This window comes from Arvicola amphibius, chromosome 2 (genome assembly GCF_903992535.2).
Source record: "Arvicola amphibius chromosome 2, mArvAmp1.2, whole genome shotgun sequence".
Lineage (NCBI taxonomy): Eukaryota > Metazoa > Chordata > Mammalia > Rodentia > Cricetidae > Arvicola > Arvicola amphibius.
In genome coordinates this window covers 127944251-128232608 of record NC_052048.2, presented here as the reverse complement: position 1 = coordinate 128232608, position 288358 = coordinate 127944251, and the positions used below count along the sequence as shown (strand labels likewise).

The window sequence follows — 288358 nt, the reverse complement described above, 5'->3', positions numbered from 1 at the left end:
GAAATAATCCTTAAACAAAAAACAAATTCATTATTGAACGTGAGTCTAGAGTAGTGGTTCCCAACCTTCTTAGCGCTGCGACCCTTTAACACAATTCCTAAGGTTGTGCTGACCCCAACCATAAAATTATTTTTGTTGCAACTTCATGACTGCAATTTTGCTACTGTTATGAATCAGAATTTAAACATCTATTTTCCAATGGTCTTAGGCTGTTGAAGGAGCGGCGGGCTGTGTCCTGCCACCCGGCTAGCTTTACCCAAAATAATTACACGGAAACTGTATTCATTTAAAATACTGCCTGGCCCGTTATCTGTAGCTTCTTATTGGTTGATTCTCATATCTTGCTTTAACCCATATTTAGTAATTTATATAGCACCACGAGGTGTGGCTTACCAGGAGAGATCTTAACCTGCATCCATCTTGGAGAGGAGAAGCATGGCGACTCACTATGGTGACTGCCTGCTACCCAGCATTCTGTTCTGTCTACTCCGCCTACCTAATTTTCTATCCTATTAAAGGGCCAAGGCAGTATCTTTATTAATAATGAAAGTAACACATAGGCATTCATCCATCATTAGGCAACCTTGGTGAAAGGGCCGTTGGACCCCGCAAAGGGGTCGAGACCCACAGGTTGAGGACCAATTCTCTAAAGTGTATCAGAAGACTCACCTTCCAATTGAAATAACCAAATCTCAAATACAAGTGCATCATCCTACTGAAAAGCACTCACAGCTTCGGTAGAGACAGTTTCTTCTTGAGTCTCTCAGCATTGAGGCAGATGTGCCCAGCTTAGAACACCAGGTCGATTGCCGCAGGGCCTACAAACAGATTGATCCTTCTCCCTCGGGACTGGCAGTGCTCAAAAGTTCCTTTCCCTGATGATTCTTGAAATAAAATTGGCTCTGGACTATTAAACGGAGGACATTATCAATTAGTGTCCAAACTTTGAGAAAATGAGAATTCTAGGAAGTTTCATATCACAAAAGTGTTTTGAAGGAATTAGTCTAAATAGATGACCCAAAGTTACCTGTGATATATTTTAAAGAGACAATTTAATTTTATTTACAAAGATTCAGTAGGATTTTGGCTGACTGAATTTGGATGCTGTTTGCAAACGGGTCCATTATGGAACAATGGGGACATAATGTTCTGATTTCCCAGTGGATCGTGTTCCATTTCTGAAACTTCTTGTAAAAATGTGTTTTTAAAAATCTAGTTGGGGGGGTCTAAGGAGAATAATATGCAGATAATAAGATCTAGCCTTAGCATGCAGGGATATTCTTTTTGAAATGGTCTATTAACTTCTTTTGTGAGGATGCTGGGCACTCGGGTAGGGGCATCCACGGGTAAGGTCCATTAGGTGTCATGAATGACCCATGAGGACTTGGTTTGGAGGGAATTGATTTAAAGAGGCACATTTTGGGAATGGGTCCTAGTCTATTTGTGGGATTTACCTGAAATTTGTTCCTGTTTCTTACCCATCCTTTCTCCTCTGGCGTGTGTATTTACACACTAACAGGATTAAAGAGTGTGCAAACAAGTCACATCAGATGTGTGAGCTTTCAGGAGCAGGGAAGCAATGGTGCCAGGAAAAAAAGCCATGGTCGCCCATGGAGGGGAGGACTTTGAGAAAATGGGGCAGTCCATGGATAATGGGTAGGAAATTAGTTCTCCTAAACTAGTTCTCAGGGCAAGGAGGTACGTAAATTATGATATGTGCCCTCAGGGGGATAGTATTAAAACCATTACATTTAATTTTATTAGGAGTCAATTATGGTGAGGGCATGTAAATCTTCATCGCCATCAGACAATGCATGTGTGTATTTAGACAATCATGTGACATCGGACAATGCATGTGTGTATTTAGACAATCATGTGACATCGGACAATGCATGTGTGTATTTAGACAATCATGTGACATCGGACAATGCATGTGTGTATTTAGATAATCAAGTGAAAAGAGAAAAAGAAAGGCCACTGCCACCCAGGGCTCCCAAAACAAAATCCGCAGCTTCTGCTAGCGCCAGGATGGTAGGTCATTTTCTCTTTGTAAGTTCTCGTGGTATACTGCTTCAAGACACTGTCACTATTTTATTTTTCAACCACTGGGACCGAAGATGTAGGCGCTGAACAGTTAAGTTATTTTGAGTTTCAGAATACTTGAAAACATTCAAAGAGAGAGCTGATGACTTTTATAATTTTGCCACTGTAGCCCAACTATTCTATACATGAAAGATAATTTTGTATGAGAATAGTTTTTTTAAAGGTTGTTTTTATTATTTTATTTCTATGTTTGTGAGTCTGCCACAAGTGTGCATGCAGGGAGGCCAGAAGAGGGAATTAGAGGCTCAGAAGGCAAAGTTACAAGCACCTAAGGTGGGTGCTGGGAACCAAACCCGAGTCTTCCAGAAGAGCAGCAAGTGGTCTTCAGCACCAGGAATGAATTTCAATGGGCATTTTTATTAACCTACTTTAGTTGTACCTTATTAATAATTGTATATTTAAATATGGAAATGCATTGGCATTTCATTTGTATTTTAATAAACAAAGCTTGTCTGAGATCAGAAAAGTAAAACAGCTACACTGGCCAGCCTTACAGACCAGGCAGCCATGACACACACCTTTAATCCCAGGAGCCATATAGCTTGCCATAGAAACCAGGTGGCAGTGATGCACGCCCTTGGTTCCAGAACTAGAGAAGACATGAGGAGACAGCTCCTAGTCTCAATCTCATTCTGAGATTCCTGGAGGCAGGATCACCATTTTTGGACTGAGGCTGAGGTAAGAGCCAGTGACTGGCTGCTTTGCTTTTCTGGTCTTCAGCTTGAACCCTAATATCTGTCTCTGAGTTTTTATTAATTGTGCTTCATTGAAACATTGTACAGCTATTCATGCACACATGCACACACACACACACACACACACACACACACACATCCCCCTACATACCTATCCAGCAGATAACAATGGGAAATGTTTATAGTGTATGTGGGAAGAAGAAAAAGTTTGTACAGATAGTGCAAGCAAAATAATTCTGTTTGAAAAATAAAAATAAATCAAGGGAAATCCATGAATGCAGTTTTATATAGGGAAGAAAGTTGAGCTGAGAATCTTGCAGAAAGTAAAATCTACACTCCGCATGGTGTTGTTAAGAGAACTTTATTTATTCTGCAGATTTCTCTGTTTTTCAAATTATCCGTAAAATTGAAAATTCAAAATATCCTTAAGTTTTTAAATGAAACAAATTTACTCTAAGCTTAACCCAACTGAGGGTTTTAAATTTTTCAATAGAAAATAGAAGGTGATTTCACAAAATTAAGTACTGAATTATCAGATAATGTGATTTCCCTTCTGAGTGTTTACCCAGGAATGCCGGAAGCAGAGACTCAAACAGATGTCCTCCCACGTGTTTGTAGAAGCGTCACTCACAACAGCCACTGAAACACGTGACACAAATGTCTGCCTGTGGGCACATGGTAAACACACTGTGTGCAGTCTTGTTCAGCCTCAAGAAGGAATAAGGTTCTGACACCTGACACCTGGAGGAACCCTGAAGACATTCTATTAACTGAACTAAGCAAGCAATTCAAAGGAAAATCCTGGATAATTTCATTTACTGCAGTTGAAGTCAAAGACAGAAAATGGAATGGAGGTCGTCAAGAGTAGGGAGGAAGGAAGGAAGAGTTGACGCTTCCTGGACAGTTTTGCTAAAGGAAATGGATTCTGGAGCTGAGTGATGGTGATGTGCACACAGCGAGAGTGTCCTCAAAATGCCACTGAACTGCGCACTTGATCGTGGTTAACACGGCAAGTTTAAGGTTCTGAATATTTTATCACAATGAACAAAATACTTTCACTTAATAGGAGTTGAAGTCCAGATAACACTGGGGGTACAGATGAGTCGCTAGTGATAGTGTGCCAGCAAGTGAGAGGCTTGACAGTTGGATGGCATGTTGAGGAGGAGCCCTGGGGACAGCAGAGCTGCAGGGCCAATGGGGCAGTGAAGCTGGGGATGCAGGAGCCACCGAGGGGAAGTCAAAGCTGCTGACACTGTCCTAGGCTTCCACTTGGGTGACCGTGATGGTCAGGGTAGGCAGCTCGGCAGCCCCTGGACTCACATGGAGAATGCACTTCTACACCTGCCAGATAGCCCCCTAACCTCAATCCTGAGTTGGAACGATCCACCCACTGTGGGTAGCACCATCCCAAACTATTTGGGATCACAGACTGCACAGGGAAGAGGAACTGAGATAGAGCATGCATTGGCCACTCTCTGCTTCCTGATTGGTGTGAGGAAATGCAACAGTAGCTTAAGCTCTTGTCTACTTGACTTTACCATCATGATGGACTGAACCTGTGAACCGTGAGCCAAAATGAGCTCCTCCTCCACTGAGTCGATCTTGTTAGAGTATCTTATCTACCCCAGGAAAGGGGATGAGACGATGGCTAGGGAGATGGTACCTAAGAGAAGTGACTTGCCCAGTGTCCCAGGGATGACTTAGATGACCCAGATCCCCAGATAACTGCGCTTTCTTTCACAAGATGTCAACCTTATATATCACAAATGACAAGACAAGAGAGGACAAGACATCACAGGGACTGAGGACAAAGTAGAGAGAAGTGGAAGGCAGGCAGAGGCTGCAGCCAGCCCGACAAGAATCAAAGCTGCAGACAAGAACAGACATTTAAACAAGGCCCGGAGTCGGCATTGAACTTTGACAATTATGGTTTGTCAGCACGGTTACGGATTCATAGCTATTTTATGGGAGTTTAGCAAATGTCTGTGAAAGTGGTTGCAGAGCCGTTGCAGAGCTGTTAATCCTGCGTGTTTATTATTCGCCATTCAGTAAATAGCTTAATAAATCTAAAGAAGTCCAATCTAGGGGGATGGCTATGGCATGCTATTCAAATTTTAAGCAATTATAATAAAATCGTGTCTATCGAGGGTAAAGTGACCCCCCCCCACCTGATATAAGATTGTTTCTTGTCTAGGCCCCCGGAGCCAGAGGCTGTCCTTTGGTTGCTGTCTGTCCAGAAGATGAAGGGAACTCAGCTTATGATTTCCATTCTGTCTAGGGATTGAGGAGTCTGGAGACAGTGGTATCTCAAAGAGTGGACACAATGAGGTTGACACCATGGCTCGGCTTGCACTGGGCTTGTTCTAAACAGTAAATTGAATGAGTTGGGAAGAACCAAGAAACAGTTCAGCTCCTTTCAGAGTCATAAATTTCCTTGCTCGATGTCAGGAGTCCAATGCCACTGCAGACAGTAGTGGAAGAGGAAGTAGAAAATCATGTGTGTACCCCTTTCTCTCCTCCCTTTTTTATTTTAAATATTTTTATTTATTTTACATACCAACTACAGGTTCACCTCCCTCCCCTCATCCCATTCTCTTGTCCCCATCCACTCCCCAGAGAGGGTAAGGCCTCCCATAGGGAGCCGACAAAGCTTGACACATCAAGTTGAGGCAGGACCAACCGCCTCCCACCCCACCGGCATCAAGGCTGACCAAGGCATCCCACCATAGGGAATGGGCTCCAAAAAGCCAGTTCATACACCAGGGATAAATCCTTGTCCCATTGCCAGGTGCTCCCACAAACAGACCAAGCCACACAACTGTCACCCACATTTCAGAAGCCCTAGTTCGCTCCCATGTAGGCTCCCCAGCTGTCAGTCCAGAGCCCATGAGCTCCCACTAGTCTGGGTCAGCTCTGTCTGTGGGTTTCCCCATTATGGTCTTAACCTCCTACCCTTGCTCATAGAATTCCTCCTCCTTCTCTTGACTGGACTCCAGGAACTCAGCCCAGGGTTTGCCTGTGGATCTCTACATCTGCTTCCATCAGTTACTGGATAAAGGTTCTATGATGACAATTAAGGTAGTCACTAATCTGATGATTGCAGGGGAAGGCCGGTTCAGGCACCTTCTCCACTAATGCTATCTCCTCCCTTTCTCCATTTCTCTCTTTCTTCACATTTCATCTCTCCCGCTCCCCCGTTCTCCCTCTCTCAACGGCATCGCTCCTTAGAACATCACTCCTTCCACTCCCTGACACTTTGCTTTCCTGAGAGACAATTGGTTGAAAATGATACCAAAGTGAATAGCTTCGGAGAAGAGAGTGAAGTAGAAAGGCTCTGGGCTGAACAGGACAGTGGCTCTACTCCCAGCCTTGCCTCATCCTTAATATGTGACCTCTGATAAGTCATTTCAACTGTTGTGCCTCAGTTTCCCCTTTGCACCATTCTAAAACTCAACAAAGAGGAACAGAATATAGATGAAGGGAGGGGAAAGCAGATTAGTAGAAGAGGGCCCTTGTCTGAAAGGGAAGACCATCCCCACATCACCAGTCCCTTGTTTGCACTGGAGGACCCACCCTCTCTGCATCACCAGACCATGGGAGGAATGTCTCCGCATCACCAAAAGGGAGAAAGCAAGCTCCACCTTCTTCCAGCTCAAATATTTATTGAGAATTTACTCTCTATGAAGTTCAGTGTTCAAAACTTGACATAAGCAAGTCACAGGGAACCCCTTAAAGAGTTCAAATCTATCACAAAGGTACGTATTCAAATAACCAAAAGGAAAATGCTAAATTGACATTTTGAAGAAAGTCACCCATTTTTGGAGTTGGTTAGGATGTATTTATATCCTCCTTCATGGAGAATTCCTACGTGAGCTTGACTTTAAAGGATGTGATTTGACATTCACACCTGAGAGACTGGGGTTAGGGCATCCCAGAGCAGTGTCCACCTTAGAAAAAAGGACACAGGTGCTATCACCCACTACGTGCTAGAGGCACAGGAACATTAGGGCTATAGCAGACCAAGCCTCTGATCCTACTGACCTGGGATTAGGAAATGACAGCCTGAAGCACAAGGTACAGTCTGGGGAGAAATTGGAAATGAACTTGAAAAGATACAAGCCCTAAAGGAAGCTTCCTGGATGAAGGCTGAGAGCCACACTTACCTGTGAGTAAAAGGACATACATTCAGAAAACGGTCAAAATTACATCAGTTTAGGAAAGGGGCAGGAAGTAGCAGGGTCTCTTCTAGGGTCCGTGACTTCACATGCTGTGAGTAGTTGGTTAGGTTTATAGCAAGAGGCCGGAATTCCCTCCTATTGAGTGGGGTGTAAGTCTAACTAGATGGTCCCTAAGATTTAAATTCTACGGTTACACTCCTCGGGCTATCTTGCTGTGACTGGCCGTCATTGTGGCTCGCAGGCTTTTCAGCTGGGCAGGGCTACTGATTGTGTTTCTCCATGGGAGCGAGGGCAAGGAGAGAAACAGGAGAGGTAATTCAGAGACACAAGCAAGACTCCGTGAGGTAAGCATTGAGCAACACAGAGGCACAGATAATTCTGACTGGTGACTTGGCGAATATCTATACCACTCTCAAAGAAGGAGAAGCCAGGGCTCAGGCTTGAAAGAAAAGGCAATAATCTGAGCCAGCTGTGACTGGCAGTTAAGCTAATCGTTACAACTCCTGTAATCAGATTGATGACCACCTTAGTTGCGAGCATAGAACCCCATCCAGTCATTGATGGAAGCAGATGCAGAGATCCACGGCTAAACACTGGGCCGAGCTCCTGCAGTCCAGTCAAAGACAGGGAGGAGCGATAATATAAGAAAAGGGGTCAAGACCATGATGGGGATACTCACAGAAACAGCTGACCTGAGCTAATGGAACCTTGGGGGAGGGTTGAAGGGGAGAGGAAGGGAGGAGAGCAGAGAAAAATGTAGAGCTCAACAAAAATCAATAAAAACAAACGTTAAAAAGAGAAAGGCTAAAGATCACCCAATCTTATGGTCATTATACCCATTTATTATTTACTAATGTAATAATTTTTTTTTCTAATTTTCTTGTATATTCTAGGCACCTAGCTAGAGTGTCGTTGTAGAGACTGGTAATAGAGATGCCTTGTTTTTGAGGTAGTCATCACAGAGATGCAGGCAATAGGGGGTATATATGGTTCATGTTTAGCACAAGGGAAGAAAATTTTGTTCTCCTTGGTAGGGGGTGGCAGCAACTTCTGACAAATCGCCATTCAGTCTTGGATTTAAAAGATTAGAAGATGCTTGCTGGGAGGAAGTGGGTGAGAATCATTTCGCACAGAATAAAGTGGGATGTGATAAAATGAAGGCGTCAGAAAGGATGTCTTAGGGAATGACGAACAGATTGGCATCTATGTGTCATGAAGCAGGTAGGGAGTGTCTACCGGCAGGGCAGAAAGACAGGAAGGAGAGCACAAATGGCTTCAGATATCATGCTTAGGCTGAGAACTTGGCCTAGGTCTCATAGGAGAGAGAAGGGGCACTTTAAGGAAAACATGGGGTTTTAAATAAATCTTGGGTTTCAAACTCCTATTTACTAATTCCTTCACACAATTGTTTTATGTCACTGTTATCTTTCCAGCTTAAGATGAACACTGAGTTCTTTTACTTTTCATTATCTTTCATTAATAATTAAGCATGGCCTTTCTAGTGCTCTTGTATTTGTATGAGTGGTTATTTTTTTTCCATTGGCATCTAGCTGACAAATTATGTTTTTAATTTCCTCTGAAATCAGTGAAATGGAAATTGTAAAAAAATAGCATAAAGAAATCCAAAATTTTATTCTTTGAGAAAGAATAATGAAATATACACACCCCCTTGCAAGACTAATAAATATCAAAGAAAGAGAGTATAACGTGCACAATATTAAAAATGGAAAAGGGGTCATATCATATTTACATGCTTGAGTCAATAATAGCCGAATCTGAAACCAGAGAGGAAATGAATGAATTCCACTTAAGGAAATAGCCACTAAAATCTGCTTATGAAGGAATGAAGAAACGGATACCCCCAACTCCATCAATTATTAGAGAAGCTGATACTCATTTAGTGGGCTACTATTGGGAAATCACCAGTCTTCCAAGCTGAGTTTTAGATAACTCAACAGCGGCAATTCCAATGCAATCTAATCATCCTAGACAACAAGAGGAACTAGAAACCTCCTGAGTAATATTAATAACAAAGTTCAACAAGAACTACAAAGGAGAATTATATATGCCAACATTATTCATGAATGTGACCACTCCCGTCGTTTCAATGGAAACAGCCTCCGTAGACTTGGGGCTTTGAACACTGGGTCTCTCGCTGATGTCACTGCTTGGGAGGTTTGTAGGGCTTTTAGTAGCCTCCCTAGAGGAAGTGGGTCACTAGGTGTGGGCTTTGGGGCTCTGTAGTCAGGCCTCACCTTCTTGTCACCCTCTGCTTCCTGGGTGTGGGTGCAAGGTGACCAAGCCTGCCTCCTGGTCCTGTTATCATGTTTTCCCTGCTGCATGACCGTCTTACAGTGGAACCACAGGCTAAAATAAACACTTTCTCTTTTACACTGATTTTACTATGGTGTTTTATCAAAACAATGAGAAAGCAACTAGGGTTGGTACAAAATGAAATATTGGCAAAGAAAACGTGACAATGATCTGAAGAACACTTTATTATATATAAGTAACCAGTTTTAAACTCAATTATATGTATTATTGCACCTGTGAATGCAAATATGTATGCACATGGAGGCTATAGGACAACTCAGTGGAGTGGGTTCTCTCCTTCTACCTGTATGTGGGCTCCAGGGTTTGAACTCAAGTCCCCAGGCTTGTTCAGCAAGTGCCTTCACGCACTGAGCCATCTCACCAGCCTGCTCAAGCAAATTTTATGCTAGATGCTGCTGAATACAAGAAAATCTATCCAAATTGTCACTATACCATAAAAAAAACATTATATCAATACGCACCAATTAGGTCAATAAATGTAACATAAATATACATATGTGTATACCCATATTTTAAGTATATTATAATACAGGTTGAATATTGATATATGATTGTCTAAAATGTGATATTAATGTGAATAATATATCTACATAAATCAAGGGGACTATGGTCTGAAATTGGAAAGGATTTACTAATAAAAAATATCTAGAATGGAAACAAAATACATGTATATTTGACTATGCATATATAAATCAAAAATATATTACAAAGTGAAAATACAAATTAAATATTTTCCATAAAGGATACAAGGAAAATGTCAGAGAAAATGTCACACTAAAAGTCTCCCAAAATTTCCTTCTCCATAAACACGATGGTAACACTAATAAAAATGGTCAGAATAAACTTTTTAATGACTTATCTACTTTTGTTTTCTGTGAATTGGTGTTTTGCATGCATGATTGTCTGTGCGATGGTGTCAGGTCCACTGGAACTGGAGTCACAGATGGTTGTAGCTGCCATGTGGGTGCTGGGAATTGAACCTGGATCCTCTGGGAGATCAACAGTCAGTGCTTTTAGCCGCTGAGCCATCTCTCTCCAGCCGTCCCATCTCTCCAGCCCCAGAATAAACTTTTATAGAACTCTCAAACTTAACCAAATCTTTATAAAAACCCAGAGTGCACTTAGCCAAAAGAGTGGGTGAAGTTATATGAGAACAATGACGTTACAGGCTGTTTACTCTCTCAGCCCTGCGGTAGACACAGACATAAAGATTCTGCATTCACTGTGAAAGCCAGCAGTCTAGCAGCCAGCAGGGCAACTGTTTTGAAATCACTGAAAATAGAAATAAGGACACACCGAGGAAATTAAGATAGTATCCTAGAAAATAGCCACTAGAAAACAGCCATTTAGCACAAAATAGGACAGTGACAGAGGAGAAGAGTAACAGAGAAGACACACGATATAAACAGAGCAGAGAGCATAATGGTGGCTATAAATCACACCTCATTAGCTATATTAAATGCAAACACATTAAACATTAAAAGTAAATTATTATACTCTGAACAAAAGGAGGAGATTGACAGAGTAGATTTTTTAAAATAGTCTTCTCATATGCTGCCTACAAGACACATATTTTAAATTCAGAAGACAAGTAAGCTTAAATTCATGTATAGAGAAGCTGCATTAGGCAAACAGATTTTGAGTGGATTACAAGAATCAGAAAAAAAAACGGACTTTAAGACAAAAATTATTACTGGAACTTAGAAGGAAATAAAAATAAATACACTTGTTCTTTACAACCGAATCCCCAAGTATATGAAGCAAAATACAAAATGAATTAAAGGAGAAACTGACCACTGATAATAGAACTTGGAGTCTTTTATGCCCTGCTTTCAGCCATGGATAGCCAAACAAGCAAATAAAATCATCTAGACATCCCTAATAGATACCCATAGAACATCTTGCCCAATAAGCCTAAAATATACTTTGTTCTCAAATATATATGGAACATTCCTCAGGGTTGATGATAGGTAAGAACCTCAATTGACAAGCCTCAATTAACCTTCACTTAAAAGGCTGACACCATGGAAATTATGTGCTTTATCTACAACTGAAGGAATTTAAAAATAATCAGAAAAATAATCAGAATTTTTAAAAAAATCAGAATTTGTGGGAAATTAATAAATTGTAGATATTTAAAAAGCATTCATAATTTTTAAGTCATTTAGATCAAAGAATAAGTCACAAAAGAAAAAAGAAAATGTACAATTATTTATTACATTATTGTTATTATTGTTATTATTATTATTATTAGGTTTTCAAGACAGGGTTTTTCTGTGTTACCGTCTTAGCTCTCCTGGAACTAGCTCTTGTAGACCAGACTGGCCTCAAACTCAGAGATCCATGTGCCTCTGCCTCCCAAGTGCTGGGATTAAAGACATGTACCACCACCACCCAGCCAGAAAATGAACATCTGTTCTTTTCTTTTTCTTTTCTTTCAAGATAGGGTTTCTCTGTGGCTTTGGAGCCTGTCCTGGAACTAGTTCTTGTAGACCAGGCTGGACTCGAACTCACAGAGATCCACCTGCCTCTGTCTCCCGAGTGCAGGGTGAAAAGGTAGGAAGGAGACGGGCAGCAGACCAGAGCCCTAACAGAGACCAGACCTTAGTTTCACTAGAATGGGACAGAGCCGAGCAGGTCTCATGAAAACCACAATTTATGGGTGACCATCATCAAGCACCCCCACAAATCCTTCTGCTCTATCAGCAGGCCCCCAAAGCCCTTCTTGCTTAGCTCAGCAGATGCCCCCAGACTTCTGCAGGCTAAAGATAGCTTTCCCTACCCTGCTGCTGGAGGGTCCCTAACCACTAGGACTTCCCACCAATCAGTCCCCATACTAATCTTTCCTCCACCAATCAACCCCAGATTAACCTTCCTCTCTGGAATTCCTTTAACTTTGCTTAAAAGGAGTTTGTGACCTTCTTTAGGGGTGGCTCTTTAGCTACCCCAACGTTGTAATCAATAAAAACACTCTTGTTATTGCATATGTGGTTGTTGGTCTTCTCTGGGGGCTTTTTTTCCCAGACCCTAACACTGAACCCTAACACTGCCACCACAGCCCATCACTAAGCAGTGTTGTTGTTGCTGTTGTTGTTTGGTTTTTCGAGACAGGGTTTCCCTGTAGCTTTGGAGCCCGTCCTGGAACTAGGTCTTATAGACCAGGCTGGACTCGAACTCACAGAGATACACCTGCCTCTGCCTCCTAAGTGCTGGGATTAAAGGCATGCACCACTACCACCCAGCCAGAAAAATGTACATTTTAAAAACTTACAGAAGCCGGGCGGTGGTGGCGCACGCCTTTAATCCCAGCACTCGGGAGGCAGAGGCAGGTGGATCTCTGTGAGTTCGAGACCAGCCTGGTCTACAAGAGCTAGTTCCAGGACAGGCTCCAAAGCCACAGAGAAACCCTGTCTCGAAAAACCAAAAAAAAAAAAAAAAAAAAAAAAAAAAAAAAAAAAAAAAACTTACAGAATATAACAAAAATAATAGAGAAAATGTATATGTACTATAAGAAGATGTTAAAATAATAACCTAAATCCTTATTTAAGAAATGAGAAAACAAAATATAAACAAAACAAAAAAAACAGACAAAAGAAGGTAAATAAAAATGGAGTAGACATATTGGATACAGACATTAGGAAAACAATGGAAACAATAGGATTAAAAGTTATGTTTTTAAAAGGGACTCAAAATCTGTTAACCTTTAGTTAGGTTGATCAATGGGGAAAAATCCCTTTAAGTCAAAATGACAAGTTCAAAACGGACATTGGGACTGGTGATATCACTTATTGGGAAAAGGCAGTTGCTGCCAAGCTTAGTGACCTGAGTTTGATCCCTGGAACCCACATTCTGGAAGGAGAGAACCCCCCAAAAACTGTCCTCTGATCTCTATAGGTAAGCTGTGGTATGGCATGTGGTATGGTCACAAACACACACACATATGCATGCACACACACACAGTGCCCATAGACAGACATACCCATGCAAACACACACACATGAACATACACACAATAAAATGTAATTGAAAAAATATGGGGCATTACTATTGACCTTTGATAATAAAGAGGGTTATAATATCAATATATACAAGAAAATTGTAGATCAAGAGATAAGATAACTAAATGAAAAGATATATTTCTAAAATGACACGGTGAATGAACTGATTCAGGAGGTGCAAGAGTTAATTTTGCCTACCAACTTGACTGGATAAAGAAACACCTAGAACACACTCTTGAGGGTGTCTGTGAGAGAACTTCAGAGAGGTTTAATTGCAGAGAAGAGACCCTTTTTGGATGTGGGATGTATCAACTCATGATCAGGAATCTCAGACTGAGCAGAAAGTGTAAACAGTAGAATATCCACACCCCCTTTCTCTGCTCCATGATGCACTGAGACAGGAGCAGGGCACCTCCTCCTGCCACATCTCTGCCAGGATGGAGTTTATCTCTTGAGCTATGAGCCAGAATCCAACCTTCACTTAACTGTTTTGTTTTTTATAAGGTGTTTGGTCACAGAAATGAGAAAATCGATATGGGAAAAAATTAAATCTGATTAAAAAGCTAAAAGAGTAAATTAATAATCAAAAGTCTCACACACAGAAAAACCCAAGCTTAATTGACTTTGCTAATGAATTCTATCTATCATCCTTTGTAGCGTCTTCCCCACAATAGAAGACAGAAGGCTTACCGAAATCGTTCTGGAGCCTGTGTGACCTGGTGTAGCATGTTAACAGAGATATACCATTGTTTTATGTTGTTGGTTTCTTTTTTTCCTCTTAGGGGGCCTACCTCAAGCTCCAAAATAATTACATGGAGACTTACTTTTACTCATGAATGCCAAGCCTTAGCTTGCTTTGTTTCTAGTCAGTTTTTCTAACTTAAATTATCATATCCCTCTTTTCGTTTTGCCTGTGGGCATTTTAGCTTTCTTTACTCTTTATTTCCTTCCTTCTTACTCCATGGCTAGCTGTGTCGCTGGGTGACTGACCCCCCACCCATGTCCTCCTCTCCGCCTTTTCTCGCTTTTTGCTCCTCACTCCTCCCTTTTCTTCTTAGATTTCTCCCCCTATTTATTCTCTCTGCCTGCCTGTCCCACCTATTTCTTTCTCCTGCTTAGCTATTGGCCGTTCAGCTCTTTAACAGACCAATCAGGTGTTTCAGGCAGGCCAAGAGCCACCGTTTTACAGAGTTAAACAAAAGCAACAGAAAAGAATTCAACACATCTTTGCATCATTAAACAAATATTTCACGCCGTAAGCAAATGTAACGATCTTAAACTAATATTCCACAACCACTTTATATGAACTATAGTCATGTGGTCCCCTCAAGGTCTCGCGGAACCAACATCACATATCGTTCACGACTCCAGTATACCCTTTTAGGGATTTCCAACTCAGAGTTCAGGGGACAAGAGTTTTCAGCATAAACACAGCTCTCAGGAACCTGGAAACCAAGCTTTTTTTTCTTAAGAATAGCTTAAATACTTGTCATGAGAGAAATAATTGGTAACTGGTACAAACTGCACACTGTATAAGAAAGGGAATACATTTCCCAAACAGTGAGAGTGATCTCTGTATGGAGATCTTCCCAGTCAGTTCGTCTGAGCTCTACCTATATGTGGTTGGTGCTACCAGCCAGCTGCCAACCTTTTTCTTGTTAGAGCACTCCTGGGATAAACTGAAACTCATCCTTGATTCTAGTTAGGTCATAGTGGAGAAACCGACTAACAAGAGCCACCAGATTGCCTCAAACTTGACCTTTAGTGGTAAGGAAGGAATTTGAACCTGCAAGTGCCAAGTTGAAATGAGAAAGTATCACAAGAAAACTGCAGCCCAATATACCAGAGCACTATGAAAATTCCAAGCAAAATAGTAGCAAACTGGGTCAGGCATCTCAGAAAAAGGATGATATGGCCTGACTAAGCTGTATTTGTCCCAGGAATACAAGGTTACATATACAAATCAGCATGGTAATATTTCATATTAATAGAATAGGCCCTTCTCTGGAGATGCAGAAAAAAATACTCGAAAAAAATCCAACGCTCTCTTGTGATTAAAAACGAAGAGCAAGTTGAACATGGAAGAAGACTTTCTGAGGAACAGCATCTACCAGTCTTCCTGTGGGATCAGCAACAAGATGAAGATGCTGTCCCAACACAGAACGGAGAGTCCAGAAACAAACCTTTGGTCATCTGCTTCCCTCAAGGGCACCAAGATGATAAGGTATTGAAAGTATTATCTTTTTAACACATGATACTGGGACATCTGGATATCCACGTGCAGATAAAGTGACAGCCCATTTCACTCCATAAACATGAGAATTAAATCACAAAGGCCTGTATTCAAAAGCTAAAATCACAAACGACATAAAAGAAAATACAGGTATTTGGGCACCGGATTAAAAATAGCTTTTTAAAAATATCTATGATATCAGAAGTACAATCAACCAAAGAAAGATAGATGTATTAGACTTTACCAAAATTCTAAACCTTGGTTCCTTAAAGGGCATTATGAAGCCATTATAGTCAACATAAGGAATGAGAAAAAATATTTGCAGTAGTATATAGTATCTAGTCATATCTATAATATATAAAGAACTATTTTACAGTCCACTAATAAAGGCAATCCAATTTTATTTTATTTTATTTTTTCATTTTTATTTTTTTTTTTGAGACAGGGTTTCTCTGTAGCTTTGAAGCCTGTCCTGGAACTAGCTTTTGTAGACCAGGCTGACCTCAAACTCACAGAGATTGGCCTGCCTCTGCCTCCCAAGTGCTGGGATTAAAGGCGTGTGCTGTAACTCAGTGGTAGAGCGTGTGCTTACTTCAATCCAATCACTAAAATAAAATGTCAAAATGAGAAAAGACTTGAGCAACTATTTCTCTATTGAAGATACATAAATTGCCAATAATTATACTTAGTATCATTAGGCAAGTAAATAAAATACAAACCATGCCGCAATAAGATACAATTTCACATCCAATAAGGAAGGCAGTTCTCATGGGGAAGCTATAATAACAAAGACAATCAAATGGAAACCGGAATAGCCTTCCTACCCTGTTGAAGGAATGTGAAACCGAATGACTGCCCTGATAAAACAGTTCTAGAGAAGCCAAGCATGGAGCCATTACGCAATCTCTTGTGGTATGACCAAGGGAATTAAGAGCCTATTTGCAAGAAGACTTATTCAAATGCTCATAGCCCTATTCCATCCAGGCCAAAGGTGGAAATAGTCAAATAGCCATTGAGGAAGATGAAAAGACGCAAAATCAATGGGATATCATTAGTCCAGAAAAAAGAACAGAGTTTCAGTCCATGTTCCAACATGATGGTGACCTCTAAAAACATGCTAAATGAGCAGAGCAGAAGAGGCTGTACATTACAGGATTTGTTTCTGTGAGATAGGAAGACTAGGTAAATCCACAGAGACAGACACAGAGACAGACAGCATCTTTATGGTTTCCAGGGAAGATAGATGTTTGTGCAGGCGTTTAATGCATTCCAGAATTAGACAGTGGTGAAGGCTGCAGAGCCTTGTGACTACGAAAATCAATGAGTGACGTGTGCATGGTGTGTAATATGGAAACTTCATTTCTAAAATAAAGAACTTCAGGTTATGCATCTTGGAAAAGATATAACAGAGATAACAATATACTTATAAAAATGTGATTCAAACAGTATTTAAATTGTTAATTTCTCTACTGCGCAGAGAAATTAGAAATTGACAAATAGACCAAATCACAATCAATAGAGCAAATTACACCAGAATATGATTCATAGAAGGGCATATGCAAATGGCTCAAAATATGTTCACTTCACTGAAAGCCTTAGAAATCCAAATTAAAATAACAATGAGGGATCTTTTTTGCACTCACCAGACTGGCAAACATCAAAAAGAACTATCATATCTGCTGTGAACAGAGACTGTGAAGAAGTGGGGCCTCACACATTGCTGCCTGGGATAGGGATGGAACAGAATTCTGCTAGTAAACATGCAATGCCTATTAATATCCAAAGTACATAGGAACTGTAATCTAGCCATCCTCCTTCTGTGACTCCATCCCAGGGAAGTTAGATAGCAGCTTCTAAAGATAGAGCAGGAAGCATAATATTCATATTGTTGCTGAATTTGTTATTGGTGTTTATAGTGCCACCAATCTGAATACACTGTTGTATATTTACATACATTACGTGTGTGTGCATCAAAACAAGGATGCACTAGGAAACTACCAGAAAATTTGAAGAGAATCCCATGGCTTTTATTGGGCCAGAAAAGGAATGCAGAGAAAGAGATACATGTACACACACACACACACACACACACACACACACACACACATGCGTACACACAAAGTATTCTTTTAATAACATAAAAGCAGTGTATGTGTTTGCTTATATATTAACATACTACTTAGCTACATGAAAGTATGTCTGTGATTATACTTTTGATATACCCATAAGAACAGAAAGGGAATGGTTTTGCTATTTTAGCATTAGACACTGTTGGGAGCTATACAAGTAACAAGGAAAATGTGTAACAAGTTTCTCTGTTTTGAAACATTCCCTTCGGGAAAGGTGCAGAAGGCTCACGAGACCCAAGAAGTAAACAAACAGCCCATGTCTGACAAAGCTAAAAACTTCGAGACTTTACACCCCCAAGGTTATAGAAGCAATAACCAAGTGTGGAGCAATCTGTAGGGCACGGGAGGGGGGATGACGACACACTTCTAATCAGCCAGGTTGCCCAGAAGAGACTCTTCTGCAGCCAGTAAGTCACGCAAACACTCCAAAGGGTGCAGCTCTCCTGAGCTGTCACCTATACCGAGGTGAGCTTTTAAGCAATGTAGATGCTTTTGAGTCATCTCTGCTCACGTGGGTAACTCCTCATCCACACTCTGTAAGTGACCCCAGTAAAAACACCTTGGGTCACCAAGTTAGACTCTAGTGTAATCATTATTTTAATCTGTCCTAGGTTCCCTATCTGGGCTGAGTAGATACGTGTGTGTGTGTGTGTGTGTGTGTGTGTGTGTGTGTGTCCTGTTCCTCTACGAAAATCTCACACCAGAGAAAGACATGCTAAAGAATTGGCTAAATCTATGCTGAAGTTGAAGTCGTTTCCATGAAGATCTACTAGAATATCTTTTACAGGGCTTTCTCCCCTGTCTGAGAGCTAAGCTGATTATTTTGCCACAAGAATGGGTGACAGGTCCATCAGTGTCCTGTTCTGTTGCCACATGCATTGCTACATCTTGGACGCTCTCCTCCTACAAGGTTGTGAGAACAAAGGCACCTACGTATTTTCTTACCTGTTCCCTGTCATCGTGTTGCATGCTTTTGCATCTAGCCGATGTATCTCCCAAATTGGAGCAGGGAACCCAACAGAAATAGACAAGGCCATTAAGTTACTCGTCATATCTTTTCTTAGAGTTTATTCTTGGTCTTTATGGACAGTAAAGCGATCCAACCTATGATCTTTTTTACTTCTGCCTAGCCGTTGCAGGCCTGGATTACCTGCAAACACCAAGCTCCTGATACACGCAACGCTCTCTTCTAAGCACCTGGAGCTGGGGGCGAGGAGGTTGGTGGAGAAATGTGAGAAAAATAGAGCCAAACAGGGCGTGTGCTCCAGATGAGCTCATAGCAAGAGGGGTTAGGAGATCAGTTAGAGAGGCCATTGCAATCAACGTGATGGCGCCTTTCCAGGCTGGGGGAACAGGTGTTTAAGACCTACTTATAGTAAGTGCATCTACTCTGCTCAACTCCACCGTCCCAACTGTCTTTGTCAGAATATCTTACAGAAAAGTAAAAAAGGGCTCCTGGCTGAGCAAAGAGAAAATTCCAAAGAGACAGAGGAGTGTAGGACTAGAATGTTCCAGGTGGGGCCCAGGGGAAATCTCTTCTGCTTGTGAAGCCGTGAGCAACTGGGCACTAAATTGCTCCAGATGGCCATCGGGCCACGAGAGTGGATACCATTGAAGGAAACTGGGTGGAAGGCTATGGCGTTAAAAACCTGATTTCTGATCATTGCTGTCAGAGCTTCCTCAGGTTTTCTCACCTGGCTGGATTTCTCGAAGCATTTGGAGAATGTTGGAGCAATAAACCACAGAGAGATGGTGAGAGACGCTCACGCCTGACACAGCCTGGATCTCCAGTCTCTTCAAAGCAGAACAGAACCCAGAACGGGAGGAGGGCTCCCAGGGTGGGAGACGGGGGGGGTGGGGGGGGGGGGGGGAGGTAGGCTGCAGAGGCAAGCGCTGTGAAGCTCCTGCCTTTAGGCCCTTGGGACTTCAGAGACTTCCCTCCCTCTGTGCTTTCAACCTATAAAAGCTGCCTCTTTGATCTAAAAGAGAAAAATGGATTCAGCCTCCAGGTTAATGCTGTTTGCTGAGTGTTTCCGAGAGTCTGCACGATGCAAGGACGACCATCACAGGCACACAGATGCAGCGGTGGGGATAAAGCCCCCCTTTAACCTGTGTGGAACACTGTGAGCTTCTCTATGAAGCCAGGGAACTGGCCCCCGGCACCACATTCTGAAGGGGCACAGCTCATCAGACAGCTGTTGTCACATTGTGCTCCATAGAAGCACAGTGGCCTGTGGGAGCCTGTATTGAATGGGTCCAGCTTCTAGGTGACGTGATGCTGACGTGATGCGATGCAGGTGCTCGTAATGAACTCTTGCTTGTCCATGTCACGGCTCAGCTACAGGTCACCTGAAGAGTTCTGCTGACGTGCCCAAAGGTGAGCTCTCTATTGCTGATATAGGATGACCTATGCTGCAACGACAGATGGCTTTGGCTCACTTCCATGGGCACATTCTTGGGATTCCATGAACCCTGTTCTCTGAGCATCGATGGATGGCACAGGACAAGGATGAAAATAGATATCCTAAACCCTTTGCTAGCCTCTGCATATATTATGTCTCTTAACAACCCAGTGGCCGAAACGAATCACATGGTCACATTGACTCTCGTCAAAGAGCAATGGCCTGGCTAAGTTGCAATGACGTAAGGCAGGGACATGGGAAATGACAAAAGAATCAGGCCATTTTTGCAGTCCACTACAGCCTCTATAAACTATAAGATATGCAAATAAATGTAAGTTAACATTACTATCCAAAGGCAATTTAATCAATGCATACTTGTTGAATTGATTTACACGGGCATTGGCCTGTCTCAGACCTGATTGCTTTCACAAGCGGTTTTCCAATCAGCCCATAGTTTTTCCACAGCAAAAATAAAAGTCCATTTCAAAACTATCCATAAATTTTTCCTGGACAGCTGAATCTGTCTGCCTTCCCTCCGTCTGAGATTCTAATGTGTGTGTGTGTGTGTGTGTGTGTGTGTGTGTGTGTTGCGTGCATGCGTACATGTGCGCGAGCGTGTGTGTATGTGGGGGTGTTTGTGGTGATTTTCTGTTTCCATTTAGCTCAAGTCATCAGCGATAACTTTCACTTGGCAATTCCATCAGGGCTCTTTCTAAATGTGCTGACATTTCAATTAAATGTCAGTGGCATCATTCTGTTTACCAGCTGGAAGATTTGTAATGGGGAATATTGGTAGTGCCAGAGACTAGAGATTTCCATTTGGTAAAATGCCAGCCAGTGTCTTTTGTCTCCTGCACTCCCATGGGTTGCCTACACGTGGGTTTTGACAGTCTGACTGGCTCTTCGAGATGTCACTGGTACTCTAGGTTAGCATGTTCAAACTGCCCCCTGAATCCTAGCACGACGCTTCTAGAGTCACGGTATTTTTAATAATTTTTTTAAAAATGTAGAACTTGAAATACATTTTTCCACTTTCCTAACTTAATTAAATAGCTCTAGCTTGTCAAGCAAGCAATTCCAAAGTTGCCATTTGCAACTATATAGATGCATGTGTGTGCTTGCATGTATTTATGTCTATATATAATACATAAATGTATACATGCATACATATATACATACATACATACATACATAGGCTTTAAGCAGGAACAGCAAAAGAAAGAAACTTCTCCAGTCACAGACAACTGTCTCTGCCACTTGATAGCTTGCTGTGTGACTTTGAACCACTTATTTGGGCCTCTGGGCTTCTAGTTCCTTACCTGGGAATAGAGAATCAGAGTTCTGAGGCTAAGATAAATTCTCATGTTCTAAGCACGCCAAGTAGTGATGAAATATCACTGTCAATATTAATACAGTGCAGCAAGATAAAGTGCAAATATATCAGATACTGATATATATATAGAGAGATACAAGAAAATAACTGCCATCCATGACTCCTGATCGCCATTTTATCAACATTTTAGGGTTGTATAGGGTGATCACGATATTTCAAAACATGTGAAGAATATGGATCACATCATGCAATTAGTATGTCCACCTCCTCTGCATTTCTTTATTTTGGACCCTTTGGGCTCCTCTCCTCTAGTTCATCATCAAATATGAACGAAGTTGCTGTGAGCTGCAGTCACCTGCTGCACTGAGGGACGCTTGAGTTGGTCTTATCTAACTGGGTCTTGGTGACGATTATCCAGCCTTCCACCATTTCCTCCCACACACCCTTCTCAATGTAATCTCACTTATTAAAATTTAATTATTTTCACTGATTGAATTTTTCTATTCATTAAAATTGATTTTTAAAGTTACACAAGAGGCAACTACCATCAAGATTTTTTAAATATGTACTGGTTTCCAGGTAAGGTTTTGCCTGAGAAAATATGTTCTGTTGTTATCACCTATGTTGTTAGCTTTAATTCATGTGATTGTGAATTAAGGGCTTACAGAGGCAATGCCAATATATAGATTCTGGTCCAACTCATATGGTCCTGGCGGACAAATGCAGAGGAGAAGCTATTCCTCATTCCTCAGTGGTCTGCAGTAGTTCATTTGGTGACAACCATCTACTTTGTAATTAGTAACTGCCTTGTCCATTACTCAGGTCTTGAAATGGCCCCTGAATGGTTGGTAACAGTCAGAAGTCCCTGACCCTCACCACAGGCTTCTGTGGCTGAGAGTAACATTGATATTGTCTAGTATTTCTGATTTAACAGAAGCCACGCATTTAGGACGGTTCTAGAGAAAGCCCACAGCAGCCCTCCCCTTCACCCCTGCCTCTGTGTGGATAGATTGCTGCAAACTGAGCTGATGCAAGTTCAGGACTGGTCTAATAGAAAAGCAACCCTAAAGAGAGCATCACTCCATCTCCCCTTCAGCTAGGATGCCCCAGCATCCTAGCTGCCCTTACTCTCTGTGCTTGTGAGAGAACCTCATATCTGTTGCTTCTATATCCGTGGAGTATCAGGGAGGCAAAACAGAGGATGGCAGCCAGCAGTTTAACATGGTATTCCTGGTACTCCATGATAGGCAGAATCATTTAACATGGTATTCCATGACAGGCAGAATCAGCTTAACATAGTACCCCATGACAGGCAGAATCATTTTAACATGGTACCCCACAACAGGCAGAAACTTCCCACTTTATCGATAGGAATACTGAAGTCCTAGGGACCCAGCCAGACTTTTATCAAATATCCGCTGACCTCAAATTTATGGTGAATTTTTTCTACTATCGTTTATTGGGAATGCTTTAAAGGGGGAGCAGGCAAGTGATACATACTTTATTTTATAAATTAGTGCAAAACTTACTTTTGCTTAAGAGCTCTAGGGGAGACAGGTTCTCTTACCCCTTCATCTAGTCCCACCACGGGGCACCTGTGATCCTACAACAGGGCCCCTACTCTGTTTTATTGACTTTATATTAATTTGTAGGATGAAAGTGCTTTATTCTCAACGTTTTTGTTTGGGTGATTATGTAAGTTGTTTGCCCAGTTCACTGTAAAGTATATTGCTGTAATAAACATCTCTGTGTTTAATGCCAAGGTATCTTTGTTGGTATACATGAATATAATTTACATTATATATTATATTACTATATTACATTATATATATTTATATAATTGTTATATAAATTGCTGAGACAAGGGGCATATTCTATATTCAAAATGTAGGAAGAATGTAAACACTGGACTTATATGGATTTAGGAGTTCTCTTGGAGTTGAGAAGTTCAGGGAAGGTCAGAACTAAATTAAGGAAGAATGACTATCGAAAGATAAATTAAGATGTTTTAATTTTTCTTGAGAAATGGGGCGTTGCTCTTTTCTTAAGAAGTGGGGTAATATTGATAAGGAGGTGATATCTGCAAGCTGGGTATTGGGGCTATAAATCTGAGGTCAAAGAGCAGCCTTGAGTGGACCAGAGACAAGAGGCACAGAGTGGTCAGGATCTAGTTCTCTGGTTAATTGCTCTCTCTGGGTCTCTGTTCTTGTCTATGAAATGCCTAGACAAAGAGAAAAAGTCCCAGCAGCAGACCTGGAGAGACATGTGTGCAAATTCCAGTTCAGCCACTTATCTATCTGTTGTAGTATAGTTTCACCCTCTGGATATAGTACTGCTTAATATGTTACCATAACTGTGGCCATTAAGCAACAAAATAGTGCAGATGTAGCTGAGTCTATGGCAATGGTCCGGTCTTCCTTCCCACCCTCCGCCAAACCACAAGTGATTTGGGGAAATGCTAGAAGATACAAGGTGTTAACTGAAAGGGAGACTCCATGATGTGCCCTTGATGAGGGCATCACCCATGATGGTGGGGAACTTTGTGGTGATACAGCCATTCAGGGGTCACCCGCATCCTATAAGTAACCGTCACACATGGTTCTGTAAACATTCCCAGATGCTCAAGAAGTTCATTGGCTCACCAAGTGGGATTTTTATGGAACTGTATTTGGCCTGTCTTTGGTACCCTATCTGCAGATGTTATTGCCATCTGTAAAATGGGGGAGAATCCGAATGATAGGATAATGGTGATGGCTGCACTTATTGATCCAAGGGAGACACACAAGTGCACAGCTTGAATAAATGGTAGCTATTTCATCTTCATCAGTTTTGCCTAGCAATAGTGGAAACTTTCTTCCAGCCCTTCTGTGCCCTGCTTTTGAGGAGGAAAGTTTGAAAGAATGAAGGCCTAGAAATTAAATCACTGTTTAATGGATTAATGGTTTAATCTACCTTCAAAAATCTTCTCTTGGCAAGAACTCAGAGGGAAATAATGGTTATTAAAGATCCAAACATTTCACTGGGGAGGGGAAATGATGTTGTCTAGAAAGGTTTTCTTTAAAGTGCATTTTGTTCCCTTCGCTCTGTGCTATCCAGGCCTCCCGGGTCAGTTTCTCCCAGTTCCCAGGGGAAGAACGAAATGACATGAAGAATACACCTTGAAATTCTTAGATGATAAAAAAAGGATTAAAAATCAATAGTCTTTCTGCTTCAACTCTTCCCATTTTCCTTTCATCCCCAGAAAGTGCGGGTACTCAGGAGTGAGTGGCACATTTGGCAATCCCTTGTGTTTTGCCAAGGGTTAGAGGAAAGAGTCTCCAGGTATCATTGCCGACTGAAAACTGGCACTCCATTGATGCTGGGCAGAGCTTGTGGTGCTGTGTCCCAGGGAGAAATATATTACACTTGTCCTGCGTAATATGGCAGAAAATTCAGCTCATTGGTTGCAGTGGTCTCACCCCAAGATTCCAGCTGCCCATTCCACCAATGGCTGCCAGAACAGACAGTGCAGAATTAAAGGTTCCATCGCCGTAGAGAGTTCTACTGAGTACCTTCGCATAGCATCTCATTTGCTGAGTTAGAATTAGAATCTGAGCCCAGCGTTAGAAGAGGTTGCCCCATGTTGCCTCCTAGGATATAGAAGATCTGTGTGAGGGGTCATCTTCACGGCCAGCTTCCCTGGGTTGAGAGATGAGTGATGCTCAGATGTGTGTATCTGTGAGGACATCTCTTGAAACAACCAGAGCACAAGGCTCCACTCTCCCAGCCTTTAAATCTGGTAGATTCTAATGCATGTAGGGTTGTAGTTAACCTTCACTGTCAACATGACTTGCTTTAGAATCATGTAGGCGATATACCTCTAGATGGCTATGAGGTATATCTCGCAGAGGGGTTCATCTGGGAGAAATCACCCTGAGCTGGATAGTACTGCCCCGTGGATTGGGCTTTCAAACTGAATGAAAGAGAAAGAGGAAGCTGGATGCCAGCTCAATACTAAACCTCCTTCTCTATGTGTCTCTCTGTTTCTCCATCTCTCTGTGTTTCTCTGACTCTGTCTTCTCTCTCTTTGTCTCTCTGCCTGTCTATCTCTCTCTGCTCTCTCTGTATCTCTCTGTCTTTATGTTTCTCCATCTCTGTATTTCTCTGCCTGTCTCTGTCTCTCTATCTGTCTCTGTCTCTCTCCCTTCCTCCCTCTTCCTCCACCCCACCCTAAATATGGAAGCAGGGAGACAAGTTGCCTCTTCTTGCTGCTACCTCCCCTCACACTGTGAACCAAGTAAACCCTTTTTTTAAAAAAATTGCTTTGGTCAGGTGACTTGTCACGGGCACAAGACAATGACAACTGTGGATAGATTATTGTGAGTGGTAAGAATGTGGAAAGTGAGGTGTGGACGGAGGAAATAGGTGCCCAGGGTCTTGTCCTTGCATCTGTAACTTGTCCTGGTTTCTCCATTATATTTTGTTTTGCTTCCTAGTTGCCGTGAATCGAATGGCTCTGTTCCAGATGCTTCTATCATGTGATGTTCTGCCTCATCCTGGGTCCAGAAATAACTGAGGCAATGTATGTATGAAGCCAACTTCTGAAGCCACGAGCCCAAATAAGCGAATCCTTACTACAAGCAGTCCTTTGGGTATTTTAGTCACAGCAGCAAATATATGACTAAGACAAACTACATTCCAATCCCAGCTGTGCCGCGTGCACTTTGATCTTTCAAGTCCTTGACTGTTGATTTCCTCATCGACAGAAATAGGCAGAACCATACACTAAGTCTGCCTGCTGTGTTTACTACGCACCAATTTGAGGCTGAAGTATGCATTGTAAACAGCAGTCAGGCTTTGACAAATTTGCTGCAGCACCTCTCAGCACTGATGGAACACTCTGGCATATCACGATGCTTCCAGCGAGAAGCACCCAGATAACATGCGCAAAGCGCCTTCCATTGGGCCTGGCATGAAGTACACACTTCATGTGTTAACTGTTGTCAGAAGCCAGCGGGGATAACAGACTCCATCCTTAACACTGCTTTCCAGTTTTTCTTTTTCCATCTCACAAGTCTTTTCTATATCTTTGCAAGCTAGAGATGGCTTAGAGAGCAGCACTGGACAGAAAAGGGAGCTGTGCATCTAGACAAGGATCTGAAAGCACACCGGTAGATGTGGTCCTAATTCCAGGCTAACTCCTGCCTTCCCACCCATTCTAAGGAACACATGGAGCACAGTGTCCTTAGGGCTTCCCACCAGGCTCACAAGAATCTTGAGTGTCTGTTGTGGAGGAAGATACTTGAGTGAAAATTCCACCCTTTGTCATTGCCCTCTAGTATCTTAGCCATCTGAGCATCTTTACTTGGAGGATGCTGGCAAGGAAATGGATAGAGGTCACAATACCCAGGACAGATAGGAGAGCCACTGGAGCCTGAGTTCCCAGCATCCAAGCCTCCTGCTGGAGTCAAGTCATCCCAGACGACCTTCCTTCTGATTCTCTGGCATGAATGACTCAGCTCTTCCCAGATGTGGATATGCCCAGACGAGGACACCTCAGCCTCTCAGCCCTCTGATTTCAGATAAGGATTCCAGAATGTTTCAGCTTGATCAGAAGTTTTGATATCACGTCAGATACGATGTCAAGTTCTGAGTTCTCACGTCTACCTAGCCATCCTTAGCTGTGAGCTCTTGATTGATACAACCGGCCTGTCAGGTTCACATAGCAGTAAAAATGACCGAGGAGCCTCTCTTTTGTGTAGACTGTTTCATGAGAATGAAAAAGCATATGCAAGCCAGATGTAGTAACACAGCACTTTAGTCCCGGCACAGAGAAGGCAGAGGCAGGTGGCTCTCAATGAGTTCAAGGGCAGCCTGGTGGACATAGCAAGCTCTGGGCCAGTGCGGGCTTTGTTGAAACCCTTGCGGTTGTTTTCATTTGTTTGTTTGTTTGTTTTAAAGTGAAGGCCAGGAGAGTGTGTTTGTACACATTAAAGTGAACGTGAAGGTACGGACAGTATTCTGAAGAACAGCAGATGTCTGGGATGAGACCCCATGTCAGGAATCTGTGGTTTCAGGACCATGGAGAAAAATCAAGGTGCTTTGGCACTTCCTCCATTGCTAATATCCCTCCTCCCGCTACTAAGAGTTACTGGAAGCCAGTCCTTGTTCTTAATGCCGCGTGAGGGGCTGCATAATCACGCGAGAGATACCAGCACTTCAGGATAAAGCCAACAGTGTCACTAACACTGCGGCTAGAATGGAAGAACCCGAGCTGTAGAACACAAGTGGCCTAGGCAAGAACTCTACCACTGAGCCACCACTGTTTGCCCTTTTACCTCAGCTCCTCCAGCCTCACAAACCAGTTCCTGCCCTTGCTATTTAAACTGACATTAACAGGTTTCCTGTTGTCTGCACTAATGAGCTCAAGCCCCTGAGGTAGCATGGATGCACCGCACCTAATTCATCTTGGGAAGTCCAGAGATGGCCATGTCTCTTCACCCCAGAGTCAGATTCTTTGTTTCTGTCAACTATTCCTCATAGGAAATGGTGGGAGTATTTGGACATTAGAAGTCTCTTCTGCAGTGCGTTCACATTTGTTTTAAGTCACTTTGTATCAACAAACCATCCCAGGTTCTAATTTCCCCACTTGGGTGTTTAGGGAGGCCAGTTGAACACTAAGAAGCCCACACTGGAGTCCTCTGCCCTCTGCTCCCTGCCTTCTGCCTCTGTTTCAGGGATCACAAGACAGAGGGCAGTCACGTAGGCTCTCTTCCATAAGAAGCAGCCTGGCTGCCTCTCTTCCCAGCTTCTGGATAAATAACTCATGTTCTCGTCACTGCGCGTCACAGATACAGGGTTTTCAGTGGGGTTCAATGTAATTGCTACCATCTATCACTTTAATAGCTGAATGAAGGTGAGATGTAATTAGAAAGGGTGTCAGAGGAATATGGAGTTTGTTTTACAATTATCTATACAGCCTGGGGGACCATCAGCACAGAACATTGCCTTTTAAAAGCCCAAGAAACATGTGGCACAAATTACATCAGTGAATGACTTAAAGGGCCCTGATCAGATTCCAGCACATTTTCTTCCGGCTCCTTTGACTATGGGTGCAGGCTTTTGTGCCTTGGGCAATCACTGGGCTCTGGATAAAGTTTTATAAAACTTAGTTTCTTTAGAAATCAAATCCTAAACTTGACCTGCTGGGCTTCTTGGGAGGCGGAATCAGGAAGATCACAAGTTCAAGACTAGTCTAAACTGCAAAGTGAGTTCAAGGCTAGCCTGAGCACTTAATAAGACCTGGTCTCAACATAAAAAGTAAAAAGGGAATTGCGGATAAGTTCAGTGATAGAGTCTCGCTTAGCTTGTGTGAAAAGCTTGCTTTAGTCCCCAGCACTGGAAGATGAAATGGAATCCATTTCTTGTTGGTTTTCTTTAGCGCCAGAGACTGTTTCTTATGTGACCACTCTTGAGTCAGCTGTGGCTGCCTTGACAAGCTGTTATTGACTTTTAGTGAGTCTCTCTCTCAGTGTGTGTGTGTGTGTGTGTGTGTGTGTGTGTGTGTGTGTGTGTGTGTGTGTGTGTGTGTGTGTGAGTGCATGTGTGTGATATTGGGGATCGCAGTGAGGATACCCCGGGTATGGTGTCCCCATCTTCTCCCAAACATTTACTCAACACTGTGGACCACTGCCCTCCCCTAATGGCTCCATCCTGGTCACCCCGCCTACCACCATCTTGGCTTGAAGGCGGTTCATCATGCCACAGGAAGAAATCAGCAGCTGACAGAGTGCTGATGGCTGACCCTTATTTGGAAGATACTGTCAGTGGGAAGAACATTGCTACCAGATAACGATCGCTTGCTGCTAGATAAATGCCAGGGCCTGTCTCCTGACGGATGCTGTGCAAAAAAGATACCAATAGCTCACCATGGTCTTGCTGGTCTTGCTGTGGTGTTCACCCCATCAAGGGGCAAGAACCCTTTTGAGAACAGAGAGCCCTGGGAGCCCGAGAGCACCCTCACCCTCGTGCCCAATGCCTGGACTAGAAACAGGGTGGGGCAAAGGCGAGAGAAACAGGAGGCTCTACATCCAACTTGCTGTGTGACTTGGGTAGGTGGAGATTTCCTGGTTTCACACTGACTTAGTTTCTCTGGCCAGTACTACAATGGCTGTTAGTTGCAATCCAGGCTGTTTTTGAAAAGTGAAAATACTCTAGACCAGTGGTCCTCAACATTCCTAATTCTGCAACCCTTTAATACAGTTCCTCATATTGTAGTGAGCACAACCTTAAAATGATTTTAGTTGCTTCTGTTCTGAATCATAAGGTAACTATCTGATATGCAGGATAACTGACATGGGAGCCCTGTCAGATCTCTAAGGGGGTTGAGAGATCCACAGGTTGAGAACTACTGTCCTCTTCCCTTCTATTCTCCCCTTAGCATACACCTCCCTCCATACATATTCATTGTTCACAACTCAGGGTGCTGGGCTTCATTGCGTTTGCTGCTTATTTCTCTTGAGAAGAGTGTCAGAGCCCAGAAAACTGGGGAATGGTGTCAGTCTTATTAAACTATATACCTAGAAGGTAGGATGTCATTTGGTATATAATTTGTGCACAAATTGGGGAACCTGCCTTCAAAATATGATAATGTTTCTTACAGAAAAGTTAGAATTAGTAAGAGAGCAAAGAAAACCAAAGTTACCTGTAACATTCTTATGTAAAGTTTGGCAAGGTCAGAATTTTGATAGGTATTTTTGGACTATACATGTAATATTATGTATAGGTACATTTGCATACATATACAGTTACGTAATATTGACCAATTTACCAGTTTTGGTGCTGTTTATCCACTGCTGCAAAGTCAAGTTTCCATTTGTAGGTATTGTTTTATAAAGGTTCCATCAGATAGCTTTGTGTCAGGTTTATAATGGCCTCAAAAGCTAACGTAGGACATACATCCGATTTGAAATTTTACATTTCAGGAATTGCTTTATGATAAGAATAGGTGCATTTTTTTCTTCCTAGTCTGCTTGAGGTCCAGACTTTTTGGGCCTATAAACTTCTGTTATTAAATCTGGAAACTTTGTAAGCATTGCTTTTTCTGAAACTTTGTATTCTGCTTTGTTCTTTGTTGGTTACACTGACACATTTCATTCTGTGTGTACTTTGTCCTGTTACTCTCCAGACTTCTAGATTCTATTGAGAGCTTTAACATTTTCCTCCCCTTTTCTTTACCATGAACAAATTCTCCTATTCTGATCTCAAGTTTACTAGCACATTTTATATAATCTCCAATTTCTATTGATCCCAATCAATAGTTTTTAAAATATCAATTGCTATATTTTTTAATTCTGTATATTACGCTCAGTTCTTTCAAACTGGTAATCTATTCTCTGAAAGCCCATATTTTTTTTTCATTCATTGTCTGTGTGTTTTTCTTCCACCATTCTCATAGTTTCTAATAGCTATCTTAAGCGCTTCCTTTTTAAAACTATTCCAGCATCTGGGTGTGTTTGTATTGCTTGTGCTTTCTTTTGAGTGTATATGGCAACTCCTCTTTTTTGGTGTCCTATACCTTTCAATTATATAACAGATAAATGACATGTAGTAAAATTTTTCATTTTTTTTGCTTTCTATCACATTGGATTAATATAGCATCAGGTAATTAACTTGACAAAATTAAAATTTTAAGGTATATTTTTTCAAATGAATATTAGCTCCATTCTTTTACATGTCCAGTTAGAATACTTGGAGTCTTCTCAAACCTGAAGCAAACGTGTGTGTGTGTGTGTGTGTGTGTGTGTGTGTAAACATAATTAAACTATATCATGTGAATATAAGAACATGCCATACCAAATCCCATTCCCTTGTGAAATAACAGTATTTTGAGTGTTTGTATTTTGCTATAGTATCTCGCTTCTCAATTTCCATGGGTTTTTAAAGTTTTGAAATACATTCCTGACTCTGAAGACTTATGAGACTCTGGATTTCTGGCTGTGCTGTGGTCTCTCTCGTAGTGTACCCTAGAGAGGGGCAAGCGGGTGGCTATCTGTGAATGGGAACCTTATCAGCACAGTTTACTTGTTTCTTCTTGCTTTTAATCTTTTTGAATCCTTTGAATAGTGTGTGTGTGTGCACGCGCATGCGCACACATACATACATGTGCACATGCGTGCCCATGTGTTTTCCACGATTATAATTCTATATACAAAAGTTAGTTTAAAGCAAGCTACCCTGCCATTATTAAAGGCAAACATCACTGATAGAATTTTATTCGTTTGTCCATTTAATGCCGTCTGTCCCTTCGCTACTTATCTCTATCATCCATGTTTCCCCGACAATTTGTACTCTGGACTCACTGAGTTCATTTCTACATCTGTTCTGACCATGACACAGTTGAACTGGGCTCTAAAATAACTTGTACTTCCTACCTGAAACACAGCACAGACCATAGTCTACGAGAATATCTGTAAAAGTAGCATGTAAATATAGAAATAAAGGTCACTGCAAGATTTATCTACCCATACACTGCAGTGTTAGCCTCTGCATTTGGAACATCTAGTGCCCACACTGCTGGGTACATATCCTATAACCAACTTTGCCCTGGACCAATTTTGCTAAGGGTTTTTTCCAATGCAGAATTCTAACTACTGCTTTAGTTCAAACAAAGTTTGTTCATCATAGAACATAGGGAATCGAGACCTTTGAAGATCACTGACTAGGAAGTCAGGCAGTCTGGGGCTCTAAGCTGGTTTCTTCTACCTCATAACCTACAGTAGGAACCAGTTTCTCCTTTCTACCCCCTCCTCTGGGGCTAAGGATAATGCCAAGGTTGCCTCACACACTCGGCAACTGCAATATCGCTGAGATACATCACCAGTCCTTGCTCCAACCTTAAAACAGCCTCAGTAATGGAGTATTAAGCTGTAGCTAGGATGAAAACATGCCAAACACATTGAGTGCCACACAAGAAAACCTCAACAAAAGTTGAAGGAGAACAGAAGTAATGAGGGCATACAGGGGCGAGGGGGACTTAAATATGGGTGGAGCTCAAAGCCTTGCACAGATGTTAAATAAGATGAGCGGGAGGGCGTGGGGGACTGGACTCCTCAAGGCACTAGAGTGTAGTTTCCCTCTGGAGCAGTAATATCCAGCTTCTTAATCAAAATCTACTGCTAAATTTCTAATGGTATATCACACAGAAATACTGTAGAAATTGGAAACAACTGAAGGTGATTTTCTTAATAAAATATCGCTAGTAAGATGCATAGTAAGATGCATAGTAAGATGCATAGTAAGATGCATAGTAAGATGCATAGTAAGATGTGCCTTGGATTCTGTACCTGAGTCACCTCGGTCATCTCACCCACAGTACCAAAGCTTCTCACACAGACAACTATACCCAACAAAGACTGGAGCTCGCAAGAGGATCTCAGCAAATGTTTGGATCTGTATTTTTCTTTGCTAATATCTTCCTATGAGTTACACCCACAAGGCTGCCAGGCTTCTCAGAACCTAGACTGAGCTGCCCCTAGGGGGAGCTGGTCCTATGGCTTGCTGGCTAGACAACCTAGCCAAATGGGCAGGCTGTAGGTCAAGAGAAAAACCATCTCAAAATCAAGGTGGACAGGCATCTGAGAAACAATGTAAGAGGTTGACTTCTTGCCTCCACATGCTCATGAATACATGTGTACCTACATACATGAACACACATGTACACGCACACAAATAGCAATAATGAAATAAAGTCCTACATAAAGGACAGAAGGTCTGGGATTACCTTTGTGGTCCCTCTGAATTGTCTTCAGCTAATCAATCTTTGCCTTCTACTTTATATCTTTACAAATAGATTTTTTTGTCTGAATACCTTAAAAAATTAGGAAATAGATTCTTTTCTCATATAATATGTCCTGATTACAGTTTCCCTCCACCCTGCTCTTCCAAGGTCTTTCCCACCTCTTCTCCTATACAGATCCACTCCCTTTCTGTCTCTCATTAGAAAAGACCAGGCTTCTAAAAGATAACAATCAAACATGACAAAAAAATGTAATAAGATAAAATAAAAACCATCATATTGAAGTCGGACAAACAACCAGAAAGAAAAGAGTCCCAAGAGAATACACAAGAATCCGAAACCTACTCATTGTGTGAACTCAGGAGTTCCATAATAATGCTAAACTGAAATCTATGATATATGTGAAGGGGACCTGTGCAGACCTGCATAGATCCTGGGCTCACGGCTTCAGTCTCTGTGAGCTCATATGAACTTGTTCTATTGCTGTCCTCCATCCCCTCTGACTCCCACACTCAATCCCCCTCCTCTTCTCCTGCGTTTCCTGACCTCTGAGGGAAGGGATCCCATGGAGACATCCAGTTTACAGCTGTGTGTTGCGAGATGTTTCTCTCTGTATAACATTTGGCTGTGGGAGGAAGCTTCTCTGATGATGGCTGAGCAAGGCACTGATCAATGAGTACAGCAGAATGTCATTAGGCAGCATTTGATCACTACTTTTCTTTAAGATCAGTAGTATTTGATCTTACGCTAGGTCTCTGTGCTACCTAATCTCTGGCTCTTTGTCACCCAAGCAGTGTCAGGTATAATTTCCATCTCATGGAATGGGCCGTAAGTCAAATTAGACATTGGTTGGTTACTTCTACAAGCTTTGTAAAACCGTCATCCTGGCATAATTTTCAGGCAGGACGGCACTGTAGATCAGAGGGTTGGTTTGTGGCTGGATTGTTATTATGCTTCTTTTTTGGCAGCCTGCAGAGTACCTTCCCATGCCAAAGACACCAGAACATGGGGGTGAAGGCACTACCTTGACCTCTCCCTGTTCCATGAGTGACGTGGGGGCTGTCTTCAGCAATGGGGTCTTGTTGTCAGTTTATGGAGAGCACCCTATTGTCGTGGCAACAGCCTGTGTTGTTTAGGGATTTTCGTGGGACCACTTTGGCCAATACCCAACTGGATGAACCTAGTCCAGTACTGGAAGCTTCATTTGGTGACAAGAGACGGCTGGTTGGGACTCTCGCATTATTTGGAAACTGCATTAGTATTGCCTTCATATATTTTAGGAAGTTTTCATCATACTTGGAGGATGTGGGGCAGGAGAAATAGGGTTGAGGGAGGGAATGCAGGGTGAGACCACAAGAACTGGGGAGCATTTGAGAGGTGATGTGGATTCATTCTTATTAATAAACTCCTCTGCTACCTAAGGCTGAGTTGGAAAGTGTCTCATTGTTCTTGAACACCCTTGAGAAATGCTTCAAGTACACTTAACACACTAGAGGGGAAGTCATATTTCCAGAAGAAAATGGATTTCATGCATAACAGATCTAGGCTAGGAAACGGCTTTTATTTTATAACAAAATGATTTCTTTGGTATTTTCTAATTCTGAGGGCCAAAGGAGATGCACTTACATGGTCTTCAAACTCTTGCTACATCATTGGTAAATACATTTCTCAGAGTTCTTCACAGTAACCATGGCTATTTTTCTGGTTCCCCTTTTCTCACATGCATTGTCTCTTTGACTTTCTGCCTCCATCTTCATGCTGAGTCCATTTTCTCCTCATGTCCAGCTAATTCTGGGTGCTCTTGCTTGCTCACTTCCTCATCTCCAGTCTTCCAGGATAACCTTACTCTCCTTACGTCTTGCTCAGACATTCTACACCCGTGACTTCTGCCTCTTTCTCTCTTGTTTTTATCCCTCTCTGGAGCACCTGGACAGTCCCATTTGGTTGTGTGTTGTTTCCTTGAAATGGTTTTTGTCTCAGACCCATTCATCTTTCCTCTTTGCTACCCTTGAGTCTTCAATTCTAGGACCTGCTCCTGCTGACCCAGGCATATCTCTCTCTCTCTCTCTCTCTCTCTCTCTCTCTCTCGTTCTCTCTCTCCCTCTCCCTCTCTCTCTCTCTCTTTCTCTCCCTCCCTCTCTAACTCTATCCTCTTCTCTCTCTCTCCCTCCCTCTCTCTCTCTCCTCTCTCTCTCTCTCTCTCTCTCTCTCTCTCTCTCTCACACACACACACACACACACACCCAGTAAGAAGAAAACTGTTTGTTATATCTTCAGAAACATTCCAGACATAAACTCGTTTCCCGTGCCCATTGGCCCTGCACTAATTAAAAGTCTTACTGTTTTCTATTTGGAAAAAAAAATCACTGAGATCTCTATTTGCAAGTCCTCCTCTTCACAACACCACTCAACTCCAATATGCCCTAGCCCCAAGTCTACATTTGTTGATATTTTACTGTCAAGAGCCTGCTGTTAGCATTGCTGCCCTCTCTCTGGCCGAACAAACAGCTTCAGGGAGTCAGCAAGCTCTCAACTCATTATGTGGCTAGAACAACATGCTCGCACCTCTCTTCACCTCGGACTGCACCCCTCTGGCCATGCCTGGACAGATGGGGTAAGATTATAGCCTTCAACCACACTGGCCCAGGTATGACAAGAGGTGACAAGAAAGCTTTCTTATTCCCTTTGTGACGTTCCACTCAGTTGGAATCAAAAACCTAATTTTTAGATCCAGATTTATTACTAGAATGGTTTTGTAAGTGAGGAAAGTTTCAAACATAAATGGGGGGGGGGAAATTAAGTAGATTAAACCTCAATAAACCCATGACACAGCTTCAGCATCTATTTGATTCATGGCCAATATTGTTTTCTCAATACCCCGTGCAATTCCATTTCCTACCACGGGATAGTTTGAAGATTTAGAATGAAGACATTGGGGTTTAGTTGAGCTAAACCACCATGGCCGCAGCCTGTCTGGAGTCACAACTTTGGTGTTCACGTGTACCTTCTCAGCACATCCCACCTGGTGACTCTTGGATAAGAGACCCTGGGACTCAGCCTCTGCCTGCTCAAGGTCATGACCCCCCCTTCTCCATTGCCATCTCATCACTAGTGACATCAACTGGTTCTCCCTGTCCACCTTTCTCGCCCAGAGCTAAGCGCCCCTGCCCCTGCCATTCTAGTTGGAAGCCGCCCTCTGCTGGAGGCAGACAAGTTAGTTGGCAAACTACTGCCTACTCTGTCCCCAAGGGCAGTCTCACTGTCAAACATCTCTGTATACCTACAGTCATCCTTGAGCTTCTGAGAGACCTTGAGAGGGGAGAGCAAAGCCCAGCTCCTTAAGACAAAGTAGGCTACTATCCAGATAGCCAGGAACCTATTAGAGGGGCTTAGCAGCTTTAGAAAAAAAGAGTGACAGTCACAAGTGTCATAGCAAGGAGATACGAATGTGCCTGGACTGTTGGGAGAGTGTAGTGTAGGGCCAGAAACCGAAGGGAGTGGTTCACTTAGATAGGGCCTCAGTGTAGCCTTTATTGTCATCAAAAACATTTTCAGGGCTCTGGGCTCAAGCTACAGATTTGCATATTACTTTACATAAGTCAGCATATGGAGTTCATTCACCCTTCACACCAAGAAAGGGAAATTAAATTCAATTAGATTAATTAGTGCAACTGATTGCAAATTGTTTTCAGACCTAATATTAAGGATGCTGTATGCAGGAAATACTGAGGAGATGTTTTAATTGGGAGAAGAGGGGGAACAAGAGGGAGGCAGCTTGAGCAGCTATACCTACTTTGCTATAGAAGAGTGTGGGGAGATAGGAAGGACAGGAGGAGCTTGCGTACATCCATGGAATGTTTTTATTATTGTCCAGATGCCTTTAGCCACCCCTTCCCCCCAAAGCTGACTTACCTGGAATATAACAAAGCCCAATTTGGTGCTATTCATCTCTTCTAATGTTCAATATCCAGTTCAATTTTCTTGTTGTTTTTAAGTGAGCTGGGGTTTTTAGTGCTAAGAGCCTCCCTCAGCGCGCTGCTCTCTTATCTTGCTTTCTCTTCTTCCCTTCACCCTCCTCTTTCCTGTTTTCATTTTAGCCTTTGCCTTATTTCTTGGAGCACATGTCTGGATGGGGAGGGGAGCGCTCAAGGAAAGAGGGTCTTCTGGGTAGAGGCCAGGACACTCTCCTTACCCAGCCCTGCAGAGCTGTAGTTCAGTCCCTGAGCACAGACCTGGCTCTATCTGGGCAGATCCAGCCTCAACAGTAGCTGGGCTAACACTGCAGCCTGTAGCTTATAGCCAGGGCCAGCAGCCTCCTTTACTGGGTATCTGTCTTGGTATAGAGCAGGCCTTGTGCTGGGGACTCATTATGGAACCTCCTCTCCCTCATACAAAAGGCCCGGCTCACAAGGTCAGGTCCTGAACATTCTGCATTGTCTCCTGCCCCCACTCCCTGGTCCTGAAATCTTGCTTGGTGCCCTACTGACAATGGGTGAAGAGCCAGAACTGTGAGGTTGGCAGGCTCTAAACATGCCTGCTGCCTGCTCTCCAACCTCCACCCCTCACCCCTCGATCCCAGCCTTCTTTCTTTCTTCAGCAACATTCCAGAGAAAGGTCCATCCACTACCTCTGTCTTGCTTTCCAGGCCTGTCCTCTGTGATGCTCCAGCTGAGGGCTAGGGTGCTTGTCAGGAAGGCAAACCCTAACCAGCCTTTTGCCTTTCTTGCTTCTCATACACCCTCTGGCCAAGATTCTATGAACAGTTTCTTTAGGAGGACATACAATGGATGACATAGGAATCTCTGAGGTCTAGCAGGGGTTTGGAGATGTTAACCTTTCTCAGATTAGTAGCATCCACCCATTACACACACACACACACACACACACACACACACACACGCACACACACATGCACGCTCACTCACATGCACGCTCACTCACATGCACGCACACATGAATGCACACACGCATCTTACATGTGCCAGGCCCTGTATGGTGTGAAACAATACAAACGTGAACTCAGAGCCTAGCAAGGGCAGGTAAGAGCAGAAAACAAACCAAACCAAAACAACCAAAAAACCAACTAGAAGGAAGTATTCAGAAGGAAGGGAACAGGAAAATCTCCCCAAGAGAAGCACTGTTGGGCTGATGTTGTCTGAAGGAAGGGGGGCTGAGTGTCTGTCTGGATGGGTAATCAAGGAAGCCATTGAGAAACCCACCCAAGCTTACCATGCCAGAGTAAGACAAACATAGGTATATGTGTGAAGGGGGAGGGGGCATGGATGTCACAGGAAGTGGTGGCAGGTCCACACGGAAATGACCAAGGTTGTAGATTACCTCCACTTAGGCAGATGTGTGAGCAAAAGGCAGAATAAAGGAAACAGGAAGAAACAGTGGCCCGGGGTGGGGCGAGAGTAGCAGAGGAGCAGAGATATAAGTGGTTACATCCAGGGCTCCTTGTTCCAGTTTACAAAATTCCTCTCCTTTTCTGCTTCTTCCAACTGATGTGAAGATAAAGGTTGGAAGATTCTGCCTCCTCATCCACAGAGTTCAGCTCATTCTGGGGTCTCTATATCTGTTTCCCTGTAGACTTCCAACCCCCTAGTTGTCAGGGGTTTCTGCAGGGCCCCTTACACTCTCAGCTGGACCCTGGAGCTCCTGAACACACCTTCCCAGCCAATCCGGGCAGAGGAGATGACTCTCCCTGGACCACGGCCTGTTTTGCATGATGATAAGCAAGCTCCTGACAGTGCTAAATGGGCGTCGACTTCCAATAAGCCCCATGCTGGTGGGTGCAGCCTGAAAGGTAATAATCGTTCTCCCTGGCTTGCTCAAGCCGCAGTCAGGATTATAGAGACGCATGAATCAGAGATGGCAGGCTGTAACAAAAGCTTTACCTCCAGCTGTTTTGTTCATTTTCTAAACAACAACAGAACATCCTCCCCCCCCCACTATCACTCCCTCTCATTTTTTTGTCTCCTTTGTGTTTGAGATTCATTATCAGCCAAATGCATTGGTCTGAGCCTCTAGGCTTACACAACAAGCAAACGGAGGGAGGGAGACCTGAAGTGCCAGGAAATCTGAGTCCGTGTCCCCTCGCCACTTGCATTTGCCAACCTTGAAGGACCACATGGAATAGCTAGCTATTGGTAACTCCCCACCTGTGAAGGGGACCCCAGGTTCCTGTTTGCTTAGCTAGACACCAGACACTATCTGCCTTCCAGGCTGGCTGGGATCTTGCTCCTCTTTTGGGCTGAACTTGCTTCAGGAACCCTGGCTCTGTGGGCTAGGTAACCCTTTCACCAGGTAACAGGGCTACCGCCAGGCTTCAGATACTTGATCTCCGTGTCATTTCTCCTAACCGTTGAAAGCAAGCAGTTCAGTGGCCTTTCGTATACTCAGGTTACACAACTATCCCTCCTTGCTTGTGGTAGTTATCTTTCTGTTACTATAGCAATTACCTGAGATAAGTAAACTTAGAAAGAATAAAAGGATATTTTGGATGATAAATTTTGATGTTTCGAGACCATGAGTGATTGGCCTCACGGTTTTGGGTGAGTGGAGACACATTACATCATGATGGGAGTTGGTGCTGGGATGTGGGGGATTCTGTGCACTTTACTTTCACTAGATAAATAAGCAAAGGAAGAGGGAAGACATAGGCACCAATACCACCTTCCAGGGCATAGGACCAATGACCTAACTTCCTCTCATTAAGCCTCACTTCTTAAAGGTTCTACTGCCTTCCAGGTTGGCAACAAGATGTTTAGCACGTGGGCCTTTGAAAGATATTTACAATGTAACAGTAACAGGCTTGCTCTGTAACATTTTCATTTCCCAAAATGGAAATTTTTAAGCTATTTATTAAGCAGTTCATTTTCATTTCCCCCTCTCCCAGGCCTTGGCAACCAATAATCGTGTTTCCAGTTCTATAGATTTACCAATTCTAAACATTTCATATAAATAGAATTGCATAAAAGGAGACTCATGGGACTAGCCTCTTTCACTTAGCGTATTTTCAAGGTTAATCCACATTACAGTCTGTATTGACTCTTCATTCCTTTTTATATATAGCTAATATTTCACTGTCTATAAAACCACATTTTTAAATCCATCCATTTGTTAATAACTGTTTGGAGTATTCCTACTTAAGGTTGTGAATCATGATGTGTGTGTGTGTGTGTGTGTGTGTGTGTGTGCGCGTGTGTGTGTGTGTGTGTATGCTGCTCTTATCAATTCTTTTGGCTTTATACACAGAAGTCGGAACTGGTGGGTCAAATGATAACTGTTTCACTTTTGAGAACCACCCCTCTGAACTGTGTAGTCAAGAATGACCTTGAACTTCTGATTCTTCTGTCTCTACCTTTTGAAAACTAGGATTATAGACACTCACTCCCACACCTAGTTTATACAGTGCTGGGGACTGTACCCATTAATGTGTGCATGTAGGCAAGCCACCTGTCAACTAAGTTACATCCCAAGTTCTCATGTTCCTTTTGATTGACAGTCCTCTGAAGAGACGTGATCATCAAAGTATTCAGTGTATTTGTAAATACTCTCTGGAAAGTGTTGACTCATTTTCAATTTTGCTTAATTCATTCTATTTTTTATGTGTGCGGATGTTTTGCAGGCATGTGTGTCTGTGCACTTTGTGTATACCTGGTGCCTACGGGTATCAGACCCTCTGGGACTGGAGTTTTGGTTGGGTTTGAACTGTGGTGCTGGGTACCAAACCCGGATCCCATGGAAGAGCAGCCAGAGCTCTTAACCACTGAGCCATTTCTATAGCCTCTAACTTATTTTTAAATTGGAGTGTTTGTCATTTTTGCTGTTGACTCTTACAAACTCTAGATATCCTGGATATCAAATCATTACTGGATACATGATTTACAAATACTTTTCATCTTTGTACATTTAATTTTTCTTCTTCATATAATTTTATGTATGAAATCTTTAATTTTACGAAAATCCAATTTGTCTAGCATTTTCTTTAGCCATTCAGGCATTTAGTGTTATATTTTTTAAAAAAATCACTGTCAAAGCTGAGGCCCTGGAAGTTTATTCCTGCTGTCTTCTAAGAGCTGTCGGCCCCGGCTTTTATGTCTACCCCAACCAACTGTCGGAAGCTTATGTTTTGTGTCTGGTATGAGACAGAGAGAATGCAGCTCCTGCCACAACGCCTGCCTTGTCGGGGACCGAGCCCTGGATGGACTGCCTGCTGGTAGCTGTTCCCTGTGTCTGGTGTGAGACAGAGAGAACGTGGCTCCTGCCACATGCCTGCCTTGTGGGGGCTGAGCCCTGGATGGACTGCCTGCTGGTAGCTGTCCCCAAGGCTGACTCTTCCTAGTATTTCTTGACCTGCAGATGTATTGGTCTGTGACCTTGGCACGAACTCTTATTAGCCTCCAGGTTTCCGGTCTGAATGACTACTTCTTCTGTTAGCATGAAATTTACTTGACAGGATTTCTTTCCTTTTTCTTCCTCCCTTCCTTCCTCCCTCTCTCCCTCCCTCCCTCCCTCCCTCCCTCCCTCCTTCCTTCCTTCCTTCCTATTTTCTTTTGTTTTTTTTTTTTGTTTTTTTTTTTTTTTTTGTTTTGTTTTTTTTTCCAGACAGAGTTTCTCTCTGTAACAGTCCTGGTTGTCCCAGAATTTGCATTGTAGACCAGGCTGGCCTCGAACTCACTGAGATCTGCTTGCCTTTGCCTTCCGAGTGCTGGGATTAAAGGTGTGCGCCACCACTGCCCGGCGGGAGGATTTCTTTAAGCCAACCTGCTACATTTGTTCCTGCAGCTCTCCCCTTATTCCCATCACAGGTCTAAGCCAGGCCCTTTCTCTCCCATGACTGAGCTTCACGGCCACTGTCTCAGGCCACTCTAGTCATACCTTGTGATGAAATCAGGTTTCAATGAAGTATGATTGCTGAGAGTATGGACTCGAAAACTGGGAGGCAAATCCCAGTCCTGCCACTTACTACATAGGTGACTGCAGAGGATTCTTTATCCTTTGTGTGCCTCAGTTTCCCTCATACGTAAAATGGAAGTCATTATTTATATTCTTGTGGGGTTCCTGTGGCAATAAAGTGAGGTAATATACAAAGAGTGTCTGGCACGTGGCGATATTCTGTTAAGTATTAGCTTGTAGTAATCCTGCGTAAGAATACCAGCAGTCTTTGGAAAGATTATAGCCAGGAAGACAAATTAGCATAGCTTGTTATTCTACATCAAGAACTGGGAGGGAGGCTTCCTCCCTGACCAATGAGAGCAATAAACTTGTTCTTGCCAATGGCCATGTGGAAGCAACTTGGCTCAAGGAAGGCGGGGAGGAAGGTGCCCAGGCCTGAGCCAGTCTCTCTGATTGCAAGATTCTGTTGGTGCCTCCCAGGTTACATAAATCTACAGCAAATTCAGTGGCATGAAATCTGTGATCTAATAAAAGATGCAGGCAGCGGGAGCCCTGCTTTGCTGAATTGTCCTGAGCTCACCCCGCCCGGTACCACCGCACACTTAATTTACCTGATGTTGCAGTTCGGAGGGAATCTTGTTATCTCTTGATGTAATTACCTGCACTGTTGTATCCTGGGTCTAGAGTCACCTGTAAAGAAACCCAGGAGGAAACCCCCCACCCCTGTTCCCTGGCACTGCTGCCACCCCTGTGGCTGTGTCCTTTCCTGAGTTGCAGTTGATTCATTCCCAGGAGGGAGGTTAGCCACCCGGATTTATTGTCTGTCTGAATAGGCTCTGTGCAGCGCAACCAAAATAAAGGGGAAAAAAATAGAGCTGTCTCAGCAAAATCTGCTGAATCAGAATTAACAAGAAAATCGTGTAACTAATGATTAGAAATTAAAATGTACTCAGGAGGTTCAGTGTTTAACTGAATCTCAGGGCTGCAGGGCGACACCGTGCAGAATAATGGGACTTGGAACGGCTCATATTCCAGTTGCTGGGGGATGGAGCCTAGACTCCTTACCTTACAACTTGACAAGGAGGGAGGCTGGTCCCCCCAACAACCTGGGGGTGCACGCCAGGGAGGGCCTGCTGCTGTCACCCCCACTCACCATTCCCTTTGGAAGGTGTATTGCCTGCCTGTGGACCTCCACAGCCTGCGTCCCACCCCTCATTCTCAAGACAGCCCATAGGGGGCAGGTTCCATAGCTGAGTCCATTTCCCAGAGGTGGACAGAGAGGCAGAGAGGCTACATTAACACAAGACTGGGCTTGCCTGAAATTTGGGTTACTAGAGTCTAGGAATTTTCCTACAGAGGACATCTTTATCAAGGAATAAGTAATCTCCTGCTCTTTAACTTTTCTATAAACCTGCATTTTCATGAATGGCATGCTTAAGGAGCTGCGTGCCGCAGTGTGCTGGCAAATACCGAAGCTGCAGATGTAGAAGGATCGTTGTTTTATGTATTTTAAGTGTTAAAAATAGTTTTCATTAGAATGAAAGTCAAGCATTTTCTTGCTTGCCTAACTCTAAAAGCACTTAACAAGTTTTACAAAATAATTCGGATCCGGAGCTGCACGGAGCTCTGGGTATTTTTAGTCTCTGAGCAAATGTATCAGAAAGCCATGGGGAATGACAAAGAGGGACATGGAAGGAAATGCGTTTGCAGCCTAGGAACGGCCATTGTGCCTCCCGGTTACCTATGCTGGACAGGAGTACTGAGTGTCAGGGTTTACCCTGCTTCACCTGCCAGCCTAGCTGTCTCTGGGAGGGAGGAGTCTGAACGTCTCTGAATTCCCTTTGGAGGTGGGAGACACAGTGTGATCTGGTTTGAATTTCATTTGCAGAGACGTTTCTGCAAGGACACTGCTCCTCCCAAAGGGAGGAGTCACATTTTTTTCCCTTTCAGGATAGCTGCTGGAGCAAAATGACAGAAGACCCTGAGATTGTAAGAAATTCTCCTATACACAGATTTCCACATCTCTACAACAGGCACAACTGTAGGCTCACATAAATGAGAATGCTTGTCCTGTAGTAGAGATATCCGTGGAAAGAATGGTGGTAGGCCTGCATCTCAATAGCAGGCAGCATTCTTGGTCTGGATTTCCTTTACTCTGGGTCTATGCAAAATTGTTCTGCTACTAAAAGGTCTGTTGAGACCCCGCTTCAGAAGACTGCTTGAGACAGCAACCAAAAGTCAGCCCTTCTTCCTTGGTGCTCGCTACCTGCATCTCCTGTGAGACCAAATCCTGTACCACAAATAGCATCCTTCCCATTTCCTGGTCCTGAGGCACAGGCAGCATGACGATGGTCCAGATGGAGCACCCACATCAGAATTCAAGTGGGTTGTAGATGAGGGATCAGGGCATGAGCCTTGGCAAGGGCAAGGAGAAGTCCATAAAACGTTCTACGACTGAGATGTCAGAGTGAAGACAGAAGTCAGGGTAAAAAAAAAAAACAAAGCTTAGGGATGATGGGGAATAAGGGCTGGGGCTTCGGCTCTGTCTAACCAGGGCAGTGAGTGGTAGAAGTTCCAACAGGCAGGCAGATAATGCCATGGACATGTAGCCTCAGTATCTCAGAGCCTCAGGGGCAGACACAAGGCATGAGGGGACTCACAGGTCATCAGAACCACTTAAAGAATTTTCTCAAAATCTTCTAGGTGCCCAGCCAAGAGTTTCTAATAGTGGACAGTCTGAAGAGATTCTCAGCTTTCCTGCACCTCACTAACTAAACAAGGCCTGATAAATGGAGTGGTCTTGAAACATAGACACACAACAAAGGCTTACCACACATGAGCACCATTAAGACATGTGTGTCTGAAAAAAAAAGAACACTGTGGGAAGGAAAACTGGAATGATGGACGCTCCTCACTTGGGGGCCCAAAGAACCGAGGTGAGTTCTTTAAAGCCCCTTATGAAGAGTGTCACATGCAGATGGAACTCAAAGGTCCCAGGTGCCCTGCAAGCCTTCAAGCAGACCCCCCAGGGAATGGCAATGCTTGAGTAGATCAATGGGGATCAGAATTGCAGGTCTTGGTGACTTCGCTGCTTACTGTGATCCAGCAGGAGTCTGGGGCTCTAAGCTAAGCTGAGAGACTGCAGACAAGGGAGAGTCACTGTGAGGGCACCAAGGTCAAGAGCAGGGGTTTATCAAGTGCGTTTGTTTCTTCTCTTTCAGAAGAGACCTGCTTGCTGCAACATAGTAGCCTGGGCTGTCTTCTCTAGCCTCGTGCCAAGAAAGACAGGCCCAGCATAGGTAAATCTCCAGGATGAAGTGATTGACTGTTTTCTACAGAAACTAAAGCAGCGGTTCTCAACCTTCTTAATGATGCAACACTTTAATGCAATTAATAAAATTATTAAAATTAATAAAATTATTTTTGTCGCCACTTCACAACTGTAGTTCTGTTACTGCTGTGAATCGTAATGTAAATATCTGATGTTCAAGGTATCTGATATGTGACCCCCGTGAAAGGGTCATTCAGCTTCCTAGGGGTTGTGACCCACAGGTTGAGGGCCACTGAACTAAAGAGCTCACGAGCAAGTGCCCACCCGCAGGAGGATTGTCCCCAAGAGAAGGCTGGCTCACCAGAAAGTATCCTCACTCAAGCACACCAAACTTCTGTTATTTTTGTGTCTTATTCTGAAATACATACAGATGGTCAGAGGCAACTAGAAATTTGAGGATGTCTTCCAACTACAAAGTCAGGGAAGAAAGCAAACATATTCAAAGATAACTCTATAGGGGCTCAAGAGAAAAAAAAAACTAATAATTAACAAACTAGTTTAGAAAACTCACTGTGATGTAGATGGAGGCCATGAGGATTTTCAAACCGACATTTAGCAGCAGGAGAAGAGAAGGTAAAGCCACAGAAGCATCCTATAGAAAGCCCCTGCTGGGGCTCTTACAGGAAGCAAGGAAGGGAATGTGGGTTATCTCAGATTATGGAGAATATTATGACATTTTGGAGAATTTGGAGAAAAAAAAGTCTCAGGTACTAGAAAAAAGAAAAAAAAAACCCCGAGGCAATTATTAAGTTCAGGAAAAACAAAAGATTGTACAGAAAGAGAGGTTTGATCATAACTTGCTGTTTGGCTCAGCATACAAAAGCTGATTATTGATTTTTGCTAAAAATTATTTTATAAACATGTCACAAGAATAAAAGGAGTAAAATGTGGGCAATGGTGTGAAAAGAACTAAGTCCGTGTTTACCATGGCAGGAAGCCAGTAGAAAATGTCTAAAACTGGTATTTTAAAAAATAGCAGCATAATTTATAAATTATAGATGTAATGCTGGAGGAGAGACCTAGTAGAAGTTTGAGAGATGCTTGTCTCTGAAAAGAGAGAATGTGGGTGGAATAAAAGATTTCTATATGTATTACTTCAACAAGGATTGTCTACATAGAATTAAAAATGCGAACTTCCCAAAGAGACAAAAATAACTGATACAGCTTCTTACTGGGCTAAATATGCTTTTTTTTTTCAATCAAACTGGCTAAATCATTATTGTCTCAGAACTTCGACTTCCCCTCTTATGAACAAAAAAGACTTTAAAAAGTGTGTACAAGTTAAGTTTCTTATTTATACTATATAGCATACTGTTTTCATGTTTATCTATTTATTACATGTATGTTATATGTGCACATGTGTGAGTATGTGTGTATGTGGAGGCTGGGGTCAACGTTAGGTATATTCCTCTACCACTGTCCATTATATGGTTTTGGGAAAGGGTCTTTCTTTGACCTTGAGCTCATCAGTTGTCTAGAGTGGTTGGCCAATGAACTCCAAGGATCTGCTTGTCTCTACCCATCCTCCACTCCTAGGCCCAACCAGAACTGTGGGGTAACAGATGTACACCATTGTACTCACCCTTTGCCTGGGTGCTGGGGATCTGAGCATAGGTCCTTATACCAACCCAGCAAACACTTTACTGTGAGCCTACTTGTCTTCCTTGATTAATTTTCTAAGTGAAACTTTGTTGAAGAAAAGCAGTGAGCCAGAGCCTGGAGTGTAGAGCTGAGCCGATCCCAGCCCTGTCTGCCACCCCCTCACTGTGTCCTCTGTACTGTTCTGAGCACCGTTTCCTGCCCCTGTCAATCACAGTAAGTCTTCTGTCCTCCTAGGACAGAAACAGGCTAAGCCCCGGGGATTTTATCCCACTGCAGCCTCAATGTACCTGGCTTCTTGCATGTGGGGTTGACATCCACTAAGTACTGATTTCATCTTAGCAAGCAAAGAATGACTTCTATAAGTGTTCTAAAATGGGATCAAGTAGCAGCTATAATTTGGACACAGGCCTTCTATGAAGCTGGGGTGGACTTCATAGAACTCTGAGGACTCCTTTCCATACTCACCACCTTAGACTTTCATCATTAATAGATAAACAGAAGCTTAAGGCGATACATGAAGATGGGTTGTTGAAAATAGATGGAATCCCTAAGTGTGAGGGCAGGGAGAGCCAAGCCTGCTTTCACAGGGATGGCTAACTTCATGCTGGAAACATCCCAGCAGCTGTAGGGACTTCTTCAACTCATGCCCCTACATTGCAGCTTCTTGTCCTGGAATCGAAGTGCTCCTGTGGCCGTGATTAGAACAGGCATTTTTCCTCTGAGCTAACCTTGCCCAGTTTTTACTGTGGAGTAGAGTTGGTCCGGATGTCCCAAAGCCAGCTGTGGGAAGGGTGGTCAGTGATCATCTTTCTGGACTCCTGGCCTGCTATCCATCACTCTGATGTGGTCAGCTCTGCTCAGAGAGGATGGTAGCCCACATACAGCAGGAGTCCCCTTCTGACTCTGCTCCATCTGGACAGTTTCCTGATGTTCACCAGTCTTGTTGGGTTTACATTGTCAGTTTCAGGAGGAGGGGGCAGTAAAGAATCACGGGTGTCCATTTACAGAGGCTGAGGTATTTTGGCAGCCTCTGGATCAACATAATAACTACGAACTCTCTGTCTTATGCTCAGGGGTTGTTTGGAGACAGAGAAGTGATCCTGCCCTGCCTTATTTGATGTGGGAGCAGATTGAAGAGCAGTTTAGTCTGGACAAGCTGGCTCAGTTCACTTAGGGTGTTGCAAGCACTCCATGTAACATCCTATGAGAGCCAATACCTGCAAGGTACAGTGTGAACCCCAACTTCTAGGGGGAGACAGACACACAGGTAGGTAATAAAGGGTTAAGACAGGCCATGTGTAGGATGCCCGAGTGTTGCTTCATGAAGTCACAGCAGAGGCCCCCAGCTTCCTGCCCCTCTCCTGCTGGGAGCCATAAAGTAGGTCCTAGAGCAGAGACAGTCTGCTTGCTACCATGTTCTTCCATGACCTCAAAAGTCATCATCTTCTAATGAGGGTATCTCAAGGGTTTTATTCAGGACTAACGCAGAGGCCCAGAATAGCCTGGATAAGCATACATGGGCTCCTCCATGTAGAGTGTGCTCTTTCTTCTTGTTATTCCATCAACCTCATGGTACAGCTAGTCCATTATCCCAAGCTCCCCTCTTCCCTTCTCTGTATTCCCTGCTCCCAAGAAATCTCTGTTGTAGCTGTGGTTCTACCAAGTGTCCACCACCCCCACCCCTACTTTAAAATGAAACTTGTTTCTCTCTTGTGCTTGCTGACCTTGAAGGCAAGGACTGGTGGCCAAGTCCTGGCATAATGCTGTCAGATAACGGGTACCTAGTAAATATTTATTGCTGACTGATCTGCATATATATTTGTGGGCGGGGGTGTGTGTGTGCTAAGCTGCCATGCTTAGGAGGCCTGGTCACTGAGACGAAGTACCTGTTGTGCTATTTATCACTTGGGCAACCCCATCAGTTATTTCACTTCTCTGAGACTCAAGTTCCTCGTCTGTAAAATTGTGATGCTAATGTTTATCCCCTAAGGATGCTGTTTGCATGAAATGAAATGGTGAGCACGGAGCACACAAGCCTAGTTTGGGCACATCTTAACAACTCTGACTTCTGCATCCTCCCCTACCTCACAAGTGGACAACTAGGAAATAAATCTGAGGGTCAGTGGGGCCAATTAGGGGTCAAAGACACTGAACGATCCAATTTGAAAAATCAGCCTGCTAGGAACCTCGGCTGTATTTGTAGAATATTCCGGTGAGAATACAGATATTCATAATTTTAGTCCTCATGCAAGCAGCAGAGATTTATGGCTGTGAATCTAAAACTGGGTAGAAGGCTTCTTGGGTTTGGATCCCATTTCTGCTTCACGTTTGTTGGACTTTGGGTCACTTGCCTGGCCTCCCTGGCTCTCTGGTATCTCCAGGATGGAACTAAGAGGAAGAGCTGTTGCCACATGACCACCGATTCCTCCTTGTCCTTCAGACAACACCGGACATAGAGGCGCTGCATCTGTGGCTACTCTGCTCTATTTTCCATATCTTAGTTTGTATAGTTAAGAAATTCAGCCTGACTTCACATCAGGACAGATCAATGTGCACACGATGAAGGCAAGAACCCATTCTGTTCTGCCAGAGCTTTGTGATGTGAAAGCCACTCTCCCACCTCACCCTGTCTTCCCTCCTCTGCCTCTCTCCAACCAAGTCCACTGGTTCTCATAACCATTGCCTCTTTCCTACTCTTAACAGTGACACAGTTCTGGCCCCATGAAGTTTCTGAAACTTTGATCAGATCCTGGTTTCACAGACTCTTACTTTAAACCATGCTACTTCTGTCAAGTCAATCTTATGCCCTAGTCAATAACATTCCCTTGTTGGGAAACTTCAGTAGCTCATAGCTACTTACCAGGCCAAGTTCTGGTATTGAAAGCTGCCTTTCTGGCCATACCCACATCTTGCCTTTCCCACATCTTGCCTTTCCCACATCTTGCTCCACTTTCCCCAAGCCTGTACCCACATTGCTCCTTCCACATGGATCAAGACCCACGATCTTCATGACATCACAGATCTGCTTTGAGGTTCTCTCATGCCTTCTTTTCTTGCTGTGTGCCTTAGAGTTTCTTTATCTCTTCTGTGAGCAGCATTCTGCATGAGCTGCTCTCTAGTTCCTCCCTGGCTCAGGACTGGACATTTGGTAGAGCACCCGTACATCCAGGGTTTCTGCTCTGTCTGACAAGACCTACTCTCCTGCAGGCGACCCTTTCCGGAAGCTGGTGGAAACTTAGGACACTGAGAGCTGCTCTTCAAACTAGACACTATATTATGGCAACTTTTAGCCTGTTGAATGTCGAATTTTGATACTGTGATACAATGTCATTACAAAGTTCACTCCGGTGTGAACTGCATGGTGGCCATTGCTGCTTGACAAAGTACTGGCATTTCAACATTGCAGACCACACTTCTCCAGCACCTTTTTGCTTTCATTTTTAATGAGTCTCCATATTAATGCCTTTCCCTTTGGGAAACTTTGTGTGGGCTTCGGTAAAGATAAAAATGTGTGCAATGCCGGGCGGTGGTGGCGCACGCCTTTAATCCCAGCACTCGGGAGGCAGAGGCAGGCGGATCTCTGTGAGTTCGAGACCAGCCTGGTCTACAAGAGCTAGTTCCAGGATAGGCTTCAAAGCTACAGAGAAACCCTGTCTCGAAAAACCAAAAAAAAAAAAAAAATGTGTGCAATGGTAGTCTCTCTAAATAAAATAATTCCTTGGGAAACAATCCCGCCACCGAGGAACCAGGAATTCCACTGTGCCCTCCTAATTACACCAAGAACAAGAAAGTTTGAGATTTATTAGTCACACCTGATCCCAAGGATGAAATGCCTACAATTCAGATCCAGAGCCTGAGGCCGTTAAGGCAAGAGTTCAGTTGATAAATACAGAGAAATCAGAATAGTATAGTACAATGGAAAAAGAGAATAAGAATAATAAGAATAAGAATAAGAATAATTCCCTTTTGGGGGAATTGTGAGAACAGACTCATATACGAAGAGTAAGAACTTATAGTATAGTGTTTTCTCCCCAGAAGAAGTCCTTTTCCAAGGTCAGGCATTTGTATAAGGGTCTCCATTCTCTGGGGCCTTGAGAAAAGTTCCTGCTTGATAAAGTAGTCATTCTTCTTATCTCTAGGGAGAGAACTTTCCATTAACACAAGACCAGTGCCTATTGTCAAGGTCAGTGCTAGATTCCCCGACCCCTGGTCTCAAGCCACATCCTAGCTCACATGCACCGTGTCTCCTATTTAATCTTATGTGTGACTCTAGAGTATAAAAGGTATAGTCGTTTTTCAATTAAACCCTTCTGGCAGCCACCCTGATTTACCTTCAGAGCGTGTCCACCTCCCTGTACCCCCACCGACTCCACGCATTCTCTTTGGGACCTGGACTCCCCCTTGAAAGCGGGTCTCCAGTGTCACTTAACTTTGAGATCCACATGACCAGGTAATTAGCACTCCCCACCCCCAATCTTATAACATTTTAAGTAAGTTTGCAGTTTTATCTTGGGCTACATTGACCAGTATCCTAGGCCTCATGCAGCCTTTGGGCTGTGGTTTGAACATACCTGGTGGGGGCCACTCCAAGATAACAATTGTGCAGATACCAGGCAGGAGAGGAGCAGAGAGAGGCAGAATTAAGGCATGGGGGTTGTATTGACAAGGTAGACCAGATATTTCTTTAGGATGGCAGATAACACAGGGTCTCAGTGTGCAGTGCAGGCTGGCCTTGAACTCATGGCATGGGTTCTATGCCCATTTTCAGCCTCCTTTCCAGTAACATCCATTGATATCCCCCGTACCACCTCATATCACCTCCTCCCAGGGCTCAGCATAGACAAAAGAGAGTCCTGATTCATATGTATAGTCAGGAAAGGAACTAGACGGATAAAGACATACCAGACAGAGAAATGGCAGAGACCTCTGTGCAACAGAAACTGAGCAGGGCTATGCTTTCCTCACAGAACCTCATGGCTCTTTTCTGCTTTCTGCCCTCCTGGGTTAAAACCTTCTTCTTGACTCTATGCCTTGAGAAATCCTACAGGGGATTCTCTGGCCATAGCCTGACATTTAAGAGGCCTCTGAATGCCTATGGATGCTCCAAATTCAGGTGATGAAATTCCAACTCCGAGTATGAGGATATTGGGATGGGGCCTTTGGGATGTAACTGGGTCGTGAGCCCAGAGCCTTCATGAGTGGAATTAGTACCCATATAATTATTATACATACACATAGATATATCCCATATATATATACACATGTATATATATGTGTGTGTATATATACATACACACACACACATACACACACACACACACACACACACACACACACACACACACACACACACACATATATATATATATATATATATATATATATATATATATATATATATGGGGCTCTTTGCCAAGTAAGGCTACAGGTGACTGTTGTCTGTAAACCAGAGAATGTACCTCACCTGACACCATATTTGCTGGTACCTTGACTGTGAACTCCTTAGCTTCCAGTACGATGGGAAATGTTTGTGGTTGTAACCACTCACTTTTTTTTTTTTTTGATACAGCCTTCCAAGAAGACTAATGAGATCAGCCCTCCAAACATACAGACCCTGCCCTCTGCTGAGAGCTTTCTAGGAATCACTGCATCTAATCTCACAGTGAAGTTAGGAGGCAGCTGTGGCATTGGTCCCTGTACAGAAGAGATAGTTGAGACCAGAGACATTTAAGTCATGTGTTCTTAGACCACAAAGGAGACCCCGGGGTGCTGGCCCTTTACTTGAGTGCTTTAGAGATGCACCTTGACCATTGTGAACATGGACATAGTAGTGTGAGTCAAGGTGGGAGACATTTGCGTGCCACTCAGATGGGAGGAGCTGGCAACCAGAGAGACTTCCTGCAAGATGAGGAGGGAGAAGGGACTCAGTGGCAGCCTTGAAGGAGACTCCTGGGTAAAAGAAAGTTATTCTAGATGGTTCCTCCTTCCCTCCCCCCTCTCTCTCGAATTTATTTTCAGTAAGAGGCAGGGGAGGAATCTGGGGTCTGTCTGCAAAGGAGAAGTCTGATCTCCAAGCTCAGGGACAGCCCAGGAGCATCTCCTTGGCTCAAGGGCAGGCTCACAGAGGAGAATAAAAGGCCTGGCAGAGCTCAGTGGCCTCCCTGCATCTGTACACCTCACTGCAATTAATGAGAACAGCTTTTGGAAAGAGCTTTGTCCCTCTGTTGACTGCTATTTAGCCTCTGGCTGTCAGATCACCTACGGTCACAATGAAAGCATCCTGCAGGATGAATGAGAGCAGGACCTACTTTTCTTCCATCTAGAACAGACAAAGTGCCACTGGTAAAAGAGCTTTGTCTTGGGGGGAGGGAAGGCGTGCTGTGCGTACCCCCACCCCATGAGTTCACCCTGGCCTGCCAGTGGCAACCCTTCCCCTGAGTGTCCCAACCAGCCTGGGGTGAGCTTTGCTCTTGGAAACTGGAATTTCTTGGAAGGGGTATCTGTAGGAGTGCTTATGGCTCCTCGGTGTTCCTGGACAGTGAGTTATGATTGCCGCTTATCTCCAGCAGCAGGTGCAGGGATCCCGGGATGTTCTTCCCTGCAGAGTGAAACCAGGTGATATTTACTTGCCCAGGTGAATGAGTGAAGCAGCCCTGTGGCGGAATGGAGGGCACTCCTCTCACCCACGGATTTTTCTTCCCGTCTTTCTTTCTTCATTATGTTTGTAATTTTGTTTTATTATTTCCCATTGGGAAGCTGTGGAATGAAAATGATGCAATCTACTGCTGTGAAATAGTGTCGTGCTCGAGTCCTTTTCCAATAAGCCCCGAGGTTTGCACTGTGACGGCTTCATTAAATTAGTCGGCTTCACAGCAAATGGAAAAGCGCTCAGAGCTTCAGAGTTGGCTAATCCGTGTTGGGCTGCCAGAGACTGTAGCCCATGAGGGAGCTCAGACGATTGGCTCTGCGTGGCAGGGGCCAGCGGGCTTCCACCTGCCACGTGGGACATCTGCACAGCTGCCTGGAACTCCCTTAGCCCTCCCGCCCCTAAAGCCTGCATGCCAGACGCTGTCCCAGGTGCTGAAAAGATGAAGTGGTTGGGGCAGGAATGCTCAGTGGGTGGCCTGGGAGAAGCAAGGCATTCCTCTGTAGGTCATCTAAAAGATCACAGGTACAGGGGTAACTTCTCTCTGGAGGCCAGGACTCATCTTGGCAGATGCCAGTAGACACGCCTGAGATGCTCACGGATGAAATACAAGGGATCTTGCCCAGGCTTCCATCCCCATCTCCCTGAGTTTCTGAGAGCAAATTCTCTCTGGCCAGGCTCCACTGCAGTATTAAAGATTTTCATTACTGATAGCTCTTCCCAGTTAGCACGCTCAGTATTAAATTCTGTCATTATGAAGTTAAATATGCATGATTCCCAAATCTATGTGTATTATAACAAGATTTTATTGTTATAAATTTGTCTTCTCTGTCTTCAATTTCTGCCTTGGCTGTCTTTTAAAAACTCAAACGTCTGATAACTAGCCAGGAGGTAATTAGGAAGTGGTGCTAAAGAATCACAGGCACATTCTCTCACTCATTCATAGAAATTTATTGAGTATCTACAATAAGATAAAGTTCCCCCAGCCAGTGGGGAAGACAGCGGTGACAGCTAATTACAGCACTAAGGAATTCTGGTCTGAGCCAACACAGGAAGCCCCCTACCACAACACACACACATAAATATTGGATAAGACAATTTGAAACCACAGCTGTGCATCCAAATTCCAAAATGCACGGGGATTTAGAGAGAGTGAGTGTGTGTGGCGAATGAGGGGTAGAAAGGAATCCAAGCAGAAATGTGTTATTAAGGAGTGGGCTTTATGTGCAGGCAGAGACAGATAGGAGACCTACAACCTCATGGGTGGCAGGGGCTAAAGGGGGCTGTCCATATGACTGGGTGAATGGCAAACACCAGGGAAATACGACCAAAGCAACCTCTAAAAATGCAATCTATAAAAAAATCAAAATCTAAGATTGTGCCAAGCAAGAAAGCTGGGCTCCATATTCTCTTTTCATGGTGTGAAAACCATTAACAGAAGAAAATCAATTCATAAATTGGTTTGAAATCCAAGCAACCCAATGGGATCCTAGCAGAGGCAAGCTTCTACCTCCCCTGAGGCAGGCCTCTACTACCAGAGTATCTAGGATGCCCAGAGGAAAAACTCTCACCGATGATGAGCTCACAGGGAGAAGTTATAAAGCACAAAGGGAAACAAACTGCCAGGAGAGGAAGTCTCCGATTCAATGCAGCACCAGACTCCTCCATCCATGCAGAGCCCAGAATTAGCCAAAACCTCCTATTTTCCCAGTCATTCAGTACTATTCTGCCCCAACTCTAAATGAGACACTAGAGTGTCTGAAGCCCCTGCTTCTCCTTTTTTCCAATTTCGTGAGAATACATAGCTGTCCCTTAATACAAGGTGGGTTCTAGTAACACCTCTTCCCTGTAGATAGCTATTCTGTGGATGCTAAAATTAACCATATAAAATGGTGCCACATTTATGTATACTTTGTGTGTGTGTGTGTGTATGTGCACATGTGTGCGAAGGTTTTTACGCCCATCCATGAGCAGTGGCCAGAGGAGGGCACAGGTGTACATCTCTATCCCATTGTTTATTCCATTGAAAAAGGCTCTCACAATGAATCTGAACTATGCTGGTTGCCAGAAATCTCCAGAAAGGCTCCTGTCTCTACCAAGGACCACAGTGCTAGGATTATGGTATCACATGACCGCTTGCTTTTTTCATGTGGTTCTGGGGATTTGAACTCAGGTCCTCATGCTTGCACAGGAACCTTGCTTACCTGCTGCGCTGTTTCTCTGCTCTGCGTTTGCATCTAACTTATTTATGTACGTTCTCTTGCACACTTTAAACCAGCTTTCTGGTAGTTAAAAGATCTAGTGTAATGTAAAGGGTATGAAAGTGGTTTTTATACTTTACAGTTTAGGGAATAGTGAAAAAAACATGCCACTCATTGAAGATGCATTTTCCCCTTATGTGGCTTTAGGCTGTGGTTGTTTAGATTCGCAGATACAGAGCTTGTAGCTCTGGAAGGCCAGTGGTTTACATCCCCAGTCACATATAACATATGTCTATGTATTTCTGTTTAAAATGCACAGTCTGCTAATAAATTCTGAAGGAAGCCCGTATTCTTCCATTGACCAGATGTGACTGTGAGGGATGGGGCTCCTGCTGCCTCCTCACCTGACAGTGTAGTCAGGTTGCTCCGGGGAGGGGATTTTCCAAGCATTGTTTGGAGTCTGAATCATGTGAGACCTGAAGATCCTCAAGAGCTCCTCCCTGTTCTCACAGGATGACATCATTTGACAAATTTTCAGTCATAGCTCCAGATTGCCTACTCAGTGAGCTACTTCAGGCCACTGGAGTTTTCTATTTAAACCCAGTGATAAACATCCACCCACGTGCCTGCCTATACTCACTCTGCTGGGTCTGTGCAGGCCATGGCCATCTCTGAGAGTCAGCCTTGTTTTGAATTCATGGACACTCACCACAGCTGCCCTGCTTATTTTAAAATCCCAGCTTTCTCTTGGTCCGAGAAAAGTGGAGAGCACTTCGGCTACTCCACACAGGTGAAAGGATTCCTATCTGCATCATCAATGGCTAGCCTCCATCTCCCACTAACGGGGCCTTAAGGAACATAACCCACACACAACTCACACCAGGGCTGCCTGTATTCCATTAGCAGTTACTTTCCATACCCTTCCAACCTCACTCTTGATTGCCACCTCCAGGCTGTCTCGCTGGTAAGAGGGATGTTGGTAGAAAGCTAAGTGCTAGTTTTTCTGCCATGGAGAAAAGAAGGTAACTAAGTGGCACTGGGGGCATAACTCTGTAGTTGCCAGCAGGGCTCCTCTCCCCAAGTCCTCTGGCTATCAGAGAGATGCAAGCCCGGCTCTATGGCAGTCGTCATATATACTTAAACTCATTTTTATCAGGAACAAGGAATGGCTTGTCAACCATCCTCTTGTAAAAATGTCTACTGAGTACTGGGTGTGTCTGTCCCGGTGATGTGGTTAAAGAAGGGCAAGGGATACTTTTGTTGCCACAAGAGAACTCAATAGAGAGGTGACAAGTAGGCAAAGGACCACCTAAGTCTCTCCTTCAGTTATTCTATTACAGTGACAGATTCACCTCCTTAGGGGTCTGGTCTGGTCACTGGTCACCATTCCTTCTGTCTTTCCTCCCTGCGAAGCTGCTTTAAGCCCTGTGGCCACATAGCTTAAGGAGCCCGGGCATGCCTTCTATAACTGGCATTTCTCTACCTGCTCCTCTTCTGCCCAGAGTAGAGCCTAGTCTTAAGTAGAGCAGGTGATGCAATTGCATACACAAATATAGCCCCCAGAGAGATGCCAACTTTCAAGTTTCCAAGGATACGGCAGTCTGCCATAGCAGACTGCATAGGAGCTTGATAGCGTCCCATCACCAAAGGCCTTCCTTGGGTGAAAGAGAATGGATACCTGCTTAGGATCCAACAATCACCGGGGTAGGTGCATTTGAATGGATCTGATCACCTCTTGTCCTTCACTCTCCAGACTGGCCTCCCCCTTGGGAAGGGGCTGTACCTGGTGACTGTTTCTGTGGAGTACAAGCGGAACAGATGATGGGAGGAGGCTTGGGTGATTTGGTTGCAAAGGGACAGGATTCCCATCTTGCTGGTATCCCACCTCCCCATCCCACTCCTGGTTTGCTGCAAAGTGATCTTTGTGATCTGCTCTATTGGAGAGAGAGGCTCTTCACCTAGAAAGAACTGAAAGAATCCACCACCAAGTGCCATGTGAGCCTGTGGAACTGACTCCAGCTCCAGCTAGCATCTCCACCATAGTCTAATAAGACTCCAGAAGGAGAGGGCTGGGCCTGGGTTCCTGGCCGGCAACAACTCTGAGGCAGCAAATGCGTGCTGCCTTAAGCTGTCGAGTTTGGGTCATTTTTATGCAGCAACAGCTAACAGTTAGTTACTAAGAGCATGTAGGGGTGTCTCTTAGAAACTTTTACATAATATTGCTTGTTTCTTCTCTTAAGACCTTGTTAACAAGAATATAGAGTGTAGTAGTTTGCATGTAATTGGCCCCATAAGCTCACAGGGAGCAGCATTATTAGGAGATATGGTTTTGTTGGAGTAGATGTGATAGAGGAAGTGTGTTACTGTGGAGGCGGGCTTTGAGGTTTCAGATAAGCTTAAGCCCTGCCCAGTGTCTCAGACCGCTTCCTGTTGCCTGTGAGATTAAGATGTAGCTCCTTCTCCACTCTCAGCTCCTCCTCCAGCACCATGTCTGCCTGTGTGTTGCCATGTCCCGCCATGATGACAATGGACTAAACCTCTTAAACTGTAAGCCAGCCCAATTACATGTTTTCCTTTTAGAGTTGCTGTGGTCGTGTTGTCTCTTCTCAGCAATAGAAACCCTAAGACAGCGACTCTAACCAATCCCAGAAGACACCAGAAAATGGTTTTATTACAGCAGAAAATTCCTATAGCTAAGGGCTACTGGCTACAAGGCTCTTTATGGACAGACACTCTATGACAGTGCTTTAAACAAGCAGAGACGTCAGACTTAGCCAAAAAGATTGAACTCCGTGAAAGATCTACCAAATCAGGGTCTCCATAGTAACCTAGAAGCTTCTAGAGGCACAACCTCTCATCTGGTCCCATCATGGTAACATAAATAGGAAGCAGTGGACCAAAAGAGCAGAGTGCCTTGTGTATGTATGTATGTGTATTACATGTCTGTGTGCACAGGTTGGCATGTGTATGTGTGTGTGTCTACATATGTAAATGGAGATTAAAAGTCAGTCTTGGATGTTTTTCCTCAAGTACTGTCTGTCATGTTTTGTTTTGTTTTATTTCATTGGTGGTGTTATTGTTTTGAGACAGGGCTTTTCACTGCCTGGAACTGGCCCAGTAGACTAGACTGGCTGGCTGGCTACCAAGTCCCATAAATTCACTTGATACTGCCTTTCTAGTTTTGGGATTATAAGAGTGTACTACATCTTTTTTTTTTTCTACATTGTAAGAGTGTACTCATCTTTTTTTTACATAGGTTTTAAGGTTGAAACTCATGGATTCAAGTTAAACACTTTACAAAATAGGCCCATCTTCCAGCTCTGAAGTGTCTTAAAAATGATAACATTCATTTATTTGTATGTGGTACTAGGAGTGTGGGCCTACATTTTGATGACTGTGTGTGTGTGTGTGTGTGTGTGTGTGTGTGTGTGTGTGTGTGTGTGCGCGCGTGTACAGGTCAGAAGGCAATTCGTAAGAATCAGTTCTCTCCTTCTACCACATGGGCCTGAGAGATCATAGGTAAGTCATCAGGCTTGATGGCAAGTCCCTTTACCCACTGAGCCATCTTGCCAGTCCCCTAAAGGTTAAAGGTTAAAGGTTAAAGGTTAAAGGTTGGTGGTAACCTAGAATAAGGGCCCAAGGTTCCCATCTTCCTGGCTTCTTGATCCATTCTGCCACAAAGATGCCCCACCCTAATTCAACGGGGAGCTCAGCTCAGGTCCTGAGTTAGCTGAAAAAGCAGCATGAGTTATTGAAGGACAACTTCAAATATTAACTTTATTTGTTCTGAAAGCCATCGCCATTCCTCATCCCTCCATGTGGTTCTGGTACAGCAACAAGGAGTTCTTCTTTCTGGCCCCCATAAGGTGCCTTGTTTTGTAAGAAAGGGTACAGCAAACACTTCCCATCAGATCTCCATCTCCAGGTTCCATTCAGAAAACCTAGCCAGGATGGACTGTCACAATATTGCACACATGAGGGTGTTGCTGAGCCCTGCTGGTTTGTCACCTTCCCCTCCATCTTCCCTGAGTCAGTTGCTCCTGTCCTGGGGGACTTTGCTCTACCTCCAGTCAAGGGCACCTGGTGCAGACATGGGCTGTTCACAGTCTGGGTTCCAGTTTATTTTGGTCCAGGGAAGCACCATCCCTGATCCGCAGCTGGATCCGCCTAGGGTCCTCATGAGCTCACAATGTCCCAGTGCTGGCTCATGAGTGATGACTCACAAGGATTAACGACGACCTCTTTGCCATCCTCGCTGCTGTCTCCGAACATGTCTGTGTCCAGGCAGAGGTGGGATGCCATATGCTCAATGCGAGCACCTGTCTTCATCCATTGCTGAGGAGACAGAGGGGAGAAAAGAATAAGCTCATTTTCCCCAGCTAAAGCCATGGGTTCCATGGATAATATAAATCACTCAGGAGTTATCAGAAGGGGTGACGCCACATGTGGTCAGCCAGAGATGTGACTTCACGGTCTCACGAAGGAAGAAAAGTGCCATTAATTATTCTGCTATGCAGCAGGGTTTTTATTTTTTATTACATTTAAAATTTGTATGTATTTACTTATTTGTGTGTGTGTGTGTATGTGTGTGTGTGTGTGTGTGTGTGTGTAGGCCAGAATACAACTTGTCAGAGTTGCCTTTCTCTTTCCATTGCATGTATCTCCAGAAATTAAACTCAGATGGACAGGCCTGGTTGCAAGTACCTTTAACCCACTGAGCCAGGGCTCCAGTTCTAGTCTTTGGAAAATGGGATTTAAAATGTCAAAAGATATATCAGTGTTTGCTAGGAAAACTCATCAGAAGGCAATACTTTTCCAAGGAGCAGAATAGAAAATGTGAACTGAGTTAGATACAGGAGCAGAAAAAAAAGTTCATGTTCCATGTCTTTCTTTAGGAAAAAGTTAGAGGAGAAAGAACAGATGGGGCAGATGGGGCAGCAGGGGACTTCTTCAAAGTCTGTGCCAAGAGCCCACAAGAAGTGATTCTCAGGCAGTGTCCCTTGACTCTGTCATATGTGATAAGGACAGAGGGATGGACTCATACCCAAGCAGACACTGAGTTCTGGACTCCATAGAGAACATTGCAATGCTTGCTCCCCACAGTTCCTTTGGGTTACATCAGCCCCCTTTTGGAGAAGAGAAGGGGAAATCTCAGATACAGTGACCCACCATGTGCCACACTCAGCTGCAGAATGAGCTCTTGAATCTCAGGATCCATATCTGGGCAGGACACTGAGCACATTCCAAGCACATGCTGCTAAAGGGGCGGCATGCATCTCGGACACAACTGAAAAAGCCCAAAGTGCAGATTCACCAGTTTACACCTATGGCCCTGGCTCTTGGCTAAGAGTCCAGGTAGGAGACACAGCAGCAACAGGAACATACAAAGTGAGCAGGCCTGGTAAGATTAGCTAAAGTCTGCAGACTTGCAGGTATTCACTGAGCAGTGGGACCAGCATAGCCTCTACTACTGACACCCTTGAAGGAGTCCTACCCATGAATCTGACTGGAAGGCTTCTTACTTATTAACCCTTCCTTTTTCAATATGTCCTCTCTTCTTCCTACTAGAAAAGACTTAAATCCACCCCAGTCACTTTATGGAGGCTGGACTACTCTCAGTCCCACCCTAGCCCAGTCACATTACAGAGGCCGGACCACTCCCAACCCTGCCCTACCCCAGTTACATTATGGAGGCTGGACCACTCCCAATCCCACCCACACCAGTCACTTTACAGAGCATGGACCACCCCCAACTCCACCCTACTCCAGTCACTTTACAGAGGCTGGACCACCTCCAATTCCACCCACCCCAGTCACTTTACAGAGGCTAGACCACTTCCAATCTCACCCTACCCCAGTCACTTTACAGAGGCTGGACCACCCCCAATCCCACCCACCCCAGTCACATTAAGGAGGCTGGACCACCCCCAATCCCACCCACCCCAGTCACATTAAGGAGGCTGGACCACCTCCAATCCCACCCACCCCAGTCACATTAAGGAGGCTGGACCACCCCCAATCCCACCCACTCCAGTCACATTAAGGAGGCTGGACCACCCCCAATCCCACCCACCCCAGTCACATTAAGGAGGCTGGACCACCCCCAATCCCACCCACCCCAGTCACATTAAGGAGGCTGGACCACCCCCAATCCCACCCACCCCAGTCACATTAAGGAGGCTGGACCACCCCCAATCCCACCCACCCCAGTCACATTAAGGAGGCTAGACCACCCCCCAATCCCACCCACCCCAGTCACATTAAGGAGGCTGGACCACCCCCAATCCCACCCACCCCAGTCACATTAAGGAGGCTGGACCACCCCCAATCCCACCCACCCCAGGGCCGGCTGAGCACTTACCTGCCTTTCATCCCCATTCTTGCACATGACAAGAACCACCGGGGCGCCGGGGAACAGGGTGACAACAGAGAGGCACAGCTCTTCCTGGATGATCTGCTGAGTGTACGTGAAAGCCCACACCTGAGGAGACCAGGGAGACTTACTCAGGCGTGGGACAGCCACCAGCTATGGCGTACCACCATGCCTATGGGTGATGGCCCATACAGATGGATAACAAGTTCCATGGATCCCAGGAAGTAATGATCATGGACAAGGTCACCTAGTAGGATGCTACTCAAAGGATGAAGACTGCCATGAAGTCCCTGTCCCCACATCCCATGTTGGGTCCTGAGCCAGGGACATGCAGGTGAATGCCGGAAGCTGCAGAACAATTCTGACTTTGGGCAGCAGCCTGAACAACACCTTAGCAGAGCCATATGCTCTCCAGAGTCTGCTTGGAGACAATGTCTCCAGGGGAGCCTGTTGCTGACATTTAACACTTCAGACAGATGCCTGACAGGCCCAGATGTCTTTAGCGTGTCCCCTCTTCTTTGAAAGGGATTCCAAGTCAGTGCCCTGAGGACATGAAAGCTATGACGAGGGGCAGATGGAAGGGTAAAGGGAAAGGAAACACTCAGGGGAGGCAATGGAGACAAGGAAAAGAAACGAGTTATGAAAGATGATGCTATTTGAGAGAGTGCTCACAGTCTGACAAGTCAAAGGATTCTGCCCTTCAACCCCTGTAGGGGGAGAAGGTAGAGAAACCAGATCAGCAAGCTAGAGTTCTGACGGACTAGGGAAAGGGGTGGGGGAGGGTGCATTCTGTGAGGTCACTGCAAGACACCAATGTGGCAGATTGTTTCACAAGCCCAAGTACTCTATAGTTGCCATGTTGGGAGACAGTAAGCCCTAGTGTAACTGCTGCCAGGGCCTGCATCATTTCTCCATTACATCCCCATGCATAAAGTGGCCTTCTGTCTTTGGACCAGGCCACTCATGAGCTCTTTTTTGGCCAATGCCAATGAAGAGCAGACACCTTGTAGAAATAGGGCCAACTGTTCCTGAAGAGTGTCACCTGTATTCATACTCATTTCAACTCCCATACCGTATTAGGGGTGACACTACTTTCTGGTCTGTCTTCTTCAGACCCTGACATACTCATGTGGCGTTATCCGTAACATTTTATGGGAGTTGAGACAAGACTATGAATACAGGACCGTGCTTTATGAATGCCGTACCAAGCTCCAGGACATGCATAGCATTAGCTTCTCGGCTGTCTACTACCTTCTCTTCCCTCCTCTAGTGTGTATATTTGAGCACAGACATTCCCTAAATGTCCTTCTTTGGGTCTAGATATGTGTATTAGTGACTTTATCCACTTGAGAGGCCAAAGCCAGGCATGACATCCACATGGGTCTTGAGACTGGGCTGGGACACTGGGCAAATGACTCTGGTGCCCTAGGTATCGGGAGTGTAATCTAGAATGGTAACCTACATTTGGGGCTGAGACTCTTTCTCCTTGAGGGAAGGATAAAGGCCCACGGGCTGTGTCCAAGGGCAGAGCTGCAGGGAGCCATTCGTGGGCCTACAGGACAATTGGCCAGAAGTTTGTCAGATTTTACCCTCCCCTGAAAATAAGGCTTAAGTCAGTGATGGAAAAAAATGAGTTAGTCTCTTCTGTTATTGCTCTGTAGCCCACTGGGAAGCACAAATTAACATTTCAAAAATAAATCCTGTCATTATCATACGCTCACCACAATGCATGGCATTATATTGTTTGTGTTAAAAGCATTAAGGGATTAAACATAGAAACTTAAAACGCACCCTAGTTTCTAAAAGCATACCTTGTCAGTCTTCTTTTTAACACCCCAAGGGCCTAAAAGTAGCAGGGATGGGTTCTTTTGACATCTGAGACTCTATATTCAGAAATGCCTCTTGAGAAGGGACACACCAGAGCATACTTGGGCCCGAGTCTAAGAAAGGCTACTCTAAGGGTCTGCAAAACGGAACTGTGAGCAGGAAATTATCACAAAGTCCTTATACAAGGAGGCTAGAGAAATGGCTGTGGTTAAAAGTAGTGCTTGTTGCTCTTACACACACGCACACACACACACACACACATTCCTTACACTACATACACACATGCAAGCACACACATAGATACACACACATGTGCTTGCACACACGCAGGCACACACACATCCAGGCACATGCACAGACACATACACAGCACAGGTGTACACACACACACACACAACACAGGTGCACACACACACGTACACACACTCCCTACACAAGTGTACTTTCTGGGGTTTTCCTAATATTTAATCTCCCAGAGGTGGGCTGATTTCTGACCCCATCTTTAAGCAGAAGGAAGAGGAGTGGGAAGCAGTGGTCAGGAGCAGGTGGATAGGAAGAACTAAAGCAAAGAGTCCATGTCCCATTCTGTTTCCCCACACTTCCCAGAGGAACTCATGATGAACAGGTTTATTCAATAAACCCCGAGTCCGTGTACCCTAAGAAGGTAGTCACTGAGGGCAGGGCTGGAGTTTCAGCTAAGTGATAGCATGTATACCTAGCAAGCAAGGCCAAGTTCAGTGCTCAGCTCCAGAAAACAGACCAACAAACGGAAAGGATGCAGCAGGAGTACTCAGCCAGATCTGTCCTCCATTAAGGATTGTAGGACCCTCTATTGATGGCTCCTGCAGAGCCTGGCAGAAGAGCTGTTCATGATGGATGGATGTCCCTCTCCACCCCCAGGGAAGGTAACCCAAGGACCCATCTAAGGGCTGGTGTGAATGGCTTTGGCTCTCTATGGGGATGGGCTGAGGAGAGAGGTTTGCCCCTGGTCCTTGGGACACTACTCAGAGGACACGCTCCCCCCACGGCTGGAACAGAGCGCCTGATGGCCCAGAGAGACGTCTTCTCTCCCAGGCAAAGTCCCGCGGCTGCAGCTGGGAAAGCTGGGAAGCAAAGGGACCACTGTGGTCCCTGTCTGGCCTGGGACTTACTGTTTTGAGCTGGATAGAAAACTAGGGAGGAAAGATTTTCCTAAGATGTACCAAGAACTAAGAGAGGGGGGTGCCAGGCAGAGGTGCTGACCTTGGAAAGGCCCAGGGCCCCATTCCCGGACAGACAGGAAAACATCAACCTAGAGCCAGGAGACTTTACTCTCCACCCCACTGAACAAATGTCTGGCAGTGTCTGGAGACATTTCTGGATTATTGAGACTGAGTTCTATAGGCATTTAGTGAGGGGGCAGGGACACTGGTAAATATCCTGAAGGCACAGAACAGTCCCACAACAAGGAATGATCCACCCCTAAGGACAACCATGCCAAAGCTACCTGGAGATAGTCTCTGCAAACCTACACCTAAACTCTTAGATATCGTTCAGTACGTCCTGGTTAGTATACTTGTGCCTAGCTCACCCAATCTGTCATGTGGGGGGTGATAACAGGCATGGCCCATCTGAGAGGCTATTGTAAGGAGCAAACAAGATCATGCCTGCTGAGCACTTAGCCGAGATCCTGGTCCTGGCTGTGTGTACTAGCACCAAGAGTGGTGTGTTCTTGCATGAAGGAATGTTGGGTGAGGCGCAACCAGGAAAGGTGACCAGGTTGTTAGCAAGCAGGAGCTGATGCCCTTTACTGGTGATGGTGGGTTCCGTGTTTCTAAGTGTCTTCTGTGAAGTGACTGTTACACAACAGAGAAGACACAGGGGGCACAGGACAGCGTTGCTGGTCTTGTTGAGGTTAGAGCTTTTCAAGGGCACAGGTGGGTCGAGCCCCCTCATGCTCATGCTCTATTTACTTAGGTACAGTTTCATAGAAGTGAGGATCAAAGTGGTCGATGGTTACTCTGAGCAACACTGGGAGCAGCTGCTGGGCTCACTCTGTGTGTGAGCTCTCCTTAGATGAGAAGGACCCAAGTAGAGGACTCAGGGCCACCGGATGTCCTCTGCAGATCACACAGGAAAATCTATCAGGCCACAGACACACCTCTGAAGGGCTCCTTTCAGACACATGCCTGGAGTAAATGAGCCAGGTCCAATGAAACCTTGAATTCAGTACAAGACCTCTAAGGGATGAGTCACGGTGTTTACAACAGCAAAAATGACTGACAGGCCACGTTGGGTCACTCTCTTCCTTGGCTGCACAGGCACAGACCTCACCTTAGAGATGACTCCCAGCCTAGAGGCATCAGGGTGACCCAGCAGATCCCTAGATGTATATTTTTCTTGATTAGAATCGTCACTGGCCTCATGCTTGAGGTCGTCCCTTTGTTTCCATCCTGTCTTCTCCTACATGGCTGGAATAGCTTATATGCGGGATTAAAGCCCCATACCCACTTTGCTTTGTTGTACCAAAGGGTTGATCTCTGGGCAATTACCATCACTGGGATCCCTGCTCACTGGCTTAATAACTTTGTAAACTCTTGGTTGCTTCTGTAACCTCAGGTACCATATGCAGAGACTACAAGTCCCTCTAGTAAGAGGGCCACTATATAGAATACATGGTTAATATGTGTATATTCAGAGTAGTGATTTCCATTTAGCAAAGGCTTGGTTACTGTTTGTGATGGTGATACCAATGACTGAGAGCAAGGCAAGAAAGGTATGTCCCTTTAGACTCTCCTTCAGGAACTCTCCCAGAGAGAGGCTGCCATGCCTCTTTTGAGGGGCTATTCCCAGGCTGTGATGAGGAAGTCTGGGGAAGAAGGGGCAGGAGACAATGGGCTGGCAGCGTGCTCAGAGGTAGACTTGAGTTCTCTACCCTGGAGGTGTTCGTGTCCCCGCTGATCTGCGGAGCCCTTTCAATCATATCTGCCCTTGGGGTTCCAAGATGCTGCCTTCTGATCCACAAACCAGGAGCCTAAGCCACTCCTGGCTGGGCGGGGGAAGAATATATCACAAGTTGTCTTATGTTACCCCTACTTTAATTTGGAATAAAAACCAGAGTAGAGCATGTCTTCTTTCTACCTTTCATGGATATTTTTTTCCAGAGAATTCAGTGAAGTTAAGAGGAAAAGTATTAGCCTAGAGACTTCTGGGGCTTCACAGGCTTTTGGATGCATGATGTATGCCTCTCGGATTACCCCAGGGCATCAGTTTGCCAGCACCTTTGAAACATTTGAATTCAGCATTTTGCTGCCAAGGATGACAAGCCAGCAAGTAGAAAGGTGAGACGGGGTATGGAATGGACGGGTTTGTGTGGAGGACGAACAATTATTAGAACTACTGGATTAAATAGCCTTCATGCTGGGCATGTAGCATGGTTGGAGAGCCATAAGGCTCTGGGGTTTGAGTGCCAGCCCTGTCAACAAAAACCAAACTAAATCAAAGGACTATCTTTCAGGCACAAGTACAGTTCAGTCCCTGGGTGTCATCTACTTGGTGAGTGAATGTTATCTAGAGACAGAATTTTGACTTCCTTATCCCTCTCTTCATAATGCAGGGCTCTAGAACATCCACCCAATGGCTCCAACCTGATCAGGATCTGTGTTGAGCCAATGACTGGGTTTGTCCTCTTAGGGTAGGCTGTGTCTCTAGTATGTAAACCTAGGCTTTCAGAGGAACATGATTATACTTGAATATGAAAGCTTAGACTTCATCATGTAGGATGGAGCCATAAATGGGAAGAAACTGGAGCCAGGCAAACGCAGTAAACCAGGATAGCATATGTCTCTAGAGTATGGTGTGACATTTGTGGGACATAGGCCTCTAGTCACACTCTTGCCCCAGACTCTCATAAATGTTAGGGAGGACATTGTTGTCTATTGACTCTGGACCTTCTTACAAAGGCATGGCCTTTGCTTTTGGATTTGTCACTGGGAATTGGCTATAACGAAGACCCTCTTGCCAGCTTCTCGTGTCAAGATGAAACTGGTTAACTGTTTTGATATTTATAACCTTGAAGAGGAATGTCATAGGTAGGTGTCTTCTCCCATGACTAAACAACCACTAAAGCTCTGGAATTATGACTTGGCTGTAACAAGTACCAGAGTTGGTGTGGGGGGAGGTCATCACTAGTATGTGACAATAGTCAATCTTTGGGACCCTTGGTGGCATCAGTTGTGAAGCAGGGGTAGGAGAAATATCTACTTCATCTGGCTCTTGGATCACTCCCTTGCTATGGATGCTCAGTGACTGAAGAGGTGGATGCAGGAAGAGATGCTGAAAGAATCCAAGGGTAGGTATACACCCTCTGGACAGGCTGAGTCAAGAATGGTAGTAAAGATGAAGATAGGAGGGGACAGAGCTGTGTTAAGAGGAAAGGACCACCCCAAGTGCCTGATGTTTGTAGACAGGGTTGAGATAAAGGATGACAATAATGGAGATTTATGGGGAATGAGGAAGAGGAGCCTAAGAAGAGGAAAGATCTCAAGTCACTCCTACAAAAACACACAACAGCTGTGCACTGTGTTCATCTCACGGAGATGATGTTGGCTGAAAAGCTCATGTGGATTTCCTTCTGAGTACTTGAAAGTGAAGCTCAGTCCTGCAGCTGGGCTGTGTACCCTTGGAGAATGGGCTGTGTCTAATTCTGAATGAGCCCACCTTGTCTCCCCAGCAGGTAATGGGGTACCCAAGAAGCTACAAGTCTAGTCTGCTGAGGTTAACCGAACTATTTTCTATCTCCCGATAATCTAGTACCTGAAAGTCACAGAAATCAGCCATTATCTCAAAGTAAAGCAGAGCGGCAGCCTACACTGCCTCAAGGAGAGAGCACTGTATACCTACAGGCCTTTCCTCCATGGCCCCAAGTGCCTGCCACTGCCTGCCTTCCTCCTACCTCAGGAAGGGCAGCTGGGATGGGCCATTCTCCTCCAGATAAACATGACCTTGCTACCTCTCCTGAGACTGGGTATTAAAGAACCCTCTCTGAAGCCCAGAGAGTTGGTGGCCTTCTCTCCTACCTCCTTATATAACCAAAGTTGGCAAGTTCCAGAAAGGCTCCGCTCAGCTGGGGATAGACCAAGTAAGTGAATCCTGTCCAGGGGAAGGGGTCAGACAACATTCTGACTGATGGAATTCCCGTGAGCCACACCCGCACTCAGAATCACAGAGATGTGTCACCTACTCACAATGCTTTACAAAGTGTCACTAGAGCAAAGTGTGTTGCTGTCATCCAGGCAGCCACACCTAAAGTAAAATTGACACCCCCATTTGGTGTCCATTTCCTTTCCTTTCTAGTCTAATCTAACTCCCACACCACTTCCACTGCCCCATTTGGAGCAGAGGCTGCTTCTGGCAAAGTCATTTTAAGCCACAGCCAGGTCTGAGAGTGTAGATTCTTGTGAACAACAGAGAGCCACTGAAGGCTGTGCTGGAGTTTGGGACGACGGTTTAGAGACCACATACTAAGCAGGGATGAGGGACAGAGCAGGAGGAACACCTAGGCTGTGGCCATAATCTAACTTAAAGGTTTTCAACAGGAACTTTAAAAAAGAATTACCTTGCTCCCAAAGTCAGCAGAGCTGGTCTTGGGGAAATGGAGCTATCAGGAATAAATGAGGGTGGGCATGAGAACATGGTGGGCTGCAGACACGGGGTTCTATAGGAGGAAGAGGGACCAAGGCACTTGTAAGATTTGGAAGCATGGCACAAGGGCAAAGGGTGCCAAGGGCAGAGACTTGTGCATTGCAGGTATCCTGGGTGCTCATGGCCAGCTGTAGAGTTAAATCACAGAGGAGTCTGACTCAACCACCCTGCGTTTGAGCCACAGTCCCGGGAGAAGATCTTTAACTGTGAACCGTCTGTTTCCGGAGCCCTCTACTGGGACCTGACAGCGCTCTCACTAATGAGGACAAAACTCAACTTCCTCAGGAAGACAGACAGTAATCCAGCTCTTGCTTCTCTCCAGTCTCAGAATCCACTCGCCCTCACTCTATCCTCCGGCCTCAGTTTCCCTAACGCCTATCCTTGTACTTCCCACCAGGTTGTAGTATGTGCTGTCTCTCCTGGGTCACCCTCTCTTCCCTTCCTGGCCTTGTCTGTTTCTTCTTCTGTCTCAAACACAGACCATTTTCGAGTCCTCAGGGACAACTTTGCAATGCTCCTCCAGAACTTGGAAGCCACATCTCTGTCTCTATAGCATCAGTGACAAACGCTCAGGGCACAGATTAGATCACAGTGGCTGCTTCCACGTTTCCTCCCGCAGCCTAGCCTTGCCCTTCTGCATCTTCAGAGTTAACAACGTCTGTTGAGTGAATAAATGATGCATGAAGGCACAGAATTTGTGAATCAATAAACAGGAGCCGCTCAAAGCTGAAAATATGGGTAATAACTCCAAGAGTTTATAGAGCAAAAAAAAAAGAGTGGACTGAGAACTTCAGCAAACACACAAAGCTGGGGAGAAGACCTAGGCACGAACCCTGACAGGAGGAGAAGAAGGCAGAGATCCTGTGGAATCACAAGACAGAGAGGGGAGTTAGGTGATGGCCGTGCTTGGCCAAGTGCTACCGTGGCTGAGATAGGCCGTGAATTTGTCAGTGACCTTGAAAAGAGCAGGCCTCGCTTCAGAAGGGGGATACCACATGGATTGGACAGGGTGTGCTCTGTTGACAAACAAGCAAGCAACAAGGAGAGCTTCCTGGGAAAGGGCCCCAAGCAATCTACAGACATAGGGGAAACAGGTGCTCGGGGAGAAAGCAGTGGATGGCTGTCGTGTAGCCAAATCTAATACGATGGCCTGGAAGACACTTGTGGGACTCACCGTGTGGGCCTCTTGTCTCAACGTCTAGCAGCAGGCTTCTTTTCCTCTTTGCAGAGTTAGCTGGTGTGACTTTCCCTGTCTGACCCAACCCCATGTCTACTGCCTGTAGGTAGGAGATAGATGCCAGTCTCTTTGAGTTCCTGTTAAATGACTGGACCATTTCCTAAGGGCAGATGTCACTTGGAAGCCATCTTTCAAAGGCATTCCATGTATTTGGTCATCAAGTAGAGAAAAGCCAGTGGTCAAGTAAGAAGTGTCCTCTGCTCCATTCTGGACCCCTGGCGTCAGGCCAAAGCAGGAACCGAAGCTAATCTGGATATTTCTACCCCAGTGGCATGTAGATCTATGACCCCAACCAGTCGCTCTACCTGAGACTTTGCTTCTTCTCCTTTGACCTTGGTGCAGGGGCTTAGCCTGAGGTGTGGAGTCTCTTGGTTTTTCTGCTTTTGAGACTCCAGGCACTTCTGCCTCTGCCGGATATTGCCCCTCTGGATGGAGGAGTCTGAGGGCACCCTGTAGGGAAGCCACAGGGACAGATGAGAATACACTGCTTTTGACATTAATGCTGCTAACTGCTAGAGATATTAGGGGTGTGTTTTGAGAGGGCAGAGCCATCGTCCCTGGAGCTGCCACAAAGGTCGGCAGCACCGCTCAGAGGAAGGATGCTGTGGGCGTGATGCAGCAAGGGACCCTCAGCAGCCACACAGCAGATAGATGTCTAGGATGGAGTCTATGTCACCAATCCTATGCTCTTAGCACAGCCCAGGGCACCACCCCCAGTGACAGAGAAATTCTGCTATCACCTAAGTCCAGTCTCTCACACTACTAAGTTCAACACACTTCTCTGGTTCAGGACAAGCGGGACTGATTGGTCTGCTCAGTCCTTCATAGACTTAAAAACTCCCCTCCAATCAGCCATGGGTCATGTCTCTCCCAGGCCAGGTCAGACAAGGGCCTCTTCTTGTAGCTAGCTCTGGTTCCAGCAGATAGGTATACCTGAGTTCTGGGTAGACATTCTCCAGGTACCACTTGAAGGTCTGGCAGTGTAGATTCTTCCTTAGGTTCAGCCTGTTCTCAATGCTGGAATGATGAGGTCGGAGGGTGGGACACAGAGACAAAACACAGCCATCAGAGGCAATAATCACAGCAGTGTCCCCCCCCCACCACTACCACCAGTGGCACGCTCTACAGCCACACATCTCTAGAGGGTGCTGTGTCAATGAACCAAGCAGAGATTTCTCCAGCTCCAGACAGGCCTATGAAAGTAAGTCGCTTTGTCTCTTGATGATGTAGTAATGACAGCAAGGACTTGTGCTTTTCTTTGAAAATGGAATTGAGGGTCTTTGGCATCTTCATTAAAGGCTAAACTGCAAGAACACTGAATATGTCATTAATAATTCACTGCTGGGACTCTGGATCTACCCTCACTTCCGGTCCTTCTGTGGTTGGAATACCCTTCCTGACTGCCCCATTCCCAGAGCACCCCCTTCTCTGGATGGTCTTGGGGTCTCATCACACATTTGTTCATCCAATAGTTGCTGAACATCCCACGTGACAGGCACTGCATTGAGTGTTAGATATAAACGCTTCGGAAGAGTAGTACAAGATAGTGATTCAAGTATCATAGGCCATGTGACCCCGAAGACAGGGCACAAAGACACCTTGGAGGTGTGTTCTTGTTTGATGGGTACCATGGTCCTCAAGTGCCTATTGATGCTGGAATGTGGAAGGAAGTGGAGCCATCTAGAGAAGTCAAAGGGTGGGTGAGGCAGGGGTCCTGCTGTAGATGGGGTGGATAAGAAAGCAGAGATCAGTGCTGTGAACAAGTCAGAAAGTTCTGCCACAGGAGCAACACTGGCCATGTGACCTTAAAACAGAAGTCCCTGTGAATGGGGGAAGTGAGTCCATGGAGATCCACAGGAGGCACTGCTGAAGGGTGTCAGCTCTATCTCAAGGGCACTGGGATGGACTAATGGGCCCTGTGCAGAGCATGACTTAGGGATGCTTTAAGGAAATCTTACCACTGCTTCTGGAGTAGGCCAGTTGGAGCAGAAGTGGGGACAGAGGTCAGGTAGAAGGTGACTGTACAATCCTGGGGATCATTATACCCTTTTTAGTGAATTGGGTGGGAATGGAGATGGTCAATCCTCTCTACTCTTTTGACCTAAGTACCTAGTCAAACCTTGTCCTCAATGGGAAGCTAATGGCAGTAGCCTTGCCTTCTGCCCAACCCCCTTCCTCCCATCCCTTTCTCTCTTCAAGACTTCATTCAAACTACTTTTCCTCCTCTTCCTCCCAGTTTCCCTCCTTCTTGTGCTGGGACTTAAACCCACAGCCTCCTGCAGATCTAGACAACTGCTCTACCACTGAACTTCAGCCCCAGCCTCGAGACTTCTTAAAGCATATAGCACACCCCCTCACCAGACCTCTCAGCTTCTCAGGGAAAGGATAGCATGCTTTTAGTATGCTTGATGCACTGTGTTCAGAAAGAGCCTGGGTTCTTGGGCTTTGAATGAAGCAGCAGCATCAGGACATGGTGATCACTCAGACAAGTCAAGGATGGGGAACTACGGTGATATCCAGAATTGCGACTTGACACACATGGTGTAAGAAAGACTGTGGAGTTGGATGGGAAATACAGGGTGAGGGACAGATTCAGGAACAAACTTAATGAGGTTAGCTTAGGACTTGTTCCACTAGAGATGTCTGGGAGACACCAAGGCAGAAGTGGCCATTTGATACTTGGGCAGAAGAAACTGCAGCCCAGAGGAAAGGTTGTGGTTAGAAACACGGTGGTGAATAAATGTGGCAATGTCACTGGAAGGATGTATAGTTAATAAGAAGATGATTTAGGACAGAGCCTCAGAGGAAGACCAGGGGCGGGAAGAAGAAACTAAGCGTGGAGTTGGGATGGAGGACATAGGATTCAGGAACAGCAGAAAGAAGCCCAGGATCCAGGGGTACTCCAGAAGGGAGGGTGTTGGGTTAAGCCTGGTGTAAATAGCCACAGGGTTCAGAGGAGGCAGCACAGATGGACACTACACCATGATGCTTGGTCCTGGGCAGGCAGAAGACAGGCAGAGAGGAGGTGAGCAATGCTGTCATACAGGTAGCTATTATTGTGTATTTTCTTTCAAGTCAAGGAGTAGATGCAAACATGGAAGGGAAGGGTACAGGAGAAGTAAACCTAGGTTGTAGAGAGGAGGTGCCTGGACACAGGCATGCGCCCCCGGCTGCAGGGCTGGACACTCTACTAATTTGAAAGCCATGCAAATGAGTCCTCTGGAGAATGAGATCAGGCAGCAGAGATTTTGGAGATCTGCAGGCAATTCCATTGTCAGGTTAGTTTAGGAACTGCTCCGTGGAAACTTGTTCCTCCAAAAAGGACCCTCTGCCAACAGTGCAGTATCATGTGGGAACTTATTAGAAACATGGACCACAGGAATCAGATTCCATGTTCTAACACACTCCCTGGGAGTTCTGTGGGCTCATTAAAATTTGAGGGGCTCTGCACAGCAAGCTGGAGGAGATGAATGCAGACTGCGGGAATGTGATAAGTGTTGATTTATGAATAAATGCATTCACTCATAAACCCTGTATCAGTAAGTCAGACTTCCTCTGGAAGCACACCTGTCCACAGAGACAAAGGAGAGAGAGAAGGATGGTACAGTTGTGGCCAGGCTAATGGGCCGATTTGTCTTGGGAAATCAATATTGTCTATTTCATCCATAAACTAGATGTCATCTGTGCAAGAGGAAGAAAGGAGCTGGTGGGTTCAGGGGTGGGAAGAGAGTGAAGAAGGTTTAATAACAGCAGTGGGTTTGAGCTGGTTAGGAAAGAGCAGGGCCAGGAGGGATCATGTGACTTTGCTGACAACACGGCCATGAAGTACCATCAAGTCAGAGATTCTGAAAATTCCACAAGACTGTCCAGCAGCCTTGCACAGGGGGAGGAAGAGGTACAAAAGCATTGTGTGCGTGCATGTGTGTAGGGGAAGGTGTTACAAGATGAACAAAGGAGCAAAAGATTGGAAGACCAAGTTGGGCAGTGGTGGTGGCACACGCCTTTAATTCCAACACTTGGGAGGCAGAGGCAGTCGGATCTTGGTGAGTTTGAGGCCAGCCTGGTCTACAGAGCGAGTTCCAGGACAGCCAGGCTTGCTACACAGAGAAACCCCGACTTGGAAAAAAACCAAACCAAACAAACAAAAGATTGGGGGACCAAACTCCCCGAGGTCCTGTCTTGAAGTAAGAGTAGAAGGAATCCCACATGGGAAGGGGGGGAGGATGAAGGAGTGAGGCTGATGGGACCCAGAGTTGTGACGTGCTTCAGGATGCAATGCCTCAGGAGAGGTGGAGCAAGCAAACTGGAGAGTGGATCTGGACTGTGATGGCGGAGGTACAAATCACTTTGGCTGGCTCCGATCTCGTCCTCTGATGCAGGGATGAACCCAACCCTAGAGGTTTAGGCTTCAAAAGCCCACCTGCTCAACGGCCTTCTATGATGAGTGAGAGAGAGGAGTAGGAGAAAATGCCATGGTGGCCCCGCCTCCTCCCCAAGGAACACAAAAAACTGAGGGAAGTTGCGATTTTTTTCTTCCTTCAGCCAGCTTGGGGCTGAGAAGTGCAAAATCATATGGTTTGGGAATCAGTGTGTTGTGAACCTTCGGGGGTGATCCGTACTCACTACAGAAACCTCAGTCTCCTTACCTGTCAATCAGGGCTAGGCAAGTGCATCTCTCAGAGCTTAGGGAAGAGTAAAGAGATTCTGTATGGAGCAGTGTACCTAGCATTTAATAAACATTTCTTCTTCCCCTCTTGTCTTCGCCTATGAAGCTTGACTATTGCTGAAGAAGATATGTGTGCATGTAGTAAGGAGGGCTGGAGCTTAAGCTTGGAGGGGCAAAGAAGTCGAGGAAGGATTTGGAGGGACCAGTAACCCACATTACCTTCCTGCAAACAGCTATCCATCTACCATGCAAGGCTATGCTCAACTCCCTCTACTGGAGTGGTCATGGAGGAGTGGAATCACGGGATAGCTGGCAAACACCCTGCATACCCAGAACAGAGCAGAGCATAAAGGGACCTGAAATCAGCCTGGAGGAGACTCCGGAGTCAGCTAAGGCGATGAGCCCCTGAGGTGAAGTCCCTCTCACTTCTCTGCCTTCCTCAGTCAGTGCACACTTACTTCCCGAAGGGTCTCTCCAGGGCGAAAGGTCGGGCTGCGTAGTAGTACTGTTTGTATTCATCCATCCACACTTCAGCTGTCCTCTTGGTGTTCCTAGGGCGATAAGGAGTCTCAAGAGGGAGCTCATCTGGGAATCACCTGTGGACATTCCCAGGTGAAGTAAACACATGGGGCAAAGTTGACAGCAGCCACCAAAACAGAGGTGTTCACATCGTTGTTTTTAGAATACAGAGCACAAGCAAGTGTCCCTATCTCTGAAGGTATTCCAAGATGTAGGACTTCAGTAGTACCAACAGCCTTTTCCCAAAAGATACAGATCAGGAAAAAAAAAATCACACCAGAAACTGAACTTCGGTGACTCTCAAGAAAGCAGAAAAGAGCCAGGAAAGGTAGGTTTATCATTTGCTGCCTGTCAATCTGAGTAAAAGGTGGGGCTTGTGAGGACCAGCTAACCTCTGGGTCTGCTTGGTTAGTGAGCTCTTGCTCCAAGGTCTTCCACTTTCCCACAGGGGACATGTTGAGGTCCCAGCTCCCCAAAAGTAAGGTCGGTGCACACACGGGCCAAGCAGTGGTCACACGTAAGGGATTAGTAATCAAGCTATCTCTTTCAGCATTTTGCCTGTATGTTTGAGTCTGACCATAGAAGAAGAAGAGGCAGAAGAGGGAATGGTTGTCATCATTGAGCAGTCAGAGGTCCCAGGAAGATCCCTGAAGTCAAGAGAAGAGAGATCAAAAAATAACGAGGGCTGGTGGGTCTGGGAAGCTGACGCGCACAGGAGAAAGGGAACATGGGTCTAATAATACCGACTTGCTCCTCCAGGTTCTTAGGTCTACTTTAGAGCACAGACATTTGATAGAGGAGTATGGCAAACCCTTCTGAGCTGGATTCTGAAAGGAGAGTTAAACACAGACAACTATGAGTTAAAATCACCTGGCTAGCCCCTATGAGTGGTTTCACTATCTGAAAACTGGAAACTGCTTTACAAACACCTTGCCTCTTTTCTCTGACCAGAATGGCCCACCCACCACTGCCCTGCAAGGATGCTTCCTGGCCAAAGCCCAATCTCAAATAGGCCTCCTGAGCTAGCTGTGTCGGGATACAATACACACCCATTCACATGGGTGATAAATCATGAAAGAATACCATAAATAAGTAAGTCAAAAAAAATCAAAGGATGGGAAGCTTCCTCCCCAAGGCAAATGGACCAAAGAGCAGGAAAGGAAAGAGGACCTGATTAGGGAGGTGAGTGAAGCACCGGGATGTCAAGAGACAAGAAGATCAAAGAAACATATTTTTAAGAGAGTCAGGGGCTAGAAAGATGACTCAGCAGTTAAGTGGGCACTGTTCTTGTGAAGGACTCAAATTTGATTGGTTCTCAGCAACCACATTAGGCGGTGAACTAACTGCCTGGGACTTCAGCTCTTCTCTGGCCACAAAAAGCAGCTCCATCCACACGTATGTCTCCCTTCTCTGTGCATATACATATAATTGCTTTTAAATCCTAAGAAAAATAGACATACGGGAATGTTTGAACAAGAGAAAGCTAAAGAGAAATATTGAGGAGATGTAGGAGGGAAAAGGAGAAAGGAGGAGGGACAGGCAAGAGTCATGGACTTCTGCATCTGTGGAATAGGGATGTTGCTTGAGAGGAGAAGCCCTGGAGCTGGATTATCAGGAATGCCCCCTCTGGATTCTTCTAGTCTAGCAGAAGGTCCTGGAGCAGGCACAATGCTGCTCTCTCCAGTGTTTCCCATCTCTTCTCTCTTCCCAGGGATGGCTCCCCGAGCTACCCAGCTGTTTCCGCTCCCCTTGCCAAGCGCCTAGAGGCAAATCCCTGCAGGATGGACCTAACCAGGGACTTCAATTACTGAAGTTCTAGGGAATGAGGTAGGTGTGGGTGGGCTTGGTGGGACTTCTCAAGTCTTAGAGATACCCTACGGAAGCCTTGACACTAATGCCAATTGCTCAGGCAGTCGGAGTTGTAGGCATACAACTGCATCATCCAGGGCGCTCAGACTGCCTGGCAGAGCTCAGACTCCGTTGCAAATCCTTGGCCTCTCTCACCTTGCTACCGTCCATACACATTAGGCCAGGGCCCGCACTTACTTTATGTATGTGTTGGCGTTTCCATCAGGGAAATTATATGGATGCTTTTTCCTGAAGACGTGCCCCACCCGGCTGCAGGGGATGATCTCTAGGCTGCCTCCACACATCCACACTCGGAAGGAGATTTCTGCAAGACATCCGTATTTCTCCCATTACTTGCCAGTCTTTCTATACTGAGCCTGGGGCTTCACGGGCATCTAAAATCAAATCCTACAGTTATTTGGGAGCACATCTAAATTCCAGTACAATACCATGAAGACTGGACCTGGAATTGCCCAATAGACAGCATGGAGATGTGGGGTACCCTAGTGGGATGTTTGGGAGATAATGAAAGGCTTGCTTTGGGATATGACACAGGACAACGGCTTCGGTGTGGAAAATCAGTCACAGTCACCCTCTATGATCACACGTAGTTAGGACAAAGACGGAGGATGAGACTGGCGAGGTGGTTTAGCCTGAAGACCTGAGTTGAGTCTACAGAACCAAGGTGATACATCTACCTCTTCCTGTTTGCTGCTGAGCGGCGGAAGATGGGATGCAGTCAGAAAAGGCTGCGGTTAGTGAGGTTTTCTGTTGGAGCTACTCAGAGCAGGTCGGCTCCAGGCCAGATTTTTGTTTCAACGTTAGCCCCAGGGAACCAGGCAGGTGGTAGCAGCAGGGAGAAAGGGACTGAGGATTATTTCTTCACTGTCATTGTTTGAAACTGCCTGTGTGAGGTGACACTGAAAAGCATCTCTTTTTATTGCTTTTATTGAGCTCTACATTTTTCTCTGCTCCTCTCCCTGCCTCTCTCCTCCCCTCCAACCCTCTCCCATGATCCCCATGCTCCCAATTTACTCAGGAGATCTTGTCTTTTTCTACTTTCCATGTAGATTAGATCCACGTATGTCTCTCTTAGGTCCTCATTGTTGTCTAGGTTCTCTGGGATTGTGGTTTGTAGACTGGTTTTTCTTGCTTTATGTTTAAAAACCACTTATGAGTGAGTACATGTGATAACTGTCTTTCTGGGTCTGGGTTACCTTACTCAATATGATGTTTTCTAGCTCCAACCATTTGCCTGCAAATTTCAAGATGTCATTATTTTTTTCTGCTGTGTAGTACTCCATTGTGTAAATGTACCACATTTTCCTTGTTCATTCTTCAGTCAAGAGGCATTTAGGTTGTTTTCAGGTTCTGTCTATGACAAACAATGCTGCTATGAACATAGTTGAGCACACGTCCTTGTGGTGCGATTGAGCATACTATGGATATATACACAAGAGTGGTATTGCTGAGCCTTGAGGAAGGTTGTTTCCTAGTCTTCTGAAAAATCACCATACTGATATCCAAAAGGGCTGTATCAGCTTGCACTCCCACCAGCAATGTAGGAGTGTTCCCTTTACCCCACAACCTCTCTAGCATAAGTTGTCATCAGTGTTTTTGGTCATCTTGGCCATTCTTACAGGCGTAAGATAGAATCTCAGAGTTGAAATCAGAGAAAGAAATCAGAGAAACACCACCCTTCACAATAGCCACAAATAACATAAAATATCTCGGAGTAACTCTAACCAAACAAGTGGAAGACTTGTATGACAAGGACTTTAAATCTTTGAAGAAAGAAATTGAAGAAAACACCAGAAAGTAGAAAGATCTCCCATGCTCTTGAATAGGTAGAATTAATATAGTAAAAATGGCAATCTTATCAAAAGCAATCTACAGATTCAATGCAATTGTCCAGCAAAATCCCAGCAAAATTCTTCACAGACCTCGAAAGAACAGTACTCAACTTCATATGGAAAAGCAAAAAAAAAAAAAAAAACCCAGAATAGCCAAAACAATCCTGTGCAATAGAAGAACTTCTGGAGGCAACACAATCCCTGACTTCAAACTCTACTACAGAGCTACCATACTGAAAACAGCCTGATATTGGCATAAAAACAGATAGGTGGACCAATGCAATCAAATTGAAGACCCAGATATTAATCCACACACCTTCAAACACCTGACTTTTGACAAAGAGGCAAAAAAATTAAATGAAAAGCATCTTAAGACAGCTGTATGGCTACTTTAAAATTCTCTATACACAATGCTCCCCTTACTGAGTCTGTTCAGATTCCTGTTCCCATCCCCCACCCTAATGGGCACATCAGTGGTAGAAAGGGGAGAAAAAGCAATATCTAATTTGTGGGACTCCCTGCCTGGCCCATGCTTCTGTACTGAAGCTCATGTATGGGGACAGGCTCCTTAAGGGGGGGGGGGAAATACCCGAGTGGCTGCCCCTGTGACACAGTCCTAGTCCAGGGACAGAGAATGGTTATGTAGGTATTTCAGGGCCTCTCTGTCACATGCCAGCATACCTCCAGCAGCCTGGGTCCCACCTTTCAGTCTCCCTAGGTTACCTCACATGGCCTTTCTCTTCTGCTTTCCTCCCATGTCCTGCCATATCTCCATCGCCCCAGCGCTCAGAGCAGGCACCAAGGCCAGGATTCCCCCTCCCCTTTCCTGCTCTCACATGGTCTCTGCAACCTTTTTTGTCCCCCTCTGCCCCTCTCTTGCAGGCAGGACTTCCTTTAGACCAAGCCTACTCCACCCTTTCAATACCTGCAGCTCTGCCTGCCTCTCCCAGACAGGCTGCACCCAGAAAAACAGAGAGAAGACACAGGAAGAACTTGGCTTTGTCTACCACATCTGTAGTGGCCTGTTAGATACATCCTTGGGAAAGCAGGCTTCCACTTGCTGAGGCTTGATCTTGATCTTGTGAGTTAAACCAAGACTGTCAAACTGCCCCACAGAACTGCTGTCTGCATCAAATGGAAGAGACTTATGAGAATGTCTGTGAATGGAGCACCATTCACTTTGGGGAAGGCAATCTCTTGAAAACTCAGCCACTGACATCACCCACCTGGGTGTGCTTCTTCCCAGGCTACTTCCTGCTTCCCCCTCACTCTGTCAACACGACAGGAGACCCTGGAGCCTATTAACTTAATACTGGAGATTTTGCGTCTCCTCAAAGGTCCCAGATATAGAGAATTGGCATTCGGCTACATCACTGTCTGAGACTAGTGTTTGAGAGTCACCTAAGCAAGGTGTGGTTCAGCTGCTGCAACCCACATCTTGTCCAGACACTACAACAAGGTATCTCAGAGGTCAGATGTGGAATCCTGTCCATCCGTGTGGGACTGAGTCTTCTTTTTGGTGTGTTCTCCAATCCACTCTTCTCCAGGAACCCCAAGAAGGGTCTGCTCTAGTTTCTAAAAAGGAAACCTCTATAAAGCCCAACAAATGAGATGATGGGCTGGATTATGGGATATAAGCTACACACTTTGTGCCAGCCTTTCTCTAAACAGATGCATGTGTTTCAGCTAGCGTCTTCTTTTCCATGTATTCAAATGAGACATATGTCCCCACATTTGAAAAGCAAATTCCTACAATCACAATCCCATCCTCCCCACCCTATAAACTACCTCTTTCCCTGCAGTTTCTCTGCTCAGTTTTTTTTCAGAGTCCATTAACCCCTGCTATGGTAGTTTGAATGTAATTGGTACCCCAATTTCATAGGAGTGGCACTATTAAAAGGTACGGCTTTGTTGGAGTAGGTGTGGCCTCGTTGGAGGAAGTGTGTCCCTGTGGGAGCAGGCTTTGAAGTTTCCTATGCTCAGGATACTGCCCAGTGTGACAGTCAACTTCCTGTTGCCTACAAGATGTAGGACTCTCAGCTACTTCTCCAGCACCACATCTGCCTGCATGCCACCATGCTCCCCACCATGATGATAACGGACTAAACCTCAATTAAAAGTTTTTCATTTATGAGTTGCCGTGGTCATGGTGTCTCTTCACAGCAATAGAAATCCTAACTAAGATACCTGCCCACCACTGGTGATGTAGTCTCCAGTCTTAAACAGTTCCATCACCTGGCCCTTTGTCCCTCTCTTCTCCTTTCCTCTGGGACATGGTCACAGAATGTTTTTCCATCACTGAATGCTTCATTGTCTGATTCCAGGGCCCACTCAAGGACACCGCAGACTCACATGTCAGCAGCCCCAGCTTTCCTTCAGGATGCAGTGATTGACAGCAGGGACAGCTGACACTTCAGAGAGACACACAAGCCACCATGCCACCTCGTCTACATCTCTCAGCATCACCCCACAGTCCCTGCCATCTTTCCTCCCCTAAGCCCATCGTCCCCCAATTCACTTTCTTGTGTGCTGTGTTAGAGCTCAAACTCAAGCTAGTCCAATTCTTCAGACCTTAGCCAAGGGAGGCAATAGCACCTTCCTGTGCTTCTAAGGCCAGGTAGTGTCTTATCCATCTTCATAATGATCCCACTCCGTGCTCATTGGTGTGCTTGTTCTCTAAGGCAGCTCTGGTAGGGTGACTGACAGCAGGGCACTGGGAACAGATACTTTCCCCAGCTCCATTTTCTAGACAGCCCTCTTCCTCAGAGCTGAGCACCTGCTACTGGCCAGATACAGATACAGATTCTGACCTCAAGACACCCACAAAGTAGGACAAGCAGAAAACACACAATCAGCTAATCCACTCCTGCCTCATCGAGTCACACATCCAGCCCTACCGAACGCAGATCTCCTTCAGGCCAGCTGCTCTATTTGAAGGAATCTTGGCCTGGGATAAGTTTGGTTTCTCGGATCTCAAGCCTAGACTGTTGTAACTGGAGTTTTGGGAGGCATGTGACCTGTCATGGGTTCCGGTATTGTTGCTTGAGTCAAGAGGCTGTCTGAGGGGCACAGTGTGGCGTTTTCAGGCTGGTGTAATGACTTATAAGCACCACTCTGTGGAATTCTTAAATTCCAGGATGTCCAAAGAGCCTGCCTTTATCAGTACCGTGACTTCAGAAGGATGAGCAACTGCTCTTGCGCATACGCCTGACCTGCTTGGTTGGCAGTTTCATGAAAGCCTTTGGGAAGGTTGGCCGATCCTGAGGGCTTGGACAAATGCCAGGTTCACAGAGGCTGAGGTGTGAAGCCACACATCCTCAGAGCCTTGCTCTCCAGGCTTGCACTCATACAGGGCTATCATCTCTTCGGTGAGGCTGGAAGGAGCCAGAGATTTGTACGGAGAGCCTGCAGGAGTTCTCGCCGGCCCTGCATCATCTCCCTGGTGATGAATGTCACACAGACCCAGATCTACCCTGCGCTCCAGGCAGGGAGGTGTGCAATTACTCCATCCTCACCGGGGGCACTGTGATGGGATCTTATTCTTTGAACTTCAGATGAATATTTGAGAGCAAATTGCCCTCATGCCCCGCATTCCCTTCTCTTGTCTTCTATCTCCTCATCAACCCATCAGCTGGTTTTACCACCTCCTAGAGCCTCACCTTTCATTAGACTCAACTCCCATCTGATGAGCCTGTGAGTGGTGGGCAGGAATTCAGGGGACAGCGAGAGGCTCTTTCCCCAGGAAGTACACTTCATTTTGTAGCCTGCTTTCTTTTTTATTTCTTTTTTTAAAGACTTATTATGTATACAGTATTCTGCCTGCACACCAGAAGAGGGCACCTGATCTCATTACAGGTGGTTGTGAGCCACCATGTGGTTGCTAGGAACTGAACTCAGGACCCCTGGAAGAGCAGTCTGTGCTCTTAACCTCTGAGCCATCTCTCCAGCCCTGGAGCCTGCTTTCTAACAAAGGCAAAGGGCACCAATTTGCACAAGAACAGCTATTTGTACTGGTTCTGTTTATTCTTCATTTATTTATTCAGTGTGTGATGGAGTGTGGGGTGTGTGTGTGGGGGGGTCTACACATGTGCACCAATGCCACAAAATGTGTATGGCCATCAGAAAACAACCTTTGGGTGTTGCTTCTCTTCTTCCATATGTAGTTTCTGGGGTTTGAACTCAGGTCCTCGGGCTCTGGGACAAGGGCTTTACCCACTGAGCCATCTTGTTGGCTCCAAGGTCCTTGCTTTAAATGGATCATCAAAATCTTATGTAGGCAATCACTTTAGCTATTCTACTCTTTTTCCAGCTTAAACTTGTTGATAGTTTAAAGGGAGACAGCGGTGGGCAGAAGAGACATTCACTTGGCTATTGTCATTCATAGATCTGCCCTTACTTATGCGGCAGGTAATTCAGCAATTTTCCATTTCCCAGCTTTTACCAAACCAAGAAACGAGCTCTGTGCTAAGGTCTGTATGTATTCCTCCTCATGTTCCTGGGTTGCAGATTTAATCTCCAAAGCAAAACAGTTGAAAACACAAGACTTCTGAGGGGTCATGAGGGACCGGCTCTGGTGAATGGATTAATACTGTTATCTAGGGAATGAGCTTGCTATCACAGGAATCTATTTCTATAAAAGGGTGAATGCGCCCTCTATACTCCTCCTGCCCATAGTGTGTTCTCCTGCTTCTTCATTTTGCCATGGGATGATAAAGCAAGCAAACCTTCTCCAGATGCAGGCGCCTCAATCTTGGACTTCCCACTTTCAGAGATAGTAAGAGATAAATCTGTTTCTTATAAGCCACCCAGCATAGTATTAATAGTCCTATAGCATCACAGAGTAAAGTAAGCCATTGTTGTCCTTCAGTGAATGCTCTGGTTTGACAGAGTTCATCTTATTGGCCGACAAAAGACAGTTTTGGATATGTGAGCCAAACTGCATTCCATCTCACATCCAGGACACACAACGGAGGCTCTACCCAGGTCCCTGCTTCTGGACAAGTATTGACTACGTGTCCACAATGGTCACTCATGGCCATGTGACTACAAAAACCCTTTAACTTTCCAATCTCTGCTGGCAAATAAGCAACTGGTGTCCCTATTTGAAATCATTTGGGACATTGAGGAGGAGCAGCAATGGGTGGCTTGTGGTGTCACCGCCAGACCTGGAGAATCAGAGGTGGCACCGAGCTCTAGCAGAACAGCCCAAAGAGCATTACGAATCAAGATGCTTTAGCTGGCATTCTGTCTGGAGAAAGGTGGTATCTCCTCAATTGGGAGTGTTCTTCCTCACTGAGGCCATTTCCCTAATCAAGCAAAAGCGTGGGTACTGCTGCATCTCGGTAGGGGCGCAGAGCCCTCCTTTATTGGACATTGCTCATGTCATCCTGAAGGGAAGGCAGCCAACACTGCTGGAGCAGAGACTCGGCTGTCTTCACGCAGCCCCACGAGAGACACGTGATGAGTTTTTTACGCTCTTTTTAATGATTCACTCCAGACTTAGAGGGCTTGGGAGGGGCCTCTCCTCTGTCTTACATGGCTGCAGGTGTCAGCAGGACTGTGTTCCTTCATGGATGCCCTGAAGGAGAATTTGCTATGAAGCTCATTCAGTGTTTTCAGAAGTTCCTTAGGGCTATGGGACTTAGGCTCGCTTTTCCTTGCCGGTCAATGGCCCAGAACTCCTTCCAGTTACTTCCGGTTGTCTCTTCTATCTTCTAACTAACAGCTGCTGATGTTCCTTGGGAGCATGGCACCTGACTTCTGTCCCCCCCCCCCCGCTGCCTAAGGAAGCACTGTGATTTTAGAGATCCTGTGATAAAAGACTGGATGTGTTTGCAAAGCCCCCTAACTTCAGATCATCGATTAGTGAGCTCATCTCATTACCTAAAAGCTTTGTGTCACACTGGGCCACATCCTAACAGGATCCAGGTATGTGGAGTGTGGGTATCCTTTTGGGGAGCAGATCACTGCTTCCACGTTCAAGCCCCAGAAACAGGCTCTGTGAGGTGAGGTAACTTTCCCAAGGGTACTTACTGATAACTCTGGTCTTTAGACTTAACTCCTGGCTGATCTCACAGTGTGAGTTCTTCCTGTACCACACACATCCCCTGAGGCTGGCATAGCCTAGCATCCCAGACTCCATTCTGAGGATGGTGGGTGGTAGCAAGTCTCTTTTGGGCTCTACCTCATCTCTCTGTTCGGCACTGTCCTTCATGCCCGCTGTGCTATGGAAATCCCCCGTTCTAAATTCAGGAATCCCATATTCTCCTGAAATGTGTGCCAGAGTTTTCTGTTTCGGGAAATATGAGCCCCTGCTCCCCCAATCCCCACCCTGCTGCCTACACTTTGTGACTGGGAACAGATTACTTTTTTTTTCTCTAGAGACCAAAAGCTAAAAGTGAGATGTGGCTCGCCTCAGAGTAAGTAGATATATTGCATGTATCCTGTGTTATGTAAATTGGAGTTTAAGTATCCAATTTTAATGCAAATCAACCTCTGAAAAAAAAATCTAAAAGCCACATTTCCTAAAGCGTGCTCATACTCTAAACTGTGGATATAATTATCAAAAGTGCTCTCAGCTCATTTTAGAAACACTTGGTGGGAATGAAGTACCAGGGTCAGCAGGTGGGGAGGTTAACCAAGACACAGTATGGCTTTTACAAGGCCCTGCAGCCAATCCGTCTGCAGTCACTTCTTAAGTGGAGATGGGGCTGGGTAAGGATAGGGTTGGGTTCACCCTGGCCAAAGAGCACATGTAATTTTGGAGCTGTGAACCCAAATCAGCACTACATAGGTAAACATATCTAGGGCACACAGAAATTCTATTTTCTGGAAAGGACGGACATTCCAGCCTGCTGCTGCCATGGCATAATCAGAGACCCCTCAAACATGGCTCCACTGTGTTCAAGAGAAAGTATTTCAAGCAGCACCTCGTGTATTGTATCTGTCCTACATCCTCCTCAACCCAGGTCCAACCAACCGTGGATTAGAATTTTATTGAAATCAGAAAACAACTGTGTTTGTCTTAAGCATACATGTAAAGCCATTTTCCCCTCTATCTTCCCCTAAATCATGCAGTTTACTGTTTATATAGTATTTACGTTCTATTATGAATTACAGTTCATGGAGAAATGATTTAAGAAATATAAGAGCTTGCACATAGGGTCTATGAAAATTTTACACCATTCTATATAAGGGACTTGAGCATCCATAGGTTGGAGAGTGGGGGAGACATCTGTGTCTGAGTTGCCTTCCTACTCAGAGATCCCTTCCCATTCAGTCTCTCGCTTTTCACACATGCATTTTGTGAGCAGTATCAACTATTCTGGGCCTTGAGAACCAGAAATGAGATGAACTTTATGTTCTTCTCTTAAGGGAGCCAAAATCATGGCAGGGACAGCAATGAGACAGACACATACTTAGAGGGTAGGCCCGAGGGAGACAGGTGGATTGATCATTAGGGCTTGGTAACTTGGTGGTATGTGTATGGGGGCTGGGACTCCAGATTGGCCCTACAGGTGGGATCCCTTCACTCTGACAGGCAGCTTCTTTCACCTTCTTTTGTAGCCAAAGCACTGCTCACACCCTCCAACCACAGAGCTAATCAGCAATCATGTGGCCCCACTTTGGAATTCTCACCTTCTTATACTTTGGGGCCTGGTTACCAGCCCCTTGTAAATGGGTAACCCCCCCCCCCCCCGGGCACACAATCATGTGTTGTATCCACTCTTGGAAAAGGACTTTATTTTCTGGTATACAAAAAGAAAAAAAGAAAAAAAAATAGAAAAGAAAAGGAAGGGAAGGGAAAAATTCCAGAAAAGGCTTTCAAAGTGCCTTTAGCCAGCTACAACATAATAGAATGTTGGGGTGCAGGAGGGAAACAAAGTGGATGCTGCGGTAGCTGTCTCCAGTGCTTCTCTGTGGTCGCTCACAAAAATCTTGTGATGGATTATAAAACGTCTCTCCCACACCTCCCAGGGACCGGTTCCCAACTTCTCTATTCAAATCAGCCCTTGGTGATGCCAAACGACTCAGAAGCCAGCTTGAAGAGATTGCATCTTGATTTGCGCAGCTGTGCGCTAGCATCATTCTAAAGGAAGGGTGCCGCGTACGTGGGACCAGAATGTGCCATCCTGCGAATGACAACGCTGCCTGCATCCCAATGTCACTGCTATTGCCAAGAGGGATCATCCTCACCTTGTGCAGTTCACGAGGACAGGAAGAACCCCAGCAGACAAGCTGGGTGGAGCTCAGAAAACTGAAGGGTTTTCTAATGATTCCACAAAGAAAAAAAAAATCTCAACCCAGAATATGCCAAATAGCAAAGAGGTTTCTGAATCTTTACGAGCAGCTTTGGGGCAGAGACAGAACCACTGCCGTCAGATGGGCTGTAGAGAGCACTTATTTGTTGGTGGGAAGAAGGGCTGGAACTTCTCGTTAAGTAAGGAATGCTATGAGCCTGGGGACGTGCAAATGAATGGTTTTGTGTAGTAAGATACCCAGCTTCACCAAGGCCTGCAAAGTCAGACTTAGCCTTGAAGCCCAGCACATTCGCAGTCTCTGTTACATTGTACAGGACCAGCAATGACCGATTACCCCAGAAGGGGAGTTGCTCTTGACTTGTGTGCTGGCGACTGGAGATTACAGTTTTGTTTACTGTGCTTCCAGCGTGACCCCCGCCTGGCAAGAGACCAATTTCCTGATAGATTTCTTCTCTTTCCTGCCCAGCTTGGGAGAACAGATGCTGTGGATTAGGTCAAAGCCATAAATTTCTGGGAAATAATTCTTAGTGCCTGAGAAAGAGAGCCATAAAACACCCTGAAGGCAGGGATAGGGGACAGCAATGGCAGACTGAGCCAATGGATCACTTTTCTGGCCTGTGTACTGCTCCCCACATCCAAGCCAGCACGCTCCCCCTCCCAGCACCCACAGAGGAGAAGCACTCCTCACATAAGGACTTCTCCTCTTACACTTCTGTGACTGGTTTGCTCAAGCAACAGCCACTGTGGGTCTCCTGCACACCAGGCTCTAGGCACACGGAAGGACGGAGATCTTCAGGGACAAAGAAGACTACATGGCAGCCCGATGCAGTCTCACTGCTTGGGTAGACACTCCCACATCCATGGGATTCTATTACTGTAGCTCACCTCAAGACTTTCATAGCACCCCCCAAGAAGGAAGGCTGTTAAAATAAAGCTATACTTTCCTATGGAGGGAAAAGGGACAACTTAGATGGGTGAAATGGGACTTCTTACCTGAGCTGTTGTCCCTGAGGCTGCAAACGTCAGCCTCTACTATGTCCAGGTCTGGGCAGGGCACCAATGTGTAGTAGCCAGCCACTCCCCACCCGCTTCTTTTCCCACTGGAAGGTGAGGGTAAATTACTTCATGATTTCTGTGGTGATGACCCCAGAACTACAATGAGACGGGATCGCTCTCTCACTCCTGTGCCACATTCTTTTCCTCCTCGGTCTTCTTCACCTCCAGACTCCCAAGGTCAGAGACTTCTAGCTCAAGCCCATATCTGGGCCCAGGGACTTGGGATTCATTCTTAGTTCTCTAGGATTTCACATCTTTCTTTCCCCCTTGAGAACCTGCTTGGGCATGCATCCCTGGTTCTTGGTATCTCCAGTTCTCGTGGAGAAATTCTCTTGCTATGACCATCTTCTCCCAAAAGGAGTGACTGGTATTTCCAGACTCACCCTACTCCCCCTCCAGATCCTGGTAGCTGATCGGTTGATGTGGTGGCTAAGGACACAGAGTTCTCAGTAGAACACAATTCTACTGCCTACCCCGAACCATATGATCATGACGCACAGCACAGAGACTTACCAAAGTTCTCCCCACCCCAGATGTCCATGTCGACGTCATATTTACCCAGGTAATCAAACCAGGCTTTGTCAATCACGAAGAGCCCTCCAGCTATGATTGGAGTCCTGTGATTTGGAAAGAAGGTAAGGTGGGGGATCATTTAGTGAGAAGGCACCCTCCAACTCTTTGCTCGTGAGAGCCCAGAACTCAAGACAATTTCCTCCCCTTCTTCACACGAATCAGTCCATTCTTAGACTCTCTAAACAGGGATCTGCTGCACCATTTTGCCTTCTGCTTGGAAATTCTCTCACCTTGAAGACAGGAAACTTCGCTTATCAACACACCTCCAAGGAGCTGCCCCTTGTTTCCCCCCCTCCCAGTTCTGCTCAGTGAGGCTCTTGAAACAAAATTGGCAGCCGCTGAACAGGCAGATAAGGGCTGTGAGCAGTGTGGCCTTGCCCTGACCTCTGCCCCACTTCCTTAATTTGAGCCTTTACTTATGTTGTATTTTGGATTCCTGACTACCCCATGATCCGCCCCCCCCCCCCGCCAAACTAAAAGATGCTACTGAAATCCTAATTCCCAGTATCTGAGAATGTGACCTTATCTGGAGACAGAGTTTATAGCGAGGTAATCAAGTTAAAACAAGGTAATGAGGGTGGGCCCAGATCCAACACGATTAAGGTTCTTATTAAAAGGGAAACCGGCAGGCAAATGTGAATACACCAAGAAGAGAGGATGCGGAGACTAGAAAGAAGTTGGCCATCGGCAAGTTGTGGCAAGAGAGCCGGACAGCCATCAGAGGAAAGCAACTCTGCCACCATCTCGCCTGTATCTAAACTGTGGTGCATGTTTCTCCCGTTTAAACAACTCAGGTACTTGCTGCTGCAGCCATAGCAAACTAATAAACCCTCTTCTTTCTTTGGGGGGAGATCTCCTTTGACCTACTGTGGCTCTCAATTGCTTAGAGAGAAGCTAGAGAAGCTGTTCAGGAAGAGAAGGCATTTGAGAGGCAGGAAGACAGGAGCAGCGGGAGCCAAGCAAGTAGTTCTGTAAGGCTTAGACACGCATCAGCAAAGTCATTGGCTAGAGCTGGGAACACTCAGGGTCTTGCTTCCCACTTTAGTGTACCCAGAGAGCAAAGGAAGCTTTGCCTCCATAGCAAACCTGGCGAGCAGGTCAGAAGCCCTGAGTTTGCCTTTGCTGTAACAATTTGCTGCTCCTGGAACGCTGGTCTAATTAAGGAAACACTTCCTCCCTGATAAGCAATTACCTAAGAAGGCCTGTCCCAAGACTTCCTCTTGGGACAAACTGGAGAACCCAGGTAGCTTCAGTGCCGTCTTTTCCATGCCTTGCTCCACTGCTCTGAAGTTCTTGCACAGGCTACACTCTCTCCACGTCAAAAACCTGTTCCATGCACTGACACAGAAGAGCACAGTGCTTAACCTGGTGGGAGGCAGCTCCTTTCTCTTTTGGGATAAAGGACATTGCTGTGAGTGTCATCGGGGTCTATCTACTCTTTCTCTTGGATTCAGTCCAGATTATGAAGGATGAAGAAGGGAAGATGAGCTAGGAGATGCATGAGAGTCAATGATCTCTGAGTCTCTATGCACCTTCTAGACCATAACCATTCAGCTCTTTGGTACCCCTCTGGTCTTTATTTCAACTTGAGTCAATTCAATGAAATGATTGAACATCTCTAATGATGGAAGTACCAGAGATAACAGGCACTCTTGAATGATCTTGGACATTTTTAAGTGACTGGATGGAGAAATTCCAGGCTATTGGCCTTCTCTGTAGTTCTTCAAGCCCTAGCTGCCCCCTGAGGCAGAAATGTTTGAGTTTGGAGGTTCCCAAAAGACCTTGGACGAACTTGCTAACCAGGCTCAAGTATAGCATCGAGGCCAAATCTCAACGCTGAGACCACAGTCTCTTCTGCAGGGTAGAAACTATGCTCTGCTCTATGCTAGGACCTCTCCAATAGCCATGAACTGAGAAGACACATTGCTAGCATAGGTGACAATGGAACCAAAAGAGAATGCATGGCATGCCAGAGCCATCTACAGAACGACAAGTTAGCTTAGTTCAAGCCACCAAGTCACACAGAACAAACACAGAAGTGTCACCACAGAGCAGTGGTCATACCATTGTACTGCTTTCTGGTTACAGGGCTTACAGCCTCCACATACCTACCCTGAGCTGAATCCTAACACCTGTGGGAGTCCCCTCTGTATGCTGTGAATATGGTTTGTTATGACTGGTTAATAAAGAAGTTTATTTGGCCAATAGTCAGGCAGAATAGAGGTAGGCAAGAAATTTAAACAGAGATAGAGGGAGACAGGAGGAGGAGTTAGACACCAGCAGCTGCTGGAGAAGCAAGGTGTGAGGTAACAAGCCACAAGCCTCATGGTAAATATAGAATAATAGAAATAGGTTAATTTAAGTTGTAAGACTAGTTAATAAGAAGCTTGAGCTAACAGGCCAAACAGTTTGTAATTAATAGTAAGCCTCTGAGTAGTCATTTGGAAACTGGTGGGGCAGAAAGAAACCTGTTACGCCTGACAACCAAAATTGGACCCATGGGCCCTAGGAAGCATTTCTTCCCTCACCAGAGGCCCAAATGTGCTGATCTTGGAACCTTACATGTTAGCCATCAGGAGGTGTAAAAGCCGTCATGGCTTGTGAAGGTATAGAGTACTGGTTACCACTCCTCAGCACAGATCACAAAAGGTCCTGTTCCCCTACCCAGAAGTCTCCATGAAGAAAGAAACCTTCTAGAACAAGGGAAAATGTAGAGATTCACTGGCCCAGGGCCTTGGTTCCCACTTTTCCACTCTTTTGAAGACTCAGTATTGACCTCTCTGAACCATAGGGCAGCAGGAAGGGTCAAGTGGAACTGAATCTGCCTACCCCCTGCGTCAGCAGCCCTTTATACTCACCGGATGGGCTCGGTGGGGTCCAGGCGCAAAGCCTTCTGCTCCGGGGAGAGCTGCTCCCACTGGAAGTGCAGGCTCCAGTCAAACCCTGAAACACAGCATTGGCCTAGCTGACTCGGTGTCTCAAAGCATGCCCAGAGCTTCCTTATCCCACTCTTCTTCCAGCTCCTGGGAGAACCGGCCCTTGGGAAGACAAGTCTCCCCTGGTCTGCTCAATAGCAGGGCTACCAAAGCTCCCTCTACATTCCCTTCTCCAGTGTAGCTCAGGGAGCCTGTCTGAAGCTCCATGCTAGGTAAAGAAATAAAGAGTAAAGGGTAGAAGTCAGGCCTATGGTGCAAAGGTAACAGATGGGACAAAAATCATAGGTCTGAGTCTTAGGAAGGAGTAAACAGGGAATTTTGATGTAAATCACCAGAATCACCTAGAAATCATTATTGGGTAGAAGTGAACTAGGCCCTAGGCTGAGAACACGGGAGGGAGGGGCTCTGGGAGAGGGTGATGCCAATATCAAAATGGCAGACCAAGTCAGGTCCCACATAACCTGGGACTTCCAGCTTCCCCTATATCCTCAGGTCTAGGGGTGAGCTCCAGATTAAAGCTAGAGCACCAGAGGGCTGGGGTATCTCTGTCCCAGGAGAGAAGGACAAGCTGAAGTGGATTTTATTGCAAGATTCAGACTTAGGCGTTTCAGACAACTCACCAGGAGGTCTTCTTTTTCCCCACTTTGAGATGGGGTGGAGGAGGAAGAGGAGGAAAAGGAAGAGGGAGGGGAAGGACAGGAGGAAAAAGAAAGAAAGAAAGAAAGAAAGAGAGGAGAGACAGGAAGAGGAAGAGGGAAGGAGTATTAGCTCACTCACCCCCTCTGAGCTCTGAGGCAGACTCAATGTAATTGAAGGTGTCCAGGTTAATGATGTCAATAACAGGGCAGACTACCCTTGTGTAATCCTGCAAAAAACAAAACAAAAAGACCTGTGTTCAGCTTTCAGAGAACACCTGCTGCCTGGAAGTCAGCGAACTTAGAGACACCAATCAGCCAATGACTCTTGTCTACAGCCATCAGAAGCAAAGCTGTGTGTGTCCAAAGGGAACCTGGGCTCTGAAGTCCTTTGTCTGAGGGTTAAGGTTCTTAGACAGATTGGTGAATAGCTGTTCCCTTCTGGCAGACATGAACCTATATGTCCAGTCCCGAATTCCCACCGACTTATCAGCCCAATGTGCCGCTGGCTATTTCCCTGCACACATTCACTCAGCTCTTCAAGAGCAGCTTCACCATCTTCTGCTGACATACCCCTTCCTTCAAGTTCCAACTTCTATTAACAGAGCATCCCACATCCTCTTCCCTAGCACTAAATTAAGACTTACCCTGTCCATCAACCAGATCGGGTTCTGGTTCTGACTCTGACTCTTCTAAACCCACACTGACTCTTGTCTAGAGAACCACAATGAACTTCTAAGCTGTTCCACATCGCATCCACACGGTTTCCTTCCCTTCTGTGTACAGTTGCCCATCTTCTTTCTGCTATGAAACTCCAGCAATGCTACCCAATTGTCCAATACTTTAACCACCTTCAACGTAAGGTGTACTTCTTAACACAGAACCCAAGGCCATTCAAACTGGCTTCCATGTATGATTGAGAACATGAGGTATTGGTATGGGCAAAACAGACATAACCAGGGGGCTCGGGGGTGGGATAGGGGAGGGAGGACATAGAAAGCAGACTGATAACAGGCACCAAAATTCAGTTAGAGGAGACATAAGTCCTACAGTTCTACAGCACGGTAGCAGGAATACAGCTTTTAATAATTTTTTCTATATTTCAAAATGTTAGAAGATTTTGAATGTTCTAAACACAAAGAAATGATCAGTGTTTGAGGTGACAAAAATGCTAATTTCTTTGACTTGATCATTACTTGTTTATACATATATGAGAATGCTGCCCAGGACCACATGACTAGGCAGAATTATTGTGTGAATTAACAATAAACACATCTTGCTTTCCAATTTCATCACTTTCTTCTTCCTCAGGACATCCTGTATATTGCCATCATAGTCATCTGGACTAGAGAGGAGGCTCAGTGGTTCAGAGTGCTTCCTGCACTTCCAAGGGGACTTGGGTTCAATTCACAGTATCCACATCAGGAGACTCACAACTACCTGCGACTCCAGCTCCAAAGGATCTGATGCCTCTGGCCTCTGTAGGCACCTGAACCCATGTGCACATACCCATACATAGATGCACACATACACATAATTAAAAGAAAAATAATTCCTAAAGAGTCATCTAAGGGTTATTTTCAAAACAACCAAGCCCAGCTCCTCAGTTCCTAGCAGATAGGGCTACCAAACCTATCAAGTTTGTTCGTTGTCAGCCAGTATACCGCAGGGATACAGCCCCAACAATGGTATAAACAAGCTGGGAACACAAAGACTCTTGGATCTCACACTGAAAGATGGCCTAAAGAGGCCATCCCATCTCAAGGAAGCTCTCCTTTTCACCCACCCCCCTTGGGCCAGCTCAGACAGGAATTTGGGCTTCTCCTTGAAGTGATTTAATTCTCACATTCAATCTTTTCCCCAATTTAGGCTGTCTTATTTTTAAGCTCCAGAATGACTGAGCACTCGATTATAAGTTCACAGACTTAATTTGACCCCGAGCCTCCCACATTCCACTCACTCTGACAGAAGCAAGGTACCTCTGAAAACCAGCCAGCCCAGGTGAAGAGGAACACTCATTGCCAAGGCATCACTTCCACTGCAGGGATGTTTCAGATGCCACAGCTGTCATCACTGCACCTGCCTGGGTACCACATACCATGGTGTCTTTGAAGCTACTCTCCAGCCATTGACACACACACACACACACACACACACACACACACACACACACACACACACAAGGATGCTCAGATTACTTTAACTTTAAAAACAAAAGTTCAGGAGTATATTTTGTAAGTTCAACAAAGTCTTCAACCTGTCTTCTTTTGCTGTGTTCAGGGACCTCTGCAGCTGCATTGATTCCTTCTGTGACCTTTGTACACACCCAAAGGCATGTCTAGTCTGTACCCAGCTGCTAGAGATAATCTCTAAGCTCTTGGTCAGTTGTGCTTAGAAGATAATCGTTTTCCTTGGAGTCTTGGGCCACACTAGATAGTCTGTGCTAACACTGTGATTTATGCTGAGGGATTTGACCCATGAAGAACCAACTTGACCTCGACAGCCACATGGTGACTATAAAATTCAGGCTCATCCCTGCTCTACCACATGAATTTTTGCTACTCAAAGCTCAAGAGACTGGTGCCCAGCATCCCATAGAATAAGGTTACCAAGGTGGAAATCCTACAGCATATCATTGTTTACATCTTGGACCTGCAAATTGCCCTGGACCCTTCCATCAGCCTGGAACACAGGAGACCTGGGCAGAACCAGGCGTCCAGGATGCTACTGATCACCCTGAACAGGGACGTCAGCATCCTGTCCTTGCAGACATCTGCTCCCTTTTGAGCTGATGTCGAATGACAGCAAAATGTTCTGTGGCTGGATAAATGGAGAACAGGTTGAAGGGACCTTTTTTTAAAAGAAAAACTAAGAACAATCATCTTCCCCAGGAGTCTCCTGCCTGGACCATTATTTATGAAAGACTTCCATCACCCTTTCTACAGTTGGAAGGTTTTCTCTATATACTATTCCTACCATGGCACGAAAAACATCAAAAATCACAAGGATTGCCCAACCTAAGCCAACTCTGCCTTTTTTCAAAGGTGAGGTATGAACGCCAGAAGCCAGTATTCAGTTATTTAAATAAATTGATGTGAGTCTACTGAAGGAGAGAGAGGGGGGGATACTGTGTGGATTCTACTTATATTTTCTGGTATAGTGGTATACCTATTTGTGCATAAAAATGTAATCACATACTTATGCTAAGCTTTTTATAAAAGTTTAGTTGTAAACTTATCCTTGATATAAAATAAAAGAAGAATATTCAGGTTTATGTATATTATTGATGCCTAGTTAAAGCTCTGGATGCCAAGGCATAGGTGAGCTTCTCTGGTTGGCAACACCGGCCTCCCCTCCCAGGGCTGCCATACATTTCTTCTGGGAGAGGTAAAAACTCTATAGAACCCTTCTGGGAGAGGATAGCTAAATGCTCAGGATGGAACTTTGCACAGGGCCTTGCTTCTGCTGCTGTTAGCCTTTCTGCTACTGATTCCTTTCACAGCAATCAGTGATAAATAAGTACAAGTGGGCCTGCTTCGGTGACTTGTGGATCCTTGCACTGAGTCCAGGAAGGGTCTTGTGGACTCTTAGATGATAACCTCATTTTGTTTTGCTTTAGTGGAAACAAACTCCCCTTCACTTTCAAAAATGAAAGTGAAAAACCAAGTGTAGAGCGTGTGTCCCAGTCACGGCCTCCACGTGGGCACTGTGTCATGGCTGTGCCAGGCTCCCCAAGCACTCTCCTACCCTCTGAGACCGTATCTTAGGACTTCTGTTGCAACTCACCTGTGGTATCTGGTCTATGGAGAACGGACAGGCAGCGAGGGCTGTTTGGGAGCCAAGTGCTATGTGTGGTTATTACCTTGAAAGGGGCCACAGAAGACTTTAGTGAGTCACCCAAACCAGAACACAAGCTCTCAACACAAGATTGGTATCTACTCTCTGGCCTAGCCTAGAGCCTGGAAGGCAGAGAGTATTTGATGGCACTGGATAAGAGAGAGAGAGAGAGTATCATTCCCTACATCCTTGTGTAGGTGATGATAGGGATTAGGTGGGTCACTTATGCCTTAACAGGGTAGCTTTTCAAGCTGGAGCCTCAGGGATGAAGAGAGTCTGAATAATTGTGTTGTTGGCCCAGAGTTAACAGAGGCTCCTATTGTGTGCCCATAATTGGTATATCCTAAAAGTTAGGCCCAAGCTTGAGCATAAGCAAACAGCCTGTAAAATCCTGGGCGGATCCTGGACCATTCCCTATTCCCCATTTCCTTTCCCTACCATGGAAATTCAAGTCTGTTTTCTCTGCCCCATCCTTATCTCCCCTCCCCATCTGCTCTTAGCAGGAGGAGAGAGGCTGAAAGCACTGGGCAGTAGCCATCAATCCCTGGTGCTCTCATACCTCTCCTTTCCCACTGATTCATATAATTAAAGCACATTGTGAATGGGTAATCAGAAACTTCTGGAAGCACTGTCTCAGTGGTCACCAGCATTCCTGAGTCTTCTTGTTGTGTAGGACTTGTAGGGAGTCAAAGATACATAAGGAAACTTTACAGTTTAGGGAAGACGAATCCGATTCAGGGTCTAGAGACAGCCTAGGTGGCCTAGGGGCAGGCGTGATATATTATATCTTCCTCCTTATAACTGAATAATTGACAAGAGGCAACTGAAGGAAAGAAGGGTCTGTTTGGGCTCTATGTGGCAGAGAAGGCCGGGCCTGAAAACAGGGGGTGCTGTGGAAGCCGGAGTGTGAGGCTGCTTGCTAATATCTCTGAAGATCAGGAAGCAAAGAGAGGTTAATAGCAAGATGGATAGATTACAGCACCTAAGACTCATCCTCTGTAACCTACTCCCTCTGGCTAGACCCCCCTCCCCCACTGGTTCCATAAACTCCCCAAATAGCGCCACCAGCTGGGGACTAAATGTCCAAATGCTAAGCTGGCAGAGGGTGGAGGATCAGTTTACATCTGAACCATTCATATGAGAGGAGCTGGAGAAGTGTCCTTAAAGAGGGGCTACTGTGGGGTAGGGGCACGTTTGTTGACAGAATAGTTAGGTTTCCATTCAGGCTCTGTCATATAGACATGTGTAAGACCTTAGTAATTTGGCATGCTCCGAGGGATCCTGTTTGCAAACCTGTGACGTGAAGGCAAGTTGCTACTATTGCAAGATGATCCCGCCTTTTGACTAGAGCTCATGTAAGGAAGATAGCGAGGAAAGCACACGCGAAGGCGCTGAAGGATAAACCAGCTATCATTTATATAAATTTGCTGGATGTTGAAAAGATTGAGATTTCTTGAAATCTCTTTCCCATCAAAAATATATGGAAGGAGGTAAAGAAAAGAAACTTATGTTAAAAAACAAAAAAACAACAACACAACAGAAACCAACTTGGTGTTTCCAGTGTCAAATAATTAGAGGGAAGGGAAGGGAAATTAGGGAGGTGTTGCATGGAAAACTTCAGCTGAAGATAGCCTAGGACAGTTTCTTTCTTATTTTGTTCTATTTTTGAAAACCGCGATCTCCAATTATAGCTTAAAATGTCCATTTCTACTCTCAAGATCAGATCATGCTCTATGTGGCGACAAGGCACACAGGGAGAAATCCAGAAACACAGCTGGAAGGCATACACATTCCCGCTCCTTGAGAGGCTGTCCCAGAGTCCCCGCCCTGCATTAAGAGGCAGGGCTTTCAGGGTGAACCCAACAGCCCACAGAGAACTCTCTGGGCGAATCCTGGGGCTCCTCTCACTAATCTCTTCACAGTGAAAGGTTGAGCTCAGAAGGTGATGGGGACCAAGAAGCTAAGCTCCATCATGGGGCCAAATGACTCCCAGAAGAGTATCTGGCTGCAAGCAGCCAAACTCTCATTTGAAAAAGCAAGGAAGACTATGGCAGTCTGTAGGTAAGGCTGGCTGCAGAGAGAGAAATGAGACCATCTCCTGGGAAGTTTTCTGAATGGACTCAGAGTCATTGGGATAGAAAGGGATTCAGATTCATTACCACTGGGCTTCTTTAAAACACCCTCTGAGACTGTGGCTTTCTACTAAAGACTCGCTTAAGATTGGGCACATTATATTTTCATGCATGGAGGAAGAGCTTAGGAGGTCCCACCTCCAACTGTTAGTCTATGGGCAGCTAAGGAGTACTAGGGGCGGGGCTGAAATTCATCCTCCCCAGTGGTGTAGCCACTGACAGTTTGCCTATATTCCAGTAAATAATCCCTCACGAATGCTCATGCAAGTAACCTTAAATAAATACAGCGAGCAGAAAAGACAGAGAAAAGCAAAAAAGAAAGTGGTGGTGCAAGTCTTTAGTCCCAGCACTCAGGGGGCAAATATTAGACCTGCCAGGTATACATGGGGAGATCCATAGTAGCCAGGACTACATGTATGATGAGACAAGATGAGAGAGGAGAGAGAGAGAGAGAGAGAGAGAGAGAGAGAGAGAGAGAGAGAGAGAGAGAGAGAGAGAGAGAGAGAGAGAGGACAAAGTAGGAGGAGAATTATTAATGAAGAGAAGAAAATTTTTAGTGGGAGAGAGGCAGAGATGAAAGACAGAAATGGCAGAATGCACCAACCTCGGGGAATAAATGTATGAAACTGTCAAAAAGTAACAACAGCAACTAAAAAATAATTCTTCAAGGTTAATCATTTTGGGGGGTCCCTACGCAAGAAATATCTAATTCTTGCAATCCTAGTCCTTAATATACATCCATAAGAACTGAGAAGAGATACATGAATAAAAACCTGTACAGGAATAGTTATAGCAGCATTATCATTGGTCCCACATGTGGATGAACACATAGAAGCAAAACATGGCCCAGACTTACCACGGGGTTATTATTTCACCACAAACGGCCATCTCACATGATTCTATTTTTATGAGTGTATAGAATAGGCAAGTCCCTGGGGACAAAGCAAATTAGTGGCTGCAGAGGCAGCGAGGGGACGGAAGTGAGGAGTGGTGGCTAATCAGTGGGAAGTTTGCCTCTGAGGTGGCAGGAATGCTTTATAATTACATTGTAGTGAACGTCGCATAGTCTGTAACTGCAGTTTGAAATGGTTAAAATGGTCAGTTTTGTTGGCTGCCATTTACATGTATGTGCATGCACACACGCAATACGTGTGTGATTCTGGCTCGGGTTAAATTACCTTAGAGACCACATGAATACAGAATACAAAGTTGGGTAAATTCAGGGTGATTACAACCATACTAAAAGATGCTTCTTTGAGTAGAAAATGATCCTAAGTGGGAAGAAACAAGGCTGCGGATGTCTTCGCACGAGAGAATTTTGGTTGATTAGTTTCCATTCTCATGTTCGATATTTTCCAAAATGTCTGCAGTAACTGTGGGACACATTTGTGATGGAAAACAAGGGGTACAGGCCTCTTCTTTCCCATCTTCTGTTCCCGGGCCACAGGGTTTCCATAACACCACACTCCTGGCTCTAAGTCTATTTCTGTTCGTATGACCTTGACTGAAGCGTGGACCATTGCCTCCAACCTCAACGCCTCTCCCTGGCTAGTTTCCTAGTGTCTGTGTCCCTACCCTCTTTTACGTTCCTGTGGTTCTGCAGCCTTGGCCTTTAAGCCCTGCTTACACACTCTAGTTTCTTCTTGGCTCCAGACATAGACCAGCAAGAGGGTGACTTTATTAGCCCTTGGTTTCTGAGAGCAGCTCAGGCACAAAGACCTTTCTGGGATTGAACAGTTCCCACTGAAGTGGTCTGCTCAGCACCTGACAGGTACACTAAGCTTTCCTATGCTTCTTTCTCATGAACAACTTTCTTACAACACAGCGGTTCTCAACCTTCCTAGTGCTGCAACCCTTTAAAACGGTTCCTCATGTTGTGGCAACCTCCCCAATGATAAAATTACTTTTGTTGCTACCTCATAACTGTAATATCACTGCTGTTATTAATTATAACATAAATATCTGTGTTTGCTGATGGTCTTACAAGGCCCCTGGGAAAGGGCTGTTTGACCCTGAAAAGGGTTGTGGTGCACAGGTTGAGAACCACTGTCATAGCAATTTTGCCCATGGTTACCTATTCTGTGTTGGTTCTTTCCAAACCAGTGCAGCATGAGTATATAGGAACCATGTGAAATGTGCTAAGTACCAACTGATTCCTTCCACATAGCCTGTTAGAGACTGTTCCCCAAATAGGTGCCAATCTAATTAGCATAAGGGTAGGCAGTGAGTCTACTCTTCTACTAATTCCAACCACGACACCACCCTGATGTAGGTGGGTCTTCTAGCTATCTGTTGCTTTCATTGGTTAAATAATAAAGAAAACTGCTTGGCCTGATAGGTCAGAACATAGGTAGGCAGGTAAGACAGAACAGAATGCTGGGAGGAAGAAGGCAGTGAGGCAGACACCATGGAGCCAGCCGCCAGGTCAGACATGCTGAATCTTCCCGGTAAGCCTCCACCTCATGGTGCTACACACATTAATAGAAATGGGTTAATCAAGATGTGAGAGTTAGCCAGTAAGAGGCTAGAGCTAATGGGCCAAGCAGTGTTTAAATGAATACAATTTGTGTGTTGTTATTTCGAGTGTAAAGCTAGCCGTGCGGAATCCAGGCTGGACAAAAAGCAGGCCTGCTCGTCTCATCACTACACCACCCCAATATTCCAGGACTTCTAAGGATGGTTTTCAAGCCCTGAGAGCCAGTCTACAGCAGTGAAGTGGTGATGGGGAGGGGACTAGCTCCCAGCTGCACTTGTCATCTGTTAAGGAAGACTAAGAACTCAGAAGAGGAAAACAGAGGACAAAGTAGGAAGCAGCTGTCTGGAGAGATTCTGGCTGAGCAGGCAGTTGGGCAGACCAGGGCAAAGTCTCAAGAACAGGAAAGTTTGTGGAAAGGACAATAAGGTGGCCAGAGACAGGAAGGACCTGGTCAGAGGTGAGGCACTGGCTGACACTGGGGAGATGGGTCAGTTAGCAAAGTAGCTTCTGTGTGAGCCGTGAGGACTTGAGTTCGGATCCCCAGAATCCATGTAAAAAGCCGGACCTGGCAGCCCTTGCCTGATATCCAGTGTCGGTGGCTGTGATGTGGGTATGAGGTGGGAGAAATGGAGACAGGAAGATTCCTGGAAGCTTACCACGTTACAAGTCAGCCTAGACCACGTGATGAGCTTTAGGTTCAGTGAGATTGTTGCGGAATATTATTTTAACTATCTAAAGACACGCTACATTTGTTTATGCCATAGAATATTACTTTAACTGTATGAAGGTGTGTTACTTTTGTTTCTGCTGCATTTGTTCAATTATGTAAAGGTGTGTTACATCGGTTTCACCTTGCCTGTCTAAGGCACCTGATTGGTGCAATAAAGAGATGAATGGCCAATAGCTGGGCAGAGAAAGGATAGGTGGTGCTGGCAGGCGGAGAGAATCAATCAGGTAAGGAATCTAGGTTGGGAAGATGAGGAAGAATGAGAGGAGGAGGAGGAGAGAACAAGGGAGACACAGAGGGCCAGAAGTCAGGCAGCTGCCAGTCAACTAGACACAAGAGACAGTGAAAGTAAGATATACAGAAGGAAAGAAAGTAAAGAAGCCCTGAGGCAAAGGGTAGATAAAGGGAAACAGGTTAATCTAAAAGAGCTAGCCAGGAGCGAACCTAAATTAGGTTGAGCGTTCAAAACTAATAATCTCCATGTCATGATTTGGGAGCTGGTTGGTGGCCTAAAAGTAAAAGCCTAGTACAAGAGATCTTGTTCCAAAAAATAGAGGTAGAAAGCAAGAGAGGGAAGACATGAGATGACTCTACCCTGGGCCTCCCTGGGACCCTGAACATGTACTCATCGTCTACATATACAATACCCACCACACATACACAGAGACAGGACACTGGCAATGGCAATGGCAATGGCAGACTCAGAACCAGCCCATCTGTGTGGGCACAGAATCCTAGGAGCCCTAGCAATGCCAGGATGAGAATACAGAGGGGAGAAAGGTTTCTGGAAGGGCCTTCAGTGCCGAGGGAAACCCTCAATTGAATGGCCAGCTCACAAAACTATTTCCCCTTTCAGACCCTTCTGAACAATGCTAAGGGTACAAACTCAGAGGAAACTCCCAAACTCAGAGAAAGTCGTCCTTAATGGTTGTTGACTACTAGCCCCATGCGTGAAAGTTCAGTCAACCCTGTAAGAGCACCTCTTGCAGTGGACAAGTGGCAAGGACTTGGTTCCCCGCTGAGCAGTTTGCCCACTGGGTTCTCCTCTCCTTTCAACACTGTTATACAGGCGGGAGTTGAGGGGTTACCAGCCAGGGCAGGAGGAAACCATCCCAGCCCAGACCACAGGCTGTTCTGCTGATTCTGGACAAACCATCCCTAAAGAATATTAACCCATGTCACATAACAGTCCGGACATGATTTTCTCATCTGTGTGATGAAACAAACAGCCCAAGCCTTGCTCCACTACACTGTGATCTTGTTCTGGACACTAACCTTTGGTTCCCCTTCTATAAAGTGGGGACAACAATCTGTCCCACCTGGATCCCTAAGTGAAGTCACCAGCGTGGAGGCCCTGGAAGAAGGGGGAGGTAGGAACTTCAGCTGTGAGTTCAGTCTGACTCACCTCTTTGACCCTATGTAACAGGGGCTGCAGCCAATCCCTGTTCACCTCACAGTGGCTGTCCAGGAATGTCAGAGTGGTGCCCTGGGCAATGTCCGCACCCCGCATCCGGGACCGGACCAGACCTGGATCAGGGACAAAAGGCCAGGTGGGTACCACTGTTGCTCCAGTGACCAGCCAGACTACAGCAGAGTCATTCAGTACTCCCTCAAACACCCGAATGCATACACCTGCCCCACCCGACTCTCCATTCACACGCCTGCACCGCCCTTCGGTGCAGCCTACCTTGCCGCTCGCTGTTGCGCAAGCACTTCACCTTGGGCAGCTTGGCGAGCTGCTTGCAGTCCTCAGCTGCAAAGACAAAGGTCGTGGTGAGCACCTGGGGCTCGGCTGCGTGTGAGCAAATTAGAAGGATCAGGAAGGTAGACCTACTTGCTATCACCGCCCTGACTGCAGAGCCTGGTTTTCAGTCCAGGCTGTTCCTAGGTCAATGGAAGGGGCCAAGGGTCACTGAGTGACAGCTGGGCCCATTTGGAACAGGTCAGCGCACAGTGGTACCTGCAAGCTTTCATGGAAACGTTCCAAGTGTGAAACCTTGTTCCGGTCACCTCAGGGTCATCTCCATTGCTATACACCATTGGATGAATTAATTAATTAGTTCAGAGTCTCTTCATTGCAGTAAGTGGGTCTAGTTAAAAATGCCAGGAAGAAAACAGCGTTGGACTTTGCTTTCAGAGCATGGAGGCCCTCTTTATGAAGAGTTCTGCCAACACATGTCTTTTTCCATCACAACAGAGCTTATAATGGGAGGGTGGTCTTCAGCCTGATGAACAATGGGACAGGGTGGGTAAGAGACCCACTGCCGCTTGGTCACTTACTCCAATCATACTGGAACTATTCTGTGACCTTACCACTGCCCTAACCTGACTGGTAGCCCCACCCTTTGGTTCTGTTTATAGACGTTGGCCTTTCTGTTTAGCTCTGGACTCTAACAAGCAACAGAAGAGACTTTTACAGGCTTCCCCAGGCATGGTCTTATTCTAAGGGCTCTGAATGTGTCAATACATTTGACCTCTATATAAACCCTATATATGACCGTAGTCATCTCTGTTATAGAGGTGAGGGAGCTGACTGGAAGCTAATGCTTTTCTGGAGGCACGTGGCTAAGGAGTGAGGAAGTCCCAGATCTAGGGTTTGAACACAAGCTGTTGTGGCTCCTTTAAAACCCTAGGCTATCCTGTTCCTCGGGGACCTCACAGCACTTCCTTCTGCTTTTGAGCACCAGGTGACCCCCAGAAGGAGTGACACTCCACTCCAAACTCTTCCTCACTAGGCAAGGAGAGCAGACCACTGAGTCCCAGAACTAGTACAGGTCTTCGTACCCAAGACCTCACTCCGAACCCACTTTTCCATGAAGAATCCAGAGCCGCTGTCCTTGCGTGTGCGTTTCCAGTGCTTATGCAGCTGGTGTCAATGTGCGAGCTGCACCTGTGTCCAGTTCCCAGCACCTACACTGGATGGGGTGGAGGCTGCTTTCCTGACACTTGTGGTTGGTTGTCTGTCCCCTGGTGTCACCCACCTGGCTCACCACCAGGAAAAGACTGCCCCACCTGAATACAGTTGACTGAGTAGAACTGTATCCAGGACAGTGGCTGTTAGAAGAGGGGGTTGGCACTGCTCATGCATATAGAATTATGGGATTCTGCCCATGAATCTATAATTAGTGTGGCTTTCAGACATAAACAGATGTCTTGAGACCCCAGCATGTTTTCCTTGGGAAAGTGGACCAGGGGAGTAAATCTGGATGGTAGCTGGGTTCTTTTATGGAATAACTACGGAAATACGAGGCAGGAAATGGTGAGAACCAGTGTGTGGAAAGGCTCTATGGCTCACACTGCCCTGATTGTTTTTTGGGACGTTCCGTGGGGATCGCAATGTCAAGGCCAGCCAGATCCCAGGGAACGAGAGGGAGAAAACGTGGCAGCCTCAGTTCGAATGGACACGTGAATGTAGCATCAAAACTAGGAGTCTCTGACGAAGCCTTAGGTTCTAGTGATGATTCTCTGAATGTGTGATGTCTCTTCTCAGGTCCAGGGATGTAGGTTAGAAACTAATGGCACTGATGCCACATGCGTTCATCCACACATGTACACCCATTCACCAACCACCCCAGACAGGAATCTAATAAATTTAGCTAATTCGGTCCTCAAACACTTACAGCAGAGAACCCCAACATTTCAACTTTTTCCCCTCAAATGTAAGGTTTGTCACCTCTTTAAGCTCAGGCATAGACGGACACTCAACCTTCCATGTCTTTCACCTCTAGGGTATCAGTGGGCTCCCCTCTACTGTACACAGGGGCTGGGACCAGACATTTGTGCCTCAGTTGCCAATAACCAATGTTACTTACGGTCATTGCTGAAGTCATCCACTAATATGATTTCCTGGATCAGATGCATAGGGGTGCGGTTTAACACACTGTGGGAAAAAGAGAAATTAGCATGTCTTCTAGCAGCCAAAATATACATATCAACTCCAGTTTTAAATATCATCGCCTAGGAGGAAAGAAGACCCGGGGACATCAAAAGAGTTTTCCAGTCGTCAGGGGCCAGCGAAGATATAACTCTGCCTTCTCCATCACAGTAAATAGCATGCTGCCCAGTGACACACCCAGCAGAAGCCCAACAACAACCCTTCCTCTCCCGAAGACCCAATATAATAGTTCTATGTGGACGTTTACCTTAAACCACTCTCGCCTTGTCTATCTCTGTCCTGTTTCACCCCTCCCACCCCTTTTTAATAGGGGAGTAGACAAGGTCTTCTGTGTAGCCCAGAAGGACCTTGAACAGCTGATGTTCCTGCCTTCTCCTCTCAAGTACGTGATTACAGGCATGCCCTACCAACCCTCACTTTGTCCACTTTTATTTGGTTTACCACAGCAGCCCCCACCCCGCCGCCCCAGTTCTTCTCAGTCCCAGACTGTTTTCCTTGTGGCTTTCAGGTGACCTTTCCGACACATACCTCCAACAGTGTGGACTTCCATGTGGCCACAAACAAGCTGATAAAATCCAATTGTGCCTGCCCATGACCCACACCCTCCCATCACTGAGCTGGCCCGTGCTGCCCACAGCGATTCATGCCCAGTGCTGCCATCTGACTGTCTTGTGCTTACTCATCATTGAGAGTCTCTTCTAGGACTTGAAATGGCCCTAAGCTGCCCACAAAGCCCAGTTCAAATGTCACTTCCTCTCTAACAGCTTTCCAATCTACTTAGGGAGAATGAATTGCTTCCTCCCCTGGGATTCTTGAGCAGGTTTTAGCTGAAGCTTCTTACTGCATTTATCAACTTCCTGACACTGGCAGCTGGTTTTACACTTCACCAGGCAAGCCCCTGCCCCTGTAACCCTGATGCCACGCAGAGGCCTCGATGAGAGAGTAAACACTCTAAAGAGAGACCGTGACTCTCCCTCCAGCTATCAGAGTCACTGAATCAGTGTGTTTAACAGACATGGGGAATCCCAGCTTCAAGCTGACCTCCAAATTAAGACTATAAATGGCTTCTTCCCTACGCCTATTCAATGAATCAAGCTAGGGACAAATGAATCTGTCAGGCCAGAATAAGCTTGCGGCTTCACATGCACCAGGTCATAAAATCCCCGAGAGTCTTTTCTCTTTCGGGTATAGGAGATCATTGTGTATGTGTTTGTGTGTGTGCATATTTGTGTGCATGTGTGTGCATGCGCGTGCATGTCTGTATGTATATGAAAGTGGAGGGCAGAGTTTGGTGTTGGGCCTTGTTGTGGTTTGAATGAAAATGGTCCCATAGGCTCACAGAGAGTGGCACTATTAGGAGGTGTGGTTTTGTTGGTGGAAAGGGTGTCACTGGGGGTTGGCTTTGAGGTTTCAATGCTCAAGTGAAGCCCAGTGTCGCACTTTCTTTCTGCTGCCTGAGGATCTGGGTGTAGAACTGTCAGGTACTTCTCTAGCACCTGAATGTCTGCCTGCACTCCATCGCGCTTCCTGCCGTGATGAGAATGGACTAAGCCTGTGAACTGTATGTAAGTAACCCCAATTAAATGTTTCCCTTTATAAGCATTGCCACAGTCATGGTGTCTCAACACTACCAAAGGTGTCGCCTTTAACTATTCTCACTTGACTTTTGAAGACAAGGTCTCTCACTGGACATGGTGCCCACCAATTTGCCTAGACTACTGGCCAGCAGTCCCCAAGGGTTCTCTTGCCGCCACCTCCCAACTCTGGAATTATAGGAGTATATACGACCATACTTGCTTTTCTTTATGTGTGCTGGGGATCCAAACTTGGGTCTTTATGCTGCAGCAAGTGCTTTCCCAACTGAGGCATCTACCCAGCCCCCCAGGGGATAATAAATATGTGTGCATGTGTATGTATGCATGCATGTATGTATGTATGTATGTATGTATGTATTGATGTGGGAGTCCCTCTGTGTGTGGTGATTTCCATTAATGAATAAAGAAACTGCCTTGGCCTATTGATAGGGCAGAACTTAGGTAGGCAGGGAAGATGAAACTGAATTCTGGGAGGAAGAAGGCAGAGTCAGGGGGTCACCATGGATCCCCTGCTGGAGATAGAAGTGCTGAATCTTTGCTGGTAAACAATGACCTCGTGGTGATATACAGATTAATAGAAATGGGTTAAATTAAGATGTAAGAGTTAGCCAATAGGAAGCTAGAGCTAATGGGGTCAAGCAGTGATTTAATTAATTTACAGTTTCTATGTGATTATTTTGGGGCTAAGCTAGCTTGGCAGCCAGGACAAACAAGCAGGCCCTCCTCCTACAATATATGGCATTTTCACATATACATCAATAACAAAAATATCATTATTTAATATTCTCCCCCAAAATGTTGACACAGATGCCAAGTTGGGGATGTTTTGTTCATTCTAAATCTGTATTTTCTTATAAGAAATGATAAAATGATTTCTCATAGAGAAATTGCTTTTCATCTTTACTAGTCATTGCATTAAAAACAAAGTTCCAACAGTTGCTAGCCATTTAGCAGTTTCTTTAAATGATACTTTTTATTTATTTATTTTTGAGAGTAAACAAAACACACATATACCTCTCTTCTCCCCTTCTAACTCTTCCTACCTCCTCCCAACTTCACGTCCTCTCCTATTTCTTCTTTATATTTAATTACCCACTGAGCCCAATTAGTGCTGCCCATAGTTACACAGATGTAAGGCCATCCACCACCAAGACGGACACCGTACTCGTGGCCACAACCCCAAAGGAAAATGCCTCTCCCCCTCCCAGTGGCTATCAACTTGTCAGTAGCTCTTCAGTTAGGGGTCTTGTAAGCATCTCACCAGATCATACTTGGATTTTAACTGGATTAAAATCTTGTGCTGGTGACCAGAGCCTTTAGGAGCTCATGAACGCAACGCCCATGTCATGCCTAACGTTCCGCAGTCTCTTCATCTCTGACTCTCACGCTCTCTCTCTCTCTCTTCTTCTGTGATGTGCTTCTCCCTGAGCCTTGGGACAGGGCCTTGATGTTGATGCTTCATTTAGTGCTGAGCACTCACGGTCACACAGTCTCATCATTTTGACTCATTATGTATCTCTGTATTAATGACTGCCCAAGCTTTATTGACCAAGGCTGAGAGTAACATAGAGCCCGTGTCAGTTCTAGGCCCTGCCCTGGGCCCACTGCTGTGGGACTCTTCCCGCTAGTGGATCTTTAAGACAAAATACCTACCCCATTTTCCTTGGATCTGACTTAAAAACTGTCTCTGTGATATAGAACCTGAGATAATGAAGGTAACTTAGAACCCAAGTCCCCTTGCGCCAGAACAGGACTGGTCAAGCCATCTCAGTGTTAACTGACAATATATTATTATATAGCCTTTGTTTCATGGATTCCCTGTAAATTAAAAATGACCACAGGCATGGTAAAGAGGGAATTACACTTATTCTTTCCACTTTGGTTTGGCTACACTTTTTCTAAAAATCCAATTTCCTTCACTAATTTCTGTTCCTTAATTTCTTTGGAGATACAGGGAAACTACAAGGGTGAATTTATGAACCCAATAGCCCAGTGATATCTCTGTAGATGGTAACATGCCAGGCCTGGAGCTTGGCTCACATCTCTATATATTGGAAGGATGTTAGCTAATCTGTAGAATGGGAGCCATTTACAGTAGGGGGGTTCTTCAAAGGACTATGAAGACAATTAAAGGAGAAAACCTACATTTGGCACTAAGTGATGATAGATAGTAGCATTCTCACCATGCCACATGTCATTTGAGATTTGATAATTGAACTGACCTCCCGTGCTAGAGATGTCTTATTCAAGGGGCACAGGCTTGGTTTTAGTCTTAAATGGGTCTCAGAATTCTTTGAGCATCTCCAGACGCCATGGTTTCCCCAAAGCATTTTGCCTTCAGCATACCCACCAGAATACACCCAGAGTCCTGTGTATATGGGGGAAGGGGTACAGAGTGGGTGCTGGTGGGGTTTTATGAGCATCCCTCTTCTCAGATCTGCCTGAGCCCTTTTTCCAGCGCAGCCTCCTTTCTATGCAGGATGCAGACTCTACGAGAAAGGAACTTTGCCCGAAGCTACCTTTATTTATGAAGCCTTAATTCTCACCATGGCAACTAGTGTAAGGTGGAGAAAGGAAACCCCAACACAAAGCCTGGACAGTTGTCCCAGTCTGGGGGGAAGCAGGAGACAGGAAGGAGGCTACAGCCTATACCATAGGGCGGTGGCTAGAGATTGCTCGCTGTGATTGTCCCAGAGAAAACACAGCAAACCCAGCCACCAGCCGGCTAATCAGGGCAGGAGGGGAGAGGGAGGCAGACAGAGGGAAAAAACCTGCTTGAAGAATAACCTCTAATGAGGTTTGATTACGCTGGAGCTTCTGCATTAGATTCCCCCCAAATCCCCGCCGGCTCTTTGAAATTCAAGAGTTCTCTTCTGTGAACATCAAAAGGTAAATCGCGTGGAGCTCTGAGCTGGTTGAACTGAGAGATGATTAGCGAATAAAAAATGTCCAGGATTTAAAACAGAAGCGTGGGGGTGGGGGGGCGGAGAAAGGAATCGTCAGCAGTGCTAATTAGACCATTTCCTGCTAACACCTGGCTTGCTTGCGCTCCTGTCGTCAGAGCAATTGAAGTGATGGTGGGGTCTCCATCATGGGTGCCTCTAGGCTGGGAGCACCTGGGATGGGTGGGCGCTCAATGGGCAGGCACTTTGGGCACCCGAAGTGGCTGGAAAAGGAAAAAGTGATGTCTGGTCCAGGCTCCTTGGCCTGGTGGTCCTCCACCATCCTCCTTCCAGCTCCCCCTCCCCTCTGCAATTCCTGCCATCTTTATAAACCTTGGCTGCTGTGATCTCCTGCCCTCCGTCCACCTCACAGGTTCTACAGTCCAGGCTTCTCACCAGCTCTCCATCAGCAGAGTAATCCCTTCTGTTTCCCCAGGGCTCAGTTTACCTTACTCCATCCTAGCTGCCCCTGCTTCAATTGCCACATGTCTTTCTACATGTGACCACAGGATGGGTCAATATGTTCATCTCATTGGCATGTATGGGCCACACTGTCAGAGGAATCATTTTGGATCAGTGTCCTATGTGCAATTACACAAGCAGAATCTATGACTTCTCCCACTCCCTTGCTTTCTGTGATCTGATTATGGGGTCCATGGGGGACCCCAAGACACGTCAGGATAGTTTGGGGAAGCAATCCCTACAATGTGCTTGCTGTGTGGTCCTGAGCTGGTCAGCTCCCAGCCTCCGTTCCTTCTGTAATTACCTTTCCCTGTAAAAGCAGGTGATATTAATACTTGACCTACTTCACAGGCTTTTGTGCGCGTGAAATGGAACGTATTTGAAATTGCTTCGTGAACTCCACAGTGCTGTACGCAGACAGGTCTTATCAAACGCTCCATAAATACCAGTTGAATGAAGACCTGGGGCCAGCTGAAAGTTGAGTGTACTCATTCTGGAGTGAGACAGGTTTGCATTCAAGCACACATCTGTGCAGCCTCCACTTGTCAGCAGGAAGGCTCCAGTCAGTACCAAGTCTCCAAGTACCATGGTTTCCCCGGCTTCGTGAGCATCGCTTAGCACCATGCCTGGCACATGACAGTTGCTCTTGGAATGTGGGCACCGGCGATAAGACTATTGGAGCTACTAACAGCAACAGATACGATTCTCAAAGTCTGAGCCCAGAGCCAGCAATATTGTCACAGCCTGGGGACTTGTCAGAAATGCAAATTCTCAGGCCACGTTCCAGACTCACTGACTCAGAGTCTCTGAGGCTGGAGCCCAAGAAGGCATGTTCTAGCAAGCCCTCCAAGAGAATCTGGCATCTTCTCACACTGGAGAGCTACCATGTGAGAACATGGTTATCTATCAGGATTATCTATCAGGACGGGAGACTCTGTCACATCGCCGCCGCTTTTCCTCTGTGCCAGCAGGAGATCCTCGTCTTTTGCTTACGGTGATTAATCTTGATGGGCACATTGGAGGGTTCAGGAAACACCCCCCAAATTAGTAAAGCATATTCTGAGTGTGTCCATGCAGACCTTTCCAGAAAGACTGACACGAGGGTCACCCAGAGGAAGAGGGAAGACTCAACCACATGTGTGTAGTACCATACATTGGGCTGGGGTTCCGACCACACAAAAACTGGGAGGAAGAAACCGCCAGTGTAGAGCTTGACTCTCCTTGAGTGGGTGCCCATTCTGTGGACATCAACTGCTAGTATCTTCAGTCTTTAAATGTGTTTGTCTCCAGGGAGCTTCAGGGACTTCAGTCTTAGACGGGGGCTGTGCCATTGGCCTCCTCTCCATTCTAGTATATTTGTTCATCCATTTGTTCATTTATGTGTATGTGTGCACGCATGCACATACCATGACCCTTATTATGGAGGTCAGAGGACAATTTTCAGGAGTTAGTTCTGTCCTTCCACCATGTGAGCCCCGGGAGTTGAACTCCAATTCCAGACTTAGTGGCAAATGCCATCTTCCATTCTGAGGCTTCCATTTTTTGGACTGGTTTTTTTTTTTGTTGTTTGGTTTTCCAGCTGGCAGACAACTATGGTTAGACTATCGGGCCCTGATCTTGTAAATTAATCTAACGAATGCCCTTTTATAACCATAGGTGCCATTGTTTCCGTGCTGTAGAGGACCCTGACTGTTAAGTCTAGCTGTACTTCTTGGTCTTCACTGAAATCATGCCAGGGCATTAGTAGTAATTATAGTTTCTGGTTGGCAGAATGGAAAACTGGAGCAGAGAGGTTCAGCACTTTGCCTAAGATCACACAGCTATTACAGGCAGAGCTAGGCAAATGTGGTTTCAGAGTCCAAATTCTTAACTTTCGTCATCTGGAAAGTGCCAGCCTAGGTCTAGGAAACTACCAAGGAGGGAAAAGGGTTGGGATGTAAAGTCATGGACCACTGCATTTCCTGTACCCCATGGAAAATAAAGACTTGACAGTTGCTCCAAGAACAGGACGGACAACCTGAGTCTCACACCCTGTAAGGATTTGCCCTGGCACTGGCCGTGTGAACTTTTTAGGGTTAGCTTTCTCTCCCTTTAAGAAAGTCCCCGAACGTCAAGGCTGCGATGCTCTTGTCTCTTATCGTCTGGCCACGTCGTCCTTAATGTCTGACCTTACTAGGACAGGGGAGATACTGTTGGGGATCAGAGGAAGGGAGAATGAGGCAGCTGACCTGGATAGGACAGGTGGAGTCAGGGAATGGTGGCTCAAACCTGCCGGAGTCTCCTAAGAACCCAGAGGTACAATTTCCAGTCTATGTTCTAGGGCCAGTTTGCTTGTGGTTGCCACTGAGATTTGAGCATATGGAAAAGCTAGGCAGGCTACTGGTCATCTCTGTCACAACAAGCTTCTCATTGCAGGAGCATGACTGAGACAAAGTGTCCAGGTGTCAGGAAGGCCCAGGGGAAGCAGGACCTGAGCTGAATGCAGACACCCAGAGAGCAAACATTAAGGATTGCCCACAGCTCTTCCCACACCTTGTCTCGACTTTGGAAAAGTGCAGCACACAATGAGCAGCCCAGGGCACATCCAGGTCCTGATCCTAGCTGAGGCTGGGGATGAAATGAGCAACCTGACTATCTGAGCATCCTTCATCAGTTGTGACCACGCCAGTCCACATTCTTCAGATAGCCTCACAGATGGGCAAGGGGTCTGTTATCCATTCCTTCGATTTACATCTGAATGCCTGCAAGTTACCAGGCACTATTGGCATCTGTCTTTCTCTTTACAAATGGGACGATGGCCTCTCTCATCAGCACGTGAGGAGAGGCTGAGTGGAAGCACATGATGCATAGGCCAGTGCCTGGTACATGCCTGCAGGATGCCCAGGGAGCAGACACGAGCCTGACCAAGGGTCAGGCTGAGTGACAGCCCCCAGGCAGGAAGACGTCTTACCTGCAGATGGTTCTGAGCAGAGTGGAGCGTGCCTCGTTGTGGAAGGTGATGATGATGCTGGTGGGAGGAAGGTCCGTGCAGTACACCAGCAGTGAACATCTGGCAAACAAAAGTGGGATGATAACTCAGATCTTCGAGAGCAAAGCTGAAGAGCCTGGGACCATGAACATCATTTAAGAATGACCAAAACTAAATGTCCACCGCCTGCTGGGGAACCTGGGCTTGGAGCCTAAACAGAAGCAAGTATTGTCATTTACCCATTCCTCAGTTCAAGTACAGTGTTTCCTAACAGATTCAGGACAAAACTCCAAGTCTTGGGCTCTGCCCCAAATCTGGGGCCTTCTAGCCTTCCTACCCAAGCCTCTGGCCACAGAGCAGATCAAGCCAACAGAAGCCTTATCATATTCACTTCTGAACTGGCAGCTTCAGAGGTGGGTTCTATCTAACTGTTGGCTCCCTGTCCCTTTCCCCTGCCCTTCCCAATATGACATCTTTAAAGAGACAGAGCCCCAAAGTGTCAGAATAAGCAACAAAGTCTGATCCTGAGAAGGCATTTCCTTCCATGTGTCCAGGATTATTTTGTGTGACCATTACATCTGGGGTAATTTCAATTTAATACCTTGCCTCAAGAGAAAATTGCAGCCTGCAGCCTGAGAATTGCTTTAATAATGGAAATAGACCCTCCAAAGTGCGGCCAGTTCCAGTGGGGGCTGTCATCTGGGTGTATCCTCCTGTTTCTCTTGATTAGAGGGATGGCTCAATTATGGGTGGGGTTATAGGGCATTGAAAAAAGAAGAACATAACGTGGGCGAGGGTCAGATACCTGTTCTGATTTTTTCGTTCCTTCCTGAGCTTTCATTTGGAAACCCAGAAACCCACAGAGAGGCTTGGAGGGGACTGGGTCGGCTGGAGTTGTTCACAAATAATTTGTACAAATATGCATTTTCAATTTTTTCTAGAAATATGGTTCACATTTTAAACCAAATTTCCACACAAGTCTGGACCTGAAACACTCAGGATCTCCAGTCTTGGGATGAAAGACCTGATGTCCCCGCTGTGGTCACTGTTCCGTGGGACCAAACTCTTAAACACCGTATGCTCACGCACAGCCACAAGAGAAGTCAGTATCAGAACCAAGAGTTAGGGAAGAAAGTAGGGTGGGGAAACGACGGGGAAGGTAAGCCATGGCCTGCAGGCCTTCCTGTCGTCTGTCAGAGACTCCAGTCAGTTCCACCTCAGAGTTGGTTCTCCTCTTCCACACCTCTCCTTCTCCGTAGACTGCAACTCAGTGGGGGAGCAAATGAATCCTGAGTGAATGTGTATTGTTGACACACACACAGACGTGGCAAGGACCCCACTGCCTCAGACCTGTGGCAAACGGCAAAGCCTTCCTCGGGTGAGGCTCAGGGAAATGGTGGAGCCTTTGCCTGGTCCAAGGACAGCTATTATGAATGACTGTTCCTTAGCTAAAACCAGTGTGTGCAGAAGTGATCAACAATAGTTTCCTCTTCCCGGCAGACTACATCCTGAAACTGTTCCTCTACAGAGACTCCTCCCTTAGTTGAAGTTGCCTCCTTGTTCAGCGATAGACAATAAACTTGCCTCTTCAGTTGAGATGAATGACACAGATGTGTGGGCTGTCCTGGATGCTGCTGGTGGTGCATCTCCATCAGAGCCTGGCCCACCTGGTCTCAGCTTTTCTATATGCAGTCTTCCATTTCTTGATATCCTCTGGGATTCCAGGTGGGTCAATTCCCAAGCCATGCGGTTGCAATACAGCTCCTTCGTTTGTAGTCTTCCTTCATCTCGCAGGGCTCTGCCAGACCCTTCTCTGGCTTAGAACCCTCAAGTGGCCCCTGCTGTACAAAGCCCAGCTTCATAATCACAGTCTCACAAGCTCTTGAACTCTCTGCTGTTGCTCATGTCACATGGAGCACTGGCCTCCCTTTCGCTATCACGTGAGGAGTTCCTAGTCATCCCTCCAGACTCAGCATAAATGTCCCCTTTGCTGGGAAACTATTCCATAGCCTCCGATAGGCAAATACCCTGTTGTTTCTACTCTAAGAGTTTGGACATCTAGAAGATGCCTCCTCTAGCACTTCTCATGATGAGACTGTATCCCCAACTTCATCAAACTCGCCCAGGGAAGAACCACAGCTCCTTCCATGTTGGCATCCCCACAAGGGAACGTATGTACACTAGATTCCCTTTCATAGAGAAGGAAGAAAGTCAGGACGTGCATGCCCAAGTCAGCTCTCATGCTATGAAGACACTTCAGATATCCCTGTAGAGAGACATCCTCATAGTGGCTGAGGCCCTCTGCCCTCTCCACTACAAGCTAGCCAGCCATAGGGATAGACTACATCAGAAGCGGGTCCACTCACTCCAGCCAGGATTTCTATGACAACAGCTACAACAGACTGCTGACTGAAGCCTAATGAGGGATGCTAAGCCAGCACCGCCCAGCCAAGATGCTCCCAATTCCTGATCCATAGATACAGTGAAGACAGCCTTTTGATGTTTTAAGCCACTCAGTTTAGTCAGGGATGATCTGCTGGGCATTAGGAACTACTATAATAGGGGAAGGGAGATACTAGGAAACAGCCTCTACTGAGAAGCTGGACTGTCTTTGGAGAGAGCCACAACTCTCATTAGAAGCAATGGTAAAGGGGTGGGGAATGGTGGTATTGGGGTCTTGCTTGGTAGATTATAGGATCCATGAGGACATGGAGGATCTTGGAGAGAAACCCAGGCAGTAGAATGCGCAACAATAAATACTCCAGGAAGAATAAGCCTGAGACTAGGGAGAAGGCTGGACAAATTATCTATGGAAAGGGAAGTAAGGTGAGAGATCTTTTTTTTTATTTTTTATTTTTTATTTTTTTTTGGTTATTCGAGACAGGGTTTCCCTGTAGTTTCTAGAGCCTGTCCTGGAACTAGCTCTTGTAGACCAGGCTGGCCTCGAACTCAGAGATCCGCCTGCCTCTGCCTCCCGAGTGCTGGGATTAAAGGCGTGCGCCACCACCGCCCGGCTAAGGTGAGAGATCTTAGTGTAGCCTCCTGCTCTTCCTCAGAAACAGGGAGAGAAAGGCAGCCCTGGATGCCACCATTGCCAGGACATCTAGCTGTTGTGGCTCTGCCATGGGGGAAGGTGCTTGGCGACCTTCTGCAGTCAGGACTCAGCTTTCATAGGAGAAGCTGAGGGAGAATGGTGGTCTTTGGAGTTGCCACTTGATTAGAGACCTTGTAGGCACAGGCACTACTTTGCTTGCCTCAAAGATGCCATCTGGGGAGAGAGGCATACCAATGCACAGGGATCAGAAGCCAGTGCACACAAACAGAAGCCTGAAGTGTCAAGGAGGCTCCATTGAAAATGTTGGATCCCATAGGGTAAGGTGAGGATGGATAGAAAATGGGGTAGAGCCACCCATAGACTCGTGGTCTGGGACTCTGGACACCACCTGCCAGCATGAGACCTTGAGCAAATGGGCCACCTTTACAGGCTGCTACCTGCTCCTCTGTGGAGCAGGGTTAGTCCAAATTCTCCCCAAAGATCTGGGCACAGACACAGAGGCTGGGGCTGTAGCCTGTTTTCAGTACGTACAAGCCATTTGAACCAAATGCCGTAAGCACTCTTTGCCCCTGAGCCCAGTTATGCCGCAGGGTTACTTATTTCTGAGTGTGAGGCTCCGTGTTTTTCACCCACACATTTGGAGATGGCAACCCTTAACTTGAAAATTTCCTCCTTGATCATTATGACAGGTCGCAAAAGGTGCTAGACAAATAGTCACATGGTTACTATATTTTATTTTTCTTTATTTAAAATTGTTTTTATTGAGATATATATTTTTCTCTGCTCCCCTCCCTTTCTCTCCCCTCCCCTTCCACCCTCTCCCATGGTCCCCATGCTCCAAATTTACTCAGGAGATCTTGTCTTTTTCTACGTCCCATGTAGATTAAATCCATGTATGTCTCTCTTAGGGTCCTCTTTGTTGTCTAGGTTCTCTGGGATTGTGATTTGTAGGCTAGTTTCTTTGTTTTATGCCTAAAAGTCATTTATGAGTGAGTGCATATGATATTTGTCTTTCTGGGTGTCGGTTACCTCACTCAATATGTTTTCTAGATCCATTCATTTGCCTGCAAATTTCAAGATGCCATTATTTTGTTGTTGTTGTTGTTGTTGTTGTTGTGTAGTGCTCCATTTTCCTTACCCATTCTTCAGTCGAGGGGCATTTAGGCTGTTTCCAGGTTCTGCCTATGACCATCAATGCTGTTCTAAACATAGTTGAGCACATGTCCTTGTGGTATGATTAAGCATCCTTTTGGGTATATACACAAAGTGGTATTGTGGGATCTTGAGGTAAGTTTTTTTTCCCCAATTTTCTGAGAAATCATTATACTGATGTCCAAAGAAGTTGTACCAGTTTGCACTCCCACCAGCAATGCAGAAGTGTTCCCTTTATGCCACATCCTCTCCAGCATAAGTTGTAATCAGTGTTTTGGATCTTGGCCATTCTTACAGGTGTAAGATGGAATCTCAGAGTTGTTTTAATTTGTATTTCTCTGATGGTTAAGGATGTTGAGCATTTCCTTAAGTGTCTTTCAGTCATTTTAGACATCTCTGTTGAAAGTTCTCTGTTTAGGTCTGTACCCCATTTTTTTTTTTTACTGGATTATTTGAACTTTTGATGACCAATTTCTTGAGTTCTTTGTATATTTTGGAAATCAGTGCTCTGTCTGATGTGGGGTTGGTGAAGCTCTTTTTCCATTCTGTAGACGGCTGTTTTGTCTTGTTGACCATGTCCTTTGCTTTACAGAAGCTTCTCAGTTTCAGGAGGTCCCATTTATTAATTGTTCCAGTGTCTGTGCTACTGGAGTTATATTTAGGAAGTGGTCCCCTGTGCCAATGCATTCAAGTGTACTTCCCACTTTCTCTTCTATGAGGTTCAGTGTGGCTGGCTTTATGCAGAGATCTTTGGGCACCACAATGATTACTATTTCTAACATCAGGTGACTCTTGCTATGCCCAAATGGATCTTTCTTTTGTTGGAAAGGTGTCTTTGGTGAGTGTCTCCATCAGTACTGACAGTGACTGAGGGGCAACAAGAGAGGCTAGAGATAGGGCAGAGCTCAAGGACTGTGGCATTAACGCTGGTGAGAACCTGAGTGTGAGGCCTAGATTTGAATCTGGCTTTGCCAAATGCTGGTTGTGAGCCCTAGACTGTGCCATGTACCTCCCTCAATAGTGTCACCTGTAAAAGGCAGACAAGGCTCTCCTCACAGATGGACAAGCCTCCTTCACAGGCTTGCAGGGAAGACTGTGGCTGATGCACACAAAGCATTTGGCAAGTGCCAAGGAAATGGGGGCCGAAAATAGCTGAAGCAGCCTCGAAGGGAAGCCTAGTGTGTATTGGCTAGAGGTGCGAGTTCACAGGGTAAAAAAGGAAGGGAGGTTGGAGAGGGCAAACAGAACCAACAAAGCAACAAGCAGTGGCTGGAACCTAGGTGGTATTCTCCTGGGCCTGGAAGCTCCTGTGTCCAAAGGGGTAGGACACAGGCCTGGCCTGGGTCACACCAGAAAGCCAAAACACTCTCCTGTCATGCAGACTGCCACAGAGGAGTGAGGGTAAGATGGTGTTTCACACCCTTGGGCTCATATCCCTCCCCAAGCTTTCCTGCCTCTGCTATAGCCCAAAGGTTCACCCTTCACCTGTTTGATATTCATAGCAGCCTCTGCAGAAAGGTAAACTGAGGCTCAGAACTCCCTCCTGAAAGGACATGACTCCTTAGCTGGCACTGGTCCCTAGTGTCCCACGCACTCCCTAGCATAGGGCAAGCACCATAGGGCATACAGTCCAAGGCCTGGTCCACAGCCTGCTTGGTGACAGGCAGTAGGAACTTATAATATGAACTTAAGGGGGACAAAAATCCTTAAAGTTGCATTCCTAGAGGAGAGTCAGCCCAGACAGTAAGTGGGCTCTCTGTGGGAAGGACCTAAAAGATGAATCAAACACTCAGGTTGCTGGGGCCATGAGGAAAATGAAGAAGGCAGCCGATGCTGACGTCTGGCGCCAGCAGATGGACGAGAAAGCATGTTGATAATTTATTAAAGATTCCGGGGGGTTATTGGAGAGAGGAGCCGGCAAGTAGGAAAGATGGGGTAGGGGTGGGAGCGCTTAGCTCATCCTCTGTATTAGGAGGATAAGGCATTAGCTGTACGGAGGAAATGTGTGTGTGTGTGTGTGTGTGTGTGTGTGTGTGTGTGTGTGTGTGCAAGAGAAAGAGAGAAAGAGAGAGGAGACAAAGGAGAGAATGTGTGTGCTGTGTGTGTGTGTGCTGTGTGTGTGTGTTTGTGTGCACACACATGTGCATTCTGTTTGAGGCGGGAGAATCCCACCACAGCTACACCTGAATTACACATTCCTCCAGGATGATTTTAAACAGCTTATACCCTCTTCTTTTTTTGAAAGACTCATTGGAGACCCATGATTTTTGGTAAGGCTTATGTGCCTCCTGGATTGCCAACCTTGGGAAGGGCCAGTGTCACTGGCTGAAGGTGCTTCCAGGGAGCAATTCTGCAGCCAACCCAGGGCATAGGTGGAGCCTTATCCTACTCTCCCCCGACCCAGCTGTGAATTGCTATGTCCTTGCCCCTTCCCCACACCCAGATGAACATGACAACCTCAGTGCATTAGAAACGCGCCTGTCAGTTACCACGGCGATGATGCACACAGATGCACACAGCACCCTCCTTTTTTATCCCACATGTTCATAAAATACTGCAGCTGCCAGCGAGGGAGAACACAATGACGGTCATGGTCACCCCCGTTTTGTTAATGAGTTAGGACCCTTTGTGGTTGGTCCCTGCGGCCCTGGAGCACATGGTCTTCCTCTCACTACATGCTGGGGGAAAATACTTGATCGTAAATTAGAAACCATTTGGGATTTTATGCTGGAGGATAAAAACCGGAGGGGGTGACAGAGAGGCAGGCCAGCTAACTTTAAAGCTGAGTGAGAACATAATTATTATTACTATGAGGTTGGCATAGAGGAGGTTGGCATAGAGGAGAGCCGCTCAATGGCTGTGAGCTGAGCCTGGCAGAGGGCTCTGGCACCCTGGAAGGGAGAGATGGAGGGCAGTTACTGAGTGGGCAGCACAGCCAGAGCTGGGTGAAGGGTGCCATACAAATGTGCAACATGACACAGTAAGAATCAGACAACCTGGCATGGGAGACTCTCAGGATAAGCAGTTGATTGGGGTTCAGGAGCGATCTCCCTTCTCTGACCCTTAGTCTTCTGGTTAATGGTGATAACAATACCCACCACATAGTGTATTTAAATGACGGCTGGCGGAACCCTTACCACTGTATGGAGCGCCTCAGGGGTGTAATGTTTATAGTAGCTTAGAAAGTGGCTATTGTTTTCCAGATTTACTAATCTTCTGGTTTGAACATGGAATACCCTTACTCTGGTTTCTGTTTTAAATGCTGGGTTGACCCAGTGTGGAATGATGCTATGTTGGGAGGTAGGGGACCTAGTCAGTGCAAGTAGGTCACTAGGTGTGGGGGGAATAAGTCTTTAAAGGTTGGAACAGGGCTCCAATCTGTTCTTCCATTTCGTCTTCCTGTCTACCTTGATAAATATGCTCCACTGGGTTCCCCCCACCAAGATGGACTCAGGAGTAATAAGGAGGCAGGCAGAGAGAGGCTGCGTCAGTGAAGCTCATGAAGGGGGCTACAGCCAGATGTGTAGGGCTTATCTCATGCTGTAATACTCTCATGCCAGACCGGCTGAGTTGTTACTCATGAATGCTCTGCGCCTCTTCACACTGTGGGCACATATGTGCCCCACACTCAACTATACTCAGAAAAAGGAGTATCTATGGGTGTTAGAAACCAGAGATCTGCCTAGGAGATTGGGCTGCAGGGCAGGCACAGGGAGATGCTTTCTGGGGGCACCCCAAGGGAGATGCTGCCCACTAGGAGTCTCACAGGGTGGGAATGATGTGTCCCTTGCCAGGCTATGTCAAATGCTTCCCAGGCATCTGATCCTAAGCAGATGCCACACTCCCAGCTGCTCTGTAGAAGGTCAGTCCCCGTGTGAGAAAACTGTTTCTCTCCATAGGTTCTGTTTCCCTAACTTCACAGCCAGGGAGATAAAGGACACACAGGCCTATGACTCGCAATAGGGGTGGGACTGTGTGTGCCCAGGGGTGGGATAGGGAACACCCTTCCTGCTCCTCCTCCAGCTGCCATTCTTGTTGCCATCTACTCCAACCCAGGAGAAGCCTCAGAGCCACTGTCACTTCCTCATCACCTGCACATAACTATGGGCATGAGGAAGACGGGGGAAGGGAGCCAGCCAGCCCTGGGGCCTGAGACCTTTCCGGGTGCTCTCAGGCAGGGTGCAGCGAGTTTGCTACTGGCTTTTGGAATCAGATCTTGTTTTTCAAGCAGAAAACATCTAATCCACTCTGAGCTCTGTTCCGTGGAAGGACACCTGATCTCAGGGGGAAAAAAAAGGAGATGAACATAAAATACGAAATGCCAATTCTGGCTGACCCCCAAGTTTGCACCTGACTCTTTAGAAGCACAAGACACAGATGGCATAGGAAAGTCTGACGTGTGTAAAATCAGCAATTCCTTTTAATCTCATTTCATGGGTGACACGGATACACTGTAAGGCATGAAATTTTTATTTCATGTCAATTTCACTGGGATTTCACATGCAGATTAATTTGTTCATCCACGTAAACATGTGCCGCTCCAACTTCTCGCCTCAACAGCTACCCTCTCGTAGTTTAGAGAGATCGCTTCTCTCATAAAGACACTTCCAGTGACGTGAAGAGCTATTTTACTCTCATGAAGCTATATTTTAATTGCTTAATATGTTATTGAATCTTGGGATAGACAGAAGGGGGAAAGTAGGCCAAAGCAGGCAGGTAACCTGCTGAGGACTTGGCTGATCACATGATTCACATCTTTAAAGATGGCCCCCAATCCACACCTCTTTGCATAACCCTTTCCTTTGTATAACTTAGGGACTCCCTGCTGAGGGGCAGAGTATATCTAAGGAAAAGGTCTCTGGTCCCTAATTTGGCTGTCTCCTTTCATCCATCTTCCTCAAGCATGGAGCATTGTAAGTTGCTTAGTGGTGATGAGAAAGGAGAAGAGGAGTCAGTGCGTCTCTGAGGTGCCTCCTGGATTGGAACAGACAACAAAGTGAATGGCAGGTGGAACGGCAGGTGGAGTGGCAGTTGAAGTGGCAGGTGGAGTGGCAGGTGGAGTGGCAGGTGAAGTGGCAGGTGGAGTGGCAGGTGGAGTGGCAGGTGGAATGGCAAGTGGAGTGACAAGTGGAGTGGCAGGTGGAGTGGCAGGTGGAGTGGCAGGTGGAGTCGCAGGTGGAGTGACAGGTGGAATGGCAGGTGGAGGTGGAGCACAAGTGTGTTCCCCACCACTGTCCCTCATCTGCTTGCACACTCGGGCACACACAACTCTCTCCCAAGAAGTTAGTCCTACCCTCATTGGGAGCCATATGGTTGTGTTTGCCTTTACCTCTCTGGCTGTGGTGTTAGGGAGAAGGAGAAACTGGAGATAAATTATTTCTCACCATTTTGTGACTAAGGCACAAGAGCCTGGCTTACACACTTGGGGAAAAATACCCTGCCATGTTGGAGAGCTCCACACAAAACTGTCATTCACCAAATCTCACTAAAAGCCATGTGAGAGAAACTGGATGATGATTCTCCTCCGGTCAACCTCTGGGATGACTACCATGCTAGGTGACTGACTCCTTGGTGGCTGCATGGGAGACTCCCTGAAGTAGGGGGCTTACTTATGCCATGCCAGGATTTCTGACCCATAGAAACTATGAGAAGGCAAAAGGTATTTTAAGCTATAGCCCATTGGTTCTCAACCTTCCTACTGCTTTCACCCTTAAATAAAGTTCCTCAATGTTGTGATGATCTCCAAACATAAAATTATTATTTTTGCTACTTCCTAAGTGTAATTTTGCTACTGTTATGAATTGTAATGTAAATATCTGATACACAAAACCCTGCGGGGGATGCAACCCACAGGCGGAGAAACACTGTCATCACCTTTTGGTGAGACTGTTATACAAAAACAGATTAATACAGGCACCCTTGGCTACATTAGGAGGAGAAGAAGGAAGAGGAGGAGTGGAAGAAGCAAGGAGAGGGGGAAGTGGGGGAGAAAAATCATCATCATCATCATCATCATCATCACCATCACCATCATCCTTAAACTCCCCTAGGTAAAACACAAATTTCCTTGGGTACTTGGAGGGAGAGCCATGGAATCGCAACCTGTTCGGTCTCTCTTCAACACACTGTGGCCTGAGAGTCTCCCTGGAACCCTTTGTCCATGCTCTGCCGGGCTCCATTCACAAGATAACACTAAGTAAGTAATACCTTGAGGATTCTACATGAAGAGAAAAACTAGTATTTGGATGACCTTTTTTCTTTTTTTTCCCCTCTCTCCTTCCCTTTTTCTCTCCCCCCACTTCTTTCCTTCTTTGGGCATCATTTCAGTAAATGTCCGAGGACAGCCCCAATTCAAGATGTTCCTTCCATAGTCTGCATAGTTTTGAAATCTGATATTGGGGGCCACCTGGAATGAATATCTTCTCATTTCTTCCCAAGACCACCTACAATGATGGAAGTGAATTTGTTTCATACAGTGGATGCCCCAGGGCATTGAGGCTAAATTCTCTTGCAGAATTTTAAGTTTGTTTTTTTGTTGTTTTTTTTTTAAATGCTGTCCTCAATGTTACCACAAACATTCCTCCTTTTGAGTCCACAAGGCCATGCTGCCGAGTACCTGGTCTCAGGGCAGTTCTAATTAGGTCAACATGCGTTCCTTTGCCTATAACTACTACACTCTTGGAAAAGTCTCTGCCAGTCCAGTTATGGGTCTGCACTTCTTGTTTTTTGGAGAACATCAGCACCTCCTGAACATATTAGCTCTTTACTTCCTGCAGCATGAGATCTCTCAGAAAATCTATGCCTTGACACTTCTAGGCCGCTTCCACCGTCTGATTAATTTCAGGCTGGAGATCAGAACGATGATCCCAGAAATCAGTTCTAAACACCCTGTCTCCTGGCAAGGTAAGAGAGTCCCATGGGGTCTGTCATGACAAACTAGGAAGATAAGTAGGCAGTGGGCAGGAGGGTATGAGACCATAGTGCACTGACTTGCTTAAATGCTCTGTATCTGTTTCTGGCCTAGAGTCACCAGCAACAGCTGGGAGACTTTTCTTTGACTCATTCCCCTGCCAAAAAATCTGATGGTTTTTTTTGTAACATCCAGCCAGAAGGGACCAGGAAGATCATCTGTTTAACTGGCCCCATCACTGTGAGCTGATGGACGGTATTTCTGGGAGACATCTGCATGATTGGTGAGTAAAATCGTCAAGGGCCAAAAGAATTTTGCAGATGATATTAGATGAGGATTAGATTAGCTTTATAAAATATTACATTTGGTGTCTCATGAGTGAATATTGACCTTTTAGAGGTTCTGAGACTTTCGAGGTTCTCCATTACCTAAACTTCCCCCTCAAAACCTAGCACATCTGCTCCCTTGCCCTGCCCCCCTTCCACAGTACGTATAAGTTCCTATATACTGGAAACTCAAACACAGCTATTGATTTCCTACAGCATATCACATTTTATACCAAACAGCATTGTATGTGGAGCTTAGAAATCATTGCCTCCAGCTTTTCCTTGGTTTTTTTTTTTCAAATGAAGAAACTGAGGACCAGAACAGCGGACTGCCCTACTCAAGGTGGCTGCAGTGCAGCAGAGATGAGCCTTTTGGTTTTTAGTGACTGAACTTCCTCGACTTTCTTAAAGCACTCAGGCTGAGGAACCTATCAGACACTACAGACAGTCCCCATCTGCACAGCGTCACCCCATCCACACAATGTCATCAGTTACCACAGCCTTCAAGGGCCCTTTAAGCACCCTCTCTTCTGAGATACCTCTGGCAAGGTTACCATTAGATCTTTATATGGCTGACTCAATGACAGCTTCACAACCGCCATTTTATTTGTCATGCTATGAAGTATGTTTATTCTTGGCCTTTGGCCTTGGCGAGATGGCCCTAGCATGCCTGACTCCCTCATGGCCATATCCTCTTGACTTTCCTCCTTTTTCCCTCATTGGAAGTCCTGATGTTCCACAAACATACTTTTTCCTAGGCCACGCTTTTCCGAATCTCCCTTCTCTCTGGGCATCCGTTGCCTGCTTGCTCACTAGCACCCCAGCTTTAACTCACCAGTGAGCATCATCTCCTGGGTACCCCCTCCCCATGAATAAGTTCACTCACTCTCAGCCTCTCACGTGTGACCATTCCCCCCAGCTCGTTATCAACCATGTGCCCCAGCCCAGGAAATGGCTTCTAACTCAAATTCCATCTCCCTCATACCCACCCCTAATTAAGCCTAACTTGGCAATTTGTCTTCCTTATCTTTCCATCTGCTGTTTCTCTATGTTCCCATCCAGGCTTTTCCAGCTCTTCTCTCAACCCCCCCGCCCCAGAGCTGCAGCCACTGGAGTGACCTGCCTGAAGTCACACCTTTGCTCCTCTCTGTGCTATCTAACTGTTCACAAAATACAGCTGAGACACCTAACCATGGCTTACCATCCACCCCGGGATCTTCTGACTGCAGCTAGCTACGCCCTCAGTAATCCACCTGCTCTTTGTCCATTTCTGGGTGGATAGGCACCATCCTTCTGTATATGGGAAATGGTGTTTTCTTCTACGGCAGTGCTTCTCAACCTTCCTAATGTTGCAACCCTTTAATAGTGACTCCCAATCATAAACTTATTTTATTGCCACTTGATAACTATAATTTTGCTAGTTATGAGTCATAATGTAAATATCTGTTAGGCAAGATATCAGACATACAAGCCCTGTGAGGGTGGAGACCCACAGGTTGAAAACCACTGTCCTATGGGTGTTCTCCCCCCTTCCTCTCCTTATCTTGCCTTTCTGGGACTCTACATCCGCCCCACTGTCGTAATTTACTACCCTGCCTTGTGAAGTTACTTTTCTGTCTCTTCTACTGACTATGGTGGAAGAGTAGGCAAAGATGGCAGTTCTCGCTCTGCACCTAGCATGGCAAGAAAACACAGTAGACAATGCATGCCTAAAGAATAAGTGTGTGGACAAGTGAAGTGGCAGCAGGAGAGGTGCCCAGGGGCCCAGAGGGGGAAGCGTTCTTTACCAAGCTACGGGTGATGTCAACACAAGGGAGGGAGTGCCCAAGTCAGGAGTACAGGGACCAAGCAAGCCAGAGAAACTGAGGAAGAGTTGGAGGCTAGAGCACAGGCCACAGGGAAGTGAGCAGGAGGTTCAGCTATCCCAGCAAGAACACCCGGGATCTTGCCTAGTGTGCCCTTAGCTCTCTCTGTGGCTCAGGCTATACCAGCCTGGTTTAATAGGTAGGATGTCCATGTTTGCCAAAGTCTCTAGGAAGATAAACAATTCTTCCTCAGGGGAGAGACTGAGTCCCACTGGACAATGGCTCACATATTCTACCTACCACCTACCATCATCATTTTATAAAAGAAATGGTGTCTAAACTCCAGAAAGGGCCACAATCTCAGAAAAATTAATAGACTGCTCGATGTAGAAGTCAGCGTCAGTGAAATCTCCCTCGCTCTATCCCTTCTCTCTCTCAGCTCCACAAGGCAGACGTGGACTAATTTACCAACTGGCATCTGAAAGCACAGTTTAATGATCCGTCACATTAAATCATGATTTGCCTTTGTCTGCCCACCCTCTGCCAAAACTGTGAACACTAACACAGAAGACAGGATGGCTCCCCCTCTTGGTCTGGGACCAGCCCTAGAGAAAACAGATTCTTCTCTTTGAGTTAGACCTCAATAAATGACCATTGCTCCCCTGTGCACCACACTAACTTTGTGAGCCAATTTAGATCCTTTATGTTGACCAAAAAGTTAACATTGAACAGGAGGCCGTGGCTGGCTGGAAGCTATACAGAGGGGACAGCTTCTTCTCCTTGCCTTTGTGTACACTACAAAGAGTTGTCCTTTGGTACCAGAACCTAGGTCAATCAGTACCAATACTACCAAGATTGCAGCTGTGTGTGTGTGTGTGTGTGTGTGTGTGTGTGCGCGCGCGCGCGCGCGCGCGCATGTGCGTGCATATGAAAGTGAAGGTCAGAGTTCAAAGGAAAGTATGCAGAAGGGAGAGCTCTCCAGAGATTCTGAAAATTCAGAATCTCCTTCCTGGGACTAGCAAGTGCTGGGAAGAGGCCAAGACTTATTTTTGAATGTTTCCTGAAAAAGATCTTTGATGTCTGGGAGCAGGGCGCCTTCGTGTCTTATTTTAGCCCTGCTGGAATCACGTGACACAATAGTAATAATAGATATGCTTACTGAAAGCTTGCTCTGTCTCAGGTATTCTTCCCAGAGCTCTAAGGGTGCACAGTGATTCTCAGGGTGGATGCTGCATCAATCTTCCCTCTCCACAGAGAGGACAGAGGAGCAGAGTGGAGCAGAAACTCTTCTAAACCCAGACACTCTGGCTTCCCGCTCAGAGCTCACCCGCCTTGTTAGCATACCCTTGAGGGATATCAGGCTCATCGATACCAGTCTCATTTAATATGGGCCTTACTCTCCATTTTGTGTCATGAAGACCCCAAATGCTAGGATGTTCTAGAAAGTCAGAAAATCCATGGGCTAAAGAATGATGTGTCCTCTTCTGCTTCTTGATGCTCTCTCACATTTCGCAGACTTCCCAGCTACAGGCTCAGTGAACTTTGCCCTTGTTTTGCTCAGGAGGAGAAACTTCCTTACAAAAGAACTGCTAAGGTCAGAACTAAGCCTATGGCTCGAGGGAAAGGTCAGACTCAGGGTCTTGAGCTCAGGCGCGGTCCTCCTGAGAGCCAAATGTCCCGTGTCCTCATAGTGTATCCCTTGGGATGGGTGGTGGTCAGGTAATAAAAGGCAAAGGCTTCTACAGCCTCTGCAGCCCTGTCTCCACATCGTCTCCGTCCCCCTCTTTTTGTCCTCCCAACTGTGACCTACGTCCCAGTTCTGCCACGCATCATTCCCAGTGATTCTCTCTGCTTGCAGTCACCCGCCCTCCAAACCGCCTCTTCTTTTCACAGTCCCCTAATAGGGGCCTTCTGTCCCCACTAAACCAGCTCGCCGCCTACCTCTCTCGGTTAAGCCTGTTAACAGCACACTTCTTCTGTACTGTCTCCTGTCACCTCCCCTCTCCAGTCACCTCCCCTCTCCTGTCACCTCCGCTTCCTCAGGGACTTAATTGTGGGTATTGTGCATGCCTCAGCTCAAACCTCTTCCTCCACCACAGATCCTATGAACTGCCACTCTCCAGCCCATCTTTGCGGGAAGACTCCGCCCTTCCTTCCTGCGGGCAGGGCCACCTTTCCCCATTTTTATGTTCCTCACAGGCAAGTTACTCTGCCTGCCAGAGTCAATTTCCTCATCTCTAAAACCAGGATCATAGCAAAGTTGTGAGGCTTAACTGAGCGCACATATATAAGGTGCCTACCGCACGTCAGGGGAGCAGCATGATCAATAAGTGCTTGCCGATTACGGGCTTGGATTTATGAGCGAACACGAGAATCCTTTGTGGAGTGAAGGTGGCTTTAAATTTCCTGTGATTTGATTTTCTCACTCTCGTCTCAGGATTCATTCCTGCTCCTGTACTCCTAGACATTGTTTTCAGTGGAGAGTTTGAGAACGGATTTAAAGTACCCTTTGGGTCCCTCTGCATGGGGCTGATTCTGATGGGCAAAGCTTGAGGACCAAGGACTGCCCTGGACTCTGGATACGTAAAAAGAGTCAGCACCTCTGGCCCATGTCCCTCAGGGCTTTGAAAGGAGACAGAGAGGGAAGAGATGCTTGCAATTTAGGGTGATGATTGCTCTTCCGAGAGGGACGTGAGAGTAGGGGAGATGCTGGACATTGGCTAACATCACTCCAGAGAAGAAACACACTGTCTGGATTTCTGAAAGATGGAGAGGTGCCCTTCACAGAGAGCAGCAGAGAACAAGGTCCCTCCTTATGTTGCAACCAGGGAGCAAGTCCTGGCCCGCCTTCTGCAAGGCTTCGAGGATGGACAGACAGACATACAGACATACATACATACAGACAGACAGACAGACAGACAGACACACACACACACACACACACACACACACACACACTGTATCAGAAGAGAACATCAGATGAGCCCAAATTTGGAAAGGTCTCGATTAAGGGGTGTCATCTTGGACATGTATGTGCCACTCAGCTCTAAGCCAGAAGGGCAGCTGGGGTTGTCGCCATCATCAAGGTGAGAGGGACCGGCCACAGAGCTGGGCAGGGAGCCCTGAGACTCGGGGAGCACTAGACAGTGAACTGAACAAAAACTAGGACAAGAGAACACGCCTCCAGAGTGTGTGGCGTGAGTCAAGCGGTAAACAGAGGGACCTGGTCTAGGAGGAAGCAGATCTCAGAGCAAACAGGGGTCGGGGTCTCTTCTGTCTGGAGAAGTGACCTGGGCAGCCTCAGGGAAGTCTGTGAGTGAGCAACGAAGGAGACTCAGGCAGAAGGCAGGAGGAGGGGGCCCAAGAGGAAGCAACAGTAGGGTTACTCTGGCCTTCTGCAGGTTTATTTCTGGGTCGGGTCAGGTGAGAAGGCAAGAACAGCTTGTTTGTGATAGAGGAGCCTCCATCAATACAAAGGGTTCCTCTTGTGGCCTCAGAAATACCCAAGATAACCACCACCGGTGTGTATCAACCTTAGTCCGTGATAGCCTAGAGGGACCGGACTGGCCTGGTGCTAAAGGTTCTGCCTTCGCATCTGGCTTTCTCGCCACCTCAGGCCACACACGTGGCTCCGCACGTGCCATCCCACCGTCTGTCACCACGCTGGGCTTGGGCCTCCTTTCACGCTTTCCCCGCCCACAGCTGTCATCTCCTCTCCTGCTCTTTTCATCTCTTGTCAAACACATTCTGTACTTGCTGGCCCCAGGCCCTGCATCACTTCTTCTTCGAGCCCTGGCGTCCCTGCTTGGCATCTTCAGGTACCAGCTCCGCCAGATGTACTGTTGCAAAAGCCTTGTCGCGTCTTTGCTGCTTTCCAGTCTTAAAGGAAGTTTGACATTCAGACAAGTGAGATAGCTACTCAGTGCCGGGAGCCAGGGGCCGAGCCAGGAGCTCTCCAAGGACTTCCTGCCGGCGTGCCCCGCATCAACCTCACCTTAGCTCTGTTCAGCACAACGCACAAAGAGCCACAGCATCCCAACTAAAGAGGCTGAGAGAAAGCTCTGAGCTAGTACCTCTCCACACTTACCTGCATCCACCATTACCCCTCCACCTCTGAGTCTGCCTTGCATTCTTCTGGCACGACAGAAGAGGGAGAAGAGCATTGTTATTCCCCACTCCATGTGTGAAGAAATGGAGTCCTGAGAAGTTTCCATAGCACAACTTAAGGACCAGCAACGTTGTAGTCGAGATACTTTTTCCCAACTCTCAGAGAATCTCTAGTGCACCAGGTCCCTTGCCTGGGCCTCAGCTTCCTCCTCTGAAACGGTCACCATCTCTTCACCCAAGACCAAAAAGGACATTACAAAAGAAGTAAAATGTTACACAAATACAAGACACAAGTCATCTTACTTGGAGAACGCACCATATCATCCATCCTTTCGTTTAGGAACAGGCCCAGTATCCTGGCCCGAGTCCTCGTACTGTTTCTTCCCACCGTGAGACACATGCCTCATATGACACAAACCAGTGGTTGCAGGAGGAGGGACTGTCATGTGGCAGGCTTTGAGTGTGAAAGATGAGAAGTGTGATGCTTCTGGCTCTCTATTCCAGATGACACATTCAGGCAAGTGACCACAATGTGCCAAGCTGCCACCAGCAATCCATGCTCTTCCCAGCAGCAAATGGTCCTGATGTTGTGCTAATAGAGCCTATACTTCCAGTGGGAAAAAAATGGATGGGTCTGACCACTGGGGGCGGGAACAGGTGTGATTACCAGATGCCTGTGCCTCAGGCCAGAGGGGCCTGGTGACCTCCACACTGACAAATCTGTAATGACTGGTGAAGGCTGGCTGGGGGAAACAGACACGGTGACACTATGAAAGGACAGTGCTAATGGTTCTGGAGGGTCCTTGAGTCTGGCTAGGAAGGGGAGTTTGCGGCGGGAACGATTAATTCAGGGTGATGCCGGGAGGAAGGTACTGAAAGCAGGAAGGTGTCATGTTTCTGGAAATAGCTTCCAGCATGTTTCCGCTCCTAAGTCAGTTCCTGCATGCAGTCTTACTGGAAGAAGCGTGTATAATGCAGCAGATGGAACTGGAAGTGACCTTAATAACCACCTCCAGTTACTTAGCTGATGGCTCATATGCAGAAATGGATGCTGTATCAGTCAGGGTTCTCTAGAGAAACAGAACGGATAGAATAAATCTCTCTCTCTCCCTTTCTGTGTGTGGGTGTCTATCTGTCTGTCTCTCTCTCCCTCCCCCCTCTATCTATCTGTCTGTCTATCTATCTGTCTGTCTGTCTGTCTGTCTGTCTGTCTGTCTATCTATCTATCATCTATCCACACACATATATATGTATATATATAACACATATGCATACATACTAAGATTACAGCTAGTCCAACAGGGGCTGTCTACCAATGGAAGGTCTAAGACTCCAGTAGTTGTTCAGTTCACGAAGTTACCTGTCTCAGAAGGCCTTCAGTAGATCCCAGAATCCCTTAATGCCGGTGAAGGAATGGACTTGCCAAGAAGAGTGAGAGAAAGCAGATAAAGAGAGAGAGTTATGTCTCTTATATAGGCTACTGGTACAAGGTGCTGCCCAGATAAAAGGTGAATTTCATCACATGAAAAGATCTGAATTAAAGTGTATCTTCCCACCTCAAAAGATCCAGGTAAGAAGTGAGTCTCCCCACTTCAAATAACTTAATTTAAAAAAAATCCTTCACAGATGTACCCAGCTACCTAGGTTTTGGTCAATTCCAGATACAGTCAAATTGACAGCCAAGACCAGTCATCACAGATGCCAAAGGGCCTCATCTAAGGGAGAACCCAGGTGTTCTTGTGCTAACCCCTAAAATTTCTCTCCTTATTCTAAGATACTACCTCAAGATGTTTGGCAAATTGCCAAAAGATAACCCAAAGAGAAGCAGATCTCTCAAGGGGAATGGAGATCCAGATCTATTACTTGATATTTTGACAAATAGCATAGGAAGATGGAATAAGGTAGAAACACTTGATTTAGGCATTCAGCTAACCAAAGTACTTATGAAAACCTGCGGTGCTGGTTAGTTTTATGCAAATTGTCACAAGCGAGAGTCATCTGAAAAGAGGGTACCTTAATTAAGAAAATGCCTTGAGAAGATCTGGCTGTAGGGCTTTTTTTAAAAAAAAAAAAAAAATAGTGATCGACAGGGAGGATCCTGCCCATGGTGGGTGGTACCATCCCTGGACTTGTGGCACCAGGTTCTATAAGAAAGCACGCTGAGAGAGCCATGGGGAACAATCCACTAAGACACACCCCTTGATGGTCTCTGCATTAGTCACACTGCCTCCAGGTTCCTGTCCTGTTTGAGTTCCTGTCCTGACTTCCTTCCAGGATGGATGGTGATATGGAAGAGGAAGTCAAATAAACCCTTTTCTCCCCTACTTGTGCCAGGCACAGTGTTCTATCACAGCAATAGTGGCCCTAACTAAGACAGGAATAGCCCATAAGGTGGACATGTACCAGTGGCGGCAGGAGGGCAGTGAGGGAGTTCCCAGTTACCGGGTGGAGGAGCCGCTATTGACATCCCAGAAGGCAAACATCAGTTTTTCCACAGATACCTCCCCCATGGCCTTATATGCAGTAATCTGTAGTCTAAATTCCTCATGGCAAATGCTTCATCCAAATCACTTCCCCATTTTGGCACTAAACATATGCTTGAATTTCCTTCTGGAATTCTTTCCTTTGCCCAATTCTCAGACTATATGAACTAAGGGAAACAGACTCGGGGGCAGGCGGGGAAATCTGCCCCAGAACCAAGACCACCACTCACCAGTAACTTCAAAGCCACAAAGGATGCTTTGCCAGTCACCTGCCCGCGACAGTTTGGCCTAGGTGACAGAACAGCAGATGGCACTCTTTATCTCATTAGATGATTGAGATGTTACTTTTTGTGCCTCCAGGCAAAGCTAAAATATAATTATCCAACGATCTTAACTGCGAAACCCAGAATCCTTATGTATCACCTCTTCTCCTTGTTCCGAAGCCCAAGGTCATGTCATTTAGTCTGTCTCTCTCTCTCTTACACACACACACACACACACACACACACACACACACACACACACACACACACGAGTACACTTGGCCTAACGGGCTTATGTTAGTTATAGAATGAGAACTATATATGGGCTTAGAATTTGAAAATCTGAGTTTGAGTTCCAGCTAAGCACTGATGAACAGCGTAACCTTAGATAGGCTCCTGAACCTCTCTCTGAGCGTGGATCTTCTCATTCAAGTGTGAGGTTCATTTCTACTTTTGGGGATATGCTCAGGTCTTAATAACCTACACTGGTGTTCATTCTGAAGCACGGAAGTTGCTCTGGGCATGAATAACATGTCATACTCCCCCATCCACTCCAGTGCCTTTACCCCAAGACCAGTGTTTATCCCTCATTCCTCCCCTCTTACCTAGGAACAAATGGTCCAGGGTGACAGTTGTGGAACCACCCTAAGGCTTCTGTTGGTAAGATCCCATGGCAAACTCCTCCTCTGAGGTTGACCCCAGTTAGGACCAAGCTTAGCTTCATGCTACTCCTTCCTCGGGGGCATAATTGCTACCTGGCTCCATTTTGCTCAGTCCACTTTGGTTCCTTTCTTCTATTAGAAGCTCCTATCATATAGTTCTGGCATCAAATGTGCACAGGACACCCCAGCATTGCCATGGCAATGGGGTAACGGTAGAATAAGGATGAGAGCCTTCTCGTTGTTTACTGAGTTAACTCTTCAGTCCTTCTAAAGCCAAGACTTTGCTGCTTGAGCATGACCCTAAGTTTCTCTTCCAGAACATTTTTTTCTACTCCTCCCCTCCATCATCGCTTTCTCCAAACTGAATAGAGTCGATAAAACATGGCTCTCCTGTCTGATAGTTTCCTATGCTCTTATTCCAACATGCCCATAAAACTATAAAGACCCATATATACGTTCCTGGCGGTTGTAGCTATAGTGCCATCTGCTTCTGAAAGCCACAGATCCTCTGTCCTGCACAGGCCTGCTCTCCTTTATTCACAGAAATGTTTCTAGCCCCTATACTCCATGACATGAACAAGGCAGAAACAGCCAGACTGAAACCTGGGAGAGAGAGAAAGGTTAGGGACTTTGCTGGACTGAATCAAGGAGAGGTATCTCAATGTAAGCCACATTTGAGACCCATGGGGTCCCAGTACCTAACCCAGAACTTGACATGTGGGAGAGTCTAAATTCAAGTGTTGGCCAAATGAACTGACAGCATGACTCGTGAATGGATAAGTGGATGCTGTGCACAACGGAGCAGGGACAAAGTTGGTGGCATTTTCTATGAAACGAGGTCTAAGGAAACACATTTGCTAAGGTCGTTTGTAGAGATGAATTCAGCTTGATCCTCTTTGGAGGACTAATGATTGCGCCTTTGGGAAATCTGGAAGTCAGAGTAAGCAGTGGCAGAGGAGGCCTGTAGGCTCCACCTTCAAAGGATCCTGGGACAGAAATAAAGGGGAATACCTCATTCTGGTGGCCCATCCCCTTCCCCTTATCTGGGGAGAATTATCTCAAGACCCTTGTGTTAGTTAATTTTCGCACAGCTGTGACCCGATATCTGATAAGAAGCAGTTGAAGGAAGGAAGGGTTATTTTGATCCCAGTTTTGGGATGTAGTCCATCACAATGAGAAAGGGTTGACATGGGGGGGGAGGGCTCTCAGGGGCTATTCCCTTCTTCCTGGCTCCACAGAACCGGAAGCGTGGAACAGCCAATGCTGATGTTCCGTTTGTTTCCTCCTTTTAAAATATCTATGACTTTCATGGTTTATTTATTTATTTTTTTGAGTCTTGGTGTCCTGTAATCCAGACCAGCTCTAAGCTTTCTATATAACCGAGGGCTAGCCTGGGACTTTCCCTTCCTGCCTCTCTCCTGAATGCTAGGCTTACAGGATGAGCAGTACCACACCCTCCTTCTTGCTCCCTCTTTATTAAATCTTAGTTCCTGGCCCATGGGCTATCCACACGCATTCAGGATTGGCATTCTACCTTCAGTTAAACCTCTCCAGAAACATCCTCCCAGCCGTGCTTACAGGTATGTCTCCTAGGGAGTTCCAAGTCTAGTCATGTTGATAAGGAAGGTGAGCCATCACAGCCCTGTAGACGTAGCACCAAGTACCCAGACCTGTTGACTCGGTTTAACTGCATAGCCACTCTCAAGATGCTCTGGAACTCCTCCTGTGGTTTCCTTCCTCCCATGGTGCAACTTGGACTCCAAGCAAAGTACACATAGAGACACCATGAAGGGACTCCCATCATGTCCTGGCAAAATGGTTCTCACAGGGGGACTGGAGGGTAGCAGATGTGAAGAGCTTGTTTGCGGAAGCTAAGTGTCTGTGATGGGCTTCCCCCGCCCCTCATCTCAGCCTTGCCGCAGAATCACTAGCACAGTGCTGAGCTAGTGGAATAGCCTTGACTCTGAGGGAATATGAACATTTTTTACGCTCAGCCGTTCCAGCCGTAAAGATTCTCATCCTATTACTGCTAAGTGACGAGCAGGAGGAGAGAAATGATGATGATCTTTGACAGCCATTCCAACCGAGTAAATACAAGGAGGGAGAAGTGCGTTCAGAGACTAGGCCACTGCCCCTTCATTTCCCAGGATGAAAAAGAGCGAAGGGAAAATGTCTTCCCGGTGAGATGTATCGAGGTGTAGAATTTTCCCTCCAGGCAAGCGATGGGCGCCCCACTGCTTCTTGTCGTTTAGTTCTACACTGGACGAAAGACTGGAAGAATATGCCAGAAGGGAGCAATCAAGCCCAGCCAGGCCAGGGGAGAGACCTCATGAAGCTTCGCTAGTTTCTAACTCTGCATAGCCCACCGGACACCTGGTTTCCTGCAATCCAAGTAATCCCATAATGGTCATTGCTAGGCAACGGCAAAATCAGACATTCACTTTATCAGAATACCTACCCCCCACACCTGAGGGGTGTGTCTCCATTTGATGGCTTCCTGTTTGCCACTTATTTTATGTGCTATTGGGATGATGACAAATCCAGCCAGTGTGACAGGGTTGAGGTAGAGTGACTGGAATGCTGGGGCTGTTTACTGGGACAGTCACTGTGTTATGAACAGAAGCACTCTGGGGAAATATTCTTGGACTCTTAGCTCAGCTGAAGTTATCTCTTATATTAAAATTTCTCTGAATGATATACCACTGCCTCCTACCAATCATGTGATATATCTCTATATCTATCTATCTATCTATCTATCTATCTATCTATCTATCTATCTATCTATCTATCTATGTATCTATCTCTCTCTCTATTCATTCATCTATCATCTATCTATATCTATCTATCTATCTATCTATCAATCTATCAGCTATCTATCTATCTATCTATCTATCTATCTATCTATCTATCTTTCTTTCTTTCTTTCTATCTATCTATCATCTATCTATCTATCTATCCACGTATCTATCTATCTAATTATATACCTATGTCCTATTCATCATTGTGACCACAGGACCCAGGCAGTAACCTAGAGACTGAGTTTGTTGACAGAACAATGTGCCTGAAGTGGAGAAGTTGGGGTCAGGATGCCCAGTGCTCTGCTCAGTTGAAGAGGGATAAGCTAACAGGATGAGTATATACATCTGGACCATAAAGATTGACTTAAGCTGGGCACAGTGGTCCACAATTGTGTAATGATGTGATGACTCACGGAGTGAGTCAAAGTTATCTAGCCCAACACTTTAAAGAAGATGGAGAAAGGGGAGGGGCCAGGATGTTTCAGAAGTTACTCTGTAACCCTCATCCCACTTTTCTCCAGGGACATGCATGTCTAAAGCATGTATCAAGGCTCAGCTTCAATGCTGTCTCCATCATTCCAAATGGATGTGAGGGGATAGGGTGGGGAGGGGAGGGATGTTAACCTCACAGTGTGAATGTGTGGTAACATGTGATCCATCACTTTCTGCACCATTCTGGCTGTGGCATCATCATGGGTGCTGGTCCAGTGCCAAGGATTTGGTCAGTTCATCAGCCGACAGGGTGAGGACCTCCACCTTCCCCTCTTCCCACCCCTCCCCGTCACCTGACTTCTCCAGCTTCGGAGGCGATTCCCCCCAACAGCACCCACTTGGCAGCTCTTTCTCTAATGCTCAGCTAATAGTTGTCTGTTCCATGCGCTGTCCAAACGCATACTATAAATCAGAATCCAATTACTGTGGTAAGAAAATTGGAAGCAAATTTAATAAGCTCAGACCCCTCCCACATGCTGTTCCTTCACTCTTCTCTTTTCAATAATGAGAATTCCTCAGAAAGAAAAAGGCCCTTTCCCGTAACTCCAGGGCTGCTCTCTCCATCTCTCATACGAAGCTCCTGAGGGTCAATGGATAATGAGAGGGGCTTCTTTTAGCTCCCCTTCTCCTCTCTGCAGGAAAGGCAGGTGGGAGAAAGTGGCGGATGGTCTCCCTGGCCTTTCTCTTTTATTTATTAAGCAAACAGACAATGGATCCCTATCTCACAGCAGACACTGTGATAGATGCTCAATGTGCTTCTTACCCTAAAGGGCGATTGACACCACAGCTAGCAGGACTTTTGCTGAGAGGAAGGATGGGGATGCAAACTGGCTTAGCAGGAGCAAAGCCAGCATCTCTGGGGCTCAGTTCCATGAATGAGGCAGCAGCCAGCATAGGTCACTGACCAGGGGGTAAGAAGTGGCATTGCAGGAGACACTTCTTAGGAGCAGTGATGCCAGTTGGCAGAAGGATGGCAGGGTGGGGATGGTGGGTGAAGGTCGAGGGAAAGAGGGAACAAAAGAGGCCAGCCTCCACATGGCCAGAGTCAGAGGTGCTGGCACTTGGACAGAGGGAGGGGTACACAATATATGGCGTCGGGTACACTTATCTCAGGGCCTCTTCTCTCTTCTCAAACCCTGAGCCTTTAGGCAGAACCAGCTCATACATGAATTTCATCCAGACCACAGGAGTGGGCTGCCAGAGCTAGCCTGTGCTTCCTAGTATCTAAAAGGGCAAGCTTCAGAACCACCTGAGGTCTTGCTGAGCCAGATAGCTGGGATTCACTCCAAGGTTTCTGGGTGAAGCCTAAGAATGTGCATTTCCAACATGTGCCCAGTTGATGCCAATGCTGTTGGTCCCTTGGTCTGGAGAACCAGACTCTGAAAGCTACAGTGAATCCTTGTCCTTCAAAGTGTGATCCATAGCCTGTAGTCATTACTGTCACTGGGAAACGTGTCAGACATGCAGAACCTCAGAACTGGAAAGAAGGCACAGTGGCTAAGAGCCCTTCCTGCTCTTCCAGAGAACCCAGGCTTGGTTCTTAGAACCCACTTGGTGGCTCACTGTTACCAACAGTTCAAGTCTTAAGGGATCTAAATCCCTATTTTGGCCTCCTCCAATACAGTGGTGTTCACTCTCTCAAGCACACATACACATAAAAACTTATTAAAATAAAAAGCTTAAAAAAGAAAGAACTGAGCCCATGAGGCCCCACCCTGCATCTGCTGAGTCGGGTGGGGAGAATTCTCAGATGACTTGTCTGTTTGCCTGTTTAAGTCTGAGAAGCTCTTACGCAGAGCGGCTGTCCTCAAGCCTTGCTGCTCATTAGAGTCACTTGGGAGCTGAGCAAGGACACACTTGAGTTGATTGGAGTCTGGGTATCAACATATTTAAAAGGCTCCCCAAGTGTCTCTCATGAGAAGCCTGGATTGAGAGCGGCTTAGACTGCTGCTGAATAGCCAGCATGCCCCTCTATGTTGTTGCTCTGGCTTCGAGTCTGACCTTGAACCCAGCCTCTGTTCATCCCCACTTCACAGTCTAGCATCTTCATCCTGGTCCTTGGGCGGGTGCCTAATTGGTTTGTTTTCTACCAGCGTGTTTCTCTTCCACACGAGGCTCAGCTATCATTGCATAGTACGGTTTTTTAATATCAACTATAAAATAGGTCAACGCTGTCTACATATTTTATTTGATCCTTGTAACAACCAACGTAGGTGGGATTCTTACTGTTATTTTTATCCCTGCTTTTAAAAGAGGAAGGCAAAGTGTGGAGAAAGTTAGTGAGTCCCTTCCTCTAGCCAGCTGTACAGCCAGGATGAGAAAGGATGTCTGATCCCAAAGACCCCTGTTCTGACCCTCTGGTGACCCTCTCATATTCCCTTCAACTTCACTTTACATCGGAGCTCTGGCCTGACCTATTGCTGGTGATGGACTGGTGATAAATATTTTCTTTTCACCTCTGGAGATTTGGATAAAAACCAAGCCCAGATTTACAGCAGTGAACCTCACTGAAATTTTGTCCTCCAATAAAAGACATATGGGAAAGATATTTTTGGTTATCACAACTTGGTGTGGAGGGGGGGGCAGGGGAAGACTATTGGCATCTAGCAAGCAGGGGCCAGAGAAGCTGCTAGAATCCTGTAATGTCCAGAACACCCCCTCCATGAGGAACCACAGAGCTAAAACTGTCAGCAGTGTTGCCGTCAAGAACCCCTGACTGCTATTAGCTATGCTACTCATAGCTGAGGTAGGAAGGCCCCAAAGTGAGCCCCAGGGTTCAGGGTTCTGTTGTCCTGGGTGGACAAGCTGCTTCAGGACTCATCAGGAAGACTGGACTCACAGAAGGATTAGGAAACTTGGCTTGTGACTCCAGCCATGCAATGGTGGTTTCCTTAAGCAGGAGCTGGATGAGGGGGAGCATGTAGCTAGGACATCACCCAATGGTTTGAGAGAGAAGGACTTTGCAGGCGTGCTCTGGAATTCGCAGGATCACAAGGTACCACCAGCAGGGGGCAGCACTCTACTGAACGCAGCCTGAGGCTGGATGATCCAATTGGCACCTGCCATAGTGCCAGTCTAGGACTTGGCACTCAGCGAAAGAGCAAGGCTCCCAAGATGACTCCTGGTCCTGGGCACCAATTCTGAGCCCTCTGATCTCCACTCCTGCTTTTTTGGATAAAGTTCTCCGAATCCAGAATTTCCCAAGTGGCACACTTCCAACTCCTGCAGGGTAAGGTTGCTTCCCTGAGGCAGGCATATGGCTAATATTCTTTCCCCCTTTATCTCCTCAAAAAGTGTCTGGATTCTCAATCCTCTTTGTCCTTCTTGCTGTCTCCCTGTAGATCGCGTTTTTTAACAGATAGAGTTCTGGGTAGGTGCAAAGCCCAGGGCTGGCTGGCCAGCCAGGCTCTTCAGTGTGTGTGTGTGGGGGGTGGCAAGCTTAGATCTTCATTGCCTGCCACCACAAGTCTGACCTTTGTACAAATGTTTGTTTCAGCTTTGCAGATCACAGGAAAGGGGGAACACAGAACTCAACACACTCAACTGCTTGGTGAGCTCATGGCGCGTCCTCCTGGGACTGAGAGCAGGTCCGATTGCCCTCCAACGGCCTTCACTGGGTCACACCAGTACCTTCCCTGCCTAGCACAGGTCCTGTTTTCTTCCTGGGGTGGGGACACTGGTGTCTAGAATCAGGACAAGGAAGCAGCCTTCTCTCTTCTTTTTACCTGCCCTCCCATGCATAGTTTCTGCCCAAGGAAATATAATAACTTGATATTGAAATTTTGCTTAGAGTGAAGTAATAGGATAAGGGCTGAAGAACTCAAATAGCAACATTGAAAAGAATTTCAACAGGACTCTGACTTTAAGACAGTTTAGGCCAGTTGGGGGAGGGCTCTGGCTATAGGAGACACGGGCAATACTACTTAAGTAGACTCCTTTAAAGGAGAGTTAAATTTAAACAGATGGCCACAGTTAGAAGGCAGGCTTCCATCCAGTTTGTATCCTTGCCGCATTCATATGGACACTAAGACTCCAGCCCAATGTGGTAACGATAGTGACTAACAACGACCAGTTGAATGTCTCCATGGGATGCATGTTGCAAAAGACAAGATTTCCAGGTTGTGCAGCCCTGCTTTGGAAACCCCGCTTCGGGATGACCTCACACAGTAGCAAGAATAACCAACCTAAGCCTCAATCATTATAAAAGTCCTTTGCACATAAATCCTTTTTCCCACAACCTAGGGACCCCAAAAAAACAAAAGAGGCAAAGATGAGAGTCTAAAGTCAATACTCTATACCTTAAGTCAACACTATACCCTTCCAGCTGAACGGCCTGGGAGTCTCTTCCACCCCAGTGGCCAGGCTGCTGTTGAAGTGAGTGCAAAGTCAGTGTTGTGAGAAAATAAGTCATCTCTGTGGGACTTTTCGGCAAGTCTGGGCCAAAGCCTCGAGGCTGGGAGGGGAAAAAAGGGTTAGGACTAAAACTGCTTTGCCTGTTGTCAGTAGGAAGCTCTCGGGGACCACGGGGACTGAAGGAGCAGGCGGTGACAAGACAACGCAGTTTGCATTTTTGCAAAGCCTCCTTCTGTGGAAACAGAGCTTTCTACGTTGGCTTAGGCCTGCTGTCTGTCGCCTTCTGGAGCTGTGGCCTATCCAAGCTGGTGGCAGCAAGGAAGCATCGAGAATGGACCCCCGGGCAGGCAGAGGGGAAACCAACATCAAGTGAAGAGGGCCCTCAGATTCTCTTCTCATGTGACAAAATGCACATGACAGAAAGGATGTCCCCCTGTGACAGGAGAGACAGTAATCTGGATTCCTGAAGGCGTACCCATCTTGTTCTTCCACTTAGAAAGACAGGCTGGACCACAGGACTTGGCCAGGGAAAGCCAAGCCCCACCTTCTAGTTCTCCATGAGTGTTGTAGAATGCAGCACCTAAGATGCTCACCAAGTGAGGGGCAGGTACACCCTCTATGGTGGGCCTCCCACTCTCTTCAACCTCCAAGGAGAAAGCAGGGTCTCTGGGATGGTTTGTGGCAATATGCAGGGAGTAGCACATATATAATACTCCATCACGTCACTGATGTGATGTATCTGATGGCAGAAACTGATTCACCTGTCCCAGTTCATAGTACTGGGTGCTAAGTACTACGGAACCCCAAGCAAGCCTGCGCTGATCTGTCCTGGCCACAGAGAAGGGTAAGGTACCGACATGGAAGGAAGAAGAAGTACCTCTTATGGCGTGTGTCTGGGACAGCCCGATTGCTGGAGATCCGCTCGCTCTCCCGCTGGTTGAAGGCATACAGCTTGTAGGGATCATCGCCAACGCGCCACTTTTTGGCATTCAGATACCGCCGCTCATCAAACTGCTCCCACAGGTCATCCCAATCGGCATCAGAAGGCTGTGTGACATGAATGGGAAGTCTGCGTGAGAAGGCTCCCTGCACACCACTGGCTTCCATCCATCTGTCAGCAACCAGCCAGAGACTAGGCTTGTTCTGGCAACGCTGAGCTCAAACATGGGGCCAGGGGCAGAGTATTAGTGAAAACACCAGCAATAACAATCACATACAGAACAATGCCACTATTGCTCCTGCCATTTATTGAGCACGACATAACCAGGTACCGTCCTAGGACCGTGGCTCCCATGATCCCATAGAATCCCCACACAGTTGTTCAGATTTGGCAACTACACAGGTGGGAATTCAGTCTCACATAAGCACTGTGCCCAAGATCCACACTTAGGAAGTAGCAGGACCCGGACCAGCATTCTGGTACACTGACTCAAGAGACCATCTTCCCAGGATGGCGTTAGAACATCCTGTATATACAGTGGCGCAGATGAGGTGGACCACAGTGACTCTTCTCTGGGTCATCAATCTACAATGGTGTGTGACCTGCTAGACACCTTGGTCCTTTATTTCTCCAAGCCAGGAACCCATAGCCACTCTTAGGAAGCATCATATAGGAGGACACAGGACTTCGGAATATGGAAGGTGACTTATATTTTCATAATATTTTCATACTCAAACTCTCTGGGCAGAGAAGGGAAGAAAGGGACACAAAAACGTTAGTGGTCTGGCAAGTGACAGGCCTTCTGGATCCTTCCAACAAGAGAGAGGAGGGGATGCCACCCTATCAGAGTCCATGACACCTACTTTACCCTACCAACACCAAACTCATAGCAAACAGTTTCTCCAGCCAGCCAGCAGGTCTGAGCATCCTGGCCTAGACCCAGGCAAGCTGGATGTTCGCACTTGGCAGTGACTTCCTAAGAGATGTTACCGTGAGTAGTCTATACCCCCAAACCCCAGACCTTTCAATTCCATCTAAACCACAAATGCACCTCCAGGAAGAACTCCCTGATGCCCCCAAATGGGATGGCTGATGTCCTGGGGCTGGCATTGTTATCAAGCAGAAGCGGCTCATTCATATGACCCTAATAGCCCAGCAAGGATCTCACACTGAACAAATCTTAAGTGAGAAGAAACCAGTTACTCTGTCATATGATTCTAGCTGTTCCTGCACACAGACACTGAGTGGGAGGCACGGGGGGAGGCTTGGTGACAGGTAAGAGGGGCTATACCAGCGTGCATGCTCATCTCAGGCACTGTGAGATCTTATCTGGTAATTGATCTCTCTATTCCTCTTTGTTATCTCTGTTTGAAACAGCATTTCCCTCTAATAGCATAAAATGAAGCTCTGGAAACGGGCGATTTTATCCAATAATTGATTTTATTAGTGTCTTATGATATTGCTGCTCCGGAACATGCTAGGGGGAACTCGGGTGGGTGTGGAAAACCCATAACCTGTGCTGTGCAATGTCACAGCTTGACAGCTGTCACCTCTGGTGGGAACATCACCCCAGGGTAACCCTGACATCCCATCCTCATGGGAAGGGTCGTAGAACTGTTTTCCATTGGCTCACTGCCAACTTAATTCATTACTATTCTCTAAATAAGCTGTAACCCTCACAGTGCTCTGAGCTAACGGAGAGGAAGAGGTGACAATAGTACCTGTCCTAGAGAGGTCCTGCTCTGTATACTGGCACAGACACACACACACAGACACACACACACAGAAAGACAGACACACACAGAGATAGACACACACACACACAGAGATAGATAGACACACACAGATAGACACACACAGACACACACAGATAGACACACACAGACACACACACACAGAGATAGAAACACACACAGAGATAGAAACACACACAGAGAGAGATAGAAACAGAAAGAGACAGACAGACACACACACAGATAGACACACACACAGAGATAAACAGACACACACAGATAGACACACACACACAGACACACACACACAGAGACAGACAGACACACACAGATAGACACACACAGACACACACACACACACAGAGATAGAAACACACACAGAGAGAGATAGAAACAGAGAGACAGACAGACAGACACACACACAGATAGACACAAACACAGAGATAAACAGACACACACAGAGACAGACACATACACAGACACACACACAGAGATAGACAGACACACACAGACACACACACAGAGATAGACAGACACACACACAGAGATAGACAGACACACGCAGACACACACACAGAGATAGACAGACACACACACAGAGATAGACACACACACACAGATAGACACACACAGACAGACACACACAGAGAGATAGAAACACACAGAGAGAGATAGAAACACACACAGAGAGACAGAGAGACACATACACAGAGATAGACACACAGACATACACACACACAGACACACACAGAGAGATAGAAACATACACACATAGAGACACACACAGAGAGAGACAGAGAGAGACACACACACAGACACCTGTACCCCACTACAAGGTGAATATAACCACATAGCTTAGTGACAATGTGTTTTCACAGAGGAGTGAAGGAAACAGAGGCTAGCTCGTAGAATAAGGGTCAAAAGAGTTAGATCTTAAAGAACAGGTAGGGAATGCTTACTTAGCAAAGAAAACCAGACAAAAAGTGGCCCGTTCGTGAGTGCAGGGTAGAAGAACAGAACCAATAGTATGCATGTGTCTACAGGAATTTATAAAACCTGGTTGGTGGCATAGACCTCTGTGATCTATGAGGTTGGCTACACCTGTGTGGGGCCCTAGATTCAACACCTAACACTGAAAAAATAAGTCAAAGAAAAAAGTTTATAGACTATAAAAACTTGCTTGTGTACTTATGAGGTTGACAAGATCTGTTCTTGGTCATATCTCCAAAATGATATTTGACCAAATGCCTGGGCACCCTGTGGCCAGTTACATTGGTATAAAATGAAACATCCGGAGGATATACATAAAGGAAGACTCTGGAAAACAGCTGAATCTTAGAAAGTAGACCATAGGGAAAATGGTTCTGGCTAAACAAGTGGGATAAAGAAAAGGGAAGAAACCTTCCACAAAAAAGACTAGTTAGGGAATGACCTTGATAGATCCTGATGTCTGAACTGGGGTCTTGCAGCTCGACAAAGCAGATGGAGGACCAGGCACCCTTGGCAACAAGAGGCTGGGGACAAGGATACAACCCACCTCTTGGGCCATTTGCATCAAGCAGAGGTATGGAGCCATGAGGGCAGGAGGCCAGAAGTTTCTTGGCCTGGCTCTCTCCACCCACAGGGCAGCTAAGCATCCCTGGTATCTCTGGCAGGCACAGTCTTCGTGGAGAAGGTGCCATGAAGACTCAGCTGGAATTCTGGCCCCAGAATATGGGGACAGCAGCCAGCTGGCAGGATAAATCATACGAAAAGTCAGTAGGAGGCAGCCTTGGAGGGGACTGTTCCTCTCAGGGCGTTTAGACATCACATGGTGCTCATTCACAGCTTGCTGCACCAAGACCCCTCAAGGAGGATACCCTAAAATGGGAGCTGATCTTTCTCACAGGGACATCTGGACATGTTATATAATGGTGAAGGTATTTTCAAAATGGTAACGGTAACATTTTATGTTGCATATGTGCACATAGATTGTCACAGATTCCTCACAGGACTGATCTCCATCTGTACAGGGAGGGATCTACTTAAGGAAGTCAGTAGGTGGCTTACACAAGCTCATCACCTTGCAAGGGATGGGTGCACTGACTTAGTCCTACTACAAAAGCTCCCACCTCCACGGACAGAGACAACAGGAGGATAAAACATGTCCCAAGGGCCAAAATAAGTTCAGCAAGGACCTCACAGAGCCTATGGAAAAGCCTCTTCACTGGGACAATGACTTCCATAATGACTTACTTCACATTAAATGTGCACTGACACAGATACCCTATGAAATTTCATTCCTTGAGTGAGGCTGCCTACATGCCATTTATACTTTATTTTATTTCACCCTTCTTGCTTCAGTCTCACTATTCTCAAGGAGGACAGCTCCCCTTAGAAAAGGATAGTGCAGAGCCTGAGCTCTGTAAGAGAGGGCTCTCATCTCATCTAGGCTCTGTTGCCGGGTTATAAATGCTTCCAAAGGTCCCTGTCTCTGGCTTCTCGTCCTTGCTGGAAGCAGGGCAACTAGTACCTGGTGCTGCACATGTCTTCCGGGTGGCAACTGTATGCAAGGCCGTGGCCTCTGTCCCTTCCTCTGCCCTTGTGTAGCAGGTATGTCCTGTCCAACTTGTGTGATATGAGAAGCATATCTCAGATTTATCTCTACAGCATGCCACACTCTACAGCATTCATATACAGACATGTGTGGTCTACTTCACCATCCTCCAGTCCCAGGCACCTCCACTTTATCCCTGGGCAAGTTTGTGTTCTCTGGTGTAGCTTTTACCCAAGTCTTGCCTTAGATACTAGAAGATGTTTGCTTGCCCAAGTAATGGTATCAATGCCCAGTTTCCCATAGTTGCTACTTCTTTTAGATTTATCTTACATATGTAAATCTTTTGCCTGCATGCATATGTGTGTGTCACATGTATGACAAGTAAGGTCAGAAGAGGGCATCAGATCCCCTGGTTACAGAAGGTTTTGAGCCACCATGTGGGTATTGGGAATCAAGCCAGATCCTCTGCAAGAGCAGCCAGTGACTTACTCTCGCCACCCCCCAATTTGCTGATTCCTGAATGCATTCTTGTATTAGACAAGGCTCCCCTGAGAAATAGAACTGTTCTCTCCCTCTCTCTCCCTGTCTTTCTCCTTCTCCCTATGGGGGTGGGGATAAGGGACCAGGGAAACAGATTTATGTTAAGGAAAAAGCTCACTCACGACTTGCAACCTAAGGCCAATGGCAGTCTTTGCCAGCCGAATCCCTCCTTTCTGGGAGAGAAGGAGAGAGGCCAGTCTTCATCTCCTCAAGCCGTCAGCTGACTGGATGAAATCCAGCCACACTTTGGAGTAGATTCTGTTTTACTCAGAGCCCCACTGATTTCAATGTTACTGTCATTTAAAACCACCCTTGCAGAAACATCCAGGATAGTGTTTGACCACATACCCGGACCCTGTGGTTTTCACGGCCCCTCCTGTCACAGCCTCAGAGAGAAGGGCTGCATGAAGAATGCCTCAAGGCGTTGCAGATCTGTACAGATTTGAAATCCGATAGAAAATTACAACCCCGGTTTTCAAATGAGGAAAATGAGATATGGGGAGGGGCAACTGGTACGCTCAAGGTGGTAGAAGGGGTTTGTTCTCTAAGCCTGAACAAATCCCCATTTCTCAATAGACACTGCTTCTAAGCCAGCTGTAGGTGACTGGAGCTCCACCTGCTCACACCCAGGCTGTTTACAGGACCACAGCTCCTGACCAGTGTTCCTACCCTCAGCCCATTCACTGTGTGCTGCTCCAACACACAGCAGGTCAGATGCTTCCTGGGATCCCTTCCTGCCAACCAATAAGCTACCACCACCCCATGCATCTGATGGGTTCTCTACAAGGAAAATCTTTAACTCCCATGGAGGGTGAGGCTAGGGAACATGCAGGAGGTTGCTGTCAGTAGACCTAGGGTGGTGGAATACTGAACAAGGGGGAAATGTGAGGTTGCCCCGAAGTTAAAGATCTCTGAGAAGTTAATTAAACCTTGGCTCTCAGAAGATGGAAGACTAAAGTCCATTCTGATGTAATTAAGCCCAAGAAGGGGATGGAGGAGCAGAGATGGGCCTTGCACTGGACTCTCAGGAAATGTGGAGATGCATATCCTGACTGGGAGAGAGTGCCTGCCTTTCAGACCCTGGGACTCCAACAAAGATCAGCGAAAGAAGAAATTGAAAAACCAAGAAAAGAAAAAGAAAAATTGCCACATCACCACACACACACACACACACACACACACACACACAGAGAAAGAGAGAGAGAGAGAGAGAGAGAGAGAGAGAGAGAGAGAGAGAGAGAGAGAATTGCTACTTTAGACAAAAGCAGCAGAAAGTAGCAGCACAGTGAAATCCTCCAAGGATTCCAGATACTGGAGTCACCCCACAGAGGAGAACACTGTGCAGGCTCAAAAATAGATAAAATTGGGGAGAAAAAAAAGACAAATGAAATTAATGGCCAAATAGATCCCCAAAAGACCAACCAGAACTTTCGAGCACTGAAAAGTATCGCCTGTGAAAGTCAGGACCACACAGGACAATGAGCCATGCTGGTAGCTTTCAAAGCGCTTTCGCTTGAATTGTAATAAAATAATGATTTATTTCACTTTTGAAGCACGTGGGACAGTTATATAGTCTCCATTTTATAAACAAGAATACAGAGATTATAGGGTTCACACAGCTAAGACTCTCAGCACATATGTGTATGGGTGTGTGCATGTGGTGTATGTGTATATGTGTGTATGTGCAGTGTGTGTGTGGTATGTATGTGTATGTGTGTGGTATGTGGTATGTGTGTGTGGTGTGTGTGGTGTGTGCATGTGTGTATGTGCAGTGTGTGTGTGGTATGTGTGTGTATGTGTGTGATATGTGTGTTGTATGTGTGTGTATGTGGTGTGTGTATGTGGTGTGTGTGTATGTGTGTGTGTGGTGTGTGCATGTGTGTATGTGCAGTGTGTGTGTGGTATGTGTGTGTATGTGTGTGATATGTGTGTTGTATGTGTGTGTATGTGGTGTGTGTATGTGGTGTGTGTGTATGTGTGTGTGTGTGGTGTGTGCATGTGTGTATGTGCAGTGTGTGTGGTATGTGTGTGTGTGTAGTATGTGGTATGTGTGTGTTGTATGTGTATGTGTGTGGTGTGTGTGTGGTATGTGGTATGTGTGTGTGTGTTGTACGTATGTGTGTGGTGCGTGTGTGTGGTATGTGGTGTGTGTGTTGTATGTGTGTGTGGCGTGTGTGTGGTATGTGGTATGTGTGTGTGTTGTATGTGTGTGTGTGTGTGTGTGTGTTGCAGTGGGTTTGAATCTAGTGCCTGTGGTCCTCATCTATTACTTCCGTCAACACTGGTGTCTCTTCCATATCACTGGGTGTGTTATACAAACATTGGTCTTTTCCCCACCTGTCAGTCAGTCCTTCATAAAAATACGAAAGGATTTACTCATTCCCATGCTGTCATCCAGCCAGCAGGAAGTGACCTTGCTTTTGCAAGGACAGCCAGCAGAGGGAAGGGGCACAGCACGGTTCCCATGCCTTCCACGCCACTGGTGTGAATCCTAACACAGGGAAAGGTCCTGGGAGGAAACCACCATGGGGGACACACTCATGCCAGTGGACAAGCTCCAGTCAAGTAGAAGCCAGCCAGCCTGGCTCACCTGACAACGGGAGGAGCCGGATCATCCTCTCCCCTTAACCAAGGGACAGCACATCAATTACAGATTATTAGATCAGATCTTCATTTTCATATTTCCTCCATGTATTATCACCTCTTCTCCTCACTGGAATTCTGTCTTGGGAGTTATTTAATTGATGTGCAGAAATCTAAATTTAATTTATTATGATCTAACTCACTTTAGAAGCCAAATTACCCTGCACTGGAGAAGGATCAAGTCAATATCCCACTTGGCTTTCTATTTATCTTCCACAGGGTTTTCTCTCTCCTCTTTAGTATTCATTTTATCTCAGGTGCTAGCCATAAATTTAAATTTTCCTTAAAATTAGGCAATTGGTCCTTCAGTGCTAGAGTTTAATGGTTAATTTTAATTAAAGGAGCATCACCCCGTAAAGAGCTGATAGAGAGAGTGGACATATAATAGAGGAGAAAGGGCCATTTCTCAGACCAAATGAGGTAGCATATGATTCAACAGGGTGAGTTTACCCTCACCCCTACACCACCCGCTCCAGTTGCTTTAATCACCTCCTCTCCCACCATCACGAGACCAGCTACTTTCTGCACTACACAGGTGCTGTGAGTTTCAAACTTGTGTACTCGTCATGAGGGATAAGCTAACTGGGATGCTGAGTCTGGACCCCTCTCCATCACTGGCTTCTTCACTTGGTGGTGGGTCTTATTGAATCACTGGCAAGAGCAATCTCTTTCCTCTCTCCCCTGCCCATAGTTGCCCCCAATCTACGGGCTCAAAAAAAAAAAAATCTACAGGCTCTCTGCCCACATTTCAACTGCACACCACATGGGAATACAAGGTTGGGGGACGCTTCCAGCTTCCAGGACGTAGGAAACTTTCAGTAATTATCATAATTGCCCGAAAAATTCTAAATGTGAAATATAATATGATTAGCTGAATGGATAGAAGCCCAGGCTTTGTTTTTGGAATGGGATGTGTGTGTGGGAGGGGGAGACTCACACAGTGTGGACCCTACATGGAGTTTAATTTGCTTACTAATTAGCATGACTGCAGGGTGCCAGCAGTGTCAAGTCAATATGATGGCAAAAAGGAAAGGTCCCTGGCACATGCCACAGCATGCAACGGCAAATGCTGATGGATCCACTCCCTGTTCTTTAAGGGGGCGTAAATGCCACCACCAGAAGCTAAACCCAAAGATCCCTGATAGAACCAGACATTGCTAGATGGGTGTCACCTGACTACGGGATGCTTTCCAACTGGTGATAGATGTCAGACAGAGAGTTGACTCTGCGCCCGGTGTCCAGCATCCTCTGGGACTCCTCTTTCTGTATAGAGACTGATGCAGTAAGTTGTCTACTGAGACTTGGGAAAGACCCTGCATCAGGAGGGTTGATCTGTCCAGGTCAGGAGGTTGATACTGGAGACAAGGGTTGACTGGGGTAAGGAACCAGCACCCAGGAGAGAGGAAGAAGGGACTGGATGCGGGGTAAGAGCAGAGAGTGGCCTGGAAGAGTGGATGCAGAGACAAGCTGTTTGCTGGGAACATGGGTGAGCTCTTTCGGGTGTAAGGTCACATCAGAATGGAGATGGCTCCGAAAGGCTGATGTTGTGGTTTCCTTTCAGTGAAGATGTGAGAGAAGAGAAGGACAGATTCCCCCAGGATGACCTGGCAACAAAGCCAGAGGAGCCTTCCGGGCCCTGAGTCTCCTACTCAGAAGTCAATCAAGCCTTTTGAAAATTGCTTCTAGAACTATAAAAAAGAAAGCCAAGAATTCGAGTTCTCGGTGAGAAAAGAGCTCTCCCTTCAAACCCAGGCATCTCTCTCCTCCCTGGCTGGCTGCAGAGATCCAGCAGATATCCTCAGGCATTGTCAGAAAGCTCCTCAGCTGCTCTAAGAAATAGCTTGTGGGGCCAAGCAATTTTCCAGGGGCCCTGGTGAACCAGAGTCTCTGGTAGAGGTCACGAATGAACAGAACTAGGGTCACCGGGAGCAGAAATGTGAGCCAGGGGTGTGTGTGAGGGGGGGTCTTGCCACTACTGCACACCTGCCAAGTTACATGGCATTAAACCTTCATTTGGGTGAACTGAAACATGCACACGGGCTGACATCAATGGAATAAAAGAAAAGGGGTCAAGAAAGCCAAAAATAGTAGAAAGGTGCAGAGTAAGAGCTGTGCCCTCTCGGTCACTGTAACACATTTTTTTTCTGGTCAGGAATGCAGGCCGGGTGTTAATGCCAAGGGAGGACAAGATGGCAAATGGGAATGCACAGCCCATGAATGGAGCTTGGCTTCCCTTAGCACCTACACTCTAGGTCGAGGCTCTCCCGAACACGCTTCTCCTTCAGCTTCCCAGGTAACTACTTTCTCTCTCCATCCCAAGGGCAAAACTCATCTCCCCCCAACCCTGCTTTACAGGATCAAATCAGATCTCAGATGTGAGGTAAGATAGGAAAAGCCACTTGGTAATGCATATGAAACATAGTACTGTTGTCAACATGGCTGTGGTCACTGCCATTTCTCCTGGAACCTGAACGCTGATGGGGAGAAGGAAAATGCAATTCGCATTCAGTCGATTTATGTTTAGCTTCTTCTTTCTTCCCTGGGCCAGAAATGGGGTTTGCGACAGCATCCAAAAACGACTGGATGCTTCACCTCACTGCCCAGCTGTCGGGGAACAGCCATTTGCAATGGGAGTTCTTCCCTGGGCTCAACGCTCTACCCCAGACTTGGGTTTGAGCACAGTCCCATGCAAATGATAAGACAAGAGACTATTTAAAGAAACTAATATATGAGGTTATTATCAGCTCAGAAGGCTGAGGACTGAGCTTTGTGCTGATTCTTTTTATATACACAGTGGATTTTTAAAAAAAAATGGTGAGGCCGTGCTGGAAACCTGTGAGGAGAGACCAGTACAAGAGCAAAAGGCTGGGCATGCTTGGAACCCGAGTCTGCTGAAGGTCAAGGGACCCGGACTAGGAGCTATAAGCTTGCATTCTGGTCCCCTTTATTCCGGTGCACTTGCTAGCCTCATGGGGCCATGTTGGGGCCTCCTGAACTTTGCTCCAATGCATAGGCCTACAGCTGTGCTCACCAAGGTGGCTGAAAAGGTTTGCCATTCCCCAAGTTTCCTTCTATTGTAAGGCAAAGTGTGTGTGTGTGTGTGTGTGTGCAAAAAAAGGACTGGGTCACAAATTCTATCCTGGGTGGAATCACCCACAAGCCGGCAAATCCTTACATAGCATTTTCTTGAATGCTTGGTTCTACTTAAAAATGTCACTCCTTCAAATATCAGAATAAACCCAGGCAGGTACTTTATCTCATTATAATAAAGAGGCCCCTGTGTACTCTGGGGTGAAAATGACTTGGCAGAGGCCACATAGCAAGTAAGTCAGGGCACTGGGTCTAACCACAGGTATGTGTGTAGAGTCCACGCCCACTCTTGTCCGGGACCCATCAAGGCCAGTGTGACCCATTAAAAGAGGCATCCTTGGCCAGTACCTGGGTAGGAATAGAAGAGTAAAAAGAAGGCAGAGAGAGGAGACGCTGGGTAGAAGCCCAGCTTTGCCTTCAATTCAGCTAAGACTATGCTAGAGACACCTTCCCTCAGCACTGGGCAAAGACACCCCCCCGAAACACAGCTAGAAAGAGAATTTCAGAGTTAAATGTCCCCTGAGCCCTGTCACCCATTCCCCACAGGTGACATTAACAGAAAGCCTCCAGCTCTCAGCTAAGCAGAATTTGTCCCCGCTCTCTGTGCCTTCGCGGCAGAGGATAGATCTCCTGAGATACCGCGTGCAGCAAGGGCTTAGAGCCTAGTGCATTTTTCTCTCAGCTCCGTAAATAAGGTGACATCCAGATGCCCTCTGGCTCCCTCAAAACTAGGTCAGCCACTGCACGTGGAGGTGTGGGCTGCAGCGAATGACTTTGAAACGACTTCATCTCCTGGGACTCCAGGAGGGCCGCTGGCCGTCTTTTCATAGAAGGGGTTCTTTTTATGTCAAAAGTGGACCCACAGTTTCCAGACAGCACACTGCTGAGACTGGAGCAGGTGGGATGCCTGTCTCAGGCAAGGGCAAATTTAGTGCTGTGAATGATATCAAAAGTGATAGAGGCAGTATAAGCTGAAACACTGGGAGACATCCTCATAAGCCTGTCCCCAACACTGAGCATCTCCCCGGCACGCCAAACCTCTTCCACAGTGTCTCATAGGAACTGTCAAAGGAGGATTTATGACACACAGCTTACATAAACAACATTCTCAGAGGCATTTCCCTCACCTCGGGAAGCACCAATAGTTTCTCCCCAAATGGCATGCTTGTCACCATCCATCTTTGTCCGAAGCCCCTGTGGCACAGTCCCCTGTAGGATCATCTTTAGCTGTGGTAGGGATGCCATAGGCTAGAGGGACACTTAAATGGACTCCCCAGGATGTTTATTCAGTGGCTGTCTCTCTCTTTCCTGGAAGGAGACCCATCACCCAGTACAGTGCACTATGGAGTGCAGACTGGTTGTTTAGATGCTTTCGGAAGAGAGCAACGACTTCACCAGGGAAGATCTGATGCATGCTCCACTTTATAAAAAGAATTCACTATCACTACAAGATTTCTTTAAGCAATCCCTTTCCTTAGTCCATTAAAATTAGATTCCAGAGACAAAGAGTCTGCAGCCCCCAAACAGTATCTCCTCAGCTGTATGCAGGGAAATGAGATGCCCTCACCTCTCTGGCCACCTCTGTCCTCATCCCGGACTCACAGCAGCAGGAAGGCAGAGTTCTGTAAATCACCTCCACTCAACAGGACAGACCTGTTTTTCCTAATACTTTGTTCTCCCACAGGACTGACTAGGGTGTCTCAGCTGATATCTCTCCCTCTCAAGGGACAGAAGTTGAGCTCAATGAGATGCACCCAACCCTCAAATTTGCCAATACTGCTAGGCGAGGTTCTTTTCCTTCTCCCCAGGGCCAGTCTTTATCTTATCATTCCTCTCAGAACCTCAGGTCTGCTGGAATGTGGGCATCCTTCTTGAAACTGGTCTCTGTCCCTGAGCTACTCAATGGCTATGCTCCCCGACACCTACCCCCGGCCTGGCAATCCCCATCCAGCTCTGGCCAAGAGTCTCTCCCAGCACATTAAACATTAAGGCTTTCCAGGCAGAAGAGGAGTTTGAGTTTTCTCAGTGCCTCTGAAGTCAAGGTGGCAGTGAGCAGAGAAGGCGGGAAGGGCGTGGCGTGTACAGAAAGTAGGTCATTAGTGGTAAAGACTACAATTTTCAGTTGGTTGTTAATGCTCTGTTTATATGGATTTCTTCAAATGTGACATTTTAATGGCATCGTAATTGTGTGATTACAGTGCAGTCGACACCACGTGGAGAGAGAGGGCGACAGGGACTCCAGAGAGCTGCTGGGGAAGGCAGCTCCCTACATGGTTGGCTGGGGTACCCATTCAGTAATTCTCAGAGCAGGATGCTTGACAAGCTTGAAAATTGGTTCCCCAAGGGCCCTCTGCTAAACAAGAGCCGCTGGCTCCCAGGAAGTCTTTCTACGGCTTAGCTCGGGGACAATGCCAGTGCTCCAGGCTGCAGGCGCCATGGGATGTGCCAACAACAACTGCACTGGATGTTCCCCCATTCCCTCATTCACTGCCCATGCCTTTGTCTATTTTTTAAAAAGCTTTTAATATGCTTGGAAGGAAGGAAAGGGCCTGTGGATTCAAAAGTAAAAGAACAAGTGAAGAAAGGGTCATGTTAACGAAACGGAACTAACATTGACTGAACATCTACTGGGTGTCCAGCACTAAGCTGCGTTCATCCATCTTCCTTGGCCTCTGAGCAGCATTCACTCTCCAGGGGAAGCCCCTTTGTCAATGTTCCAGGCTTCTGGCTCCCAGAATCCAGCTCTTGGCTCCTCTTCCTTCTCTGACCTTTCATTCACCCTCTTTGCTGGTCCCTTCCATTCCTGGTTTCCATCATAACTGTGCCTCCTATAAGTGAATGATCCCAACAGACCAGATGTTTGTACTGAGCTCTGAGTATCAAGCAAATAGTCCTCAAGGGCCCACCCGAGGCATGTCATCCTGAACCTGAACAGGTTCCCGCTGTTAACCCTGGTCTGCACAGCACTGCACATCTGCTTCATCAAAGCTTTTCCAGGTGAGGATGCAGCACCGCCAGCCATGAAGCAACGCACGCCATGTGTCTACGCTTTATCCTGGACACATGCTTCTTCCTCTCTTCCCACTTCACCCTGGCCACTTGAGCAACCCACACCTGACACCTCATCACCAGATGGTGCTGAGCGTACCTCCAAGATACGGCTCCATCCTTCCATCTTACTCCCCTATCTCTGCAACCATCTGCAGCCACCAGTGCTATAACAGGGCCCAGCTTTCTTGAACCTTCCACTCTGGTGTCTTCAGTTCATTTTCCAAAGACGTCTTCTCAGAAATGACATCCAGGCCCATCACACCCATTCTGGCCCCAGCAGGGCACTCTCAGTGGCACCCAGCACACCTACAACGACATCCTCTCTCCCTTCTGTGGGCTCTGAGACTTGGCCTGCTGTAGGTCTGTGAATACTCCAGCCTCAGTCCCTCATCGTCTCCAGGTGCATCAGCCTTACTGCTGCTTGTGAAGCAAGACCAGCTCTCCCCTATCAGTCTTCTGCACCTGCTTAGCACTCTCTCTGGACCGGTCTCCCTCTGACTAACTCCTCATTAATCAGATTTGAAATGAAGCATCCTGTCCTTTAGGCAGCCCCTGTGGATCTTCGATGCTGAATCAAGCCCCTCCTATACTTTCCTAGAAACTTGCCTGCATGCTTCAGAGAGACGGCAATTACATTTGTCCATGTTTGCTTTTATGTTGTTGTTTTTGTTTTTTATGATTTTGATCAGAAGCATCTGGGGAGGGAAGGGTTTATTTCATTTTCAGGTTATAGTCCATCATCAAAGGAAGACACAGGAGGACGTCAGGGGAGGAGCTTGAAGCAAAAACCATGAAGGAATGCTCCTTACTATAGACATGCCCATAGGCCAATCCGATGGTGGCAATTCTTCAGTTGAGGTCCCTTCTTCGCAAATGTATCAAGCTGACAACCAAGATTAGCCATCCCAACAGTCCACACGGGAAACTTTGTCCAATGAAGGGTATCTTGTCTGCCTCCCTAATGATACTGTAGTCTTTTTGAGAGCAGCAATGTACCTGTCTCACTTACCATTGTTGTCATTAGCATCACCCTGGGATGCTGAAGGTTCTCCAATATCTCTTGCCTAAGTGACCCCCTCCATGGACAATTTCCCCTTAAAAGCCCTAGGATTTGGCTATCAGTCCTATGGTATCCACAAGCAATGAAGCTGGGGAAAGAGAACTGTAAGAGCCTAAGGGTAGCTAGTAAGAAAAGGGTAGAACCGAGACCAAGGCTATCTGCTGAGAAAGAACCTGCGATGGTCCTGTATCCAGGAAGAGAAGATCAGCAAGTAAAGGTCCAGCAGGGAGAAACTCAAGGAAGGGGCTGTCTTGGTCCTTGTCTCTAGATAGACCAAATCAAGACTGGAAAACACAATGGAGCTATGAGATGAATTAGGGAGGGAAGATAAATACCCAAGAGATCTTGTCTGATTTTCCCTCCACTTAAGGTCCCTGGCCACAGGCAAATGACAAAGTCTTTTCCCCATCTGAGGAAGCCTCAGCTGCCTGTTCCCCAACACTGCAGTATTGTTTCATAGCTCTAGCAGATTAATAAAAGGCAAGGACTGAGCACACAGTGAAAAAATAGTAGGAACTTCACTAGCTTGCTAAGTAAAGATGCACTGTGTATCTGTGGGGCAGAGGGGTGGGTTCAGTGACGAGGCAGTAAAGAGTCTCAGAAGGTACTCACATGGGGCGACCAATCTGACAGCTCAGAAATCAATGACACTCTCCTCTCTTCCTCCCAACTGCCCCTGAGCAGGGGCTAAGCCAATTCCCTAGCTCTGCGAGTCTCTGCCCATCCCAGGCTGAGCACATTAATGAGGCCTGCTGTGCACGGGATCCTGTAATTTGTCCTGACTCAGTTGTCAAAATAAAAAAAAAAAAAAAAACCCAAAACCCTGCTTTAAGGTGCTTTGCCTAGACATGCCATCTGGGCCCTTGAACATGCCTCTTGAAACCTACTAGGGAAAAGGGTTGGGGTGGGGACTGTTTCCTAGAAGCTAATGGTACTGAGGGTAGGCAAGCTAAAGAAGGGCGGGGGGTGTCTGCTTACTTGTCCATCCATCTTTACATCCCTAAATGCCTCAGCTTCCCGATCCAGACAAGATCTTCTCTTTGCAGAGCTGACCAGTGTAGGTATTTGTTATAAAATGACTTGTCTAAGGTACAGTTGACTTAATGCTGGAACTGCCTCTATTATTACTCAAAGTAAGCTGCTCTCTGTACCCCTTATGTCATAACACCTAATTTAATTGCCTGTTGATAGGGCTCTTATCCTTAAAGACACATGCCTTGGCAGAAGGGTTCTAAGATTCTTCTCTGAAACCCAGGCACTTGGTAGAGAGGCTCAGTAGCCTAGAGAAAAGTATCCACATCCTTGGGTCAGTTCTGCCTCCACACAGACTCACACTGGCCAAGGAAAGCAGGCAGACACGGAACATCCAGTCCACCAATTCTGCCTCATGGAAAAAGTGAATAGGAATGGATAGGGTGGGAAAGGGATTAAGAATACATTCATCCTAAATCAGGGCAGATCAGCCAGGATGAAAATGCCATGAGGGAAGGTTGTAGGGTGGCAGGTGAGGCTCCAGGAAGAAACACATGAACAAAAGAATGGAACACACCAGGCGTAAAATCAAAACCAGCACCACCACACACAAAATGAAAACTTCAACTGGAACAGAAGGACACCCGCCCAAAAGGTCTTCATGTTAGAGAATTATTTAGTGTAAATTTAACAAAATAAGAGCTGAAAAATTAGATGATAAAATAAGGTGATGAAACAGATTTTTTTAAAAAAAAAGAAGTAGGGGAGGCAGAGGCAGGCGGATCTCTGTGAGTTCGAGGCCAGCCTGGTCTACAAGAGCTAGTTCCAGGACAGGCTCTAAAAAAGCTGCAGAGAAACCCTGTCTCGAAAAAACCAAAAAAAAAAAGTAGTGCCAGAGAACACTAGTACAGGGCCTACAAATGCAGACATTCCAAGAAACAGAGCAGGCTCAGTAGGAAATCTAATTACTGCTACCAACCCAAGAGTTCTAGTGCTGGCTTTGCCACCTACGTGCAGCAGAACCTTGGGCAAGCCGCTGTGACTGTAAAAGCTGCAGCGAACACTGGGGAGAAAACCTTAAGTGGGGAGCTGAGGTGATCCGACATTGGGAAAATCGTGATCCTGAGGCAAAGGGACAGAAGGAACGCACAAAACGGTATTCACTTTCCGTTGAGACTCCTAAAGCTATATAAAGGACAGAATCCACCCATTAGTATAACAAGACACATTCCTTCAAAAAAAAAAAAAAGGCTACAAAACAATCGATGTGAATGTGAAACGTCTTCCCATTTCCAGATTTGGGCACTGAACCTCGAAATTCAAGAAAAAAAACAGCAAGCATCCAGGCAGAACTAACTAGTCACCAGCAAAAGGGAGACTTCAGTTGGCTTGAATCCCAGCCCTGGCCCCAACAGCAGTGCTTTTCAGAAAATAATGAGGCAAAACCTACAAGAGCGCTGTGGTTGGGGCTCAGAGCACTGTATCTTAAAGGGCTGATGCTTAAGCCTGAGAGACAGAATGGCACCACCTAGGTCCACCATCTAGGCCCTCTATGGTTACAGCAACTATATTAGATCAGCTTTCAATAACCGTAACAAAAGACCCGAGAGAAGGAACTTACAGAGAGAAAAGTTTGGTTTGCTCCCATGATCTTAGAGATTTAAGTTGATGGTTGTGTAGGTCTTTCGCTTTGGGACTTCTTATGAGGTAGGATGTCAAGGCAGGGAGCAAATAACGAGAAAGCAAAGGACATGGCCTCCGCATTCCCTTTAGGGATGCACTCCTAATAACCTAGCTTTCTCCACTAGGTCCCAACTCTTAAAGGTTTCCATGACCCCTCACTAGCATCCTTCATGGGCTGAGTAAAATTATTCTGCCACCCATAAGGCTGCACTTCTGGGTCCTAAGGCAGGCATATGTGAGCGGACCCTTGGGAACAAAGAGCCTGCGTGACCCACGTGCGTGCATGTGTTGGTTACCGCCACGGGCGACTCAGCGACTCAACTAAACCCCTGTGTGCGCATGCGTGGGTTGCCCACCATCTGCGTCATCAGCGTCTGATGCACTCAAGCAAAACCTCTGTGTGCGTGTGCAAGGAGTAGGGTTGCACGTCATCAGCGTCTGACGTAGGCACGTCTTCTTTAATAAACTCCTAAGTGGGTTTGTTTGCGTCTCATGTCCTTTTCTCACTCACGTCAGACATTTCACTGAGGATCAATCCTTCAACACACGAGACTTTGGGGGACATTCACATACAATCTACAGCAGCCCCACAGGACAGCTTGGAAGAATCAAGGGTGTCCAATTTCTTTGAGTTTGTGACATGAAGCTGCCATTTACAAATACACTGGACTGCCTCCCCACCTAATCTGAGATAGGCCACAGGTTTGACATGACTATAGCTATATAATAACATTCAGTCAGTGAACAGATGGTTCAAAGTGAAAACCCTAAGAATGGTCTGCAAAACAAAACAGAAAATCTATTTTTAGTTGTGAAATACGCAGTACATTCCATGGCAAGGGTCATGAAATGCTATGAAAATGTTCACTGTTCTGATGATCTAAAATTAATGATAATGTAAACTTCTATGACTGTAAGAGTCTACGAAAAGCTGGTGATAAGGAATGAAAATAGATAACCCCACGTTTTCTCAAGGCCTGGCTCTGGCATGTGGGTTCTCTGCTTACCCTTATCGATTTACGTGACTTGGAGTAAGCTTCATAATCTATTGAGTTGTACTTCCCTCCGATGTAAAGTGGGGAGAATAAGAAATAGTAAGAATGACAGTTTAAGGACTAAAGGCAAATGCCAAATGCAAAGAGCAGACATGTCCACAGTGGCTGAACACTAAGGTGAAGGTGATGGGAGATGACAGTGAAAGTGGGCATCATTAGAACACGCGCGCGTGCGCGCGCGCGCGCGCGCGCACACACACACACACACACACACACACACACACACACACACACACACACACACTGAAGGAGAAACACTGACCCTGGGCTGGACAGCTAATAATAAGCAACTCTGGGTTCACTCAAGTCCCTGTCCCTTGTCTCAGTGCTTCAGGCTAGAGCAAGGGAAAGCCTCCTGGGAAGCCATTGAGCCACCCATTTAGTAAAGGGCACATAACAAGCTCTGTCCCCATTGGCTGCTTGTCAGCAGGCTCCTCTCCCTATAGGTCCGAGTGTGATCTCTGCCTACCACCATGAGGGAAAGAGCTTCTAGGAGTGGAGCATTTATGGTCAAGAAGCTGAGGTATCAACTCAGTCCCAGCTCCCTGTGTTCTGACCTTGGGTAAGCCAGTTAAACTCTCCATGCCTGCTCCCTCATCAGAGAAGCAAGAGGGTAAAAAAACCAAAGCTGCCTCTGATGCCTCTGAGCCTCCCTTGTGCACAGGGTGCAGAGTTCTGAGTCAGCTATGTCCCCACACAAGTCTTACTGCCAAGATTAATTCAATAAAGAGAGGAGAGAAGAGGGAGAGGGCAGGGAGGAAACGGGAGGTTGAATTACAAATTAGCAGATGAGTGCATGAGAAAAGGGGGCAGCGAAAGGTGAAAGCGCTGGTCCCTGTGACGGAATTCTCCCTAAAGAAATATACCAACTTATTCTCTTCCATGGAGAGCTGAGAGTCAGTGGCCTCCAATCTGTGCAGAGCACCCCAAACCCATGTGCGATAAGAGAGCTACAAAGAGAAAGCAACTCCACTTTAGAAAAAGCAGCTAAGAAGGACACATCCTAAAGCCAGTGGGCTGGTGCTTCGGGAGAATCAGGATACCTGAATAATCATTGATTACAAAGAGGAAACTAGTAGGTGATAATAGGAGATACACATGATACTACCATTGCCTGGTGATTGACGTTAGCATCACTGGTAGTAAAACATATGGACATCATGTGCCCACCCTTAAATGCTGTGCTAAGAAGGGTTAAGTTCATATCTATTTGTTCTTACAAAATTACATAACTACAGTCTGATCAAGAATAAATATCAGAAAAACCCAACTAAAACATGTAGAAGAAAGTTCCTGTCCCACCTGGTCCCACAGCCATTCAGTCCCAAATAAACACATAGAGGCTTATATTAATTATTAGCTGTTTGGCCTATTGTTCGGGCTTATTACTAACTGCCTCTTACACTTAAATTAACCCATAATTCTTATCTATGTTTAGCCATGTGGGTTGGTATCTTTTCTCAGTAAGGCATTCTCATCTTGCTTCCTCTGCTTATGGATGATGACTGTAATTCTGCTTTTCTTCTTCCCAGAATTATTCTGATCTTCTCATCCCGCCTATACTTCCTACTTCCTGCCTGGCTACTGGCCAGTTAGCATTTCATTAAACCAATTGAGTGATAAATCTTTACAGCAGACAAGAGCATCATCCCACAACAAAGACACATTCCTCAGAGACAAGGGTAGCACTCTGCAAGCATCAAGGTCAATGAAGACAAGGAAGGATGGAGAATGGCCTGTGGATTAGAAGATGCAGGAGGTGTGATAACTAAGTTCACTGTGGGATTCTGAGACAGCAATGAGAGCCTCAGGGATCACTTCATCAGACAAGCCTCCTACATGAAACCTCCATGCAGGCTGATGGGTGGACCTAGGAGTTGGAGGGACGAGCTGGTGAGAATTGGTTTCTGCTCCAGGAACAGCTACAGAGCAGGGCTGATGCCACAGCTGCCACCATGTAACCCCAAAGACATAGGGGTTAACACAAGAGAAGTGTGTTCCTGGAGTTCTGCAGGCTGGAAGTCAGCACCAAAGTGTCAGCAGGAATGGCTCCTCCAAAGGATGAGCAGATGGCCTTTCTCTGTGTTCCCCCCATAGCCTTTTCTCTGCATTCCCACCCCTAACAGTTTTTCTTTGTGGTCCTGAACTCCTTGTCAGGATGTTGATGTCAGTCCTGATTGGATTATGCTAGCCATAATTACCTCCTGTTTGGGTGATAACCTAACCTGTAACAGCTGGGCTATCTCCCCACCCTCCTTATATCTCCCTACAGACCATATTCCCAGAGAGAGTGAAGGGGAGGGGGATAATCTGATTCATAATGTGTCACTCTCCAAGATTTCCTAGATATGGGAAGACTAACTAGCATCCCAAAGAAATGGAAGCTCAATATAAAATGGACTGCTCCCAATACGAGGGGGTATACCACATTGGACAATGTGCTTGGCTCCACTCAAGTCCCTTCCATTGGACCTACACACCTACTCCTCTGCTACTGAGAGGGCTGGCTGACAGACCTTCACAGCTGTTCCTTCTGTAGAGACGGCCATCCTAGAAGTCACTCTGGGAGTCAACACCAGGAATGAATCACAACAACATCTGGGCAATCTATTCAAGAGCTGCCCTTGAGCCCAGGCCAAAACTCATCTCCAGCCAAGACCACATCTTTGTATAGCATCTTTTGCCTTGTCTTGCTTCCTTCATTGCCTTCAACCAGAAAAGGCTCAAAGTGACTTCCATGAGGCTCCTATTCCTATGGAATCTCACCTAAGACCCATGGGAACAGTGGATGACATGCAGTGACTGCTCACTAGGTGGCAGCTGTATGACTCTCCTGGGCCAGGCTGAATTAGGAATCCTAGACCCATTATTTAGTGGATCCTCAGGGTGACTCTGAAGGTAAAACATTTGAGGACATTAGCGGATGAGCTCAGGTGCCAGGGTCTACTTTGGCAGCTTTGAGTTTGGTCCATGGGTTATCTGACCCCATGTTCCATCTACTAATGCCACTTCCTTCCCACACATCAATTCTGCCTGCATACGTTCACAGAAGCATCTAAGACCCTAACCCTTCTCCATCCCCATGATTAGCAAGTATATTTTATTTTCCTGCTGTTGCTGTGATAAAATATATTCCAACAGCAATTGCAAGGAGGAAGAGTTTATTCTGGTTTCACAGTTTGATGGAACAGGCTGCCATGGTGGGAAAGGCACTGTGGTGAGATTGGCTGTGTGAGGTAGCTGGAAACATGGTGTCTGCAGACAAGAAACAGAAAGATGAGAGGAGGTACACTACTCATGCTCTCCTTATAAACAAGTCCCAAGCCCCACCCCGTGAGATGGTGCCAGCCAGAGTTAGAGAGAGAGAGTTTTCTCTCCGTACTCAAACCTCAGGAATGCCCTCTTACTCACACCCGAAAGTCTGCCTTCTAGGTGATTCTAAATCTAGACAAGTAGACTGTCAAGACTGACCATCATAGTAGGATGACCTGAATCTGGTCCACTGAGAACTAAGGTATCTCCTGTCATGTAGCATTCACCTGTCAGCTCCTGTCACCTAGCTTAGCACTCACACACTTACACACACACACACACACACACACACACATATGCACACACATATACATAGACACATACAGACATACACACATACATATGCACACATACATATACATACAGACATACACACATACATATGCACACATACATACACATACAGACAGACACACACATACAGACAGACACACACATACAGACACACACACATGTGTGTGCACACACATTTACACACACATACATATGCACACACATATACACACACAGGCACACACATACACACATGAGCACACCCATTTACAAACATACATATGCACACATATATACATACACACACGTACACACATATACATACACACATACATGAGCACATACATATAGACATATACATACACACATACATACATACGCACACACGAAACCTGTGGGTCCTAGCAGTATGAACTTTCCCAACTCTTCTGCAGACTCAAAGCCATTTGAGTTTACTGTTAATAAATGCATACACCTCCTCGGTGTCCATTTTGAAAATATTTATGTTTCCCACTGAGAAAACACAGCTTTTTCTTTTTACCTGCAGAGAAATCTTTGGCGTTTCAGACCAGTGCTCAGAAGTCTGATCAGGGACTGAGAACCAGGTGAGCGGGAAGAGAATAAAGCCTCCCCTTTGCTCTGTAAGAGCCTGACCCTAGCGGTCCAATTCATCTCATCCAGGGGTGTGACCACGCTGCGCAGGGCACAGAAAATTGTCTGAGAAAGAGGGCACTTGATGGAATTAAAAGGCAACCAATTTAAAAGCGATTAAGCAAGGAAAGGGGGATTTAATGATCAGCTTTTACCACTGTGAACTAGCTGAACCCATTGGCATGGAGACTAATGGTTTAATATGTTGTTAAACAGGGGTGAAACGTCCATGTGAGTAATAAGGGCATCAGTAGCTATAGCGACAAGGGTAAAATTACCCTCACTGCAGGCCTTTGGTCTCAGGGCAGCACCACACTCATTTCCCGATGGAGGCCAGAGCCAAACATTCAGCACTCTGCAGCCCCAGGAGAGACAATTGCCATGAGAAGAAAGGGGTGTGAAAGGAAGAGAACTTTAGGGAGGATGCGGCCAGAGTGGGAACTGGCAGATATAACATCAGATACAAGGAAGAGCCACCTTTGGAGGTCCAAGAAGAAGTGCAGCTACATAGTAACAACTTACTAAAGAGCTGTAATCAGAGAATAAGCTTTCATTTAGGTTACCCAGACCCCAATAATCACACAGAAATTTTAGTAACTACAACACTGTTTGGCCTATTAGCTCGGGCTTCTTATTAACAAACTTTTACATCTTAAATTAACCCTTTTGTATTATTTTATATTTTACCATGAGGATCTTGGTTTGTTACCTCTTGCCTCTCGGGTGTGTCTCTGGCTCTGCCTTCTTTCCTCCTCTGTCTCCGCTTGGATTTTCCACTTTACCCTATTCTGCCCTGCCATAGGCCAGAGCAGCTTCTTTATTAACTAATGGTAAAAAAACATATTCACAGCAGAGAGAGGGGCGTCCCACATCAAGGAGCCCAGAGTGCTGCCCCCCTTATAAGGTACTTGGCGAATGACATTTGGAATGGAGCTATGAGAATGAACAGACAGAGGTGGGTTCGGGGACCAGTGCAGGCTCTAGAGAGCATTAGAACAGGCTTACAGGCATGATGGCATTAAGAAAATACAGCTAATTCATTAAACACATTTACTCAACTTTCTCTGTGGCCCTGGGCTTGTCGTTTTGGGGGATAGGCCCTTGTAACCTCTTGTCCAGTCCAGGACGCATAGAGCTGGTCATATAGTGGCTGGTCACACAGTGAGAGAGTTAGCACAAGACCCCAGGCCCCCTCAGTGGTGGTGATGAGAGCTGGTAAAGTGGAAGCCCAGCATCCTATGGTCCCTTGCTTAATGCTTTTATTGGCACCATCTTATATAACCCTTATATATGAGAATAATTTGGCAAGGTAAAGAAGATTAAGTGTATCCCCGAGGCCACACGCTGGTACAAGGCAGTCAGGCTTCAGTGGCAGGCATCCTAAATCACCATTCCACATGCCTCATGGCTCACAGATGGTGACGGGAGCCTGGGGGTAGAAACCTCCTCAGAAAGGCAGCAATGCCTCCCGCAGCTCTTCGGCTGAAACTCTACCCGACATGAAATGGCATGGCCTTAAATGAAACTCTAACTCTGGCTGAGTGTTGAGCCTCGCAATGCCCCCTCAGTGCCCACCTTCTGCCTTTCAGGGAAGGCCACGTGTTGCTGTTTATTTCAAGCAGGGTCTGCTTTAGTGTTCATTTGTCAAGAGGCTACATCATGGACACAGAATCTTAGGCTTTTACTGTGTCTGTAAGCATGGCATTAAGCCTAAAATCAAGCTTAGATGAAATTCACTCTTCTGGAGCTATTTCATCAGAAGTTGCAAACACCACATTTCATGTGGTCGGCGACACTCTAGGAGATGGGGATGTTGAGAAGGAAGCAAGAAAGCAAGAGACCTCAAGTCGTCCATGATCTCCCCAAGGCCAGCAGAGTACCTTCTGAAAAGCGCAGAGTTGAAGCTGGGAGGTTTCAATCCAGAACCTTGTGTGAAGTTCAAAATGGCCTCTGAGGTCATAGACCCAAGGTGCCTGTCACCCAAGGAAATTGTTTGATGTTCTACTTCTCAATTTTCATGGTGGAGCTTCACTGAGGAATGGCTTCTCACTGCCCATCCCTAGTATTGTAGAGATGGCCATGTATTACTAGATCAGCTTACCCTCAGCCTTGGCCTAATCTACAGTCAGCATCTACACATTACACAGGTGATTATACAGGTGATTCAGGACACATAACTAGTAGAGATCATTCAGGACAGATGGTCACCAGCTGCCAATGGCGAACACACCTAGCTTCTTAGTGAGCCAACCTCAGCAGCTCTGGAGGGAAGATGGGAAAGGATGTGTGCACATTTCTGAAAAGCTAATTACATGCTTAATACTCCTCTCCAGGAAAGAAACCTGCCTTCCACATGCTCCCCTCCTACTTTCCCCCAGCACATGCTGGCTTATCTCAGCCATGTGGGCCCTTCTGCCTTCTGCCAGCCACTGCTGTCAGAAACGTATAGCAGGACTCTTAATCACCTGCCAATGGGCCTGCGAGTGCAGATGCTCACCCTGGAGCCAAAAAAGAGTCACATAAGAGCTAGAAGAGCCAGCAGGCACTGTACAGATTGGTCACTGTGGAGGCATGGAAGGGACATGTGTAGCTGTGGTCACACACACACACACACACACACACACACACACACAGAGAGAGAGAGAGAGAGAGAGAGAGAGAGAGAGAGAGAGAGAGAGAGAGAGAGAGAGATAAAGTACGCAGCTTTTGAAGAGGTCTAGGGTCTTCTCCTTGTCCACCTGCTTTATAAATAAAGTTTTATGGAAACATAGTCATGCTTGTTTGCTTAACTACTATCTATGACTGCTTTCTTACTACTAGGGTAGAGCTTAGGGGTTACAACTACTCTACAGCCCATCTGGCCAACTAAACTAAACTAATTCCATCTGCTCTTTTAGAGAGAAAGTCTTCCAACCCTGTTAGACCAGAAGGAGCACCCAGGCATCGAAGCTCTAAGACTTGAAATCAAATGTCTTCCTGGTCCCACCCCGGCTGTATAGCCTTGGGTAAGCTCCTGTGCTCACCGTTTCTCATATATAATCATTTCTCATTTATACAGTGTGGATATAAATCTACTTTACAGGGTTATCATAACTAATAAAGTAAGACAAGCTGTCAATGCAGTGAAGGCCCTGAAGATAAATGCATCAAAAACTAACTAGATAGTCTCTCTTCTCTGTGGCTCTGGAACATGTCACTACATCCTAGCCTTCTAGATGTCATGGCTGGGATATTTCCAGAGCTGCTAAATGTGTTTTGCAAATTATCTGCGTGCAATAGTATAGTGGGGCAGACAAGGGAAAAGAACAGAGAGCTGCTCTTTATTGCTTTGCTCAGGCATCCAATCAAAGGATGCCTTTCTGGTTAATAGTGATGCTGTGTTGTCCAACACAACCGCTCCAGAAACCCCAGGATCCTCTCAGATGGGATGGTAGAATGTAGCACCCCACCTTCCATCTCAATGTGTGGCTTGGGCTGAGCCCCTTAGTGATAGGTAACACTTACAAATCCTGTCGTCCACTGTGTACAGGTGTGGAGGTGTTCCCAGGTCTCCGAGAACCAAGAACAGGACCTACTTAAGGCAGCTTCCTAGGCAAGCAGGATGAAAGAAGGATCTCTGGGGGCCCCAAGCAGACTGAAAGATCATGATGATCCCCCAAGTGTGGCTTTTATTTGAAGAAGCAAAGGAGAACAACTGACAAATTCTGAGAGTGGTCCCACCCTGTGGGGCTCAGGACTCACTCTGCTGAACTGCGAAGGCAGTGTGTTAGACAGGATGTAAGAAGCGCTAGGTCAGGCATCATGCCTGACACACAGCTCCATTCTACCACTGACTGCTGAGTCCAGCAAGTCAATCGCTTCATTAATTGGGACTTTTAAAACATTCTATGATCGGAATAGCGGAAATAGCTCCAATTGAGTGTGTATAGGGTTAAATCCTTTGTGCAAATCATGCCGTGCATGATTTAACTCCCCATAACTCTTGGGTGTAGCCATTGATATTATCCCTATTTCGAAAATGAGTAGCAGTTTTTACAGATGCTAGGACTTTGATTGGTCCGGATCCCCATACAGGAGGTCTGACTCGAGAACCTCTGTGCTCTTCTCACTCTGTCCTTCTAGAATATGAAAGAGACGGGTGGAGGCAGACGACTGCAGATGGAAGGAGACAGCTAGCGTGAGCCAGTGGAGGCTAGGGTCACCGCGCTTGCCCAGAACGAGATCAAAAGGGATGACCAGAGAAGGGCAAGGCAGGACTGCCTGTGAGAGAGACAACGAAGCAAACAGAATTTTGGACAGAACAGAGGGATGTAGAAGAGACCAGCCCCTGGGTCAGCCTGAGAACTCCGGCTTGGGTGGCTGAAGGCAGCAAGAAAATGGTAGAAAAGTAAAATTGAACTAGTGAGTATATTAGAGTTTTCTGAGAAACACAGCCAGTAGAACATCTGTCTGTCTGTCTGTCTGTCTGTCTGTCTGTCTCTCTCTCTATCTCTCTCTATCTCTCTCTCTCCCTCCCCCTCTCTCTGTCTCTCTCTCTCTGTGTGTGTGTGTGTACATGCGTGCACATGTGCAAGCGTGCATGTATGCATGCACAACGAGATAAACAACTGAGATTATTCTAAGGCTAATGAGAGTAGATAAATCCCTAATCTGAACAGGCTACTGATGAAAACAAGAGCTAATATCCAGACTTGTGTCTGAAGACTGGTACTTGGGCAGGGTTTCTGGGGTATAGTCTGGAGGAGAAAGCCTTGTTGAGATAACCTCAGCCTTTGCTCTCCAGTCCATCAGCTGTCCAGATGAGGTCTACCCTCCTCGGGTCTACCCTCCAGCGAAGGCTACTGACCTAAAGTTTAATCTTTCCTCAAAGTCTGATGATTGAAATGTTCATCTTTACTCAAGGTCTATCAATTTAAACCTTAAACGTATATTAAAAATATCTTCCCAGCTGAATGGTGTTTGAGCAAATAATGGGGTTGCCGCAGCCTAGTGGAGGTGACGTGGGACAGTAGGTGTCATAGTGAGCTTGTCCACGGACACACAGAGAAAGCAAGGCAGCCCAGAGACTCCAGTGGAATGCCAAGCCCTTTCAGGAAGACAGTTCCTGCAGTGGGAGGCGGGGCCACTCATGTTTGCAAAGGTCAGAGTGTCCATTTGAATTTCCTCTTCCCTCTTGTTGCTTTGCCAAGTCTCCCAGGCCTTGTAGAAGCCGTTCCTCCCCACTATTATTGCTGTTGTTATTATCCTTGCTAATCTTGGCACGAGGCTTCCCTGGCTGGCTTCCAAGAAGGAGAATTACTTTCTGTCTCCCTTACACCCTCCTGTTGCTTTCAGTTGGATTCAGTGTCATGTCTCCTCTCCTCAGACAGACGCTGGCATGTGGCCTGCAATGGCTGAAGCGGTCACCTGGCTTGGCTCAGAGATAAATGAGGCCCAAAGTGGGTAAAATTGGGTCATCCTGACACCAAACAAAGATGAATGCTTGAAGAGATCACTGAGCTTTTAGTGCCCACTAACACCTTACAATGGGGTCTAGACCGACCTCTTCATCAAATGTGCGGAGAGACCATGGTCACTTTGCTGATCTCCGCCTATCTATTTTATCCACAATCTTGCTCTTCAATAGGATTCTTTCAGTTCTAACATTCTCCTGCCTCACCATGGCAGGTCATTTCCAGCATCTTTACACACAAATAAAGATGTCTCACCTGCTTGCACTAAGCATGCAAATATATAACCAAGGACATAACAGGTGTACCTGGGACCCAAACCAAGGACCCTTTGCTCCAAGCCCAGGGTCCCTGCTTTCCTGTCTTCCCAGTGCTCCCCAAGTTTTGAGTCAACCTAGACTAAGAAATACATTTCAGTCTGTGAGCAACACAGTGGCACGGCACACACAGCTTCAAATACAATAGAGACTAACCGCATTAAGGAGACATTCTCTTTCTACTTCTCTTGCCTTCCTATTGTGTCTTAGGAGTTTAAAAACATGAATAAAATGTGAAGATAGCTCAGCAAGTCCAGGGCTCTACATGCCTGAGGACCTATGTTTGGATCTTCAGCACCGATATAAACCCAGATGTGGTAGCAGGACTCTGTAATCACAGCAGTCTTATTGTGAGATGGGAAGGGAAGACAGGGAAATCCCCAGATGTTCGCAGGACCAATGAACAGGAGAGGCTGTCTCAAATGAGGTAGACACTGAGGGCCAACAGTGGAGTTTGTGCTTTGACTTTGACATACATGCTACGTCATGCCCACACCCACACTTAGACATATGCAAAAGCTAAAAACTTGTAACTCTTAATTTTAAAAGATACTGAACTGGAGAGATAGCTGTATCAATAAAGTGTTTGCTATACAAGCACTAATACCTAAGCTTGATCCCAAGAACCTACCTAAAAAAGTTTGGGCATGGTGGTGCATGCTTGTAATCTTACTGTGGAGAAGTAGAAATGAACTGATTCATGATGCTCCCTGGACAGCCAGCCTAGCCTTCAAGCCAAGCTCCAGGCTAGTGAGAAACTGTCTCTAAAACAGAACAAGGAATGACACCCAAGGAACGACACCTGAGGCTGTGCTCTGGTCTCCCTATTCATACTCACACAGATGCACTCACACATATACATATGTGCATATGCACATATACACACATACACACACAAATGCAATTGAACTGAAAAAAACCATTGATCCATCTGGCACACAACCAAGATATGGTGAAGAAATGGCACATGTCCTTGCCTAAGCATCAAGGGCACACATCAATGCAGGCCCTCACCATCTCCTTACTGATCAAGAGAAGGTGGGCACATAGGAAGTCAGGGCCAAACCATTGTCTTGGTGATCTTCTCTAGATGCACAGGATCCTAGACATGAGAAGCTGTGTATTCAGGTCAAGTGGGGCCACTGTAAGAAGCAGCCTGGGGCATGGAGACTGGTGAGTTCACAGTAACACACCCACCCCCTCCTTTGAGGATTAGTATAGGTTGTCAGTTGTCCATTATTTGTGTTTCTGTTCAATTACAAAAAGAAAGTCACATCTATTATGGTGTACTTGTATAGATCACTACATAGCTTTGTGAACGATACTTTATAGGCAATAACTGCTTCGGGGGAATTCGACACACAAAGAGGGGCCGTTCTGTCTGTAGCTGTGCCTGTCTCCGCATGTGTGCGCTAGCACGTATGTGCATGTGTACATGCTCAAACATGCTGGGGTGAGGAGGTTGCATCAGTGGCATGTAAGGGCAATGCTGTCCATTCCTAAGGAACACCCTCAATGAGGCCGAGACACACTTGAGGATGCTTTTTATCCTAGCCCCACCCTCAGTGGTAGATGCTCTCTGTAATGACTCTCATCTTTCCCCTCAGTATCGGTGTAAACTTTCTCCCCTCTTCCCCCGATCCTCAGTGTGGTATCTCACCTCTTCCCTCATGAGGCTATGCAAGGAGACAGGTGAGAAGCGGCTCCATCCATGATAGTCAGTGTTAGCTTTCAACTTGGCTGACTCCAGGACATACCCATAAAGCATTGTCTTGGTTAAGGGACTTCTGAGAAGGCCAGTGAGGGATTATCTTGATCAGGTCCATGATGTGGGAGAAAGACCCATCTTAAGCTCCCTCAAGCTACTGTTGCCATGGCTTTACTGCCGTGGTAGACTGTACCCTAGAACTGTGGGCCAGAATAAACAGTTCCTCCCTTCCGTTGTCGTTCTCCTCAACCATAGCAACAGAAACATAACTAAGACACCATCTATTCCCACTTCTCTAGACTGGTAGTGACCCTTGAAGTCCAGGACAGGGAAAGCCATGGCTTCTACTCTAAAATATCTCCCATCCCGGTCAGGAACCAAAACAGATGTCTTCGGGGATTTAGGACAGCTGTATGTTAACAAGAAAGAGCTCCTGATTCAGGCCACTGGAGAACGCCTCCACCCTCCTGGGCTTCAGCTAGGTGCAGTGAGTAGGGCCTCTCAGCAGAGTGTGGCTGTCACCCTTCGCCATCATGCAGTCCCACACATAATAGTCAGTGTCAGAAATACTGCTCCCTTATTATAAATATGCAAAGCTCGGGAGGCAGCAGGCAGGGGGATAAAACACCAGGGATTATTTACGAGCCTCTGACTCCCATGCTGGGGCTTTATTTGCTTAATGAATGGCCGGGGCCAGCCATAAGCCTGGGGATTTATTTGTCACCGGGAGCAGAAGACACTAAGATGTGGAGATGTAAAAATGACAAATTCTCCGACTCAGCCAAGGTGGTATTTCATTGCCACTCTCTTTGGTGGGGTAGAGAAGGGGAGAAGAAGGGAAGAGTGGTAAAGAGTGGCCATGCTAAACAGTCAATGTGGAGAGTGGCTTCAAGTTGAGTATCAGCCATGTTACAAACCAGGAAACACATTTCCCAGACGGGAAGCAGACGGCGAGGGGTGGGAGTTCTCCAGGCTTATGGGCATCATCAGCTCACCAAGGGGCTTCGGGGAGCTCCTATTCTCAAACTGTCTACCCAGTAAACCACCACGTGTCTAAACAACAGGGACTAGCCCAGCAGAGAGGGACTGTCACCCTGAGCAAGTCACTTCCTCTCTCTAGATCAGTTTGGACATTTGCAAAAGGAAGGCTTAAGATTTGCTAGGAATACTGGTCTGGTGAGACGCTCAAGTGGGTAGAGGCTCTTGTGTGCAGACAGACTTAAGTTTGATCTGAGATCCTACAAGGAAGCAGGGGAGTTATCCTCTGGCTTCCACATGAGTGCTGTGCCACACCAGTGCCTACGAACACACACATCTACATACACAGGAGAAGAAGTAAAGAAAATGTAAAGTTGAGGAAAATAAGAGCCAGTCTGCCTACTCACACAGGCCCTGCCAATCCCACCTCCCTATACAGTGTCAATGGGGATGACTGCATCACCTTTGAAGGCAATGTCACCTGTGCCACCTCCACCACCACCTTCTTCTCATCTAAGCCCCTGGCCCTGCGGAGTCCATGTTACATGAAGACACAACAGGTTCATCACCGTCTCTCAGGGCAGACTTCCGCATGGAGACTGAAAATCGTCTTATTGGGTCCTTTTCTATTTGTCCATTCAGGAACAGAATCCTTAGCTTTTAGCTCGGTTGTCACACCTAACTAGCAGCTGTTTCCCCGCCCGACTTGTAGCCCAGTGGAACCAGTATCTAATAGAAGATAAGCAAAAGTTATGCATGACTCCCCTTCAGCATCCTCCTCTCCTGAGCAAGAACATGCATATGGTGTTATCAACTATTTTCGGCCATGTAGAAAACCATGTAGGCCAACCCATACGGGACAACAGGGAAACGATCCCCTGACTATACACATGACCTCACACTGCATAGTGTATTCACGATGGATCGTCTTGGAACTATTTAGAGGCAGACATATCAGCTTCCACCTTGGTTGAACCATAGTAACTTTTCATATCCCTATTAGTTCCTATTAGAACAGCTCTGCCCAATATCCCGATATGCATGCCTTTGTCCTTCATAGATTGTGAATTCTTTGCTCTCTGCAGTCAGTTACGCACCATCTCTAAGCTAGCACTTTACAAATCATGCAAAATTATATGTGAGTTACATTTTTGCTCTCAAATCTGTGAGTAGCTAAAGGATAGGGTTCAAGCCTTTATTCTGATATCCCTAGCGCCTATAAAAGTGCTTGGCATGTAGTAAATGTTCACAAAATCAGAGTGAACAAATCAACTCCCTATCAGATTATCTCAAGATAGCTAAAGAGTCCGCATTATGGCAGAGCTGGATCAGGAAATAGTTTATTAGGAAATATATGTGTGTGTGTGTGTGTGTGTGTGTGTGTGTGTGTGTGTGTGTGTGTGTGTGAGAGAGAGAGAGAGAGAGAGAGAGAGAGAGAGAGAGAGAGAGAGAGAGAGAGATATTATGGTGATTTTTAGTTTCAGAACAGCACAAGAGGACCAAGAGGACACACTATAACTCTAGTACTTAACTGACCTCATACCAAGAATAAAGTTAACAAGATTTGCAGGGCCTGACACCATCCCTAATGACTACAGGAAGAAACGAGGGCTGATGTGGAAATATCTGATCTCTCATAATCTAAGATCAGGCACCAAGCTGGGTAGCAACATGGACTGAAAATAAAAATCCAAGAGTTTGTATCAGAAGCCACCATAGGTATGTTAAGCAAGAGGGACTGGATGGAGACACCCTAGAGGCTTAGGCAGTGTTTAAAAGGCCAATAGAACAGAAGTATAGAAAGCCACTACAGTATGCAGAAAAGAAAAATGAAGAATTCAGGAAGACTGCCGTCAGCGGTCTCTACTGCCTAGAGCACAGCAGGGGCATCACTCTGTCATCTTGGCAGGACACCCAGAAGCACTGGCATAGCTGGGCATCTGCCATTTAACGAAACCCATGGCCCTTCCACCAAACTGCTGGAACAACCGCTGATGGCTTCCTCTTCCACCTTTCAAATCTTGGGAAACATGCCTGCTTTTGATGTCTTCTTTGCAGCAAGGGGACCCGAGAAACATCTACAGGTTTCCAGCCTCTGATACCACAAAAGGCAGCCAAGGACAGAGATGTCATGTTCACTGACAGTCAGCACCCACTGGCCTGGAGTTAGTTAAACCTCTTATCCCTCAGCTGTCTTCTCCCTGGAAATGTCCGTTTATGTGTGTCACATAGTCACTGGTGACTTTGACATCCCCATTCTTATACCATTAGGTCATATATATTCAAGAATCAAGAAAAAGTATAGATGTATGCACACGTACACACATACACACACACACAAACACAGGAGAATCACCTTGCTCTCTCACTGTAGAACTTTTTATTATGACTTTTTATGACACGCAGCATAATGCCCTACTCTCTGATTCTAATATGAGAATGGGCTTCCTGTAATAGAGATCACTCCGTGCTCAGAGAATTGAATGCCATGACCTTTAAATGACCATAATTCCTTTCTCAAAACTGTCGTCATCCCAGTTTCTGTTCTGTCACACAAAGAACATTTATGAGGTGAGTCTCTGGACTGTCTTAGGGATCTCATCAGAGGACCCCGAGGGACACAGGTGGGGGAGCAGATCTCAGACTGGACACATATTCACTGTGACCTGGACACATTTTTGTCCTCAGGTTACAGGGTCCTGTTTCCCAATCACTAATACCTCCAACACTAACATCCCAAAATAGGAAATAAAGAAATTCTATGTTCAAAAAGAAAATTCCTACCAGAAAAATCTTTGTTTTGCTCTGAAAACTCAGCTGAGACTTTCTCTCCTCTACAAAAGCCAATAGCGGCTCCTCAATTTTGTCTACCACTTCTGCCCACCCTGCTCACCCCCCAACTTACAAAGTTGACAAACCCCCCAGTCTGTGGCAGCTTGCTGGCACATGTTCATAACATCAGAATCAATCCAAACAAGATTACAGGGACAAAAAGCCAGTGGCCACCCTTAGAATTCTAGAAGAAAGTGTGGCTTAGGACAAAGAATATTTACCATGCCTCTTAGCTTCTAGGATCAGGACTTAGCCTGTTCTCCACACAGCCTCAAAGGAACAAGAGCAGAGTGGGGACATACTGTTTTATGACACCAGTGTCCCGGGATCAAATGTGCTCTTGCTGCTAAATATGTCCTTCTGTTCTAACCATGTTTAGTTCTGCTGAGCTGAGCCTTGGCCCTTCGAGATGCCATGATACCCACTGGGAACATGCACACAGGCATCTGTACTCTGGAAAGCCAAGAAACCATGGTGAGGACAAGAAAATAATGCCCACAGGCAGGTTCTTGTGGGTATAAAAGGAGTCCTGGGGGCTTTCTGAGACAGGGCACCATCAAGGGGTTGAGAGACAATGTCCAAAACTAAAAGATTGACAGTTCTCAGAAAGGCCTGTGCCCTTGAGTACTGGACAACTGGTGGTGATACCTGGTTGGGGAATCACTCATTCAGGACACCTTCCAGCCACTGACGTCAGAAAGCCCCCTGCTTGGGATGAGAGAGATGGTGGTGAGTAAGAAAAGCAAGGGTGGTCGTGGCCCATGCCTTTAATCCCAGCACTCCGGAGGCAGAGGCAAGTGGATCTCTGTGAGTTCGAGGCCAGCCTGGTATACAAGAGCTAGTTCCAGGACAGGCTCCAAAGCCACAGAGAAACCCTGTCTCGGAGGAGGAGCGGGGGAGAAGGAGGAGGAGGAGGAAGAAGAGGAGGAGGAGGAGGAGGAGGAGAGCAAGGGTGGATACAACGACCAAACCATAGGACTCTGGGATGTCACAGGCCTAAACAAATTTCATTTCATATCCAGGCTACAAGAAACAGATGCAGTGGGCAGTTTAGGACGACTGGACTCCACCTTTGCTGCATCTACTTTTCTGTTACCTTTTGAGGTCAAGCATATTGAGAAGCATCAGGGACCATGAAATGACTGCAGCAACCCAGAGGTCCTTGGGACCAAATACACAGCCTGATTCTGCAATCTTTCCTCCAGGGACTATTTTCCTCCCTTCTTGGCTCAGGAAGCTTCTTTCAGTATAATTGCAGCACTGCTGAGTGATCGGGGCTAATCCCCACGGGGTCAGTATGAAGGGCAGAAGATGTGTCTTGCCTCATGACCAGAGGAGCTCTGCCTCGGGTTGTACTTGGATCTGAGTAAAAACAACAGCTGGGCTCCACGGAGGAACCTGGGAGGCCATAGCCCATTCTAGACTTAAGAGGTCACTAGATCTGTCTGCTCTCAAAGCAGCCTGGGTTGGGAGGGACCTGGAACTATATCCAGCCGAAGTACAGTGTCATGCTGAGTTCACCCATCATCCCAGGGTCAGGAAATAGATGGAAGTCCTCTGGCTAGCACCATGGCTGGTACAAGCAGAGCCACCACAACTCCGTGTGGCTCTGCGGGCTTGAAGTGCTATTTCTCTAGGTGCTCAGAATCAAGACACTGAACAGCAACTGAGAGGTGAGGTCGGGGTATCCATTTCCTAGGCTTTCTCCTCCTGCTTCCCTAGATGGGGAAAAGCTCCTCACTATTCCTTGAGTGCCCCGTTCTTAACAACACCCAAAGCACCAGAAGCAGGGACAAGATTTAAGTCACCTGTCCTCCCTCAGAGGGCATGGCCCGGGCACTCATACCAACAGCAAGTCCACAGCAAAAGTTAAGATAAAGAACCATGGAATCTCAACAGAAGTCTCCGAAACTGTCTCAGCAGTTTGGTCCAAAGCCCTTCACATGATGAGCAGTATACCATGTCGCCACCTTTGCCTACTCGTGAGTCCAGCCAAACCCTGATAATGTGTTTCACCTCAGCTGTGTTCTGAAGCAGCTCCTGTGTCCAAAGTCACCTCCTCATCCCCAGACTTGCAGCATTCCTCCTTCACCTCTTAGGACAGCTAAGACCTACACTTCTGAGGCCTGCCCTCAGTGTTAGGTTCCTACAGCCTGGCTGCCTCTGGCCTTAGCTATTGTGGTTCCCACAACTGAATCCTTGTTCAAACCTCCCCACCCCAGGTCTCTCCAAATGCTGGTGCGGGCTCAGCTTTCTCTCAGAAATCTCCACCCATCCACTAGGAGCTTCTGCCTCATGTTCTCACTGTAGAAACGCTCAACAGAAGCTGACCTCATTCCCTCCATGGCAAACAGCTCCCATCTGTCAAGAGTTTGAGAGTTCAAAACCGGTAGTTACACCTCCTTTAAACACTCAAATTCCACTCAAGTCACACCAGAACCCTGTGATGTAGGCCAGGCAAGGAGGGTTCTTCTCATTTCACAGGGGAGGGAACCAGGCCTCAGAGGAGTTATCTCAGATCTAATGGTAGAAAGTTACAGTCAGCGCTAAACTCAGTTTTCATCCTTTCTTTCTCCTCAAAGATCCACACAATCACCAAAACCCAGGCTGTCTCCCTACCTCTCTTCCTGATCCTATGTGTACTGCCTCTGGCCGTCTCCTGTCGCTATATCGTTTCTCACTGCCTGGGTTATCAGGGTGGCGTCTTGCTTCACCTTACTGATTCTATTTCTTGGTCATCTAAAAAGCACTGGATGCCTACCACCACATAATTCCATAGGGTATATATTTTATGTTGTGGCTTTCCCAGAGGAAGGTTTCAATGCCTTATACTTAAAAATAAAACACTGTGAAACACCAGAGTCCTTCACAGGATGTTCCTGCCCCCAGCCATCCTGCTGGCTTTACCTGTCTGGCTCTCCTGAATTACTTGCCTTTACCTTTACCTGTCTGGCTCTCCTGAATTACTTGCCACTATTCTCGGTACCAGCTTGAGATCCTTTGCCAGCCTGATTCTTTACTTCTCCATTTCATTAATCTCTGCTCTAGTCTTTATTTCTTTCCTTCTACTGTTTTAGGCTTCATTGGCTCTTCTTCTACGTTTAAAGACAGGAATGTAAACTATTGGTTTCAGAGATTTTTCTTTTAAATCAGGGCATAAACAGGCGTGAGTTTCTATTTAAGCAATGCTTTAGCTACATCTCATAAATTCTGGCACACTGTTTCTGCGTTCACTGTCTTGAAGCATTTTCTAAATCTCTTTGTGCTGTCGCTTGTGCTCCTTGGTTGTTTAGGAATATTGTCTAATTTCTACATATTTATGAGTTTCTTAGATGTTGAATAAGATAACTTTCGTCTGGGTAGAGAACCTATTTTGCATGATTTCAGTCCTTTTACATTTACCATGGTTTTGTTAGGGTCCAACAAGCAGCCTCTTCTAATAAACGCTCCTTACAGAGCTGAAAGGAATCCTGTATTCTGCTCTTGTTGGACAGACTACTCTACAGATGTCTATTGGACCTGGTTTATAGTGATATTAAAATTTCCCATTTCCTCTTTGATCTGAGTTTTTCTGTTCATTAGTAAAAGTGGAGTGATGTCTTCATTATCACTGAATTTTCTATTCTTCCTTCAAACTTTTCTAGATTTTGCTTTGTGTATTCTGAGGCTCGCTATTAGGTGCATGAGTGCTCACACAGGATATGTCTTCCAAGCAGGCTGGCCCATCATATTCCTAAGTGGAAGCTTTGTCGTAAAGGTCTATCATGTTTACTTTTAGTAGATTTCTATTTTGGTTACTATTTGCCTGGGAAACCTTTAATCACCCTTTTACCCCCAATCTTTTGAAGTTAAAATGCTTTTGAACCTAAAATGTGTCTTCCGTAATATACAGTTGGGTTCCTCCCTCCCTCTTCCTTCCTTTCTTCCTCCCTTTCTTCCTTCCTTGTGGTACACTGGATTGAATCTAGTCTCTCTATTTTCTTTTTTAAATCCATTTTTTTTATCTTTGCTTCAGTTTGGAGTCCATAAGCCAGCCACAGTATCAACAACATCAGTAGGGCGTATGTCTTACACGTGGCTGCTCTACTCCTATCTTATCTTGTTCCTTGATTCCTCCATTACTTCTTTCACGTTAAATTAGTTGTTTTCTAGTGTGCCATGCTGGTGTGCCACACTTATCCCTTGTTGTTACTTTTTTGAGTTGTGTTCTTTGTAGTTTGCATACAGACTATAAGTAACATTAATTTATAACAATCTTGTTTGGAGAATATCACTTTTAATAGTATATAAAAACCTTGCTCAAACATAGCTCTGTTGCCTTCTGTCTGCTTTGCATAAAGAACTGCTATAAAACAACCACATTTTATGCATTGTAAGCTTATTATTATTGCTGTAGGTAGTCGCCTCTGAAAGACAGAAAGGAAAAGGAAAACTTATAAAAAATGCATTTATATGATCTTTTACATTTCCTGTGCCATTGGCCTTTACTGGTGGCCCTTACTCCTCTCTAAATGACTTCCTGGTGTCACTTATCTGAACTTGAGAAATTCCGTGTATTTCTTACAGGGAAGGTTTGCTTAAAACCCCTCTCCCCATTTTGTTGTCTTGAGCATATTTCAATTTCTCCTTCATTTTTGAAGGGCAGTTTTTAGTAAATATAAAATCTCCAGTTGACAGCCTCTTTCTTGCAGTGTTTTGAAGATGTCACACACTGCTTTCTGCCTTCCAAGGATGCTGATGGGAAGCCAGCTGCTGGTCTAATGAAAAATCCCTGTATATGACAGATCACTTTTCTGCTGCTGTTCTCAAAATTATCTCTTTGTCTTTGACAGTTTGACTGCGATGTGTTGGGGGATGACACCTCTGAGTTTATCCTATTTGGAATCTGTTCCGTTTCTTCGATGTATAGATCATTTTCATAAATGGAGTGAGTGTCAGGGTATTATTTTCTCATTTTTTTTCAGGCTCCTTCTACCTGCCCTTTCCGCCCAGTTCTCTCATTATGTTAGTCCGATTTATGGTGCTCTGTTGGTTTGTTCACTTTTAGCCATTGTTATTTTTATTCTATTCTCAGAAGCCACAATTGCAGCTGAACTACTTTCAAATTCAGTGTTTCTCCCTTCTACTTTTGAGACCCTCCACTGAACTCGTTGCCAACTATTATCCTCTTCAGCACCTGCATGTCTCCTTGGCTTTCAAAAACAACTTCTAACCATTTATTGATGTTTGCTAATTAACAAAATGATGTTATCACAGCTTTAATTTTTTAGATGTGCTTGCTTTGGTGAATGTACTTGTAACAGCTGATTTAAGGGCTACCTAAGAAGCCTAGAGCCTGGGCTTCCTCAGAGAGCTACGGTCCCCATCTTCTCTACCCATGTGCAGAGCATATTTTCTTATGTTATTGAATTGCTCATAATTTGCGGTCAGAATTGGCTGTTGGGTACTGTAAACATTTTATTAATTGTGTGTATTATGAGGGCATATGTGCTAAAGCATGTGTGGTAGTTTGAGTGAAAATGGCCCCATAAGGTCATAGGGATGGGTACTCCTAGGAACTGTGGCCTTGTTGGAGTAGATGTGGCTTAGTTGGAGGAAGTGTGTCATTGGGGGATGGGCTTTCAGGTTTCAGAAACTCAAGTCAGGCTTAGTGCATCTCAATCTCTTTCTACTGCCTATGGATCTGGATGTAGAATTCTCAGCTCCTTCTCCAACACCATGTCTGCCTGCACGCCACCAAGCTTCCTGTCATGATGAAAATGGACTTGACCTCTGAACTGTAAACCAGCCCCAATTAAATGTTTTTCGTTTGTAAGAGTTGTCGTGATTCTGGTGTCTCTTCACAGCATACATACAGAGGTCAAAGGGCAATATGGAGAAAGTCGTCTCTTTTCACATCACATGGGTCCTGAAGATCAAACTCAGGTCATCTGGTTTGATAGCAAGTGCTCTTGACAGCTGAGCCAGTCATCTTCCAACCCTGAATATTTCAAATAATATTGTGTGTCAACTTTGAAAAGTTGTCCAAAGGTGTTATTTCTCTCTCTTCCCCTCCCTCAGTTGCCTCCTTCTCTGTACATGTGTATGCACACATATAAGTATGTTTACTTACTATCCAAGACCAATTGTGTACAGCCTGTATTTGCCAAAGTCACAGAAATACTGGTTAAACAATATTTCCTTTAATGCCTCAAACAGTATGTTTTACACCTTTCCTGGGAGCCTCTGTGTGGGTGTTGGTTGTACTGTTTATAATCCTGCTGTTGCTGTCCCCTCCTACTCTTCTATTTTTCTTATTCCTTTTCTTTTTTTGAGACAGAGTCCTGCCATGTGCCCTGGTTGGCCTGGAATTTCTATATAGGCCAGGTTGCCCTTGAATTCATAGAGATCTGTCTGACTTTGTCTCCAGAGTGCTACTAGGTTTAAAGACATGCGCCATCATGCCCTCCTCTCCACCTTATTTTTCTTTTTGTATTGGAAGCTCAATATCAAGCAGAAGTGAGTGATAATGGTTGGGGCTTTCTCCAATTTTCTTGGATACGAACACAGTCCTGAATGCTTCAATGACTTTCTAGAATCTCAGAGATATGCTAGAGCCCCTCAAAGCCCTCATAAGCACCCAATTCTTCTAATTTTCCTTATTGATACCTGGTTGGTTTCTTATCTGCTCAAATATCACTAATGCTTACAGCAGTTCTGTTAACCACTTGTCTTTGTTTGTTTGTTTGTTTTTTAACAAACGTCATGGTGATGGTATTGCAAATGCCCAGTGAGCCCCAAGTCTAGCCAAATGAGGGAAATATTAAGAGTAGTCCATTTCCAGGAAGTTCCTGCAATGGTGACTCTGTGAAGAGGAGCTTGGGCGCATTCTGCCCCCTCTAGTGGCTGTTCTCTGTTGATCTCCATAGCTACTGTAGTTGGCAGGGTGGTAGATGGATTCTAAGAACACTGAAGGGGAAGGAGGGGAGTGCCAGCCAATGGGACAAGTTAAAACCCCACAGTTTATTGTCATGAATATTTCAAAACAAATTCAGACATTTCTCTTGACCAAATATTCAATGGACGGGTTAAAGTCGTTGGTTAGCTTCTAACATTCTGGACAAGTTAATTTTGACAGTTTCTGCCAGTGTTCTTACTGCTTTTACAGAGGAGTGGGTTTTTTTTTTTAAGACCTTTTCTGTGCTGTCTTGTGAGTGCTTGAGCCACAAACTTTTGCACACATCCCATTCTTTCTGGTCACCAAGAGTCCTTCCATGCAACTACCTGGTGTAAGATGCTGATCCCTCACTAATGTGACTAGTGACAATGGTCACAAGCCACAATTCCTTTAGCGATGTTCACTTGACAATAAGAACCACTACAATAGATGACTCTGTCCTCATTTTGATGATGAGGCAATGAAATGACTTGCCCGAATTTGCCAAGTGAATAAAGACTCTTGCTGTGAGGAGTGAACTAGGCCTCTGCTTACCAATCTCACACTTACTCCTACAATTACACAGAACCTCCCTCTTCCCCTCCCATTTCCACCCCAGTCTCCCCTGTGCTCACTGAGAGGAAAATATGCTCCTCTTCATATTTTTCCTTAATCCAGTGGTTCTCACCCTCCATAATGCTGTGACCCTCTAATATAGCTCCTCATGTTGTGGTGACCCCTGACCATAAAATTATTATTTTCATTGCTATCAAAACCACACTTTTGCTATTGTTATGAATTATAATGTAAATATCTGTGTTTTCCAATGGTCTTAGGCAACCCATGTGAAAGGGACATTCAACCCCCCAAAGGAGTCGAGAGTTGGCAGAGGCTGCTTGTTCGTTCCAGGCTGCCCAGACCCCAAATAATCACTCAGAAACTATATTATTTGCAATTTTCTTTGGCCAATAGGTTAAGCTCTTCTCTAGCTAGCTCTTACGTCTTAAATCAACCCATCTCTATTAATCTGTGCATTACCATGAGGTTGTGGCCTACTGGCAAGGTTCCAGCAGGCTCCCACAAGCATCTTTCTCCTTCACCGGCTACATAGTGTCTCAATGACTCTGCCTACTTTCTCCCAGCATTCAGTTTAGTTTTCCCACAAAGCTTTATTCTGCCCTACCACAGGCCAAAATAGCTTCTTTATTCATTAACCAATAAAAGCAACACATATTCAGAAGGACTTCCCACACCATTTCCCCTTTTCTATTCAAATAAAAGGAAGGTTTTAACTTTAACATAGTAAAATTATATATAACAAAACAGCTATCAAGCAAGAATTACAGGTACAATATTTAAATCTACTTTATCATTTCTTATAACTAAGAAAAACTATAACTATAACTTTCTATTCTTCAATTCCATCAAAGACTCCAGAAGGATATCATATTACTTAAGTAAATTGGAAGTTCATTGTAAGCAACTTCCAAAAATCTAGAATTGACAGAGACATCTCACTGCCTGGACAGTCACCCAAAGTTCTGTATTGCTGAAGCATCCATCTTTAGCCTACAGGCCCACAGTATCCAAATTCCCTATCAATGCAAAGTGTTTGTCTCTGTATGATGCCGAGAGCCACAGGTCACTGATGGAAGCTTATAAGCATATAGGACTATATGCTTAGTCCTGCCATCTATGAAGGGAAGAGTCTACCCTAGAAGAGCTTTGTTCTTGACTCTGTTTGATTCCTGAGCCACAGAAGGAAATAAGGAGAAAACAAGGGAAATAAAAGGGGAAAAACAAGCAAGATAATTCTGCAGTGATTAATTTAGCATCTGATAAATGCCAGGCACTAGGCTTGGCATTGGTGAGTCAGTGGTAACTAAGCATCTTGGTGCCTGTGCTAAATGAGACCTCAGCAGCAGAAAGTAATGAAAGGCAAAGACCATCCAGAGGCACAAAGTACCACAAGGATCTGGCCTTGCCTGTCAATCTGATCATGCGTGTCTGGCACCTAAACATTAGCAGAAGTCTGTCTCACTCCTTGTTCTGCTCAAGCTGTGAGAGCAGCAACATCTGCCCTTGTTTAGGTGTTTGAGCCAAAGATAAAAGGAAACAGAATAAGGGTCGGTCATCAGGAAGACATCAACAAGGAAAGCTACAGAAGTTAGAGATCTGAATTCAATACTCTAAGGATCGTGTGGGAGACGTTTTCTTTATTTACTTTAAAAAGCCTTTACATGAGACATTTACATTATGAAAGTATTGCTTCCGTTGAGAAATGAATCATTTCTTCCTTTCTGAGAGTTACTCAGAGTCTTGAAAACACATTTCTCTTTTCTTTGGCTACCGGGAGGCTTATATCCAAGTGAGACTGTTAACAATAGCAATTATATTAATAGTATTTGGTTTGTTTTTTCTGGGTCATGAGTATCGACATTTGTATTTTCTCTGTCCTTATTCCTTATTTCTATTACTGCCTTGTCATCAATTCAAGACGAGTGTACTCAGTAAAAGCTACTTTCTTAAGATGCATAACAGAAATGTTTTAGGTGCTTTTGTTTTTATATACAGAGTGGTTTTTGCAGGGCCACTGAATGAGAATTGAAGAGATGAGATTCCCACTGCCTCTCATTAAAAATTGATCTCAAAAGTTATCATTTTGCATGAGTAAAGGCGTACAAGGCTGGACATAAAGAAGACAGTGCCACAGAGACCTGAAGAGAAAGAAAGTCTAATTGGGAAGGCAGGAGGTCTGTGGATGACTCAGAAGGTTGAGAAGAGGTCAGCTTCCAGGAGATATCTGGAGGAGGGGACTTTTTTCCATACTGCCTCGGGAGTGTGCAGAAATCTCAGACAGGGCTGATGTTCCCAGCCTCAATTCTTGGCTCTCACTGTGGAATCAGAATATGTCTGAGCTCACAGAACACATGGGCTCAGACATGACCAGTGTGGACCTCAAACTAAAGAACTCTTCCTCAGTTCTGGACCTAATACGAACCTGGAGGCTGTTTTAGTCCTCAGGATGGGCTGAGGGAAGGATTCTCAAAACAAGAGCTGAATTTTCTGCCAACTCAGCAAGTAGAAGCACGGCATCCTTTAAATTCGATTTGGAGGAATAAAGAAATGTGACATTTTTTTGCACCCTACTGTTACAGCCTGAAATTCATATCCGCCACATGGGATATAAATAAGTGCATAAATAAACAAACCCAAGGCCAGAGTGTTTGGGAGGCATTGCCAATTTGCTGTGTGTTCACCCTCAGGGTCCTGCAACCTTGAGCGTGCAAGGGCTGACAGAAAGTAGCTTAATACACACCTTCTGGGGGCAGGAGTGCATAGATGCAGAGGTAAAAAGACTAGCATCCCACACTTTACAACGCTTATAGTTAAATGTAGCACGGGGCAGCAATAAAACACTCATTAAAAACAGACCAGACATACAGGCATCGGCGTATTTGTATTAAGTACTTCAGACGCACACCACCTGGCCAGAAGACAAAGGTGAAGAGTAACAGAGCACGCAGAGGGCTGGGAGCATCGGGTTAGGGAAAAGAGCTGAGAGAAGGGGTGATAATATGCCAAGCGAGGAACATGTGCTGTGAAAAAATGATTTGCATCCAGTGCTAGAGAAGGAAGAGAGGCCGTTTCTGCACAAATAAGGATTTTTGAAAAGGATGAGGAAGTCAGGCTGGGCTTTGAAAGACAGAAGGATTTAAGTGGAAAGAGGTGCTCTGAGGGACCCTGCAGGCCAGAGCAGGGGAGGTTGTGGGCTTTCATCAGCTTGTGCTTGGGACTGCAAGTGTCCATTACATGTTTCATCATGGGGGACTCCCACGGTGCATAGTGATGAAGGAATAACTGGACGCAGTGGTCATAGACAAGGTGACTACCCTTAGATTTTCAGACTGTGGTTTCTACTCAAGGAAGGGAGGAAATCACACTCCTTCCAGCAGTGAAGGGTCCTGATGAGAAGGATGCTCCTGGGTACCGATTTCAATCCTCGAGAGAGGAATGATTCATTAGAGATGGATGGAGCAGATACAGAAAGAAGAACTGGGAAATACACTGCTATCGCCTGGGCATGTGAACTGATCAGAGAGAGAATGAAACAAATGGAAGAGAGTTCATCAGGAAAAAAAAAGTAGAGCTGGGGAATCATGAAGAAGATGGGTCTCAGGAGGTGAATCCAGGGACTCAGGTCTAAGTAGTGGGGCATACAGAACATAGAGGGGTTAGGAGGGAAATGACCAGGTCAGGTGACCGCATACTGAGCCTGATGTCCCAGTAGACCACACTGACGAATGAGGAGCGGGTGCCTCAGGGACAGACATGTATTATTCAAGGTACCCTCACTTTTACACATTACAGCTCAACGTTTCAAAACTACAAAATTAGTGGAAGCCACAGTCATCTAGCCAAAAGGATTCTTCAGCTCAGACAAGCATTAATAATAGGGCACTTGAAGTAGTTAGCTCCCCTGGTGAATATAAAATAGTCTTTAATATTTTTTTAAAAGGTGACTTACACCTCTCTTTTCAAAAACTCATCTCCTGTGTTAAGCAAAGCATATCTCCATATGAATATAGAACGGACTGGGAGACTTGAGCCAGGTAAAATCCATCAAGGGAGACAGCAGGAAGGAAGTGAAGAATCTTCACAGCCACACCAACAGAGAGCTGAACTACTGAAGAAAATGATGGACGGCTCACAAACGTAGGTGTCCATGGCCTCACTGAGATTGGTAGACCCCCATCGTCTCCTCTCTCCTCTTCTACCCAAAGGATGGAATCAAGGGAGCTGTGTCTATAGCATGTCCCATGCCTGCTGATACTATCGCCTTCTCTCTGTTGAGATGAAAACCCTTAGGTCATTCTTCTCTTCCTTGCTCTGTCTTAAATGATGTGAGCAATCCACTAGAAGTCTCATGGCTTTCATTTCTAAAGAAATCAGCATCAGCCTTCTTCCCATTGCTGCTCCTAACTGCTGCCCCCTAAGCTAAGCCACCATCATCTTTGGCTGCATTATTTGAATATGAATACTCTCCTAATGAGTCTCTCGGTTCCTACTATTGTCTTCCTAAAGACTATAGTTAATAATAGTCTATTAGAATGGCCCTCTAAAAAAAAAAAGGTAGGTATGCACGTGTTTGTGTGTGTGTGTATGTGTGTGGTTGTCATGTGAATATGTGTGCATGGGTGCATACTCATGTGTATGCTTGTGTGTGCACAGTTCCGTTGACGTGGGTATCTCAGTGGTTTTCAGCTATGCTGGTAGTCAGTGACCCCCAGTGATCCTTCTGCCTATGCCCCATCTTGCTGCAAGCACTGACGTTATAGGCACACATGGCCATATCCAGTTTCGTTAATGTGGATGCTGGAGATCTGAACTCAGATCCTCCTACCTGCACAGCAACTGCTCTTACCTACTGATGTTTCTCCCCCACCCAGGGTGGTCTTTTGAAAAGAAGTCAGACCATGTGAATGATTTTCTCAAAATCCATCAGTGGCTCCCCACTCCCCCACTGAATTCAAGCTAAGGCCCTTTTTTATGGTTTATAAAGCTCTACTTATTGTAGCCTCTACCTCCCCTCTTACTTCTCTGGAGCCTTGCCCTGGTCCACTCCACCCCATTGCACCACACTCTCCTTCAGGCCTTTCAATACAATGCTATGGTGGCTTGAAAGGAAATAGCTTCCAAAGGGAGTGGCACTATTAGGAGGTCTGGCATTGTTGGAGTGAGTATGGCTTTGTTGGAGGAAGGATGTCACATTGGGGGTGGGCTTTGAAGTTCCCTATGCTTGGAATACTGCTGAGTGGGTATTCCATTTGACTTCCTGTCACCTGTAAGATGTAGGACTCTTGGCTGTTCCTCCAGCACCATGTTTACCTGCATGCCGCCATGCTTTTTGCCATGATGATAATGGGCTGAACCTGGGAAACTCTAAGTGAGCCACCCCGATTAAATATTTTCCTTGTAAGAGTTGCTGCAGTCATGGTGTCTCTACACAGCAATAGAAATCCTGAGACAAATGCCTACCTCAAAGCCTTTGCTTTAGTTCTTCTTTCCATATAGACATTTTCCAGATCTTGCAAGTTCAAGCCCCTTATCAACTTTAAGTCTTTGCTCAAATCTCACTTTCTCTTTCTCATACAATATACTGTAGCAACCCACCACTTGTCCCTTACAGGTGTTTCTGCTCTCCCAGCTGGCCTGCATTTGTCTTTTTTACATAGCATTTACTTCATTCTGACTTGCTTTGTTGATTATGCTTATTATTTATTGGCCATTTCCCCCTGCTAAAATAAAAGCTAAAAGGGTTCTTTGTTTTATTTTACACCTGGTCTATAATAGTTGTTCAATAAACAATCTAGAAATGAAAGACAAGGCTTTTAGACAAACAAGAAGGGAAAACCCATAACTCAACAATTCTGGTCAAAAACATGGCAGCTGGAGACATGGTTCAGCAGTCAAGGGTAATGGCTGCTCTGGAAGATTGGGATTCAGTTCCGAGCACAGACACAGCAGCAACTGTGTGGCGCTCCAGTCCCAGGGGAACTCAATGTTCTCTTTGGCCTTCACAACACCAGGCACATATGTAGTACAGACATACATGCAGATAAAACAGATATATACTAAAACAAAAAATAAATGTGGCAGCTGAAAATGGAAGTAAAGGATCCAGTCCTGTAGAAGCCATAGTCTACAGCTGTGGGGCTCAGACCCTCCACAAACAGGAAGAGATATATTAATTAGATTTTTTTAGTACTTTCCCAAAATTATTTAATTCATCCAACTAATGCAAATTAAGGCCATACTTTTTATAAAGATGCATGAGACACCATGCCACATAGATGAACCAGTAAAGAAAGATTGATAACAACATACCACTCATTTAGCCTGCTGATGGTGCTCTTAAACCACAGACAACAGAATGATGTCATCTGTGCTGGGCTAGCAGGGAAAGCACCCTCTAAGGTCTCCATAAGCCTGCTCCCAGAGAGACCTACCCACCACGTTGCTGTCACGTTTACTTACTGCCATCCTCCCTTGCTGTGATCTACAACGTGCCAAAAGACCAGCAGCTTTATCTTATCGTCAGACCCTTTGCTCACACAAAGATCGACTTTCCCTCATGTGGCTGTTCCTTCACATTCCCATAAGGAAGGCTTTTAACGGCACAAGCGATCGTGACAAGGCAGACTTTTTGTCCTGACCCATCAGAATTCCCAGAAAGCCTTGGAAGGCCTCACCAGTGAAATGATACGCCCTCCATTTTATCCAACCACTGCATTGTGCTCGCAAACGCAGCACACCATGCTTTGAAAAGAAACACACTGGATAGAGCTTTCTTTTCTCTGGGAACCCGAGGTTCACATTCAAAACAAGCAATGTGTTTCTTCTTGCCTTCCCGATTATTATCACTCAATGACAACACTACCCTCTTCATCGGGACATTGATTTATTAAGTGTCCTTTTGTGCTGAGGATGTAATTCAGAGCAAGATAAACAGATGTGCATTCACTCTAGGAACTTGTACTTCAATGCTTGATATTAACAGTGCGCCAACCAGAAATGATTCTTCAAGAAATTGCGCACTGGCTGCACTCCATCCTGAGTGCGTTTGGGTAGTATGTGGGCAGCCTTCCAGTGGGAGGTACAGATACAGGCTCCAGGAGTCACGTACAGGGTGAGAAGAGGTCCAAGGTCAGGTTGTTCAGGAAGGGCAAGGGCAAGTTGCAGGCCTGGCTGGGACCGAGGCATCCGAGCAGTGTGTCCAGTATGACACATTCAGGAAGATGGGGAAAGTCCAGCAGACACTGGAATTTCAGAACCTCAAGCCTGGGGAGTCATCTCAACACCCTAGCACTGAAGGGCCAGGTGAGGTTAAACAGCATCCAAGGGGTCGGGATGAACTAAACCATATTTAGTGAAGGCGTGCTGGTCATTAACCTTCATACCCTGGGACAGTCACAGCCCATAACCAAGGAACATGATCTTTTTCTTTTTCAGCTTCCTGGATAAAAGATAAAAGATTGATGGGCAGAACTTCCATAATCCCTGCCCCAATTTTGATAAGAGGCTTAAAACCTACCACTTCCCTGTGTTCCCTGCTGTGCTCAGTTATTTCACAGTAAAAATGTCACGTTCTACAAAAGGGACTAGTGAGACCGTGGGGGCCATCTATTCTTCTCAAACTGCATTTCTGAACGGCACTAGTGTCTTGCTGGCCTCCCTGGAATGTTTACCTCTGTGGAACAAAGCAGACAGTAACAGTAACATGAATGGTAGCATCAAATCCTGTGAGTACAGGCTAGAGTAGAAGAACCATTGGGCCAAGTTGGTTCTAATGGAATATCTCACTCGATTCTCTCGGGGATTCCAGTGAGATATGTGCTATTACCGTCCTCATAGAACACACACACACACACACACACACACACACAGCCTAGAACTTCCAAATGTGTCTGGATAGTAGAGATGGGGATCAAATCCAGGCAGGCTGACCCAGCCTTACACATACATCCAGAGATAAACCAACACATAGGCGTTGTTTGGGACTTTGATGCTTTATAGTTAATGAATGAGATGCAGAAAGTTAGGTCAAGTGCCTGTCTTTTGAACAACACTTTTAAAACTGTTTTCTATTGTTTGATAGCTTCCTACATTTCAATAGTGAAGTTTAGTCATTTACATACACACACACACATACTACTTTCATAGTTTCTTTCTCTGTGTGCTCCATTAAATCTAATTAGTTACTTGCCTGGTCATATGTAGGAGCTTATTTAGTAACAAAGGGGACACTTATCTGTGGCTGCACAACTGAAGAAAGCAATACCGCTAGATCAGCAAGTGTTAAACGCCAATAACTCCTCTGAAACGTGGATCAGGCCAATCTTGTGCAGAGAACACCAGCTGCAATGAGTTACGACTGTGCAAGCTGTGTCAAGCCCAAAAATTTTCTTTCTTTCTTTCTTTCTTTCTTTCTTTCTTTCTTTCTTTCTTTCTTTCTTTCTTTCTTCCTTCCTTCCTTCCTTCCTTCCTTCCTTCCTTTCTTTCTTTCTTTCTTTCTTTCTTTCTTTCTTTCTTTCTTTCTTTCTTTCTTGCTCTCACTCTTTTTCTTTCTTTCTTTTTATTTTTTGAGACAGGGTTCTCTGTGTAACAGTCCTAGCTGTCCTGGAACTCGCTCTGTAGACCAGGCTCACAGAGATCTGCCTGCCTCTGTCACCCACCACTGCCTAGCCAGAAAATACCTTTTCATTGTACATCTCCCACTCCTGACTCTTCCATTCTTTCTGCCCACTTGTCCTCAACATTCTCTGAGCTTTGGAAATGGTTTAACAACACTACTGACCACTAGACTACAGGCCAAATTTGACCCACTATGAGTTATTCAAATATCCAGGAACATCTCTAATAGGGACAAATCTTGTTCCCCACTCCACCCCTGTATCCTCCACTGTTCTTTGCTTCTCAGATCATTCACCAATGCTATGCATTTCAAGTTCATGAGGTAGGGATCAAATTCTCCTTTACAGACAGACAAGGCTCTGAGAGGTTGACCCCCTCAGAGGTTCAGGTGCCATAAAGCAGCCTTGCTAACACACCCCATCCAGGCTCACATCGTTATGAGGAGCCCAACCCCCACACCTTCCTGGCAGGATCCAGAACACAAGTTGCCCAGTGCCATGCTTAGCTAGCAAGTGAGCACTCCTCTGGGTGAAAACAGTAGGACCTCACCCTACAAGAAACTCAAAGAGGAAGGCGGAGAACCTCACTTTGTGGTCAACCTTTCTACCTAGATCCCAATAAGGAAAGGCTTACGGGGTGATAAGGATGACCATAAGATCAACCCATTTTGATTCCCTTGGGGAAACCATTTAGACTGCTGGGATACTGGAGAGTCCTGATTCATACCGAACCTGAGACCCTTAACCTTTCTCATGATCCTGCTTCCTACCCCTAGCAAAACAGAAAAATGGAGTCTCCTGGTGCTCAGGATTCCCTTGAGGGACCATTCACTGGACCGACTACCCATCTTCAGAATCAAGTCTACAAAGGACTCTGTCCTCTAAGATCTACAGGTGACATGTAGGTCAAGTAGACACAGAGAGGCCCCAAGAGCTTCTCTAGACAACCCCCTGACACTGTGCCCAGTATCTAAACTAGTCTGAGCTAGTGGTCTTGAGGGAATTATTTTGGAAGTGGTAGACTAGTGCACCCAAGTCTGGCTGTACTTCAGATCACTTAAGAGAACCCTTTCTCAAAGCTGCAGATTCCTGGGCCATACCCAAGATACACTGAGCCATAAACTCTACAGACAAGCCCTCCACCCTGCCTGCTGTCCATCTCTGCAGATGACCGTCATTCTCTGATGGATTTTAGATACGAAAGACTCGTCTTTTCTTTCACAGCCAGAAAGGGGATGATGCCTAACAGCCAGAGTTGTGCTATGAGCACCACAGCTTGTCCAGGCACCTCCCCTCTCTAGGCTCTCTCTCAGTGCCTGTACCCAATCCAGTCTGGGCAGCATTGGCTCACAGCCAAGCACCAGCCCTTTGGGGCTGCAGCTTAGGGTCCATAATAGGAGGATTTAAAACATCTTAATCCAAAGCTGCCAAGCATGTGAGATGTCTCCAAACTCCCAAGAGCCAGCTCCCAGCTCTTGGGGAGAAATAGCCCATAAAAGGTCCATGAGATCATTTGTTCTCAGCCAGAAGGGGAGGCAGGGAGTCAGGGATAACCCCAAACCCCCAGGAGGACTCCCTAGGGAGCCCATATTAGATGGCGACAGGGAGGGGGTAGAAGGGTTAACTCCCCCTTTTTGATATTTTTATATTTTCTTTTATATTAGAAATTATAGGTCTAGGGATCTTTGGCTTACGGCTAGGGAATATCAAAATGGCCAGATGAGTGCTTCTCCCCATGAAGGTCCTGGTATGAGAGATGGTAAAACGAAAATGAGACTCTTTGCTCTCTGACAGCACTGATTGGATTTATGACCTTGCTTGGGGCTGGGAGATGGCTCTGTGGCTAAGGGGCTTGCTGTGCGTGTCTAATAACTGGAGTTTGAGTCTCCTTAACCCATGCACATGACAGGTGTCACCTGTAATTCCTGCCTCAGAAAGCAGGGTACCCCCCCAGATATGCTGGCTAGCAAGACTACCCATATCAGCAAGCTCTTATTTTGATGGAAAGATCCTGGCTCAGTGGAAAATGTGGAAGAGTAGATGGGGCCTCTGCAAGCATTCACATACACATTCCTGTTAGCTGGGAAGCCAATAGTTGGGAAGACCTTTCTTTGGATGTTGAATGAATGGGAAGATTCTTAGGTGGCAAGACAAAGAATGCCAGAGACACCACACCTCTCCACCCCCCATGCCTGCCTCAGCTATCTTCCCATCCTTTGGTGGGTTCTATCATTGTTCCTCCAGGGCACACTATCCAGACAGCAGGGACTTGCCCACTCTCCAGCCTCTAAGGTCTGTTAAGAGAATGGCATGAACTCCAAGTTGCTGTCTCCTGTCTCTGTCTCAGGCCATGCCAGTTCCCTGGAGAAACCCCTCACATCTCTGAGGTCATTTGCCAGGATTCAGGGCTTGCTGCTACCTTCAGGTCATTTCTTCAAGGACCCTGTGCTGGTCAAATGCACTCCCCACAAGTCCATCTTCTTCCCCTTCCCTTACCCTCGCCCATGCAGTCAGCCTAGAGTCATAAAGGAAAAGGAAGAGAGTGCAGGCAACAGGAAGCCTCTCTCAGTGCCTTTGCAAATCCCTTCTATTCCTATAGGAAGCATTTTATCCAGCCGCTTCTGTGGGACTACACATTTACATCTTTGCAAGCCTGTTTTCACAGCCCTTCCCTGCTCTGCTCTGGGTGTGGTGGTCCATCTGTCCCTATCAGTGTCATTCATCTTGGGCACCCTTTCTCAGTGCCATAGCTTATTCTAAAATATACATGTGGGGGCAATTACTGCTTAAGTGTACCAAGAAAGATAGTCCCCAAGGCTCCTTAGCAATCCCTAGTACCCAATCAAGGGCTCCTGAAGCAGTTCAAAATGGTAACAGACTGGCTTAGCAGTTGGGCTCCCAGGTACCAACCAGGTGCATGGTGGAACCACACTGAACGTTCCCTCTTTGGCCCTGCTTCATAGAATTCATGGAGTAGAGAGAGGGGTACATTGAAAGAAGGCAGAGACTCAGTCTGGGGAAGAATGCGAGAGAGCCCAGGGAAAGACTGAATGGACAAAGCAAATGGCATGTTTCTTAGAGCATCAGGCAAAAATAGCCAGAACTGAAAGAAGGGTCCATGCCCTAAGTCTGCAGGTCCATAAAATCCATTTCCCCTTCATTCCGGATTCTGCACAGATCCCCCTGGATTCCTTTCTGATTGCACATTAAACTTTACTATGACACACAGCTTATAAACAGCATCAAAACCATTTACGACTGCCTTTATATGCCTTGGTTTAAATAATAAACATTTTTATTTCATTCTTCGGCAAAATGAAACTCTTGGGGCAGGGGAAAAGTTCAGAAAAGAGTAGGACCAGGAGTCTGGGGAGGCAGGGCAGAGGGAGTAGAAAACAGGTGCAGTGGACCTTGGTGTGGACTGGCGGAGTCTTACTCCAACGACACCAGGAAGTCTCATCTCACCATCCCTGGGCCACATGCTGACCACCATTTGTTCTGTTATGGTCAATAAAGCCACGGTTCTAGTGGACAAGGGGCTATGTTGATGGGCAGGGGCTATGTTAATGGGTAAGGAGCTATATTGATAGGTAAGGGGCTATATTGACAGGTAAGGGGCTATGTTGATGGGCAAGGGGCTATGTTGATGGGTAAGGGGCTATGTTGATGGGCAAGGGGCTATGTTGATGGGTAAGGGGCTATGTTGATGGGTAAGGGGCTATGTTGATGGGCAAGGGGCTATGTTGATGGGTAAGGGGCTATGTTGATGGGCAAGGGGCTATGTTGATGGGTAAGGGGCTATGTTGATGGGCAAGGGGCTATGTTGATGGGTAAGGGGTTATGTTGATGGGTAAGTGGCTATGTTGATGGGCAAGGGGCTATGTTGATTGATAAGGGGTTATGTTGATAGGTAAGGGGCTATGTTGATGGGCACAGCTTGTGGAACCCCTATAGGAAGCAGGTTCAATGGATCACACAGTTCCACAGTGAATATGCCCAGAAAGAATAAAGATGGCAAGATATTCTGGAGAGGAAGGGACCAAGGGGTGAAATTTAGGGGTTATGAGGCTCATTAAGGCAACGGAAGTGAGTAGGAACCCTGCAAGGTCCCCGTGGGCTGGGGATTGGCTCTGATGCCCTGGTGCTTTGGAGGATTGGTAGCCACAGCCCTTCGCATTTGGAAAGCTCTAGACACAGGCAGGACTGCATCACAGCTCCTTAAAAGAAAATCATTCAAACTCCCAGGCCTCTCACTAAACCTGAAGTGTCAGCAACCAGCAGCTTGTTACTTTCCTTAACTAATGCCTTTCTATTTCCTGCAGAGTAAACAACCTGATTCCATTAGATGTTGTAAAATATTTACCAAGCAGCCAAGGGGGCTGCCTCCTTCCAAGCATGCAGGATGGAAGAGAAACCAAGGTCGGGCCTCTGCACAGAGATCAACAGCCCTCACCAGTGGCTTTCAATCAGTGACTCTTCAACCAGAGACAGGCAGACTGGAGAGAGGAGGAGGGAGAGCTGAGAGGCACATGACACCCAAGTGGCACACAGACAAGATCAGCTTGAAAAGCCTGAGGACCAAATACACTAATGGGCTCCTGTGTGGACTCCAGGAACATTAAAGGAAAGTTGGCAAGAAACTGATAAGATCCGAATGATGTCTGAACGAGACAGGGATGCACCTGTGGTAGTTTTCACTTAAGTCAATTATAAAGTATGATGCAACCTTGGAAAAGCTGGGTGAGGGTACGTGAGAACTCTCTGTGTTCTCCTAACTCCTTTTCTGCAAATATGAAATTATTATAACTACACATTTATATTTAAAACCATGGATATGCAGCCTTCTTGGAGGGGAAGAATCAGCCATCACAGTTGGTCCATGTTGGAGGATCTTACTATCTACAGGACTCTTCTCCGCATCGAGCTTATCCCAAGGCATAGGCTGAGCGTAACTATAGAGGAACTGAACAAAGGAGTCAGAGCAGCAGGAAGGGCATTGCAATAAAAATGTAAGGCAAGGGGCTGGACAGAGAAGCTGCACCCGCTTAGGGAAACCACCCCGGTAAGACGTGTTCTGGGTGGAGGCAGTGGAACCAGTAATTTAGAGACACCTCAGCCTGCTCTGACTTTGCATGCTCCTGTGCCTGGATGCTCCCTTCCCTAACTCTTCTCCTCCAAGAGAGCAGTGTAGTACTCACGGGGGAGGGGGAAGACACAGTGAGTAGAAGCGACTCTGCAGGAAGACAGGACAGTGAAATTATGTGCCAGCTGAGCTGCGCTGCAGAGCCTGTTTGTTTGGGCCACCTGTCTGAACGTGGCTGTGAAGACAGTTTTACATGTTCTGCACCTTTATCATCAGTGGAGCTGGAGGTGAGAAGATTACCCCTCATGATGTAGTGGGCTTTCTATAATTAGTTAAAGGCCTTGGAAAAAGGAGGCTTCTCAGGGAAAGCAGGTTGCCTCAGGAGAGCGACACAGAGAACAGAACTCTGTTTGGGCTTCCAGCCTAACTCCTGTCCTGTGGGATTCATTCTCAAGACTGCGCCATGAGTCTTATCTGAACTACCAGACAGTTCTGTAAAGTTCAGGTCTCCCAGCTCCCGCAACTGCATGAGCTCCTGTCTTAAAACAAGTCCCTCCCTTTCTCTGCCTCTCCCTCCCCGTTCTCTCTCCCCTCTCCCCATCTCCTCTTTTTTCCCTCCTTTCCCCTTCTCCCTCTCCATCTCCCCTATCCCTCTCATACTGTAGTCCCAAGTCTCTAAAGAACCCTAACCCATGATGAAATTCAAATGTCCTAGGCAGAGGTCCAACCCCTTCTCCATTAACTGGTCTGTTGACATTGCTTCTGTGGGCTCAAAGACCATGACATCTTCCCCCGGTACAGCACCTCTTCATGACTCAGCCACTGAAATAAAGGCTTCATATTGATTGTTTTAAGCGGATGTCTTTCCCTGTGCTCAAAAATGACAGCTCAGTGACAAAGATCTCAGAAACAGCTTAGTGGACATCCCCGTCACTATCTCTCATTTTCAACTCAAAAATAACACATCACTCAGCTCCCCACCGCTCGTCCCCAGACACACGTGCACTGGGATGACAGGATATCCTTGGTGACGAGAATGAGTGTGCCACCTGCCAAGGAGAGATGCTCGGTTTGTGTTGATGGATCCAGCTCCTCAGCAGAGCGGTCTGGTGCTTCTCAGTTGTCCTGCTCACAGTGCCTCTGTCACCAAGGTGAAGAGTATTATCCAAGTGGACTTTATGGTGACAGGAAGCCAGAGACCAGAGTCAAGAGACCAGAGTCACAGTCTCAGTGCCAAATTTAACCCTCAGTCATTCATCAGTGGCTTTCCATGAGCCCTGCCTCCTAACTCTGTGGAGCAGAGGGTTTGTCTGAACAAATATTAGCGACCATTTGCAGGAGTAGATGCCATCCCAGAGGCCACATCCTAGAAGTCACTATTGGACATCTTAGGGGTCAAACAACATGAGGAAGTTGGGCACTGTCCAGGGCCTGACCCCACCCACTCTTAAGGAAGGTGAGCAGGGAATAGCAGCTTGCACCCTGTGGAAGCCTAGTCTCCTGCAAACCTGCAGCAGCACCCTCCCTCCAATCAGCCAGGCCACCCCCTCTTCCCCCTCTTCCCCGTCTTCCCCGTCTTCCCCCTCTTCCCTGCATCACTTCTACCACACCAGCTCCTGCCCACAGTCTGCGGCTGACCCAGAATGGATCTGCTCAGGCAGGTGGAAGAGAAACACCAGGCTTGCACCAACCAGCCTCGGTTGCATTAGATGGCCAGAAAGCAGATGCATTAGAAATCCAGGGCCTCTTTAGAAGCTTCTCTCTTAATTTGACTTCAAATTACAGTTGCTGGATTTAGCAAATAAAAATACAGGACACGCAATTAAATTTGAATTTCAGATCAACTAGAAAACATTTCCTACAATATTTGGGATATGGGATTTTTTTTTAAAACAAAATCACTCCTGGTTTCTCTGAAATTCAAATAAAATGTGGCACCATATATTTATGGCATTCCTGCCGCCTGAGGAAGAAGGAACACTTTGAAAGTAACTTTGTCAGGGCTTGCTTTGTCTCAGTCTTTGGGTCCCAGGTACCCCCTAAACTGGAGCTACTTATTCCACCCAGCCCTAATCCCAAGCTGAGGCAGAAGGGGTTCACCAGAACCAAACCGTGCTGGCTAATTTTGTTTTTGTTTTTCAATTTGATACATGCTAGAGTCATCTGGGAAGCGGGAGAGTCTTCTGAGAAAGACTCCCACAAAATTGGCCTGTGAACAACCCTGCTGTAAGTACATTTTCCTAATTAGTGATTGATGTAGGAAGACCCAGAGCACTGCAGGTGATGCCACCCATGGACAGGTGACCCTGGAGTGAGTAAGCCAGCAAGCAGCATTCCTCCACGGCCTCTGCTTCAGTTCCTGCTTCCAGGTTCCTACCTGGACCTTTCCTGGATGGTGGACTACAAATTTAATCCTCTACTCCCCAAGTTGCTTTTGGTCATGATGATTTTATCACAGCAATGGAAACCATAACCAAGGCACGGACCTACCAGCACCCAGCTTGTATTCTCTGCTAGTCCCCTACTTCATTCCAATCGTATGACCCACTCCATATATATATGGCTGTTCTTTGGCTCCAGTGAGTGTGGATCTGTCCATTAATATCAGATCAGTGATAGTTAATTTTCACAGTCAACCCAATTGCATTGCAATGCCCTAGGCAACATAGCTCTGAGCATTATCTATGAGGGTACTTCCAGAAAGGTGTAACTGGAAAGGGACAACCCACCCTAATATGTATAGCACCATCCCATGGGCTGGGGTCCCAGCCCAAACAGAAAGGAAAAAAGAGGAAGAAAGGAAGCTAATGTGGATGCTAGCACCAGCATTCATCTCTCTCAACTTCCTGTGGCACCTAGAGTGATGTTTGCTACCATGCCTTCCTGCCTTCACGGACCACGTCCCTTCTTAGACTGTGACCCAAACTAAGCTCTTCCCTAGTAGGTGTTATCAGATATTCTGTCACAGCATGAGACAAGTAACTAACACTGGTTCTTTGCCTCGGGTCCACTGCTGACACCTAGCAGAACTGTGAGGGACCATGACTCCTGGGAAATGTGGTCGCCCCCTGTCAAGTAGCGCCATCCTCTATGGTGTAGCCGAGGCTTCTGAAGCCCATGCTTGATGTGATATAAACTCACCCGCTAGCACCTGCGTCTAGAGGAACTCTCTACCCAGACTAGTGGGACCTTGCTTGAACCTGTGTGCCCCACATGCCCTGGACTGCCCTCCTTGTCTCCCCATTGCCAAAAGATAGTTGAGGGCTGATGTTAGGCAAACCTCAGTTCCCAAACAAGACTCACCCTTCGGGAAGGTTCACAGAAGCACAACTGGAGACCGACCATGCCATCCCACAAGTTTGTTCGTTGCCTTGATCTGTTCCCGTTTGCAACCTGAATCCAAGGCTGTCCCAACACTACTAAGAAACACTCTTCTCCCATTATTAAGCTTCCCTAGAGGCATTGTGTTTCCCAAAAGCACTTATGCTTCAGATTGGGCTGGCTTTTTTTTTATTTTTTTCTCTCTCAGCTGGGGCCCACACTCGCTTGCAAGAGAGACTCCTCCAGCATTAATATTTTACTGAAGTGAAATCTTTTCTTCTCGCGTCATTTTTTTAGGCTACAGCATTTAAGGGATGAGCAAATCTGGTCAAAGTTGCTAAGTCTGCTCTCAATGTCTCTTATTAGGGTTTTACCTCTTCCTAAGATCCTCCCATAGCCTGGGAAGAACTGCACCGCAGTGTGGTCACACAAAGTCCGAGAAAAGTGACTGTCCACCCAGTTCATTCTTCCATTCACCCACTGCACTGACTTCCAGCGATGGCCCAGTTAGTGTGACAGGCACCGTGGTTATAAGAAGTCAATGAGCCTGCCCTCAGGGAGGTCACTACTTAGAGAGAGAATGAAACAAGTATCCATGTCAAGAAAAAAATGTGATGATTATTTTAATCACCTGGAAGGAACTGCCTGCTTGAGAGCCAGACTGCATATATACATATATAAAATATATATATATATATATATATATATATATATATATATATATATATATAAAACTGTTATATATATAATAGTTTCACATTATGTTTGTTTTTACTCTGACTATCCTGTCTATGTATCCAAAAAATAATCTTGGCTTGGCTGGCTCTTCCTTGTGATTCTAGTCTTGTATTAAATGTCCCCTCCTATGAGAAGCTTTCCCCAGATGCCCTGATGTGGCGTGGCCCTAGCCACTCCCCACCCCCCCACACACACACACCCGTCACTGTTATTATGGCATTTAGCAGGGTCTGGCCTTTTCTTGCTTTGTTCCTCTGTCCTCTGCTTAGAGATGATTGCCAGACTCCTTCAGTGCCACACCCCCAGCACAGGGGCTACTTTGTCCATGTTGGTTGCATGAGGGAATGAACAGAAAGAAGGTCAGAGCTGTGGTCCCCACCCTTCGGCAGCCCTTGAATGTCATGCCAGGGCACTGGGAGCTATGTTCAATAGGTTCCCCAGCCTAACAGACTTCATTTGTTTGTTGACCCTTGATAAAGCCCCATAGGAGCAATGAAATGTCATACAGCTTTACCTTGGCCCGGAAGGATAGCAACTCAGTATTGATGGTTCCCATGCTACTCAGAAACTCTAATTAGTAAACAGACCCAAGGTATTAAAAGTAGAAACACGACAGCATTGTGACATCAGAGCCTTTTACTTAGAGGACAACAATGTGGAAGGCCAGAGGCTGTGGTGTCAAGTGCGAGCCATGGGCTCCTGGAGAAGCACAGCCTGGAAACTTCCACATCTTCTGAATACTTGGCTGGAGTTCAAGCCACACCCTCCCCAGCCACACCAAGAAACTCACAGTGATTTCAGCTCTCGGGACTATCTGAGCAACAGACGATGAGGCTCATCCATGAAAATATTGCTTATAAAGGAAAACATGCCCTGGAAGAGGAGTCAAGAAAGCTGAAATTATTATTCGTGGCACAGATACCGCGTATCTTCAGGCTTGCTGTTACCACACGGATCAGGCTGCTAACACTGGCAATCTTCGGAAGGGCTAAGGAAAACGTGCGAAGTGCAAACTCACCCGTGAGGTACCAGTGTACTGCTTCTCATTTATTCTGCGACTCCGAAAGAGGAAATGGCATGAACACTTATTGCTTTGGAAGCTCTGACCTTTGGACAGCCTCAATTAAAGGTGCCCTATAAAAACCCGGTCCTGTCATTTCTCTTGATCAAATGACTGGCCTTGGCCATGCAAAACCTCAGGGTCAAAACAGAACCATCCAGGCTAGCAGAGATAGCAACTGCAAAGGCCAAAGGTGCCATTATGCCAATATCTGATCTCTGAGCCCTGGTATGTCCCTGCAACCAGATGTGCAAGCCTCTGATCCACATGGGGCACTGAGACTACAATGACATGGGGGTTTTGAGCAACTCAGTGTAAAGGGGAAAGGCTCCCTGACAGCCGGTCTAGGCATGAAACCCTAGAGTGACTGCCTAGAGTGAAGGGGACACAATGATAGGTCCTTACTTTTTCTGCATTCTAGGGAAGCAGGGGAAACCTCTAGTCATACAATTGTTTGCTTTATTTCTCTGTCAGAAAGTGGCTCAGTGAGAGAAGCAATAGCTGCTGCCCAGCCCGACACTCTGACCTCTATTTCTGTTGGCCAAGCATGAGAAGAGACCCGGATGGCTCTGTGTGCCATTGCTCTCCTTGCTTATATACTTTCAATCTAACCACTGTGTGGCTTGGTTTAGAAATTAGATGGGCATTAGATGAGCTGTTGAAAATTCAATTAAAGTGTTGAACCCAGGGTCAATTTAAAAGCTATGGGGAAGTGGACATTCTATAGCAGAGATTCAGCCTGCTCCCAGATCACTCAAGGGGTTGGGATTACACTCAGAACCCAGGCCTCCATTCCGAAATTCTAACTCCACAGATCTGAGAGTGGGGTAGTAGATCTACAGTTCAGTAAACCTAGAATACTTAAATAGAATTTTCAAAATCTTTCTAAAAACACACGATAATACAAATTGCCAAGTGTCAAATTTTATACCCATAGATTAGTGCAGTTCTTGCCCTTCATCACAGAGTCCTGGTCTCTGGAGAGTCCTAGAGGCTTCAAGTGCAGAAAATTGGCTGTGGAAGGCTTAACACTAAATAGAATGTCTGTCTGTCTGTCTGTCTGTCTGTCTGTCCCCCCCCTCTCTCTCTCTCACACACACACACACATCTTTCAATACTTAGCGAACATCATGGAAGAAAGTGAAGGAAGACTAAGAGATGGAGGTTGGCCAGAACTGCTACTTAATAATGTCCTCTGGACATACCAGGGCTGCTGAACTCCTGAACTCAGGACAGCTAGGGACTGTTCACACAAGACCAAACCAGCCAACTCATGAGATCCTAAACAGAGCTAAGGAGCCTATTGGTTGATGAATTCTGGGATACAGAGAATCAATTTTCTTCAGGGATATGGTCCATGGAAGACTGCCCAAGCTCCACTGGGTGACCCTACATCCATGTGCATATGGGCAGCCCTAATTGTACTCAATGGATTATGTCTTAGCTACGGTTTTAGTTTTTGTAATAAAGCATCATGAGCAAAGGCAACTTGGAGAGGAAAGGGTTTATTTCATCTTAAAATTCTCAGGCCATACTCCATCGTGTAAAAAAGTCATGGCAGAAATTCAATGCAGGAACCTGGAGGCAGAAGCTGATGGGAGAATCCGTGGAGGAACTTGCTGATTTGCTCCCCATGGCTTGCTCAGTCTGCTTTCTTACAGCACCCTGGACCACCAGCCTAGGGATGGCACCACACACAGTGCAGCAGACCCTCCCACATCAACCATCAATCAAAAAAATGCAGCACCTAGGTTTGCCCTTGGGACAAACTAGTGGAACCATTTTCTCAATTGAGGCTCTATCTTCCCATATGACTCTATCTTGGGCCAAGCTGGCATGAAACTAGCTAGCACAGGTTATTTAAAAAAGGAAAGAGAAGAGGAGAAGGAGGAAGAGGAAGAGGAGAACATGAAACTGGGAGGGGAAATTTGAGAGAGAGGGTTCCAGGAGAAGTTAGAGAGGGGGAGTAAAGGGTGGATATGATCTAAATACATTGTACATATCATGAAAAATAACCAAAGAACTTGAAAAAGCATGTGGTGATTGTCATTGGTAATGTTTCTTCATTGATGTAGTAAATAAAACTGGCAGTGGTTCTAACAACTGCTGAGATTTCAAGGTAGCAACGAGGTGCACAGAACCTTTTCTAAAGTATCTATAATGGGCTGGTGGTGTAGTTCAATGGTGGAGAGCCTACCTAGCAAGGACCTGGGTTCCATGCCCAGCTCTACAGATAAAACTAAAAAACTAAAAAAGGCTGCATATGGATTTCAATATGGCTAGTGAGGCTTGACCCTGCTCTGCATTTGTTAAGACAGACAACCTGTGACAGCTGCAGTGTGTCTGTGAGGGTAATGCCAGGGACTTTGCGATGACACCATTGCTGTTGACATCCTGGGTTTGGCTGTGGGAACAAGCAATGGCCCTTCCCACAGTCCCTAGGGGAAAGGAGCATGCGGCACCTCACTGTGTGCTTCCTAGGCCGTGTCTTCACATGCCAACTGCAATCTACCCGAGAGCCTGGGGCACGGGTATGCTTGAGGAGATGCACTGGGGCTCCACTCGCATGCCTCTCACACCCAGAACCTAACTAATTTGTAGGCTGGTTGGGCTCGCTTTGCCCCATCCCCCACCTTACAGACACATGGCTGTCTTCATCCTTCATGCTCGTGTTCCAGAGGCTGACCGTTACAAACCCATGCCCCCAGGAGTCTGCCTTTCAGTTCAGGATGAGGCTTAGTCAATGGGAGACACTGACAGGAGACCTGAGCAATGTGCACGGAGAAAGCTGGGATTATTTAGTGCCTGGTGCTTTCTGGCAGCTCTGGGTCCAAGCTGAATTCTTGCTCCCTATCACTATTCCTTCCCTGTCTACCACCTGCTATGACTGGGGTCTAAAGGGATTTCCTTCTCCCGCCCATAGCCCTTTCAAAAGCCCCTTTCCACATCTCTTGCGGTCATAGCTTCTATGTGTGTATCTCTTGCCAGGGCCCCCTCTGCTATGACCGCTGACCGCTCACCAGTAAGTCACCTTAGGTTCCTCATCCATAGAAGAAGCTCACGTCCAGGGGCCTGTGAACATTGGGGGTGGCAATTATTCAGGAAGGGGTTGAGAAGGGTGCCTGGGCCAGAGAGGAGCCCTCGGGGAGTCTTCGGCCACTTCAGAGTATCATCAGGTTGGCTCTGGGTATTGAGGACAGGTAACTCTGTAGCTTGATCTTGACCAGAATCAAGAGATCTTCTGGTCACATAAAAGATTCAGAGGTCTCTGGCTCTTAGTGTCTTCAGCAGGCAGCAGGCTGCTCTCCACAAAGCAAGGCCGAAGAGCTGACCCAGAGGAAGGAGGGTGGTTTGTGGGTTCCTTCTGCATCCGCTTCCTTCCGCACCTTGGCAATAAACCTCCACATCTGCCACGTGCCCAGCTTTTATATCCAGTTTCGCACAGGCTCTGCACAGCATCATGAAGGAGGCCTTATTGCATAGATTAATTTTTTTTTTCCTGGAGAGAAGATGTTCCTGAGATATTAAGAGATTTGCCCAAAGTCATACACTGCTAAGTACCATAATGAGGCACCCTTCTCAAGTTCCGTATGCAATGCCTTAAATTATTTCCCAACAAAAGACCTGAGATGAAAGATACAAATGATCTAACAAAAACCCCACATTTGGAAACTAGAAAAAAAAATGAGTCCTTCCGCTGAGAAGCAGACATGGCATTGAAAATCACAGGCACACATCTCCTGGTAACCAGGTATATGCCGCCTCATCGTGTCATTTAATTAAAGTCATCTCAGTTAAATGGCTCACTGGGTAAAGTGCCTGCCAAGCCACTACGAAGACCTTGAGTTCAGGGTCCCCAGCACCGACAGAAAAGCTGGGCATGGTGGCCGGAGCCTGCAACCTCAGCACTGGGGATCAGAGGTGGCCCATCCTTGGGCTTGCCGGCCAGCCAGGCTAACCAATCAGTGAACTCCAGGTTGAATGAGAGACTATCTTAAAAAATGGGGTGGATGACATTGATCACTGCCCTTTAAACCCACATGCATGCACATACATATACTCCCTACCGTGTGCACTTACACAAACCTATACACACAACAACAACAAAACACTATTCAATTTCCTTGGATTAGAAATAGAAAACACACTGGGCAGTGGTGGCAAACACCTTTAATCCCAGCTCTCGGGATTAAAGAGGCAGTGTGATCTCAAGGCCAGTCTGGTCTACAAAACCAGCTCCAGGACAGCTAGGGCTGTTACACAGAGAAAACCTGTCTCAAAAAAAAAAAAAAAAAAAAAAAAAAAAAAAAAAAAAACCCCAAAAAACCAATCAAATCAATCAACCAAACAAACAAAGTAAATAGAAAACACAGAATGTTTCTATTTTCAACAGAAAGTCCAGTGTTCTATGAGTCAATCCTCAAATGTTAATTGCCCTAAATAAATGCTATCTGAAACTCAACTTAATATGATTAATTGATAATGTCTACTAAGATCTAAACGCTTGTATCCTATTAAAATTAATATGTAGAAATCCTAACCTCCCCCCCCCCAGGTGATATTAGGAGGTAGCCACTATTGAAGGTCATTAGGCCACAGGGTCGGAACTCTCATGAATGAATCAGTGCCCTTATAATAGATGCCCTATATTAGAGCCTTTGTTCCTTTCACCATGGAAGGACAGAGCAAGATGTCATGTATAATACAGGTGTGGCCTTGGTTTTGGATTTCCCAGCCTTTAGAACTGTGAGAAATATCTCTGCTGTTTATAAGCCATATAATTTATGATATTGTTTTTTTTTTCAAGCCCAAAGACTACCAAAAAAAAAAAATGCCAGGTTGTATTTCCCTTACCCTTGCAATGGGAGTTCCTGGCTCGTTTGAAATGCTTACTTAATATTGACACCAACCCAAGCCCCTCCCTTCCTAGTCTTTTAAATGCTTCATGGTTATTAATTCCTACTATGCCCCCAGACAAAGACAGACACCATTAGCTGTACTTCACAGGTAAGGAGACCAGAGGCAGAAAGGTTAAACAGTTTGTCAAAGAGTGAAAAGGAGACCAGAGATGTGACCAGGCCTGGCACAAAGGCCACCCTAGCCCAGGGGATTTTTCTCCAAATTACAATATGGAATCTTTCAGACTTCATAGTTTTGTAGACTTTCCTCTTCCCACAAGAAGCAAGTCAGCCCAGTGTTTGCTTTGCCAACCGTCTACTTAGTCCCCAGCCATTCACAGAGGTACCACCAACAGTTAGCTTAGAGAAGACCCACATGGCACAGGGCTCACCCCCATCAGAGATGAAACAGGTCTCACCCATATCAGACAGAAAGCCCTTCTGTCAAGAGAAGGCACTGATAGACACTCCTGAGCGAACAGAGGAAAGCAAATCCATTTTGATTAAATTGAATCAGCCTGCACAGAGTACAGGGAACCTGTTCATAAAACATTTGCTAACCATTAACTACAGTCCTGCTATTAAATGCTGTTAACAGCAGCTCCTCGGAACGGTGCTTCACGAGTCTAGCTACACCTTTAATGGGCTGGCTGCTGTCAACGTGACACCCGGGGGGCCCAGCCTCAGCACAGCTGGGGTGATGTGTTTAAGCTAAACAGCCCTCCTGATTAGTTCCGGTGCTTGGGGCCCAGCAGGTCACCTCTCTCCCAGGGAAGCCTGTGCCAGCCCTGGAGACAGCCAATTCTGCAGAATCACCTGGCTCTGTACTATAGCCCTGTATCTCTCTATCACTCCACCCAACCCCTACAATTCTTGGTCTGGGTTGTGGCAGGGTAATCCACTTGCTGCCACAGCACTGCTGGGGTTTGCTTAGAGAATATCAGACTTCCTTCCTGGGGAGGGGGGCTTTTCCTTCTGTATTCCTCCCAGGCTTCCTATGCCTTTCCTTTTCTTTTAATGGCTTGTGATTCCCACTCCCACCTCCTGCCACCATTCAAGTCAGTCCTGATTACTCATCCACACTCAAGCAGTCAGTGTTCACCCTGTGCTTGGCTCACTACCAAATGCCCCATCTGGACGGGCCACAGACCTTAACATCACATCTCATGCCAAAGATGCCCTTTCTCGCCCAACCCCAATTTTAATAGCAAGTTTCTCATCTCAGACCAGAAATGCAGACTCTTCCTTGGAATCTCCTTCTCAACTATCACATCCATCTATGGGCCTAGTGACCCTACTTAAAAATACCTCTGGCATCCTCTCTCTCTCTCTCTCTCTCTCTCTCTCTCTCTCTCTCTCTCTCTCTCGGGTTAAATGAATTTCTCCCTCCAATGTACATGCTCTAAGATGTCGCTGCGGTGGTTTTCCTAACACTGGACAATGACTATCATTTACCCTTTTGGAAAGAAACACTTCACTCTGTACATGGCCCTTGTCCACTTGGGCCTCCAACTCTCTGTCCATGTTCAGCTCTAGCTACTTCACCCCAGCAAGCTCACAATGCTGTGTCCCACACTGCTGTGCAAGCTTCATTAAGAAAAGAGGCAGGTGTGCCAGTGTTGACACTGCCACGTGGTCCCCCTGCCCAGAATGTTTCGTCTAGTCTTTACGTTTGAAGCCCAGTTTTCTGCCCCTTTAAGAATAAAGTCACCGTGATCCACTGTATGGGGTTTTTGCCTCCTTTATGAGAATCATCCCTATACCTTATAGCCTCGCCATCTGCCCCTAGGGACCCCCTGTCACCACCCGCACAGCACAGTCCCCAAAGATGCCAGGCTTTCATTTATTCACGAACCGACATTTATTACAATCCCTAAAACAAAGTGGTTTTCAATGAGTTCTTGAAAATTATTTGAATTTTGCCTGATGGTCCTATGAGATTATTTTGCCTGAGTATAAAAAGATTGCAGTGACAATTCTGTAGGCGGCTACTACGTCTTAAATGAGAATTTCCCTCTTTTCTCCTCCCCGGTGGGCAAAGAGTCCTTCCTTTGATGAAGGGCAAGAGGGAAAATGGCAGGAGTCACATCTAAGAGGGCTACACCAATCTAGAAGTCCCATCTAGGATAGCAGCCCTGCTCCCAGACCAACAGATGCCAGCACTTGGTGCTGGTGAGAATGGCCCCTGAAATCAACTGTGCATAAATCTGCTTTTGGTTCCTACTGTGCGTGAGGGAAAACATCAAGCAGAAAAGAATGCTTCTGCCCACACGGCTTTCACTGGCTCCCTGGGGAATTCAGTCACAGGCACAAAGACAAGGAAGGCAGCGAGATAAGATATTTCCAGAATACTGGACCAGGGTCAACTGTTCTGATGTTTTCTCCAAGTCCCTCAGAGATAGTTCTACAGGGTGCAGGTTCACTCTATAGAGTGAAGTATAGTACTTACCCTCAGCCCTACCCCAAACTCTGGTTCCCCAAAACAGTGGTACCCCCACTTCATCTGATACATTACCAGAAATAGAACTGAGTTGAAGGGATTGTTCTGGGAGAGTCATGAGAAAATCACAGGTTATTTTAATTCCTTCACTTATTCATCGGGCTTACAGAAAAACAACAAATGGATGTGTACATGTAAAAAATCTATGCACGAAGGGCCTAGACTTCTGTTGCTCTGGAACTGGACCTGGCTTGCTGTGGTCACACTTAGAGGCCATCAGCCAGGAAGGCCAGCCAAGCAGAGCAAGCAACCAAAGTTCTTTAGCCCAGAACTCTAACCCAGAGTCCTCCATACCTCTAGGAAACTGCTCTGACTTATACACACATATATATATATATATATGTGTATATGTGTGTATATATATGTATATGTATGTATGTATGTATGTGTGTGTGTGTATATATATATGGGGAAGACAAGATAAGGGGCCCTGCGGAAGGAGGGATAGGTGTATTTTTCCAAAGTGCATCTCTAGGTCCTCTCCTGGGAAGGACTTTTCCTTCATCTTTATCAGTCTCCAGAATAAACAGGGTTGAGAAGGGCAAGGACAGCAAGAAAGCATCCATGTGCTCAGGGAGATTTGTCTCCTCCGTTGCCAGCAGATGAAGCACTCACACTTGTCGGGCTGGCTGAGCCTCTCCTGTGAAGACGGGGGGTGGGGGGGTGGTAATGAGGAAAGTCTAGAAGCAGTTTCAGGCCATCTGTGTATCATTCCTGCCATTCATTGCCATTGGCTCATTTAGTATTCTAACCAAGCCTGGGTGATGGTTTGGGAGGCAACAAACAAGCATGAGGATGTAAGTTCAGATCCCCAGCACCCACATGGAAAGCCAGGCATGGCGGTGCACACATATACCTCTAGCACCGGCGGGGTGATGGGAGGGGCAGCAGGGAGGAGGGACAGCCAGCCTTGCCCCAAAATAAAAATTTTTGAAAAGTCAGTTCATCAGGAGACCCCATGTCAAGAGAATCTGGTGATGATCAATAAGGGAGACATCTGATATTTTCTCTAGCCTCTGGGTAGCACACATACCCATATACACAGGCACACACCACTCACAAAGATAGCAAAGAATAGCATTCTAATGCCATAGAATGCCTTATGTCCTTCAGAGCCTTAAAAGCAGAGGTGTCTGATTTTTATAGGTTCTTGGCTTCCTCTTCCTCTCTCCCCCTGTCAGTGAATTAAAATGACAATGGAATAAAATATTGTTAGGAGCCAATCTAAGCCCATTTCCCCTGTATCACAGTGACGGGAATGAGGCAGAGTCAGTGGAATTCATTTTCTGCATCAAGAAAATGGGGGAAATGTTTTGCAGAGGAGCTGCTAGGCACACAGTTCCACTGGTCAAGGAGGGACATGCCTTTAATCCCAGATCTTGGGAAGCAGAGGCAGGCAGAGCTCCATGAATCCAAGACCAGTCGAGGCTTCATAGTGAGACTGCCTCAGACACACACACACACACACAGAGAGAGAGAGAGAGAGAGAGAGAGAGAGAGAGAGAGAGAGAGAGAGAGAGAGAGAGAGAGAGAGAGAGAGAGAGAGAGAGAGAGAGAGTTCTATGGGTGAAGACCAGGAAAAAAGCCAGAGGGGAACTCAGGTGAGCAAAAAGCATTCCATACCTGCCAGCCCAGCTAAGTTAATGACAGTCCCTTGGGGCCCCAGATTTATGGGCCCCATTCACCCACCATGTCAGGTGGTAAAAAAAACAACACGTATGAATTGAAGTGCCATGGTAGGAAACACATCGTGCTCTTAAGAAGAACGTGACAAATCCTTCCACAGATTTCCCCTGGGTGCCTAGTAAATCCTGAGTGTATCACCGCAGTCTCCCTGAGGACCAAAGGAAAATGAAGAGCCAGACAGAAAGAAGGAAGTAGCCTTGAGTTTAGGTTCTGGCTTTAACACTGTGACAAGTCAATAAAGCAATGAGTAAGACTGCCAGCCATCGAGTCAGGACTTAAATCCCAGCCTCATCCTTTCTTTGCCTGTGGAACCAAGGGACAGAGGCTCAACTGCTCTGACTCCATCTTGCCTTATCCCACGCACAAACGCTGAAACACAGGAAAGATGAAATAGCCATGGACACCCAGCCCGGAGCAAGATGCATGCACGGTGAGGCCCTTCCCCATGACCCAGTCTTTCCATTACACAAAGTTTGCAGTCTGAGCAGGTCCACTGCCCCATGCTTCATGACGGCTCTTCAGCTGAGCTGGTTTGAGGGCCCGCGGGAGCCAGAGCACAACAGTGGAGAGAGAAGGAGGAGGAAATCACAGCCCCTCCCCAGCTATAAAGAGCCCAGGAGCCTGACAGAAGCCAGAGGAGCCAGCCTGGGCTCTGACAGCACCCATTCCTCACCAGCACCACCTGGAGAGCCCCTGTGGCTGGGAGGGGGTGCAGAGAGAACATCCAGACACCTTTAAGGGTCTCAGAATGCCTGTGAAGGAGAAACCAGGGGCTTATTTATATCACTTGGGCCGAGCACACAGGGAGGGGGCCAACAAGGGAAGCCTTTAATGAGGGCTCTTCCTGTCAGAAATGCTGACAGGCGTCGGACATGAAGTGTGCCTCAACCGAAACATCATCACCCCCTGGACCCCAGCGGAAACATAAAACTGGCTGCAGATATTGGCTTCTGTGAAGAGCCGTGTGCAGGGCAGCCGGGGGGCTGGGCTGCAGAGGTGCAGGGCTATGATGACCAGGCTGGACTCTTCAGAGTCTGGTCGCCCACTCGGTGCCACGTAACACAGGCTGGGCCACCCTCCAGGAACACGGAGGGAATCTCGTCGGAATGAAAAGCTACCCTGCCTATGGAAACCGTTTTCCCAGACAGGGTGAGACCTACTCATTCACAATACTGCCCAGAAGTATGGACACCAGCAGTACCCACTCCGTCCTCTCAGCAAACTTGGTGACAGAGATTGGCAACAACCTCCCAGTCAGTCCACCAACTCTCTCCTCTGCCTGGCACAGTAGCCTTGTCATCTTTAGTGACTATTATCTGCTGTCACTTCCTCTCTGTTCAGCTCTCTCACCAAGCCACTCTGGCCTAGGTGTCCTTATACGTCATATGGGAGGGAAGAGAGAGGCTGGTCATGTAGGGGAAGCTTCCTTTGGACCCATGATTTTGCACCAAGGAAAGGAATAAAGGTGGAGAATTCTTGCCTTCCCACCTCACAGTGGGTCGGGGTGTGGGTCACATGCCCTGGGGTCAGGAAAATGGTGAGGGGCCTCTGATGGCCTGGAAGGGCCCTGAGACGTCAGAGGTATCATGGAGAGTATGAAGGGACAAGGTCATCGAGACAGGCTTGTGGGACAGCACCCACACTCTGTACAGACAGTAGCTCAAGTCTAGAAGTTTCCTCCTTGAAGCAAATTTAAGACAGATAGACCCCACCCACCAGCCACCACCCCCAGGAAAGCAGGCCCCACTGGAGCAACCATGTCTGCTGAGAAACACAACAGGATCCCTGCTGTCTCTGTCACCAAGACTGCTTTCCGTGCCTCAGTTTACCTAGTTCCAAAAGACAGGGGAGGCTGTTTCTATGGCAAAGAATGATGCAGGTGTCCGTGCCTACTCATTTAATAACATGACACAGTGTTTTCTGTGTCTATGTTTACTCTATGACATTCCAGGAGGTGGACTCGTCCCACCCAGTGTTTCAGGCAGGGGCTAAGGCTCAGGGGTTCTTGTTCAATGTGACCCCACAGCTGAGGCAACTCAGAATACCTGGCAACACAGTGTCAGTCTCCTGCTGTCAGAGGCCAAGGGAGAAGCCAGCAGAGAACTTGGACATCACCCTTCAACTCCGGAATCTCTTCCTTCCCACAGGCGTTCATTCTCCCTTTCTGACCTCACGAGAAAGGTTGGGGGTCCCGCTGCTTCCAGACAGATCTGCAGCTTGCCTCCACGTCATTCCCAGAAAGGAATACAAGTTCACCCCTAAAACAGGATCCAGGGGCCATGCCAGCCAGATACGGGATCCTTCTGAGAGAACACAAAGATGACAAGCCAAAAAGGTCTGTATCTATAGGCCAGCTCATCCTCAAGAGTACCCAAAGGAGCATGGCAATGCCATTCTACCTCCTCAGACCCAACCATCAAAGTGCCCCAAGGTAGCATTCCCGAACACAGGAACAAGGTGCAAGAACAAGGCCGTGAGTACCTCAAAGGGTGCTGGATTATTCATAATGAAGTAGAAATGCCCCAAAGAAATGCCCATCACCTCGTCAAGTGATAAGCAAAGTAGAAACTCACACAATGGAATATTACTAGCCAGAGAAAAAGGGTGATGTGCTAATACCATAGGAGAGCCATAAAAATAATATGCCCAGTGTAAGAAACCAACCAAAGGGCCACATAAGAGAGTTTTTTTTTTTTTTTAACTTGGGATAAAAGCCCAGAAGAGGTAAATTTATGGGCACAGAAGTAGATTGGCGGATGGCTTGATCTGGGAGAGGACCTGGGGAGTGAGTGCCAAGAGAAGCAGAGCTTCTTCCTTCTGATAGGATGGGGATGGCCTATAATTACATTCTGGTGAGGGTTGCACGATCCCATGAAGATGCTGTTACACTGACCTAGATGTTTTATCCAGGGGGGGGGTCTTAGGTGGGTACCTCAGTAAAGCCATTTAGGACAAACCAGGACAATGCAATAGGGACTCCCCCTGTCTTCCTTCCTGGAGAGTGTCGGGAGAAGGCCAGCATCTCAGCAATAACATTAACATCTCCCGTTGCTCTTTACAAGGCTGTGCTCGAGGAAGGTGACAGGGGCTGTTTATTAGAGTGTATCTGTCTTCGACCACATTAGCCAGCCCAAATCTGCCCTCTAATTTTCATATTTGTCATTTACCGCATCCTGCTCAGGGGCCGAGCACTTCGCTTGTGTTTCCTCGTTTGTTCTTCATGACAGCCTTCTGAAGCAAATGCTTTCCTAACGCCCCTTTTACAAATGAGAAATGTAGGTACTCAGTGCACCCGGCCAGGGGACCGGCAGATGATGAGCCCTGTCTGGATACAAACAGCCCATCTCCAGAGCGTTTCTCTAACCTGACTCGGGAAGAACTCATCTGAGGCTATCTAGAGCCATGAGCACCCCAGCACATCTGAGACCCAGCTCCCCAGAACCTGACACAAAGCCGGAAAAGCTAACCTGCACCTGGAAGGTGCCTTTCTCTTCTGGAGAGGACCTGGCCAGCCATGAGATGGATCTCCTTTTAAATGACTGCTCACTGCTGTGTGCCATTACTCTGTGGTTTTATCTAATCCTGCTCAGTCCATGTTACTGCTGTCATTTGTCTCTTCCATCCCGATGGGGTAATAGACTCTCTGGCTCTGTAAGGAGCTGGCGCAGTGACAGGGAGGACAGAAATGCCCCCAGGCTGGCCCAAACCCACCTGCAGCAATGCCATGGTCCTTCTGCTCCCCCCTAGGTCCCACAGAGCTTCCTGTCATTACCTCTGCGATGGAAGAGTTGAACTGGAAGCCACCACCTGAGTGAAGTCCCAAAGAACGACAGCATGCCATGACGGGACATACACTTGAATCCCGTGGTCATGACCCTCTTCCTGGCTTCACAGAGAATGGTCCACCATTACCTGTCATAAAGTCAGTGAGAGCCTAGGACCCATTAGGCTTTCTGAAAAGAGCCCGTGGGATGGGTTTGGCTGTCATGAAGGGGTCACTTAGGTTCTAGCTTTCCTCTGTGGGCAACCTGGAAATGCAGCACTACCTTCTAGGCCTGCTCAGACGGAGCTGTCTTCAGATAAAGAGATGCGCTTGACCCCGGGAGTCCCCTGCCTGGAAGAGATCTTCGTCCACCTGCCCGTTTTCCCTCGAACTCCAGCACGCTTGCAGTTAGGCTCCACAAACCCTGTGACTCATCCACTTCCAGCAGCCTGAGAAACGCTCTGCAGCAATTTATCAGCGCGCGGGAGAAGAGGCAGCTGACAGCCACGAGCCAGTGCAGCCGACGCAAACAAGGGCAGTGCTGCGAGCCGTACTCCCAATTTTAATTTGAAATCCTACATCCTGAGGTCTGAGGTTTTACCCCCTCCCCTGCTCCAGGTTCATGCAAATATTGGTGTGTAAGCAAATGCCCAAATCATTCAGTCAGTGGATGATCCAAGAGCCTTTGCCTAATTGCAAAAATGCAAATTTGGAAGTTTGAGAAGTTGAGTGTTGAAGGGATGCAGAGGGACGACCCCGTTCAGGCAGGAGCACTGAGCTTGTAGGAACAGTTGGGGCCATGCATCTTTATTAGCTCAGCACTGGCACAGCCTCCTTGACCTTGGAGAAAATGAAAGTAGAAGCCGGGTCATCTGGGGATGCACCCACCATCAGTCTGCATTCTCCCTGGACATGGCCTTTTTCACTAGCTCTTGAATGAAGTCCAGAGGACACCAGAATATGCAGAGGATAAAGGAGAACAGAGGCTTGGAGGAGCGGAATTTGGATCTGAGCTCAAGGGTGGGTACAGAAGCTTTTATCAGAATCCAGTGTAAAGTAGCATAAGCTGGCTCCCCCTTCACAGAAGCCTGTCCCGGGGTTAAGGGGTAGGCACAGCAGACCCTGTGGGCTTTGTGGCCCTAGCCAGCGGTGTCTGTCTCAACCAGGTATCTGGCTGAACTGCTTTCATGAATCCAGCCCCAAAAGTTTCTAAGTGGCTCCCCCATTTAGTCATCTTTGCCAGAACCTTCCTCCCTCCCCCTCTCACTGTCCTTCTAAAATCTGACAGCTCTCTGTCCCCTCAGATCCTACAATGAGTTTCTGGGCTGTAGGGCAAGATTGATGATAGAATTTATAGGGCAAAATGCAAGTGCAGGCTGCCTCAAAATCCCTAAGCATTTCAGGATGGGAGAGCAGAGTGTGAGCCCAGAGCAGGGCCCTTGGCTACTGCATGGCTGTATAGCTGGGAAATTGCCCTGTCTAGGGTCAGAGACACTCATTTAGCCACACCACAGGTGGGGACATTGGCCGGGAGGCATCAGGCTGCAATGAGAGAAAGGAGAAGGCGGAAGGGGGTGTGAGGAAGAAAGGCCGGATAAAGATGTGCTGATGAATGCAGAGAAACACAGAGATCCAGGGCAGAGAGGAGCACATCAGGGTGAGAAGAGGGAGGCACAATTGTGCTTGATCCCTGTAGTGGACCCAGAGTGGGTACCTCCTCTCCCTCTGTCCTGGACACCTTACTGTTGGGAATATTATCTTCAGGTGTGTGACTTTTGTTTATGTTGCATTTGTTTAACTCTGTGAAGCTGTGTTACTGTGCCTGGCTAAAAACGCCGGATGGTCCGAATAAAGAGATGAACGGCCAATAGCGAGGCAGGAGCAAGGATAGGCGGGGCTAGGAGGCAGAGTATAAATAGAGGGAGAAGGGGGGGGGGAGAGAACAAGGAGGAGCAAGAGAACCAGGAGAGGAGAACATCAGAGGCCAGCCAGCTGGCTACATAGCAAGCCATGGTGAAAGAAGTAAAGGAAGATATACAGAAATAGAAAAAAAGAAATAGAAAAAAGATAAAAGCCCAGAGGCCAAAGGTGACAGTCGGGATAAAATAAGTTAAGAAAAGCTAGACAGAAATAAGCCAAGGCCGGGCATTCATAAGTAATAATAAACCTCTGTCCACGTGGTTTATTTGGGAGCTGGGTGGTGGGCCCCTCAAAAAGCTAAAAGTGTAAAATTTTGCCACTACACTTTACCAAAGTTATTTGTATAGCCCATCACCCACCATAAATATATACATACATACATACATGCATGCACACATTATACATTATACACACACCGTACATATACACAGACACACTTGTTCATATACACACATCATACATACACATATACATACATACATATACATGTATGCCAAATGTATTTTCTCCCCAACTCATTTCCTTTTTCCTTTGCTTTTACTCCCTTGGTTGTTTCTATTTCCCTCTGTTCTCACCTCCCCCTGGTCCCGGCCACTCCTTTCCATTTGTCTCCTGCCCTTCTTTATTCATAGGCCTTACTCTCATCTACCTGGAGACATTAGCCTTCCTTGGATCCTGTGCCATTGGTCTCACAGACTTACAGACTGGGACCTGTGGGGAGGAGGAGGCTTACAAAGCATGTGGTCTCAAGACAGTGACCACACATGGTTCTTCAACAAGATAAATTTCCTTCTCCCTCCATCCCCTCAGATGGGAGGACAGTGAGGGAGCAGTACGCTAGGACACCATGTAGAGATATGCCTAACCAATGTCCCAACCCGCAGAATCAAGCCTAGCGCTGCTCCTGGCGTGACCACACTGGGGCCTCTCTGTGATGTGGTGGGCTCGTTAATTGCCTGTCTGTGCTCCGTTCCTGCACTCTGTTCTCCATACATAATACATTGGCTTTTGCTCTTAAACAGCTGAGCCCTGAACATAGGGGATGACACAGACAAGGAACATCAAAGCTCTCTAAATTACCAGGAACCAGAAGGAGACAAGCAAAGAAAACCCACCTCATATTTGCTGGCATGACAGGAGGGTGTGGTCATCCGGGAAGAGGGCTTGAGGGCTTCTGAGCTGGAATGAAACGGCTCCGATGCTAACCAGCTGTGAGACAGCAGGGAAGAGATGCAGCCACTCTATGCAAAATACAAATATCAATAGGGCTCCCGCCACGGGGGTTGCACGAGCTCCAGATTACATGACGAACTTCCTATCATCCCTGGACATTTTCATGAGCTCGAGATGTGTTCTTTGTAGGGATGATCCCTAAAGACACACAGTTGTTGTGTACCAACTACATCCAGGAATTGCTCTACGCAGGGGTCATATATCATGGTGCATAAAATCAGCAATGACTCTGCCTTCATGGAGCTTGCGCTCAGGCAGAGGGATGGATAAATTACCTCTACCATGGGGGGAGAAAATCAGCTGGGTGGCTAAAGAGACAAGGAACAGCTGCACTTGTTTTAACACAAGGAAAGGAAACATCTCAGTAAAATGAAGTTAAGACCCACATTTACAGCTGTCTGGAGAGAGGGAACTGTAAGACTCTGGGAGTGGACATGCTGTGAGTTCAAATCCCCTGGGGTTGGAGTAGGGGGACTAAAAGAAGGACCAGGAAGACATAAGGTTAGAGAGGGACAGAGGAGCCAGCTCATGCTTGATCTTAGAGGCCTAGATAGAACTGTGCCACTGTAGGGTTGAGAGATGGTTTTGATCTGATTTGAGTTTTTAAGGCTTATGAGCATTTGTGGGCAAAAGAAGAGAGAGACCAGACACACACACCAGAATGGCTTTGGTAAAGTTCTTTATCACCGTACAGGCCCCATGCTTCTCCTGGAAGGTTCTACGATTTCATTGGCATCCTATTCAGGTGCAGGGTGTCTGGACATAGTTGGGCTTTCCATTGGCACAGGCTGCCTGAGCTGGGGTTCTGGAAGAGGCCAGGGTGGATGAGGAATGACCCTGGTGTGAAAACGAAATAGAGAGAGGGTAGACGTTCACTGCAGGAGAAGGCAGACTGCTTGCTGGAGAAGAAGTTGTTGGTGAAGTGTGTCTATGTGTGTGTGTGTGTGTGGTGGGGGAGGTTATGGTGTATGCAGCTGGGGACAAGGGAGAAGGCAGCAAGCACCAAGGCACTGTTGTGCAGGTCAGACGGCAACCTTGAGTGTCTGGCTTTGCCGTCCACCACGTTTGAGACAGGTTCTCCTTGCTAGTTTCCACTCCCTACAACCAGGCTAGTGAGGAGACGAGTGGTCCTTGGGTTCGGGGTTGCGGGTCAGTAATCCCACTACCTGAAAGATGGAGGCAGAAAGATTCAACTTCCGGGCTGGCCAATCTCAGCAGTTTATTAGGTATTTCTCAAGGTAAAGGGACTAGGAGAGTTGAGTGTGGTGGTGCACGCCTTTAGTCCCGGCACGTGGGAGGCAGAGGCAGGTGGATCTCTGTTAGGTTGAAGCCAGCGGGCTTCCAGGAATTCTCCCGTCTCGTCTCCCATTTTGTCATAGAAATAATAGACATCAGACACATGCTACTGTATCAGGCTTCACGAATCTCAGGTCCTTACATCTGCATGCCAAGAACTTGACCCACTGAACCATCTCCCCGGGCTATGAAAGAGATTTTTATGCGGTGCTGCTGTGCAGGATCAGCCCAGGACCTAACCTTCAGCTGTGTGACCTTGGACAGGTCATTGTTCTCTATACCGTAGCTTCCTTACCTCTGAATGGAGCTTAGGTACACATCAGGTATACCCCCCTTGCCTGTCTCCCTTGCATCTTCCACATGCAAATGTGCCTCACACAGCTCTGAGCCTCCAGCAACCTGAAAGCCTCCTAAAAGGTTTGTGGAGTGAGCTGGAAATGATCAGAAACAATCTCTGGGTCCCGGAGACTCGAGGTCTGAGAAGTAGCTCTTGACTGATGCGGAATGCCTGTCACAGCTGGATATCAGACACTTCCCAGAAGCAGAGAGGAGTCAGGAGAGCATCTGCTGGCCAGGGCCCAGCCCTCCAAGTGACAGCGTGTTTACAAGAGCTATTAGGAGCTGCTGCTAGTCTGCTTTCAGGATGATTTACTCCATCAGGACTGGCAGGGAGCTTCTTTTCCTTTTGCTATTGAATTGATTATTGAATCACAAATATTCCATTTGAATAACATGACTTCACTTCAAGGCTGGCAGAATTCCAGAGCTTACAATAAGAAGACCCACTTTAGGGCTACAGAGGTAACACCGGCACCGTGCTTGCCCGGAGTGCACGAGGCACTGGGTTCATTCCAACCCTAGCAGTGAAAGGTTGGGGGTGGGGGCCCTTTTTTCATTGTGAGTTCCACAACTCTGACAGGTTCTAAATGCATAAGCATGAGTTGGAGAGAAAATATCTATAAAGCACAATTTCGACAGCCTCAATGGCCTGGAGACATAGCAGCTAAGCTCCTTGTAGTTGGTACCCAACTTTGGACACCATAGCATGATAGCATCCGTTCTACAGTTCATCAGCATTGAGAACTGAACCACCGAATTTCAAGAAGAAGAAAAAGGAGAAGAGGCAGCTGATGCTCCTCCCCAAAGTATATCGTGATGGTTTGAGCATGTTTTATGATTTGGTGTTGGACCACAAACACAGCTATCCTTGGCCATAGGCAGCCCACAGGCTGAAGGTTGGATATACCTTAAAGCTGTACGATGTAGCATTCCCCAGTACCCGGCACTTACTTCAATAAATACTTCTTTACTGTGGAGCTCCACCAAACCACTGCCTGTCCAGAGCTGTCCTAACTATAGCACATCCACTTCACCCGCAGCCCAGGAACCCACTGTGTACAAAGAACAGTCGGAAGAGTCAAGAAGACACTTGGTAGCAAGGGTCAGGGATGCAATGCTGCACACACCTTAGAGAGCTGTCCTGCTCAGTGCTTCTTCTCTTACTGACCACCCTAAGTTATAGTTAGGTGTCTCCTGGAAGTGTGGGGAAACAACCACTCTACGTTTAGAGAGCCTGGTATCTAAGTATACGGAATAAGCTGACAGCAGGCAGGTCCACCTCAGAAGAGGCATACAAATGTGTCCTGTGCACAGTTATCATACAAACAAAAAGGTGAAGATCCTAAGGCCATGGAAATTTCAATGTTCTCAACACAGGGGAGAGGGGAAGTTGGAATCAGGCAATTTAACGCATCTCCTTTTTAAAATTGCATTTATTGATGTATTCCTTTGTATGTGTGTGTACACAGGAACACATGTATGGAAGTTAAAAGACAATCTGTAGGAGGCAGCTGGTTCTTTCACTCCCTCATGTGGAGCCCAGAGATCCAGCCTGGGATGCCAACCTTAGCAGCGACTGCCTTTACTCTCTGAGAAGTTTCACCAGCCCAGACATGGGCAATTTAGAGGGGAATCCGTGATTTTAACTCGTAAGATTGTGTGACAGCATCTACCTTGGTAGAGAGTCAGCTGCGGTCACTCCTGCATCACTGATGACCCTTCCCACATGAGAAAGGTTCTGCAGAAGACTGGCTTGAGTTTACCGTAGCGGATTCAGGCTCAGGGCAAGCCCCAGCCTGCCCGTGTTATCTCACACGGTAATCTGCAAGCGCTGGCATCGTGACTTGAGATGGTATCTCCTGAATGTCTGTACTGTGACCCTTCCAGCCGGCCCTTGAGGTCCATCTCATTAGCCACATTTTCAGAATCAGGAAAATGGAACTCAGAAGTTCTATGATTGACCCAGAAAGCACAAGATTAAGAAACAGACAAGGATACCTCATCACGCTCCGGCCATAGCAGCGTACCTCAGAAACACCTCTCTTCCATGGATGCTGTCTCCCACTCCTCCCTTCTTTCAGCCCACTACAGGACCCATTTCCTACCAGAGTCAAGTGGATCATCAAAGAGTAGCAGGGGACAAGTCCTATCAAAAGGACATCTATAGGAAAACGCCACCAACATCTTATGATGAGAACTACTGAGTCACTACGGGCAGTGGAAAGGGAATAAGCGACGGCATTGTGATGTATCACATGCCCATGTTCACATAGGCACACAGACAATTAAAAAAAAAACCTGGAAAGGATAAATAATGGAGTGCTGCTGCTTTACTAATTAAGACAGGAAAGGAACTACCGGACTCATCATCCAAATAGGAACACTTCTGAAAAGAATGAAAAGAAGCCCTGCTAGGGGGCAACAGTTGTAAGCGGAGATTGGCCAAGATGAAGCAGGAGGTGGTTCCTGTAGCTTGTAGGTCACAGCCCCCACCATCAGCGTTAAAGGCGCTGCGCTTTCAAGTATCCTAGGTGCATGCTCACTTTCTCAGAATGCTACACTCTGGCCTTGTGGCAGTAGCTGCGATTGAAGTCCTCTTGAGGGCAGATTCATGGTTAGTTAGTCTTGCTACCTACACCTTCTTGGGGATTAAAAAGACCATAGTAATCACAGCTTCTGTTCATTTTATGTTGCAAGAAGTGTGATATCATTGCAAGTATCTCGTGATTCTCACAATGTAAGGAGTGCTGCTATTTCACCCATTCTACAGATGAGTAAAACAGGTATTAAAAAAAAAAGTGTGTGCAGGTTAAGATGTTCGAAGTCATGAAACTACGTACACTCAGGCTGATCTGCTTTTAATGGGCCTTCTCTTAATTATTAGATTGCCATCTTCCACAAGCTTCTTTTAAGCCTTATCCTCTCATTTTGACCAATCCCAGCTTGGTTCGCGAAATCCTAGACAGTTTCTTCGTTTCTGTTTTATAATCAGCCTCCCTCCCTAGCTTCTGCCCCCCTTTTCCTTTCCGTTATCACAGCAAATATTTTCTCCTCTCTCCAGACATTGCTTTCCCCGTCTCCGTGACTGTTACTAACCTCCAAAGTGGAAGGGTTCCTTTATCAAATGAAAACCCAAGTTGGAAATTCAAATTTAAAATAATAAACAGTTAAATCATCCGATAACGACATTGAAAATGCCCAGAAGTCCCTTTACAGCATCTCCAGAAATCCTGATTTGTCTCCTTATTCATCTCTAATTAAACAGCCGTCTCCCCAAGCACTGGCAAAATGCACACATTTCTCACTCAATCGCGTTACCTTTGGGTCTCACTCCCTAACTAGCAGGGTAGCTGCCTCCTTTACATCACATAGTGTGTAGGGGAAATCGGGTCCCAAGTTACAAATGGAGCAGTGAGGGATGAGGGTCAATAAAAGGATAAAGCCACAGAAGAAAACAGGTGGAAGCAGGAGAGAGGGGGTGCAAACCTCCTGAAGTGAAGGGGTGGGGTGATCTTGAGGAAGGACTGGCTTCAGTAGAGACAGCTGGGCCTAAAAGTAGGAGGCTGGAAAAAAGCCCGGGACCAATTACGTTCATTAGTCAATAGGGGCAACAGTTGAAGAGTATCAGGCTTAAGCCGTGGCAGGGAAAGTTCAAGCTCATTAGAAAGAAAAAATGCGAATGCTAATGATCTTCCTGAATGACTCTCAGAGTTCCAGGAAGGTTTGGGAAATAGTAATTAGGTTTGATAGTGGTAGACAATCCTAAACTCACCTAGTCATGCCCAGCCTCATCTTAAACAGCCTCCCCCTTATTAAAGAAACACAGATTGATAAGAAAAGCCCATTGTTTTTAAAGGTTACCAGGAAACTGTGCTCAGAGGGAAAGCCATCTCGGTAGCCTTCGAATAAGGATTGGGGTCTGAGTTTCTCATGACAGCAGTCCTTGGCACACGGCCTCTAGAGATTTCTCTACCCAGGCACTGGACCTGATTGATCGGTCTCATGTGCCCTGAGCACTGAGCCAGCCAATAGGAACTTTCAGGGGGACTATGCTTTGGGGTTACTGTAACAGGAAACTCCCAGGCCCTGGAGGCAAGAACAGCAAGAAAACTGGTCAGAGCTGGACAGCCTGGTGAGAGTCCAGATTAAAGAGCAATTCAGACTGCAGACTCAGGGCCACTGGAGAACTTGCTGCTTGGGCTTCATCTCAGAGCACTGTGCTCCAAGGCTGGAGGAGAGGTAGAGTAGATAAGTTTTGGGGCAGGAGGTTGGGATCAGAGTGAGAGGTGAACCAGACACCAGCCTAGGACTATTCTTAAGGGAAAACAAACAAACACAGAAAGGAATGCTGTCTTGTTTGCCTTAGCTGGCTAATCCTTTGGGTAGCAGCTTGTTTGAGCCAAGCAAGGGCGTTGATGGGTTCCAATTTTGTGTCCTGCTCTGTTCTCATTAACGTGTGCCCTTATGTTTCTTTGTATAGTCGCCCTGACGCTTGCATGGCTCATGCCTGCCTGGGCCAACTTGGACAAGACAGCAGCATGAGATTTTTCAGTCTATTAGAAACTCGTGCATCAAGGAGAAATGACTTCTGCGTGAGGCTCCCACAGCCGGCAGAGTACATCCCTTGGGTTCCTTAAGATACAAAAGCTCATGTTGCTGTGCATACTCCTCCACCTCCCGTAGCTCTCCAGGGACCAGATCCTCCTCCTATACCCAGAGGAGAACAGACCGGGTGCCACTCTTTCCTCCAGAGAGCCTGGGTTTTTACTAAGCTCTGGAGACCTGGTACCTGGCCAAGTTGACTTAGGCAGGCATGAGCCATGCAAGTGTCAGGACAGCCCCACAAAGAGACATACGGGCACACGTTAGTGAGAGCAGTGCATGGCACAAAGTTGGAGTTGGTTGATACTAGGGTACAGAAAAGCCGACAGCACAGTGAAAGAATTCATTGAAGAGAGTTAAGCAGGCTGGTACTCAGTACCTTAAGGTGGCATGGCAAACAAAATGTAACACATTAGCCTGAGCATTCAGGATTGTTGAATAAAATCCTGGACACTTTGACAAAAGTTTCAGATACATACATAATTAATAAAAGAATAGCGTCAGTGCAGCCCAAGCCACACAAGAGATCTATTTACACTTGTTCACTGTTTTAAATTCAAACTTAACTGGAAGTCTTGGTTTATTCTCTACTTCCAGTGACACAGCCAGAGAACCACGTGGCATCCCCTCCACCGAGCATGGACCACCCCTCTGTAAGAGTCTGGCAAAGGTCAGCTGCAAATGTACAATAGGTAGCGGCCGTTTGTAGCTGGAAAATTGGGCTTTTATCTTTATTGTTTGAAGAAATGAAAAAATATCACTTGGCATGAAAGAAGATAAAAGGGAGAAATGGTTCAATCCAGAAACGGTTGTAATATAACATCCTATTCCAGGAATCTCAGAGAATGTGGCCCTCCTGCCTGGCTTCGAGACTCATGAGTCTGGTCTAGTCTGAACCTGTCTAAACTGGTCTGGACAGGTCTAAACTGATTTGCTCCAGTCTGAACAGGTCAAGACTGGTCTAGTCCGGTCTGAACTGGTTGAGACCAGTCTAAACAAGTCTGGCCTGGTACCAAGAAGTCCTGAGGAAGGTCATTCAGTAGTGGGCAGTGCCAAACACAGGGACTGGCAACATGGATTAAGACGCATGTCAAGTCTGTAAATGCAGCAACAACTTCTTGGGTGGAAGTGTCATGTTTTCCAAGGAGACAAATGCAGTTCAGTCTACATTTAAAAATAGTTTGTAAATCCATGTAGAAAAGCTTCCGTTTCCTTCCTAACTCGTAAATAAGTATGGTAGAATGGTAAAGACTGGGTTAACTCCCAGAATATACTGGTACAAGTGTTTGGGGTTGGATCTGTCTGAAACAGTCTAATTTATCTCAGCAAAAACACATTTTTACATTTACAGCAAAAAGAAATAGTTAAACATTCAAAAGTGCACATGCTTATTTTGTTGGGAAAATTATACACATTTGTTTGATTAGCTTTGGTAAATAAAATAACCAAGTCATCACTCAAAACTCAGACGTGGCTGCAAAATTGATTCAAGGAAATGTCAAAATAAATCACAGCTTAAAAATGCATGCTATGTAACTTCTAAAAATGAAAGCCACATCTATCTCTGTCAGAGCTGGGAAGCCTGCGCATTAAAATTATATCAAAAACGAATGCATTTTTGAAGGGAAAGTATTGATTTAATCGACTCTTCCTGACTAGTGATTCACATCATGATTTGAATCAATTTGATTTTAATCGAGCCCACCCTATCCGAAAGTCACTTATACATGCCTTTGGAGTACAAGATGTTATTCTCAGTGGTCTATCCGTCTTCCCAGCTAGGGAGTGCTCAAACAGATATAAAAAATGTTGTATAAAGCCTGTGTCATGTCAATAGGGCAAGGAGCAAAGACTTTTATAAACTTAGACTAATGGCAGGCAATTCTGGTAAAACCAACTAAGCAATGGCTATAATTAGCCAGTAGTCTCAAGGATGCCAGAGTTAGGGCCACACAAGGTCCTGTGCAGGTAAAAGATTGCAAACAGTTCTAACTGTGGGAAAAAGGAATGCTTGCTGCCCAATGGGGAATGTACCACAAGAGAAGTTTGGGAGTGGAGGCAGCATGCAGGAGGTCAATTGAAGCCTCATGAAATTCAGAGAGGCATTTTCAAAGACTGCCTATTGTAGAAGCTCAAGCACAACCCTCAAGCTCTTGAAGTTTGGTATGGGAGAGGTGAAGAGCGAGGCTGGCCTCAATCATCAGAGTTTCTGACGATCAAAGAGTCTTAGTCACGGATGGTGCTAAAGGCCAGGGACCAGGACAAAGTGGAGGTTTGAAGAAAACCTACTTCCGAGATTAGAGGATTAGGGCAGTCTTAGCAGAAGGCTGATCTAAGGTTCAAACATAAAGTAGGTGTTGGGGAAATATAATGATAGAAGGGCTTACCATGTGAATGAACTCTGACCTTCCTGCCTCAGCTTCCTAAAGGGTACAGCCTACTTCGTGAAGTCTTGATGACAAATATCTTGGCATATGGAAAATATGAAGGGAGGGGAAGAAGAGGAGGAGAGATGATGGTGATGGTGATGATGACGGTGGCGGTGGTGATGGTGATGATGATGGTAGTGATGATGGTGATGGTGGTGATATGGTGATGATGATGATGATGGTAGTGATGATGGTGATGGTGGTGATGGTGGTGATGGTGGTGGTGATGATGATTGTGATGGTGATGATGGTGATGGTGGTGATGGTGGTGATGGCGATGATGATGGTAGTGATGATGGTGATGGTGGTGATGGTGGTGATGGTGATGATGGTGATGTTGGTAATGGTGATGATGATTGTGATGGTGATGATGGTGATAGTGGTGATGTTGGTGATGGTGATGATGATTGTGATGGTGATGATGGTGATGTTGGTGATGGTGATGGTGATGGTGAAGATGGTGATGATGGTGATGTTGGTGATGATGATGGTGATGGTGATGATGGTGATGGTGGTGATGTTGGTGATAATGTTGATGGTGATGACAATGGTGATGGTGGTGATGGTGATGATGATTGTGATGGTGATGATGATTGTGATGGTGATGATGGTGATGGTGGTGATGTTGGTGATTGTGATGGTGATGATGGTGATGGTGGTGATGGTGGTGATAATGTTGATGGTGATGACAATGGTGATGGTGGTGATGATGGCGGTGACAACATTAGTGGTTCTGACGGTGGTGGTGAATGGTGACAGTGATGTTGCTTATGGGTAGCTGGCTGTTCCATTTGCTGACCTGGTAAGCATTCTCTAAGATCAGGATGCTCAGTGAAAACACCAGGTAAACTAGGATGATTGCCTATTCCATCCCACCCATCTGCAGGCTGACCATGTCACGGGGAAGGGTGGAACCATAGGCAGGCTTGCATGCTTTCAACCATGGGATTTGTCACCAGAAGATGCAGACAGCCAGGCACCACATCTCCCTGGAGGCAAAACCTTCTACAGACACCACAGCCTGGCTTTTCTCTTCAAGGCACCTGATGATAAGGATGTAGTCAATCGATGATCCTTAACAAGCTGCCCAGTCTAATCATTTCCTGCTGTCAGCTCCAATTAGAGAGAACAGGCAGGGAGTCAGAAGACGGTAGACAACCTGGTCAGCTAAACCTAGGGTCACTGGGGCTCAGCTGATCTCACCCTTCCCCTATTTCTCATCTCTGTCCAGCAATTACTGCATGCCTGCCACAAGATGGGAATTCCAGCTACATGCCCAGAGTTGGCTCTACCACCTTTCTGGAAAAGAGAGGTCCCTGGTTAGGAAGCACTCTTCAAGAGCCTGGCTTCTGGGCTGGCAGTGGTCCCCAGGCCAGGTTATGCCCATCCCTCCCTCATGTATCAGCTGGGGAAAGGGCAGTCATATGGCCCTGTAGCCTATACCACATGCTGCTGGAGAAGCTTAAGTTAGTAAAATTAAAAAGGACCCGCCAAAATCTTGGTGCAAGCCTGAGGGATCAGGGATTGGCAACTTTGCGGGGAAGAGGCTTAGGACATGCGATTTCTAGAGGTCACTCACAAATGTTGGAATAGAAGACAAAAACCCCAGACCCCTAGTCTGGCCTTTTCTCTCAGCTCAACCACTCCCTCCAGAATTTCAGCCTTGGTTAATTCATATGGAATGAACACTAGGCCCAGCCCCATGAGGCGCCTTTTCACACTTGGGGCTCATTTGGTTCACAACAGAAAGCCAGGAAATATGCATTTCTATTCTTTGTCTCACTGAACAGGAAATAGTTTCCAAGTGGAACTAAGGCTGAGTGAGGTGGTGAGCTCTTTGAGATAAAATTTATAAGATCGGTGTGTTGGCTGGGAACCCCAAATAGGAAACCATGAAGCCACAGAAGTGGGACCAGAGTGTGGGGTAGGAGTATGCCCCTACTAAAAGCAGATATCAGAAACAAGGCTTGAGAAGAGCCTTCCGTAGGCTAGCCATCCAGAGGATGTGGATACACAGTTCAAATCAACAACTACTCTCTTGCCAGAACCATAGGCACACAGAAGCTATTTGAATGTGTGTGTGCACACATACACACACGGAGAGACATACACACAAACACACATGCACAAACATGTACCTAACACCATGTAACTATGGTAGACTAATTGTGCCTAACTAGGATTCTGACTCAAGGTCTCCACTCCTCCCTCTCTTGTCTCCTTGGCATCTACAAAAGCAATCCATGACCTCCTGAACATTTGGATTAGGAGGGACATCAGACACCCAGGGCTTAGCTGGAGAGTGCAGTGGGCTCCAAAGCCGGGAGTGTGGCACTCAAGCATAACCGCCAGGGACTCCACACTTGCTGAAGAACAGTGCGAGGAGAGCCCAACTTCCAGAGAAGAGGCTACAGGAGCCTCGGCCGCAGCAAGACGCGGGCGTATGGCAGAAGCCACCCTACCTAAAGCAGAGACGCCACCTTCTGCTGCACCCCAGCATGGCCACTGATCTACTCAGAACCACGGGATCCAGAAACGCTAGTTGATCACCACACTCAGCTGCCTCTGTCACCCTGTCGCCTCCTGCCATCCCCTCCACAGGAACAAGCTCATCAGAGCAGTCCATTTTCTTTCTCTATGTGGCTGTGACCTCCCTTTGACTCCCCAGCGATTCCTTGTTACTCTGAATGAAGCACTCATTTCCAGCCCACACGCGGCATTTGCTCTCCGTCAAGCCCACTTGGCCATGAGGTCTTCACTGCAGGACCCTTATGCAGAGACCACAATCTGCCCCTGGCCGCATGCACCATGACTTTTTTTTCCAGATGCAAATGTGGCGTCTTCAGCCTGCTGCTATCATTTGAAAGCCATAGCCTTTAAACCAGGAACATCAGCACGAGGCCACAGCCAGGGCCCACCATCCTAAGCAGGCCCCTGCAGTGTCTTCACAGCCAGTTGTATATCATCATGCCTTCCAGCTCCCCAACACCCTGACCTTTTCCTTCCCATCTCCCTAGGCCTTTCCACAGATGAAGGATGTGACCTTGAGGAAGTCTCCGTTCCTCTGGATCACAGATTTTGCAGCCATAATGATAGGGGTTATGAAAACTATGCTAGCACGATTTTTAAAAAATTTTTTATTAATTAAAAATTTTCATTTATTTTATATTCTAATCGCAGTTTCCCCCCCACCTCCCATCTATCATGCCATCCACTCCTCCTCTGGCTCCCTTCAGAAAGGGCAAGCCTCCCATGGGCATTGATGGAGCACAGCACATCAAATTAAGGCAGGACCAGGCTCTTTCTCCTGCATCAAGGTTGGGCAAGGCAACCCAGCACGGGAATAGGTTCCCAAAAGCCAGCTCAAGTGCCAGGGACAGGTTCTGATCTCACTGCTAGAAGCCCCACAAACAGACCAAGCTACACAACTGTCACACACATGCGAGGGCCTAGGTTGGTCTCATGCAGGCATCCTAGCTGTTTGTCCAGAGTCCAGGAGCTCCCAGGAGCTCAGGTCAACTGTCTCTGGGGGCTCGCCAGTCATGACCTTGACCCTCTTGGCTCCTACAATCCCTCCTCCCTCTCTTCTTGAGTGTACTTGCTATGTGTTAACTAGGAAGACACATAGAGAACGGCTCTGTGAATTTAGCAGTGCCAACTGAATCTGTTTTCTTTAACATATCGAGAAAGGTTTTAAGACAGTAGCTCTTACCTTACCGGTGGCTCCATATCTGTGATTTCAGTTACCCCGGCCAGCAGGTACCGATGTGGTCTGAATGTGAAGTGTACCCCTCCAGGCTCATGCATTCAAACACCCCCTACATCCACCCGGGGAGTGCTGCTTTGGGAGCTTGGGAACCTCTGGAGTCAGCAGGTCCCCGAGGAAAGACCTGGAGATTTTGGAGCCCACTTTCTCTCCTAGACTGAGCAGACAAGATAGAAAGATACCTTTCCCTGTCATGGTGGACTCTAAACCCAAAGAAACTCTTCCTCTGTCAACATGACTCTTGCCAGGTATGTGATCACAGCAATAACCATTCCAAGACACACACACACACCCAGGATGTGGTTCATCCCTTTGACTAAGGCATTCATGTCATATATTCTGCCAGTTCTGTTAGTCACTCAGAAGCCATCACAGTGTCTAATTTGCTGGCCTAGTGTTGCCCTGATTGTGTTCAAGAGATTATTATTTTTTAGTTAATAACCGATTTGGAATACCAAAGCATTGATACTGGCAACTCAAATACACCAAAGAGAAGCCTGGGTGGGGGGTTCTTATAAGCACAAATGTAAAAGTGGTTGACATAAAAGAAAGGAAAAAATCATATATTGAGGTTGCTAAGATCAGTGGCAAGCTGTTAATCAGTTACCTTACATAATATATAAATGAAATTTGATATAAGTGCACGTGTAGAGAGAAAAGCAGAACACACATAGGGTCTGGTACTAACCGAGATTGCAGACATCCAGGTGAGGTTGTAGACCACACATCATGTGGATAGAAGAAGTCCTCTGGGGCTGAGGATGCGGCTCAGTGGTGGAGAGCTTGCCTTGCCTACACAGGGCCCTAGCTTGACTCCCCGGACCCCTAAGAAGAGGATGATTTGTGCACATATGAGTGAGGTTTACTGGTTAGTTCTTTCCAAGCACTGATTGGTACTTGTGGACTTTTAGATCCAAGCTAACAATTCTATGGGTCCACGGCCTGCAGACAGGACCTTCTCCAAAGGCCTTTCAATGTCTTTAATCCAAGCAAGATTTACAGAGAAATGTACAAGGAAAGGTAGCTATGGAGACAAATAAAATCCAAGAGGATAAAATAATGACTACTTGGGTAACTGGTAGAAAGCTTAGACTGACATAAGAAACAGTGAGGCTGTATGTGGTCTCCTTCAGGAAGAATGGTCAAGGGAGGCTTGTCTGGGTTAGTGACAACTGAACAAAACAGTTGGGGGACACTTTCTAGGCACAAACAACCTCCCCAAGGCTCTGAGGCAGGGCCAGCATGGTCTGTTTAAAGAGCCTATGGCTGAGGACGTAAAGAGGGTAAACTGACGTAGATAGTATAGTTCTGTTGGGCTGTCTCAAGTTTGAGAACTGTATGTGGCATCCAAATGGATAAAGGATGAAATTCAGAGATAACTATGCAAGAGATATGCATTTAGGAGTCATCAGCATAGAGGTGTTTCAAACTGAAGGGGGGATGTAAAAAAAAAAAAGAGGGGACCTCTGACCAAATCCTTAGATGCATCACCATTGAGCTGGGGTCTAGAAAAAACCAGGCAAGGGATTAGGAGCCAGAGACAAGTGAGGCCAGGTGGTACCCCAAAACCCAGAGGAGAAAGGAACTGATGGAGCAAGGAGGGGCTGCTGCTGAAGGAGCAAAAGATGAGTATGGACATATAGCCACTGAACTGACAGCACACGTAACTGTCATAGATTTCATTTGTGTCCCCCAAATCATTGATTTGTTTCCCAGAGGTGAATCACTCTGTAGTCCATTATGGACTAAAGAGACTGAAACTCACTACATAGCCCAGGCTAGCCTTGCACTTTTGAGCAAGTCCCCTACCTTATTCTACCAAGTGCCGGCATTAGGGGAATGCACCTCCTCTTGTCCCCAACTCACTACTGTTGAAGTCTATATCGAAACCTAATTCTTGATATAGTGGCATTAGGAGCCATCCTGAAGGGGATTAGCATCTTTATAAAGGGAGCTCCAGAGAGTTTCTTCACCTTTCTACCACCTGAGGTTATAGTGGCATACCAGAAGCCCAAAAGCTGGCCCTCCCCAGACACTACATGCACTAATGCCTTGATCTGAAATTCCCCAGGTGTCAGACTCACATGAATGTATTTCTGCTATGTGTTGTGTATAAACACTTGAGCTATGGCATCCTATTATAGCAGTCTGAAAAGACTAAGAAGGATGAAGAGAGGCTTGGGTTAGCTGTTGGTGTGGAGACCACAAGGATGAGAAGAAGGACCGAAGAGTGAAGAATTGGGAACAGCATATGAAGGCAATCATTTCTAGACTTTGGCTGTCAAAAGGAACAGAGCAAAGTAACACATAGATTATTTATTATTCAGCGTGGACTCATTCCTAAAGTTCCACGGATGAGTGATAATTTCCCACCTACAAACGTGAGCTTGACCCAGTGACTCAACATGGCTTAATGGGAGTACATGTGTTCCCAGAAGAGGGGTTTACAATTAACTGACTGGGTTTATGTCTTCCTTGTCATGGCTTTCCCTATGAGAGGAGACATTGGGCAGCCTCTGGATGAGGATGACAAACAACATTCACAACCAATAACGGGTCCCACTCAGCTATGCGGAACCCTAGAGTCCACATAAACCCCCAATAAAAACAAACAAAACAACACCCCACAAATGCCTGTGGTTATTTGTTATGAAGAATTGCTGCGAGCATAGTGACCAGGACAAGGGTATGTTTAGTGATGCTAGAGTCAATTCTTACACCAATGAGCACAATGCACTCTGGAGGATCCTAAGGCCTGGAGGAGAGGGAACAGGTCTGGGAGGGCAATCCTCATAAGCAAAAGAAGCTGAAATTCTGAGAAATGATTGGTTCTAGGAAAGTTTGAGTCTAGGTACTTCCTCCATCATAATCAGAAGGGGAGCAAGTTGGGTGTGCATCTCAAGAGTGTTAAGGTTTGGCGGAGGAAAGATAAGTAACCCGGCTTAGACAGGCACAGATTTCTCAATGAACAAGAACAATGGAGTTCCTCGATGGAGCCTGTCGTTAGTAGTGGTGAGGGGGTGTCTCATTGCCTGCTGTTTCCTTTCCCTAAATGTCTTTCTAATTTTCTCCACTGATCTAAATTCGAAGCTCTGCTTCTCCCAGAAAGCCTCTCCTGGCTACTACTCTACCAGGGTCCCTTACCCCTACAGCATCTGTCACCTCCTCCTGGTCTGGCGCTTAATTAGCGCTCTTGTCTGACCCTTCTGCTGGACTTGAGCTTGAGAGACATGGGAGTCATTTGCTTGTCAGTCACTGCTTTAGACATCCCCCAAACACACACGCACAAGGCGTGCATGTGCACACACACACACACACACACACACACACACACACCAGTGACATAGTGATGGTCTCATGGACGACGCATCACAGCCATTAATTAACTGGCTCAAGAAGGAAAAGTTTATCTGTCACTGTGTCCTCTTACAGAATAGCTAGTTTGGATCAAAACAATTCAAGCAAGACCAGACGTTAAAAGTTAGCCACCAGAGCTACTGCTTCTGGGAACAGACATATTTTGGGGCTTTGTTTATTTTTTCCCTCACTTCTTGTGCCAACCTCCCCGAAGCCTAGTCCATTCGCTTTTCTTGACTGCTTCAAAAATTCCTTCATCAATTCTGCCGTGGACATACCGACATCTTCCCTGCAAGAGGCGGAGGGCTGCTCCTCATAGTTTCTTTAACATCATTGCTCAAGGGGTTTTCTGTTCTATTTTTAATGAAATGAAGAGCACCCTATCTGACAGGTGATGCTACACAGCTTAGATTTCATGCAAGGGGTCCCAGAAATAATGAGCAACTTGGTCTCCACTCCATCCCAACACCACAGATCTCATTTACGGCTGAGAGAGCAGAGGGAGTTTGTTGTCAAGGGCCCTGCTAGCCTGAGGCAGGGTACCTGAGCGAAATTTCCAGGCTCAGTTGACAGTTTCAGAAGGTCCTATGTCACCAACTTTAACACTCATCATCCAAGTTCTCAGTGGAGGAAGCAGGACTGGTCCAGAGAATGTTATTGTTTGGCAACTGGGCTACAACAGGTAGACATCTTGGATGATCTATTCTTTTCCTCATTCCCTTGAGGACTACGGTACACTGTCCCAATTTCCTATCCTTTCCAGGCACTAGAATTATCAAATCGGTCCCTCCTCCTCTGAGGTCCCATGAGAGGCCTGCTAATTCAGGGAAAGGCTGCATGAGGGTCTTCAAGTATTTTCCTAGGAACACCATACTCTTCCATTATAGTAACACAAACACACACACACACACGCGCGCGCACACACACACACACACACACACACACACACACACACACACATGCGGCTTTGCATCTTTTCCCCACTGACATCTAAGCTCCCTGAATTTAAGGGAACATCTTATCCCCTGAATTTCTTCTCCATCAGAAGGCTATGTATATGTAGATGTCCAATAAAAGGTCGTAGTTTCAAACAGTGTAGGTAGGGAGAGCGTTCAATACAGTGAAGAACCCAGCTCTTGCCAAACAATGGAGCCTCAGACTGTCAAGTCATCTTTCAGGAATGGTCTCCCCACCAATGAAGACAACATCAAAATATTGACCCCCCAAGTGGTGTAAGGATGGAATTATAGCATCTATGCTTTACAAACTGGCAAGTGTTTTAAAAGAGTTAAAAGGAATGATTCAGATCCAAGTTTTAATGGCTATAGTGTAACTCCCAAAAGTTATTCATATTTCAAATCGACCCTCCAAGTTTCCCCTTCCTTCTCCCACCTTCAGCAGTAGAGATGTTTCGGGCCTGGCAGAAGGAATTCATTTATGGGGACTATGGCAGGTTCTCAGGGCCCTTAATTACAGGAGACAGACAAGGGCTTGGCAAACCATGGCCTGAAGCCCAAATCCTCTCCACCACCTGTTTTTATGCAACAGATGAGCGGAGGGGGTAGTTTTTTAACATTTTAATTGGTTAGAAAAAATAAAAAGATGAATATTTTGACACATAAAATTGTATGAAATTCAAATCAGGGTGTCCATAAATAAAGCTTTATTGGAACACAGCCATGCTCACTCCTTCACACACTGACTGTGGTTGCTTTGGTGCCATTATCAGCAGAGCTAAGCAGCTGCAACAGAGACCATATGGCTTAGGAAGCCAGAAACATTTACTAATTGGTTCTTTAATAAAAAAACAAAAACTGCCAACCTCTGATACAGATCATCTCTTCACTTGCCCCATGACTACTTCCGTTTGGTTCTCACCTTCTTTAACAGAGTCCCTTTGCCTGCATGGGCTACTATGCTGAGATAGAGCAGGTTGGTAACTGGTAGATAATAGAAATTTATATTTGCCATAATCCCGGACTTCACAGGCCTCCTAGTTAACACACCGCCCTCCCATAGCCATCAGTTCGGAAGATGGAAGGGTGAGGGAGCTCTCTGGGGCTTTCTAAGGAAGGATATGAACCCATTCAGGGGAGGTGCCCTCATGACCTAATCACCTAGAAGGCCTCACCTCCTAATACTATGACACTGGGAACCAGGATTCCAAAGTATGACTTTGGCGGTGGGGGATACCAACAGTCAATATATAGTGGAGAGACGCAGGCAAAGTGAATCATAAACAAAGTGCTATTGGAAATGTAGCAGAACTCAGCCATCACAGGGAGAATGGTCAGGTAGACAAGCAAAAGGTTCCTGTGATTATCCATAGCAGTGGTAATGGAGGGGGGGTAAGGCTGCTTCCTCACAGTTACGAAAAATGCCCCTAGCACCACATATTCATCTCAATCCAAGAAAAAGAAACACCATGGCTGCCCGAGCTGTCACAGGGCATGAGCTGCCTGCCATTGTGCACATTCAAAGGGAGGAAGCACATTGCTATGAGCATGAATGCACAACGTAGGAAAGATGGGGCTCATTTGCGACGACTGTCATAAGCCCCTGAAGTGGTAGGCTCCATGTCTACAATCTGAACCACAGTTCACTGAACCATGACCATTTCTGCCTCTGGCTGTGTCTAACGGGGTTCTATATCTAAGCTCCTGTGAGGTCAGGGGGAAAACAAGAAGGGTGCTCCACTTGTGGCTGGTAGTCTTAGATTTCTGCCCAGCATGCAGGTGAGGAGCAGAGGAAGGGTTTACACTAGAACATAAATAAAGCAGATACATGGTGAAAAAGAGAGGATCAAGATGAAAAAGTTTCCTTCTGTACTGTCACCAACCTTGTGCCCCTGACTCCAAACTCTTCAGGAGGCTTGGGTTCCATGACAACACTGAAGGATTACTCCAAAATAGTATCACATCGGTGCAGTGGTAGCTAGCCAGCATGAGATGGATTCCCTGCTTAAGGTTCAGAGCCTCTAGGGTAATATTCTTTCAGAGGAAAGGTCACAAATCTTGGTAACTTGGCATTGGTCTTAGTGTCTTCCAATCCTGGGAGTCTAGAATCCTGCTAGCCTACCTCATAGGAGGTCCCAGAGTCTCTAGAAATGGTGCCCAGGGATTCTGAGACTGTGTTTTCCAAGAAGAGACAATAGATACAACATGTCACATGCATATATCACGATTGCATCTTTCTCTCCTGTTTAGGAGAAAGATAACAGGAATCTATCCCGCCATACCGTACTGAAGAGTAATGAATAGCTCGGTTAACAAATGACAAGTGCTCCGTTCCTTATTATTACCTATCATGTATACATCACTTTATTTCTGAAGCTTCCAGCGGGTGTGGAATGCAAATGGACTGAGAAACGCTATCACTGACTTGCTGCCTCATGTAAGGAAAAACATTCTGAAGTTTGGGATCACTGTTACTTGCTAACCTTGAGTAGGATTGCTCAAGCATGTGACTCGCTGGAAAGCCACCAAATCTAGGTCACTTGTGTGCTTTAGTACAGTAAGATCTACTCTGGCTGCAGATTTAACCTGGCCCCACTGGGAGACCACAGCTGCTTATGAGATCAAAACCATAGAAACTGAACATGAGCAATATGTGGCCAGATGTTCCCCATCACTCTCTCTGCTGCAGCAAATAGATGGCCGTGGGCCACCTTGATTTGGTCTATTCCATATCCCAGGCAACCCGGTCACCAGGTGTCTCTCAGCTTCTTCTCCGTTTTCTTCTTTGTAAAAGAAGAATAAAAGTACATCATTAAGTAAATTAAGGAACATGAAGTTGATCTTGAGATCGGAAGGCATGAGCTGTCTCTGGTCCAGCATTAATGCCGCTACAGAGACTCACTAGAGAGGGCTATCAGGTTGGGGCAAGAGATACTGTAGGAGAACTTGAGATCTGACTACATCCTTGCTTCAATGATGCAGGGGGCCATCCAGATCATCTTTTCTAGCAGTGGTTTCTTTAACCAATAAGCACAAAGGACAGATAACAGATCATGGCACAGTGTGGAGGTAGCCAGATCAAAACACAAAGAGGCTGAGTCTCTGGCAAAGAGCCACCAGGTAACGGCCACATGAGCAGTAGACTTAGTGAACTCATAGTACTCTAGCTGTAACACAAACAGTAGGAATGATGCATCAAGTCAGAGATATCAGAGGCAGAGTCAAGACGCAGAAGTACAATAGGAGGATGCAGAATAAGAAAGGTGGTAAAGATCCAATGTATAAAAAAGCTGGACGGTGGTGGCGCACGCCTTTAATCCCAGCACTCGGGAGGCAGAGGCAGGCGGATCTCTGAGTTCGAGGCCAGCCTGGCCTACAAGAGCTAGTTCCAGGACAGTCTCTAGAAACTACAGGGAAACCCTGTCTTGAAAAACCAAAAAAAAAAAAAAAAAAAAAAAAAAAAAAAAAAAAAAAAAAATCCAACATGTACAACACAGAGAGAGGAGCAGATCTCGGTAGAGGGTCACTGTAGGGTCATAGGGTCCCAAGCGGCTCTTAGAGTCTACTTGTTTCAGCCTTGTTCCATCATGCACATGAATGTCCCCCATCTCTGGAGAGCTGCAAGCTGAGTATCAGAGTTCCTTCCCATGGTCTCTGCGCTGTGCTACACCTTATCACCCTGGTGGGGGTGAAAGGAAATAATCCCACAGAAGGGTGTGTGTGACCCAGTCTCCATTCAATAGCAGAGACTTGTACTAAAATGACCTCTTCCGTTTTGCCTCTCCTTAGGATGGTCCTGGGCCCTAGCATGTCACCTGCCTACTCATCGGGCCAATGATGACACCAGGTCAATGAAAAATTTAAAGTTCTTGGCCTCCATGGAGAGCGTGCAGAGTAGCTTTTTTTTAAAAAAAAAAAAAAAAATGTTTTCCTAAGACCAGTTATTTGATATGCTGATCTTTCCAAGCTAAAGAAACATTATTGAGATCTTTTTTTACACAACTCCTTCTCCTAGATTCAATAGTTCTCAGCCTTCCTAATGCTGTGACCCTTTAATACAGGTCGTCATGCTGTGGCAATGCCTAATGATAAAGTTATTTTTGTTGCATAACTATAATTTTGCTACTACCACAAATCATAATGTAAATACCTGTGTTTTCCAATACTCTCAGGAAACCCTTACGAAAGGGTCATTCAACGCGCAAAGGGGTCGCGACCCACCGGTTGAGAACTGCTGCCCAGGAAAAGGTTGCCAAAGCAGCAGAGAGACTTGTAACTGAGGAAGAAGCCCTCTACCTGCCAATGCTTAGTCTTCACATCTATTAGGGAAACGGCTCCTATATCTTCTCTCACTGCTTCAACCCATGATCACAGATTCCATAGCTTTAAAAGGCACAGATGTACTAGCCTAGCGATCCAAAGGCTAGAAGTCTCCGGTGAGCCCCAATATGCCAGGCCAAAGACCACGTGTTTTATGAGACTGTAGTGAAGGATCTCACTCTTCCCCTTTTCCATTTTCTAGAAGGCTGCCTCTTTCTTCAACTTGCCGCTTTTACCCATCCCCATCTCCAAACCCAGCAACAATGAGGCGAGACTTTCTTCCATCCAATCTCTGAACTCCTCTGCTGTTGCTCCCTTCTGCCTCAGAACTCTTGGGATCATAACAGACTCATCTGGGTGACCCAGGATTCTCCCCTTATTTTAAGATCAGCTGTTCAGCAGCTTAATTTCATCGAGAAGCTTGAGATCCCCCTAGCAAATGACTTCATTCAGTTTCTGGAACCAAGAATGTGGCCGTATGATGGTGGACAGCATGCTTTCTGCCTAACACATAGCACAGTGCCTCTCTCAGAATGACAGAGACAGTTTCCTTGGCTTGCTGAGCATGCTTCCTTAGTCAAGGTTCTTTGGTTTCCTCCTCTAAAATTGAGAGCTTTTGTCTACAAAGATCTTTAAGCCCTATAATTTTATGGCCTTAATAAGCATTAAGAGATTAACTCTGGTCTTGTTTATTACAGTCTTTAAAGCTCTTACTGATGCTTTGTCTCATTTGATCCCCATATCAGTCCTGTAGGATACACATAAAATATGAATATATATATACATATATATATGTATATATATATTCATTTCATGTAAGTATAACTTGATGGTCAGAGAAATGATTTGTACAAGATCCCACCATTAAAATGCAACAGTCCTATTTTCCACTGAAGTCTCCTGATAAAACATGCCCTGCACAAACCCCTTTTCTGAATACTATGAAAATATTAACCCAGAGAAAATACATCTACCCACATATCACCACAACCACATTCAGCCAGATCACAGTTTGACCTAAGTGGGGGGCCCAGCACCCTGAGTCACCACACCGGACCCATGACCTAACAGTAGTCTGGTTGTATACCATTGAAAATGTCCTCCCAAAATTGTATTTCGTCCTCATTGCTGAGAAACCATCAGCATATTTCTGGCCATAAACCCAGAAGAAATAGCCATGAGAAAGGACATGGCCTCTGTGTGGTGCCTACTGGTCTCCAGATCTACTGCTTGGCTAAGATTGGGCAACTAATCAGAGCCACGGAAGCATCTTCCTGGCTCCTCGGTCCAATTCAGTAAAAGAGGAAGGGTAAACGTGAAGACATTCTCTACAGAACAAAGAAGTAGATTACCTAAGCTGGGTGTCATACCACACACCTGTGATTCCAGCACAGGGGATGCTGAAGCAGGAGGATGACAAGTTCTAGGCCAGCAACATAGGGAAGGAAGGAAATAGGAGGACCGGGGCAGACAGGCTGACTATCTGAAATCTTGGCACTACATGAGGACACTTGTTGCCTTTCAACCACTGGCATCTCAGTTTCATCTTGGGAGGAGCCCCTCTTGCCAGTCCTAAGCCGTGTGCCTGCTCTGTCCCCTACCCTACACTCCCAGGGAAGAGTATGACTCCCTCCATGGTTTTTACTGAGCTTAGTCCATGTATTTGCTTGGGGGTATACCTAGACAAGTCAGATAAGTTCCTGCTGTCATGAAGCTATCAAGTACATGAGAAAAAGAGAAAAGGAACAAGGTACTTTTGGGAATAAGTTAGCTTTGATTGCAAATGGAACGAAGCTATCATCTAGACCTTTTAGCTGCATTACCTAATTCTTTTGTTTTAGGGTGGCTAGGGCAGGTTTCCTGTATTTACAGCCTAACCCAGGTGACCTTTATACTCCTAATGTCCAGCATCCCTAACACCATCTTGTCCATAGAGCAATGATTGGGCCAATTTTTTTATATAGGGGAAACGACAGATAGCCAACAATCAAGAACTGGTGCTCAAAACTTCAGTTTGTGGTTTGAATGCAGCGTGAACTAGCCAAGTGTCTCCCTATCTGCAGAGTTTCCTCACTGGTGAAATGAGGGACCCTCACCACTGTTCTCCATTATGTCTTCCATCTCTGGCCCTGCATGTCCTAGGCTTCATAAGATCAGAGCCTCTCAGAATAATATAACTGGGAACTGAGTAATCCCACGCTGGTACCCATCACACTGCAAGTCTCTGTTTAAAAACCTGCAAAGCAAGCAACTCATGCTTGATCCGGATCCATCCAGTATCCCCAGGGGATATGCGAGCTGCACACTCAGCGAATGCACTGCTATTCTGCAGACAAACACTCCACCGCCTAATAAAAGTTAGTCATTCGAGAGGGATGCTGATTTTTACCTGGAAAAACGTGCCGCGCAGTCTGAGGAGCTCTGCCTCTGTCCTCCGTGGCGTATTAGGGGCCAGGAGGGCTGTGAGAAAGTGGCACTTGGTTGGAACAGAAGCACTTTCAAACTTTCCTTCAGGTGAGGGGGAGGGGTACACATCATAAAACATAAATATACTAGTAAACAGTGAGAATTCATTTGACAACACACCGCATGGTTTTTCAAGCATGCATATGATAAAGATTCTCTTCTAGCCATGTTCATCCCCAGTTCATGTCATCTCTCCCAAAGGCGAGCTATTGTCATGGTGTGGTACGTCTTCCTAAATTGCGTATGTGTGTGGATATAAATGTAAGTACTTATTCTAATTCTGCAGCCCCACACACCCTTAACTCCCTTTCATATAAAAGTTGGTATAGCATTGCCAACTAGTCCAGAGAATGATCTATGAGAGCCATGGCTTGGGTTTATTAAATATGGAGTAAGAAGAGTAAATAGCACATAGCAGAAAGTGAGAAGTGGCAGACGGGAAATCGTCAAATTGGGAGCTTACAAACATCCAGTAGAAATCCATGTGGGAAGCTCCACTGGGACAGTCAGAGGGAACTGAGAGAGTCACCTCTGTCCTCTGCTGTTTGCTATTTTCCCCCTTTCCCCTTACAGAGCCAGGAAGACAGCCTGCCTCAGGGCTGAGCATCTTGAAGAAACAAGTTTGGTCTGAAATGGGCAGGCGCCCCACTTCCAGAGTCCCTACCCCACTTTCAGAGTCAGCTTCTCAGTGAATTCAACAAAGCACATGACAATGTATCAATATTGCATACATTAAAAAAACATACATACGCTACAGCATCATGCTTTTATTGTGTTCACTAATCAGCCTGGTAGACAAAATTATCTATAAATAATATTTCTACATAGTTTTAATTTAAGTAGACTGCATATATCTTTTAGCACATTTATGGTCATACATATTTTTATTTCAGGGAGTTTCCTGTTACCTTTTATCTATGTTTCTTTTTTCCTTATTAAAGTTTTATGATTATTATTTCTTTACTATCACACGGTTGTTTTTCTTTCTTTTTGCCTCTTAGAAAATCATTGCCCATTATCTTAGTCAGGGTTACTATTGCTGTGCTGAAACACCATGACCAAAAGCAACTTGGGAAGGAAAGGGTTTCTTTACTTACACTTCTACATCATGGTTAAGAGGAAGTCAGGACAGGAACTCAGCAGGGCAGGAGCTGATGCAGAGGCCATGGGGAAGTGTTGCTTAGTGACTTAGTCTGCTTTCTTATAGAACCCAGGACCACCTGCCCAGCCCACAATGAGCTGACCCACCAATCACTAATGAAGAAAATTCCCTACAGGCTAGCCTATGGCCTGATCTTAGGGAAGAAGCGGGGTTCCCTTCTTGCAGATAACTCTAGCTGTGTCAAGCTGATGTAAAACTAGCCAGCACACCTATTAAGGTGATCCGTCCTCTGCCAGTTTTCACAAGTTTACTTACATAGATTCCTTTCTCTACTCGGATTTTCACCTTTTTTCCATCTAGATTTTTTCTTTTCCTTTGAGGCTGAAGGTTTCAGTTTTGTTGAGAAGGGTCTTCTCTGTTTAGTTCAGAACTTCTCTGGTTTGGTTTCTACAACTAAAGTTTTTATTTTCATTTTGAACTCTCTTCAGGTATATACACTGTATAGATTTGAATATTTTCCTTCTATGGTCTATGATATTAGCTTTATCAAATACTGAAAGATTGTGTGTGCTTGCACCCTTTCTGGATTACCTATTCTACTCACTTCACCTGTGTGTCTGCCCAGTTTCAATAATGAGATGCCATAATGAATTCTAATATCAATTACAGGGCCAATAAAGCTATGATTTTTTAATCTCCTGGATATTCTTACAAATATATAATTATGCTTATGTTTATGAGAACCTTCAGTTTCATTAAATTTATAAGTTAGCTTCAAGATGAAGATACTATGTTATTATTCACAAATATGTTTTCTATAAGCCCTTTTTATATTCTTTTGTGGTGTTTAAGGTTCATTTTGAGATAGGGTCTCCCTGGATAGCTCTGACTGGCCCAGAACTCACTAGACCAGAGCAGCCTTGAAGTCTTACAGATCTACCCACCTTTAATCCCAGTGCTAGGATTAAAGGTGTATGCCACCATGCCTGACTTTTGTGGTGGTTTTTGCCTGACTTTTGTGGTGGTTTTTAAGTTCTGATATACATCCTATGTGCTTTTTGCTAGGCTGATTATTAGCTGGTTTTATTGTTACTAATTACTATAACTTTGAGTGATTCTTCCTGCAGCATATTTTGTTTGATATTTCTATGTATGGAAGTTAGTGAATTCTTAGAATTTTTACATATTGCTATTTCTGGGGACTCACTTGAAACATTTTTAGTGTTTTATTTTTGTTTCCTAACCAAGGAGCCACAATAGCTGCACAGAACAACAGCAGTCCTACCCCATCCTGCCCTCCCCTGAGATTCTCTTTTCTAATGGTTTTCTCTTGTCTAAACTGCAATGGTAATTAACACTGCTTTGAAATGAATAATAGTATTAATAATGTAGGTCCTTGTACTTCATGGAGAACTTACTTTAGTGTGTTTCTATTAAGTGGGATGCAGGCTTTTGGTGTGGCTAGATATATGTTTAGCACATTAAGCCAAATAGTAACTTAATCAAAAAACACTAGCTACTGTTGTTTTCTTGATTGTATTTTTTTTCAATTAAAAACATGATCATCAAGCCCAGTATGGTTACACATGTCTGTAATCTGAGCATTTGGGAGGCAAAGACAAGGGCAGGGTGTAGGCTAGCCTGAGCTACATGATGGAACCTCGTGTGGGGTGCAGCTAAGGAGCGAGCCACTTGCCTGGCTTGTACTAAGCCCTGGGTTTGATCGTGAGTGCTGTAAGATCATCGGCTGGCCTCAAAGGTTGCTTCGGCGTCCTGGAAGACATCACAGCATGGCTAGTTCCTAATGTTCAATGAGGTGGAGCCATATCTGCCTTCCAGAAGCGACACCCTCCTTCCAACATACCCTCTGCACTCACTGCCTAGACTGGTTTGTGTTTGCGTGTGGGATCGTTCTTTGGTTTTCTATCATGCTTGCCTTATTAGGCGTTAGTAGCCGCTAACACTGTCATCCTTCTAAGCTTAACAGGCTAGGAGCAGGGCAGGGTGGGTGCACACCTGTGATTCCAATGCTCAGAAAAACCAAGAGCAGAACAGTTCAAAGCCAACCTGGGATACATGAGACTCTTGTTTGAAAAAACAAAACTAAGCAAATGCCCCCCAAAAAACAAAGGGGGTAAGGGGAGAATGGAATTGCCTATTGCTTTAAAGTGTGTGATACAATTTTTCCATACCAAGTGATCTGAACTGTTGCTTTTTATTTCACTTGGAGTGACATGCATGCGTTTGAAATTTTTAAGTTTCAGTCCCATGGTGTCCCTTCTAATGTCACTTGTGTGCAGCTAATTTTCTTGGAAGGTCCCTGCTTATATCCTTGTTCCCACACATCCTTTCTATTTATACATCTGCACACACGCCTACATTTATTGATCATGTTAACTAGTAGCTTATCTATTGTCTTTCCTCTCAGACAGCTTTGAAATGTATTCCAAGGGCCGTTTTCTGCCTCATTAATTTCCACTTTTCTCTGTGTCTTTCTGTTCTTCTTTTGCTGAGCTTGGGTCTATTCCACTAGAATGCCTTGACTCAGATGACTAATTCATGTCTTATCATTCCTTCATGTAAATACTTAGAACCGCTGGTTTGTTCACCCGAGACACGCTTTAGTTACATCACACGGATGCAGACGTTTACTGCTTTTAATAATCATCATTTTGCAGGAAATCTATTTCAATTTTTATTTTCCTCTTTGTGCCGCGCATTGAATATTTGTTTCGTGTTGCCTGGATTTTACTTTCAGTCCAGTAGTCTTTTCTGATTATCATTCATTTCTAATTTAATTGCGGTGTGATCCGAGACCATCGCCTGTCTTTGCCTCCCTTTGGGGATTCGTTGAGGTTATCTCTGTTGCCTAATAGATGGTCAATATTTGCACATGCTCCATGGGACTTGGAAAGATATATTTTCTTCATTTAGTCTACAGGGTTTGTTATTTACCCACAGATCTCCTTTATTGCTTATGTTAATTAGCCCTCCAATATTGATTTTTATCCTTTGTCCAGTTGTCTGGAGACTGACGTGTGAGCTGGAGTGATCGAGTGCCAGTATGTTTTCATCTCTTTCTTTTCACATCTCCCTAAGCTCTGCTGTTTTCAGTCATGCTCTTTTCTTCACTATGGCAGGTGCCCTTTACTATTATCGCTATGGCAGGTACCCTTTGTGCTACAGAGGCCCTCAATCTTCTTGGATGCTTTCCTGCTGAATTCCACTTTGTCTCATGCCCGCTCGTGACTTCTTATGTCTACATTTATTTTTTTTTATTGGCCTCGTTAAGCGTTTACCTGGTAATTTCCCCTCGTCCTTTAATTTTTCAGCCTTCATGTTTGACTTCCCTTTAGGGATATGTCAACACACAGCCTAGAATTGGGTTTTGATTTGTAATCGAATCTGGAAATCTTTTAAAGAAATGAGTTAAACTCATTTATGTTTAGCAATAAGGCAAGCAGGCTTCGTCCCGGCTCTCATTTTATATTATGTCTTCAGGGATTTTTTTTTCAGGCATTTTTTTTCTTTCTGTGATTGTTTCTCCTTATGATTTTTCAAGGAATGTTTTTTTGGTTTCAGACACATAGCTACAGATTATTCAAGAAACTATGTCTTTAGACATGGCTTATTAATTCTATAGTTCAGGCAAAATACAAATTGGTGCATTTTTCTCTTCTTCTTCCTCCTCTCTTTCCACAGAGGACAGAGAAGGAAGAGATCCCGTTACCAAGGTGCACATGGCTACAGCTCAAGGGGTAGCTCTGTGCAGGGAAGGAGACGCGGTGAGCCCTGCCACAGCCTCCAGGCACCACAGCCTCGGGTTATACTGCAGGGTCTTCTCCACAACCTGATTTTAGTCAATAAGATTAGCTTCCTAAATGGTCACCATTTATCATTAAGTATCATTATGTTTATATGACTTCATCTGTCAGCTCTCAATTATATCCTCCGACTCAGCTGCTATTATAGATTGAGGCAGTCAGAGAACTTCCTCTCCTCTCCTCTCGCCCTCGCGATAGTTGCTGGTGGTGTCGTTTGTCCACCATCAGAATATTGCCTTTCTTCTTCCTCTGCTGTCCTCATCCTTTTTTTCTGTTTCACTCTTGCTTTGAGTTGGAAACACCCGGTGCTCACTCTCCATCCTCAGTCGTGGGCTGACGTTTTTCCTCTATTCGTGGGCTCAGAAAAGGCTCAGGAGGACAATCGCCCCTGAGTTACGGCATGCCCCGCACTGTCTTAAAAGATAGCTCGGATAGATATAAATCATCGGTTCACATGCCCTTTCTCTGCTTATCATGTAGATGTTGGCCACTATCCTCCAGACACTGACTACTGTAGCAGAGGAAGCCAGGCCAAGATGATAGTTTCTCTTTGTACGAGACTTCGTCTCTTTGCCCTGGCTCCCAGTGGATTCTTTCTTGGTGTTTCCTGTTCTTTTCCAGCATCCTCTTATTAATTCTGAAGTAAGTTCATTGTGAGAGAAGTATGAACTCTTATGCTCCCTCCACACAAATTCCCCAGATGGTGATATTTGACTATATTTTTCCATTTTTGCAGAGAGAAAGACATACACAAATTGACAGAGAGGTACAGATAGGGTTTGTTTTGTCTTACACGATTCCACTAAATTGTCCTGTGCGTGTCTCCAAAAACCAAGAATTCTTCTCTCCTATAACCACCAAAGAAGACAAAACCCATAGACACCCATCGGGATTTCCCTGACTCCGCCTGTGATGTTTCTTTACCCCCCACTTGGCACAGAATCTCATGCACCACGGTTTTGAATTTGAATGCAATTTTTTGTGTGGAGCTATCTTAATGCTGTGTTAATACTAAATGCTTTCCTTGTGAAATCTCCACCCACAAGACTTAGCATTCTTTAGCAACCCCTGCCTAAGTCAAGGATCACTATGACGGCGTAGTGAATACCCACCCATCCCCACTGTTTTCTTCTATATTTATTGACTAGAATTCTACTTCAAGTTAGAATCCCCTTTGCTCTCATGTATTTTCTTATTTATTCACCTAAATGTTCATTCATTTATTCACTCCAAACAATATGGGTTCTCAGGTGTTTACTCTAGTCAGCAGGCACATAATCCATAACCTTATTTAACTCAATGCTCCTATCAATCCAATTTCTCCGATCGGATCTCCTTCAAGTTCTTAGATACAACTCTAACTTTTCCTTAAGTACTTTCTGACACTTTTGGAATAAAATTATTCCTTTCACACTGTCTCTTCAACACACCCTATCTTCTATATCCTGTGTGTAGGATGCCCAAATCCCCTTCTTCAGCTATTTCTACACGACTCTTGGTGACTTGTAGCATACAGCAGTGTTTAGAAAACAAGGACATTCATCGTGCTCGCTGCTCCTCGAGTTCCACCCGCTTGGGCCTTCTCAGCAGAAAGAACTAGGAATGTTGAGTGTACGTTCATGCGCACTGAGATTTCTGATTCCAATATAACGTCCCAGATTATTCCCAGCCTTCTCCTTTTCTATGTGTGAAAATCTCTCATACATAAAAAAACGTGGTCCCTGGTTTCTTTATTCGATAACCTGCCTGCCACCTCTCTACCCATACCTCTACCTGGCTTCCACAAGAAGGGGAGAGGGTATCATAAAGGCATTACCCCCTGCAGGAGATCTCTGGAAGCTTCCAGTTGTTCTGGGTCAATTTACCTGGCACCCAAATATATGCCCTTTTCAACATTTCGATTTAAGTCTCCTTTTTTCCATGAAAGCTTTCCTAAGAAACATCTTGAGCTCTCTCTCTGTCCTGTTATCTTGCGTTTGCCTACAGCCTACAGGAATCAGCACTGAGTTTCCACTAGGGCCCCCCTGTCCCCTTCTCTGTCTGTCATCTCCTCTAACGCTCCCTAGTTCCCACTGTGTTTGTCCACAGCCACCTTTCTCGGTGGCATCACTCCTGCTCCGCAGTGTATTTTCCAACTGTCTGTTTTCCCTTGAGAGCCTTACACCTGAATCTTGGCTGCCGAGGCACAGTTGCCTCTTCCCTCGTCTCTCATTCTTGACTTCTGCCAGCTCCCATTTCACTGCTTCTTGTCATCCCTTCTGGAATTTGTGCTTCTATTCTGTAGTCTTTTATCACACGCACAAAAAATGATTTCTTCATTGAGTTCTTTAAGTTCATTGTGAGATACTTGATTACACTTTTTACCTATTCCCTGAGAACATTTCCTTAGGATCCTTCCTGATTCGGGCCTAACTTTCATGATTGTTACTCACACTTCCTGTTTAATACTATTGTGTCTATTCTACCAATGATTCAATTTTTTCTATTATTTGCTGTTACATGAAGGAGATTTTCTTGAGTTCTTTGCAGTTCTTTGCAAAAAAAAAGTTTCTATAATTGGAAGAGGGATGAGGTAAAACCTTATTTTTTATTTTTTTATTTTTTTTATTTTTTTATTTTATTTTTTAAAAATAAAGCCTTCTTCATAGGAAAATCAATGCACGGAGGTAAATGCACAGAATACTTCTGTAGTGGTACATGGCCATATCATGACCCAGTGTTATTTACATGGAACACACACATGTAAAAGTTCATTAAGCTAAGCAGTATTTATGTGCTTCACTGTATATGTTATGCCTTAACAAACGTGTTTAGGAAGAATGCAGAATGGGGAGAAAGACTTTAGGGGAGGGGCTCTCTGTCACTGATACTGATACCTGCAAACAGGTCTCATCTATATGATTCTTTCTAGCCTTGAGGCTCTCTGCTTCCGTGAAACAATGTCCCAAGAGACACTTTTGCTCACTTCTGTCCATGCTAGTTCCTGATCATGATTGGCAGACAAGCAACATGGCTGTAGGTCTTTAGGAAGCCACCACTGCTGCCCACAACTCCATGGCATACATTCTGCTTGAAGTTGCGCCCAATCCCTGCCCCTGAGTTGGCTGGTCACTCGCCTGTCTAAACCTCATGTCTCTCCTCACAGACTATCTCCAACCTTGCCCTTGACTTTATTTCAGATTCCAAAATTTATGCTTGACCCTCTAACTCCGCTGAAAATGATACTTCAAGGCTTCACTGCTGTCTTCCTGTTATTTTTGAAACATAGAAAGCAAAAGGGTTATTGTGTACCACTAGCCAGCTCATCCCTGAGGTCCTGCTGGCCTGTTACTCGGACTCACCACATCTTAAAGCAGTCCCCTCTGAGACTCAGTCTTCCTATTGCAGAATGGGCGAGGTGGGGGGGATGCTGGGCATTTTGCCAGTTTCTGCTAAGGTCATCAAAGCAAAGTGTGGAAGACAAAGGCATGAGACCACATAACTCTCTGCTGTCGGAAAGTGTTTCCTAACACTGCAACTTCAAACACTGTCTGTGGTGCCGATTGTGTTACACACGCACCCACACTATTGGTGCTTCCTTTGCTTCTCAACACCCACACCCCCTACTCCGCCAAGGCTGGAGACCTGATCTCAGGTAGACTACCAGTCAGGGACAGTTACTCCCTGAGGAATAGATTCTTATCTCAGAGTACTGACATCCCAGCAACACACACTCAACACTCAAAGGCAGAGCAGATTCTCAAAAATCTCAATTTGCTAGCTGCCCTGTCTCACTTCTCTAGCTGGCTGCTAAAGTGGCTGTAGGAACAGGCACTCCCTGGCACCATCTGCCTGCCTGTGAGCAAACACAAGCTCCCTCAGCCAGGCAGTGTGATTCAGGAAACACCAAGGCTGGCTCCTGCCTCTGACCCATGGTGAACTCTGAAGTTCCCAACTGGAGATGGACAAGTTCCGGGGTCAAAGAATTCCATCCTCATCACACCAGACACAAATACTGATTCCACTAATAGAAGTGATCAATGGGAACCAAGTACTTTCAGAAGAACCCACTTGCCATGGCCCAAATGGCATGCTGAATGAAGTATGAACCATAAGGGATTCAGTTTAGGGGTCTGGACATATCACAGGCTTAAGTACACAGACAGGTGCTCCAAGGTCTAAACCAAGTTTCCACCCAGCTGGAAACATATTTGTCTACAAAGCAGACACTAAGGTCTATTCTGTCTTCTTTATGCTACCCCTTTAGGGAAGACCTGTAGTGAGAGCTGCGGGCAGGCCTGCTTTTCATCCTGCCCAGCTCCTGCATGGTTAGCTTTTCACCCGAAATAACAACACACAAACTGCATTCATTTAAACACTGCCTGGCCCATTAGTTTCAGCCTCTTACTCACATCTTGACTAGCCCATATCTTAGAATCTGTGTAACACCACGAGTGGTGTCTTACTGGGAAAGATTCAGCACGTCTGTCCTGGTGGCTGGCTCCATCGCATCTGTCTCCACCTCACTTCCTTCTTCCTGTTCTGTCTACTCCACCTAAGGGCCATCCTATCAAATGGGCCAAGGAAGTTTCTTTATTAACTAACCAATGAAATCATCAGATAGATAGCAGACACACCTACATCAAAGACCCAAGACTCAGAGCAGGACATCCGAAAGGCAACACTAGTAGAAATCTTGAGAACTCTTTTAGAAATGAAGTGTGAAAAGCCACTCTTTGATAAAAGCAGTCCTTTGGAACCGAATACCCTCCCTCTCTTGCAAGCGTCTGTGGAAGCGAGTCGGTGTCCTTGGAGAATGAAGACAATACAAGCATGAAACATTTGCATGCTTGGCGGTGTCTGTCATGGCTGGAGGGTCCAGGAGGCTCCCAACATCTCCCCTGGCAGCTCCCTGTTCCTTACTGAGCTCCGCATTTCCCCAGAAGCAAATGCCACACAGCTCACATCTGCAGAGCGCTTGGACTCAGAACTAAGGCACTAGTTCTGCCATTAGCTGTCTGAGTACTCTTTCTTAGGAATGTAACTCCCTTCCCCCAGTTGAGGTAACAACCACTTATCTAGCAAGTAGATATGATACAGTCAAAAGTCCCCCTTCTCAAGGAGAAAGGGTACCCCTTCTGTGGTACCCTCTCTGAGCCTAGCTGTTATCTCATCCCTGCTTCCACTCCGCTAAGAAAGTGCCTAGAGCTTTATCAGTCAACTATTACATTGCCCAGGCCTAGAATGCAGCTGTCACTGTGGCCAAATACACTCAGCGCTGCAAGACCCACAGCAATGGGGAATGGCAGAGAGAACTGGATATGGCAAGCTTTTCATGCAAAAGCAAACCAGCGTAAGAAAGAGTGTAGGAAGTGACTGCCCACATAACATACCTCTAAATGGCCCACCTTTTGCTTCTCCACAAGAAACAGATAACAAAAAGCTGCCCCCCATGGAGTCAGAAAATGTATCGTTCCTTGTTCTCGGAAGAATTCAGGCTGCTAATAGCACGGATACTTTTAGCAATCCAAAGATGCGGAATGTCTAGCTTGAAAGGAGCCTGTCGGGATGTGAAGCCATGCCCCTGTTCCTTCCTTGAAAGTGCAAACTCCCTGGGCTTGAGCTGTGTATAATTAAGATGCAGGGAAAATGAAATACACGGAAATACTCGCCCAGGAGCCGGCCCCTCCGTCCTGTGACAGAGAGGACAGATTGTAATGGACGTGATGGGGTACAATCATTAAACATCTCTCCAGCTTATTTGCGTGCAGTGTCTCAATAATGTGTTATGAGGTGTGTTTGTAATTGCTACTGCTGATAGTGGTCCTTGAAAGGGAAATGGAGTGTGTCTAAATGCAGACAAAGCCACTTAGCGCACCAGGACAAGATGAGATGTTCCTCACAAGGTCCAAATGGGATACTCAGGGCTTCTTCCACCCATGGCTTGGGAGAGAGAGAAAAGAATAATCTATCTCAATTTTCTCAGCTCCAGAAACAATATTTATAAAATAGAAGGTGATTTCAGAGCTCATTTATTTTCCTGGTTCACAGTCCCCACTCTCTGCTGACATCATTTTCTAACCAATTTTACTTTCAACAATCGCAGGAACAGCCTCAATTCTATTTGAAATCGTTAAAAGCAAACCCATTCTTTTCCTTGTCTTTAGGTTCCATCTTTCAAAAAAAAAAAAAAAAAAAAGCTGGTTTAATTTCTGCACTGCCCTTTTCCAGAAGCAATATTCCAGGGGGCTGAACAGCCACAACAGTTCCTTCCATTGCCTTCCCTTCCCCCTAATTTCCTATATTTCTATAAATGCAGACACATTTGGATTCCTCCCGGCCTCTATTATGAAGCACCCTATCCAGTTCAGGGGTAACCAAGTCCAAATGTGTCCTACCTATAGACAGCAAGTCGTTACAAGAAAATATCCTGCCAACAATAGGCATCCTGGAAATAAAACAATCCATAGATTTTTAGTCACCAAAAGAGAGATCCATCTTTCCTCTCTCATAGGCAAAACCCAAAGTGCCACAGAAAATAGTGAACATGGAAATCCAAGAACACAGTCTGGCACCATAAGCAAAGAAGGTGTACTTAACGGGGGTGGCAGGTACTGGGTTTCCCTCCGCCCTGCTGTGCCCTTCCCCTGACTTCCCTGCAGAATTGCCACAGGGAAAAACCGAGGATCGAGCACCACATGCCACTTCTTACAGGAATCTTGCTAACCCTGGGGTAATTGCCACATTTTTCTCTGGAGTTCTCAGAAAACCATCTGTTCTAAAATTTGGGAGAATTTGTGTCAAACTGATGAGCTTTTTCCCCCTTCTGAGTAGAAGAGACTGACTATACAAGACTTCTTCTTAATGCTCCTGCCCTGGTTTCATGTATTCATGCAAAAAGAATTCTTAAAAGTCCGATTTACAAAGGTATGATGCCGCGTAAGGTAAGAGGTGGGGCCGTGAATGACTTGGATGCGGGGAGGGGACTAGCTTTCCTTTTTTGTCTTCTTTCACTCCTGTATATCATTTCTAAGACAGAATCAGACATATTGTTCCCATCCCTGCAAAATTCCAGCAGAGGTAGTGGTTCAAAGGTCTGGGAACTCTAGAGCCGCAAACACAGGCTTCTGGTTGTCTGTTTCCACTCTGAAGTGCCAGGGGACCATCTAGGGCGGGATTAGACGATGCTGTCATCTTGATGTATCCAGCATACAGAATGCAAGCCAATGGAGATCAAGGACAAAGCTCTATGGATTCTGCATTAGCAAGTCCCCAAAAACACCAGGACAGGGGCCTCCCGGAATGACGACCCTTTGTCCCAGGGCAAGAGACATCACTCACAGTTGACATGTTTCTTCCCCTAATGCCACCTGCGGTGATGGGTGTCTTGTAGTAGCAGTGTTTGCTGAGCATTTGTGAAATTCAATTTAATCATTACTAACAGCAAGGAAGGGAAAAAAAGGAAGGGCAGAAAGGACTGACTGCTTGTTCTCCGGGCTGCTTTGAAAGGAGACGCCTTTCCTAGAAGCCCCATGTGGCTTTTACTCCTGACTTCAAACTGCAGCCCATCAAACCAAAAATAAACTATAACAAACTACTTCAGACTGCACAGGAGCTCGGCCTTGAACCAATCCCTGTGGGATTTCTGGCTTCATCACTGTGACAGCGGAAAGTGCATCGTAAGGGCCTTTGAAAATGAAGGAAGTAGATACAAGCAAATGGGTGCTTTCCTGAAACTCCTTTTTCCCTCCAGACAAGAGTCCTTATCCGGTGTTTGCCATCCCATCCCCTGCTTTGTGCGTGATAAATCTCAGTTTGATTTTCTCCAGTTGCTGGATCCGTTTTGTTTCTTGCTTATACTTTATTAACCTTTTTGTCTGCGCATGCTTGTGTGTACGAGCGTACACACACACACACACACACACACACACACACACACACGCATTCGTGCACACCTCTGTATGAATGTGGGTGCCAACATGTCAAGATGCCCGTGTAGAGGTCAAATGGCACCCTCATGTGTCAGTCCTTGGAGTCTGAATCTCACCTTGTTGGAGACTCTGTGTCTTGTTGCTCACCAAAGCACCTGCCAGGTTAGCTAGCAGGGGAGCTTCCCAGAGTCCTAGTTCTACCTCCCATCTCACCATAGAAATTACAGAATTACAGATGTGAGCTTCTGCACCTGCCTTGGTGGATTCTGGGGATCCAAACCCCAGTCTTCATGTGGCACATGCTCTACCCACTGAACCATTTGTCCAACCTCGCCTTCACCATTTGAATTTTTAAATAAGTCCTGAGGTACACTATGGCCAACAAGAAAGTCCCTTCGAGAAGAATGACTTGTATGGTGGGTGCCTTCTCCCCGGTAGCTCTGACCATTTGCTTTTTTCCCCCTTCATAATCCTCCGTCCTCCTCAGAGGGCCCCGTGCTGCTTGGGTTCTGAGATCCCATTTCAATCACAATACTGTAAAAAGATAGCCTTCCCCTACCTTCTTACTCCTGCCTAGGCACTGGGGTTCTCCAAAATGTTCTTTCCAGGAAGCAATGAATCCGCTTTTGTACACCCGAGGGCAAATCCAGCTGCTACTCTCTTCAAGACTGTGAGAGCAGAACCATCCAACCCCACAGTCCAGCAACACTGTCGCATAGCCCCGGCTTTCTTCCTCAACTCTTAAGATGCTCCTGGGCATTTACTCACGTGTGACCTTGAATGAGTTCTTTAGCTCCTCCTTTTAGAATTCCAGAGAGACCTCCTGCTGGTGTTGGGAGAAGATCCCGCAGGCTAGTACAACAGCAGACGGAGTGGAGAATAATCATTACCATAGATCATGGTCTTGGCAGGAAAGATGAACACTCGTGACCTAGGTGGCATTTTAACCTACTCACTTGAAAAGATACCTGACAACCTCTAGGCCAAAACTGCCCAAAGGACAGGTGTAGAGCTGGCACCCTGTGACTTGCTGGCCTTCAGTTTCCTTTTATGAAAAAGATCTGACTGGGCAGTGGTGATGGCACCTTTAGTCCTAGCACTTGGGAGAGGCAGAGGCAGGCGAATCTCCAGGTCCGAGATTAGCCTAGTCTATGTAGTGAGTTCCAGAACAACTTGTTTCGAAAAACCAAAAAGAAAGAAAAAGATCTGCTATCATCTTCACTGGCCCACACCAACCTGTCAGTTCCTGATTGCACTTCAGATTGCTCCTTCTTGTCATTCCCAGATTCCTGACTGTGATTCTCAGATGTCACCAAACCCTCTACCCCATCATACAATTTTACCATTACTTGCTTCTGCAGGTGTTACTTGGTAGTGCATGGAACCTAGAAATCACCTAAATGGCCACAGAAAAATGTGATCTTAATCAAGACAAACCAGCTCTACCCAGTGCTATCAAAATATACAGCTTAAAATAATTTTTTTAGAAACTTGTATAAACACTTCCCAGTGAACAAAAACCTTTTCAAAATTAAACCCAACAAATCCCTCTCTTAGAATGCGACAGTATTTAAAATAACCGCAGAATTCTACCTACACATTTTCTTATCACATTTTAATTGCTTTACCAAGAAACCTAAACATTAAAAAGAATAGCTGAGCTAGGTGATGGTGTCTCACACCTTCAATCCCAGCTCTTGGAAAGCAGAGGCAGGCAGATCTCTGAGTTCCAGGGCAGCTAGGGCTACACAGAGAAACCCTATCTTGAAAAAAAAATTAGGTGGGGGAGAAGGAAAAAAGGAAGAAAGGGAGAGAGGGAGGGAGGGAGGGAAGGAGGGAGGGGACGGGGGATGAATATTTGCCTGGAAGTTTCTGAAAATTCTCTGGTGAAATTTCAGAAATCAATGAGACAAGACTGACAATGGTAGCTTCAAGGTATCCATAAGGACAACTGGAATTGTCTGTCTGCTCCATGTTCCATCAGGCTGCTCTGTGGAGCCCAGCAGCTTCTGAGAAGGTACACAAGGTTAGTGTGAGACTATGAGAAACCCAGTCTGGATGGCTGGATGGAGAAGGTTGTGGATGAAAGGAAGCCTAGAGACTAGCAGCAGACAGCAGATGTAGTGGCATTTCATTTGCATTTTAATAAATAAAGCTTGCCTGAAGATCGGAGAGTAGAACAGCCCCACTGGTCAGCCTTACAGACCAGGCAGTGGTGACACACACCTTTAATTCCCGTAGCCACACTAGTTGCCCTAGAAACTAGGTGGTTCATGCCTTTAATTCCAGTGGTGCATGCCTTTAATCCCAGAATTAGAGAGGATTATAAAACAGGAGGAGACGGCTCTCAGACACAGTCTCATTCTGAGATTCCTGGAGACAGGACCGTTATTTAGGACTGAGGTCGAGGTAAGAACCAGTGGCTGACTTTGCTTTTTGGATCTCCAGGTTGAACCCCAATTTCTTATTCTGAGATTTTATTAATCGTGCTTCAAACAGACCATAGGAATAGACATTCCTGACTCAGGGATAGCTTTACCAGAATGGATGGCTCCCGGAAGGGAGGTGGCTTGAGCTGTCATGAACGTTAGAGAGGCTATCCTGTCTCCGTGCTGGGAGGAAGGGCTGGAAAGCTAACTGGCAACCTAACTTTTCTCTAGCCTGGAGTGAGAAAAACTAGGTTCTTTCTGGTGACCAAGGGAAACTGACAGCCTGCCCCTAAGGTCCAGGAGGTAGGACCAGAATGACATCTCTCCTCTCTGGAGATCTCACCTCAGCAGCTGGCCTTAAGTCTCAACATATGGACAAAGGGAACATTCTTAGAGAGGGTACCAAAAGCCAGAGAGATGATGGAACACTCAAAATACTCAAAAGGGGAAGCCATTGATGAAATACAAGTGCTAGAGGAGAGAGAGGGCAATTCAAATAAAAAATAATAACAGCACTTAATGATATTCAATTACAGCACAAGAAAGCCTTTCGGGGACTAAAAATCATAATTTTCAAACTCAAAAGCTCAGCAGATGAGCTGCTGAAAGGGATGGTTGCTGTAGAGACCGAAATTAGTGGCTGCGAAGATCAAGCAAAAAAAAAAAAAAAAACACAAGAGCAAAAATACAAAGAAACAAAAATCAGGGGCAAAAAGAAATTTGGAGAACAGACCCTAGAGACCTGACTTGGGGATAACAGCAGTCTCACGAAGAAGAGGGACAGAAAAAGAATCTATGAGAATTGAACAAATAAAAGCAGACTTTTCTCTGAGTTAGAGGAAAGCTTGAGCCTGTAAATGGCAGTGGGTTCCGTACAGGAGTTACAGGAAAAGGTATGTATCAAGGTGTGCATCCAGCATCTAAAGATGAGGGGAAATTTTCACGCACACCCTACAGAGCAAACAGAAAGTCGGCACAGTAATTAGATGTGGCACTTCCCTGCCATCTGCAAGGCTTGGATCCAGGAGACAATGAAAAAATACCCACCAACTGTCAGCTACCCAAGCCAGATGTCATCCACCTGCCCAATTTGTGGAATAGTTACAGAAACGTAAGAAGGGTTCACAGAATATAGAACCCACTTAACACCAGCTAAAACGACTACTACAAGCCCTGCCCCACCCACAAAAGAATCTCAACAGAGCGCTCAAGGTGGATGGAACTACTACTCAACAGTAGTGTAGGGCACCTTCCAATCTGAGCAGTTGAGTCTAAACAGGTATAAGTGGAAGGGGGGAATATAAATGACTAATGGGGACACTTGGGGGACAAAGGGGACCTTCTGGAAAGACAGACCTGACATTTAGTTCTAGAGATGTCAAATGGCCTCAACGATGGAATGAGTCAAAGTTCTCCAAGGTAAGAAGCAGAGCCCAGCCCTGTCCAAGTATCTTTAGGATTATAAACTTCTTTAAAAAAAAAAAAACCTTCTAAAAGGCTCAAACAACTATGGTTAGAATTGTGAACAGTACCATCAAACAAAGACTTACTAGAGAATATATCTGTGCAAGATAAATAATACTCAAAAACCTGAAGAACACAGTAGATTGACCAGCAAAGTGAGCATTGCCCAAGTTGACACTTGGAAAGACTGAAAGACAGGTTATCATGTGCACCAGTGCGGGCTAACAAGTAGATCCCAGCATTTTAGAACAATGAAGCTTGTGTTTACACAGCAGCCTTGATCAGCAATGGAGAGTCTTTTCTGCTAGCTGTGTATGACCATTCATCCTTCAGTCGCTTGGCCCTGCCATTCCTAAAAAATTGCTATTTGCATGAATCTGACAGAAAGACAAGAATATACTCTTTCCACGAGAGGTCATCTCGGGCATGGCCTTGAAACTCATCTTTCCCATCCCATTTCTACTGGGCAGAGAAGTGAGTTACATGGTTATAAACTAATGCAGTGAACAATGGGAAGTGTATCTTGTGTGCCCGAGGAGAAGCTGAGATTTGTTGAGCAATAAGTATCTGAGAGACACTCAACTTCTGGTAGATTCTTGAACATAAAATTGCAACTGGATCCCCTTGATGCCCTTTAGACAGGCAAAATGAAAAATTTAATATTTATACCAAAGAAAGGCTAAGGAAAAGAGTTCTCTCATAATTCTCCAAGGGGTATATAGATTGTTTAGTGCTTTATAAATCAATCTTTAAAGTCTATTAATATAAAAAGCACAAACTTCCTTATTTAACATTTCCACTTCATGAAATGCATCCCAGAGAAGCAAAGTCCCCTGAATGTAAAAACATGTGTGTAGGGATGTGTATTGCAGTTCTGTCTGTAGTGACAAGAGATGAGAGCCAATGTGGATGACCATGCCATGGAAAAGGCTGAGTAACAAAAGTCCCTTCGATAGAGTAGGATATTATACAGTCACTAGAAATAAGGGACCTACTGAAAGAGCATATCTAGCATATACAGCTAGCAAAGAGAAAGATGCAAAGAACCAAATGTGATCTCACATTTTCATAAGCATGATCAAAGCAAATCTGCAATATATGTGTGTGTGTGAATATATGCCTGTGTGTGTGTGTGTGTGTGTGTGTGTATGTGTGTGTGTGTGTGTACTGATTATATAACACAGAGATAAAGGCATGTAAGTTGATATGTCTGGGTTGTCACTTTAGGAAAGTGAGAGAAAGATTAGTGGATGAAATCAAGGAATTGGTAGAGAAATAAGCTGCAATGAGAAAATCAGAATGGGTAGTACACCATGTCTGGAACTCACCCACATTCTTGTTCTAAGAATTTCATCAATATACATCTTGTTTAAAAAATGGGGCCCTTGGGCTGGAGAGATGGCTCAGTGGTTAAGAGCATTGCCTGCTCTTCCAAAAGTCCTGAGTTCAATTCCCAGCAACCACATGGTGGCTCACAACCATCTGTAATGAGGTCTGGTGCCCTCTTCTGGCCTGCAGACATACACATAGCCAGAATATTGTATGGATAATAAATAAATAAATATTTTTTAAAAATGGGGCCCTTCTACAGGTATAATTTTGCATCCTGCTTTTGAACTTGGTGCTTCAGGATGAGTGTCCTTCCATCTCTCCTGCATTGGGCCCTTCCTTTCCTGTGCAGTCAGGCAGGATATGGAAGGAGAAACAGAGGATCAGCCATATATCCCATTAAGAGCAGGGTATCCATCAGCCTCTGAGCTAGTTCATATATATAAGAAATAAATTTTCTAGTGCCCAAAGACACCAGCTAGAATGTTTCTACATGTACTCAGGTCCCCTGGACCCCAGTGCTCAGCATACCCCTCTCAGAACAAGACAGTTCAGAGTGACTTCCAGCAGAGGCCTCTGTCAAGGCTTCCCCAGGAACGACTCAAGACAGTCAATATGACTGTGGGTATCTGTCTAAGAGCAGCTGAGTGAATTAAAGATGAAAATAAATAACCCAGAAAAGCCAGAATCAACCTTGCTGAGACTATGAAACATTCACGGTGGCTCTCTTTTAGGCCAAAGGTTAAGAGCAAGGCACTGCCGAGTTCAACTTCCACAGAAGTGTCTCTTTAGTCACAGTTGGCATACTCTGAGCTGTTAAACCCATAAACCCAAATATCTTACTAAACAAAGTCCTCAGTGAGGAATGTATAATGTTTCCAACTGGGGAAACCTGCTTCCTTCCCAACATACTCTCTTTTCAAAACAAAAATAAACAATGGCTTGATTTTCACACCCCTCCGTGGTTTGGCTCACACTTGATTTCCAACTGAGCTCTGGGCATGTTTGGGGGTCTTACTCCCTCTAGAGGACCTGCTTTGCCCCTGCCTGTGCCCACACAACCTCCTTCCAACTCCTAAAGAACTGACTTCTATCCTACAGCAGGACACCATAGATGAGGTTCTGTCGGGATGGCAAGAATCATGTCTATCTAGCTGCATGGGGCATGGTGTGGGTGGGGGTGGCAAGATTGTGGAGACCATGCATCTGTGTTTCTTTTCACCCCACTATTCCCACCCACCCTGTTCAGCTCCCTAACCTCAGCTTACAGCAATGTTCTGAAGCCTCCTGGCTTCCTAGGAGGTGGTATTCCTCCTAGAGCCTAGAGCAAAGAAGTCATGGGATACCCCATCTTCTATCTTTTGCCACATCCTATAATCACAGAAAGAATAAAGAACCCAGAAGGTGAAGAAAATTGCAGCGGGTTTGAGAACTAAAGAATGTCAGCCAGTGCAGGGTTTCTCAAGCTTTCTTGGCAGATACATCACCTAGGGATCTTATTATAAAGCAGACTTTGAGTCAGTAGGTCTGGGGTGGTCAGCAATTCTGTATTCCCAACAAACTCACAGGTAACCCACACCCCTGAACCCGTAAAAGGGATGTTGAGAAACAAAGGTCTAACATAGGGGTTAGCAAAATCAGACAGAAACACACACACACACAAACACACACACACCAGATTTATGGACTATATATTCTTTGTTACAATTTTCTGCCTTTGCGTTATAGTACAATGCTGGCTTTGGCTACATCTGGACCTAGAACTCTGTCTGCCTCTTGGATAAGGGGTGCATTGCTGTGATAGCTGGAAAACAGAACGGTGTCCTGGGGAAGATAGCAATGGCGTGATGAAAGATGAAAGTGTGAGATGGCTAGAAATATTTTCTCTCTAATAAGGTAAAAGGGAATGCGAGGCCAGGGGAATGTAGCAAAATCTTCTCAGGACTTCAAGGGGATAAAAGTTGGTGACAGTTGCTTTTGAATTTACTCAGAGGTGTTCTGCAAGGTTGACTTTCTGTCCTGATCACACCTCTTTTCTTGTTAGCTTGGGAAACTCTGGTTGAAGTTTAATCTCGTCCTTCAAGCTGCTTCTGTAAAATAGAAGCCTGTTTGTTATTCCACAGGCCCTCAGATTAGGAGCAGAAGGATTTAGGGCAGTCTTTTTAAATCATTTCAGTGAGTTTTGAAGAAGTGTATTCTGGGATGCACTTGTCCCCAACGTACTTGCTATCTCAGGAGCATAGCACTAGTGCAAGGATAAGGGGAGAGGGAAAGCCAAGTTCAAGAGAGAAAATGGGCTGAGTGAGCAGTTCATATGTTAGGTTTCATCTAGTCGGCATGGAGGCCTGATGTGGGCTCTGTGCTCTCTTGGGGTCAGCCTTAAAACCAGTCTAGTCCTATTCCCCCACTGTTTTTGCCTGTTCTGTCTATCAAGACACTTACTACACTTTTGAAGTTGGAAGAGGTACCCCAGAAAAAAATCATTCCATTATGAAGATGATATGAAATTCAAATTTGACTGTCACTAAAGCTTTATTGGGACAGAGTGAAGTTTCCTTTACAAAATGGTCTATAGGTGCTCTGGGTCACTGTGAAAGCCCGCATAGTGTGTGAAGTAGGGGTACAAAGTTGCCCCATGACCACACATCCTGAACTCTGGCATCAACCGATCTGTCCCAGTGTGACCATTAGTAAGTTCTGTTACCTTGGGCAAGCTATTGAGCTTTTAGTAACCTCAGGCTCTGTCTTCATAAGATAAAGATAGCTAACACATTGTCTGGCTTAGACACCATGTTGTCTGGAAAGGAGGAGCCAAGCAATTGGTATGAATGAACGCCTTGGGGTCTACAGCTGACTCTCAGCCTGCCCACCTCATAGTATGGTTGTAAAAAAGGAATAACTTAACACAGATAAAGCCCCTAGCACTTCTAGAATGAAGTCATGCACCATCTTCAGACCCTGTTGATATTATCTCTCTACACGGACTCCTGGTAGACAATAGAGTCTCCCTTTACGTACTTCACACAGGACACCTGAAAGTCACTTGTACCGTTTTGTTTTGTTTTGTTTTGTTTTTGAGGGCATAGCTGGAGCCTTCATTGACTTCTCCTAGATCCAATATCTCTTTTCACATATCCTAAAGTGCCGCTCAGGGCTCCTCCAGACCACCCTGCCTACGAAATGAAGGATACTTAGGGGAGGAAGAGTTGGTATCTCAGTCCAGCTGCTTATAGGAAGATGTCCTATTCGGTGGGAGTGGGTAGGGGAATTTACAAAAACCCAGATGCCCTCCATATCGTTCTTGAGTCCAAAATAACAAGAACCACAGAAAATAAATAAAAAGCAGCCAGACAATTTCACTAGCAATTAACCCCAGCAGGGATTCAGAATGTAAAAAAAAAAAAATTCTCTAATTCCTCTCTTGTGGTGGTTCGGAAGAAAATGGCCCCCAAAGGGAGTGGTACTATTAGGGGGTGTGGCCTTGTTGGAGGAAGTGTGTCACTGTGGAGGGCTCTGAGGTCTCATACATGCTCAGCCCACAGTGTCTCAGACCACTGCATGTTGCCTGAGCAAGATGTAGAACTCTCAGCTACATCTTCCAGTGACATGTCTGTCACATGCTGCCACATCCCACCATGATGATAAAGGACTGAACCTCTGAACTGTAAGCCACCCCATTAAATGTTTTTCTAAGAGTTGCCGCCATGGTTGTGGCGTCTCTTCACAGCAATTGATACCCTAGGTAAGGCAACCCTCTTCACAAGCACTGCACCCATGGTAAGCCCTGCATCTGGCCTCAAAGTGGCACTGACTTCTCCCCTAAGATGGCCTGCTGTATTCCATCAAGGGCCCTGACATGTGACAATACATGCCAACACTCAGACCCTCTTTGAACCTGAAAGGCAACACATTCACACGCACGCATGCAATGATTTAATGGAGGCTCTCCAAATAAAATATGCTTCGTGTGATAGGGAACTGGGGTGTTGGGGCACAGATAGGAGAAAGGAAAAAACACTATAAAAAGAAATAAGTATGAAAAGAAGAAGAAAATCTCATAAACACAGCTCATTTATGGTTAATAGCAGGTATTTGTTTTGAGTGCTAATAATCTAATTAGCAGTCAAACCACTGCGTCTTCTATTGTCAGCTGATCTATAATTACTGCTCCATGCTGAGTATTTTCCCGGCACACGATAGCTTTCAACTTCTCAGCACAAACAACCAAATAATTGGTGTTATTATGCTAGATATAGGACGATTCCTCTCTGAGGGGTGATGCTGGGGAGTGTTTTAAGCCATCGACTGCAGCCTTTGTATCTTGAACATCTGTTGACTAATCCCTTGCCCTTCTCTCAGTAATCAATCCTGAGATGTTTTTGAAGCACCGTAGCATACTCAAGAATGTGAGATTTCGGAGACTCGCTTTTTTTAAAGGTTAAGCCCAGGAGCAGAAACACTCCTGGAGCTCCGCAGTGGAGCGGCATGAAAGCCTAGCGTATTTCTTTCTGAAAACATTGTAAAGTTTTCGCCTCAAATACTGCCCTAAAATAACTCATCCTAGAAGAGATCGCTTCTGGTACAAAACTGTCTTGCTCAAAAGTTTATGAGCTAATCAAGACATAGATGATTCTGGGATATAGGAGAAGTGCTGGCTTGAGGCTGGCCGCCACTTCTAAGTTCTCACTTTTAAGAGAGCAGAATTGGTTTGACTGGAGAGAGGGAAGTCTGGGGTGAGTGTGGTGAAGCTGAAGCGGGAAGAGGAGGGGAGCGCTGGGGACGGAGGAGTCTGGCTTGGTATTTCCGTTCTCTGCTTGTTTGTAGGAACCTGACCTTGAGTAAGACACTAATGGATACTGTGTAGGCCTTGAACTCACAGCAATCCCCTTGTCTCAGCCTCCCAAGGGTTAAGAATACAGGTGTGCACCACCATAGATGACTCTGGGTGCTCTTTTGAAATAGAAAACTCATGATGTCCACTGTCCTAGACTCTAGGGAGGTAACCCAGAGAGCATCCAGCAGTAACCAGGTCATTGGCATTGCTTCCCCGCCTTTTTTTTTCTCAGAAGCAGAAAAGAGAGCCCCGTCTTCTAATGGCGTATTGTGCTGTATAATTGCACTTCCTGCAATTAAACCCTCACCCTTTACCTGTAAACACGGGTGCATTTCAGACTCCTTGTGCTATAGGACCACTACACCAGCCAGTATCCTAGATGCCCTCCATCACCCCTCTTCCCTAGGAACCTTTATTCTTCTGATCCAGCAGCAGATAGGCGAACACTACTCAGCACACACTCCAGCTGACCGGGAAGCTCTCCCACACCAGTTGTTAAATCTCTCTTTGTCTACAAAAGAGAGCAGAATTCAGGAAAGGGCAAAGTCAAACCAACACCTTTCCACGAAGACCGCCTTATTCAGAGATCAGAACACAGCAGCTACAAAAAGAATGGGGACCACTGTTGGCTTCTGCCCCCTAAATGAGCTGTTAGGACCTGAAGTCACTCTCCAGCTGCACTCTGTTCAGATGGTTTTCCTTTTGAGCCTTCTACAGACACAGAACAAACAAAAGGGAAGGAATATGTATCCAGTTCATAAGGTAGATAGACCCGTGAAGCTGTCACTCAGATCAGAAACCTAAATGTCCCCAGATCCCCCCAAAACTCTCCAACTCCCTTCTGGGCGCTAACCTCAACCATGGGTCAACCGTGCCACTGCTTTTCAACATGAGTGACTAGCTTTGGTATTCTTAGACAAGTGGAATTCCAGGGGTTTGCGGGCCAAACTGACCTGCTTACAGGGTTGGCATGTTCTGGGCACAGAACGGATTTTTTTTCCACTCATAAATATTCTGAAAATATTACCAACAGAAAAAAATATGTCACCAGATATGAAAATACATAAAATTCTAATTGTGATTTCTACAAAATAATATTTCATTGGAATGTAGCCACACCCAGTCATTTCCATGTCAGACTTCCGACCACAACTGCAGAGTTTAACAACTGCAAATAACCCAGAAAAATAAAAACGCACGCCTACTAAAGTTTGAGCACATGGCAGGCTATGTTGGGCTTATTAGACCACGTTTGAGGCTGAACCATCACAGGTACACACACATGTCCAACTCTAGCAGACCATGCCAAGCACTTTTCCAAGACCATACGTTCAGTTGTGAGAGGAAACACAACAGGAGCCATAATCTCAGTTTGAAGCGTGACAGGGAGCATTGCAGAGAACCGAGCAAACATCTACCAAGCCATTAGGGCTTCTGTGCGGAGGAAGAAAGTTTAAGGCTTATCTATTCACGTGCATCTTTTAAAATCAAAGTCCAGCACCCCTCCCTGTTGCTGCACTGAGGGGAAAGGCAGGGGAGTGAGAAAGCCACGTCTCAGTCTTCCATCTTGGAGTAGAGCGCCCACTGACCTTGTCCTTTGGGACTAGAACAAGAGTACCACCCTGGGCCTTCTGACGGTTTACCTAGTCTAGACAGAATGCCCAAGAAGACACTACATAGCGCGCCTTTATGCTTTGCTGAGTTTAGGTATATGCATTACTCATACCTCCAAGGCAGCCCAGAGTGGGTAGGGAACCTGCAGCCCATCTGGCAGGCAAAATGAAGCAGCCATCTTCACTTCAAGACTAACCGTTGTGCTCCATTTTTTTTATGAATAGACACAAGCTGGGCTCCCCTGCAGCAGAGAAGCTAGGAGCTAAGGGGATGCTAGACGTCCTCTCAAAGCGCTTCCCTGGGGTCATCTATCTGCGCCTGCCCTGCCTTGCAAACAGGTTGCATTCAGTTCTTTCAAATTATATCTTTTTCCTCTTAGAAGGGAATTACTTCTGAGTGTTTGAGGACCATGTTCATTAAGAAAGGCGTCAAAGCAAGGATAGACAGTCTGTCTTGATTCTCCAATCCTGCTGACTTCCAAGTAGAGGCAACTTTATGGGTGGCAGCAGAGACTCACTGCCTGTGGGCAGACTGTGCAGGCATGGAGGGGATGTGGCTTGGGGCACATAGGGTCCTCAAATGAGGTCAATGCAGCTATCTAAGGATGGGACTAGAGTGTGCGTGCAGGACTGCCTCTCTCCCCTTCTCAGATGAAGCCTGCAACATCAGCTCTGGCTTCCTCCCACATGACAGGGCGGCTTCCAGGCTCTCCATAGCCACTCCCCCCTCCCCAAGTTTGCATGTCCTTTAGGTCTGTGCCAGGTCCCTTCTGTGGGTAGAAAAACGACGCTGATGAAGAAAAATACACGTGAAATTGGCACAAGGACACAGCTTATGTTTTATTTTTTCCCCTGAGAGGAAATCTAACCGGATGTCAAGTGCTATTTCCCTAATAGAAATAGCACATATTCTGTAGTCCAAGAGAGCAAGTAAGACCAAGCGTGGTTGGACAAGCTTGCTCAAGTTCCCTCCCTGTATAACCTCAGGTTTCTCAGACCTCAGAAAACGAGAATAGGAGTAACATCTGTCTCACAGGGGTGCAGTAAGGATCAATTGAAGCATCCGTGCAGATTAATGCTTTGTAAACTGTAAAATATCACGGGAAGGGTGGGGGCAGAGAAGCCAGCTCTTCGCTGCCTCTCCTTGAGTCAGTCTTTAATTAGTCAGGTCTTTCAGCCTGCTTCTCTTCTGAAGTCAACCACCTGCCCACCATAAGGACATTAGTCAATTCAGCACCCAGCTGGCAGTCATCAATTGGCCATCTATTAATAGCCAATTATCTGAGAGGCTTAATTAATCCTTGCATCACATGATCTGCTCTTCCCCGAGATCCTGGGGAAAACAATGGGCCTCCAATACAGGCACCCGTGAATATTTCAATGGTCATCAAGGAATTTGGCAGCCATGATTGCCTGCATGTCGCAGCTGCAAGTGATGGGCACATAAATATTGATTGGGCCTGTCTCTCTATGGCTGGGGAGCAGAGAGGGATCAGGAATGGATAGAGTGTCGTCAGAGGAATAAGAGATGCTACATAAATCGTCAGGCTTGACAACCAAAGGGAATTTTTTTTTTTTAATTCCCAGGTCTCCACTGAGGGCAGAAATGGTCTGTGGAGTGGGATGGTCAAGATAGCACGGCTCCATCTCTCCTGTAGATGCTCCCCATTCCCGCCCATCCCCGGATAAGATACAAAAACGAAGGGTATGAACAGCAGGATCCCCAGCAAGCAGGCTGTGGAGACAGCTGCTCTCTTCCTCGGGCCTTCAAGCCCACTGGCAGGAACATGCACGCATGCTCTGTTTGCCTGCTTTCCTTGAAAGATCTCTGAAGTGCTTACGCTTATGAAGACAGGAGACACGAGGCGAATTTAATTATTATTTTTTAAGTGGCAGATTGTGTCTCCAGGAAATGGCATGCAGAAGAGGCTTTGAACTTCAAAATCAGCCTTGTCCAGGAAGCTGGGGATCAGACTTCTCTAATTTCAGAGATAAGGGCTCCTGCTGATAGAAGGTTGAATGGCTCAAAGTGGCCCAAAGCTGAACTCCCTTCTTTCAGTAAAAAACTGCCTCTGTGTCCAGAGCAGTCCTGTGGCTCCAAGAAGCAGAGTGGCGAGCTTTCCCTGACCTTGGAGCCTGTGGGGAAGCAGAGGGCTCTGGCAGAGCACAGGGCCCAGGGCTGCCACTGTTTCTGCAGACTTCTTTGTGGGGTTTCTCACCCACTACCCTGTGCTTTCCACCTTAGAAAATGATTAGCATTTCAAGGAGTGGGGGGGAGTTCAGAAGAAAAGCACAGAGAAAAGAGGACACCCCAGGTGGCACCACATGGCAGCAAGGTTTCTCACACCACAGTCACCATCTCCTCTCTGTCCCCAGCAGCTTCCTAGTGCTCATTAGGTCCTGTGATAGCAGTGGCTGCTGCCAGATGCAGAGCTTGCTGCCCCAGAAGGTCATTTCAGGCCACTTATTCTGAAATACTAGAGCCAGCAAATTTCAGGAGCTTCTACAGAACTCCCCAGGGCACTAGCATGTGCATATATCTCTGAGAGTGAGCGAGTGTGTGTGTGTGTGTGTGTGTGTGTGTGTGTGTGTGTGTGGAGAGAGAGAGAGAGAGAGAGAGAGAGAATACATACATTCTTTATTATCCCAAAGGGTTCTTTCTTAATCAGTTCATCATCTGAAGACTCAGAGACTGATTTATCTTTTGGTTAGTCTAGCATTTCTGGTAAAATAATTAAAAGATAAGTAGTAGGAGCTAGGGAATAAATTGCTTACTTCACAAGCACGAGGACCTGAATTTGGATCCCTAGAATCTATGTGAAAAGCCAGGCACTGCAGCAGGCCCTTGTAAGCTCAACACTGGGGAGATAGAAACAGACAACTCCCTGGGGCTTGCTGGCCTGCTAGTCTAGCGGGAAAGATAGAGAGCAATTGAGAAAGACACACTGTTATCCACATCTGGCCTTCACACACGCATGCACTCACAGACACACACACACACACACACACACACACACCACTCATGCACACACACAAATTATGTATAGCCATAGGGTCTCCTTTCAGAGTTGTTTGCAAATAACCAGAATTGGCTCTCACTGCAGGCAGGATGATAGGGCATCATCTATGCTATGGTGGGCTGTTCCCAGTTCCCAGTTGAAGCGAGTGAGCCATGAGAAGAAAATGCTGAGTTAGTCCTGGCACTACCAAAGGTAGAAAAAGACCCCCTGGTTGCCTTGTGCGTAAGTAAAAACCATACCTGATTTTGACCAAGTGGGGGCTCTGAGGTGGGCCAGAATTTATCACCTGGCTCTCATGAGCACCTGAGGCTGCAGAAGGAGCAAACTCACCACCTAGGTCAGGATAGCTCAGGCATTGGGAAGAGCCAGCTGCCAGCTGCAGAGGCACGGGACACATCCAACTCACTTCCCCAAACAGATGGCCAGACCATCATTCTGGGTCTCTGGAGTAGGTGTGCAGAAGCCATGGCAGGGTTCATATTCTCCTCCTAAGAGCAGAGCTGAGGAATTGTCCCTGCTTTCTAATTCAGATTATTTTCCAAAAACACATCAGGGTTTTTGCGACACTTTGGATGAGCGACAGTCACGTCTGCGAACATTAGAACTCAAACAAAGGCACATAAAACCTGTCTCAGCAAAACTGCTTCCTGGGAGCCTGATGAAGGGTAAGATTCCTGGAAATTTGGGATGGCAGGGTGTAGCAGAGAGAGCAGGGTGGGGAGAAATCTTGAGCTTTAGGCATTGGTAGACAGCAGGCTTATTCTATCCCTGCTTGGTTTACAAATGACCTCTGAGGAACCGAAGAAGTTGAGTGCTTTGGAGGGTCAGGCATCCCTGCAGAATGACACCTTCTGGACAGACAGAGAGGTATTCATTTGATTTCCAGGTGTAAGTCTGTGCTTCCAGGGAAGGGAGAATGAAACTGGACTGTTTTTGTTTTGAAAAGTGCCAAGCCCTGTTGAGAAGTAGATTATAAAGTGCCATCCTCTTCTGCAGGCTAACTCAGAGATGTCCCTAGTGCACAGACTCCCGGGTCCTGAGACAGGGCTTCCTGTCTGCACCTGGGGTAAAGAGAACCAGGAAAGCAAAAGCGAATCAGGATATGGACAGACACTTGGTTCTGAGGACCAGACAAATGGGCTTTGCAAAAGCCTCTGGGTCATGGATCAACTCAGAGTGGGCCAAAAATGAGCCGGGGAAAATTTCTCACAAAGGTAATGAAATTATAGCACAGGGGTTAAACTTTTTAAATACATGAAGTGCAGCTTTAAAATTTTAAAAGGCTTATTCTAGAAAGTAAAGGCAAGCTATTTCCTAAGATTCCAACCTCCCACTTCACAGTTTTTGCAAGCCTGCTGCAGGAGCACCCTGGTACCCTGCTCCAAGAATGGCCTCTGCAGGGAAGTAGGTATAGCACCTTGCATGGGCACCTGCACAGCAAATGAGCGAGCAGACCTGCATCTGATAACAGGCCGGCTCTGGTGATGCCAGGGCCCAGATCTCCTGGACAGAATCCAAGGCGCACATACCGAATGTCACTAGATTAATGGTGGCCTTCTGTAAAATCCATAACTCTTCTTTTTGATTGGAGGAATTAGCTACTGAATGGGAAATAAAACAGCGCTGTATAGCTAAGGTGCTGGCGGTATGCAAATATGACAGAAAGACAAGCTATGTTCTAATGGCGGCTGCTGTGTTTCTAGAACATTCTGAGACATTTACATAGGCTGGAGGCACTTTACTCGAAGCCTTTATATTTCTAATACCTCCCTCAAAAATCACCCTCTGGCCTGAAACTCTTGCTTTTACTGGGTCTTTGGACTAAATTTAGTTTCTTGGAAATAAGAGACAAAAAATTTTGCTCCTTCTTAAAAAAAATCTGTCAGTTATAATTTTCCAAATGGCAAACAAATGACAGGAGAGAAGAGAAATGAACACACCTCTTTGTTTTTTAAAGTGATATGGTATTTATCATTAAAATACAGTTTGAATAAAACATCAAACTTGTCATATGATTTTCAATTAGAAATTAGAGATTTGATGAATAATTTGGGTGGGGGTACAGAACCAGCATTAAAATAAAACCAATATGGAAAAAGTTAAGTTTAAAGATATCTTTACTCGAGTTGTTAATAGAGCCATCCTTTCTTAGGTGTGCATGTGTGCACATGTGCTTGTGTGTGCATAAGTATAGAACCCTAGGTCAACCTCAGATGTCATTTCTCAGAAACTACCAACGTTGTTTTTATAAAAGTGTGTGTGTGTGTGTGTGTATGTGTGTGTTACATGCATGTTTATGTAAGAGCGTGCACGTATATATGCATACATGTGGAAGCCAAAAGTAGACACCAGGTATCCTCCGCAGTCACCCTCCACCTTAGCTATTGAGACAGGCTCCATCGCTGAGGCCCAAGCTCAGTGGCTTGGCGAGACTACCTGGACAGTGAGCACCAAGGATCTGCCTATCTCTGCTTCCTACGATCTGGGATTACAGATGCTCACTCCACAGCTGACTTGTTCTGTTCTAGCTAAAAGCTGATGAGGCAAGCTCGGGCCCTCATGCTAGTGCAGCAAGCGCTTCACCATCAGAGCTCTCTAACCCCAGGCTTGTTCTTGAGACAACGTCTTTCACCGGTCGAGAACTCAGCAACTGATTCAGCAGGGAATCCTGCCTCTGCCTCAGCAGAGCTGGGATTTCAAGCGCACACCACCATGCCTGACTTTTCATGTGGGTGTTGGGCGTAGAACTCTGGTCCTCATGCTTGAGTCACGAGTAGGCGAGCGCTTTACTGAGTTACCAACCCATCTCCTACAAACATGCCTTTCAAGAAACCAAGAAAAAGATCCAATTACTTTATTTAACCAGGACTGCAGCGCACCTCGTCCTTGTCCTCACCGCTCAGATACTGAGGAGAGGGTTCTACCAGGCCTGCTGTGAAGACATCATCACCGGGAGAATGGGGACATTCTATAACACAGAGATGAAGGGAGAACAAGGACCTGAAAGCCTATGACCGAACAGAGTCTGATAGTTGGGCAGCCTTCGGGCCAGGAGCTCTTTCCCATAGCGACTCCATTCTCAACTTGACTGAAGAAGCAGAGGAAGGAAGTCCACTGTTCTTTAGAAATAAACAGATGTTCACCACCATGCTGATATTGGAGCTTTTAAAAGATATCCCAAAGTGAAGGTCTCAGAAGCAAGGTCTCTGCATAAGCGTTCCCTCCTGTTTCCTGGTCCTAGTTCTCTGCCAAGGGCAGGGCAAACAACATGGAATCTCTCTTCCCTAGGGTGAGCCACATAATACTAGGACTCCTCTTTCCCCAAAGCAAGCCATAAAACCTCAAAAGATTAATCTAACACATCCTGTGTGTTTTGCGATGGCAATAAAGAAGTTCTCTGAGCTACCTTGTCTGATAGTAGATCTAAGCCCTTCTTTCCATAAGCAGTCCTGCTCACACCCTGGAGGAAAGAATGCTGCTCAGATAGGTTTAAAGAATCTAAACAGACAGTCTTTGCTGCTTCCCCACCCCACTTCCCTGCTTTGGAATGTACCCTCTGTTTCAGTGCTATGTCCTCTGTAGCCATGTACTCTTCACCAGATCTATGTCTTTGACAGTACTCGCTGAGTCTTTGGGTCTTCAGTCTGAAAGCTTCCATGGCATTTAAAACTATAATCAAATGAATCTGTTTTGCTTTTCTCTTGTTAACTTGCCTTTTGCTTTAGGGGTGTGGACCACAAGGATGAAAGACATCATTCCACCCCTATGCTGGAAAGAAGCCTCAGCAAGAGGAAGTTTCCCCTATGCTTCTGCATATCCAGGCAAAGGCTTCTCCCAGATTGCACAATTGCTTCCTACAAATGCCTAGTGTATTGAACTCATCCAAAACCTGAGTTTTCCCCCATGGTAGACAACTGCACTGACTTATCAAGAAATCAACCTCAGGCTAAAGGATACTACTTGATGGGTAAAGTACTTGCCTTGACAGCACAAGGACCTGAGCTCCTATTCCTAAAACCCACATAAAAGCAGGGCATAATTGACAACCCAAGTCTGAAATCCCAGGGCTCCTACAGCAAGAAGAGAAGCAGAGACGGGAGAAAGCCATGACCCTCTGACCCCAGATAGTCTGGCCAATACAGCAGAAAAAGAGCAAAGGAAACCCGGCTCAAACAATACAGCTGTCAAGGACCACATCCAAGACAAAAAGAATGACTCACACACCCAAACATCATGCTTACAAACACACAGAAAACACACACCCTCAAACCTGCTTTCACATAGACATAAACACACACAACCAAAAATGCTTATGCACACCCCAAACATGATAACCCCCCCCCCAAGCATGCTTATACACACACACACCCAAGCATACTTACACATACACATGCACACGCACACGCACACGCACGTACGCGCGTTCCCCTCCCACACACACTTGGAAACTCCCCACAGGCAGCGAAGCTCTAGAAAGTAGATGAGGAGCTCACACTGTAACACCCCAAACCTTGAATCACCCTCAAGTGGAGACTTAGTCTGCCCATCTAATTTAGCAGCAAGGAAGAAAGATTAGGTGAGTGGACCCCAGAACATTGCTCATCCTATTCTTGTCCTGATGCTGTCCTTGAAAAACCTTTTTATCTCCATCCCAATACCATCATTTAGTCTCATCTTCAAAAGAAAGTATTGTCCCCTTGTTGGGAAGACTAAATGAGCCCTACGGGAAGTGGAGTCTGTGAGTAGGCAAGGCACAGCGTCGAGGCGACCACTTCCTGCGCACAAAGGTCCACGCTGACTTAGTTACAATCACACTCGTGAATAAGAGGACTCGTTTGGCCATGTTCACACAAACCAGCAAAACCACGGACTTGGCGTTCTTCATCTGTTTCTCAAGCGCTGCTTTACAGTCACATGACACGTTTGCAGAGGTACTAATCCTAGGACCTGCCCCCACATCAACAAAATCATAATCTCCATAATAAACTCAAGAATCTCTCAGCCAGTCAAGTTCTCCAGGCAGTTCTAACATGCAACCAAGTTGGGGGCGAGTACTGTGTTCCTTTAGACATATCACACAACGTTTCTGTTCATACCAATCATGGGACATAAAGCTGTTCTGGTCCCATCTTTCCCGGGATACACGCTGTGAGAGGGTAATTCTTATGTCAACTTGATACAAACTGAAGTCATCTGAGGGGAGGGAACCTCAGGTGAGAAAATGCCTTCATAAGATGGGGCTTTAGAAAGATTGCAGGGCATTTTTTAACTGGTGTTTAATGAGCCCAGCCCATTGTGGGTGATGCCACCCCTGGGCTGCAGGTCCTGGATTCTATAAGAAAGCAGGCTGGGGAAGTCACATGGAGCAAGCCACTAAGCCGCACTCCTGCAAGACCTCTGCGTCAGCTCCTGGCTCCAGCTTCCAGCCCTTTCTGAGTTCCTGTCCTGACTTCTTCAGCGATGAAAGTGACGTGAAGTGTGAGCCAAATAACCCCTTCCTCCCCTGTGAGCTTTCGGCCATGGTGCTTCTTCACAGCAACAGTGACCCTAATTAAGTCACACACACTAAGACTCATAGGAATGTTCATCCATAAACACATGCAAAAATACACATGACATATAGGTAGACACACATAAAAGTGAAAATGGGTTGCAGAAGGACACTAACCAAAAAGATGGAAAGGGTACACCTGATAATAAAATATGTCAAATTTCGAGACCTAAAGAATAGTTGAGACTTTTAGAAGGAGGTACAAAATGAGGAGTGGGTAAAATGTTCAGACACAGAGCAGGCTTCTTGGAAGACTCCTGATATGAGACCATTCATCACTTATGATTCTACATCAGCAAGGAACTCCTCAGAGCTTACCCTCCCCCAACACACATGCACACACATGCACACACACACACATGCACACGCACACACATGCACACACACTATCAAAGGTCAGTGACAGACCTATCAGAACTGCACCCAAAACTAGCACAGTGCCTGGTCTCTAGCTGCCTGCTATCACTAAATGTGTGTTGAGCACAGACCAGGATAAAAGGTGGTAAGCGAGTAAAAACAACAAACACCCCCAAAGGAAAAAGAGTGCTTGTCCCAGATCCCTGGGGCAAAACTAAGAATAAGTCAGCTTAAGGTAATGAGATTCAGCACAAAACAGAGAAAGTTCCTGTCCCTGCAGGCATCATTAACTGCATCACACAGAGCAGAACCACCTAGGGAAAAAGAGAAAAAGCCCTGCAGATCCGTGGTCAGGGTCTGCATCAGCGAGAAAATAGATCCTGTACTACAAAGGCTGCCTGATGGACAGGCCAATGGAAGGCATAACTTCCTTGTTTAACCCTCTTCATAGACCCTAAAGTCCATGGGCCTCCCTAACTAGACGTATACAAGCTGCCCCTCTCTCGGTGCCCCTCCTCCACAGGCATTAGGCTGTCTTGTTCTTTTAAACCCGACTTAATCTGAACCTGGGATGCCCTCTGTCTACTGGCCGCTACTCCATCATCCTTCTCAATTTAGTCACTGTGTCCTCTCCAGGAAGCCCAGGTTCTTATGACACCCAATGCAGGGAACCCACTTGGCTGTCAACCCTGCGTGTCCTGGACCAGTAAGTAAAACCATCTAGGAGCAAACCCCGGACTTCTGTATCCCATGCCACCTCACACATAGGCAAAGTATATAGGAGCTAACGAAATGCTTGTTTTCATCAACTAACATTGGCAAGAGGCCAAAACACAAGCGCCGGTATACTTGGTTAAAAGGGTGTCCATAGGATCCAACTGGGAAAATTCTGAATGTGGAGGTCTGAGTTCAAAACCAGAATGATCTAAACAAGACAAAATATTTATAGGCTCTTGACCTGTTCCCCCATCTATGAAATAAGAACAATATTCGACAACTACTTATGAAGAAAGCACCCACTATGCACTCAGCACACAGTAGGCCCTCCTTACTATACTAAGCGATGAGAGCCCTCACACTCAACACACTGGTGTTCATTAGTCTTCCTCCTTCGGATCACAAGCTCCTTCAAGGCCTTCTCCCACTCCTACAGAGCGCCTTGGACGCATAAGCGTTGTTTAGCTGCCAGCAAATTCCCCTAGAGGCCTAGCTCTGTTTCACCTGTTCAAGGCTGTGGAAAAGGACAAGGGCTCTGAATCTCAAGAGGGAACCAGTAGGGGGAACCTTCCACTCCTCTGGACTGCACTGCTGGACAAGAGTTAGAAAGGCCACTTGGGTTCCTATTTCCCCAACTCCCCGCCCACAGGAAGGTTTCTGTTCTTAGGGGCTCCTTCGTGGTGTTCGGAACACAATCAACTTCCAACGCAGCTAAAGGGCTGGGGAACAGGTTACAGAGTCAGGTGCCACCAAGCCAAGCTGGGTTGGCTGGGAAGGCTGGGGAGGCTACAGTGAGCTTGCTAGTGTTGCTCACGTGCGCAGTGCACCCGGGTCATCAGCCTCCTCCTGTGGGGCCTGGCATCAGAGGGAAGGAGGTTCGCATATCCACCAGACTTCGCATGGGTGCCAGCATCGCCCACCCAGTCAACCTCCAGCTACCCTCCAGCGGCACCCACCGACCGCCAGTTCCAGGGTGGGTGGTCCGCAGCGCCCCCTCGGCCACCGGACTGCTACTTAAGTTGGGAGCCCCGCTGGGTCCACGAGCGCGCGCCCACTACCCACGCCCACTGCCACTTATACTCACTAAGGAACTGCGCCCGGAGCTTCTTAAATTCCTCAAGCACCTCCCCATAGTCGCATCCCGCGCCAGTTACCTACTCGCGGCACCCAGACCCCCCCCCCCCATGCTTTGGAACCCTCAAACCCCGCGCATAGACCTCGCGCCCTCCCACCGGCCAGTGCCCCGAGCCCTTCGCGCCACCAAACGGCATACCTTAGGGGTCTGCACTTCGGGTCCCAGCGGCACCTCCAACTTCCTCTTGGTGACCCAGAAGAACAACAGCACGGTGATCCAGAGCACCCCGAAGATGGGCAGCGCCAGGCGGCGAGTCAGGCGCCGCATGGTCCCCTCTGCCTGTTCCTCTCGGCTGCGACGCGTCCCTGGGGCACCCCCCGGCGGTCAGGGGCGGCGGGGCACGAGTCGCCGAGCGCCTCTCTCTAAGAGAAACGCTTCTCCGGGGATCCCGATGTTGGGTGGTGGGATCCTGCCCCTCCCGCTTCAGAGAGAAGCCACAGCCGGGGACCAAACGGCGAGGGGCGCCGGAGACTCGAGACGCGTCCGGGAAGGGGCGAGGGGCAGCTCAGTAGGGCGCCCGCTCCAGCCGGAGAGCCGCGGTGACCGCCGAGATGCTGCTGCGCGCCGCGGTTGCCTTTGCCCGCGGCCGCCGCGAGGAAAACTGCCTGGAGCAGCCGGGAAGGTAGAATCCGAGGCTCTGCCCGGCACCCCAGGAGGAGCACGAGGAGGAGGGAGCGCGGAGGGAGGGCGGGCCCGACAGACAGACTGACTCCGAGAGAGAGCTGGGCGGGAGCGAACCCGGCTCTGAGAGGGGGCGCTACCGCCTCCCGCCGACCGAGGAGCACCGCGCGGTTGAGGGACCTTGGATGCAGCTCTCGGACCGTCCTGGGCTAGAGCCCTGCGGGGCGGGATGGGGCGGGATGGGGCGGGATGGGGCGGGGACGGGTTACCGGAATGCTAGCTACTCCCGCAGCAAGCTGATACTTAGGTTCGCACCAACCCGCTGCCAGGTGAGGCACTGCCTGGGAGGAGTTCCCGATCCATGCAGGGCGCTGCATGTGGCACTCTCATTAGGATCCCCTAACCCGCAGCCAACATTGGGATAGTGGGGCTGACCCAGATGCTGCCTCAAGTCCAGGCTCACTTGCTTGACCATTCAGGGCCAAGGTCAAGTTCAGTCATCTCCTTAAGGGCATTTCTTTGCCTTTGAGCAGGTGCCTGGCAACTTTCTCTGCTTAATGGAAAACTGAGCCGGTCTAAATTTAACTTGAAAGATGTCCTTTTAAAAATTAAGGCAAGATTATCTCCCTGAGGAGTTTTCTCTCCTTGTAAAGTGTCGGGGCTTGCTGGAGAGGGGACCTAAAGTTGGGGCAACTACAAGAAGCTGCGAGAAAATGACCGTGGGAGTGTGAACACCAGGTACACAGGAGTATCTTTCAAAATTCCTTTCCCAAAGGCTTTTAAGGAATATGCCCTCCAGCCACAGACTAAAGTCATTTCGATGTAGAGACAGGAAAGATTCTGAATCCAGTTTCTGCATAGGCCTCAGGTAGGCTGGAATTCTAGCCCTATCTGTAAATTAGGAAATGGTTCCTAACCCAGCCTACCACACCAACAGTGCCAATCACAACTGCATCTCTCATCCCATCCCTTCCCTACTGGAGTCCACGTCTTAAAACGGATGTGAACACTGAATGCCAGGCATCTATCTGTCTCACGTGAGAGTTCAGAGAAAAAAGGTGCGCAAGTTTTGCACAGTCTTGGGGAGCAGTGGCCACTGAAGCCACGCGGCCTTTGTCGTTAGAGGGAGGCTGGCTCCCGGTTTCTTCGGGTGAGAATGGGACAGCAAGCAGTCCAGCTGCATCCTCCCTGCATCTTCCTTCACAGAGCTAGAGCGTGGCATCTGGGCAGCGCCCACACCTGAGTGCAGGTAAGAAAGGTGTCAGTCAGCTCTCCAGACTCCAGAACTCCTCCCCTGGTGCTATGGAGCCCTCAAGACACACGCTCAGTAACAGAGGAACCCTCACAAATCCTCCAGTATTTGGTACCTTGTCTTTCTGCCATAAGGCAGCCATGTTTAAAAGCCATGGAAGAGTCCTGGAGGAAAGGGGCTGGGGGTAAGAAGTCTGGGGTTGGAAACAGCTGTGGAAATCAAACAGCCAGAAAAAGCTTGCCAGCCCATTGCTAGATGTGACTGAGTTTGCTGAGCTCCGCAGACCCCGGCTGCCTGCTGACATCGTCCCACACTTGTCTTTGTTGGACTCCTAGCCTCTGAAAGGTTGGGTCTACTCTCCCGTTGATGCTTCAGTCAGGCAAAGGCCCCTGGGTAAATAACTGCCGTGGGAGGAGTAGGAAATGGTAAAAAGCACCCATTCCTGCAGCTTTTGGAGCTCCCTGATCCTTTCCAGGAGCCTCACCCTAGGCCCCTGGTTCCTGGCCTACAAAGGGTTCTGTGTCAGCTCTGCAGGGGACCCCACCCCCCACCTCCAGGCAAGCGCCAGAGCATCAGCGCCTGAGTCCATTGCTCAGCGCTTTGTGATGCTGCCTCTGAGTACCAGATGGCAGACAGTTACACAACACCACCGCCAAGCTCTTGAGATGGTGCAGCCCCACACTGCCTGCTGCCGAAGGGCTTCATTCAGACTGGTCAGCATAAGGGGAAGCCAAGGCCCTGGGGTGAGACGACTCCCTATGAAGGCCTGTGATACAGGGGAGACTGGAGATTTTCTTCTAAAGCTCATAAATCCTTATTGTTTTGTCTTCCTCTCACATGGAGAAGAGTCCCTGGGCCTTGGAAGATTTTTAAAGAATCCGGTTTTGCTAAGTGTCATCACCTGACCCAACCAAAAGACATATTGGTCTAGGTTGTCAAGCCAGTAAGGGCCATTACAATTGGTATTATAGGTAAGTCTTCTAAAACTTCTGGAGCCAGATGAATCTCCATGCAGACCTCAGCATTGTAGATCTCTTCTGGGATCCAACATATCTAGAAATCCCCCAAGCTTGGACAGATCTTTAAAACTGTTCAATAACCAGGATAGAGGGTGTGGCAATGGCTCAGTCTGTGAAGTATTTGCTTTGCAAACACAAGGTGCTGAGTCCCATTGGCAGAACTCACTTGATAAAGAAATTGTACTCTCGTAAAGCCAGAGCTGAGGAGGCAGAGACAGGCAGGTCCCTAAGTTCATAACCAGCTACCCTAGTCTGCCTGGTGAATTCCAGGCCAGTGAGAGACCCTAGCTTAAAAATACAAGATGGATGATACTTGAGAATAAGATCCAAGGTTATCTATCCTCCGGGCCCCACACACGTGTGCACATCCTTGCACAAATACACAGGCATGCGCACCAGCCTAGATAACACAGTGCCCTGCTGATCCTACAGGGGATATTAACTATATCATTGGTGACCAATCCAATGCAGTTCTCTCATAATCAGTAGAGGGAGGAAAAGCTTCAAGCAAAAGATTTTGGCAGGAAACGAAGAAGAAAAAAAAAAAGTCTGCTCTGAATTAGGACTCTCATTTCGCCTAAATAGATCTACCTCCTGGTTACGATTCTTTAGCCAGTTCATTTCTCTAGGTTCCAATTTTGCCCCCATGTAACGTGACATTCTGGCAAAGCACCCCCAGCTCACACATGTACGGGTCTAACCTTTCCTTTCCTCTGGACTTGGACTCTTTATACCACTCCCGTCATTGGTAAATTCGGTAGAAGCTGTTCTCTCCTCACAGGCAAAGACATTAGAGAGCAAATTGGGTACTGGAGCAGATGTGAGTCATTCATGTTAGTATAAAAACTATGGAATAAAACCCATTATGGCCCCGGAAAGCTGTGTAAAGCAGCATATGGAGCAAATGTAAACTGGAAACAGGAGGAAGCTGTGAAGTCCGATGCATATGCTCCCCAGCGGCGCTCGCTGTGGGCTTTCACACTTTGCTTTCGTTCCTTTTAGCTGTCGGCTTGCCACTCTCCTTCAGCTCACTGCACAGGCAGCAAGCACCCTCTGTTCCTTTGGAATCAGAGTCCTCACGTCCCTCCTCCCTGCCCACCAGGAGTTTTCAGCGGCTGTGCATGTGTGTTCTTGCACATGTGGCTGTATGCATATCTTGCCATCTGATCTGTCACCACCCATGTGGTGCCCCCATGGCCAGCCTCATACATTTTGACCTACTGGGGCTAGGTTGTTTTCCGTGGAGGAGTTTGCCACTTCTAGACCAGGGGAAAAGGTGGACAGGGGCTAGGCAGATGGTGGCACAGTAAGATGAGAGGCTTACATGCTGCTCTAGCCCTGGCAGGGTTCCCCGGCAGAAAAAAAAAGTGATAGGGGAGAATTCAAAGATGTCTGTCTTTATTCCACAGCCCTACAGGCGCAAGTCTTTGAGTCAACCCCTGCAGTGGGCCTTGCTCAAGTTTTAGCTGTAAATAATGCATCAATCCCCCTCTGCCTCTGCGTTCTTGTTTCTTCTCTCTACCGTAGATCCTGTCAAAATCACATGTCCTGGGTCTCCTACCAGGGCTTTTTCTGCAGTGAGCAATGGAGTCGTCTGGGCTGAGAGTAAAGGAGAAGGAGCTATTATCAACCCCGCGCCCACCCTTTCTGCCACACTGGTACGTTTTCGTCAGAGGAATGAAGTCAGATGGCTGGTCCTCTCATCTTTGATGACTACATGGGTGGCTCTTTCTCGGGGTTAAGGCACCTGGTCTCCTTATTTAATAATCTGTATCTATTAAACATTTTACTTTATGCTCCCCCTACCTCGGCCCTTCCCTCCACCTTTTTTATTTTCTCATGCACTACTGTATAATTTGTTTCCTTGAAAGGGATTTAGATTTTTGCATTTCAAAAGCCTGCTCTTTTTTTCATTATTTTGAAATACCCCCCAAACTTCCTTTGTTCCTTATCCAAATGCCAAACGTAAAATTTACTATTGCTACAATGATAGGTCTTGGCTGATTGTAGAAACTGATTTGATTGTCAATGATGGTGGCCCCTCCCCCACGTTTTGCATAGAAAATGCAATGTTCTCCCTAGTATGAAGGAGTGACTCAGCTTAATGAAAAGAAAGAAAAACAGAAGACAAACCCTAACTCAAATAACTAGTGGGGATTCTGACAGAGAGGAGCATAGTCTGAAGAGTAGGGGAACCCTGTGACAGCTGTCGTGCCCTGGATTCCACCTGCTTTATATATGATAGTCATCTTTATTGGTAGACTTCACCTTGAGGGCCTCAGCCTACAGCTAAGTCTTAGGAGTAACTAAGCCCTCTCAAAACTGCCAGGAACTTTAAAGGAGGTGCCAAGCATACCCTAAGAATGTATAGCCAGAAAATTAGGACACCCACCAGAGGCCAAGAGCACATTTTATATGGAGTCACTAGCTGAGAAGAGCCCAATGCCTCAGTTTGCTTGAGTTTCTTGTACTCATTTTTTTTTTTTTGGGCACAATTGTCAACAATGTCCCCTTTCATGTTCAAGACATTTCTAGTATAGATATTAAATGAATAATAATTTTAAAAATTGGTGCTTCTAGAAGAAAGATGGCTTAAAACATGGGTCCTTGCTCTTCAAATTGATATATATATGTGTGTGTGTGTACATGTATATGTGTATATATAATTTGCATTTCAAAAATTCAATATATATATACATAATACATATATCTATTAGAGAGAGAGAGAGAGAGAGAGAGAGAGAGAGAGAGAGAGAGAGAGAGAGAAGCCCTAAATAGTCACACACAGGACTATTTAGACAATATGGACAAATCAAGCTGGCTTTGCATAAGGTAACCATGTAGCACATAGCATGACGTCAGTGTATTTTCTGGTCCCATGCACATTTCTAAAGATGTTTCACCCACATGTCAGCCCACTGATCCTGGAAAGTGCCTGGATTCCTTCAGAGGACCAGGAGTTCCAGAGCCCAGGCTCCACATGAGTGGATGGAGTGAGAGGAAGCCGAGGAATAGTGCTGTAAGCATGACGAAACCAGAAGTAGGGAGCATTAGGGGGTCTGGCACAGTTACGACAGCAACAGGGAATGTGGGGGGCCATGGAAGTGATTACCTGCATCTGCTCACCACCAACACAAATCAACTGCGACCATAGCTTTCCAGATGAGCAACAGAAACAGATGCCTAGATGGTAATGTGAAGTTATGTAGTCTTCCGGAGGATCTTAATTGTGGGTAGCTTACTCAATAACCCCTCCCCTTACCAAAAAACAAATGGATAGAGTAAACAAAACAGGTATGTAATCCGGATCTAGCCTGCGGTTTACCAGTGTGCAAACTACATGTGGCCACACACAGATGTTACTGGACACTGCCTCCTACCTTGGAGACTTAGCTAGGAAAGGGGGGGGGGGGGGAAATGAACCAGAATCATAGGTCTAACAAGGACCTTGAACATCATTTAATTCAGCACTCATTGTGTACTTAAAGAAATTGTAGCCCATAAAATCTGAATGATCAGCCAGCGGCAAGACAGTGTGTTGGTGATCAAACCTGGACCATCCCTATACACCATGTTCCAAAGGGACATTCTTCCCTAGGTTTGATAGGCCCAGAGAGACAAGGAGCCGAGACACTTCTGGGAATGGAGATGGGGAAGCCACTGAACTCAGAGGATTCCAGATAATCCACAAAGCAACAAAGACTGAGCGGTTTGCTCAGGGGGCTATAAGTAAAAGCCTCCCCCAGCTCCGTCAGAAAATATAACAAAAGCCTAAGCGTTAACGATCTGGTCCCTCCTCACGTCTCTGTTGGGTGACAGTGCCACTCCTAGATAGAGGTACCTCGGTCCACCTGAAAATTAGCTACATCCCAACAGGAAAACCATTTTTAGAGCCATGCTCTGCACCTGTCTTCCATTTCACTTGCTAAGTGCAGTACAAATATTAATTAAACATAGATTATTTGAAAAGTGCTTTTAGCATTTGAACTTAACTGCGCTTTGTCAGAAATGATATTAATATCATCCCCCTGTTGTAGTTTTCTCTGTGCAGTTTCACACATCCCCTGGCTACTTCACCTTTTGTGTCGTCATTTTCATGAGGCAAGTGAAAATAATATTTCTCTTGTGCACAAAAGAGCCAAATCCCCTTCTCTGGCTTGACCCGACAAAGGCCAGTTTGAACGATAATGGAAAAGAACCCTGATGTACAGTCCAAGCCCAAATCCTCAGGGAAAAATAATGCATCTCTTTGGGGGAAAATCGCTTATACTTATGAGGTAGGAGATTTTCAATTTATAAAGGTTTTTTCATTTCTTTTGATTGCCGGGATAACTGCATTCCAGAAAGGTTAGCCTTCTCCTGTATTAAGACAGAACTGCCTCTCAGATCTGGGATGCAGGCTCAGAAACGGTGAGTGACAAGCATCTCTCTCCATGCACTGGACCACCAGCCTGGGAGATTTTCAAGCAGTGCTGATCAGAGGGCTAAAATCCATTACCCAGAGAGATGGGAGCGTTCCTCTCACTGATTCCTTCCCCCATCTTTGCTTCCAGGCCTGAATTCCAAATTGATTTCCTTAATAACTATTAAAGATCTTTTTAATTAAACCAGGCATCCTCTTCCTTGGCAAACTTTTCTTGATGACATCTCTGGTTAATTAAAGGTTTAAGCTGAAAAGACGTATTACATAAGAACAAGGGAAGCTGCTTTATGGCATGCCAGTGAAGGATCCTGCTGACTCCTGCAGCAGAAACCCAGCTCTGCCTAGGAGTTGTTCATTTTGCCTTTCCAGGCAAGCAAGGCCCCAGGAAGTATTAATGATAAAGGTGTCTGGATTGGGTGAGGCAGGTTTTCTCTTTCCTGTATTTCTGTTTCTCCTTTTTGACTTGCCTGGTAAGTGTTCCTCAAGTGTTTCTCATTAAAAGCATCACTCATTGCCATCCCAACTCACTGATGCTGACAAAACATTTTTACATTTCATCCAAAATTCCTGATGAAGTTGATACATTTGCAATATGGAAAGAAAGAATAGAGGCCTTTCCACCCATCAATACATTGCAACCACCTCTACAAGAGAACATGCCAGTTATTCATAAAAAAATAAAAAATAATTTGGGGTGTGTATGTGTGTGTTTGTGTGTTCATTAGTAAATTGCCCTGATTTGTTCACTTCCTCACTCCTAGACCCCTATTTTGAAATGGTACGAAAGATATAAAGTATAGAGAGTCCCTAAAAAGCAAAGCTTTTCTTCATACAAGGTTAGATAGCTTTTAAGGTAGGAATTTCACCTATGAGCTTATCTTTCTGCCTCTTAGATTTGAAACAAAAAATTTCAAACCTATATGTCTGTGGAAATTAGGGAATTCTTCTGTTAAAAAGACACCCATTTCTATCTCACCTGCCCCCACATCACTGTGGCCTGCACCTCACCTGCCCCAGTTTCACCTGCCTGCACCTCACCTGCCCCAACCCACCTGCCTGCACCTCACCTGCATACACCTCATCTGCCTGCTGAAAGTTTACAGGTAGATTCTCTAGATACACAGGTTTGGTATCCGTTGGTTTAGTAGATGGCTTCACATCAACTCAGTGCTTCCTGTAAGCCTACCTAAAATGGCAAGGATGGTCCACTGTTTCTGTGTTTTGGTCTGACAGACAACTCAGAAAGGTAAGACCAAAGCCTCACTATTTCCTTAACTATTGTTAAGGAAAGGGAGCTTCAGTTCTATGAAACACCAAGGAAGGAAAGAAAAAGGCCACACAGATCACACAGAGATTACCAGGTCTACATCAATTTACTTAGGAGATCCTATCTTTTTTTTCTTCCCATGTAGATTAGATCCATGCATGCTCTCTTAGGGTCCTCATTGTTGTCTAGGTTCTCTGGGATTGTGAATTGTAGGCTGGTTTTCTTTGTTTTATGTCTAAAAGCCACTTATGAGTGAGTACCTATATTTGTCTTGCTGGGTCTGGGTTACCTCACTCAATATCCATCCATTTACCTGCAAATTTCAAGATGTCATTATCTTTTTCTGCTATGTAGTGCTCCATGGTACATTAAAATGTACCACATTTTCCTTATCCGTTCTTTGGTTGAGGGGCATTTAGGTTGTTTCCAGGTTTTGACTATGACAAACAATGCTGCTATGAACGTAGTTGAGCACATGTCCTTGTGGTACAATTGAGCATCCTTTGGGTATGTACCCCAAAGTGATATTGTTGGGTCTTGAGGAAAGTTGTTTCCTAATTTTCTGAGAAATCACCATACTGATATCCAAAGGGGCTGTACCAATTTGCACTTCCACCAGCAGTGCAGAAGTGTTCCCTTTACCCCACATCCTCTCCAGCATAAGTTGTTATCAGTGTTTTTGATCTTGGCCATTCTTACAGGTGTAAGATGGCATCTCAGAGCTGCTTTGATTTGCATTTCTCTGATGGCTAAAGATGTTGAGCATTTCCTTAAGTGTCTTTCAGCCATTTTAGATTCCTCTGTTGAGAGTTCTCTCTCTAGGTCTGCTTTTTATTGGATTATTTGTTCTTTCATCAATGATTCTTTAACCATTAAAAAAAAAAAAAAAAAAAAAAAAAAAAAAAAAAAAACCTCAGAATTGCCAGGCATGTGGGACATGCCTTTAATTACTTGGAAGGCAAAGGGAGGCAGATCTCTGAGTTTGTGGTTAGCCTAATCTACAGAGTAAATTGCAGGACAACTGGGGCTACACAGAGAAATTCTGTCCTGAAAAGA

General features: G+C 46.0%; 1 protein-coding gene across 1 annotated transcript; it reads right to left on the bottom strand.

The window, feature by feature from the left end:
- Positions 1-59871: 59871 nt before the first annotated feature.
- On the bottom strand, positions 59872-278987 carry Galnt14 (polypeptide N-acetylgalactosaminyltransferase 14). The gene is made up of 15 exons (XM_038319836.1): positions 278859-278987; positions 143646-143815; positions 114345-114443; positions 106313-106380; positions 104188-104253; positions 103906-104027; positions 93471-93558; positions 92616-92700; positions 89698-89801; positions 78213-78339; positions 76106-76198; positions 71915-71998; positions 71287-71431; positions 62224-62343; positions 59872-60197 (listed from the first exon to the last, which is right to left on the bottom strand). The coding sequence occupies exons 1-15, from the start codon at positions 278985-278987 to the stop codon at positions 60039-60041; spliced, it is 1659 nt and encodes a 552-aa protein (XP_038175764.1). The 3' UTR covers positions 59872-60038.
- Between the last annotated feature and the right edge of the window lie 9371 nt (positions 278988-288358).

Excerpts from the sequence above, each read along its gene's own strand:
- Galnt14 (XM_038319836.1), bottom strand. The coding sequence starts at position 278,987 with ATGCGGCGCCTGACTCGCCGCCTGGCGCTGCCCATCTTCGGGGTGCTC. Across the intron at positions 89,802-92,615 it reads GACCCCACCGAGCCCATCCG|GACTCCAATCATAGCTGGAG; the intron begins GTGAGTATAAAG and ends TCCAAATCACAG. Across the intron at positions 62,344-71,286 it reads GAGAAGAAGCAAAGTCTCAG|GTGTGGGCTTTCACGTACAC; the intron begins GTAGAGCGACTG and ends TGGTCTCCTCAG.